At 37.8% G+C, this 288,358-nt stretch overlaps 2 protein-coding genes across 2 annotated transcripts; one reads left to right on the top strand and one right to left on the bottom strand.

Moving 5' to 3' along the window:
* Nucleotides 1–6,854: 6,854 nt before the first annotated feature.
* On the top strand, nt 6,855–45,842 carry PLEKHG7 (pleckstrin homology and RhoGEF domain containing G7; the record flags this gene model as incomplete). Its single annotated transcript, XM_084255966.1, has 17 exons — nt 6,855–7,550; nt 12,122–12,312; nt 14,603–14,727; nt 14,844–15,023; nt 17,089–17,129; nt 19,914–20,009; nt 21,082–21,225; nt 24,407–24,502; nt 25,080–25,181; nt 28,961–29,074; nt 32,523–32,697; nt 34,818–34,933; nt 35,264–35,357; nt 39,406–39,485; nt 41,356–41,509; nt 44,693–44,790; nt 45,735–45,842. 17 exons carry the CDS (start codon nt 6,855–6,857, stop codon nt 45,840–45,842), a joined length of 2,610 nt encoding a protein of 869 aa, XP_084112092.1.
* A 6,038-nt stretch (nt 45,843–51,880) lies between these two features.
* On the bottom strand, nt 51,881–280,346 carry EEA1 (early endosome antigen 1; the record flags this gene model as incomplete). Its single annotated transcript, XM_084255965.1, has 30 exons — nt 51,881–52,003; nt 52,705–52,803; nt 54,070–54,190; nt 54,736–54,974; nt 55,906–56,091; nt 56,986–57,117; nt 57,533–57,718; nt 62,524–62,706; nt 64,195–64,389; nt 66,148–66,249; nt 67,190–67,520; nt 68,036–68,175; nt 70,686–70,841; nt 73,069–73,182; nt 76,418–76,618; nt 79,457–79,660; nt 84,277–84,396; nt 85,125–85,274; nt 86,184–86,522; nt 95,485–95,601; nt 102,149–102,304; nt 103,212–103,333; nt 103,890–104,003; nt 104,818–104,857; nt 107,693–107,758; nt 107,847–107,901; nt 112,682–112,809; nt 116,919–117,044; nt 130,974–131,066; nt 280,212–280,346. The coding sequence occupies 30 exons, from the start codon at nt 280,344–280,346 to the stop codon at nt 51,881–51,883; spliced, it is 4,473 nt and encodes a 1,490-aa protein (XP_084112091.1).
* Nucleotides 280,347–288,358: the final 8,012 nt, after the last annotated feature.

Here is a 288,358-nt window from a genome sequence, read left to right as displayed (position 1 = left end):
GGACACAGCCCTGTTGGCTTTCTCCCAAACTAAGACTCTTCTGATCAAGTATCATAAGCAGAAGGCAGAAAGGATGAGGCAACTGTTCCCTTTCCCTTGGCCATGTGGGAGAAAGCCATGTGTCACTCTGAGAGCTAAAGGACCACAGTGGCTTCCAGGGGGTTTCCCCAGGGTCTTGAAGAAGCTGACCCTAGAGACTGTTTTTTTTTTTTTTTTAAGATTTATTTATTTATACATGCAAGCACCGGGTACAGTCAGAAGCGTGGGAGGGTGAGAGAATTCACCAGGGCCAGAGCGGGGAGCAGAGCAGGCAGAAGGACCAAGGTACACTGCTGAGGGGAGCAGCGGGCGGCAGGAGAGGTCTGTGCGCCATGTGGGACCCTCCTCCGGTGGCCCGGGAGCAGCTGGGGATCGAACCGGCGCTGCTGCAGAGGCTGCGGGCAGCTTCGCAACCCAGCGCTCAACCACTGCACCACCGGGGAGGCCCCCTAGAGACTGTTTTCCGCTGGTATCCCTGCCCCCTCCAAAATATCTCCCTGTTCTCCTTACTGTTGGAGGCCACATTCCTTTTTTTTTTTTTAAATAATTCTTTGTGACCTTTCTTAATTTTCTTGTTTAAGTAACAAGCAGAGGTTGGAAATTTTTGCATGGGGACCTACTATTCCATTACCAACTTTCCCAGCAAGAATATTTTTACAATCAAGACTGCATGAGAGAACTGGGAGATTAAGAATGACCTTTCCACAAACCAAATATTACAGGGCAACCCCAAAGTGAAATGGGTTGGCCTGACTGTGGCTCCTCATCCGCACTCTTAAAAGGGGCCTACAATGAGACTCAACCACAGGTACACACAAAAAGGGTAACAAAGGGCTAATTTACAAAAAAGGGTAATGAAGAAATAACTCAGGGAGAAAGAGAGAGAGATAAATTGGTGAATGCATCCTAACAGTTCCTCTGAGCTGGAACCCCAATAGCACGCTGAGAGCCAGCGAAAAACCAAGGACCCTCAAGGCCCACATGTCTGGTTATATTTTAAGCCTGGCTGCTTAACTCCACCTTTAGTTCCCAGCAAGCCTCCCCTCAGTGCTGATGACATTATAGGAATTGTAGTTCTTTGTGGCTTGGATCCCTTTGGTCTGGGGTGGGGGTGGGGTCCATAAAACCTATTTATGGATTTGTTTAGGACATCCTCTATCCCAAACACAAAGACTAAAATACTTTATTCATTTTCCTTTCTTCCTAAAGTGAGTCAATTCATTTCTAGACAGCCGTGGCAGAAGCACAGACTTTTACACTGGTTGGTTCCATGCAAGCAACATAGAACAATGCCCTTGGCGACTGTGTTTTTGGCTTAGTGAAGGTGTCTATGGCAATGGCAGAGAGAGGTCAAGTCGGTTTTCAAAGCTCAAAGTGGTTAAAAATAAAAATTCATCTGAGTAAACCTGAATATCTAATTGGTTTTATTAAATCATGAATTGGGCAACATCCCATCTATCAAGTGGAAAGAAGTTCCAAAGAACTGTGTGAAATGAATGGAAGGCTTTTATAACCAGGAGGGGGTGCGATAAGGCTGAATTATTTCAGGTAGGGTCACCTTCGGGTCTAGCAAGCCGATTGCTGCTTAAGAGCAAGCAGGGAATTCCAGGGAGCAAGCAGGGAATTATTAATCTTACTGGTTAAGATTACGTTCTCAGGATGACTTGAAACTACCATCATGTTAGATATTAAGTCTGTTTGGTAATGTGGGGCTTAGCATAAGTGACTCTGCCTTGGGTATGTTATCACTTTTTTAACAAGGTAAATAATGTTCCAATAAAGCCAATGTGAAGGAAATAACAAAGGTTATCACAAAGCTAAGATAGATACATTAGACAGAGTTCTTAACTTTTAACATGTTTAAGAATCACCTAGAGGGCTTATTAAACAGACTTCCATCCCCACCCACAAAGTTTTTGATTCAGGAGGTGGGGGAATGTTGAGAATCTGCTTTTTTAACAAAATTCCCAAGTCCTATTGGTACTGATGCTGCTGGTCCAGGAATCCCACTTTGAGAATCAATGAGCTAAAAAAAACTTACCAATACTTATCTGCAGTGATTCAAAGCAATGAAAACTTTAGTAACTCCAACTGAATTAAAATTCATTTGAATTTGTATAAAGTATCTATAGACATTTTTATACTGTACCTATTATTTGGAATGCATGTAATATCTCTACTGAGACACCAAATAAAGTTTCTTTAGGGCACTGCTATAATGAGAAAGCTGATAGGTCAAATACTTTTCTATCTGCATTTTAATTATTTGAAAATGAGTATTCACAAATTTGTTCCCAGGTATAATGGTCATTTTCTCTATTTTTGGCACATATCAAAACATCTTATGAATCAGATAGATCCACACAAAATGTTTTAGACTACAAAAAAAGAACGGGTCAAAGAAATGATTCTGACAACTTTTAAGAAAACAAACACAATAGAAATGCAGAACAGAAGTGCCTCCCTGGACTGTTCAGGTGACTACTGGACAGCGAAGGAGGAAGTAAAAAGCCAACTTTGCATCATTTCTGCATTGGAACAGCCATTGTTCAATGGAAACAAATCACCTGACTTTTTCTTAAGCACCTTAGGTTCTGAACGTGCTTCCCCTTAAGCTTTTTCATAAACAAATAACTAGAAAATTCTGTAAGGAGTGGAAAGGCCAGTTCCTCTTTTCAGCTTGGATCAAGTTTGCCTGCCCTTGGCCAAGGAGGGTCCCTGGTTACAGGTGTGGACCTGCTCTTTCTAGCCCTCACCTGCAGCTCCTTCTGTGTTCCTGCTGACTCCCTGGGGACCCACCTGGACAATGTCACCTTCAGAGGCCGACCACCCCACAGGTATGTGAGGCAGCGCTGGCTGCTGGCTGAACTTCCTTCTTGTACTTTCCGTTCTCTTCGATCCTGTTGCTACTTTTTTGGTCTTGTCTTGCTGGTCTCCGTGGGTTTAAGCAGAACAGGGTGAATCATTAATCTCTGTGTTTTCATTTCCAGTACAAACATGGTTTTCCCAACAGTGTGGGTGGTGTTCGCTGCGTTCTTAATGCTTGGGAGGTAGAAGGCTGGTGAATTTTCTTTATAATGACTATTTATTGATTTAGTCGTATAGAGAACCATAAAGGAAAGTTAGCCTACACCTTTCTATTTTGAGACTTTACCCGATCTCCAGGAGGTGGTCATTTGGGGGAGTGGTAGGGGTGGTCTCCTAGGAGTCTCAGCTGTTACCTCCTCTGATCCCGCCTCCCACGGCCTCCCACAAGCCTGTGAGGGAGGCTCCCAGATGCACTTTCAAAAATGCAAGCTGGGGGCTGACAGGAGGGAGTGGCTGGTCCCAGGTCACCAGTCTAGCTGGTGGGGGATTGGGGGGGCAGCTAAAGCAGGTAGATTGTTTGCTCCAGTGACCGCAGCTCTTCCCTCTGCAAACTGCCTCCTGCAGCCCCGCTGTGCTCAGTTTCTCCAGTTCTGCGTGAGTCATGTCCACAGTTACTCTTGCCTCAGTTCCAATTTTGATGACACTGGCCAATAAATAATGCTTAACGACAATTATGCCCTTCCTATCAGCCATAATAACCTCCTATCAGCAGCCACACACTGGTGTCAGGAAAGGAAATCCACAGCAGTGTCTAACCCCTCAAAGGATGAGAGAAGGCAAAATGACAGAAGGGAAGCCCAAGGGCTAAGAGCTCTGGTAGATCCATTGTGTGAGTGCCTATGTAAACACACTAAATTCCTTTAACTGTGCTGCTGCCAGAACTTGGACAATACTAGAAAGGAGAAAATAATAAAATTCCCAGGGTGTGTATGTGTGTGAAAGTACCTGTAACTCCAGCCCTCAGCTCAGCCATTAGTTTGTTGGGAGGATAAGGAGTTGACCCCTTCGGTCAGGCTCTGAAGAGACTGACTGTACCTGTTTGATCAATAATCAGAATGGGCCTGTGAAAAAAACAGAAAGAACAAAATGAGTCCTTCCCACTAGGACCCCACTCAGACTTAATACCTAATCTCATTGCGGTTTTGACCTTTTTCAGAAGGGTGATCCTGAACCAATCAATCAGGAGTTTCCTAGTTAGAACCAGTGAGATCATCTGCATGATAAGATCCCCCGCCTTTCCCTAAGGGAAGATGGCTTTAACAGAAATATTTCCTTTGCTGATAACCTTCCCCACCCTCTGTCTCTAAATACCCGTCATATTACTAACCCTTGCCAGTATCTAGATGGAATGCTGCCTGATTCAAGAATCATTAATAAAACCGATTGGATCTATAATTTCATGAATTTTTGTTCTTTAAATGTTTTTTAATAACACTTATAGCAACAATCAGAAATTACCAAACTAAAAGCAAAACCAAATCCACCCTCCTTAATTAAAATGTAACATTCTTTTTCCTGGCATTACACTCACCCGCCTACTCCCCCAATAAGAGCACCTCATGCATATTAGTTCTACATGTAAAGAAAGTTCTGTAACACTTGAGTTCTCAGCTCAAAATATTAAAGCAAACACAAAATTAAGAATTTCAGATTTTTAATGCAGGTAAGTTTGAACTGACTTCACTTGATATCTGAGAAGCTCCTGCAGCAAGTCTCCAATCTAAAAATCAGTCTAAAACTATTATTATTTTCATTTGGCCTTAAACCAGATGACAGTAGCAGAGTGAATATAATGGAACATGAAGTCCCTAAGATCAATCTCACAGCCATGACAATGCCATAACATTGAGGCTTCTCTTTACTGGTTAGACTACATCTCTACCTATTGCTCCGCAAGGTTGTTGGACTTCCACTTGCAAAACAGATCAGGGGAAACAAAGGGAAAAGAGTGGCTGCCATAAGCCAGTACACAAACTAGAACTGTAACCGTGTAATCCCCAGGGTAGGGGAGGTTCCAGGTTCCCTGCCTCACCCTCAGGAAGGTGGAGCTGGGCAGGGAGGTGAAGCTAGAAAAGACTAGAAGGAAGAAGGAAAGATATCAGGGAGACCTGGAGGAGGCACATGAAGCAGGGAGACGTGAAGAAGCTACACTTTCTTCTCAGCCTTAGACTTGCACCAGGGACCAGGGGGACATGGAAGGAGACCCTTGAAAGAGACAGAGATATGGGTGAGAGTCCCATGGGGAGGCTGACAATGGCAGCCTTTACTGTGACTTGTATTTTGATTTTGCTCTTTTCCTGCCAGACTTGCCTGGCCCCTTCTGTCTCTTTCCTATGGGTCCCCAATAGACTTTTGGGCCTCAGCGGTCCTGCTTTGGGCCAACCCTGTTTGGCTGGGCATTTACTCACCAGGGCACGGGTAAGTTTGTGTGTTTCATGTGGAAACTATTTTAGCTATTCTCTCCCTTCTGTTCTCATTGCACACTAATTGTATTAAAGTTAATTTCTATGAAAGGTCTTACACACTAGAGTACGTTTTGTATTAATGGAGCGGTTGGCAGAACCTATTTAGAGCAGGCAGGTTTGGCGGTCAGGTGCCCCTTCTCCTGCCCTGTAACAGAATGAGAAACAAGTAAAAATTAGGGAGTACATCAGGGTGGGGCTATTGGCTTTGGGTCAAATAATCATGCTATAGAAACTTTTAACAATTATTATATTCTCCACAGAATCACAGTTAACTCTGGTCAATAAATCATCATATTTCACTTGTACTATGAGGGATAATCAGTCTAAGGAGGTCAGGTCAACGAGAAAAGAAAGGTTTATTGGCTAGCATTTGCTGTTCTCCATGATCAAATGGAGGAAGTTGAGAATACACTGTAGAAAAAGTTCCACCAAAAGGTGTTGCCAGTACAGTTAAAATTATGCAGCACTGAAAAGGTAAATTAGTGGCTACCCTGAGAATTTGGCCATCCACATGTGTTCCTTAGCAGTGAGCTGTAGATTGCTGAGTTTCACTTTGGAATTATGGATTTGTCGAAATGAGTATTGGAGATCTCAGAATAGGAGGTCGGTTACTAAACATCCATCCACAAAGAAGTGACGCAAAGTTTAAAAGCACCTTCCATGCTGCCCTTGGCAAGGGAAGGCGGCTACCTGATCTGTTCCACACCAGGTCTGTAAGTAATCAAGAACTGACTCTTAGGCAGTAATTGATGGCATGGGTAAGGATCAGCACCTTCCCACATATGGGAGACTACGCAATAGACATCAATAAATCATTTACATGTCACCTTGAATCAAGTTGTCAAATGATAAAATCAGTTTTGCTTGAGTGTGAAAAGAGCTTCACTGGGAGGTAGTTCTGCGTTAGTGAATCCTAGAAAACACCTCTACTCATGAGAGTCAGGGCATCTGGGCGACATCTGGGTTTTTCTTTTCAAACTTGCAAGTTATTTTTCGAAAACATAAGGAGTGATAAAATCTAGAAAGTTTTTTTGCCAAATATTTCACATCAATATCTCTCGAAACCATGTCTTATTCTATAATTTAAACCTGGAGGGAAAAGGCCTTGTTTTCCTTATTCTTACATTCCTGGAATACATCAAAAATGCTAAAATTAATTAAATAAGGCAGAATTAAGGGAAATATTTTGTATGTTTGATTCTCTTAAAGTGGAATATTCTACAGGTGATGGACTACGTGACTTCTGAGAAGGCTCTTAGGTCACCAGAACTTTTAAAATCCTTAAACAAATTTCATTGTTTAATTATTTAAATGGAAGTCTGGACTTCACATTAATTATCTTCAAGACATGGGGGAGCTTAATGTTAACTAGGTTCTATCTTTCTGATTTAGAAGTTTTTATGTGAAATTTCAGACCATTTTTTCTCAGCTCAGTCTCCCTCATTTGTAACAGATTCCACAGTCCACTCTTCCTGACTTAAGATGCAACAACCTGCTAATAATCATCCTCTGGGGAAGGACAAGGACAGACCAGAGAAAGACTTACTATTGGATGAGGAGACTCAACCAGCCCTGTGTGATCAGGAGAACAGCAACTCCAACAGGGTTCCCTGGAAGCTTCCAGAAACACAACCTTGTAGCTGCATGGAGAAGACAGAGTCACCCCAGCCAGAGGAACAATCCCAAGACTGCAAGACCCACCTGGGTATCTCCTCTGAGCAGCACTGTGAGAACCAGGGGAATCTGCTCCACTTTGACAGGCAAGCCCCGAGCCGAATTTCCACCTCTCCCACTTTGAGGAGATTAAGGAACAGTGGCTGTGGTACTTCGCGCTCACTGTCTCAGCAAGAGACGTTCAAAGTGCCCACCTGGGGAAGCTGGAAGGCGCCTGCAGTCTCCTCGCATTTCTTATCCCAAAGCCTACCTGGAAGCCTACAGGATTCTTTCAACCTCTCTTCGCCTGTGAGGACAAAAGTGGACTGGACTCCGAAAGTGCCTCTGGACGCTGATAGTGCCCTCAATGCTGCTGACCTTTTCCAGCCCCAAACAGGGCCCGCTGAGGAGCATGCCCCTCCAGAATCTCCATCCATCAATGAGGGGTCCCTCCCCCAGGCCTCTCTCCCAGGGACTGGAGGCCAGTCACTGCCCAGTCTCACACCACGGTCCCCTACGCCTCAGGTAAAACACACTCAAAGCCCCCTGCCTCTCCCTCTGTGAACCAAACAGAATAAATGGCAAGGCTGCCTCATTATCCCAAGGCCAAGGGTCTTGTGATGGGAGCACCGAAAGGGCTTGTTGAGGAGACACACACTATTTAAGTAAATGGCGTACAGCTGTCTGGAAAAGTAGATTGGAGGTCTAGCTCACCTGGAAGGCATTTAAAAAAGAGCCCCCTGAGGTCAGGCTTCAGATGATCTGTCAAGCATCAGATAGTAAGGAAAGTGACCCTTTTGCAAACACACACCATTTGAAGAGCACCTGTATTGACTGGTTTCAAAGGGGAAAAAGAGCAAATTATTCAGATTTCTTTTTATTTTTTAAAGATTTATTTATTTATGCATACAAGAGCTGGGGTATAGGCCAGAGATGCAAGTGGGGGAGGGTGAGAGGATTCACCAGAGACAGAATGGGGAACAGAACAGGCAGACTGACGAAATACACTGCTGAGGGGAGCAGCGGGCGAGACAGGAGAGGTTGGCTGCACCATGTAGGATGCTCCCTGGCAGGCTGGGGATCGAACTCGTGTTACAAAGGCTGCAGATTGCTTCACAGTGTGGTGCTTAACCCCTTGCACCACCTGGGAGGCCCAATTATTCAGATTTCTAATCTTCCTTTCCCCCTCCTCCCAAAAAAGAAAAATCTGAAATATTCTAGATGGGAATACCAATTACCTCTCATTTCATGATGTCTACTTTGGAATTTGGAATGCACTTAAACAAAACTAAACTGTATATATTTTCAATTTATTTCAGAGAGAAGAACCGCCTCTGTCCAGGTGTGTATGTCTTCATTCTTTCCAATGCTATAAAATCTGTTGACACTCTACTTTTATATCTTTATTTCTGCTCTGATACAGCAAAGCTGTTAATAAGGGCATTTTATTTTACAACCCCCGGATTATCCTTCATGTTTATGGGCGAAAGAGTCCTAATTTCAAGAGTCTCCTTTAAGACCAAAGCATTTTGCTGTGACTCTTTCAGGAGGATCTGACAGCCGCAGGCTGTCCTGGTCTTCATTTTGAAATGCCAATAACTTGGCCTGTGACTTAATTAGCACCCACTTGGTAATAGATTTTGTCAGGCAGAGGAAATGGAAAGGCCAGAAACATTCAACAGCTTTTCAAAGAGAAATTCAGAGGACACAGATAAAAGGAACAAGAAAGGTGTTCAGATGTAAGATGCCCGTTGACAGAACGTGACCCTCTCTCGAATGCAGGTGGCATGTGTCACTTCAGAAGCCAGTTCTGAAATTTGAGTGGGGTCTCCAGGTTGGGGCAGTGGATTTGCCACCCCTTCTGTGGATTTGCCACCCCTTCTAAGGGTGAAAGCTTCTATTGTTACAGGGCAGGGAGAGGTGCACCCCAGAACCCCCGAAACCTGCCCGCTCTAAATAGGTTCTGCCATCCGCCGCATCAACACAAAACATATGAAACTTTAATGGGAAGAAACTTTAATACAATTGATAAACAATACAGGAAAGGCAAAGAATCTAGTTTCTAAATCAAGCACCCAAAGTTACCCGTCCCCTCGTGGGTAAAAGTCCATCCATATGGGAATGGCCCAGAGGCAAGGCCCCAAAGCCTGCCACAAGTACAAAGCATCTTCCAGTGGGGACCCGCAGAAAAGGGTCAGAAACAACCAGACAAGCCCGGAAGGAAAAGAGCAAAATCAACATCAAGATAAAAGCTGCCATTGTCACCTCCCCACGGGTCTCACCCACATCTGTGTCACCCAGTCCATGACCAAAAGGCAAGCGCAGTTTCTTCACGTGTCTCTAGGCTCCATGTGCCTCCTCCAGGTCTCCTCCTGGATCTCCATCCTGCTTCCTTCCTTCCTCAGTCTCCTCTGCAGCTTCTTCTCTCCCTGCTCAGCTCCATCCTCCTTTTGGGTGGGGCAGGGAACCTGGAACCTCCCCCTTTCCTGGGGACCACCCTGTTACACTATGACAGCCCAGGAAAGAGCCAGGCGTGATTTCATCCACCCAGCATGAAGGATTGGTAGCTGAACCCTCATCTCACTTGGAAAGTAACAGAAGAACTCACGGGGAATCATTACTTTTCTATTTTATAATTTATTTTCTTTTTTTAAAGATTTTTTTTTTATTTATGCATACAAGAACTGGGGTACAGGCCAGAGATGCAGGGGGGTGAGAGGATTCACCAGAGACAGAGTGGGGAACAGAACAGGCGGATCTACTGAAATACACTGCTGAGGGGAGCAGCGGGTGAGGCAGGAGAGGTCTGCTGCGCCATGTGGGCTTCACCTCTGTGGCTGGGAATCAAAGCCATGCTGCAGTGGCTGCCTGTGGATAGATTCAAGGTGCTGTGTCTTAACCCCTTGTGCCACCAGGGAGGCCCAATTTATTTATTTTCTTATATCATTGCTTTCCTCTCAGATGTAGCCCAGATAGTTCTCCCACCTCCAAGGTAACCATGAACCATCACCATAGTTTCCTGTGCTCTTCCCTTCCCTTTGCACCTCTCTCTCTCCCCAGCCCCTGCTGTTGCCTCAAGGCTATGGTCAGCTTGCAAGTTTTGTCTTTTTCCTGACCCTTTGTTTGGTTTTCCTAGGCCCCACCTATTAGTGAATTCACCCACTGGATACTTTACTTTTTTTTTCCTTCTGACTTAATTCACTTAGCATAATCCCTTCCAGCTCCATCCAGTTGCTGCAAATTGCATGGGTTTATCTTCTTTGATCACTGAGTAGTGTTGTATTGTATTTGTGAACCATATCTTCTTTTATATATATATATAAATTTTATTTTTATATTCCCCATACAATTGCAACCCCCCCCCATTCTGACCCCAATCCCTCCCCTCCCGGCCCCAACCCCCCAAAAAGTGTCTCTGGTTCATAGTTTTTTGTTGATTTTGATTTTCACTTTCTTATAGCTATTCATTTTCCTGGTCCCTTATTTAAGTTTTCTAGATTCCTGCTATGAGTGAGACCATCCGGAATTTTTCTTTTTCTTTCTGGCTTATTTTGCTGAGCATGATCCCTTCCAGCGCCATCCATGTTGCTGCAAATTGCATGTGTTTATCTATTTTGAATGCTGAGTAATATTCCATGAACCATATCTTCTTGATCCATTCATTTGTTTTGGGGGCATTTAGTTTGTTTCCATAGCTTGGCTATTGTAATTGGTGCTGCAATAAACACAGGGGCGCAGGTTTCCTTTCAAATTAGTGTTTTTGTGTCCTTTGGGTAAACTCCTAGGAATGGAATATCAGTTACTTTTCTTATTGGACTTCTGTACTCAAACAAGAGCTTGCTATTCATAATTGGTGGGATGAGATCATTCTACGCAGTCTTTATTGATTTGAAGCCCAGTTGATCTAAATGTATGAACAAAGGTAGAGGATAATCACAAAGCCATAAGAAAATGCAGATTATGGGGTTCATGTATCAGTTAGCTGTGGCTGCCTAACAAACTAATCTCAGTCATTTAAAACAACAACTCGCTACTGTTTCTATAAATCTTTGTCCACTGGTGGTCAGTTGATCTCAGCTGGGCTCAGCTGGGTCTGTTCTCTGGTTTTGGATTCCTGAACTCCAAAATTCATCATCTTTGGATTCCTGGATTCATGAGTCCTTGAGTGACTTGTGAGACAATTCAAAGCCAAGCCACATCTAAGTAAAGCAAAAAAATGTTTATTAGAGACAGAATCAAAGCACACCCAGAAAGCAGTCTGAGTGAGCAGAGTCCTGGGGAAAACAACTGAGTGCAGATTGGGGGTTCCTGTCATGAATGGGCATACATCACTCCCTCCCATATTCTCTAGCCTTTTTCATTATTTTTCACTAAAATTTGTACCTGGGAATTAGCAGGCTGTGGTCCTTCCCTTCACCCACCATACAGGTTCTTTGGTCTGTTCCATTCTGTTAGTTCTTTTAGGACTGTGGAAATATCTTGGGTGGGGAGAGGGAAGGAGCTTTCATTTAACCTGCTGCGTTCCTCTTTCACCTAAAGTGATAGCCATTATTACATCAATTTGAGAAGAAAAAAAAAAAAAACCACATACCTTGCTTTAAAACGGATTAGTATCCTCTTCCATTTACAAGTCTTTTTGGAGGCAAATTTGCATATTTGAATTTTGAATTCTGGGTCTTCTGTTCACTAACAATGAGACCTTAAGTGAGTTCTTTATCTCTCTAAGCCTCAGCTTCATTCTAAAATGGGGCATGTGCAGTTGTATGGGGGAATATAAAAATAAAATTTATTATTTAAATTAAATAAATAAATAAATAAATAAAAATAAAATGAGAACAGTAATTTCCACTTCATAGGCTGCTTGTGAAAATCAATATGATAATGCATGGAAAGACTTGTGCATAGTGTCTAGTAAGAATTGGTGCTCAGTAAACATCAGCTGATTTTAAATTAGAATAATAGTCAAGAAGATCAATCTATTCCTTGCAAAGTGTATGCATTTGAGGTCCACTGGGGGACACATTTTCCACAGCCAGAAACTTTTCTGGCACCATCGAGAGAAGGCTCATTGTTGGTGTTGACTCATGGGTGTGCAGCCTGTCAGCAGTGGGAGAATTCTCTGGATTCTTGAAATGGTTGCCACCCCAGCCCACACCACGGGCCTTTGGATCTTCAGCAGAGAACAGAATAAGATGACTTTCTGGTACCAGAAGGGAGACGCAGCCACTCCAGCAGCCATGGGACTAGTCCCCTCGGATTTGACCAGCCTGGGGCAACGCAACTCAGGGTTAGTGAAAGTGGGGCTGAGTTGGGGTTTCTGAATGGGGTAGGGGGGAGGCAGCTGGCAAGCCCAAGGGGGCTGCAAAGTCTAGGACAGGTGCCTAGTTATACAATATCCTAGGTCCAGAATTTTCTAATGAAGCAAAGAACCAGGCTAGCAATCATCAAACCAAAAAAAAAAAAAAAGGCATTTCTCAATGATGTTTGTTTAATTGTGATTTTTCCAAACAAATAAAAGGCAGTGTAAAGTTATTCTGTACTTACACCAAGACAATGGGCTGTCGGCCACACCCCAAACATTTAGCATTTGTTATTAGTTCATTTCCAACCTTCATCTCCCTATGAGGAAATTAAACTAACAAAAAATTCTCTTTCCTACCCTCTTCAACAAGACACTGCTACCCCATGCACACAGCATTTTGTGTGGAGGAAAAAGGGAGCAATTCTGAATTTATTACAATGATTGTTTCCAGAGATAATCAGTCTAGACCTGGACGCAATGATTCTGCATGCATGCAATTTTTATAGACGCATAAAGGATTTTTTATTCCTAATATTTGGAATAGCAAAAGAAGGTACCAGTTTGGAATCATCAAAACCCCTCCCCCAACAATAATTAAATTAAAAGTCATTCTGAAGTCATTGGAACTATTTGCATTAATATCATTAATCTAACTACCTGTGCAGCCCTGCAGATGTGGCACAGGGTCCAGAGAGCCAGTCCACCACCAAGCAGTGGGTGTGTAGGACCAGGTCTTCCGCACCTTCCTCGTCTCCATTTCTGGGTGCACAGATGTACTTTTCATTGTTTTCCTGGGTCTCTCTGGTTACAGCTGTATGACTCTTGATATTTTTATTAACCCTCACCCTCTTCTAATAAATATAAAATGCCCACCTTTCCAGAATGAGCACCACTGGGTTTTAAGCACCAAGTCAACAAAGCCAAGGTCACAAGCTCTATCTTTGTGCAAACCCATTGTCCCTTCTGCTATGTCTGTGTAAACTGAACTCTAAAACACAGCCTAAGTGCTCTCTAATGAATGCCTTGTGTCACAAGGTACCCCAGATAAGGGAGAAAAGAAGAGGGGTCATTTAACCATCTCTAATGAGGCAGGGGGAGGGACTCGACTTACATTTTGCTATTGTCTGTGCTTATAATTATTCACTTATGGCCTAGAATGAAAAAGCAAGTTCCTTTGAGAGGAACTAGGTATGTGTCACTCCATAAGTCAGTGTGCCTATTTATTCAATGAGCTTATTTGAATAGCTGCTGTGTCAGGTTCTAGGCAAGGCGCTTAGATTCTATGATATGTAAGACACAGCCGGAGCCTTCCATGAAATCATCACTGAGAACAGAAGGAGCAGGTGAGGGAGGAGCGAGCCCTTGAGTGGATCAGAAAGGAAGAACAGGTGTCTAAACTGGAATTGAAGATGAACATGAGTTTGCCATGCTAAGTGGAGCTAGGTAGGACGATGAAACTACCTGAGCTGAGGCCTGGAGGCAAGAAGTCAGGGTGAATTTGGAGAAGAGTGAGTGGTAGCGGTCACTGGACGATATTCTGCAGGAGTTTGTGTAAGAAAATGCCAGTGATGACCCTGGCTGTGTGTGGTTTGGTCCATGTTCCATTTACTCAAGAAATGTTGATTGAGTCCTTATTAAATTTAAAGCAAGAGCTAGGAGTTTAGGGTCCAGAGGAGAGGCGAGTATGGATCTGCAAAACTACTTGATGAAGCAAAATACTTCGAGGGTGACATCAGAGGGGGGTTTCTTCATTCATTCGTGACCATCAGTAGCAATGGGTTGTCTACGAAAGAGCATCGGCCGACCCCCGTGCTGATAGGACATGTTTCTTGCACTGACAAAGCAATAAATAAATAAATACAAGGAATTGCATCTCTCATCCCTCAAAATAGACCAACGGAACACTGAATGATGCTGATGGGGAAGTAATGGAAATCTCCACCGTTACATGTTATCAGGAATTGACTGAGCAAATAAATGCTTAGTGGCTTTGGAGCTGCTTCCCACTCTGTTGGCTATGCCAGCCATTCATTTTGTGACTGACTAACCAACAGGAAGTTTCAAGAAATGGGGTTGAAGAAACTGAGATGGGAGATAGGTCTGTTTAAGTTTTTCCAAAAACTTGTGCTCGTTATTCTTTGAGATAAGCAAGTGTTGACTTTAAACTGCCAGCCTCGGGTCAGGAGGCACTGAGGCTCACACCCATGCGTGCTGGGCACCTCTGAGGTGTGTGATTTGCAAAGACTCTTGTGTTCAAGGGTTTTCTGGCTAATAGCCTCCCCAGTCGGAACAAGCCAGGGATGTTTGTGTTGGCATTTCTAGGTGAGATCTTCTGCTTTGGGTTAGTTAAAATCATAAACGGTGAAGAAGTCTCAGAACACTGTCAAGTAAATGCATGGCGTATGTGTCATAGCCCTGTCTTACCCGCACCCCCCACCCCACCCCCCTGCCCCCCAAGACCTGCCCAGGAAAGCTACACCAGGCTACTCACCTCTGAATGGTGGGGTGGTCGGAAGGGGAACTGCCACCTCCTGCTCTGAGCACTCCCCTTTCATCTCTCGAGTGCAGGTTCTTCGAGCACAGGCGAAGCTCTGTGGTGCTCAACTTACCTGGACTTGAGATGTTCCCCGGGGACCTTCTGGTGTCAGATGGAGCTGCCGATTACATGTGCCACCCACTTCTGATGCTGAATTCAGGTCCGTTCATTATCATACTTTCACTATAGGCCTGCTATGGGAAATATGGGTAATAAGCAGGGGGCATTTTCAGAATATTTGATAACTAGGAGAACATTTGGTGTGGCCAGTTAGAACAAGTGTCTCACCAGTTAGAACAGGCATCTGTCGTGAGTTACTGGAGCAATCTGAACACCAGTTTTGGCATCGGGCATTCCATTTACAGAGATGCTTGAAGTATAGACTGTTGCTCCAAAGGTCCTCTTGTCAAATAATTTGCTCCATATACAAGAGCGGGTTGGGGGGGGGGCAGTGCAATGGGGACAGTCACCATCTTGGGGTAGAATGTTCTTTCTAGGCTGGTAGGCAGCTTCCTCATCATTTTTATAAAGTTACCTCCACCCAAGTCCTGGAAGATGCTGGCACTGGTGTATTCCAGCCAGGGTGCTACCATGTGGAGGCAGAAGTCCCTGTGACAACAGATCCATGTTTATAAAAAGGTGCAGCCTGACAGGTCTGTGTGCATCTTCAACCCAGTGGAAGATGGGTTGAAAGAAAGCAATGATTATGGCTCATTCCCCTTGATTCCAAGGGTGGGCAAATCAAAGTCTTGAGAGCTAAAACAAGAGTTGAAGTTTTTCTATTCTGGTCAGTTTTTTTTAAGGTTTTGCTCTTAAGAGACTCCTTTATATGAAAGAATCCTTACCTGAAGAGACAGAGCATAAAATAGCTCCAGGTGGAGTTGAAATGCTCAAAAAAATGGGGCGATTCCCAAAGACTTACCTTCAAGGCATCTCCAGAAGCCCAGGGTCCCTCCATGTCATCTTTTCAAGAAGCAGAATAGTTCTCTGCTCCCAAATCCTGGTGTAAACTTTGGTGTACACAGGCGTCAGGTAAAGACATTGTAGAGAAAGATTCTGATTCTGCAAAACTCAATATTTCATATCAATAATAAAAGATTATGGATTCAAGAAAGACTTGTTTAAACCTTCTGACCACTTGTGAAGCTCTCCCAAAGCCCTAAAATTATCCCCAAAGTTAGAAAAGCAGAGGGAAGAATCTGAAGAGATCAGAGATCCCAATGATTGCAGTTCAAATTGGCCATACACATTTGCCACCAAGTATTTGGGGACTAAGAATGGTCAAATTGAATTTTCCCAAGGGGAAATTCCACCTAATCTCCCTTTTAAAAAGGTCAATGAATTAGATAGACAGGTGCATTCCAGGGCTTTGATAGGGGAAAGTTCCTGAAGCCCAAGCATGTAGTCAATGACACACAGGTAGAACTGAAGGGTTATGCAGTCTCCTGATGAAGTTCACAGATGGGGGATAACTCTATGACACCCATTTTGTAAACTGGGTGATCAGAATACCTTGATCAAAACCTAGGAGTGATCCCCAGCTTTCCCTGGGTAACATCATGAGTTGATAAAAATGACATACAAGAAACCAGAATCTAAGCTTTACTTCCCAATGACCCTAAGAAGCTATTATTGGATAGTGACTTCTGTCTGGACTCAGAGCAACTCCTAGGGACTCTTGCAGGCAGCCAGTGAGTCCCCACATACAGACTGCTGACACGTGTTGATGTTCCCCACGCAGGCGCCTGGGATCCACTCACCTGAGGATTATTGGGTCTCTGCATCCCCATGTTTCATCTGACTATTGAAGTCACATATGCTGGAATGGTTTCTGCTAGAGTAGAATTAAAATGAAGTCCTTTTACTCCTAGAGTGTTAAGACACAATGAAATGTTCAACTTTTTTTTTTTTAACTTTTTATAAATTTCTCCACAAGTGATGGAGAAAAGAAGGCGAAACAATACTCTGGTAAAGAAACTGGACATTATCTCTGATGGTAGCAAAAAGAACGCCAGCCTTTAGTTTCCAACCTTGCTTCACTCACACATCTTCATAAATTTGAATTTCCATTTTGTGCATCCTCAAGAGAAGGAGAATAAAAGCAAGCTGGATTCTGTTTGATCCATTTGAAACAGCAGGTTTTATAAAGCACTGCAATGATCTCAGTAGTTACTCAAAGAACTAATATAACTCAAAGTACTAATATATTTTCATTTCACCTACAGAATCCAAAAAACCCAGATGGCCTTTCTCCAAGAGAGGAGTGGTGAGTGACGTGTGTCGTCATTTTTGTTTTCCTTACTCCACCTGTAGCTGAGAAAGTAAGCCATGGCAGAAGTGTCTTTATTTCACTTTTTCTCTTTGTGAGGGCAGGTGGCACATGAGATTTAAACAATATCATCATTTCCATAGTAGTGGGGGCAGAACATGCCAAATGCTGCCATTATGTGCAGCAAAACAGTGCTAATTGCTAGTGGCTAATGAGCTCTGCAAAGAAAACAAAGCAATCCTAATATTGTGATGCTTTACAACTCTGAATTTATAAGTTGATACAGTTTAGAAAACAGCTCACTCAATGAAGTAAACTTGCACAAACATTATGCCCTGGTTTGCAATCAGTGCCGTGCATATGGGGAACACTGAAAAATTAATGAGAGCACACAACCAGACTCCACAAATACGCTTCTATTTCTGAGGAACTTGGTTGGATTAATTCTAGTAGGTTTTTTTTTAGTTCATTCTTGGTTCTGTCTCTTACTAAAGTGTTATAAGTCACAATCATTGGTCCTTGAACCTTTCCTGCCGGGGGCAAGTTGGTTTGCTGTGGGCAGAAGGAAGGCCTGACCACACCCCGACACCCCATTCCTGTTTTCAGAAGAAAAGAAATGACTGGCTCTGTGTTCTCCCAAGATACCACCACTTCCACTTACATGTGTCTGTTTATGTCTGTCATAGTTTACATATATTAACTCACTCATCCCACAACAACCCAACAAGACAGGTAACATTATTACCCCTGTTTTGCAAATAGGGAAACTGAGGTTGAAAGAGGTTCAATAACTTGCCTGAGGTCACACAGCCATAAAGCAGCAGAATAGGGATTTGTCCCCAGCAGCCTCAGTCTGATTCTGGGTGTGTTTCAGTGCTGACAGTGTGCTGCTCATCCAAGCGTGTAGCTCCAGAACCAGAAGCAGAACCAGAACCACACATGCCTCCTTCCTTCCTCTCACCAGAGCTCTCAAAGGTCTCGCCTGTTTTCACAGAGTCAAGGACACTCTTTGTCAACCACTCCCAAATACTCATATTCCTGTTGACATATTCCTGTTTATCCATTTACTCCAGTTCTATGTCACCCTTTCCTATTGCAAATTTCATTCCACCCTAAAATTTTGCAAGCCCAGAATTAACCTTGGCTTCCTACTTTTCTTCATCCTCCATATCCTCAAATACCCTCAAATGCTTCTCATGGTTTCTCTTAGCCATGGCTGAAGAAACAAGGTATTAAGTGGGTCTGTCACTCAGAAGAGTTAAGGTAACCTCTGCAGGGACTTTGCCTCCCTCCTCAATGGTGTGTCCACCAGCATGTTGGGCAGTCAGGAGGTTGGTCAGACTCAGGGAGAGCAATAGTGCCCTTCACGAGAGAGGGCTGTGCCCACCGCCCCACAGCTTCAATGCTGCAACTGTTGCCTCAGCTTCTTTATCTTCCAACTAGCTACTGGAATTTTTTTATTTCCACAAAAGGCAGTTGCTAGGATTCAGACATCAACAAAAGATTTATGCACCAATTGCTATACAAGGTCCCCAACGGGCTCCAAGATTCCTTAGCTACTAAGGAAGCTAGTGAGTCTCCCATAGGTTTCCTTTTTCAGTATCATAATCTTACCAGAGAAAGCAGCCACATACCACTAGCACATTCTGAAACCATTTACAGGATCTTCATTCAGACACACTGGGAGCACCTGCCTGCAATGGCAGGTAAGCTGTGCCTTATTTTTCTCACTAACACGAAGTTGATTAACTTCCACCAAGCTCATTAAGTCCATACGTAGCATAATGCACCCTGAGAAAACAGATAAGCTAAAAAATTAAGTGATAAGTGTTCATTTGGAATATAGCCAAGTCAGCTTCAGAAAGCCTTAGACATTGTTATTTGATATCATCTTGGTTAGGCGGTAAAATGAACTTTTCAAGTGATAATTCATGATGTAGCAATAGAATATTGAATGAGTCCAAAAACAAAGGGTACAATATATTAAGTTTAAAAAGCAAGTTACAAAAGAATGTCATATACATCACACCATTAAAAATTAATTATAAATACAACCAAAAAGATGTTTTTGGTGGTTATGGGGGGGGGGTTGGTTAGGAATTATGGGTAACTGGCATTATTTTGTTTCTCTTTATTTTTTCAAATTTTCCTTAATAACCATTATTAACTTTTGTAATAAAAATTTTAACTAGTATCTTAAAAATAAAAATTATAAGAACAAGTATAACTTATTTTAAATGGGTGGCTCCATTCTAAGGAAACTAGTTTCTAGCATATTCTGATATTCCTTAGCAGAATTTTTGTGTTGGGCAGTTCCTTTAACACTCAGCTTTATTCATTCATCTGTTAAATAAGGATTTGAACTAATACATCAAAGGAACTTTCTGAAGCTAGCCTCCTATAATCCAGTGTTTTGAAGACTTAGAACTGCAATGGACGCTATATCAGTCCACGTAGTGATAGAGACTTAGAGCCCATCAATTTGCTGTATGACCATTTGGTGCCTCAGTGTGGGTGGTGTTGGGGGCGGTTATTAGTAAAATGAAGTGTTTGGACTAGACATCCTCTCTGACCTCTGGCCTCCACGGTTGGCATTCTGTGATCCTGGGGTCAGACTAGGACTCAGAAATGACTTTCAACTATTTTTTCTTTTCCAACTGCTGTTGGGATGGCTCATTCATTCTCACGCATGAATGAACAAGAGATGCTAAGGTTCTCAAAGTTGTGCATTAAAGAATTCATGTTTGAAGAACCTGTTTCTAACCTTCTTTAATTAAGCAGGGCAAAGACAGACACAAGCACATATCAGATCTGGAAAACTGCCTCTCCTCTGTGAAGATTATAGACTTCAGGGGCTCCAAGTTCCATAACCTTAAGGTATCTTATAAATTGTGTACTGTGTGAAGTGACTTCTTTTTTTTTTGTCTTTTTTTTTTTTAAAGATTTTTATTTATTCATGCATACAAGAACCAGGGTACAGGCCAGATGTGCAGGAGGGTGAGAGGATTCACAAGAGACAGAGCAGAGAACAGAACAGGCAGACTGACTGAAATATACTGCTGAGGGGAGCAGCGGGTGAGACAGGAGAGGTCTGCTGTGCCATGTGGGTATCTCGCTGCCATGTGGGTATCTCACACCCTCACTGCAAGAGGCTGTGGACAGCTTCACAGTGTTGCGCTCAACCACCTGCACCACCAGGGGAGGCCCTTGTCTTAGTTTTTGTTTTAAGTTGTCAAGTTATTGCCTTGTTCAGAACAACAGCAAGACACAGGAATGAAAGCTGAAGCTGGTTGGCATGAGGTCTGCTCTCTCTAATTCACAATGGAGTCTTGGGAAATTCATTTTATCTTAAATTAGGTCATGGGTCTGGGACCACTTTGTAGACCAGGAAGCCCCATATAAATGTTCAAGAGTTGTTACTACTATTCTCTCCAGACCTCAATTTGGAACTAAGGGCCACCAATTTGGAACTAAGCTGTTTTGCTGAGACAATTTCTAAAGGTGTCTTTAAGTTCTCAGACTTTTATGATTCCACAATAGTTAATTTTAACACATTTTGCCAGTGAACCTATATTAAATTTCCCAGTTCTGGGTTTGCAGTTTCTTGAGGTTTTTTTGTTTTTGTTTTTTGTTTTTTTTCCTCAATTAACTGAAAGGGACTCATAAAATCCTGACACAGAATTCAAAACAAGATCAATTTGAATTCCTTTTCATTTTAACTAAAAATAATACAAGCTGTGCATCCTATGCTTTCCACCAGGAAGACCTGGCATCCCAAAGCCATACAGAGTAGAAGCCACTATGTGGGGGGCTTGAGGTGCCACCACCAAGATGGATGCCCAAGATCTGCAGAGGGAAATCATGACTTGGGGGATTGCTTGTTCCTGCTGTTTCACAGCAAGTCAAAGTAAATGGAAATGTTTTGTTCTCTGTTTTCTCCCATGTGAAGGATAAGACCTGGAATGAAGTCATGGAAATACATCAAAATCTTCCCACTGATCAGCTAGACTTGAGGAAGCAGCAGGAGGCCATGTGGGAGCTCTTCACCAGCGAATGCACTTACTTCCTGGACCATTTATTGGTTCTTAAAGTGGTAATGCTGGGTTTAACATTTATAGTACATGGAGAATTTTATTTTATTTTTTTAAAATAAATTTTATTTTTATATTCCCCATACAATTGCAACCCCCTTATTTTGACCCCAATCCCTACCCTCCCTGCCCCTACCCCCCATAGAGTGTCTCTGGTTCATAGTTGTTTGTTGATTTTGATTTTTACTTTCTTATAGTTATTCATTTTCCTAGTCCCTTATTTAAGTTTTCTAGATTCCTGCTATGAGTGAGACCATCCGATATTTTTCTTTTTCTTTCTGGCTTATTCCGCTGAGCATGATCCCTTCCAGCGCCATCCATGTTGCTGCAAATTGCATGTGTTTATCTTTTTTGAATGCTGAGTAATATTCCATGGTGTATATGTACCACATCTTCTTGATCCAGTCATCTGTTTCTGGGCATCTGGGCTGTTTCCAAAGCTTAGCTATTGTAAATTGTGCTGCTATAAACATAGGGGTGCAGGTGCTCTTTGGAATTGATGTTTCTGTGTCCTTTGGGTAAATACCTAGGAGTGGAATTGCTGGATCATATGGAAGCTCCATGTTTAGTAGGTCCAGAAATCTCCACACAGCTCTCCATAGTGGTTGAACCAGTTTGCACTCCCACCAACAGTGCAGGAGAGTTACATGGAGAATTTTAATTTGGTCCTTTGGGCAACTGTTTTCCTCTTCTGTGCTGAGAAAATGAAAGTTGGGTATGGGGAGTCCCTTCTTTGAGGAGATCATAAAAGCATTGTATTTCTTTTGTATTTTTGTTTATCTGCTATCTGGCTCTTCATTCTTTTAAACACAGCCTCTCAGGATTGGACAAGATCTTCTAAGTTAACTGTCCAGCTCCATCTCTGATGCCTGAATCCTTTCTGCCTTATTCCCATACTGTGCTCACACACTGATCGAGCCAGGGAGCACACGACCCCCCTCAAGGCAGCCCATTCCCTCTTTAGTCAGTTCCCTCTTTGGAGCTCTTGCTCCCTCACAAATAGGGCTACCAATTTCTGAGCAACCATCTGCTTGTAGCATGGTGGAGTTAGGTTACCTGGTGCGTGCATGATATCTGCCATTTAAATGGTGCCCCTGTGGTTGTCCGGTGCTGTGGCCTTGACCTGGTGAGGCTCTGAGCAGAGAGTTCCTTAGGGACCGTCTACAGGAGAAGGTAGGAGAAGAGCACAACTTCTTTCCAAGATCACATGGAGGATGGGCCACTTTGTTCTCAAGATTGCCTCCACATCTTGGCTTTTCTAACACAGGCAAAAGCATTGTGATGGGAGATTGAAGCTCAAGTGCTGGATTTGCCATGTGAGCTTAGGAAAGTCTAGTCCTCCATTTCCTAAAGCCAGGGGTTGGTAGTTATCTGTAAAGATGGTAAGTACTTTAGGCTTCGCAGTCTGTGTGGTCTTTATTGCCTCCACTCAACTGTCCCATTGCAGGGCAAAAGAAGCCACAAGTCATTTATGAAGGAAGATGAATGGCTGGTTTGGTTTCACTCATTATACAAAGGCCAGCTGAGGATGAGATGGCAGAACAATCTTTCCATTCTCTCAGACCAATGGCCATGAGAGGTCGGGTGCTAAGCCCTCCATTCTCTCAGATCAATAGCCAGCGATCTGAAAAATAAAAAGTGCTTATAGAGTCAATTCTGTCTCTGCTTATTAGCTTTTTGACAGTGACAAGCAGCAGAGGAGGGGCAGGGAGGGGAACTTGGAAACTGGGTGGTAACGAAAAATGGTTATTGCAGAGCACTAACCACCTGCCCTGATGTAATAAACACATATTTTATCCCACTGTAAACTGCATAAGGTTTTCAAACTAGCATTTTCTGTTTTGAAAGAGAGAAGTTTGAGTTTATTTTCTAATGTCGTGATATATTTAGAGTATCTATATAATTCCCTCTATACAACCAATATGAATTTTCCAGGGTTGCTTATAAGGAATTTTGTAAATCATATAGTAAAATAAACATACTGGAGGACCTAATATATTTTTAATGACCAAAATTTCTGTAGAACAAAAAGTCTTATAACAAGAAGACTATTTCTTCTAAATGATCTGAATTTACCTATAGTAATGATTTCTATTTCTTACAGTTGTATTTTTAAAAGCTTGGATATTGACAGATTTCTAGACAACCAGTACCGTATAGATTTTAGGACAAACTGCATCAGTGGTTCTCAAAGTGTGGGCCTTAGACCAACAGTATCCAAATCACATGATTAGAATGCGTGTTCCCTGATCCATCAGAGGCCCGCTAATCGGAGACTCTGTGATGGGGCTCAGCAATCTCTGGCTTATCAAGAGATGAGCCAGGTGATTTTAATGCAAGTTCAAGAATCACTCACTGTATAATTCACATGGAAATGGGAAATGATAAAGGCTGACTGTCTAACATCCTTCTTTTCATACCGAGAATTCTTAAATAACAGGTCCCTTTGAATGCTTTATCATATTTATACAATGTCTTCCTAGTACAATAAATTGACCTCTCTGTAGTTTATAGACCAGGGCATCTGTAATGGTTGCAGTTCTTCTTTTTTGTCTGGCTGTAAGGTAGTCCTGCTACTGTTTGAAAACATCCTATCACATAAGGATATTAAGTCTTCCTCAATGATTTCATTAGTACTTAATGCTTTTATCCAAATCTAAACCCCTCACCAGTTATCAGATAGTAACTCTCTTTTTACATGGAAATGGGAGTTGGTATGGTTGGCTGGCTAACATCCTTCTTACAGAAGAACTCTAAAATAGACAATTGATTTAACTCCCTGAAAATAAAACATAGTTGGGTCTTTTGCAGAAGGAATTAACGAGAACTCAGCATGCATGTTGTTCAGGTCTGAGGTTAGGCAGTTCTTGCTATTGGCAAGAAGGGAGACTTGGAGTCTTCTTTGGCACCGCGAGGTGGAAAAAGCCCATTTGAACAGATGATGTTCAATAGGAATGTGGATAGGGGTCATCTGGGTAATAACAGCAACTTCGGACAGAAGCGGGCACTGCGCCTATGTTCTATGGAGCACAAATGTCATTGTTGGCATTTAGTAAAATCCTTAAACCCTGGAAACACTGACTTCTAAATTGTTCTGTAAAGTTATACTTGGGAAGTCTGTGTTAAATGTTCTAGGAAAAGGCATGTTTCAATCCATAAAGTAATGTACATTTTTTTTTAAAGATCTTCATGAATACACTAAAATATCTACAAGCTCATGAGTATCTCCTGGATGTGGATTTATGGAGGCTTTTTGCAAACCTGGAAGAGTTAAGTCAGGTAAACCAAAATAAGAGGATGCCAGCAGTTGTATGTTAAAATTCACCAGAAAATCATGAAAATCCATGCTTGGTCTAGTCCCATGTCTTATATTCCATATTGGGATATGGTTTATCCCATGTTCTAGCCCGCTATACTCTTGTGGTCAGGGGTTTGTTTGGGTTAATAAAAAGTAAATTTAAATGTCCATTGACATCTTTTCAATCCATTACAAATATCAACCAGTCTTTAGTAACTTTTTTTTATTTTTCCCTATTTCAGAAAGTACATCTATCCCTATGAACTCCATATCTTCCTGAGTGTTTATTCTCAAATATATTTTCTTACATATATTATAAATAAATAAAATCTTTCCTCTAAAAAAAGGAGAGAGGAGAGAGACTAAAAAGATGTTATTCGTAAGAAAACATATAGAAAAATACATACTGGAGACTGCAGGAAAACGAATCTTCAAATTTTGCCAGGAGATTAATTTAAAATGAAAAAGATTTGTGACAATGATAGTTGAAGCTCATCAAATTTTTATCCTTACCCCTGTATGTGTGTCTACTCTCATTTTCTTTCTCTCTGGTCCTAGACAAGCTCTGGTTTCGTGAACAGCCTTTTCAGCATCATCAAGGACTATGTTGATGCTTCTGAGACTTCACCGCCAATGGATTTCATTTCTGTGCTTGCAAAGGTAAAATCCTTTGTGCCCATAAATTCACCCACCTCCCGGGATTGTTGTTCATATCTACTTGTTTCTTTGTTTTTTGTTATTGTTCCTGGGAAAGTTCCACCAGCACCCACCCACAAAGGAACCATCCCTTTCTCCCCCAGTCAACATTTTCAAAAATAACTTGCAGATTCTGTTTTCCCATTGTCACGTCTTGTGTGGGTTTTATTAACACAAAAACCTGCACACATGGAAAAGTCATTTCCAAGTCTGTTTTTTAAATGACTTCCATTTAAAGCAATATTCATGGCAATAGTTTGTGTAGGCTAATTACACGGTTCAGCTATTCTTCTAACAAAAGTGTCAGTCTCTCAGAAAGGAACAAAACAACCCTTCAAATCCATCAATATTCTTAATAAAACTTCTGTGTATGGAAGGAGGAGAAAAGAGGAAAACCTGCAGCCCCGATTTGATAACTGTGCTTTATTTGTTCGCTGGATATTTGAACCTCCTCCGCTCTTTTTTACCTTGAACCTTTTAATCCAGTCCCTGTCTATTCTCATTTAGCAAGATTTGAAATCTTAGATTCCATTCTGAAAAACAGAGTGGGATGTACTGAGCACTTGCTAAATGTAGGATGTGGAGTTGACATCCTGTGCACAATAGGTGCAAAATTAGATGTATCCCCTGCTCTTGGGCAGTTTTCAGTCTAGTAGGGGAACAATTAATCCAATAATGACACCAATAATTAATAATCAAACTGAGATAAACACCAGGGTAAAAAGAAACATAGATATTATAAAGGAAAGTTTTCAGAGTAGGGGGATGGGGAAGTGCTTACAGACAGGAAATTCTTCTAGGGGAAAAGATGCTTGGAAGAGTTAAAAAGGAGAAATGTTGAACAGGTAAAACAAGCAAGAAATGAGTAACAAAGTAATAGAGAGATCCAGTGAACACTGAAAGCAGATTTGAATAAGTAAAACTGAAAAACATGAGAAAGAATATAAAAATTTGGGAATTAGTAAAAATCTCAAGCTCTCCTATTCCTATAGAGTCAGAATTTTTTTTTTTTTAGTTCTTGGTAAACAGTCTGGAGAAATACCAACTTTTCGTCAAAACACATAAATTGTCTTTGTCTTCTCAGACTGTTATAATAAATTACCACAGGCTGGGTGGCTTATATTGTATTTCTCACATCTCTGAAAGGTGGATTCCAAGATCAGGTGACTGTCCTCTCCTGGGTCACAAACACATGCCTCTCACATGGTGGAAGAAGCCCAAGAGCTCTCTGAGCCTCTGAGAAGAGCATTAACCTCCTGACCTAATCACCTGCCAAAGATCCCACCTCCTAATACCATCATATTGAAGGTTAAGACTAACACATGAATCTGGGGGAGTTGAGGGAACACAAGCATTCAGACCATAGCGTAAGTGCACTTGTACCCTACTAAAGCATGGGATATGGACAGACTTTATTAAAGGTCCCTAATATAATCCACATAAGAAAGTTACATACTGGTTCAAGTGCACAAATGTGAGTTATAAAGACTTTTCCTAAATTGAAAAAATTCTAGTCAGATTAGATTCAGTTTTGCCATAATAACAAATAATCCCCAAGACTCAGTGGTATGGTTCATGTCTCATTAATGCTCTTTGCTTCCACTTTGTCACTGTCCTCACTTGGGGGACCCATGTCGAGGGAGCAGTCACCATCTAGAACATTTCCAGTTGCCCTGGCAAAGACATGAGCGACCAGACCAAAGCCCCCATTGACTCTAAGTTTCTGCCTGAAGCAATACATGGCATGTCCATTAATATTTTACAAGGCAAAAAAAGTCACATGGCCAAGCTTACCTTCAATGGAGAGAGTACATCTCCTCCTCCTGAGGAAGGGGACACAGATGAGCAGTAATAGTTGACCACACCATCTCACAAGAGGCTCACCAATTGGAAGTTGGGGTCCATGGTATTTACTTGGGAGCCATCTGAGCAAGACAAGGAAAAAGAAACAGACTTGAAGATGTTAAAGAATTTGACCAACGTCACATAGCTAATAGGTTGGTGAACTGGGTTTCTAAACCTGACCATTTATGGACTTCAAATTGCCTCCTCAAAACAATGGTGATGGTGCACAGGTGAATTAATGGTGGGTATTTTATGGGAACTACACCTGAGAGGAGAAAGCAAACATTATACAAAAATGAACAATGATGTAAAATATATGTTAATTAATTAAAAAATAAAGAAAATTAAAAAAAAAAAACTTGCCTCCTAGTAATGAGCCTCTCATAGTCTTGGAGCCTGTAAGAGGATCCTCCCTTTACCTCCAAGTCCTCCTTTCTCCCCTATTATCGGCAATATCACCAACCCTCAGAAATAAACACAACACTTTCCAAATTATTTTAATGATAAATGTCAAAATTTGACATTTCTCCCCATAGTATTTCATCCTCTGAGATCCTATAATGAAATAGTTTTTTTGGTTTTCATTTTCCTTGACAATTGTTACTTCCTTTAGTGGCTTCTTAGGCTGAGTCCTCTTTCTCCACCACCAACACAGACTTAACAACAACCAACATGAGTTCAGAAATCAAGAGCAATACTTGTCACTAGGCTTTATGCAGGAAATATGGACCTCAACAAAGTATATACAGAAGTAAAGGATGAATTAAATCAAGATGTCCTAAATTGAGTTATTTTTAAGTATGGGGAAGGTGATTTATTGAGGGGTTAACTCAAGGGGTTATTATTTTTATTGTTAAAATACTACTTTTTTTTTTTAATTGCGGTAACATTGGCTTATTGCACTGTAAATACAGGATCAGGTGTATGTTACCACACCATACCCATAACCAAGGCACCCACAGTCCTCCACGATCATCCACTGGGCCCATTTTGTGCTGAGATTTCTAGGATTTGTTATTAGTTTGGTTTCATTTATCTATATTCCATTACTCAGCAATCAAAAAAAGATAAACACATGCAACTTGCAGCAACATGGATGGCGCTGGAAGGGATCATGCTCAGCAAAATAAGCCAGAAAGAAAAAGAAAAATACCGGATGGTCTCACTCATAGCCGGAATCTAGAAAACCTAAATAAGGGACCAGGAATAACTATAAGAAAGAAAAAATCAAAATCAACAAACAATGAACCAGAGACACACTATGGGGGGAGGAGGCGGGGAAAGGAGGGATTAGGGTCAAAATAAGGGGGGTGCAATTATATGGGGAATATAAAAAAAATTAAATTAAATAAGTATGCTTAAAAAAAGCCAAAAAACCATTTATCTATATTCCATATATAAGTGATACTATCTGATAAAATGCCATATTTTTTATTTTTTTTTAATTTATTTATTTATTCATACAAGAGCTGGGGTACAGGCCAGAGATGCGGGGGTGTGAGAGGATTCACCAGTGACAGAGTGGGGAAGAGAACCAGCAGGTTGACCAAAGTATACTGCTGAGGGGAGCAGTGGGCGAGTCAGGAGAGGTCTGCTGCGCCATGTGGGTTGCTCCCTGGCCAGCCGGGGATCGAACTCGAGCTGCAGAGACCACAGATTGCCTCACAGTGCTGCGCTCAACCCTTTGCGCCATCAGGGAGGCCCACCATATTTTTTAAAAAGAATATTTATTGTGAAGATTATCTGTTTCTATTGATCCATAGCTCATACTTGATAATATTAGATTCTCCAATTTTCCCATTTCTGGTTAATGATAAAATCAAGAGGAAAGGGAAGCCTTTCTAGGGTCAGTTTTCTCTGCACTTCTGTTGATTTTTCCCCTTGCTATCCCCTTGCAGTATTTCCGAGGGAGCCTCTGTCAGAGCCACCAGACCTACTGCCTGAATTACTCAGCTGCTGTCTTTTATCTGGAGAGCCTGAGGCAGAGAGATGACTTTGGAATTTATTTAAAAGTGAAGTATCATTTTCTTTTATGTCTTTCCTGGGATTCTTTGGGTATAGCAGGAGCATGTAATTCTCTGCTTTTCAAAAGTCATATTATACCATTCACCTTTATAAAAGATCTATGCTAATATCTATTTTCATTAACCAGAGAAATCCAAATCGGACAATTTAAGTGAAAATAGCTTTCATTACGTGTTTTGCAGCAGCTGTTCTAGAAGCAGGGAACACCCTGAGCTAATCTTCCCTAAGAGTTACTTTATACAGGCTGTGAACTTATCTCATCATTCCTGCTTTTACCATCTATTAGTATGATGTAATAGGTTAGTTTGGGGGTCGGAAATTTTTCATGCAAATTAATGGTAATTGCTTCTTTATACCCATTTCCATTTAGGAAAGACTTCATAGGAATGTTCTACTTTTGGATAACAGGAGAAACGCTACTAGAAAATTTATACCCAAATTAAATAAGAAAGGAGAAATATAAATTATCATGAGTCCATTTTAAATACAAATATGCTTTCCTCCTAAATACATCATGCATTGTCCACTGAGGAATTTTAAATGGTGCACATCTGGATATATATCACCTACTATCCCTCTTAAAACTATAGCTGGAGCTTGAAAATCTTTTATTTGTCGTTGGTCTGTTTGTGGAAGAAATTAGTATGTGGTAAGGAGAAAACCAGAATAAGAAACAAAGCTCTATTTGTAACTAGAAGTTTGGCTCTTAAAGAACTTGATCCTAGCAAACTCTATTGCACACAAGTGAGGAGCACCATTTACATTGAATGGCACTTCCTAGAGTATATCATAGATTATAATGTAAAATGGCATCCGTGGCATTGAACAACGTGGTGACTGCGGATCTCAAAGTCTTAGAAAATTCTTGCAAGGTGCCCTCAGCATTTGCTAATAAGCAAACCTGCAAATTACTGCCTTGAGTTTCCTAACTCCTTCAAGTCCTCCTTTGACATTTCCCTAGTCTAAACTGTAACTTTTCAATATTTGCCTGAACCCTTAAGTAAAATCCAGAGAAAATGACCCAACCTTTCCAGAAAACCAGCTGTTTCTGCATCTGCAAGAAGTCCCTACAAGGGCATCAGCTCAGAGGTGCGGGAGGAAGGGCTGTCAGAGTTCCCAGCAACTCAGCTGTGAATCAACCTACTTGTGTCCTGGCCCAAATGTGCCAGGAAACCTGGGTGTGGTGTGGATGAGAAAGGATGAATGATCTTGGGAAAGAGCCTTAGTCCTATTTTTATAACTTCACCTTTTGGTGTTTTCTTGACTCAAACTAAAGCTGGAAAGCTCATTAGATTTCCAAATATATGAATAATCATGTTGCTGAAGTTTTCTTTGAAAAGATAGACTAGACTCCTAGCCTGGCCTCCAAACTGGGGAGAATCCAGATCCATTTTACTCTCTTCCAAGGTAGGGCTTGATGACTTTGACAAAGCTTAGCCACCATTTTCAAACAATGGGAAAATCCCATATCAACTGTAATATAGAAGGGTCGTCTATATTTGTATACAAGGTGATACTCGTACATACACAGACAGATCAATCCAAAGGTATTTAGGGAGAAGGAGTAGAGAATGAAATGTTGTAAAGATAACAGATGAGATGTTTATCATGCACAATGCTTTACTAGGAACTCTCTCAAACATCTATTCTCAGCACAAACCTATGAGGTTGATAACATTGGTCACATGTGTCCCAGAGCCTCAGAGAGGTTAAGTGACTTTTGCAAGGTCACATAATCAATAGGTGGAAAGGGAAGAACATAGATAAAAGTTTTAGGGCAAAAAAACAAAACCCAGGGCCTGTCTGGTGGCACAAGGGGTTGAGACACACCTATGAAGCTGTCCTCAGCCACTGCAACTCGAGTTCGAACCCCGGCCAGGGTGCTACCCACACGGTGCAGCAGACCTCTCCTGACTCGCCTGCTGCTCCCCTCAACAGTGTATTTCAGTCAATCTGCCTGTTCTGTTCCCCACTCTGTCTCTGGTGAATCCTCCTACCCCCCACACCTCTGGCCTGTAACACAGTTCTTGTATGCATAAATAGATGAATCTTTAAAAAAAAAAAAAAACAATGCTTTCACATCAGAACTATGTTCACCTCCTCAGTGCTAGTTTCCATTGTCAGGGAATGGTTAGCTTCCTGAAATGAGAGTCAAAGAGAGGTTTTGGCAGAAAATGGCCCACAGATTATAAGGGTTCTCCAGCCCTTGCTCCTGACAGCCTGCTCTGTACTGCGTACTCAAAACCTGCTGTCTCTTTGTCTGCACGCTCATCTTGTGAGATCTGAAGTTTTCCACTTTGTCAGCGGCTTACACAAATCAGGCAACTTTCCAAAAGAGGCAGGATTGGAATTCAGACCTGTCTGAAGCCAACACTCATTCTCCTCCTTAAAACCTCTTGCCAACCTGATGAGTTAGTCACTCTTGTTATCTACATTTCACACATGAGGTGTAGTGGGCTTCAGGAAATTCCCAAGAGTCTAAGAATGTTGTCCCAGCCCAAGGTTTTATCCCACCAAGACAGATGTATAAGGAGAATGTCTTTTTTTATTTGAAACTTTGAATTCTTTTCACTGTTCCCCTAAAAACATTTACTATTTTTTTTTATAAAACCAAAGCCTCTTCCACTGATCTAGACCCATGCATGAAAAATCCTTTGATGTCTGACCTCTCCTGAAAGATGTTCATTTCTACCCTAATGGACCTGAAAAGTGAAGCAAATAGACAGAGGAATGAAAAACTTCTAGCTACTTTTAGAATGGTTAGTTATCTTTTTCTCTCTTCTAAGGTCCTCTGATATTTTATTAAAACCTTCCAAAATCCCTGCCTAGATCTTGGTCTAAATTGTTTAGCACTGTGCTTCTTGTCTGATTGATACCGGGTGTTTCCACATTTACCTTATACCAGTTGGTGCTGAGATCTCAGTTACTGGAGCTCCCCAGACACTCCAATGGAGAGGCTGCTGCCATCAAGACCACCGACTATGGCTTCTCCACACCTCTCCCTTCCACTCATTACCACTTCTAGCCTTTCCACACCTTTGTCCCTGCTTCCTTCTCTATCCCTTCCAACCCCCAATAAGAATCACAATTATTTTGAGGTGGATGAGAACTTAGAGGTCATTTAGTACCTTCCGCCATTTTACAGAAAGGCATCTGAGTATAGAGAAGGGAAAGGGATCTCAACAAGCCCTGAAACCTGCATCATAGTGCTCCACCCACCACGCTCTGGCTGCATGTGGGAAAGTGGAAAAGGTCTTTTAATATAAAGCTTTCAAAATCAAAGTCTAATCTGTGGTTTATGACTTTTCTCAGCAAGGTCACAGGTGCATCATGTGATTGATAACAGTAAAATCACTGAGGGCTTCTCATAATCCAACTTCTCAGCATTTGAGTGGCCAAAGGATGTTCTGATATGTCTGCTTTTGACTTCCCCAGTGGTGTGAACAAAATGAACAGTGCAAACGGCTTCACCTGCCTGAGCTATTAGTGGCCCCTTTACACCGGTTGACTCGATACCCCTTGTTGCTGAAGAATATCTGGAAAAGGAGTACAGATTCCACGGAGAAAATCATGATCTACTCCCTCAAGGACAAGGTGGAAAAGTCAATTCGTAAGTCCCTGGGATGAATAATGCAGAGCTCAGGCCAAGCTTAATCAAAGAGTTGGGGGGGTGGGGAGGAGTATAGCTCCTGGGAACCATCTGGGCTTCCATTCTAGAAGGTCATTCCATTGACTTGAGGTCATGGCTCTTGGAAACGTGGATTCGCGTTTGTGCGCATTGTAAATCAAACACCCAAAACAATGGGCTCCAGTCACATCCTGGCAAACCCTTGAGACCTTAGCACTAAGTTTACTCAGGACATGGCTCTGTCTTGAAGGCTTTCAGAAGTGAGTTCAGGCAGGAAAAGTCCTACTTCCCAGATGATTGAAGGCACTTTGTTTTAACATCCATACTGAACCCACACACAAAGCAAGTGGGAGTAAACACCACGGGAAGCCCTTCCGGAGGATAAATTACCATTCATCATTTTTTTTAGGTCACTGAAATCCAGGGCCAATCTAAAAATAATGCCAACATCTTTAGAACCAAAATTTGAGATTGGGTGCAGAGCAAGCCCTATGATGACTGAAGTTGATTTATGGAGTTCTATATAACTAAATTCAAATACAGAAGACATGATCTATGCCTGTAAACCAAGATTTCCTGGGGAAGTATCAAAGAGGACAATCCAAATTGATGATGGCCAACTGTACAGAAATCTATCTTTTTTCTTTCACAAGCTTAAAAGTAAAATGACCGTTCAACTGGGAGTTTCTTTCCTCTTTGTCATTTTTTGGTTCAAATTTTTTTTTAAAGATTTATTTATGCATACAAGAACTGGGGTATAAGCCAGAGGTGTGGGGGTGAAAGGATTCACCCGAGACAGAGTGGGGAGCAGAACAGGCAGATCTAGTGAAATACACTGCTGAGGGGGCGTAGCAGGCGAGATAGGAGAGGTCTGCTGTGCCATGTGGGTTGCTCCCTGGCTGGCCAGGATTGAACTCGTGCTGCAATGGCCAGTGATAGCTTGATAGCACTGTCTTTAACCTGTGCGCCACCAGGGTGGCCCTGGTTCAAATTTTATTTTATTTTTTTTAAAGATTGATTTATTTATGCGTACAAGAGCTGGGGCACAGGCCACAGATGAGGGGGGTGAGAGGATTCACCAGAGAGAGAGCAGGGAACAGAACAGGCAGACTGACCGAAACACACTGTTGAGGGGAGCAGCGGGCGAGACAGGAGAGGTCTGCTGCACCATGTGGGCTGCTCCCTGGCTGGCCAGGGATCGAACTCAAGGTGCAGAGGCTGCAGACTGCTCCATAATGCGGTGTCCAACCCCTAGTGTCACCAGGGAGGCCCCCTGGTTCAAATTTTAAAAGGACCCAAGGAATTGGAATTATGTTTATCAAGTGAGTTAGAGAAAAATTCAATTTAAAAAGACATGCTTTTTAAAAAATTAACTGAAAAAGTAATTTTGAAGATTATTATTATTTTGATACGCAGATAAGGATGATAACAGCTTCTCTTTTGGAGATTTCTCAGTAAAATATGGATTTTTCATTTTGAGGCAGAGATTCCTGTGGCCTGCTTTTAAGTCTATGGAATTAGCGATGATAGGTCCTCAAGGATTCCACTAACTGTGTGATCTTCTGCATCAATGACTTGCCCGTCTTGTTTCCAAAAATCACTTCAAAATCTCCATAGCAATATGCTATTAAAAATAATGGAAGATTAATGCAAGTCTTCAAAAGAGAAAAAGTGTCCCTACCAGAAAGAAATAATCATCCTCACCACGAAGCCCTTTCATGAAGCCCTTATGATTAGGACAAAAAGATACATTTATCCTCATTCATATGCTTTTTTTTTCCCCTTCCTCTAATTATAAGCTGCGTGGTGTAAAAAATAAGGCTATCAAGGACTTTATTAATGTTATTGAAATAAAAAATGCACCATACATTTACAATTTACTGAGTAATTTAAGCTTCATTTTTCTCTGCAAAAGGCTGACTTCAAATGAGTGAGTTTTTCTAAGACATTTAAACAGCAAGCAATATGTTAAATGAACCTAAGAGCATGGTTTGGCTCCCAGGCAATCAATGTCTCTAAATGATTTCTGTAGATCTTGGTTAAAATTTATGCTGTAATGTCACATGCATCTAAATATGTTTTTGGTGTATCTTGTCTTTCAGGGGATCTTGAAGGAAAGGTGAAGTGGCTTGACAATTTCCAAAAATGTAGACATCTACAAGAGATTATAGTGTGGCCTCCACTTTGGGACAGAGATAAAAGGTTTTTCATCCCAGAGGTACAATTCTGCCCCTTTCTAAATCTTTGGTGTTCAGGTGGAAATACATCAGCCCTATGGTACATCAGCTGCCCACTTGAATAATTAATCTATTTTTATAAGCAAGAAGTAAAACCTTGAAGAAATGTGGCATTTTGTGTGGGAGGCTGACATCCCCGTGCATCCTCAGGGGGTTGCCTCTGAGAAGTTCTCCTATCCTTCCTCACTCCCGGGTCCACCTACTCACGATGTCACACACTTTCTAGACGGTGTGTATTAGCCCAGCTCCTGGAACATGTTCTGTTCAAATGACTAAGAACATCTCTTTGATTTTCAACCCTGTTTTGAAAGGGCCTGAAACACATTTTTAAAGAACACACGGCAGAAAATATCTTGTCACCAACCAACAGACACCTTCTCTATGAGGGAAAATTAACTCTCGCAGGTAAATAACTGCTTCTTTTAAAAATTCAACATCTTGGGTGCTGAGGGTGGCAGCCAACGGGTGGGGGAGTGGCTCCACTGAATGGTGATGAGGTCATTGTCACTTGGGTGGTGGGCATATGTGTGTGATAACATACACTTGAAGAGGTGTAAACTTGTACTCCTAAATCATGTACAGTACTGTAAGTTAAAGTTACCTCAATATTAATAATAGTAATAGAACCAATAGCTTTACTGCTCTGTAAAGCTGTCCAATTGCTGCCAGTTGATGGGTGGAAGATACTGTATTTGCCTATAAGCAAAGCACCAAAAGATGTAAATCAAAGAGCTTGGAGTTAAAAAATTATGCCTGGTAAAATAATTCACACTGTAACTTGTACTGCGCTCCATTTTCTCTCTGTAAATGGGTAATTATATCTATGACCTAAGTTGTTGTTAAAATTAAATGACATACATCGATAGTTAACTCAAGGTCTAGAGTATAGTGGACACACAATGGTAGCTATTATCATCATGTTACTCCTCAACGAGCCGAGCAGCCATATAGGGAACATGTTCACGTGACACATGTGGTCCTAGGAAGCATCTGTTAAGGATAGAACATGCTTCTGTCTGAGCCCTTCCCTGTAGTTGAGAGGCCCTGCCAGTGAGCAGAATTGCAGTATAAGTTCAGACACAGCCCCCAGGACTGGAGATGGACTTGGGAGGCTAGAAAGGGTGGATGGAGGTCAGTGGAAGGCCAGGAGGCAGAGCATCCTGCATGAAGAGCACAGCAGGAGGAGAGGCTTGGAGGCAGAAGCCCCTGAGAGGACAGGCTCTAGCAATATGGTCAGGAGACTGGCTGCCAGGGACACTTCTGGCCCTGCCTGTTCCACTGTGTGATCTCGGGCCATGACAGCAACCTCCTCACCTGGCAGGGGGAAGAGCTTGGCCTGTTTCTCAACCACTCTTAAACTATAGACTACCCTCCTCCCACTTTCATTTGGAAAGATAACAAAATTTTTATTTGATGTCATTTACGATTTCAAAATAATGATAGATTGTAACAAAGTGAAACCAAAGTGATGAAGGAAAATACAGCCTGGTATTGTGTCTTTCCCTCTAATATCACCTCACCTGGAATTAGCAAGATTTCGATTCATTCACTCCTACCCTCTATCTACCAACTCCCCAGCTTATGAGATACACTGACATATCCTAAAGTGTTAGACAGGGATGGAAGGAAAAGGATTAATGTGAGAGCTGTTTCAAAGGGAAAACAGGAGGGCTCTGTGACTGATAAAATGGATGAAGAAGAAATGAGTTGAAGATGGCATCAAGTGTTCTCATGTATGTGCTTGAAAGGTTGGTTGATAACACTGAGGGTGGCAAAAGAAGAAGGTGAGGGAGTCAGTTTTAGAGTTCAGGAGTGAAAAGGATGAGAGACCCTGTGGAAGCTGGATGTGATAGTGATACAGGGCAGCCAGGGCACTAAAAATGGCCAGTGACACTGCCCAAATAGTTTACTGGGACACCATCTGAGTTCTTCACCCATTTGTACAATTGCAAGACTACTCAGGTTCAGAGAACAATATTGGGATTTCTTTAACAAAAAAAGGGGAAAAGAAAGAGTTGCTGAGGCCAAAAATGGCTGTTTACCTCACCTGAAGCAGTGTCCAGTGTTTCAAAGTCCTAAACACAAACACATCCAAGATGGCATCTCCCACCACTGAGGATGCAGGTCGCTCTCTCAAGATGGCATTTTTCTGCCACTGTCAACCTGGAGCATGTGGCAGCCAGACTATAGGCGGGTTTCAACTAGTGAAGACAGCAGGAGACACAATAGGAGATGCTCACCAGAGCTGCCAAGATGCCCCAGCACAGCACCAGACAAGTGACATGCAAAACAGCAGCTGCAGCAGCCAAACGACCGACAAACAGCTACACTCACCAGCTCAGCGAGGCACCAGCTGCAGGTCTTCACCTTCCTTGCTGGCTGTTAACAGTAGCAAAACTGGGAACAGTTTCAGTCGCTCAGCTGCTTGCAAAACCTCTGAACTTTTCCTCTCTGAGATTGGCTACCAGAGGCCTCTCCATGTCCTTCAAAGGCCCACAACAGCCTTCTGGAAGATTAGTATGGTAGGGGCAAAAATCGCTGATAATCTGAAAATCCTGAAATCCCAAAAGCTGAATAGTCGATCGCTGAATCCCGAACACTGCATGCTGGGGGCTGCTGCTGCAGTTGCTTATATTTCTTATCAGAGTCTCCACCCCAAATGCAATAATTTGTTTGCATTTTCCCTGGGGTTATCCACTGTCATCAGCACCCCCTTCCAGGGGGCACCACCAGTAACAGTCTTCGGTTTCAGCCACCAGTTTCAGATGAAGAAGACAAGGACCTTCTCTCCATGAACAGTCTTGTCAGATGTGCATTCACACGTCATGTAGAATCAGGGTTCTTGGAATGAAGCACAGGTGGGAGACTCACAAAAGAATGTCTCTTTACAGTTCAAACCCATTTTCCAGAAAATATTTCTAGTAGACTGGAATGTGGTAGAGTGTGGATGACCCAATGTAAGTGTCACTAACATCAGGCACTTGCACATGGTGCTAGTCAAATTCCATCAGATGGAAGCACCACATAATAATATCAAAACAAATCGAAGTCACGGGGACTCTGACTTAGAATTGGCAGAGAGATGGGATAGGGTACAGTGTTACAAGAAGCGAGACATCATATTGAATAGAAAAAGCTTTGGATTGAGAATCAGGGATCCAGCACCAATAATAATCATTAAGAAAATTGTTTAAATTCCCTAATCTCTTCTGTAAATGTTGTTGATGGATGACAATGATACTTAACACTAATATGTTGTATTTCAAAATTTCTTCCAACCTTAAAAACTGGTATTGGAACCAAATAAGTATACTTTCTCATTCCCAAAATATGCAAGTCTTCATAATTTTTGGAGCATAACCAATTTCCCATTATATATTATATTTCATGTTGGCATACCCTTCACTAATGCATCTCTCCCCAAAGATTGGTCTTTCTTTTTTTAAAAAAGATTTATTTATATGTACAAGAGCTGGGTTGCAGGCCAGAGGTGTTGGGGGTGTGTGTGTGTGTGTGAGAGGATTCACCAGAGACAGAGTGGGGAGCAGAACAGGTGAATCTTCTGAAATACCCAGCTGAGGGGAGCAGCAGGAGAGACAGGAGAGGTCTGCTGCGCCACGTGGGTAGCTCCCTGGCCAGGGATCGAACTCATGCTGCAGTGGCTGCTGATAGCTTCACAGTGCTGAGTCTTAACCCCTTGCACCACCAGGGAGGCACCCCAAAAACTGGTATTTCTAACTAGAAAATATTTGTCTAATAGACAAATATAATGGTCAAACAGCTGAAGCACCTAAAGAATACGTGTTGTTTACATTGCTGCAAAACTGTATTTCGTTAGCAATGCTGCCCCATCCTCTAACAGAGGAATGAGACACTATCATCCAGACTCTGAGAAAAAAATAAAGGCCTAGTTTAGAGTTGCAAAAATGTGTAAGTCTCGGATGTGGTTGTGGAACACTTACTAAGCAGAATTTCCATTTCACAGTGATGATTAGTTAAGTCTAATGAAATTATTTGGTACTAGTTATTTTACTGGACTGTGATACCTTCAAATGCCTGCAGCAATACATGGGAAAGGACTTTGTGCTCACATTTGTCCTTTGGAGTCATTTTCTTTCATATTGCCATACTTACCTTGTAACAGTCAGTTCCTGAATTTATCCATTTTACAGGTTGTTTACAAGTTTATTGTGTGTCTGTTTTCACCAGAATTAAAACTACTTGAAGACAGAGATTATAACTTAATCACTGATGCATAGTTGGTGGCCAATATTGACTGCTCAGTGGAAAACTTGGCCCTCAGTGAACGGTAGCTAGAATACTTATCCTTGCTGAGAATAAAGTCTAGGAACTCTTTGGCTTAAAAAATGATTTCAAAAATAATAATAATAATAATAATAATAATTTCTGCTTACTCTTGCCAGTTCCAATTTCACCTTCTTTCTTTCCTCAGAAAACACAAGATTCCTAGATGTTTATCTGTTCCTCTTTGATGATTTCCTTTTAGTTACAAAAACCAAGCGCAACAAGAAGGTAACATGCTGCTATTTCTAAATAAGTTTAGAAATATTCCAAATAGGTTGTTAAAAATGTTAAAGATTTTTAACATCAACTTGTATGTCACCTCTGAAAATGTAGACATAATGAAATGATGGCTCTTAGTCATCTCTTTCTGCACAGAGAAACCACAAGGGCAAGACAGTCCTTAAGGATATCAAAGGAAGGGAGGATTTTCAGAATAACTTAGTCTGTGTTTTCAAGGTATCTTCCAGAAGCCACAGGGCTTTAAGCCTGACCTGCCGAAATAAACAAAACCAAAATAATCTGTGTGCATCGGTCCTTTTCTCTCTCAAATTGTCCACTGTCACAAAAGCTGCCCTGGTAAGGATCCTCTCTAAACTGTCTATGACCACATGCCCAGGCAGTATCCATGCCCCATATGAGAAATGATTCGAAGGCCGGGATGGAGGGAGCCCCAGACTCTCAGTGCCTACCTATCTATAAAACTGCACAACCCAAACAAACGTACAACTGCTGTCCCAGACAAAATAAGTCACTTAGAGGCTAAAGCCACCAAATCCCTCTGAGAAGAGGGAGTTTTCCCATGACCTGAGTGGCATGGCTTCCATTACTGTTATTACCACCCAATGGCCTTGGGTCTCATGTCCACTAAAGACTTTGTATCTAATCTCTCCTCTTTTCCCCCTCTGTCTCCTAAATGGTGTGTGTGAGTGGTCTCAGGAAGGCGGTCACCTCCAAGGCTGTTGGATACCTGCCCTTAGGGGTGGAAGGAAGGGCTGCAATGTGTCTTAAGCCAGCAGACATACCTAATGCTGTTTCATTCCATTCACTTCTTCACTAGCCTTCCACAGATATGAGATCCTGAGACTGGGTATCACCTATCTTGTAATAATTGAAGCTTCTATATGGCATGTTGGTTAGTTGAGCTAAATAATTTAAGGATCTTGAAGTTCCCATTAGTCAATCTGTGAATAATTGATTGGTGATTGAGAAAGGAGTAGGTACTGCAGAATACTGAGTCACCATTTTTGAGATTTGTGTGACTTCCTATTTAAAGCTATCCAGACTAAAATGTCTGAACAAGTCAAGCCTGAAAAAATCTCCAGCCCCTTCAAAAACCTTGATGCTTAGCACAGCCTATCTAACATCAAATAATGGCTCAAATAAAATATATGAATTAATGGCAGCTTATATCAACTATATATAGGGTAATATTCTGCTTTCATGCTTCACAACTTCATTGTAAAATACAAAATACTTAGAATCAAGATATTTTCCAATTTTAGTTTCACTTTGCTATTAAATGCACAATATAGGTCATGCAAATCACATTCTTTCGCACTCTTGTGTAAAAAAAACCCCCAGCATCCTATATATTTCAAGCAATTTTAATATATGTACAAATTACTAAATTATCTACTTAGTTAATATTAGATCCAATGGACTAAGCTGGCTAAAATGAGGCTCCCCTTTCTGTATTTAGAGAGATACTAGAAATGAAGAACTTCCCATTGATATGATGGTGATTAAAATGTTTCCTATTATGGACATCACCATTATTTAGTCAGATATTTAAACCTGAGAATCAGAAGCACTATAAATCATGATGTACTTAGAGGAAATGCTTTTCAAAATCCATAAAGAATGGATGGCAGCCTCCATCTGGAGAGGTGTGAAACTATATGTCTAAATCATACCATGTTGTAAATCGGTATTACTGCAACAAAAAATAAATCAATCCATAAAGAATAGTAGGATGGATTTTAACCAATTATTTCTAGAAATCAATTTGCTTCAAGTGTGTACATACTTTAACATACTTCAGGGATGCACACCAACACTGATTTTCTATTTACTGCCTTATTGTCCCCTTTAATTTCAGAAACCTGGAGGCTCAGACCCTGGTTTAATATGCCCTTCACTTACTCCTGAGTTGCAAACAATAATAAAAGAGGGCGGTTCATGCACAGTGCTCGATCAGCCCATCCCTCTGGACAGAGTGCTGGTCAGAAGTATTGATCCCCTCCACGTGTCAGGTATGTGTCCACTTCCATCATTCAGGTTATCTGTTTGTCATTTCACAGTTTGATGTTGGCTTTTTTTGTTAACAGGACATGAATCCAATTTACATCTTCATAAAGAGCAATACTGGGTTCCTTTGTGTCTGTATATTACTCATTCTACCAATTAGTTACAAAGAGAGTGTTCAACTTGGCTTCCAGCGACTGGGTGATCAGCTCTGCCGCTTACTATGTGCATAAGCGACACACTTAAATTTTCTAAGCAACAAATTTTCTAAGCAACGATTCCTCTTGCTAAAATAGGGATAATAGTATCTCACTGGGCTGTCACAAGAATGAGATAAAATAATGAACAGTTATTAGAAGTAGTACTGCTGCTACTGTTCAAGCACAGGCACATCAGATGTGCTGTTCAGGCCTAAGATGTTTTACTACACTCTATAGAAAGATATATGCCAGAAATATACATATTACATATATAAATATATAAATTCTGTTTTATGTATTTATCACATGCAGAGGGCAGAAATAGCTTTCATTTCATTCTTCTATTCAAGTATTTCCTAAGTGTTCCCTGAGATACAGGCACTCTGAGTGTCCTGGAGACACAAAGTCTTGCTCTCTGGGAACTGAAGTGTCAGTCAGTCCTCTGTCAGGAATGTCCGGGGCTCTGAGGGACTGGAAGGACATTCTGGGTGGGTGGCAGCAGCGTGCAGGAGGAAGCAGATGGCCCTTCTGCCTGAGGTATGGGCTCACAGGAGGCCTTCAGAAGCGAGGCCTCAGGGAATTGCCTTCCTGCCCCATCAGAGGAGCAGGAAGAGAGGGTGCACTTCCCGCTGCCTTCAACTCACAACCCAGCAGCCAAGTCCAGAGCTCCAGTGACGGGCAGGGATGGCCCTATCACAGTTGCATGACCCTCAGTGAATACATGAAGAAACAAACATGAACAACAGCAAATAGTTAGTTATGTTATGTATTCACATTGTCTATTTAAAGGTTTTATATATGTTAACTCATGAATGGAGGCAGAAAGTCTCCACCAACAGGAAAACTGCACCCAGAAGTGACCTGGACAAGCCGTAGGCTTCTTTGTATCTACTTTGACTGGACCAGGCAAGGCCCATATAGGCAAAGTCTGCATAAGTCAAGAGAGCTTTTCTAGAGCAAACCTACAAAAGGGGCACCTTGGGGGTGTAAAACGTTTGCCTATGAGTGCACCCTTCAGTGAGAGCTCCCCTGGCTCTGCGGATGGCATCAGGTAGACACAGTGAGGCTTCCCATATAAGGCTAGAAATCACTTCCTTTGTTTAGTTTATCTTTTCATGAAGAGAAATGTCATGCAGAGGGCATCCTAGGCCAGGAATTTCTCCTCTCACTTCGGAGGTCATGGTGAAATGACACTGATGCAGTAAGTGGACTTGAGTGGAGGAAGCTGTCAGAACATGCATGGGGAAGAGTGGAAGCAGCTTGGGCTGTGGCCTCAGGTTAGCACAGCCCTGCCAGTGATAAGGACTCATGGGAAATCTGATGTCAGTGCATTACCTTGGGAGACGCATGTTTTTCTCTTATATTCCCTTCTATGCTTTTAAATAAAAGTGCTTTGCAAACTATATTTCTAGCATATTGATCACCTTCTGATGTGTCACTACCATCTCCTTTCTGGGTTTTTGTATTTTTCTTATTCCTCCAGTCTATTATTTTGACTGTTCAGATGCAAAGGATGAGGCAGACTAGCTACAGTGTGACAAAGAGCAAAGGGTGAAAAAGAAAATCATTGTACAGTGTTCAGTACATAGTGTTCCATAAATGGTGTCAATTATTACCATGTTAATTATTTTAGAGCTGCTCCTGACCATTTATTATCTCCTTACTAATACTTCCTTTTAGCTGTAACATCCTTTGATTCATATTATAAACCAAGTCAATGAAAGATGCCTGAATAACTGAAAACAAGAGTTAACAATTTTTCAGGAAAAGGGATTCCAAACCCCAGCCAAGAACAACAGCCTGATTTTTTAAGCCTCACTTGCTACAGGGAATTTATTTATAAAAAAAAAATCAGGGAGTAAAACAAACACAAGCAGAGTTTCCCCCCCACAAAGTCATTTTTTAATTGGTTTAAGTCCTTTTACTCCAGAGAATCTGGACAGAACTTCATGACCTTAACAGATGTTATTTGTTATAGAATTTAGAAATTATGAGGTCGAAGGACTGTTAAGAATATAACCTGTGATGTTGGAATAATCATTGCAGTTAACAAAATAAAAGTCTCACATACACTTTGATTCTCAAAATGAGGCCCAGCCTGCCTCAATGAGTCTTGAGTTAAACCCATAAACTTCAAAGAACAGAAATAATGAGAGTGGACAAGCATCAACTCAATGATAAGCCAAGAATACAAGTTGCCATTCTTCTCCTCTCTGAAGTATTTGATATGGTGAGGAGACTACCCTGGTTTATTTTTGCTTGTTTGCTCCTAAACATAAAATCAACAGTAGAAAGAATCTATAGGCTGCAGAATTTTATTTCCTATGTTGTATTAATAATTCAAGGAAGAAACTCCACTTTAGAAACTTCTGCTATATAGAGACCAGCTACAAAGTGACAGAATAGACTTTCTTTTGCAAGCAGAGAAACTCTGCCAACATTTCTTTACATTTTGATTTGCTACATATTTCACATAATTTGGTGAATTTTTTTATTTATGTGAGTCAACTTTTTGGCTTTTCTTGGCCTGCTTAAAGCATTCAGGTGGTTTTGTATTTTTGCCACATCTTATCTTTACTGGTTTATAATTCCTGTTTTGATATGACTTCCCCTTACATTCAAAAATAAATTTTATTTTTAGAGAAAAAGCAATAATTACTTTGTTTTCAGTATTTTGTTATCTATATTTTACACAAAGCCCAACTAATATGCTAAGTTTCTACTCTGAAGAGCCTATTTTCCATCACTTAAACCATGATTGCATTGCATCAAGCTCCAAAAGTCTTAGCTAAGAGTTTTCATCCTTCAGTGATCCTATTTGGACAGAATACTGCAGTCTGGGTTTGGGAGTAAGATTTTTTTTTTCCTTGTAATATACATAAACCTTCCAACTTCACTAAAAAATATCCAGGTTTTTGTATTAAGAAATTGTTCAGATTTCATGTTAAATGACAAAGTTGGTTTTTGTTTGTCTCTGTAATTTTTTTCTAGTCTTTGGACTGAAAAATGCTTTCCTTATACAACATGAAAACAGATATCGACAGTGTATAGCAGCATTCTTATTACAAGCCCAAACGGAAAACATTAAAGTATGTATTCTGATTTTATAAGCCTTTCATTCTTCAGAACTGACATTAAAAAACTTCATCCCTGCCTCTTAAGTAATGGTGAATGGAAAGCTTTGCATAGTTCCCTCTTTTGGGAAGGGGAGAGTTGGGAAGAGAGGAGGGAGGGATCCAGTCCTTACCATGTGCAGAAACCTGAGTGGAAGAATGTCTCACACACGGAGTAGGTACAGTCCCCTACATTTTCTCCTGCAGCAGAAGCTCAAGAGCCTCCTCTGAGTTCTGCAGTTTCTGTAAGAAATGGGCAAGAACTACTTTGGATTGCATGATTGACTTTTAAGATGTTCCAATCAACGTCCTAGGTGCCACCATGCAAATAATATGATGTCATACTTAAGTGAGAGGCTACTATAATGAGCCATGTCGAGCCTGCTCTTCAACCTTTGAAAATATGCCACTATTTATACAGCCATGGGTGGTAGAGAAGCCACCTGGCACTGATTTCTCTTAGAAGTTTTCACATTTGTCTTTCATCATAGCAACAACGTGGCCAGACAATAAATGCAATGTTGCCCTATTCTTAAGGATTCAATTTCTTCAGTCACCTTCCTCAGTCTGTTTTTCAAATTATACCACTGGTTAAGAATTACCATAGAGTAGAAATTCAACTCAAACCATTTATATTCTCCATGCTCATTTTTCTAATTTGTCATCATTGACTCTTACAGTTCCTTGATTACTCATGACTGTTTATCCAACTTGCACACCATACTCTTCTAATGCATTTTCATTTTCATATATGATTAGAGATATTTATGATATATTAAGAGTTAAAAAAATGGGGAATGTATGCAAATGCTGCATTAGTTTTCAGTTTTAAAGAGCACATCTATAAATACTATGGAAAATATTAATCCAAATACGTGAGAAATTGTTTGCTTAACATTCTCTCCCCCTCTCTTAAACAGAAAGCATGGATGGCACAAATAGCAGCAGCAATCTCTTGCTTCACCAAAAATCAAGAAACGAAGAAAATACCTTTATTTACATTGCCTGCAGAATCCTCTGAAATTTAGGGACCTAAAGCACGTGGTGTACCCTTTTAGACATTAGAGATCAAGGTATTTCATTTAAACTTGTGTAACACTTACTTAGTGATGAGCTAGAGGAAATACACATTTTAAAGGAATTCCAGAATATGATAATTGGCGCTAGGAAAATCCTCATTATGAGGAATAATGACTGCAAAAATATATGAACTATGAGGAATTTCTTGAGTAGTATATATGCTAATATCCAGATCTACTGTGTACTACTATCCACTCAGATTTGCCAGAGGTGCTGGTGAAGGTAATGCTATTGTAATCTGTACAAGCTAGATGGTCTGTAAGTATAGTGTCAGGAGGAAAACAATGTCCACTGCCTGTGTTCAACATGTGTATCTCCATAATGAAACCAATTTTCCTACAAGGCTTGTAAATAAGCCCCACTGCTTTATAATCCTACCTCACACTTAGTGATATTCTTTTGAATCAAAGCTTGATTGCTCTTTTACAATAGTAAGCAATAACTAAGTTATACATTTTAATTGCAGTTTTAAAATTCCTATTCTCCAACAGTTTATTATCATAGGTACACTTCATAATACTCTAACTTAAAATTAGAAAATCCCAAAGACTAAATTCCATTAAGAAAGAAAAAGGCAAAAATCTGTTCCAGTTTCACCAATTAACTCTTTTACATGGGAGATTCTCATAGAAATAATACCATTCATCATTTTTTAAAGAATGATAGTTTGTCATAAAACTACTTACTGATTTTGTGTGTGTGTGTGTGTGTGTGTGTGTGTTTTAGCATAGCACACTTAATTATGGAAGGACTTGAAACTCCATTAGCATTTTTATCAAGAAAGGCATCTTGAATTATTATATTATCATGGTAAAAAATAGTATTAATGCAATGTAAGGAACTAAATTCCTATGTTGTTGATTTCTTACAGTCAGAATTTATCAAATGGAAGTCCACATATTTCAATTTGAGGCATGTTATGGTACCTTTTGCAATTTCCATGATGGAAGTGTTAGCTTTATCAACTTGGGCTACAAGTCAAATGATATCTTAACTCACCTCCTTAAGTTGGAGAATAGGGTAGAATGGATGATGCTTGGGAGGTCCCATGCACAATTCATTCTTTATGGAAAATGTGAGCATCACCATATAAACCTAGAAGTACAGACAACTGCAGCAGAAAGGCTCTTGTGCAAGGGGCAAGCACTATTAATTAGAATGCTGGTTCACAGTTTCTTTATAGTAAGTGAAATGAAAGGAAAATCGGTAAGGCAGTAGCTACTGTTAATGAAAACCACTATGTCCAGGAAAACACAACATAGATTTATACAAAAGAAGATTTAGGAAGAAATTTCTGGCTAAAAATCTTTTTTCCCCCCAGAAAAAACTTAATATAATCATCTTGCAGGTAATTTTAGAACTAAAAATATAAGGAAGAACCCAAGGGACTAGGCTAGGGGACCTCTCAAGATTCCTTTGTCCCAGAGTCCAGTGACCATATACATATACATGCATATATACAATCAATACATATATGTCTAATTTCTTATTAAAGGGAAAGACTGAATTAACATAAAGTCTATAAAACAGCTCAACAGTATGCTATATCAAAGAGATATTAGCTCTCCTATGGTCAGTGCAATAGCTCAGATGTGGAAAATACCTTAATGTCACTGGCAGATGAATAGATGAATATGTGGCACAGGCATAAGGTAAAATGCTCCTCAGCCTTAAGAAGGAATTCAACTACATGCAACAACATTGATGAAATTGAGTACATAATGCTAAGGGAAATAAGCCAATCACAGAAAGACAAATATTATAAGGATCTACTTATAGGAGATAACTAAAACAGTCAAATTAATAGAACCTCAGAGAGGAGTGGTAGTTGGCAAGGGCTGAGAAGAGGGTAAAATGGAGAGTTTCTAATCAATGGGCATAATGTTTCAGTTAAACAAGATGAATAAGCTCTTGAGATTTGCTGTATTGTACACTTAAAAATATGTCAAGAAAGGAGGTATGTTAGATGTTCTTACCAAATACAAAATAAAAATGTTTAAAAGAATATGCTGTATATGTAAACTGGAATTCGATATGAAGCTCATAAAGGAATATATCTAAAACAAAACATATTGTGTGCTCAAGGATATACACATTCAACTTTTCAGAGGAAAGCAAACCAAAGTAAAGTGAAGAAACTGCTCCAGAACTTTGGTTCCCAGGGAGAAAAAACAGTAAAAAAGAATGGTACATTGAGCCTTCAGAAAAACGGCTCACCTGCATATTAAAATTAGATGTACAGATGAAAAAAGGGATTTCTTTAATATTGTTTAATATTTCTTTTTAGTTTTGTTAATTCTCCACAATAATATATGGAATAAAAAGGGAATTTCTCAAGCAAACGGTATTAATTTCTCTTGAAGTTATAAACTTAATTACTATACTCAGTTGAATAATATTAAAGTATAACCTCTGTCTACATCCACATTTAAAATTCTAAATTCTGTTAATAAATTAATACAAAATGTATATCTTATTCTTTTTAAATAGACAAAATAATTTATAATGACAGAAAACATCTATTAGAAAGAAATGTTTCTTTAATATCTTTAACGTATTTAAAAAAAACAAAAGCAACAATTCATTAAGGATCCTTCCATTGTTCTTTTTACAGATTTAAATGCTGTCATGTAATTTATCAGTTGCATTTATAATCAATAACCCTCCAATCACTGAGTTTAAAAATTACAGTATTTACTGAGCTAAACTCCCTCACAAAATAAGGCACAACTACAAGATCACAAGTAGTAAACACAATACAAATGATGGATCCAAAAACTAAATGAGAAAATATTCATGCAAAAGTATCTACAGAAGCTATGAATATATGATCCAGTTCATGGAATTACAGAATGTCATATACATAACTGCATCATATTACAATAAATTCATTACTTCTACACAGAAAGAACTTAACTATTTCCAATTCTATTTTATACAATTTTACATAAATTTAGTAAGTTTATGCACAATATTCACATCTGCAACAATAACAAATTGATCATTAAAATTCAGGCAAAAGGCAATTAAGACACAATAATGTGTGGCACATTATAATTACAGAACAACCTTCATTAAGCTCATGTCTAGGAATACTCAATCAATGGCACATTCAAATCGTAAGGATCAAATCATCAATGGTTTTATGGCAAAAGTACATTTTTAAAAAAACTGCTATAGTCAAATAGGTCATGAATATCAAAATATAAGATCATAATTTGCTCTCCACTTAAAAACTAAATATTTTATGCAAATGCAAGGTTAAAAAAAGTGGCTTGAAAGTTCTCCAAACTATAAAATAATCATAAAGCCTTTTTAAGAGAGATGGGAAACTAACAAATTTGGCAGTTACTATTTAACATTACTGTGAGAAAACTATCAAACTAGCTAATTCCACATTAAGAGGTAGTTGAACAAATGTTATTTGTATACTGCATTGAGGTTTTTGTGTTTGTTTCCCTCTTTTTTCTTCAAAAGGAAAAAAATCCTATACCAGCAGCTTTGTCTTCTTTCTACTAAAAAATTTCTATAGCTATAGTTTATTGTACAGTAACCCAGCAAGACGTGATTTTATCTCACATTTCGGCACTAGGGTTTGGAATTTTACTAACACATGATGCCAACATGCTTTCTATTAGAGCCAGGAGCTGGGACTCCCTATGTTCCAGCTCTAATTACCAACGGAATAATAGTACCAACAGATACCTCAACAGTGGGGCCCTTAAATAAAGACTCAGAAGGCAACTTTCTAATTAAAAGAAAACCCTCTAACTTTTGTTTCTAAAACACCTTAAATTGGTTAGAGTTAAATAGAAAATACTAGATTTCATTTTTAATATAAGCATAGTTGCCTATTGTAAATTATTTGTGACCTGTTTAATGAGATTAGATTACTCAAATATGTATGGTCTTATTTGTTCACTTTTTTGTGAATATGTGGGAGCGAGGACAGGACAGAAAAAAGGCCTGCAGAATTTGGAGATGAAATGAATAAATATTTTAATCTAGAAGGATTCTCATATTGTTTTGTCATCTTAAAAAATAATAAGCAAAGGTGTTGTGGATATCTGTTTTTCTAACATACTTATTACTTATATGTAAAGTGTTGAATTAAGATTATTTGAAAGGACTTAAAAGTACATGAAAATGCATAAATAATTTTAGCTCAATTATATTATCCAACTATTATTTTTAATAAAGAGTCATGTATTTCTTCATTATATATGCTCAAGGATATATGTTTTTCCAAGTCCAGGGACTCAATCAAGTATCCTTAATAGCGGCTGACAACAGGATTTACTTAATGCTGTTTTTCTTTTTAATAATTCAATGAATATGTGACAATCCCTGTTAGCTAATATACATTGTAGACAGAGCAAATACATGATAATTTTATCAGCATGATATCTGAAAACAAAGATATAAATTCTTTATTGTAAATGAAATATTAGCTCCAATCCTTCCCTGCTACTATTATCAAATGACTGCACTGAACAACCGCATTGACTTTATATATCCTCCCTATAAAGAGTAATAAACCAATATTAAAAACTTTCCTATTTAGATGTTTTCCAATTTTTCAAATTAGTAAGACTATGATAAAGTTCAATTCCATCATTCAGAAAACAAATACACAAATTTTTAATTATACTTAGTCACTGTTTCACTTCTTATCACTTTGAGTTGCCTAAATATATTTGTTTTTGGTGATACTCTATTCTTCAGATATTACTTCAAGATAATTTCATGGCATTATTTTTGCACAGTAAAATATATGGAACCCCAAATTTAGAGCCATTTTAAATTTTAAGTCAAGGTCACAACTTTTAAAAGTTCTTCCCTACTAGATAACACTAAAGTATATAGTAGAAAATTTATTGTCTCTTTTATCCTTTTGAATTTGTTTTCACAGATAAGACCATAGCAATATCAGTTACTAGATTTAAGATCAAATTTATAAAATAATTACAGTGAGCTGAGCTATGCACAGGAAGGTTAAAAAAAAAAAAAAGGAAAAGCACAGATCCATTAAAAGAACAAATTCAGGTTCCTGAAGATGCTGGAAAAAGAAAATGAAGGTAATAATATGAAAGCTTATCTCAGAAGATTTCCTGCTTACAAGAAACTGAGAATAGGACCATTGCACAATTTCTATTATTCATTCTCCAATTGGTGGTGAGGGTGGAAAGTTTTATAGGATTCTTAATCAAAAATATGGGGAAGTTCAAAAATAAGATAGAAAAAGACAAAGGGAAAAGAAAAAGTAACCCTAATTTTTAAAACACAACCCCAGGATAACCATAAAGCAAGCAAAGTGATTTTACAGAGATTCACATAAAATTCACCCAAGAGGATTCAATCAGTACTGTTAAAACAACAACCATGTTTGAATTCATGGTTAATACATATTTCAACATAAACTGTATTTAGAACACTCAAATAGTAAATATATAATATTTGTAACACAATAATGCAACTGAGCTAAGGACCTATATATAAGAAAAAGTTTTATAGTTCTGTGCATGACTTCACAAAGAGAATATTTCATGTAACTCATGGATTATTGTGTAACCTATATGATTGATAACATCATCCATGTACATATCTGTACATTAAATTTAGGAGAAAGAAGAAGCAAGCTATGGGACGGTATCCATGTCATTTGTGAATAATGAAATTATATTTAAAAAAATACATTGCTATTTTCTGTTCAAAGTTTATTTACATTTCATTGGCTGATTCTAAACTTATCATGAAAGCTGTTTCAGGGGTTAATTGGGGAAAAAGTAATGAAAGATGAGCCCAAATCTCACAAAAATAGAAGAGTTTTACTTGATATTGATAACATTCCAAAATATACGAACTCTAATTTGGTCTAGTATTGCAACCACTGTCCAAATCAAATAGTAGTCCAAGACCTCTATTAAGTGCATTTATTAAAAAATCTAATATCTGTATAATATTACTTTGAAGTTGTGATAATCCATTATCCTTGTAAGTCATTGAAACATGCATCACAGACACGAACAGGCTTCTTGGAAGAAGGAGTTAAGGCATTTTTGGCAGAACACTCAGCACAGAAGATATTTCCACACTGTCTGCAGTGATGCTGCAAATGACAAAAACAATTTCAAGCATAAAAACTATACTAAAAGCATTGTGAGACTATAAGAATACTACAAATCACACTGTGAATATGCATTAACTTTCAAGTGGGTAGTGTATTATTTAATAACATAATATTTCAACATGTTAATTTAATCCTTTAGTTGAATTTAATGTTTCCTATTTATGATACTATGCCACACATTTTATATGGGTTTATCATGGAATTCTCAAAAGAACCCTAGCAGACATTAAAGAGTGTTAACAAAGAAAGCACCTCTATCAGGTGAAAAACTATTCACCAAATGTTTCAGGCATCATTTCTTCAACGGGAATATAAACTTGAAATATCATATGATGGCATTATTTTGAACAAGTTTTCTTTGTCTCTGCCTTTTCCTCCTTTAAAGATCCCAAACATGACTAAAACATGAGTTTAATACTGGGGTATTACTTTAGAAAATGATTTTTCAAGAATGTAACTGAGCAGGAAGACAATGCCTGAATTTAAAACTACAATTCAAACAGTTATGCTAACCAGAAACAAGATAGTTTACTGTATATAGTAGTAAATTAAACTTAACCAACAAATGGGAAAGATTTTTAAATCTGCCAAATTCAGGACTACTTTGATGGCTAATACATTAACTGTTACCAACAAATAAAATCCCAAATCATACTAACATGAACAAAAAAACCACTTACCCGTCTCACTGTTACTGAAAAGCCTTTCCCACATGCCATACAGTTTTGTACTTCGTTGTCCTCAGCCCACTTTCTAGTCAACGCTTGTGTATGTTTAATCTGTTAAAAAAAATACATTATAATATTCAATCTTTTAAAGAATGATTGATAAGTTCTAATCTGGTACCCAAATTCCAAAAAATTTTAAGTTTTATAAAATATGCACTACAGAATAAAAATTTTAAAAATCAGAAATACTTTTGTCAACTTCCATTGTTAAAAGTTGCCTACATTCATAAGTCTGAATGAGGAAAAAAAAAAAAAACTTAAACAAATCAAATGTATTCCTGAAAGGTATTAGTAATTTCTAATCTTTGGTGATTTCTCATCCATTCTAACCCCAGTAATCAACCCTCCTCAGGAACACAGATCATTTCTTATCACATCGCCACCTATCTATTCCTTGGTGGTTTTTAATTTTGTAATTCCTTCCCAGTACTGACAATTCAAGAATTACGGGAGTCTCTAACCCCTGGGATCTCTTACACAAGTTCTGTATCTTTTATATTTAGTTACTCATAAGACATACAATACTGCTATGCAGATAACTATCCAAAAATCCAAAAATATCTATTAATTTTTTTCCAAAGATTTATTTATTTATACAAGCACTGGATACAGTCAGAAGTGCAGGAGGATGAGAGAATTCTGCCAGAGCAGGGAACAGAACAGGCAGACTGATGAAATACACTGCTGAGGGGAGCAGCGGGCATGGCAGGAGAGGTCTGTCACACCAGGTGGGACCCTCGCCGGCAGCCGGGGATTGAACTGGCACTGCAGAGGCTGCAGGCAGCTTCACAGCCCAGAGCTCAACCGCTGCGCCACCAGGCAAGGCCTCAAAAACATCTGTTTAATATGAGATTTTTGTGAAGTCTGATTATGTTTTTCACTGGGAGATAAATTTTAGACTAAAAAACTGCCTTAGGGCCTCCCCGGTGGCGCAGCGGTTGAGCGCTGGGTTGCGAAGCTGCCCGTGGCCTCTGCGGCACCGGTTCGATCCCCGGCTGCTTCCCGGCCACCGGAGGAGGGTCCCACATGGTGCGCAGACCTCTCCTGCCGCCCGCTGCTCCCCTCAGCAGTGTGCTTCGGTCCTTCTGCCTGCTCTGCTCCCTGCTCTGGCTCTGGTGAATTCTCTCACCCTCCCGGCTTCTGACTGTACCCAGTGCTTGTATAAACCAAACAAACAAACAAACAAATAGATAAATAAATAAGACATGCCTCTAGAAAATTAAAAAAAATAATAATAAAAATAAAAAAAAATAAAAATAAAATTAAAAAAAAATAAAAAAAAAATAAAAAACTGCCTTATAATACCATGTGACCTACCTGAAGGGATTGATTCTCTCTGCCCAGCTCCTGTACGGCTGCAGTTGTATTATCCAACTTTCTTTGCAATTCTAGAACTTTGGTTTGAAGCTTTTCTATTTCACCTTCTCCCTTAAGACATCTAGGATAGAACACAAAAGGATACTTTTTTAAAAAAGAGATACTTTTAAAAAAGTTAATGATACTTCTTGAATGCAGATAATGAACTACTTTAACAACTTTAAATATAATACATAAAATTTCAATTATCTGATTGAGATTTTTTTTAAAGATTTATTTTTATTTATTTATGGATACAAGAACTGGGGTATAGACCAGAGGTGCATGGGGTTGAGAGGATTCACCAGAGAAAGAGTGGGGAGCAGACAGGTGGATCTGAAATACACTGCTGAGGTGAGCAGTGGGCTAGATGGGAGAGGTCTATGTGCCGTGTGGGTTAGCTCCCTGGCCGGGGATCGAACTTAGGCTGCGGTGGCTGCTGAGAGCTTACACTGAGACTTTAACCTCTGCACCACCAGGGAGGCCCTGGTTTAAGAGTTTTTACCTGGTTACTTAAATACATGCATGACTTAAACACTTTTCTTAAGATTCCTCTAAATATGGAATTACAGTGTTTTCATCACTTAGAATGGAAATAATTTAATTTTACTAGAAAAAATCAATCACCTTTCTAATAAAGCCCTCCTTTCATCTTGATTATTTTGAACTGTTGCTTCTAATACTGCAATGTCACCCCGCAAATCATCCGTCTGTTTCTCAAGTTCACTAACTCTCCGTTGACTAGATTGCCACTCCTTCTTTACAGTGCCCAAGTTTTCATTTAATGCTGTAATCTGCATGGTAAGTTTAGCTTCATTTTCTTCATGCTTCTTCATTCCTACTTCTTTTTCTTTTATTTCAGAGTGCTAAGAAAAGGAAAAACAAGGGGGGAAAACAATCTTACAAATGTAGTGCAAAAACAAATTTTAGTTATTGAATTTAAAATATTGGTAACATAAATAATATTACTTCTTCAGGAAAGGAGGCGGGAAAATATATTTCATTATACACTAATAAAATTGATTCCACAAACATCTGTTCAATTTGAACTGGCTCAAAGGCCATAATGCTGAAATGACAGTTAGCAAGTCTCTTATAAGATTAAGCTAAAGTAAAGCAATTTGAGATTTTTCTTTTTCCACCAGAGCAGGAGAATGCACAAATTTGGGATAGCAAGGTACCCTGGAGACAAAGTTGGTATTTCTTTATGTCTCAAATTCCACATGCATCCTTTTTGTTTCTATCAACCTGCCAAAAAAGCAATATAAATCCTTCAAATAACTGTGTGAACTTGAAATTGAAATTCTTCAACTCAAACAGTCCAGTTATCTGAGGATATTTGGACTTAATTCAATAGAGGAAAGCCAGATGCTTCCCATTTGGCATGCACAACACAGGGAAGGAAGAGTAGACTTTGGTCATCATAATTCCCAACTGAAGTTTCCGTTCCCCCATTAACATTCACTTTGACCAAACAAATGAGCTTAACATGATTAGCATTCACGTCATTTACCTCAATCTACATAGATGTCGGTTTATTTGTATTTCTGGCACTAAAAGTGTTTTTACATTTTTTGAATTTTGATTTATTTGGATTTTCAAATACATAAATCGAAACACAAGTACAGAGTAAAATAATCACAATCATATATTAGTTATTTAAACAAATAAGATCTCCTTTTTTAGTCAAAAACTAAAAGCATTTCAATCATAATTTCTAAGCAGTAAAACCCTCTCTTACTGGATTGATTTACAAAATCAATTACAAGATGTATTTCCCACCATTAGTTCACTAACCAGTTTAGCTTCTTTCTCAATAAATCCTTTCTTCAGCTCATCTTCTTCTTTTTTCACCTGTTCTTTTATCATTTGCTGGTTTTTCTTCTCCTGTTCAAGAGTTGCCTTCAGGGAATCCACTTTTCCTTGAAGCTCTAATTTTTGCTGAATTAAGAGCTGTTTGGCATCCTTGAGATTTGCTACCTCCTAATAAAAAAGTATCATCTTTAATAGTAAATATTTCAAAAGATAGCTAAAATTTATGCCCTGTATCATAACATACACAGTATTAGTTGTAGTCTCTTCTCTCATGAGTCTTACAATTTAATATTTTAATTGGCCAAAAAGATGCATTATTTACTTCCTGCCCAACAATCATTTAAAATCAAGTAATACTTTGCATTTGTATGTTCTGATTAATTTATGTGAAAAAAAAATCTCTGCTCCTATTTTCCCTTTTTTAGCAAGCATAACCATTTATAGCTCACCATTTAGGTATGACACGCAGTGTTAGGTCCTAGAGATACTTTAAAAAGATGAATTATACAGATTTCCTACTTTCAGGAAGTCAGTTTGGGAAAATATAGTGACATAAATAGATAATTATATAGGAAAATGGCAAATATAATAATAGACATAAAAGACAATAGAGTAAAATTCTTTCTCTAAGAAAATGAGTAACATTTTACAGAGTGCATTAAAAACAAACAGTTTCTTCTACTGGCAACCTAGCTATACCTACAATAAAATGTTCAGAACAAGAGATCATTAAGGACTTTGGTGGGAAAATCTGAAAAACACTGAATTCCTTAAAATTTTAATTCTAAATACTTAGATATGTTGAAATTTACTATCTGCAAGCATAACTTTCTAAATCAATGGTTCTCTTGATCATCATCTCAACAAAATTTAAACGTGTAGGGCAACAGCTTTATTCATTCATCTGAACACAAACTGACATAGTTTCAATATAAGAATAAGTGTGAGTGTATTAGTCAAAAACAAAACAAAAAACACTGTGGACACACACAGTAGATTTCTCAATAAATATATATTTTTAATTTAAACAAGAATACAAGAACACTGTTAATCTTAACTTACCTTTAAACTTTCCTGCATGTGGGACTTGAGTTCTTCACCCAATTTAGCAATTTCTTTTTCTTGGCTACACTTGATTTCCTCTATCTCTGCCAGTTTAGATTTTTCATTGACTAGTTCCTTTTCTTTCAGTGACTGTTGAAAAATAATTAAAAAATAATAATTTAAAAGTTAGTACTTAATTGAAAAATAATTAATAAAAATGACCGCAACTATTTTATGACATAATTTCTGCCCCTTTCTACCTAACCTGAACAAATTAATTACCTTCTATTGCCTCTGTGTCCTTATACAATTTTTAAAAACTACAAAAGGGCAGTAAAAAAAATGGGTAAATATTATAAGGAGATTCTTAAGAAATACTTTCAGGCATTGCAATTCCAAGTGCCAGAACTGTTTTATCAGAAACTAGAAATCCAAGTAAGAGAGAGATTAAAAATAAAGGTGATGTCTATCTTAGGTAAGAATTTTAAGAGAATGTTAGCTGGCCATTCCAACTCTAAAATTCACAGAATGAATTTAAAATTTAAAATTTCAGAGAATGAAATACCTTTTCTTTTTGAATATCTTGTAGAGTTTTACACTGCTCCTTCAATTGTTGTTCTTTCTTTGCTGAATCCTGCTCCAAAGTAGCCTTAGCAGTCTTAAGTTCTTGGATCAATTTATTTTGGTTTCCAATTTGATTTCTGTTTGAAATCAAGTCCTCTTGTGCCAGAGAAAGCTTCTCTTCTGCAGACTTATAAAAACAATTGTCCAAAATTATTATATGTGATTTTTAAAACAAATTTCAACAGAAACATAACAATCAACATGAGTACAGTAAAAAATCATATACTGTAAAAAGATAGCATGTTATGCCCTCAGTGAGGTCATGGAAAAGAAAGAATTATAGATAATTAACTGTCTTGCCTATGGAAAACATTTAAAGTATAAAATATTTGATAAGACTGAAGCCATTCTATAAGCCCTAGAAATAATTTGTAAGTATTTCATGACCAAATGATATAAGGGAATGTCAAATAGGTAGAGACTATAATGCTTAGAGAACATACATATGGAGAGGACATGTAAAAGTTTCTTGAGATGTGGTTAAATGTTACGTTACATATGCATATGTTTTGTAAGATACATGATATCCCTTGACATATAAAATCTTTAATTGATAAGAAGAGTTTTATCCTAGGAGAATACATTTTAGAGATGTAGTTTCTTTGAAAAAGAGGCAAAGTAATAGAAATCATGATTTCTATTTCTATTTCTATTTCAGGGTCCCTGCTGGTTAGGCTTGAAATTCAAAAAATTATAATAAATGAAAAAAAATGTAGACCTTATTTCATGGATTTAATGAGCTTCTTGAATGAGAAAGGTTTACTCCTTATTAGAAAAACTTAGTTCAGAAGACTTTCTGATATAAATTAAATTTCACCTTTCAATGGCTTCCAATAGAATACTAAGAACCATAAGGCTTCTTTTCGGGAAAGACAAAAAGTATTCCCTTACTAATCAAACAGCTAATCATTAATTGAATAAACTGCTTCAGCAGACAGGAAGATATAAGATGGTCCTTGACTTAAAAACAGCCGATTCTATAACCTGAAAAATGGAACCAGTATGTAAAATGGAAGCTACACAGGAAGTAGTCATTTCTTATGTGCCAAATACACAAAAAAATTAGCATGAGAGCCCTCATATTCAAACGTGGAATGTGTTTACAGAAGACCCCATAGTACTTGTAGGAAATGACCTAACTATCACAAAGGGTGAGAGTAACTTCTGATAAAATGAACAAAATTTGACAAAGCCTACTCCATAGCATCTATAATCACTGTAATTAGGTAACAGAGATGCTGATTAATGTTAGAGAATTCTAAGGTTTGCTAGGGTGTAGAAGGCAAACTCTGACAATTATTCCAAAATGTCCATGGTTTAAGTAATGGCCTACATAAATTTAAACTCACAAAAACCCTCTCACTAAATCAAGCTCAAAATGTGGACTGCTCCATGAAATCTCTTCTCAGGATGCCAAGAAATATTACGCTATCTTCTATCCAAACATTCATCTATGTCATTCAGTAGTACAGTGTCACACCTTTTAAATATTCCTTTTAGCTTTCCTGTTGCAGACCATGTTATTTCCACATGTCCAGCATCTCTTCCCTTGGAGAATTCCTTCTCCCATTCCATGGTTTTGTTGGAGTTATCTGTAACCCAACCACTCCATCCATTAGAAATAGGTAAACGCCTGCACAGACCAACCACTAACAGTGACACTGAATAATCACATTATAGTAGCAAACTAAAAAAGAATTTCTGCAGTGTTCTGCAGTAACCGTTGTTTTTTATCTGTACCAGTAATGTTTTTCTTTCTTTTTTCAAAATAAAACCTTTAAATTTTCATTATCACTTTTTCTTGATGTCTGATAAAAATGACAAAAAATAGTGGTACACTAAGATGATCTATATTGAATTCTAAACAATATTTTAGTATTTCATTTCACTTAGAATACAAAATTTATAGTTAAATCCCAGTTTTACCTTTTCTCAACAACAAAAACATACAGCAAAGCAAATCTGAAATATAGTCATAAAATTTAAGTACTTCACAAACAATCCAGCAGATGGGGCTAAAGGCATAGATCATGCCAGCTGATGTTCTACTGGTATTTTGGTGTACACTGTCTGCCACAAATGGCAGCCTTGCTTAGGAAGGTGTCATGTTATAAGGTTCCAAATCCTCTCCCAATCTTGCTTATATACAACAAGATTATATGACATTATTGAGGCAAAGGAAACTAATGGCTCATAGTCATCTATTAATTGGGCTATAAATATTATTTGAACTTCTGTAAGAATTTATTTTTTTATAAACTTCCTAAATAGGATACTTCTGATTTTGTGAGCATTACTATAGAATTCATCAACATTCTACCTTACATTCTACTTCACCAGAGATGGTGTAAGAATAGAGGACCATAAATCAAAATAACTAAGATCTATCTAATCACGGTTCTGTGATTGCGCAGAACGGGGTTGGTCACAAACAAACCCAAACCTCAATCTACAAGGAACTTTGGAATAGAGGATCTATCCACAGCATCTTAACACTGTTGTTTTCAAACTCCACAGCAGCCTTATCCCTCTGCCTTTTTCTTTTACCCCTATTTACATTTGAATTATTCCTTTATGTATAAAATTATTAGTATATTATGCAGGTTTCAGACGCAGAAAAATAGGTGTTAGCTTAATGAAAGAACATTGATTTAAGAGATCTATGTTCTGTTATTATGTCAAGCTCTTAGGTAAACAGTATTTCTAATAGTACATCTAGTGCACATGAAAAAGTGTGATTTCCACACTTTCTTTTTTCCATACTTTTTTTTTCCAGAATTTTTAGAAACGATCAGTAAACTTCATTTCTTCTATCATCTAAATATCCTTCAAACTCATCCACTTTCTCCATTCTTACTGCCATTACTACTCCAAATAAATAATCTGGCACTTGGACTACTGTGGTCTTTCTCTAGTCTCCATATTCTGCTATGTTCCCCAGAAGTGATCCCCTACCCTGCAGCCAGTCATTGGCCTAAAATACGTATCTGAGCAAATTCTTTCAGAGGTCCCCTAATACCTGTAGAATAAAGTTTAAACTCTTCCACAGAACTTCCCTGACTTTCAATAGGGTTGTAAAGAAAAAAAAAAATTTAAAGTTTAGAGAATATAGCAAATAAGACACTAAATATCTTGAGGTATTTATTATACAAAATTAGTTTTTGCTAACTTTGAACTTAATTTATAGCTATCTATATGTGTCTATACCTATATAGTCACTCTACTATTGGCACTATGAAAGTCATTTTATCTAATTTCTATTTCATTGTCAAATCATTAGTCACTATTGATTTCATCACCTCCCTTGCAGTCTGTATCCATTTAGGCCTTTCGTTTCAGTTTCTCTGTTCCATTAATCTCTTTTGTTCCATCCTCTTTTAACATTAATCCCAGTTCTAATCAACTCACACCCTAATAATTAGGACTTATGGACAAAGAAAGGGAGATAGCCTATAGTTTACCCCATTAGTTTTCCCCAGGTCCAACCCAAGCTGTCTGTAAGTCCCTACGTCGTTAAGTTGCCTAAAATATCATTTTCTTTATTTTACTCCTTTGCTTCATTTCTTCCCCCTTCCCAGTGTAAGATCCAAATATCCTTCCTAGGCATCTTAGGGTGATTTACAATTTGATCCCAATGTTAACTTAACTTCCAAACACAAACCAGCACTTTAGTAAAACAATCATGATAACTACCTAACTGCTCTCCCCTTTCAGCACCTTTTCTCGAATGAGCCCCTGAGTGAAACGACCTTTCCCAGGACTATGTACTCAAACGCTCTATATTCTTCAGGACCTAGTCAAGTCTGAAGTTCTTCATAACGGAACCTATAATGACCTATGAGTAAAATATAAACACAGTATATTTATATATGTATAATACATAAGTATTCCATGATTTTCAACAGAATTTTTCAAAAATGTACTTTAAATGAAATAAACATAAACCCCAAACAAGAGGCATAATATTCCACCTTGACAATAAAAGAGAACTAGATGAATCATCTGTGGGAAAATACAAATGTTCCATTTCCCTTACAGGATTGATACCTTAATGTTACTTGTTTACCTTTTTTCCTTATCATTCATTCTAATAAACAGACACTTTATCAAATCAATAGTATTGCCAAGAACAAAGTTTCTGATAAGTGGTTAGATAATTAAGGTTACATTTATTTTGGATGTATAACCTCATTTTAACCATTCTAGAAGTCTTGGGAAGTTGACAGTTACATAAAACTATACTCAATATTGCCTGACAAGCAAGAGTACAACTACTTGCATCTTCATAAGTGATTTACATTTAAAACTCCTTAGATATTTTAATAGCAGTTCTTTTTTCTTTTAAGATTTATTTATTTATGTATACAGGAACTGGGGTGGTGTAGGCCAGAGGTGCAGGAGGGTGAGAAGATTCACCAGAGATGGAGTGGGGAGCAGAACAGGAGGATCTACTGAAATACACTGCTGAGGGGAGCAGCGGGTGAAATAGGAGAGGCCTGCTATGGGTTGCTCCCTGGCCGGGGATGGAACTCGTCCTGCAGTAGCTGCAGATAGCTTCATAGTGCTGACATTTAACCCCTTGCACTACCAGGGAGGCCCAATAGCAGTTCTCGATAAAAGTTATTCTTACATAAAGATAGCAAAGTTCTTAGACAAGCTAATAATGCAGCAATTAACATATTTTCTAATTATTTTACTAGTAAAGATATGAGTTGTTTTTAAATGCCAACATTCCCATATATCATATCTTGTTAAAATACAAAACAATTTAATTTTTTAAAAGCATGGTACTTTAAAAATGATGATTTAATAGGAAACATGCATGATATCCCACAAATACTAACATTATCTTATTCATTTGAGTTCAAATACATCATTTAATAATGTCTATGAACAATTTATTGTTTTATGATATAATGTAATTTACTATACCTTAAGATCCTGTCTTGTAGCCAGAAGTTCAGATTCCTTCCCATAGAAATCAGATTGAAGCTGTTTTAGAATTTCTTGGCTTTTATCATAGGAGTCTTGTAAAGCTGACATTCTCTCTCTCTCAGCTGAGAGTTCGTGTGCTGCTTGTGTTGATTGCTGCTGTAGTTTATTCTCAAGCTCTGTCTGAAACATACAATAGTTATTTAAAGTGGCATGCATATCAAACCCGTAAATATACAAAATGAAATCCACATAACTAAAGAACAAACTAAAGAATCCTGAGAACAATTTGAACTGCATTTATGCTCTGAAATTCTTCTTCTTTAATAATGAGCAACCTACTTATTTACAGCCACAAAGCTAAAGAATTGCAAAACCTAGTATATCCCAATTTAAAAACCAAAAAGTGAAAAATTAATTAAATAATGGAAAAAAAATTCACTGGGAAGTCTTAAATATCAAAGTCTTGGGGAACAACTACATTCTGATGAAGATGCAGTGTTAGATACTTCAGAAGATTTTATCAGTTAAGGTTAACTGAAATTTCTACATGAAAGAAATGAAAAATATGAAAATATATGAAAAATCACACACTATGCTGTAAAGCAATGTTCCTCAATAAAAATAACCCCCCCCAAATAGCTTATTTTGTGCTTTGTTTTCATTCTTATTTTTCCCTAAATAATGACATATTTTATTAATTCCTTTAAAATTTTCTATACACAAAAATTATACAAATTATTCCCTTAACATGTTAGCTATTATTTTATAAAAAGTTCATGTTATGCCTATCAAACAAGGGATTAGCCTTAGAATTTCAAGTAAGAATTATCTGACAACATGGGGCCTCCCCGGTGGCACAGCGGTTGAGCGCTGGGTTGCGAAGCTGCCCGCAGCCTCTGTAGCGCCAGTTCGATCCCCGGCTGCTCCCCGGCCACTGGAGGAGGGTCCCACATGGCGCACAGACCTCTCCTGCTGCTCCCCTCAGCAGTGTACTTCAGTCCTTCTTCCTGTTCTGCTACCCTCTCTGGCTCTGGTGAATTCTTTCACCCTCCTGCGCTTCTGACTGTACCCCAGTGCTTGTACAAATAAATTAAATAAATAAATAAAAATAAAAAATAAATCTTTAAAAAATAAAAAAAGAATTATCTGACAACGTGGTTATAATGAATGAAAATCCAGACTTACATATTTAATCATATAATCAAGTGTATTTGTTTATTTAAGTTAGAAAAATCTTAAGCACTGTTGTGTTTTGTACTGTTATTTTTTTTACACTGATGTCTTATTTGGGTCCCCTATATTCTGCTATAAGTGAAACCATGCGATATTTTCTTTTTTCCTTCTGACTTATAAATCAGAGATATACTGCAGGGTAAGAGGAGGGAAAGGGATCAGAGGGTGGAAAGGAAGAGCACAGGGGACTGTGGCGATGGTGCACGGGTGCATTGGTGAAGGAAATTCTACGGGGACTACACTTCAAGGGGTTGGGAGGGGAAGCAAATAGTGTTTAAAAATGAACAATGATGTAAAAAAGAAAAAGAAAAAGACAAAGAAAAAAAGAAAAATCTTGAGCATATATAAATTTTTCTACATTGCAACTCATCTATATTAATTATATTAATTGCAAAGTTATTCTCCCCATAAAGTAAACAAGTATCATTTCACTACCTTCTGTGAAATACTAATTTTAACTTCCCCTTGGAGAGCTTCAATTTGCTTTTTCTTCTGTTCATGCAGCTGCTTTAGCTCATTTATGTTCCCCTGAAGTTGTTGTTGTTCTTTTTCCTTTTGTTTTAAGGAATTCTGGACCTGTGTGACTTGTCCCTGCATTGAGTTGAGTTCTAACTGCAACTGATGAGAGGTCTAAAAGAAAATAAAATCTGTTTAACATTCATTTAATCATTTAGCACCCACATACTTAGCATCTATAGTGCCAGGTACTACTGTAGCCAGAAACTACCGAGCTTGCTGGTTACAAGCAACCAGCAGTAAACCAAAAAGAAAAGTCCTGCTCTCATGGAGCCTTTCACTATTCACAATTAGATCACAGAGCAGATTATTATTATTAGATGACACAGTAGATTATCTTCAGTAGTTGTTTAATCCTATCTTCATTTTTAACTTTTATATATTTGGAGAGAAGCTATAAATGTGCTAGACTAGATTCCCTTGTATCACAGAAAATAGCAATAACATCAATTTTCAGATTATTAAAATGATTATTTTTCAAGAATATTCTCAAAATACTACTGAGTTTATTGGTCACAGTTAATCAAAAATAATAACTTCACATTAACTATGAGAAGACTAGTAAGTTTTTGGCATATACATTTAGCATCTGTCTGATCACACTGTATCATTCAACAGTTACTTCATTTAGAGATCTAGAACATACTTTGCTACTGTCTTGTTTTTATAATCCATTAGGATATATTTCAGTTCAAAATTAGGTTCACTTTATAAAGGTCATACTGGGGTTTTACTGTAATCAAAATGAATTACAACTAACCCCCACTCTTTGAGTTAAAGTCATGCTTTCCTATTTTATGCATATTTCATTAAGACCTAATTTGAGCACTTGGCTATATTCAAAGTTACTTTTGAAAATGTTTCAGTGCTACATAAGAATATTTCATCTTATCTCCAATGCATAGGGATATATTTTTGTGCAAAACAGGAATCAGGTAGTTAACAATAATGATGATTATGTTATGATAACCAGTGATAAACTAATTGTTAAAATTTGACCATTTACTTTGTTATTGTCAGAGTTCCAAGCATTCTGAAATATACTAACCCATTTATTTCTTAGAATAATTCTATGACATAGATTTTATTATTAGCTCCATTTTACCGCTGAGGAAACTGGAACATGGAGATTAAGTAATTTGCTTACTATAAGGCAACACACATAGCTAATAAATGGCACAGCGAAAACAGAAATTTGGACAATCTGGTTTCGGAGCTTGGACACTAAGGCACCATAATTTTGTTACTTTATCAGACTGGCATATACAACGCAGGCATCTTCTTTTAATTAGCAACCAGAATACAATTGTATTAAAGAATTGTTAGGGCTAGATTTTTCTACTTTATCAAATCAGATTTCTAGAAAGCTACATCTCTGGACTCTACTAGAGGTATGTCTTCAGAGAATAACAGTATGTTATAATAACTGATTTACTCATTTGCTTGCTTGTTTTTGATGGAGAGTAATACATGCATTAACTATTAAAAAAGTATTGATAGTTAAACAACCATGATCAAACATGTCATTAATATAAATGTCCATAAATTAAAATGCCCTTGAAAGTCACTTCTGTGGAAAGACTATCAAGACTTTTTTCTGAGTGTAATAATGTTCTCTAACTTAAATTATCTAATTATAACAATAGTTAGTTGACTCAATTTTCCACCTTTATAATACTTTATTTTAGGTCTTTTATTATGAACTGGCTTAAATCTTTTGGATAGTAGGTAAAACACAAATGACAATTTTAAACTACATATACATGATCCATTACACTCAGAAATAAATCCTTTACTTAAGAATTAATATAAAAACATGAAGACTTTATTATGCTTTACATATCTGATGTTACAGAAAACAGAAAATCTTACCTCCTTCTCTTTTTCAAGTGACTTTTTCAGTTCATTCTGTTCCTTAAATGTGCTTTCTGTCTGAACTTGAAGTTGATGCTTTAATTCCTTGCAAGTTTTTTCCTAAAAAAAAAAAAAAGAACTATATTATATAGAAAATATTTATAGTTAAGTTTGAAAAATTTAGTTTACAAATTTAGTGAGATTCACACAGATTATAAACTAGAATCATTGATGGGTTAAGAAGAGATAGAATCATCCATTGTAATTATAAAAACAGGTATTACTATATCAGTAGAGAGTGACAGCAAAAAAGTTAAGTGGTTCTATCTCAACCAAAAGTCACAATAAATACTTTCAATAATATTTTAGAATACTTTGGAAGCCAAATTTTTATATCACAGAATTAATTATAATTAATTAGGTTATAACACTACTACATTAAAAGTAGAACAATAGTTTTCAAGAAAATGGAAATTAAGGAAATATTTTAATAAAATAAAAAATAGTCACAACTTGAGAGTAGGTAAACAGAAAGATGTTTTCTCCAAACAGAACAGAACAAAAAGGTAACAAGCTAATATTATCATGTTTCTATATACTACTAAACATTTTCACTGACCATACTGAAAACAAGAGTTTTACTTTGGCTGATAGTTTGAGTTATAGTATTTCTAAGAGTACATCCCCCAGTAAGCATTTTCTGAGACTGTGTGGCCTTTTTATTTACAGTTCAAATATACTTTATGGTATTTCTAAGATAAGGTATTAATTAAAGTTTTAAAATATTCAATAAAGAATTAGAAAGTTTATAGTGTCAGAATTAAAAGTTAACACAATCTTTCTGAATTTTTTCCTTTTTTTTTCAAGTAAGTAAACAACACACACACACACAAATATCTTTTTCTCAGGTTAGGCATACCAATTTCTTTCCTCATAAAAACTATTTTAAGTCACTGAAATGTAGGATTAAAAGTCAACAGTGAATTAAGTAGGAAGAAAATTAACACATTTCAAATGAAATAATCACTTCTACTTAAGAAAGCAAGTATAAACAACTAACCAAATCTAATATTGCAGCTTTTCCTTTCTGATTTTCCTTTTCAAATTCACTTTTGGAGTTTTTCAAAGAATCAGAAACTTTTGATAATTTCTCTTTTGTTGCAGAAAGCTCGATCATCAAATTTTCTTTCTCTGTTTTCACTTTTTGTAGTTCTGTTGCTGCCATTTGAATTCTGCCACTCAACTCCTTGTGCTGCACCTTTGTATCTTGACTTAAATTTTCAATTTCTTTTTTAAGGGTTATTTTTTCTTCCTCATGTTTGGTAAGCATTTGCTTAATATTTTCAAGAGCTTCAGATTTTTTCTGTAGATCCAACTTTGTATTGGATACTCTAAATAATGGGGAAAAAACAATCTTTAAAAAAGTATAATCTACTATTCAGAATAAATTACTTTCGAGATTTAAAAACTATCCTGTGTAATTCAGAAATAAAAATAAGACATTAATGTCTTAAATTAAACCAAACAACTAAAAAAAGAGGCAGTAGAACACCCAAACTGTTGATTTAATAGATAACGATGATTTTCCTTAAGTCAAAAAAGTTATTGGGAAAGTCAAGACTACCTAAGCCTCTTGAGTAATCCACTCTTGTCCACCACAATGGATCCAAAAAAAAAATGAGTACCATTGTCACCAAAGAGACTAGATGGCCCAAATTTTATAAAAGTAAGTTTTCTGTCATTTTCATGAATCAGGTAATTTTAAGCATATTATGACTATTTTTTTATTCACATTAAAAGCAGTTTATAGAATCAACATAGAAAAACATTTAGTAAGTCTTTAAGTACTGGGATAGCAAAATTAATATTTAGTTTATAATCCTCTCCCATAAATAGTTTAGCTTACATTTCTTTCTCTATTTCAAGTTGTTTATTCAATTCAGTGGCTCTAAGCTCTAAATCTGCATTCAGCTGTCTTTGCTGTTGTAGATCTTGCACAACTTGCTCCTTTCTTACTTTAACTTCAAGAATATCAGCTTCTAGTTTCTATGAAAGAAATATAATAAGCAAAAATTTTAATGTTAATAATTAGCTATCTCATAACAATTATAACACTTTTGATTATACTCAATTTGATGTTTATACAAGATATAACACAAAAATAACCATGTTATAATAAAAAACAGATTCTGAAACTATTACTAGATAAGGAGGTTATGTGAAATCTTCCAGAAGACCTAACAGTAGGCTTTACATATGATAAAAGAAAGTCACTAATGGTTTACTTTTTATAAAAAAAATTCTGAAAAAGGTAATAAACCTAAAATAATTACATTTATTATTTGAATAAAAATTATTAATGCAAATAGGCAATAGGTTTACACACAGGCCCATTTAAAATATACTACCATTTGTATTCACAGTTATCAACACTTACTGCAATCACATATTCAAAATCAAGATGGAGTTGTCCTGTCATTTTTCTCATTAACACTGACTGACCCCAACAGGCCAACAGGCATATGAAAAAATGTTCAACATCACTTGCAATCAGGGAAATGCAAATCAAAACTACCATGAGATACCATCTTACACCAGTGAGAATGGCACATATTAAAAAAACTAGCAACAACAAATGTTGGCGAGGTTGTGGAGAAAAAGGAACTCTTCTGCACTGTTGGTGGGAGTGCAGACTGGTCCAACCACTATGGAGAGCTGTGTGGAGATTTCTGGACCTACTAAACATAGAGCTTCTATATGATCCAGCAATTCCACTCCTAGGTATTTACCCAAAGGACACAGAAACATCAATTCCAAAGAACACCTGCACCCCTATGTTTATAGCGGCACTATTTACAATAGCTAAGCTTTGGAAACAGCCCAAATGCCCAAAAATAGATGACTGGATCAAGAAGATGTGGTACATATATACCATGGAATATTACTCAGCATTCAAAAAAGATAAACACATGCAATTTGCAGCAACATGGATGGCGCTGGAAGGGATCATGCTCAGTGAAATAAGCCAAAAAGAAAAAGAAAAATACCGGATGGTCTCACTCATAGCAGGAATCTAGAAAACTTAAATAAGGGACCAGGAAAATGAATAACTATAAGAAAGTGAAAATCAAAATCAACAAAAAACTATGAACCAGAGACACTTTTTGGGGGGTGGGGGGCGGGAGGGGAGGGATTGGGGTCAGAATGGGGGGGGGGGGTTGCAATTGTATGGGGCATATAAAAATAAAATTTATTATTTAAAAAAATTAAAAAATAAAATAAAATAATAAATGGTATTAAAAATGAATGGTTAACAATTTAAAAAAAAATTTCTACATTTGCTTCTTTAGCTTTTTGGTCTAGAAGAGAATGCTATTCAGTATAGTTTCGATCTCATGCATATAAATGAAACTGTTAAATACATAGTTTGCATGTATGTAAGCAATGCATTTTCTGATATTGTTGTGATGATTTTATAACCCTAAATATCTTACAAGCCAACCTGGGTATCTGTGGTTTTATTTTATATTTATATTGGAGATTTACTATAACTAAATTGCTTCTATTACAGTATATCTATAAAACATAAGGAATACTTCCTAACAAAAGAATTGATAATTACAATAGATACCACAGGCTCTACACGACTATTAAATAAAGATTCCCAAATAGAAATCTCATTTGATACTTATCAAGAAAACCTTTTCTATTCTTTACAATCAATATATAGTTTGTCAATACTATTATCATTTTGCTATAACAAAAAGAAAAACCCATAAAGAAAAAGAATTGTAAATATTATTCTTCTTACACATTATGTTGGTGTGGATATACATATATACATATACACACCCATGATTCTGCTCTTGTACACAAGTGTTTCATCTGATTGTGGAGGCGTAACATATTCGTAATAAGAGACATTTTTCTTCAACTGATTCCAATTTTAAGGACAAAAGGACTCGGGTCAAAAAACATCTGTGATGTGTCACTTAAATCACATCTGTGACTTAAATCACATCTGTGATTTAGTCACTTAATGTCTTTACTGAATTAATGCTTTGACATAGTTGTTCATAATAAGATAGAATTTATCATGGCCTAAATCTATTACTAAATTAGAAGCAAAATTCAAAGGGTATAGATGTGAAATTTAAAAAGGAAAATGCCTATCCTATATCTGAAATATAACAACATAATAAAGAACTAAGGAGAAGGAAAAATGATGGACCATAAGAGACTTTACAAGAAAATGATTAGTTTCCTGTATTACAGAGGGTTCTCTGGTTGGTTGTCTCTTTAAAAGACTTACATATTACAATGGAACCAATATGTATGCAAATAACTTCCATTTGTAAAAGCTACCCATTAATTAAGAGATTAAAAATAAAGATGAAATTGAAAATTAAGGCACAAAAAATTACTAGTTGTTTTATAAAATTTTATACCACAACTTCACCCTTCTGGTATTAAAAATCTTTGATCCATCTGGGTCATCAGTTTCCATTGCTACAGCAGTAGAAAATACGATTAACTTCAATTTCTTTTATACAAACCTTAATTTGACCTTCAAGATCTTCAGTTTTCTGTTCTAAAGAGAGATGTTTCTCTTTATAGTCTTTGAGATGACTTTCCAGCTGACTGCAATGTTCTTGCTTATCTTGCAACTTTGTAGTGACCTGATCCAACTGAGTAGTGATCTTATTTAACTCCTACAGAAAAGCACAAGTAAAGAAAATTTTCATAAAATATACTTCATTACAGGGCCTAAATGTTTGATCCAAGTAAAACTGCAAATTCTAATGTTATCTTAAAAGCTATTTGTATTATAATGCAATGTTACTTCAATAAAGAAACTATTTGAGGTAAGACCACAGAGGAGTATCAGTGGTTATATTTAACTACCAATATGAAGTACCAGAAGTGAAGTCTTGCATAGTCTGAAATAATAAGTTTATGTGTTAACAGTTCAATAGCTTCTCAACTTTTTTCTAGGAAGAGTTATTTTAGAAGCCAAAATATACCAAAAAAAATTAAATAGATTAATAAAAAATAATTTTTATATTATAATGAAAAATTTTCCATGTTCAAATGCCATATTTTAAAATAACATTAAAATTTTTATTTATATCTACCACTAACAGATAACACTATCAATATTTTGATAACCTTCCTTCCAGCTTTTTCTGGATGCTAGTTTCTATTTTTTTTTTTTTTTAAGATTTATTTATTTATTTATACAAGCACTGGGAACAGTCAGAAGCGCAGGAGGGTGAGAGCATTCACCAGAACCAGAGCAGGGAACAGAACAGGCAGACCGATGAAGTACACTGCTGAGGGGAGCAGCGGGTGCGGCAGGAGAGGTCTGCGAGCCATAAGGGACCCTCGCCGGTGGCTGGGGATCGAACCAGTTCTGCAGAGGCTGAGGACAGCCTCGCAGTCCAGCACTCAATCGCTGCGCCACCAGGGGAGGCCTAGTTTCTATTTTTTTTATTTTTACTCTTAAAATAGAAATAGGAACTCATTTTATATGCTGTTATTGTAATATCCTTTGTTCTTACAAAACAACGTATCATGAAACTTTGGCATTATATTCTAAAATATCATTATTGAATCCATAAATTTCTATTTTCCACTATTTAACAAAAACAGTCTATTTTATTGCTACTAATTTTTCTTTTGCATTAACAGAGATACAAACAGTATCCTTAAAGCTATGATTATTCCCACCAGGTAAAGAACAAAAAGAAAGCTAAACAATATAAAAATTTCTAAAGTTCCTGAAATAGACTACCAAACAGCTTCCTTCCCCTTCAGTGTCAAAGGTTGAACTAATGTATATTACCACTAACAATGAATAATAGTGGCTTATTCTTCGACATCATCTCCAACCCTTCCAGTGTTGATTAAGCACATTTGCACACATTTTATCACTGATAGGGGCATATTCTATTAGTGTTAATTTGCAACTGATTATTAATGAACTTGATTATTTCCTAATATAATTTGATCATTTATTTTATTGCAGGTTCACTTACTTTTTAATATGAAAATGTTAAATATCAAGGATATTAACCCTTCATCAGAAATACTTCAGAAAATGTTTTATTCTCTTGCTATTTGCTTTCGAATTTTGTCAGCAACATTTGATAGCAGATATATTTTATACCTTTATGTGGTTATTCCATAAAAACTGGGACTCCTCATCAACATTATAACAAAACAACATTAAATGAAATAAAAAATCAAGGACCTGATGTACTTCTATAGTTTTTAAAAATTGGACAAAAACCAGTATTACTTCTCAAATAAAAAGTAAATTTAAAGTATCCCCACTTGGTAAAAGGTAAGAAAAATCTGACAGCATTTTGTCCTTGGTCTAATACAGGAAATGTTTTTTATCAGAAGTACTGAAAAAAATTAAGTGCCATATCCCCATGGGCCCCCACTTAATTTCAAGAAAAAAAAATAATTCTTATTATTGAGAGGGAATACATGGCTCTCTTTTCCTGTTTCCAAGCATTAAGTGTATATGGGTCATGGCCAGTCTACCTACTAAAAACAGCTGTGGAAGTCTGTTTCTCTTTCCCAACCACTGGTGCTTGATGGAATGAGGCAAAAATTCAACAACTAGGAGTAAATATTTCAGCTCCACACCAAGGTCTAGTCTAGGGGAGAAATACAGTATTAGGAAGCCCACCCACAGCTGCACACCAGCTGAGCTTTATGAAAAACAAAGTTGATAATTTTTTCTCTGTCTGCCTCCTACATCTACTATTCATGCTATTCAACTGCTTCTAAACTCAGGGTGTTTAGTTAAGGGTTAAAGCAAGTCATTCACAAAGTTATATAAATCTGGGTCTCATTATTAAGTATTTACAACTGATGTATCTAGCAAAACATTAAGTTATGATATAAAATTGCATCAGATTCTCCTACCTGCTGTTTATCTTGTAGTGCATTTTGGGCTGTGTCCAAATGATTCTGAAGATCTGCCCTTTGAGCAGTTTTTGCTGCTTCTGCTGACAGCAATAATTCAGTTTTGGCTTTAATCTGTAATGAAATTTACAAGTCACTTAATTTATATTTAGTTCTTGATTTCCTCCTTGTGAATACACAATGCTTTTGTCACTACATTATTTTTTTAAATTCAGTCCTTTCCAAAAAAAAAAAAAAAACCATAAGAATGTAGACAATGAAAATTATGTTTGTGATAACCCAACACGGTAAATAGCGGAGAAGACTCCTAATAATGTTTCATAAATGTACCAAAATACCTATCCCTATGATACCAAAACACCCTAGTAACCTTTTGCTATCAAAGAAGGTATATATACTTTCTTACTGAGAAGGGCCACTATATCTTTTATAAGAATACATACAAAGTTTATCCACCTTATGATAAAATAAGTAATAGTACCAAAGAAAGTGATGACTCCAAAAATAATCAAGATTTCCAAGATTCAAAACAGTCAAACTAAAGCTGGAACTCAGTATTACTTGATAACTTCTCAAAGGATTTGATTTGCAATTCTTATAAAAAGTCAAGAATGAATGATACACTAAAAATTCAAGGTGTTCAATGACAGACTAGAAATAAAATCAAACAAGCAAGAAGATGTTTGGTTACCAAAAACACTTTTAAGTGTCTGAATAATAGCAAACTAATGTCTCATATGAAAAGAAAAAAATAGGAAAAAGATATGCATATTTGAAATTAAAGTATTTTAAGAAAAGTGCAAAAGGAGGGCATTATTTTAGTGGTTTGAGAAGAGCAATGAATATTAGGAATCTAAGGTTGAAAGTATTGGGGCAATTTTAAGCAGAAAGGAAAAATTCAAAGAATGCTTTCTCAAAACCCTTTAAATTTTCAAAGAAATAATGATTTTAACAAGGTATATATGCATCTACACTGAATTTAAAGTAAAAAATAAATGACAGATAGTAAATCTATACTACATGATGAATATATATAACAGACTATGAATAAACTATTTTTGTACAAGTTGGTTTCATTTATACATGGCTTTTCATCCAAAGAATAAGAAAATTCATGAAATACTTTAAGCCGTGATAATTGTTCATGGTTTTTTAATATGGTATGCTTCGACTAAAGCAGTAGCTTCCAAAGTAGTAATGTACATGTAAAAAAAAACTGGAAGTGATAAAGTAATAGTTACATTGGTTTAGCTTATTTTAGTAATGCATCTGATAGGAGGGAAAAAAATGTAGGCATTTATATAACCGGCTCTTCTTTGGACCCCACATTTGTAGTAAGTTCAGATTTGAGTAGAAAATGCCAACTGCTACAAAAGCATTGTTGCAACTTTTGCATGAAAGTTTTAAAAAAATAGAGCCCTCTCATGATGTACTATCAAATCTGAGAATTACCTTTGTGTTACCATGATACTGCATATTAAATATCTTCAAAGTAGCGCTCTAGAGGTATTTTACAGACTCAAAACTTGGAAAAAGTTTAAAAATTACATTTGTGTATTTTTTTTTAAGATTTTTTTTTTTTATGCATACAAGAGCTGGAGTACAGGCCAGAGGTGTGGGGTGAGAGGATTCACCAGAGACAGAGTAGGAAACAGAACAGGCAGATGGACTGAAGTACATTGCTGAGGGGAGCAGCGGGCGAGTCAGGAGAGGTCTGCTGCACCATGTGGGTTGCTCCTTGGCTGGCCGGGGAATCGAACTGATGCTACAAAGGCTTCAGATAGCTTCATAGGTTGTGTCTTAACCCCTTGCACCACCAGGGGGTGTATTTAAAGGCAGGGTGTATTGCTACCAGGGGGTGTATTTAAATATGTATTTAAAGGCACATGCCATAAAAAATATTACCCCATCTATTCTTTGTTTAATATATTTAAAGAAAAGTCACAGTCACTACATTTTGACTAATATGTCAAATAGATATATAGATACTAGATATGACTAATAATATCTATTAAAACACTATCAGTCTTAATTCTTGAAAGAAAGGTAAAGACACACATTTCACCTCCTTGACTAATAATAGTTTAGAAAGAAATTAAAGTACTTTTGGAAAAAAGCATTATAAACTGAAAAATACCTACAAGTATTTTTTTCTAGAACTACAGGAAAAGAAGAGGTTATTGTAAAAATAAGCAATGATAAAGAGAGCAATATTTTTTTTAAGGTGACTAATCTAATTAAAAGAACTAGTTCTGCGATGAAGAGCAATGGCGGAGTGATCTGTTTGTAAAGGGAAGGATCCTACAATGCGAAATGAACAAGACTGCCCTAGTCATTCATTTCTATTCCCTCCCTCTCTTTCCTCCTTTTCTTTAATTGGACATCCACATTTGGGTTACCCTAAAACTCATCTAACAATTATATTTTTTTAAAGAATTATTCCTTTATTGTAAGATTTTTGTTTATGTAGAACTGGGTTGTAGGCCAGAGGTATGGGGTTAGAGGGACTTAGAGGATTCACCAGTGATAGAGTGGAGAGCAGAATAGGCAGATCTACTGAAATACAGTGCTGAGGGGAGAAACAGGAGAGGCCTGCTGTGCCATATGTGGGTTAGCTCTCTGCCCAGGGATCAAACTCAGTCTGTCGCAGTAGATCTTAGCAGTTGTAGCTGCTAAGCCCCCAGACCCCCAGGCCGCCAGAAAGGCCCAACAATTATATTTTTTAAAAGAAATAAATATGTATTCACGTTCATCAGCTTGTAAGAAGTATACCAGTTATGCTATTTTATTATATTTCTTATGTCTGATGGAATTATTCTCCCAAAATAAACAAAATCAAGATCTAGAAATGCAGTGTGGAGACTGGAGAAAGAAATATGTCTTAATTCCCATTCCACGATTCACTCATTGAACAAGACTGCTATCGTAGTCTCTGAAAAAAAATATCTTAAAATACATGACACCATGTAAAGATATTTTTTTTAAATAAAACCTTTAAAGAGACAAAAAAAAAATCAAACCAGAAATTATTTAACATAAAGATAATGATATAAAATGAAGTTAATTTGAACTTCAAAAATAATAAGCAGTTCATCAAAACAAAGAAAGGCTGCAAGATCCAGTATTTTCAGGAAGTATAGTTTGCTAGAAAAGAAGGGGGTGGGAAAGCCAAACAGGAATGCTTAATAAACTGTCTAAAGACAGCCTTCATCTAATTATTATTCCCAATTTTTTTCTATTAGTAAGTGAATGGGAAAGGAAAGAGAAGTAGAGTTTACAAACATTTGATGGCCTAAAATTGGCATTTTATTCATATAAACTCATATAAAATTACATAATTCAGTATCACCTGTATGTCAAGCTGGGAGACCTTCTCCTTGCTTTCATTTAATTGACTATTTAATTCGCTGACACTGGTTTCCAGGGAAAGCACACGGTCTTGTGCAGCTCTAAGATGTGCCTTCTGTTCTTGCACCTGGTCGTGCAAATTCTCCTCGGCTTGTTTGTGGCTTTCTGACTGATTCTTCAACTTCTCTGTTAGCTGTGTTACCTACCATATAAGCAAGACTCTAATTATAAAGGTCACAAATGATAACAAGAACTAAGACACCCAAATTTAAACATCATGAGTGTTCTATGATAGGTTATCTCATAACTGTACATATTTTTCCAAAATTAAGTAAATATACTATCTCAAAATCATAAAAAAACATGAAATTTGGAGAATGCCATTTTAAAGTTTTCTCTATCAAACTATAATTAAATAAAAATCACCTACAAATTATTAAGTTTGATAAATGTTATAGTCATTAAACCACTGCCACAATCAAGAGAACATTTCAGTTACCCAAAAAAGTTTCTTCATACCCCTTTGCAGTACTGTCCATTATCTCTAGCCCCAGAAAAGTGATTACTGATCTGATTGTGTAATAATGAGTACATATCCTGGATGATTCAAAATTGTCAGAAAAATGTATTGCAAAAATTTTCTCTCAATCTCTCTTTTATTTGAAGAGCACACATTTTTCATTTACATGAAATCCAACTGACCTGATGTTTCTTTGGTGTTCCTTGCTTAGTGTACACTGACTGAGCTTGAATCAATGAGTTTATATTTTAGATCAAATTAAAAATTTCTTCAGCTATTATTTCTACAAATATTTTCCTCCTCCATCTCCAGTGACACTAATTATATGCATGTTAGATTTTTATGATAATGTCCCACCAGTACTAAGGTACTAATTTTATTCAGCCTTTTTTCTCTCTGGGCTTAATTTTGGACAGTTTCAGCTGTTCTGTTCTTAATATTCATTGATTTTTTTTTTTTTTTTACTTAATCTATTTAAACCCACCCAATGAAATTTTCATTTCAGTTGTTTTTAGTTTTTACCTCTAAGAGTCCTATTTGTTTCTTTTAAATTCTCATTGCTACTACATTATAATTTTTCATTTATAGCCATAAGTATATTTGAAGGGCTGTTTTAAAGTCCTTGTCTGATGATTCCAGCCTCTCTCATGTAAGGGTCTATTTCCATCGAGTGACTTTTCTCCTGCTTCTAACTCACATGTTTTATGCTTCTTCATAAGTCTAAAAATTTTTTACATTTATTATGACTTTGTTGTCTGCTTTGGTTGTCTGCTTTCAAAGACTGGAACTTTGCTCCAGCAGGCTGTTACATACTTGTGATTCAGCTGGATCCTTTCAGGGTTTGCTTTTACGCTTTGCTATCAATAGGTGGGATGTATACTAGCTGTGACTCTAGGACTAGTTTAGTTTTACTCTCACCTTAGGCATTCTTATGAATGACCCCAAGGTTTCACCTATATCTTTCCTCTCTGACTGGCTAGAACTTGAACATCTCCCAGTCTCAAGTGAATTCTGTTCATTTTTCACACTAAAACTGTTGATAAATTGTCCATTACCAGACATCATAGAATCCCACCTTATGAAAGCAAAGTTTTGGCATTCGGCTAGAGGCTCATATGAATCCCTATGCACATTTCTGAAGCTATTTTTTTTTCCAAAGTTCCCTATTGTCTAATACTCTGCACAGCAACTTTGAGCTGCTTCAATCTTTCTGAAGTTCAGTCTTTCAGTCCTAAGTTCACTGTTTCCCTTGGATTCATCTGACATGCACCACAACCTAAAAAATGTCTCTTGGTTAAAAGTTGGTCAGAAGGATCACTTCACTTGTTTCTCTCCTGTCAAGAAGTAAACTTCTGCACTACTGGGTATATAATGTTTGAAAACAGAGGCTTTCCACATCTTTTCCACTTTTGCAATTGTTTATGGTAAAAGGGCTAAATAGGTGTCAGTCACTCTAACACAGCCAGAAACAAAATACTGATTTGTTTTAACACACTCCTTTTTTTAACTGAGTTATAGCTGATATATAACATTACATTACTTTCAGATATACAACATAAATGATTAGTTATCTGTATATACTACAAAATGATCAACACAATAAGTCTATTAAACACTCCACCATATAGTTACAAATTTTTGGCCTTGTAATGAGAACTTTTAAGATTTGCTCTCTTTATTTATTCTTTTGGGAAAAAAATGCATAGGCTTTCCAGATCATATTTGTATGATAAGCAATGTCTAGTTCACGTGACATACAACAAAAACTAAAGAGTTCCTTATAAATAGTGGTAACCAAGGCTAGTTTTGAAGTTTATGGGATAATTTTTGTATTATACTCTAATTCCCAAATTAGATAAGCGATCTGACCTAAAAAAGAGGTAAGCTAAAGTTTTAATACTTTTTCATTAAGGTAAGTACTTTCTGTAATTGGACAATTCTTCCCAAAAAAGCAATTGAAATTATTTTCTGTTTGAAAATTCAGTAATCTAAATTTCATAAGTCCCTTTTAAATTATACATGAATGTTAGGCAGCAAGGCAACATACCAAATTATTATTAGTAATATATTCTCCAAAGACATATATATTATCAAAATATAAGTAACCACTAAGTTTATATATTAAACAATCACAGTAAGAACTAAAAATTGATTGGTACTTTTTTTTTTCTTACAAATATATTTTCTTATTCAATTTTTTTAAAACATCATAACATACCATGTTATAAGTATGCAGTAGTTATAATATCTCTACTCTTCAAATAATAAGATGGCATGAGTTGCTCATGGTCAGACAAGGATTAAGTTACAACCTGGGACATGGTCTGAGATTTCCTTTGTCAATTCATGTTAACTTACTTTCAGTAGAGTAACAACTCACTTCTAAGGTAAATGAGATGGCATTGTCAAAAATATATAATATCTTATAAAGTAATAAAAAGAACAAATGAAGAATCATTTAAACAAAGAATCATTAAACAAATGTGAATTTTAGAAATATAATACATTTAATAAACTTACATGTTCCTGTAAAGTATGGTTTTTTTCTTGTAATTGGTTAAGAACAGCAGTCTCTCCTTCACCAGCCTGAATTTTTGCATAAAGGTCTTCTCTTTCTTTTTCTAGCAAGGAAATATTTTCTTTACTCTTCTGTAATAAGGCTTCAAGGTTCTGGATCTTTTGGTCCTTATCACCAATCTGACGAAGTACTTGTTCCAAATCATTCTGTAAAGAATTAAAAACTACTACCTTAAAGATAGAGAACTTAAAAAGTTATTTCTCAAACATAAAATGATTAATGATAAATTTCACAACTCAAACTCTTAATCTTATGTATTTTACTAGTTATATTACATTTAAAATTGCAAATTTAATTAAATAATTTTAAGTACATATTTGGTAATATAAATCTATCTCATTGATAACAAACTACAATTTAACAAAAAACCTTCAATTAACCACATCCCTATTTAATACTCTGACCTCATCACCTATTATTCTTCCAGTTCAATCCTTTTGATACATTGAGACACCTCCTTATTCTTCAATTACACTAGGCATACTCCCATTTCAGAGTCTTTGTACTAATTGCTCTTTCTGTCTGAAACACTTCAAAAGTTATATTGCCTTCATAATCAAGCCTACCCTGACCATTAAAATAAAGTTGTAGCCATTCCCCAACACTCTGTCCTGAATATTTTTCTGTTTCTATAGCACTTACCCGCTAAAGCACTACGTGGTTTATTTTCATGTTTATCTACTTCCCTTTACCCACTCATTAGAATGTATGTGCTACAAAGATGAAGATTTTTGCTTGTTTTATTCATTGATTTATCAAAGATACATTCTATAGAATATTTGTTGAATGAACAGAAAAATAAAGGACAGTACTCTGACACACATACACTCATGAAAGTTCACTTCAATATCCAAATAGGACTCTTCTATGAATACATCAAGAGATTCTTCTTTTACATTGCCAACAGCCTTAATGTTACACAAATCATTATGCAATGACCTGCATCCAGACTAAAATCCATTAACATTTTGATACTACATGACCTACCTTAGCCTCAATCATTTTAAGAGAGTCTGAGTGTCTTTACTAAGAACAATGCAAATCTCATAAGACTTAACACCCTCTTGTAGAAACAGGGTGAGCAACCACCTGGTGCCCTCAAGTGTCAATATTAAAACATTTTAAATCACTCACTTTCAAACATGGTTTTCATTCTTCTAAGCTTCAATGACACAATGATAAAAAGCAAACTAACCTCTATGCTATCACATGCATGCTATTCCTGCCATTAATGAACTCTCACTCTCTACATGCTATACCAATCTTCTGGAATCACAGTTCAAGGCCTAAGTTTTTCTCCAAAACAGTCACTCTGTTTCCAAGCCTTAACTGAAATGTGGTTTTCCCTTTATAGATGTTGATTTTTCCTCAACCCTTTATGATATGTAAGGTCTATTTTACTGGATAAGCAGGGGAGGTTGACCTTTTCCTGTTTTTTCACCACCATTACTCACCCTCATGTAAAAGCTTCATGCTACTTTGGGAAGTATGCCATTTATTTATTCTACCCTCTACTCTGTGTTGCTATCATCTATAAATCCCTACCTCATTCACTGAAGACTTGAGACCTTAATTAGTCTTTCTCTCAATCCCAATTTCTGCCAATTTCCTGGGAAATACAAAATACATAAAGAATTAAGAACACACCCTCAACATTCCCATCACCTTAATTCCTCAACCCTTTACTCATTCTACATTTCAATTACTCCCATCCAGGATCTTGTAATCACCTGAAATTGTTCCGGATGAAATATTTCAACTATCCAACTCTGTGACGATAACTTTCTGATCACCTTCCAATTTCATGACATCAATTCTGGTCTTCAGTGTCAAAGAGATATTAAACTTAATTTTCTGCAAACTCAGCATATGTCTATCTTCTCTTCCTGAACCTCACATATGGATATGAACTAAATTTAACTATTCTTTTAATTACATTCTCCATTTCATTTCACCCCTAAGTTTTTAGTACATCACCCCCCAAATGTCTAATCTTAAATAAATGCTGCAATCTTTCTTCACTGCTATATTACTAAATCATGTTAACGCAAAATCTCAATCTCCATAGATGGATGCCACTACAAATTTCTAAAATCCAACTTTAATTATATATTCAGAATCATCTTGTCAATCTTTTCCCTTGAATGAGGTCTTCATTCTCAAACACTCCTCTCAATATTCTCTCTAAATTCTCAAATGCTGCCTATCTGAAATTCAGTCATTATTATCTCAAACTTTAGCGCCCCAACACCACAAAAAAGGAAACTTCAGAAATAATCTACCCTGATTTTCCACTCCCTTACCTAAAAAATTATGTTTTATTTACGCCTTCCCTCAAGCTTCAAAGGATACATGTGCCTCAGAAGATAAGTTCAAATGTTCGACCACCCACCGTATCCATGAGAACACAGCTTCTTATCAAGTGACCTTATTCCTTCAGGAACCTCCCCTTTTCCAGTATTCTAAGTTACTTCCTACCTTCCAGTCACTTTGTCCTAATCTATAAACACGATCAGGTATCTGTCTCAAAAACAGTTCTCAGATCAGTTCCCACTGAGCTTTTTGCCTAATCTTTATTCAAGTCACATTTCATGTAAAAGTTAGGTATATTTACTTTCCTAATTCCATCATCTCTCATTTACTTATTAGTAAAAAAAAATCAGACTTCTGTTTTTATCACTTTGTTAAAATCATGCTTAATAAAAAGATCACCAATTTACTTCTTAGGTGTTAAATCTAACAGACATTTTTCATTTATCATACTGGACATTCCCAGTACACACCCACACTTGAAGAAGCTGATTTCTCCCCAACTTTTGATTCTCCCCAGTTCTTTGTTTGGCTTCCACGCGACAGGTTCTCTTTGATCGCTCTTATCATTCTCTCTCTTTGGGGTCTTCTTCCTTTATTCACTATTCTTGCAATGCTGGTATTTCCCAGAAGTCTTAGGTTATTATAAGTTGTCTGTTTTCTCATTATACTCTCTCCCTGGCTGATCACATCTATCCTAAAAATTCCACTTACCCCAAATACACTGACATTTCTTAGTTAATATACAAAGCATGACTCCTCCTCCAAACTTGTAATTTATTAGTGCCTTAAAATATGTCTAAAACTTAACTCATCACATTTCCCTATAAAAGGCAATCTGTCTCTCATTCACTATGATGATACCTCCCGTCTACCATTCACCCAATACGGTCAGTATGGAATTCATTCTCTTGCTCACTCATCCGCTACAACTATTAAGTCAGTGTTATTTTATATTGCAAGTATTATTCATATTTATCCCTATGACTTATATCTTTTATTCATATTTATCCCTATGACTTTGCTGAATTATTACAGTCTTAATTTCTTTGCATCTACTCATATACCCCTAGAGCCTACCCTCTGTAGAGCAGTCAGAGTAATCCTGTGTAGTTGTAAGTCAGATCATGTGACTTCTTTGCTCAGACTCCAATGATTGCTCATCTCCTTCAGAGTAAAATCCCCAAAAATAACCAATGAGATATGTTCTAATCCTCTGTGATATTTATGTTTGTCCCTTTTTATCTTTATCACTCCCACTACTCCAGCCACTGGCTTTCTGATATTCTTTAGACAAGCTCCTGTCTTAGGGCATTGGAATGTACTTTTCTTTGATATCAACATGGCTCATAACCTCCTTTCCTACAGGTCTTTCATCTACTCAGAGGCTTTGCTTGGCAACCCTATTCAACACTGCAGTCCCAACTTCAACCCCCCAAGTAGTTTCTAATTCCCTTCCCTTTTTTTTCATCACCATAGAAATCATCATCGTATAACACACTGTATTTTTGGCCGACTTTTCTTTGCAATGGTTTGCCTTCCTCACTAAAGTCCACAAAAACATATTTTTGTCTGTTATGTATATTGGCAAAATCTTTCCTGGGTTAACAGCAGACATCAATACCTATTTGTTGACTAAGTAAATGAAAGAACAAATGAATGAATCCAGTATTTTGATCTCTACCCATCTGACTTTCAAATACTCTGTAAACTCATAAGGAAAAGACAGGCACCTGACTTACTGCCTCTTTTAAACTACAACATTGTTTCTGTTATATGTCATTCGATTATCATTTCCTGGCCAGCAACACTGCACATTACTCCTCTTTATCCTCACTGCTTACCACAGCCACATGCCACACAGTGCTCATAACATTTAATGAATTAATGAAAGAATGAAGGAATAAATTCATTCATTTCAAACATTGGGGCATCCTCTTCCCTTACCATAACAAAAATTTAACTTCCAATTTAATTTTTTAAGCTCTACTATAGAATCTGTGTAAATTTAACCCAATTACTTACATTTTCTATACCTACTCAGGTTCATATTATAATTCAGAAGTAGGCAAAGACATAATCAATAAATGCTAAATTCTGCTATAGCAAATGCAAAATATTGATTTTCACTGGACTAACCAAACCAGAAAATTTTATTTATAATAACTTTAAATAAATACATTTTATGTAAATAAAGTTAATAGAATCTAAAAATTAATAAATATTTTACATAATGTGCTTATAATAAATAATAAATCAATTTATAATAAATACTTTTTAAAAATTTTATAGAAAATTTTCAAACAGCAATAAAAAGAAAAATATTTCCACATATTGAAAAATATCAAAACCCTTTAAAATCAAATATTTTCCATTATTTTATTATAACTCAACAAAAAAAATGATTTGGTTAATGTTTGTTTAAAAGGCAAGTAATTCATGTAATGTTTACCTGAGCTTCTCGAAGTTTTGCTGTAGTACTTTGCTGAAGAGCTTGTTGTTCTTGATGTTGTTGCTTTGTTTTATCTAATTGATGCTGCAATTCTGTGGAACTTGTTACTTTCTCCTTCAACTAAAAGGAATTAATTATATATACATTATTTGTAACAATTATCTAAACCTCAGTATCAATGAACTTTTTTCCCCACAAAAATCATAATTATCATTTATTGGAGAAGAATGGGGTCATCTACCATATTTAGTTTTACAGTCTAAAAAATATAATGTTAAAGTTATAGGTTTTAACTTTCAGTGTGTGTTCACTTCTAATAAAAGATATAATTTAATGATAACTTCTACTTTAACCAAATAATAGTAACCCATTTTTAGCAGGCATACCTTTAATTAAGAGAGCATTCTAAATCTTATTCATAAATTTTAAAAGTAAAATTCTTAAATGCACATTCAAAGTTTATCTGCAAGTCACTGATGACACTCATCAACTGTCCATTTTTCACGATTCCATTAGAAGTACTCTTTCCAAGTACTCTTTCCAAGTACTCTTTCCTTTACCAGTCTCTTATTATAGGCTACCCCTGGAATGTTTTCTGCCTCAAACTGAAACAACAGTCTTCACACATTTTGTTGAGAACTTTAGTGGACATAATTGTAACAAAGTAGGATTTTTTACTGGAAAGAAATGGATGTCACAATTTAAAATTTTAGAAAAACATTTAATTAAAACTGTGGACAAAAGATTGGATGATAACAATATCTTAGATATCTCAAATCTATCACTAAATTTGCTAATATACAATTTTGATACAATATTTTGATGTACTCACTGAAATGCTAGCTTACCTGTTCTTCTAAACGAGAAAGTTTCAGCTGTAGATCAGCTACTTGTTGTTCTTTATCCATCAACTTTTCACTTGAAAGCTGCCTCTGCTCCTTCAGCCTACCATGAGCTTCCCCTAGTTGACGTTCTGTTTCCAGAAGTTTGCTGTGTAACTTTAAAAAAGAAAAAAAGTACATACAAATATATAAATGTCACCACCATCACTACTACCATCAACTTAAAAAAACAATTTTTATTTACCACCATAATATAATATAATCTAAGATCTTATAAACTAATTTAACTCTAAGTGAATTTTATTGTGATAAATTAGGATGAATTAAATTCAGAATTTGATGTAATCTGATGTGTAAATACATAAAAGAATTTCTGGAAAAGTGACAAGTGAAGCAAGTAGTATTTATCAAAGTGAAGAGGAAAAGGAGAAATATCTCAGGCCAAGAATAGAAATGATGCCACAAAAGCAAGGGTTATTGCCACTGAAGTAAATATAGTTGATTGCCTGAAACCTACATTATTTGACTAATTTTAATGTCATCTGTAAGAAATAATTAGAATATAGATTTTAAAAATTTAGTAGAAACTCAAAACTTACACTAAACTTCATCAGCTAAGCATTATTTACCTACAAAAACTGGACTAATTTTGTTTTCTTCTTTTAAAATATCTCACTTTTATATTACTGGTTTTATAGTAATTATATTTTGAAAATTTGTTAAAAGATAAAAAGTTTTGAAATAAAAAGGGTCAACAAACTAAATTAATTATAATAGCTAGTACCTGCTGAGTACCTATCATGTGCCAGAAGCCATCCTGAACAATTTAAGCGTACTAATTCATGCATACTTCATTTCAATATTGGAAGGTAGATACTATCATTTTCCTCATGTTAAGGGAAATTGAAAGAAATGAGACTTGACTCACAATTACAGGTTGTGAAATTAAGAAGCATTTTTAATGACAGTACTTTTTAATAAACTATATTATGATCACCTAACCATCAAACACACGAAGAATGAGCTATAGGGAGGATTACAGTCAATAAAAGTAACATCTCTTACTTGATTAATTTCACTTTGGAGTTGTATCCCATGCTGCTCCTTTTCCTCTTTCTGTTGTTGTAACTGTTTAAACTCTGCCTTAAGATGCTGGTACTTGGTCTCTACTTCTGATAATTCTTCTTTGAGCTTTTGAGTAGCTTCTCCTTTTTCACCTAGTTCTGCCTGTATTCTCTGTAATGAAGTTTCAGATGCAGATAATCTTGATTGAAGCTGTTGACAATCTAGGTCTTTTTGATGAAGGCTTGCTTGTATATTCTTTTTACTCACAGATTCTTCATTATGTTTCTCCTCTAACTGACTATAGTCCAGTTCTTTCTTCAGCAATTTCTCATTCAGGTTCTGAAATATTAATTTAACTATTTATTTTCTTTTCTAATATTTTAAATTATTTTAATCATTCAAACAATGTATACAGCAGTACTATCTCCTACTAAATATTTTCATCAATATTACAATATAAATTCAGTGAAAATATCACAGCTAAGAGTATATGGATTTATTATCAGCCCACTAGACTAAGCTCTACTAATATAACATAAGAATAATCAACATAAGTTACAAGGGGAAACCAACCAGACTGTCAACTGACTTTTCTATAGAAACATTACAAGCACAAGGTGACTGGCAGGAGATATTGAAAGTACTTAAAGAAAAAGAACTTCAGCCCAGAATTCTTTACTTAGCAAAATTAACTTTCAAGACAGAGGAAGAGTAAGCAGTTTCCCAAAAAGCAAAACAAAAAAGAATTTATCAACACCAAGCCATGCATGTAACTCTGCAGGAGTGATAATAAAGCAGCAGAACGATGACTATCAAGGCAACAGACACCTAAATCCTTAACATGAAAGAGGAGGAGGAATGGAACAATGTGGCCCATCAGAATCAGTCAGCAACTAGACCATACAATGGGTCACACAAATAGCCGATTACATACTAACTTCAGTAGAACCTTCAAACCAAAAATAATGAAAGTAACATGTAAGATAATGAAAATGAAACAAATAGCCCTCAAAAATTTTTAAAAAGAAAAGACAAATTAAAACAAAAAACAAAATGGCAATGAGCATTTATATCTCAATAATCACCTGAAACAGAAATGCCCTGAATTCACCAGTCAAAAGATGTATACTGGCTGAATGTTTCAAAACAAAGTCTAATCTTCTGTTTACAAGAAACTCACCAAACCAACAAAAACAGGTACAGACTTAAGAGTTAAAGGCTGGAAGTGAGTTATATATGCAAATTACAACAACAATAAAAAACAGGAACAGCTCTTCTTATATCTGATGAAATAGACTTCCCAGTAAGAAAGCTAACAGAGATAAAGAAGAACATAGTATTATGATTAAGGGTCTAATACAACAAGAAGGACTAATATTCATATATATGTTGTACCAAATGACGGAGTACGAAGATATAGAAGATATTAACAGAAATTAAGAGAGAGATTGGTAACAACACAATACTACTACTGGAGTTTAATACCCCAACTTACAACAATGCATGGATCAAAAGACAAAGCATAAATAAGGCAACAATAACTTTAAATAATAACTTTAGAGCTGAACCAAATAGCTCTAATAGACATCTACAAAACACTCCATCCAAAACATACACTTTTTTTAAGTGCATATGGAACACTTTTCAAGTACAGACCCGATCTTGGTACACAAGTCAATGTTAAATTACAAATATCAAATTATACCTAGTACTTCCTCTTACATAAAATTAGGAATCAAATATAAGGGGAAAAAAAACTATGAATACATGGAGACTACACAACAAGCTGCATAATAAACTGGAAAAAGAGAAAATTACAGCAAAAATTTAAAAATACCTTAAGACAACAAAAATGATGATACAAGCTACTAGAATCTATGGAAAATAGCAAAGTGGTGTTAAGGGAGATTGTGATACAGACCCACATTAAGAAAAAAATTCCCAAATAAAATAATCTAATATCACAGCTAAAGCAATTTGAAGAAGAGGAACATATAAGACCCAAACTTAGTAGAAGGAAGAAAATAGTAAAAAGATGAGTAAAAAAAATGAAATAGGTCAAAAAGATCATACCAAAAAAAAAAAAAAATCAGTGAAATGAAGAGCTGGTTCTTCAAGAAGATAAACAAAGATAGATAAAGCTCTAGCTAGCCTAATCAAAACTAGGAGAAGAAATTAATAGACAAAATCACAAATTAAAAAAAGGGCTCACTAATGATAGCACAGAAATACAAAATCATGAGACTACTATGAACCGCTATTTGCAATAAATTTGATAACTTTGGAGAAATAGATAAATTTCTAGATTAATACAGTCTACTAAGACTAACCAGGAACAAACAAATCATAAGCATGGAACTTGAAACAGTAATAAAAAAATCTTCTGAAAAACAAAAGCCCAGACCAGATGGCATTACAAAGGAATCCTATCAAACTTCTAAAGAAGAACTAATGCCCATACCTTGAAACAAATTGCTTTTCAAAAATACAAGAAGGAATGTTCCACAGTACATTTTATAGTGGCAACACTACCTTATGATCAAAACTAAAGATGGCACAAGAAAAGAAAATTATAGACAAATATTCCTGATAAACATTGATGCAAAAATTTCAGCAAAATACTAGCAAACTGAATTAAATAGTATACCACAAGTATTACACACTATGATCAAGTAGGATTTATTCCAGGGATGCAAGATTGGTTTAACATATGTAAATAAATCAATGCAATACATCATATCAACAAAAATAAAGGGAAAAAAAAAACCATACCATAATCTCAATGTATAAAGAGAAAGCATTTGATAAGATTCAGCATCCATTTTGATAAAAACTCTAAACAAGATGGGAAAAGAAGGAACCTACCTCAATATAATAAAGGCCTCATATCACAAGCCAACGGCCAAAATAATAATGGTGAAAAACTGAAAACTTTCCCCTTAAGATCAGGAACAAAACAAGGATGCACACTGTCACCAGTTCTGTTTAACTTAGTAGTAGAGGTTTTGGCCAGAGCTATCAGACAAACACAGGAAATAAAGGGAATTCAATCAGAAAGAAAGAAGTGAAACTATCACTATTTGCAGACAATACGATATTACATATAGAAAACCTAAAGACTACATCAAAAAGTTATTAGGAACAATAAATGAATATAGCAAAGCAAGTTTATAAAATCAGCATACAAAAATTCATAGCCTGTTTATGTACAATGAACAAGAAGCAAAAGAAATTAAGAAAATAACTCCATTTATAATTGCTTCAAAAAGAATTAAATATCTCAGAAGCAATCTAACTAAGTAAAAGACCTTTACAATGAGAACCACAAGATGACAAGATGTTACTAAAGGACTTAAATAGTGATATAAGGAGATGGAATAATACCCCATCCTCATGGCTGGGGAGAGCAATATAATCAAAATTACTACCCAGCCTAAAATGACATATGATCCTCATCAAAACCCCAGCAATAATTTTCAAAAAAAAATAGTGAAATTTATATGGAATCACAAAAGGCCTCAAGATACAAAAACAACCCTAAGAAAAATGGAAAGAAATACAGTGGTCATGTTACCTGACTTAAAACTTCACTAAGCAACAGTATTTAAAAAATGTATTGTATTGGCACAAAAATAGATACAAGGATGAGTGGAGCAGAATTAATAATCCAAAAATAAAAACATATACATTACAACACCTATCTATGATAAAGAAGCTATCAAAGCTATCACCATAAAATGGGGGAAAGATAGTCTCTTTCATAAATAGTGCTGGGAAATTTGGGAAGTCACACATGAAAGAGAGAAGCTGGATTACTCACTAACATGATACACAAAAATAAAATTCCAAATAGATTAAAGATTTAGATATAAGACCTGCAACAACAAAATACATAGAGAAGATATCGGTGATATGTTCTATGATATCAATAATAAAGATATTTTTGCTGACTTGACCCCTATGGCAAGGGAATTAAAAACGAAAGTAAACAATTGAGATTACCTCAAGTTAAAAAGCTTCTACACAGCAAAAGAAAATACAGGACAATTAAATAGAGACCCTATTGAATGGGAGAAAATAAACAATATATAACAGATAATATATATTGTAGAACTTCATACAATTCAACAACAACAAAAAAACTCAAATAAAGATGGGCAGCAAATATGAACAGACGCTTCACCAAAGAAAATATTCAGAAGGCCAAAAGATACATGAAAAAGTGTTTGTCACTTCTAACAAGAAAGATGCATATTGAAACTACAATGAGCTACCACCTCACACTCATGAGAATGGAATAATAAAAAAGGCTCCCAACAACGAGTGTTGGAGATGATGCAGAGAAAAAGGAACCCAATTACACGATTGGCAGGAATGTAAACTGGCACAATTATTATAGGAAAAAATCTGAATTCACCTTTAAAAACTAAAAATGGAAATACCATTATGACCCAGCAATCCCACTCTCTGGCATATATACACATAATGTGAAATCATCAACAAAAAAATCCATGTAGTCCACAATGTTCACAGCAGTATGATTTACAATAGCTAGGACATGGAAACAGTCAATGGCCCTGAAGGGACAACTGGATCAAGAAGAAGTGGTATATCCTGGAGTATAATACCATAGCGTATTATATAACCATTAGGAAAGAAGAAATGCAGCCATTTTCAACAAAAATGGAGGGAATTTGGTAAAATTATTTGCAGCAAAGTAAGAATGATAAAAACATAATGGACATTTACGTACCTAACAAGGTGATAATATATATAACACTTTAAAAAAACAGTGGACATCAAAGATTCTGAGGTCTCTGAGGTAAAGAAGAAGGAGAGACAGAGGAACAAGTAGATAGGGTGGTGGGGAAAAAATATCTTAAATGTAGAGTTTAAGAAAAAGAATGACTAACAAAATTTTGACATAAAATGAAAATACTAATTTCTTCAGGGTATGTTACATATTTCTAGTCTCCTTTCTATAAACAGAAATTATTTGAATAATACACTATTGCGATTCTGATTTGGGGCTTTGCAAATACATATTGGTAAGCACTTTGGCATAATAATACCATTCATTGACCTAGTGTACCTAAGTCTACTAACTCCTTATTTTTGCTATTACATTAAAAACCATTTTAAGAGTCACAAGTTAAATACTAATTCAAATTTGTTTCTAGGTATATAGAAATAGTAACCTAAAAATATCATTTGCCTTATATTCTATTATTTTATTCAATACTATCAAATAAAATACACACACACACACACACATAAAGAGATCTGGATCAACTAGCCTAATCAAATGTCAAAGACTGATTTCAGCAAAATTATTACAATTAATATTAAACATTTTAACCCTACATCTTTACACATAAGATATGGATCAGAATATCGACTCAATTCTATAAACAAAATAGCCAGGATAAGAAGCCACTATAAGCACCTGATGAGTCAATTAGTAAACATACTCAGTGTACTAGGAGATAAAATAGAAATAGAAAACAATCATGGTTTTTGCCCTTTAAACAGACTATTAAATATTAAATAAATGAAACATATGAAAAGAAGCTTTTCCAAAGTAAAGCAACGCACAAACAAGACTGGATTAATGCAAATACTGTGTCAAATTTCTTAAGTGCACAATTTTTAAAAATTTACATGAGCAGAGTCAGATGGGGCTAACTATTAAGATATAATCACCTGAAAATTAATGAAATTTGAGCTTGGTTTTAGAAGTGATGAAGAGGAAGTAAAGCATAGGTATTTGTATGATTTATGTCAACTGCTCTATACAAAAAGACACGAGGGGGAAATTAAGAAAGCGAAAATCAAAATCAACAAAAAACTATGAACCAGAGACACTTTTAGGGGGGCGGGGGCGGGAGGGGAGGGATTGGGGTCAGAATGGGGGAGGGGCTGCAATTGTATGGGGAATATAACAATAAAATTTATTATCTAAAAAAAAAATACTGAATAAAAATTTTAAAAAAAAATTTCATATAGGGGAACAGTGAACTATTTCCATAAGGGTAATAATGGGAAAAGCGGTATAAAGGTGGTAAAAGTGGGAAAGTCAGCATTAAAGTTTCAAATACTGAAAGTGAGACAAAGTGAGTTAATATAAATCACCAAAAGAAATACACTGTAGAAAAGGCAGTATCCAGAAAGATAATAGAAGTATTTGCAAGCGATAGGATGGGAGACAAACTTAGAGAAGCAATCAGAAGTGTGCAGCAAATGAGCTAAGAGATGTGTGCCTTGACCAAGCAACAGAACCATAGACAAGAGTTGAGCCTAGACTAGGGGAAAAATGTAACACTTTTGAGTCAAACTATCTGTGAGGAAAATTATTTTTTTATGAGCATTTCTTTGTGTTACTATTAACTCCAAATCTTTCTTCACATAATTTTACAGTTTTTTTCTTTTAGGAAAATAACATTTATTTTAGAATTTGTAAGCCAAATTAAGACTATTCATTAATTTATAAATGTGTTGCATCCTTCTAGAAAAAAAAAATCTAAGTTATTCAATTTCATGAACGTAACCACACTTACGAATACTGAGTTTTGGTCAAGATATAATTTAAAAACACACTAAATGAGTTAGTAAGTCTTTTTCCTCAGACTTACTTATAAGTTACTTATAAAGTCACCACATAACCCCATCAGTTCTATAAATGACCCCCTCAGTTATGCTTCTTTGAGAAGTGACAATAGGGCCGCCCGGTGGCGCAGTGGTTGAGCGCAGCACTGTGAAGCTATCAGCAGCCTCAGCAGTGCCAGTTCTATTCTGGTCTGCCAGGGAGAAACTCACATGGCAAGGCAGACCTCTCCTGTCTCACCCGCGGCTCCCCTCAGCAGTGTATTCCTCAGTCCACCTGTTCTGCTCCCCTCTCTGTCTCTGGTGAATTCTCCCACCCTCCCGCATCTCTGGCCTGTACCCCAGTTCTTGTATAAATAAATAAATCTTTAAAAAAAAAGTGACAATATATAACAACCATTGGCTGTTTATAAATCACTAGTCCTAAAAATTAACCCAAATCTATCTAGTGTATTGCACAGATTCGATAGTTTAGTAGTTTTTAAAATAGTTTTCAAAGAATCTAATCCACTCACACTATACAATTTTTACATGCAAAAGGCTAGCTGTAATGTTGAGTGTTACAAACTATACATACAAACTATACAAACTATATTATATGCAATATTATATGGAGTCTGGAGCAAAATAGTATAGCTAAATATGGTTTTTGAAGATAGATATTATAACTACAGTGAAGTCCATGAAATAACTGCACCTTCATTTCTATATTAATCCTTATGACAAAATATTAAATAGACAATATTCTATGGATAAGGAAGAAGCTAAAGCTGAAAGAATCTAGTATGACTTCACCAAGTGGTAGTCACGTATTATAATTCTAACTCCAAAAAACTTTTCACAATGCAATTTAGACACTCCGTGAGTCAATTTATGCTCCTCAAAATACAACTTATTAGAGTTTAAATTAGGAAATGAATCTTATGCCTATCTCTTAATATAATTATCATTTAAGCCAACAAAAATTCTTCACTCCCAAATATCCAGAGTTCCTTTGATTTTCTCCTCAATTACTCTCTCAAAATATTTTCTTACAGAGACAATTTCTCTGTTTTAGCAGCCATTATTCACTTGCTCAGGTATTGAGAACAAATGCCTAAATAATGTTGTTCTTAAATGGCTAATAGCTTACTAAGCAGTTTCAGGGACCTCATCTCAATTGTTCATCAAAACAGCTAGGTGAGGAAGAACAAAGTAAACTACCTGCAGCTTTCCAACACATCAAAGTATTATTCTGTTCTCTCACATGTTCCCAAGCCTTTTATAGATTTAGCACTCAAAATGAAATGCCCTTAATCCTCTGCCTTGTAAAATGCTCCTTGGCAAACACTTAACTGAAAAGTTGTCTTCCAAAGATGGCCTCCCTGATCTGCTAGGCACAGTGTTAGGGAAAATTTCCATCTGGCTGCTGCAGAAATACACTATTTTATAATAAACCAGTAATCTGGTAAGTAGAATGTTTTTCTGAGTTCTTTGTACCACTCTAGCAAATTAATCAATCCTGAGGAAGGAGTTGGGACCTCCGACACAAACAACAATTTCAATTGTTTTCTTAAGTGGTAGTGGGATGAGGGTTAAATTGTAGGACACCAAGCCCTGTTACAAAACTGTTTGATGTGTGGAACACTCATCTAGTATCAGAAGTAAAATAATGTTGGGAGTACTGAGCGGAGAAGAGACACAGGAATGTTGTGTCCTTTATAACAAGACACAATCAATAGTGAAAAAGCAACCCTAATGAATGAAAAAAATTTGCAAATCATGTATTTGGTAAAGGGTAATATCCAAAAATCTATAAAGAACAACAACTCAACAACAAAAAAAGTAAACTACCTGATTAGATTACATAACTAATAAAGCATATGAAAAGATGTCTATGATTCTGATTCATTAGGGAAATGCAAATCAACCATGATAGAATGCCACCTTACACCCAATAGGAGGGCAGGGCAGGGCAGGAAAGGAAAGGAAAGGCTAGGCAAGGAAGGAAAGAAGGAAGGAAAGAAATAACAAGTGTTAGTGAGTATGTGGAGAAATTGTGAACTATTATGCGTTTGTTGTTGGAAATACAAAAAGGATGCAGTCACTAGGTAAAACATTATGGCAATTTTGTCAAAATATTGAAAAGAGAATTACCACATAATTCAGCAATTTCATTTCTGGGTTATCCCCAAAGTAAAAACAGGGCCTCAAAGAAGTATTTGTATACCCATGTAGATAGAGCAGCACTATTCACAGCAGCCCAAAGATAGAAGCTACCCAAGTATTCATAAACAGATGAATGGATATGACATATACAAAAAATGGAACGTTATTCAACCACAGAAAGGAAGGAAAGAGTGATATCTACCACAGCATGTATGAGTCTTGAGGACATTACCCTATGTGAAATAAAGCAGTGACAAAAAGATAAATACTGTGATTCCACTTATAGCAGTTACCTAGAATAGTAAATTAAAAAGTGGAATGGGTTGGGGGAGGGACAGAGAGTGAATGAGAAGTTGTCATTTCATGTGTATATAGGTTAGTTTTGCAAGATGAAAGAGTTCTAGAGATTGGTTATATAACTGTTAATGTGCTTAACACTTAAAAAATCATAGTAAGTCACACAGTACTATGCCAATATATAAATAACACCTATAAAAGTTTAAGCTATATAAAATCAATTCACCACTAGATATAGCTTTAAAACTCTCACCTGATTTTTCTGTGTTAATTCATTAATTGAACTTTTAAGTTTTTGTAGTTCCTGCACATACACAGCAACTTCCTGAGGACCTTTGGCCAGTTCACTCCTTAACTGGTTTATTGTGGCCTAAAAAAAATTAGAGCAAACTAAAGTGAATAAGGAAATATCCAATGGTTTTAAGACTATACAGATTTTTGTCATTTCTATTGTTAAACTGAAATAAGCTTAGTTTCAACTTTGTTCTTTATCCTGCCATGCTATTACCACGTATGTCATTTTTGGCTAAAAACTAGCTTTTTAAATTTTTCAAAAATGCATTTCATTTATTTAATAATACAAAAAGTGAAGAGTTGACAACTTTATGTGTCTGAAGTAAGCATCAAACTCCAAGTTTGAAACTTAGGTGGTGCATGAGTGAAACGTGCATATAAGTTGTATTTCCAAAATTATGTAGCTATGTAAATGATTAGTACATCATAAAATCTGAGGAAAAATAAATCAGATCTATATAAAATCAAAAACCACACCTGCAAACTTGAACTTACTTAAGACTTTGAAACTCTGCACTTTAATCCTCCAGAATTTAAAGAGGAAATGCAAGTTATACCTTCATTTTCTCCCAATTTCTACAACATATTCTTTTTATTTTAAAAACATTTAAATGCAAACATAGAACACAGGCTTTTACCTTTGTGAATCACCTTTTAATGGAACATATTTGTCCAAAGAAGTTACCAAACAAAAGATAGTTTCATTAATCTGAATCATTCTATGATCAGGCATATAGCTAAACATGAATTTGCCTTAAAGAATTTTAACATTTTTTTAAATTAACGTTAACATCTATTATTAAAACAATAGTTGATCATTTAAAAAATAAAACTAGAAAGGTAAGAAAGACATTGGAAATATAAACTTCCTATACATGAAAACTTCAACCATCACAGAGAGACAAAGTACTGTTTTTAGGTATAGTTTCCTACAAGAGCACTAATAAAAGAACTCTGAATTTCTAATATTTAGCTAATTGGTTTAATTTTTTATATTCCTAAGTTATTTTCTTTGTATATGCTCTTTAATAGTAAATAAACTTTATAGAGAAATTTTTAAAACATTTCTTAATAAACAGTAACAGTTACCTATATCATATTACAAATGAGTACATTCATCTTCAAAATAGAAACCTTAGAAGGCTACTATTTCCTGTGACAGTAGTGCCAAGAGATCTTCACTATTTCTCTTTCAGAAGCCCTTCCAGAATATGAGATTTTTTTCTTAAAGATTCTCAATGGTGAGATATCCTCACATCCATTCACAGTGGTTTTGGTTTTAAGATTTGGAAAACACCTAGTAAACCATGTAAGCAACTAAATGATCAAACAACTGCTTGGCTTTTTTTTATCTTAATAACCATAGTTATTAAGACTATTTTTTAGTGTTTTTCAAACTAGTTTAAAGTTAATTTTAAAAAGTCTCAAAAGTATCTTTAGGAATGGAAGTATGTCTAAGATATGTTCATAGCCTGACCTTTTAAAGAAAACATTCATTTAAAGATATCAATTTTGATATGCTAAAAGTTAATCTGTCACATTACTTTATAGTTATACCTTATACAGGTTGCTTTAATAAGATACATTACATATACTTCAGAGAAGAAATGTTTATATATTTATGTATTTTTAACTGAGTTCAAATTAAAGTCGTAACCTTAAAACAGATCATGTAACACTGACATGGATACAGGTACTGGAAGTTTATTTCAAATTACTATTTTTGACAACTTCAAATTTCAGAATAATTTTCTGTCAGTAACACTGTGAATGTTAATAGAAGCACTAAGAACAATTTGATTATTTTAACTTGACCATACTTTAATCAACAAATGTTAACTTATCACAAAAGAAAATAATCAGTTAATTAAAATAAATATTATGAGCATATATCATTAAAATATCATGATTGCACATTATCATTGTAAAACATAGAAAGTCAAATGTTACATCTGTCTAGTGTCTATCTTATTAATAATTTTAATATAAAGAAATGAAACAAGGAAAATATAATGCAAATAAATCTAAAAATATATTGTTTTAATGTATACTTTTAGGTTATGTTCTTATAATTGGTTTTATAATGTTATGTATATCAAACATATGAATATATTTCAAAACTAGACTTTTTAAAAAGATAAAAGCAAATATCTCATAGAAAAAGAGAACAGATTATTGGAGGCAAAGGATGTAGGGGACAGGAATTGGAGGAAGGTGGTACAAACTTTCAGTTATAAGAAAAATATATGCTCAGCATGATGACTATAGATAATGCCGCTGCGTGCTATATAGAAAAGATGTGGAAAGACTGTACACCAAAAGGTACACAACACTATAGGGAAAGGTAAGAGGGGAATGAATTACAGGAGACTTTCTTTTCCTGGATTGCACACTATGAATCATTTTAATCATTACATGCATTATATTTCAATCATTTAATGCATTACACTTATATTTGGAGGAAAAAGATTAAGGAAAGATAAAATTTTAAAGGAAATAAATAGGTTCACTGTTCAGATATCAGTGTATGTGAAAGTCAATGCAGGCTCTCCACTCTAGCCACCGTGACTTTCATCACAGGTCAAGCTCTTGGTGCCTTGCAGACTTTAATGTTAGCAGTCCCTCTTGTCTAGGAGTGTTTGTGCCCAATTCTCTGAGTCTTACTTACTTATTCTTCTCACACATATTCTACTTGAGAAGACTTCCCTTAATCATTCTATCTAAAATTGTCCCTCATGAGGTCTGCTACCTTCCATGCCCTGCTTTATTTTTCTCTATAGTGCTTACTATTAACTGGCTTTCTATAATGATTTGGTTTACTCACATATTATTTGGCTTCCACAAAGGAATATGAGCTTTATGAAAGTAGACACCCTTCATTCACTGTTATATTCCCCATACCTAAAATACCCACTAAAGAATCTCAAAGTTGTTGACAGATATTTGTTCCCCTGGAAACATATATCAAACCCTATAAAATAGTTTGCATTTCCTTAAAGTCATGTTACTAAATTCAGCATTGAATTTTTATTAAAAATGTGCCTATCTTTGAAGTGCTGAGATTGCCTTAAAGTACAAAAATGCCATAGGAAAACAGAAGGTACTATATTAAAAGCATTACTAATATGAAAAGCTTTCTAAAACACATTACCTCAAGTTTAAGCATCTCCATAAGAAAGCAGAAAAAAATAATAAAATGATGGATGAAAGGTGGAAGACAAGCTGACAAAAGTACACACTGAACATACAATAAAAATGCCCAAACATACTGCTAAGTTTGATCTCTTATATCAACATGCATTTAAAGGATCTTTAAATACTCCTTAATCATTATGCATTAGTATAATACTTAGTCTGTATCTTTAAAAACATTTTAGTTTTTTAAACTAGAATTCAAATGAGTTTATTTCAAATACAAATAAAATTCTTTAAAAATCACTTCCATTAAGATGACACCAAATATAAGTTAATTATGGCTTTGATACTGATATTTTCAATAATGTAGATTTTTAGAAATAATACTTTTAACCTTCAAAGCTTCAGTTTCTGATCCATAAAATAGATAATTATTTATAAATTACTTTCAAATACTTTAGAATGTGTTATTTCTCTACATTTCTATGTATATTTCACTACAATACCTATACACAAAAACTATCAATGAATTCATAAGGTATATATTCAATGAAAGTAATTGACATAAAGTCATCTTTTACAATGTACACCAGATTCTATATCTTTAGCCCCAAGTAGAAATATCAGCCAAATAAACCATAGACTTTTTAGCTTTTTTTAATTCCTTATTTTTTTCTGATGCCAATATTTAAGTTCAATAAAGAAGTAGCATATATACTTGTCTTCTATCAAGTTCTTAAAGTGCTATAATTCACCATCATACTTAACTAACAAATGTAATTGAATTTTTATAAATTAAAAATACATGCCATGTATTTAAGGAGTCAGTGAAAATGGACAAATATAAAGACAAATATAAACAAATGAGATGGAACTGTTAAAAAGTAATTTTTTTCATATGAACATGGAATGAAACACAACTCAAAAGTATTTTATACTATAATAAATATAAATATTACAACATACAACATTAAAAAATATAAAAAATAATTCCAGTAAGTATTAGGGTCAAGATTAATAGCACAAATTTACTTATAAGGCAATCATCAGAGCACCTAAAATGGAAGATAATATGATACAGAAGAAAAAAATACACAGGTTTTAGATAAGACCTGAATTCAAATCGTAGTTTTTCCAACATTAGGTACATGAACTTCAATGAGTTATTTAACCTCATTGAGTTTCACACTTCTTACATATAAAACAAACATAATACTTTAAACAGAGTTAAAAGAAACTAATAAGACCACATATTTAAAGTGCTTATTAGCATAGCATCCAAAACCAGGTGGACTTATAAAAAGGAAGTTTGCTTCTGATATAATATTGGATAATACTGACTGTTAGGCTATCATTTCCTAAAATTGATTCAAGTCTTTTTAACACTAATCTGAGATCCTAATCACTACATATGTATTAATTAAGTAGACAGCAAATATAATCTTTGTTTTACTGAAGACATAGTGAAATATTAAATCACCAACTACTCAGCAAGGATAAATCCCTTTATTTTTAAGTTAATTTTAAAATATTTGAAAAGATAGTTATGAAAACTTAATAGATGAGGGGAAGAATGGATTTCTTCTTGCCCTGAACATCTCTAGACAAGAAATCACTGTTTCCTACAATCAGCCCTGCTGACAGGAAGACCGTAGAAAGACACTAAATTCTTTCTCACCAACTCTTTTGAAATTCTAGGCATAATGTTTTCATCTTAAATAACATCTTCTCATTTATGAGTAAAAATAAAAATTTACAAAAATCCTTTAAACAGAGTTGTTCTTAAATATTACTCACAAATATTTTCCAATTTGCATGTAAATGTACACAATTTTGTTCCTTGTTCAAATTCTAACAACTAGTATTTATATGTATATGTCCATAATTCTCAGATAGGAAAAGTCAGAGGGTTACCCTTCAAAATAGATATATTCTAAAACTGTCATTATTGTGATTTTAGTCATTCCATTGCCTATGTTTTTGAAATTTCAAATAACAATAATGTTTTAACCAAAAGAGTGTAAATATTTTTAATTTGAGAAAAACTGATATGCAGCCAGATTTTATCAAAAGTAATACTCATTGAAGCAGAGAAATCAGTGACTGGATTCGGCTAGGTTCAAATATTCCTACATGAGCACTATCTGAATAGGATTTTTCCTCATGAGATTTCTGAAAGATAGGCGTCCCTAGGATGTTACACTTTAGCAGGCAGATTATTTTGAGCTACAATCAATTGCGGCCATGCAGACTCATAAGAAACTTATACTTGCCTCTTAACTGCCCAGAAAAATGTCTGTTGGGTGTCTTACCCAGAATTACGATTATTACCAGAAATAGCCTTTCTATCTTAAAACCCAGCAGGGCAAACATCTAATTGCTCTTGACATGTGAATTGCCCACTCTTCATCATGTGAGTTCATCTCCTCTCTCCTTAAAATCCCAGGTTCCTATCCCATTCCTTAGCTCAGCATAAATACCCTCTTACCTTTCCTTCATTGGACCCGTCATGATTGTGTGGGCTCCCCATTCATAAAAAATTAGATTCACGTTTTTCTCCTATTACTCTGTCTGATGTTAATTTGATTATTTGACCTCACAAGAAATACCCAAAGGAGTAAAGGGAAAGTTTCCCTCCTCCCCCTCACTTCTTTTATTCAGTCTCTCTTTGACTAAACATTAGGTATTTTAAATTGGCTTGGAAAAGCTCATGAACCCACTGAAATTGTGTGAAAAAGTGCAAGATTATGTGTTACTGAGCTATGAAGCTCACTTGGGAGAGTCACCTCATTTTCATGAACTTGAAAGTCTGGAATGGTATCATAAAGTCTCACCTGCCTATGTGTGTTACACTCTTTAACTTTCACTATTGTTAAGAAATAGTAAAACAAAGGATAGCATGCATCATCTATAATATTTTCACACCATATCTAATCAATATGCTACTAAATATGAATAATAGTGACTTTTGGGTCACCTAAAAACTCTAAAAAAGAAGATGCACTATCTAGTGTTAGATTAGATTATTTTTAAGACTTCTTTCAACAACATAATCCAATAAATTAAAATGAAGCCTACTAGCAAATCAGACTTAGCTAAATATTTTTTTTCTGAACAAAATTGGCAATGTACAAGTAGAAAATGAAGTTATACTTTCTGTACCTCTTCCAGATTGAGTTAAATTACCACTTACAGACTAGTCCAAAGTAAATACAATTTACATAACTCTTCATAAACATCATTTACTAAGTAGAATAACACTTTTGTGAAAAATTCTTCTTTAAGTGCTTAGCTACATAAAACAAAAAATAAAAAAATTAAATATCAATGACTACAAATTGACTATATAAAAATATTATGTAGAGCAAATTAAAGAGTGACAGATACCTATTTGATAGGTCACTCAAAACAATCTCAAATCCTGACTTCACTCAAAAGTACACAATAAATAAGTTAAGATCACATTTAAGTACACTGAACCTGATTACCTCTGAGTTAGCATAGTTTGCTTGTAACTTTTTACACTCATCCTTGAGTTTTTCAGACTCTCTCTCACGTTCCAAGGTCATGTTATCCATTAGTGTTTGAACTTGGACAAGTTCTTTCTTCAGCACAGCAACATCTTCTATACCAGGTCTCTGAAGCTATGAACATTTTAATTAAAAATTATAGTGAAAAAACTAATATAATACACATATTTTAAAAGGTTTCTCTACAAAGAAATCAAAATGAAAACAATTTCAGTAAATTATTGAACTCCCAACACGGGACACTGACATACAGCCCCTACTCCACCCCCACCTGTAACAAGCCTCTCCTCTTCCCACTTTCTGATATTTAATAGTATTACACCACTAAGGTGCAAAATAACAAATTCTCAATTATTCTTAGAGCTTTATCTGCTTTCCTTTCCTTCACAAATTATACCCATTGGTCATAAATACTTGATAAATGCTGCATTTCTATATCTATCCTAGGAACTGACGATAAAAATGAAGTATCAGTATAATTAAGGTTTGCTGTAAGTTGAATGTAGTTCACTGATTCCTTTATCCACCTATTTATTGAATGCTAAATAAAGAACAGGAGGAACACCAGGAGAGATCCAAGGTTATTAAGTCTAGGGAGCGTATTGAAAATATTTGGTACCAATGACAGTAGTACAGTTATAGAGGAAATAAATGACTTGCCCTTATACCTGTTGAATTTGAAATAAAAGCTAGACTTGCAATCAGAAGTACCCTAAAAGTTAACAGTTCTATAAGGGAAGGTCAGATCAGAGACACAGATACAGAAACTACCAAAACGACAGATGATATTTAGATAAAAGCAAGAAAAAAAGGTAATCAATTATGTATCATAGAATTCTATTTTTATTTTAAAATGATAGATAAATAGATAGCATATATGTAGGTGGTAGAAATACTGGGATTATTATTTCCTCCATTTTACTCAAGCTATATTTAATTTTCTTTCATCAAAGTATGTGTTTCATTTTCTATTTAGAAAATCATAAAGGTACATTCTAATATTAAATCGTTTTCAAATTACCAGTTCAGTCTTTAGATCTTGAATAACAGTTGCCTCTTTGTTTAATTCTTCCATCAAATGTGTCACTTTTTGTTCAGCAGCTTCCCGGAGACTCTTCTCTTCATCATATTTTGACTTTACATCTAATTTAAGATAGTTACATAAATATTAGTTAACTCTTGTGGAGGACAGTTTTATACATCCCTGTATATCATTCTAATTCAATTTATATAAAAATGTATACAAAAAATTATACATAAAAATTTTGTCATCACTAAATTCCACTAATCACCATCATAAAATGTTTTATTACACCAAAATACAAAGTTTACCTCTAAAATATGATAAGGCAGGACCTCCTTGGTGGTGCAAGGGGTTAAGACGCAACCTATGAAGCTGTCCGCAGCCACTGCAGCATGAGTTCGCTCCCCGGCCAGTGGGCTACCCACATGGCACTGCAGACCTCTCCTGACTTGCCTGTCGCTCCCCTCAGCAGTGTATTTCAGTCTATCTGCTTGTTCTGTTCCCACTCTGTCTCTGATGAATCCTCTCACCCCCCCACACCTCTGGCTTGTACCCCAGTTCGTGTATGTATAAATAAATCTTTAAAAAAATAAATAAAAAATAAAATAAAATATCACAGGGCAAAAAGTAATGAGACTGACTTATTTTTGACTAAAAAATTCTAATTCAACAAACCTGCAATTTCAGTGGCAAGCTGGGCCGCCTTCTGTTCAAATAAGTCTTTCATTTGCTTAATATTAAAATTTTCTGTTTGTGCTTCTTCTAATTGTTGTTCCAAAGATTGTAGTTCTACAAAAAAAAGTCATAATTATTCAAATACAATGTTAATTACACTTGCTAAATTATTATTGATAATCACTGCAGTAAAGACTATCAACATGAGTGTAATCCAAGTACAAGTGGAGTATTCTCACATTTCAAAAATTAATCATACTAGTCATAATTTATAAGTATATAAAACAAATGAAAAGAAAATTTAGCATCACACCCAAATATGTGCACAAAGACTACTCTGATTTCACATTTCAGTTATTTTCCTATATCCATCTGATCAAAAAGGAATATATTCTGCTACTCTGATAAAATTTTGTAACGCAAAATGAAATTAGAAATAGTTTAAGATCAAAGTCTTAGATAAAATAAGCAATTAATTACAATCAACTCCTATTATATCACACAAAGGAGGCTTAGATGAAAAGTAACAGTTCACCTCAAAATATAATTTTGGTTATTTATTGAGCATTGCTCCAATTAAAGACAGTTATAAAGGTAATAGGTTTCATGATTTTATATTAAAGGCAAAAATAGTATATCATTCTTTAATACAGATTTAACTTCCTTTTAAGCAACCATGTTACTGTAATATTCTGTAAGTTTATTTTAAACAACTTTAGAATATAATGAATTAAGAAAACACTAAGATTTTAATTAATTTATGAAGTGTGTGGGCAATAAGCACTTAGTAAACTTAGAATAAGACTATTGTCTTCACTATTTTAGAGACATAAATTATAACTATAAAACAAAATTCACTAACAGTCAGCAGAGAAAAAGGAAAAAAGGATATGGAAAATGAAAAAATAACTGCTTTAACTAAAGTTACCTGCTGATGAATCAGCCACCAATCCATCAGGTTTAGAATCCTCAAAGACATAAAAGACATAAACAAATACATTAAAAGGAAAAGACAATACCATTTCTCAATCTCTAAAAGCCACAATTTGTGGGGTAAATGTCAAGAATTGATGAAAGTTAAATTTTGGCCTGATCACATACTTCCAGGACTTTAAAGAACCACTGAGCAGACTAGCCCTAAAGAGCTAATTTCAGCTCAGTGGGCCTAAGATTTTTTTTTTTTTTATGTTAACACATATGAAATTACTACAGGTCTATAACAGACAGCACTTTAAATTCTGTAAATTCAATAATCAACAAATAAATTATATAAGCTATCACAATGATATTAAATAGAGATTCTAAGGCAAGTCAGCAGGCATGATTCAATATTATGACTTTTGAAATTTTGCAGAAGCTAAAACATGCCACAAAATTATCACTATTAAAAATCTGCTTTTTAAAGCACACATTTTTAATTCCAGATCATAATCTTTGAAAGAAGAAATAAAGAAAATATTCTAAAATGTAATTTATTGCATGTGTTAGGAACAATATAAGATAATGCCTACTCATCAGTTCTAGATTCTAAACAAATACAAATATCTGGAAAGATTTGCCAAGGCATCTCATAGTATATCTGACATTTTGTCTTCTTATACGCTGTATTTATACATACTAATTACTAAAAATCAGGGCCTCCCTGGTGGCGCAAGAGGTTAAGCACCACACTATGAAGCAAAAACGCAGCCTCTGCAGCACATGTTCAATCCCTGGCCCGCCAGAGAGAAACCCTCATGGCAAAGCAGACCTCTCCTGTCTTGCCCGCTGCTCCCCTCAGCAGTGTATTTCAGTCAGTCTGCCTGTTCTGTTTCCCACTCTATCTCTGGTGAATCCTCTCACCCCCCACATCTCTGAACTGTACCCCAGCTCTTGTATGCATAAATAAATAAATCTTTTAAAAAAATAAATTTTTCTAATTACTAAAAATCATCAATATTTAAAATACATTTTCCCCAAAGGTAAATTTCCTACAAAAGTAATTTATACCTTGTACTGTGAAGAATTTGATTTGTAAAATGTGATATAATCATCTCAAATAAACAATTTCCTCTCTCTTTTCAAGTACAGAAAATAATACAGCCCATGTTTGATTTATTGCCAATGGCATTTATGTAAAACAAGAGTAAATGAACTATAAATATTTTTAAACTAATAAAAACACCTTTAATGCATCCTCACTTATAAAAACAGAGTAGTAATAACTTGCCCATTCATTGGCTTTTCTTTCCTACTCTAAAGGACAATATTGATGAAAGAGCAAAAGAGTTCCAATGTACTAAGAAATCATTAATTACTTGTAAAAACATCAGAATGATTATTGAAGGGCATCCATTTTCCTCTTACAAGTGAAAACTGTATATGGATTTGGTGAAATTGATTATTCTATGAATCTTTGTGCAATTTGAGTATTAAAGTCAATGTAACTTTGTACAAAATGCATAACTGGTCACATTTATTCAACAAATACATTAAACTATAGACTCTAAGATAGCAAGTGAATCTCACTCAGTGATAGCAATTTTGACACCACTAAGATTTTTCCTATTTTTTTCTATTTATTATTCTTATGTACAGTAACAGAATTATATGTGTCTGGTGGCATGTACCATGTAAGTATTTCTATTGTTTTTTAAAGTCTAACACTGTTAGATATTAAACTAAAATAGTTTTCTACTACAACAATTCTCCATGTTCATTACCTTCGCTAGTATAAACTACAAATATTGATTATAGCTTTTCCCCTACTGAAAGGCAACTTAGTGATCTCCAGTTGTCACAAACACAAATGCTTTGAAGAGTTTCACCACTGTTTGAAACTGTATTTTTTAACTAGTTAGGCATATAGTCAGAATAATGTAAACTGGTCTAAAAAAAATAACTAACTCCCAGGTAACTAATTCTTTTTTTTTTTTTTAAGATTTACTTATTCATGCATACAAGAGCTGGAGTACAGGTCAGACATGCGGGGGGTGAGAGGATTCACCAGAGACAGAGTGGGGAACAGAACAGGCAGACTGACTGAAATACACTGTTGAGGGAAGCAGTGGGTGAGACAGGAGAGTTCTGCTGCACCATGTGGGTATCCCCCTAATTCTTTTTTTTATATTAATTTTCATCATTGTTCATTTTTAAACAATATTTGCTTCCCTCCACCCCATTAGGTGTAGTCCCCATAGAGTTTCTCCCACCAAAACACCAGTGCACCATCACCTCAGTCTCCTGTGCTCCTCCCTACCTCTCTCTGATCCCTCTCTCCTCCTCCCCTGCAGGATGTCTCTGGTTTATAATTGTCTGTTTTTGCTTTGTTGTGTTTTGTACTGTTGTTATTTTTTTACATTGATGTCTTATTTGGTTCCCCTATATTCCAGCCTAATTCTTAATGTAGCATATTTAAGGGGTTACACTGGGGCCTCCCTGGTGGCCTAGGGTGTAAGTCTCAGTGCTATCACTGCTATGCACTGAATTCCATCCCCGACCAGGGAGCTAACCCACATATGGCACAGCAGACCACTCCTGTCTCACCCGCAGCTTCTCTTAGTAGTGTATTTTAGTAGATCTGCCTGTTCTGCTCCTGCTCACCCCCCACAGCTCTGGCCTACACCCCAGTTTTTCTACCAAGGGAAAAAAAAGTTACATCTGAGTTTTCCATACATTTGTTTGTGTTTATTTGAATTACAAAGGATATACAATGTAGGCTACTAAGTACAGAAAAACAAATTATTTATAAAAGTATTAAGTTTAACTCCCAACAATAAAACAAACTATTAACAAACACATGTCAAGTATTTAAAAGTAATTACTTGCTGTTGCAGCCCTTGAAATTTTTCTAATTCTTTCTTTAATTCTTCTGAGTACCATTTTTCTTCCTAAGGGAAAAACTTTAGTTAGTAAATTTTAAAAGATTTACTATCAAAAACACTGAAAATAAACAAGTATAATCATTTATAATATTACCTTTAGAGAAGCCTGTAGGTCTTGAACCTCTTGTCTAAGTAGTGTTATATCATCTCTAAACATATATGTGAGAAAAGGGAATTAATAATTTTCTTTACTTAATAATCCAGTTATAACAAATCATTGCTCGTGACTATGTATTAATACTTTATTTTTCCTCAATTCTTAAAAAACTGCTCTAAATTGTGTATATATATAGTGACATATATATAATCCTTAGAAAATAATTTAAATCCTAGAGCTCACTGTTTATAATTGGAAAAACACCTTATCATAAAAATGATAAAACTTGTCAAATGCCTGCACTAGAAGCAAGTGCCTAAGCAAAAAGATGCATCAATGACCTCCTATTGCAGATACATAAAATCTGAACTCATTAACAAAAAAACTCACAATCTAACGCTGCCTAGTCACTCTCCTCCCCGACTCCCAACTTCATTTACTCAGCTCTAGTGACATTGGCTACTTTCTGTTCCGTGAGTGTGACATGCTTTTTCCTGCCAGAAACCTCTCAAATTCTGTTCTCCTCAACAAAGAGCCAGTCATGTCAAAGAATGATGAGCTGAAACCATTCTAAGCCCCCTAATGCAGGTGAGAGATCCCATGAGAAAATTCATTTGAAACAATTCTAAAAATCAGGAACATCTTCCCCTGTTGGACCATGAAGAGCAGAAAAAGAATCTCCTTGCTCCATGTGACCACCAATAGCTGCCATGGTAGAAGATACAGAACTGAAATGAGGGGATTATGAATACTCAAATGAATTCAGGATGTGAAGAATAGAAGTGGGGCCTCTCTGGTGGTGAGGGGTTAAAAACACAGCGCTATCAAGCTTTCACCAGCCACTGCAACATGAGTTCGATCCCTGGAGGCCAGCCAGGGAGCTGACCCACATGGCGCAACAGACCTCTCCTGTCTCACCTTAGGCTCCCCTCAGCAGTGTACTTCAGTACATGTGCCTGTTCTCCCCACTCTGTCTCTGGTGAATCCTCTCACCATCACTCCCATACCTCTGGCCTACACCTCAGTTCTTATAAGCATAAATAAATAAATCTTCATATTAAAAAAAAAAAAAGAACAGAAGAGGATTAGTTCTAATAACAGGGAAGACCTAGAAGAGACCAGCGCAAGGGTAAAAGATAATGGGACATATTGATGGGAGAACTGTTTTCTAGAATGGGAGCAGGAATCGAGAATAAACAGATCGTCATCTTCCATCTGTGAAATATAGTTAATAGGAGAAAAGGAAATTGCCAGCAAAGAGAAATGTAAATGATGGAGAAAGGAGTCCTCTACCTTCTATAGCCATTCATATGCAAAGAATTCTTTCCTATTCAAAAGACAGTTGTTATCTACACCACAGTTGTTATCTACACCACACTCTTAAGTTGTTTAGTCTAATGAGGGAAGTAAATAATGTAAACAAGAGCAATAAGCTATTATCAGTTCTATGATAGAAATAAAAACAAATTGAGTAAATAAATCCAAAGATTTGTTAGCAAAAGGAAAAAATTTTCTTTTTATTGTATCTATATGAGATGATGGTTCTATTGTGGTAATCACCTCATATACAAGTAAATCATGTTGTACACCTTAAAATGATACAGTGATCTATGTCAATTATTTCTCAAAAAAACTGGGGAAAAAATTAAAACAGAGACACTGCTATATAGAAGAGGACATCATGATGAGATAAATGTTGACATGAAGTCTTTAATCTCTGAATACTAAAGAAAATTAGATAATAGATACCTATTACTGTTGCTGATTCTTAAAATTTGCCTTTTCTTTTTGTGACATTTTCAATAGTTTTTATTTCTCTGTTCTGTGTGTATATGTGGTCTTATGAACTAATGCGATCTGTGGAAACCAAATGCCAACTGTAGTATACTTAATCTCTACATGTGTATGTATGAAAAATTGTGGGTATGTTTTAAGTTATCCCAACTTTTTATTAATCTTCCAACATTATAACTGAATGGTTCATGTTAAGTTAAATGAAATTCCACGGAAGATAAAAGGAAATAATTTCAATTCAATCTCGAATTGGGTAAGTTCAACTGCTCCAATTAATCTTTTTAAAGTGATACAGTGAAAAGGAAACCCTCTTACACTGCTGGTAGGAATATAAACTGGTATCTAGTCACTATGGAAAGCTGTGTGGCGTTTCCTCAAAATACTAAAAATGGATCTACCACATGACCCAGCTATTTTACTTCGCATAATCTACCCAAAGGACACAAAAACACCAATTCAAAAGGAAATCTATACTCCCAAATTTATTGCAGCTTTAGTTACACTAGCCAAGATATGGAAACAACCTAAATGGCCCCAAACAGATAAATGGATGAAGAAGATGTGATATATGTATATATATATACACACAATGGAATACTAACCAGTGATCAAAAAAGATAAATTCATGTCATTTGCAGCAAAATGGATAGAGCTAGAAGGGATTATGCTAAATGAAATATGTTCAGAAGGAAAAAGATAAGTATCACATGGTTTCACTTATATGTGGAATACAGAGAAAGCAAACAAATGGTCAGGAAAAAGACAAAACTTGTAAGCTGACCATAGATGTAAGGTATCCAGGAGAGGAGGGGAAGGGATCAAAATGGAGGCAGAAAGAGCACAAGGGACTGTGGTGCTAGATCACAGGAGCTATGGTGGTGGGAGAACTATGAGGACTACACCTGAGGGGAGAAATCAAATACTGTCTAAAAACCAACAATAATGTAAGAAAAAAAGTACTGTCTGAAAATAAAGTAAAAAAGATTAAAAAAAAGAAAAAGACAACATAACAGATAAAGTAGAGAAATATAAAAAATAAAAAGTGCTATTTCAACAAATTTATCAAAATAATTTGCCTATAAAAATCTTTTAATATGTATAACATACAAAACAACCTGTATAAAATAAAACGAGCACATCATTATCTGGCTTTAGTAAATGGATGAAAAGATAATGCTACCTTTCACCAAATAATAGTAGAAAGGAAATACAATGAACCCTGTTTTCAAAATGTCCTCTGGAACATCTAAGTCAAGATATCTAGTAGGTAACTTGGGAGATAATTCTAGGTTGGAGATGTAGTTTAGGAGCAAGTCATGTATGTGGATACTTCTCAGGTAGAATACACGGAGGAGAAGCAAACAAATTTAAAAAAAAATGATCATAATGGTATGATGTCTCAAAAAAAGTTTAAAAGAAAAAGAGAAAAATTTGGTAGCACCAAATTTGTAGAGATTATGGCAGTCTATAGAGATGGTTGATACTCAAATTCTTCCCTTCCAAATGCAAAAGCTATTCCTCCATTGAGAGTTTATTTCTTGGCCTCTTGACTCTGAGCTGGCCCTCAGACTCCTGAGTAGCCCTGTGGTTACTGTGACCAATATAATGTGATAGAAATGACACTCTGACACTCTTAAATCCAGGACTTAAGAAGATTGGTAGTGTATGCTTCTTTCTTCTTGGAATGCTCTTTCTTAGAACCCAATTGCTGGTCTGTGAATAAGTCCAAGCAGCCACATGGAGAAGAAGCTCAAATGAAGGAGAACAGAGGGTCCTGGCATATAACCCCAGCTGAGCTCCTAGTCAGCACCCAACACCAGCTCCAATCATGAATGTGAGGCTTTATTGGACCTTCTGGCCTTCCCATCATGTCAGTCTACAACAGTTAAAACAGAAGAACCATCCAATCAACCCAAAGAATCATGAGATGTAATAAACTTATCAATTTAAACCACTAAATTTAAGTGTATTGTTACAAGGTAATAGATTGCCAAAACCAAAGTCAAATAAGATAAGAACTGAAAATAATCCAGGTTTGTGGCCTTTGAAGGAGCAGTTTTAGGAGAATGTTAGGGCAGAAACCAGGCTTCAGTGAGCTAAAATTGGAATGGAAAGTTAGAAAGCAACAGCAAGGGTAGGCTGTGGATGTTTTTAGGTTGAAAGCTCATATATTGAGCATTGTCTAATACACAGCTGGAAAAGCAACTCTGCTAAGTTGATATTAATATAAAAACATTTAAAATGTGACTTAACAAGTATCTATTTCCTAAAGATGACAAAAGATTAATATCCAATATTACTAACACATGAAATACTGAAGAGCATTAATAGTCATGCTTAAGGGAAGAGTCATACTTTCCTAAAGCATTGGATATTCTCACATATTTTAAACAAATTAAAACAACCATGTTTTATAGTTCTATATTATCTATAAATCACAAAGCTATATGGTCATAATATTTTTCTGTTACGTGCTATTTTTTGTGTTACAGCATATTAAGTGAGAAACTTTTTTTTTTTTTAAGAAAAAAAAAGCATAATGAATTCAAGTTTTCTTTCCCATTGGGAATATAAGACAAGAGTCCTCACCAATAGCTGGAAAAAATCATGTAATTACATTTTATTTTCTTTAATTCTCAACAGTCAGGTAAGACTGCCAAGAAGTAGAATATGTATATGTGCTAATAGTTATGTTGGTAATTGTAAAAGATTGATTTTTAATACCTAGTTAAATACATTGTTTTAACAACTTATTATAAAATCTTCTAAACAAAGCACAAGATTTCTTTATTAAACAGAATATATGCTGAGCATAATTTAACGTTGTTTTGGTAACTCACAGTTTTCATTAAAGACAACCTCTGCAGACAGAGATAGTTGCTGGTCAAGGGCAGAATAGGATATAAAAATAAAGGAGGAAGACCATAATAAGTGGGGACAGATTTAAAAACACTACGGATTTCACAAGTTATTCATGATTAAATAATGGCACCACATATATTCATAACAGAATATACTTCAAAACTGTTATACTGTACCGCTTCAGAGCAAGATTAGTCTCTCCTCCATGACTCGAGTCATTACCAGCATCATGAACTGCTTCATAGTGTTTGAAAAGTTCATCAGCAGATCCAAGGGATTTCATACACTGGGGACATATGAAACCCTACAGAAAGAGGCAGGAAAAGGTTTCAAATAGTATTTAATATAGCAAAATAATTTGTATATTATGAAATAGTCAAATATCAAATCCACACCAATGATGTCATTAAGAAAATTATAATTTGTGGTATTAAGATCAAATTCTGGTATTGTACCTACATCACAGTCTATCACAGTAGACGTTAACAAACTATAAAGAAAACCCTCACAACAATCTTTTTGGTTGAATAAATTAATGGCTAGAGTATTGAATTCTAATCTTAAAAATTAGTTCTAATCTAGACTAGTTGTAAAGACTTAGAATAACATCCCTCTCCCATAATATCCTCATTTGTAAGATACATCTTCTCCAATCTATTTCATAGGAAAAAGAGCAAAGGTTAAGAACAAGAAGCATTCTGACCACTGAGGAAAAAGGTAATAGAGCAAATAACTCATAATTACCAAAGAGTATGTATAACAGCTAAGAAGCATTCTAGTCATAAATTTCCTTGCTAACCTAAGATTAACACTGCAGAAGCCTAAAATTAATGCAGCATTCCATAAAGTATGAAAAACACAAGAAATTCCAAAACTATTACATGGTTACGGCATACAACATCCTGCATGACTACATGACCTATTCAGTCTGATCTCTGGACACTTCTCACTCTGTACTACATATTTCAACAATACTAAAGTAACGATGTTATTACGAACACATCATGGTATCCCACACTTCCCTGTCTTTGCATTAAACCATATTTTCCCTCAAATACTATTCTCACTAGATTGTCATGTTTCTACATTCACTGTAATACACAATACATTGAAGCCTTACACCTATGTCTTCCCAATAACTACAGTGCTATTTCAAACATACTATATAGATATATTTTTTGTGTGTGTGGGACCCTGGCCAGCGGCCGGGGAACGAACCAGCGCTGCGGAAGCTGCGGGCAGCCTCGCAGCCCAGCGCTCAACCTGCGCCACCAGGGGAGGCCCACTATATATTTTTTACAACCTATGTTTATTTAATAAAATATCAATGAACCTGGCAGTGTAAAATTTGGTGAAAACACAGACCTTTGACAGCTTATAGATTATAAAGCCCTTTGATGGAGCTAAGCATTAACTACTCTGAACACATAAAAACTAAAAAAATAAATAAATAAAACTCTGCTCCTTCACTGGGTGCCATACAAATAGCACGCCCTCGTTTATTATTTATGCACATTATGTGAAAGAATCAAAGCTCACTAAGAACTGGGGCTATACACATGTAACCCAAAACATTACCAAAGCCATAACAAGTACATATACATAAAGAATTATGGGGAACAAAAGAGAAGAGGTATCCAAATCTGCCTATGACAGCAATTAATGTTGTACAAAAAGTACAGATACATACCTCTTATATGTATGTGACGCTGGAATTAGGTACTAAAAATGAGTAGGAGATTACTTGTGAGGGAGAAAAGAGAGACATTCAAAGCAAGTGGAGAAACACGAACTAAGGGCAGGAAGAGGTGTGAATCACAGTCACAATGCATATGGGAAAAAGTGTTATGTTCTGATCACTGAGCCAGAGTAAAGGGCAGGGGGGGATGACAGTTAAATGAACACAATGACTCCCTAGGAAACTCCTGAAATGAGCATAGACAGTAGTAACTGAGAATGTGCTATGGACAGCAAAATAACGCCGCTAGGCTACAGAGATATTTGGCATTTAGCATTATCAGCTGAATGAATGCTCCCAGCCAGTGGGTTAATCTATGTAATGTTATGCTCTCTTTCTTCACAACCATTATTATCTACCATCATGTTCCATAATTGTTCTATTTTACACTTAATTTGACACCCTATAACTTCTGCCCAATAACTGCTGGACCACACTAGCCAACATGCCTTGAGTGCAACAGCATATGAACCCCTATAATACTTAGTCCATCATTTCTGTGTCTCAGCTTCCACTAGTAACTAGAAGGCAAATTATAGGGTTGCTCAGAAAATATGGATCCAAACTATACTATTTAATCTTCACAACTTTGGCTGTTTGATAATTGTCTCTACTTCCAGGTTTTGGCTCTAGACACCTAAGGATCCAGAAAGCTAATGATCACATTAAGGTATGCCATACATCCTTATGACTTCCAAATATTTAGAAATTCAGTGATATATATTTAATTATAGAAATATTCTACCTAAGTGAATTTTCCATGTGGTTAGAGCTTGCATGCTGACATAAAACTTGAATTTAGGGACATTTCTTATATAAATAAATCTCTCAAAAGTACACATGTACTTCCTTGTCTTCTTAAATATATATTAAACCTGTTTGATGTCTCAAGGGCATAAATATAATCAGCAAATGGATGTCTTCCATTCTATTAAAGCTGGCAAGCTTCTTTAATTGCTGTACCCACATTTTATGTAGTTTTTCCTACACCCAGTTTTGCATTTCAACAAACATTTCTAAAAACTACTTGCATGCCATTTCTAGCAATGTTAGCCGTCTGTGGATGATAAGGGCAGATTAAAGGGGAAAGTTTATTTATTAAAAATACATCACTCATTTAAAATAAGCTCAGAATAAGTGCCTGAAGGACGTCACATGAATAGAGTGTATGATCTTCTTAGTTCACAGACATTGTAATTCTGGATATTAAAGTCTAATTCTGAATATTAAAGACTCCTCTATTTTTCCTAAACAAGGGGATTGAAGTTGCTAATTTCAATAATTTCCACACAAGGATTGTAAGCAAACAAATAGTAAAAATAAGCAAACAAAAAATAAAAAAACCAAATAGTTAAAATAAGAGACACTGCAGCTAAGAACCTAACTTAATACTTATGATATCCCTGTTGTACCAAGTGTCCTTCCAGTTAAAAGGAAAGTTCCTATCTAAGTGACAAGTAGATGCAATTGTCACTTTTGATAACTAACACCTAATTAATAAAAGATGACTCACAGGTTCTAGAAAGAAGATAACAGGTAAATGCTAAGCAGAGTTCCAAGATTCTTTTATGCTTCCATCTTTGCTCAAACTACTCCAGCTAGTAGAACAGGTGCTCTCCCATATGCAGGCACTTTCCCCATCACCCTAAAGAATGTCTAATTTAACTGCCTGCCCGTTCAGTTTTTTCAGGAGATCCCCTCAAGCCAAATTAGCTATTGCATTGTTTTATACAAATATTAATTAAAGAAATTTCCTGGGGTAGAGATCATGTCTTAGATGTCTTATCATTTTATCTCCTTTATACCTACATCAAAATAACTGGCATATTAAGGTACTCTAGTAATATGTCAAATAAGTGAAGGTTTGGTTAGACTGTTTTCTTATAATCTTACAGTTGTACTCAGAGAAAGCTTATTTTGTCTTCCATACTACAAAACGTTTCATTTTTTATAAGATTTGAAAAAAATTCAAAAATGCTATGCTCTGCATTTTTAGACTACTACAAAGATTTTTAAAAGGATATCTATATATCATGATCATCTTAAAATTTTTTCCAACCTACAAGTGGGTGATACTTCCCCTCACTGGCCCTCAACCTTAGATATGTACCAGCACAAACTACTGAGAAAAATTTGAGTGATGCACTATTAATGAAGAATATGTTTCATTCTGTCACCTCCCTTAGGTGTGGGGAGTCAAAACAAAGGTAGAGATAGTGATAAACACAGATTCTAATAATGTATATTTTTCCATATAGAGACAGCAGCTGTTCATATGAAAAGTCCTCCTTCTATAAAAGTAAAGCATTTTAACCTGTAACATTTTAATACATTCATTTAAAAATTAACAAAATTAACAACAAAGACATAATTTACAAACATTAACATACATCAATCACTTTACAGTCCAGATCTCAGGGCAAAGGTTATGCAAAAATATTAAACTTTTATATTCACTTACAAATTTACAAAATGATAGATGCAAATAGTAAAAGAAACCAAGCTGACTTCCCAAGAGCCTCTCTTCTTTATTGAACCTTTTTTAAAGCATGCATAATTAATGTAATCCATATTCCCCATAGCATAAAGAGTTAAGCAGCACCAAGGCTAGGAAAAACAAAGCTATTTTGAGCAACCCATAACCAAGCTGCTAAAACAAAATATACAAGACCCACAGTAACACTGGAGTCATTAAGAAGTTCCTGTCCTCTTGTTTCATTTTCAGCGTGTACTTTCTGGTAATGCTCCGACAAATCAATAGCAGTTATGCATCTTTTCATACATAATGGACAGATGAAACCCTGTGAAATAACAACTTTTAGGAGGATATACATAAAAAAAACTCTAAAACAAAATAAAGATGATAAAAATAGACATAACTGGAAAGTAATTAGTATATTTCTTTTTAGTAATGTAAGTGAATTTTCAAGTAGTAACTGTACTAACAGTGGAAGATATATCCAAAGTAGGACCTCAAAAATTAGTTCCCAACTTTATGCTGTAAATTTCCTTTGGTTCAATTATATCACAGTCATCACTTGTTTCCCTTGGAGTACTGCTCTTTTTCTTTATGATACTTTGTCCTTCTACCTCTGCACACTGTAATTAGCAAATTAGTTTTTATTTTAGATGGAGAAACGACTGGCAGGCATAACAAATACCTTTATGTGATATGAGATGTTAAACAACAAAATGCTTATAATGAAAGCAATTTTTAGTCTTCACCATTTTTCCCTATCCTGAGATCTCACCCCCCACACCCATAATTCCCAAGTGACCCCTGCTTTTAATTTCTGAGCCAAATAAAATAATTTTAAAACAATCTCCCAAATTCCCTATGATGAACAATATCTATATTTTTAAATGTGTGCTATTTCACTGATTTAAGTTCTGGGGTTTTGTCAGATAGGACCAGCAGAGGGAGAAGCGAATATAAGGATTGGGAGCACCAGGGAGAAAGTAAATAAAATGAAGACAGTAAGTTATAACATCATGAGGTTTGGTGTCAAAAAGTACATGTGGATTTGAGTCTAACTAATACTTACTATGTGATCTTAAGGAAACCACTTTACCAAATGTCAGCTTCCTAGTCTATGAAATGTAGCCAATACCAGCACATACTCTTCTACAGTTACTGAGTAGTATATAAAATGCTTAGTAGAGTGCCTGAGATACTCAACATTACGAACTGTTTTTAAATGTATAATTAAAAGAAAAGGAAATGAAGCCAGGAAAGGTTGAGAAACTAGAAGAAAAGATGGAAATTAAGAATCTGAAATACTCAGAAAGGACTCTGATAGTGAGAATATGAGAAAGTAAGTTTTTGAGAGGACAGGCAGTTACAGTAATAATGTGGGAGACAGAGTTTTAACAGTTCTGGTGAAACTATTCTGACTAATCATAAGACCGAATGTGCCACCACTGGCTGAAGTAACTAGAAAAAAGAACAGAGACCTTTGGCATTGATAACACTAAAGAACTGGGAGGCTAGGATGATCCTTTAGCCACTAAAATCATTTCACAACAAGGAAGGATTGCAAACAAGGTTCTAAAATAAGCATCAAGAAGATGTGGTACATATACACCATGGAATATTACTCAGCATTCAAAAAAGATAAACACATGCAATTTGCAGCAACGTGGATGGAGCTGGAAGGGATCATGCTCAGCAAAATAAGCCAGAAAGAAAAAGAAAAATCCTGGATGGTCTCACTCATAGCAGGAATCTAGAAAACTTAAATAAGGGACCAGGAAAAAGAATAACTATAAGAAAGACAATATCAAAATCAACAAACAACTATGAACCAGAGACACTCTATGGGGGGTGGAGGGCAAGGAAAGGAGAGATTGGGGTCAAAATAAGGGGGTTGTAATTGTATGGGGAATATAAAAATAAAATTTAAATTAAAAAATAAAAATTAAAAAATAAAATAAAATAAGCATCAAGACTGGGTAGCAGTTAAGGGCTAAGCTTGGGAATAAAGCCTGGATTCACACCACTCTTAGTCATTTGTATGACCTTCAATTTCCTCATCTGTTAATGAGATAACAAAACACCTACTTCATATGGGTCTCCACAAGAAATTAAATGAAATAATAATGTGACGTGCTTATCATAGCACCTGGTACAAAGAAAACATCCAACAAATATTGACTGTCATTAATATCATCTTGTCAGAACAGTCCTAAAGGGAGATTGGCCAGGGGATGAAAGTGAAGAAAAAGCATTCATTTTTTTTTAACTGATGAAAGAGCTGTCTTCTAAGCAACCACATCCTGGTCAAGAATACTCCTTTGAAAGAATGCACTGTTGCCTCTGTTTTTAGATGATCACTTTATGCTGTCTTTCATTTTACCTGGTTTCTTGGCTGCAACTTTCCAGAAATAAGCATTCAATCACTCACTCAAAAAGTATTTACTGAACAATATTACTATACTCCATCTATCATGTTACTGTGCTGAGAACATAAGGGTAAATGAAAATGTTACAAAGTAAAATAATTATATTATTTTACTAACTAACCAAAAAACCCAATCAGAACTACCTTCAAAACAGATTTAGAATCTCAGGACCAGGCCTCCCTGGTGGCGCAGTGGTTGAGCGCTGGGTTGCGAAGCTGCCCGCAGCCTCTGCGGCGCCGGTTCGATCCCTGGCAGCTCCCCGCCACTGGAGGTGGGTCCCACATGGCACGCAGACCTCTCCTGCCGCCCGCTGCTCCCCTCAGCAGTGTGCTTCGGTCCTTCTGCCTGCTCTGCTCCCCGCTCTGGCTCTGGTGAATTCTCTCACCCTCCCGCGCTTCTGACTGTACACAGTGCTTGCATAAAAAAAAGAATTTAGAATCTCAGGACCTCCACTGTTACCACCCTGATCCAAAACACAGTAATGTGTACATGGATCAGTATAATAACCTACTAACAAGCTTTCTTCTATCTTTACCTTACTAGAAGTATATTTTCCACACAGCAGCTCAAGTTTATCTTATAAAAATGTTCATTAATCTGTCACTTTTCAAAACTTTCCAATGGCTTCCTATCTCACTGAGAATGAAAATCTAAAACCTCTCTATAACAGCTGATAAGGCCCGACATGAGGTGGGCCTAATTACCTCACTGACCCACTCTCCCTTGGCTCTCTGTGTGGGAGCCACCCTAGACTCCTGGCTGCTTTTTCAACATGCCAGGCATGCTCCACCTCAAAGACTTTCCACTTGCCCCACATGCCTGAAACAAGCTTGTTCCAGAAATCCAATGACTCATTTCCTCTCTTGTTTTAGTTTTTTGAGCTGTTCCTTTTTTCAGAGAAGTCTTCCCTAACAATCCTATTTGAAATTGCAACCACTTAAAACACTTCCCTATCACCCCTCCCCTGCTTTATTTTTCTCAGTAACATCAACTTTCTCCTACCATACATTTTTATAATATTTGGGGTTTTGCCTGTTGCCACCACTATGATGTAATCTCCACTAGGATAAAGATTTTTTTATTATTTTATTCACTGTCCTATTTCTAGCACCCATAAGAGTGTCTGGCAACAACAAATATTTAATAAATTAATTAACCTCCAAATAATCATGATTTTCAGGAGAATTGGGACTATGGTTCCACAGAACTACAAGCAGCAGCAACACCTATTCCAATATGAGTCAAGGAATGTTTACTGGGAAAATCATCTACAATGAGACTTTAGGAACAATGAGATGGATTGAGGCAAAAAAAAAAAAAAAAAAGAGTAAGTAAGACACAGAGTTCAGCATATGTAAAGGTCCAGGATAAGAGAAAACTTGGCACACTTTACAATCACCTTATTACACATGAATAAAGAGCAATGGGAGATTGAAAAGAAATGAAGCAATATATATAAGCGGGAAACAGATCACAAAAAGATAAAAATAAAAAAAATTCTGGAAAAAGCTAAATAATTTAGACCTTATTCTAAGAATAACTGGAAGGCATTAACCTGGATTTTAACTAAAAAAAGCAGCAGTCTGTGAAATAACAGACACCTGGAGATCCTGGTTAGAATACCTAGGATTACACCCAGTTTACTATCAAAGGGTTATAAACCTAATTTATAAAGGAAAAAAAATTACAACCCATAAAACTAAAATTAAAGAGACATATGAATATATCACAAATGCCAGAAGGAAAAAAAAAAAAAACCCCAAAAGAAGTCTCAATACAGAAGAATTATGAAATATGCCTAGAGAAGAACTTAAGACAACAATTACAATCATTCTTGCTAAATTAAGAAAAACAATGGATAGTGGAAAACCGGAACACAATATAAATTGAGAAAACATAAAATTGTTACAACTAGAGCAAACAAATCTAAGATATTCTATAACAATTTAAAAATACATCAGAGGGCCTCAAAAGTAGACAAATGGAAATAATGAAGAGAATTAGTAAGCCTGGAAACACAGTGGTAGAGATAACACAAACAGAACAGCAAAGAGAAAAAACAAAATGTAAGAGCTCTTTGGGATAACCTAAAGAGAAATAATAGCATCATGATGGTTCCAGAAGAGAAAGAGAACACCATAAAAAATTTATTTAAAGACATAATCACTAAAAACCATCTCAATCTGGAAACTGAATCAGATGTCCTGAAGCAAGAGGCCCAAAGAGTTCCAAACAAAATGCCAGAGCAACTTACTCAAGACACATTATTTAAAAAAAAAAAAAAATCTCAAGGCAATGATAAGGACAGAAAGTACAGTCACCTATAAAAGAATACCAATTAGGGCCTCCCCGGTGGTGCAGCGGGTTGAGCGCAGCCTGTCCGCAGCCTCTGCAGCATGGATTCGATTCCCGGCCAGCCAGGGAGAAACCCACATGGCACGGCAGACCTCTCCTGCCTCGCCTGCTGCTCCCTTCAGCAGTGTCTTTGGTCCATCTGCCTGTTCTGCTCCCCACTCTGTCTCTGGTAAATTCTCTCACCCTCCCGCACCTCTGACCTATACCCCAGTTCTTGTATAAATAAATCTTTTTTAAAAAATTTTTAAAAAGAATACCAAATATATTATCAGCAGACTTTTCAGTAGAAAAATTAGAGGCAAGAAAGGAATGGCAGGAAACAACAAATACTCAAAAATTTCCACATTAGAATACTTTACCCTGCAAGTTTATCATTCAATACAAAATGAAGGATAAGAGGCTGCAATGAAAAGCAAATATTAAAAGAATTTATCAACACCACGCCAGACTAAAGGGTTATCATAAACCAACAAAACAGAATAAACAAATATAGAGGTAATAAACATCTAAATTATACAACATGGAGAAGGAAAGTCAATCAATGGGCAACAAAAATTGTCCATCATATATTAACTTCAACAGAAACTTCAAACAAAAATCAGAAGAAGTAACACAAAAGACAAGGAAATGGAACTTAAAGGAAATACAAATGGAAGATGTCAAAAAATTATGACAAACTAAGAACAATTTTTATATTAAAAAATGGAGGTAACCACTTCTGTCTCATAATCACCTTAAATGTAAGTGGCTTAAATTCATCAGTTTAAAGGTTTATATAGAATGATTAGCAGATTTCAAAACAAAGTCTACCCCAAGAACATGACACCATCAACTCAAAAAAATTCTAAGTTCTACAATGTTTAGCGCAGTATTACTGGCAATAGCTATGAAATGGAAATAAGACAAGTGCCCACTAACAGAGAACTAGATCAAGAGGTGATATATCAAACAATGGAATGCCATTCAGCCACATGGAAAGATAAATGTTGCCACTTACAACAAAATGGAAGGAATTTAAGGGAATTATGAGTAGCAAAGCAAGTCAAAATGACTAAGACAATATTGGACCTTTACACAGAAGATAATTCAACAAAACAAAATAGCTATAAAAACTAGTGGCCACTAATAACAAAGTGAGGCTTCTGAAAGCAGGAGGAAGCAGAAAGAGGGACAGTAGTGGGAAATAAAAAGAAGTCCAGCAAAGCAATAATATTGCTGAAGCAATATTTGGGAATCCACATGCATAAATCAGGTTCTGGGAGCCCTCATATCGTAGTAGCTGATCAAGGCACTTCTGGCAGGAAACACAGAAACTATATCCAGAGTATCTGAACATACTATCAAGAACAAATTGTTGTAAAAGAGAAAAAAAAAAAAAATTAACTCACAACACATCAATAATCAAAATTACACCTAAAACAAAAATAAAAAAATTTAAAAAGCAGAAAAAGACATATAAAACACTAATTAATAAAACTGGTATTTCATTACTATTAAACACAAATGATACAATGTTCTACTCAACAGAAATAGGTAGCAAATATAAGACGAGAAGGCAGGAGGCAGTGATTATAAACAGCATGTTAGAGAAGCTCAATTTTGAAATAAAATCAGATGGTAAAGGAGGGATTTCAAAATAAAAGTGTTTTTTTATTTATTTTTGGTGCCCTTTCTTTTATTTTTTTATTTAATATTTTTTAAATAATAAATTTTATTTTAATATTCCCCATACAATTGCAACCCCCCAATTCTGACCCCAATCCCTCCCCTCCCGCCCCCCACCCCCCAAAAAGTGTCTCTGGTTCATAGTTTTTTGTTGATTTTGATTTTCACTTTCTTATAGTTACTCATTTTCCTGGTCCCTTATTTAAGTTTTCTAGATTCCTGCTATAAGTGAGACCATCCGGTATTTTTCTTTTTCTTTCTGGCTTATTTCGCTGAGCATGATCCCTTCCAGCGCCATCCATGTTGCTGCAAATTGCATGTGTTTATCTTTTTTGAATGCTGAGTAATATTCCATGGTATATATGTACCACATCTTCTCGATCCAGTCATCTATTTTTGGGCATTTGGGCTGATTCCAAAGCTTAGCTATTGTAAATAGTGCTGCTATAAACATAGGGGTGCAGGTGTTCTTTGGAATTGATGTTTCTGTGTCCTTTGGGTAAATACCTAGGAGTGGAATTGCTGGATCATATGGAAGCTCTATGTTTAGTAGGTCCAGAAATCTCCACAAAGCTCTCCATAGTGGTTGGACCAGTTTGCACTCCCACCAACAGTGCAGAAGAGTTCCTTTTTCTCCACACCCTTGCCAACATTTGTTGTTGCTAGTTTTTTTAATATGTGCCATTCTCACTGGTGTAAGATGGTATCTCATGGTAGTTTTGATTTGCATTTCCCTGATTACAAGTGATGTTGAACATTTTTTCATATGCCTGTGGCCATTTGCATTTCCTCTTCAAAGAAGTTTCTTTTTAGCTCTTCTGCCCATTTTTTGATGGGATTATTTTCTTTGTTGTTGAGTCTCATCAGCTCTTTGCAGATTTTTGTGATCAGTCCTTTATCATTAGTGTTGTGTGTGCAAAAATGTTCTCCCAGTTGGTGGGGTTTCTCTTTGTTTTTGTTATTGTCTCTTTTGCTGTGCAGAAGCTCTGTAATTTGATGTAGTCCCAGCTGTTTATCTTTGCCTTCACTATCACTGCTTTGGGTGATGTGTCTGTAAAGATGTCTTTGATGTGCAAATCACGTAGTGTTTCACCTATATTTCCTTCTATATATTTTATGGTTTCAGGTCTTATGTCTAGTTCTTTAATCCATTTTGAGTTGATTTTTGTGTATGGTGTAAGGTAGTGGTCAAGCTTCATTCTTTTGCATGTAGCAACCCAGTTTTCCCAGCACCATTTATTGAACAAACTTTCTTTGCTCCAATGCATAGTCTTTGCTCCTTTGTCAAAGATTAGTTGACCATAAATCTGTGGGTTTATTTCTGAATTTTCTATTCGATTCCATTGGTCTGTATGTCTGTTCTTGTTCCAATACCATGCAGTTTTGATGATTATGGCTTTGTAGTATTGTTTGAAGTCTGGGAGTGTGATGCCTCCATTCCCTTCTTTTTTTTTTTCAGGAGAGCTTTGGTTATTCGGGGTTTTTTGTGATTCCATATGAATTTCATCAATAATTGTTCTATTTCTTTGAAGAATGACATTGAAATTTTGATTGGAATAGCATTGAATCTGTATATTGCTTTTGGTAGGATGGCCATTTTAATAATGTTTATTCTTCCAATCCATGAGCAGGGGATGTCTTTCCATTTCTTTGTGTCTTCTTCTATTTCTTTTAACAGTGTTTTATAGTTTTCTTTGTATAGGTCCTTTACCTCTTTTGTTAGATTTATTCCCAAATATTTGATTTTTTTTGTTTCAATAATAAAAGGGATGGTTTTTTTGATTTCTTCTTCTTCAGATTTATTGTTTGTGTATAGGAAGGCTACTCACTTTTGCGTGTTGATTTTGTATCCTGCCACTTTACTGAACTGATTGATTAGTTGAATTAGTTTTTCTGTGGAGTTTTTGGGGTTCTCTATGTATATTATCATATCATCTGCAAATAGTGATAGTTTGACTTCTTCTTTTCCTATTTGGATTCCTTGGATGTCTTTCTCTTGTCTTATTGCTCTGGCTAGGACTTCCAGTATTATATTGAAAAGCAGTGGTGAGAGTGGACATCCTTGTCTTGTTCCAGATCTTAATGGAATTGCTTTCAGCTTTTCACCATTGAGGATGATACTGGCTGTTGGCTTGTCATAGATGGCCTTTATGATGTTGAGGTATGTTCCTTGTATCCCAAGAATTTCAAGGGCTTTTATCATGAATGGGTGTTGCACTTTGTCGAAAGCTTTCTCAGCATCTATTGATATTATCATATGGTTTTTATATTTCTTTTTGTTGATGTGTTGGATAACGTTGATTGAGTTTCGGATGTTGACCATCCTTGTGTCCCTGGAATGAATCCTACTTGGTCGTAGTGAATTATCTTATGGATACATTGTTGGATTCTGATAGCTAAAATTTTATGGAGGATTTTTGCATCAGTGTTCATTAGGGAGATTGGCCTGTAGTTTTCCTTTTTTGTGTTGTCCTTGTTCGGTTTTGGTATTAGTGTAATGTTGGCTTCATAGAACGTGTTTGGTATTGTCCCTTCCTTCTCAATTTTTTGGAAGAGTTTGTGAAAGACAGACACTAATTCGTCTCTGAATGTTTGGTAGAATTCATTTGTAAATCCATCAGGTCCTGGGCTTTTGTTTTTGGGGAGGTTTTTGATTACCATTTCAATTTCGCTGCTTGTAATTGGTCTGTTTAGGTGTTCTATTTCTTCTTTATCTAGCTTTGGGTGATTGTAGAGTTGTAGGAATTTGTCCATCTCCTCTAGATTGTTGAACTTGTTTCCATATAACTGTTCATAGTAGTTACTGATTATTCTTTTGATTTCTGCTGTGTCCGTTGTGATTTCTCCTCTTTCATTTGTGATCCTGTTTATTTGTGCTTTATCCCTTTTTTCCTTTGTGAGCCTGGCTAGGGGTTTGTCTATTTTATTGATTTTTTCAAAGAACCAGCTCTTGGTTTCATTGATCTTTTGGATTGTTTTTTTAATTTCAATTTCATTTATTTCTGCTTTGGTTTTTATTATTTCTTTTCTTCTACTGGTTTTGGGGTTTTTTTGTTGTTCTTTTTCTAGATCTTTGAGCTTCGAGATTAGGTTGTTTCTTTGAGTTCTTTCTTGTTTCTTGATGTGAGCTTCTATTGCTATATATTTTCCTCTTATTACTGCTTTTGCTGCATCCCATACATTTAGGATATTGGTGTCCTCCTTGTCATTCAATTCAAAGAATTTTTTAATTTCTTCTTTGATCTCCTCTTTAGTCCAGTGGTCTTCCAGTAGTGTGGTTTTTAATCTCCATGAGGTAGGAAAGTTCCTTGCCTTCTTTTTATGGTTTATTTCTAGTTTGATGCCTTCATGGTCAGAAAAGATGGTTGGTATGATTTCAATATTGGTGTATCTGTTGATGTTTGTCTTGTGCCCCAGTATGTGATCGATCCTGGAGAATGATCCGTGTGCACTTGAGAAAAATGTGTATTCCGTTTTTTGGGGGTTTAGTGTTCTATAGATGTCTGTTAAGCCCAAATGCTCTAGGTCCTTATTTAGAGCTTTAGTTTCTTTACTTATTTTTTGTCTTGTTGATCTATCCATTGTTGATAGTGGTGCGTTGAAGTCTCCCACTACGTATGTGTTTTCTCTGATGTCTGTTTTCAGAGAGGACAACAGTTGTCTGATATATTTTGGTGCTCCTTCGTTTGGTGAGTATATGTTAATGAGTGTTATTTCTTCTTGAAGTACTGTCCCCTTGATCATAATGTAGTGACCATTGGGGTCTCTTTTTATTTTTTTGAGTTTGAAGTCTGTTTTATCTGATAGAAGTATAGCTGTTCCTGCTTTCTTTTTTGGTCCATTTGCTTGTAGGATTGTTTTCCGTCCTTTAACTTTGAGCCTATTTTTATCTTTTGTAGCTAAATGTGTTTCCTGGAGACAGCAAAAGGTTGGGTTTTGTTTCTTAATCCAGGCTGCAACTCTGTGTCTTTTTATTGAAGTGTTTAGTCCATTTACATTTAGAGTTAATATTGATATGTTAGCATTTGTATTTGCCATTGTGTTTGTCTTTCCTTTGATTTTATTTATTTATTCTTTTAATAACTTTTTTTTTTTTTGGCCTTCTTTCGTTGTTATTCGTCCCTCTGAGGTTCTGGCTTTAGGATTCCTTGTAGTATTTTTTGGAGTGGGGGTTTAGTCGTAACGAAATTCCAGAGTTTCTGTTTGTCTGGGAAGGTCCTTATTCTTTCTTCATAGAGGAAGGAGAGCTTTGCAGGATAGAGTATTCTTGGTTGGCATCTGTTTTCTTGGAGTCTGTTGACTATGTCCCTCCACTCTCTCCTTGCCCGTAGTGTTTCTTCAGAGAAGTCTGATGTCAGCCTGATTGGTTTTCCTTTGAATGTTATCTGTTTCTTCCCTCTTGTCAGCTTCATTATTTTTTCCTTGTCCTGGATTCTTGGGAGCTTTACTATTATGTGTCTTGCTGTATTTTTCCTTTCGTCGTGGAAGTTTGGTGTTCTTCTTGCTTCTTGTATATCAATTTTCAGCTCCTTCTTCACGTTTGGGAAGTTCTCTTCAATTATCTCCTGGAATATTTTCTCTGTTCCTACATCTCTCTCCTCTCCTTCTGGAATTCCTATAACTCTTATATTTCCTTTCCTCATGGAGTCAGATAGTTCCCGAAGTCTTTCTTCAGTCTTTTTCCTTCGTACTTCTCTTTCCTTTTCTGTTTTGGTTCTTTTTATTTCTGTGTCTTCAAGAGTACTTATTCGTTCTTCCATTTCATCTATTCTGCTTTCATTGCTTTTCCCAGAGTTCTTTAGTTCCTCCATTTTTTCTTTGATCTCCTGCGTTTCTTTTGCTTCCCTCTTTAGGGACTCAATTTCCTTCTTCTGATCATTGTTTTCCTTTATGAGTTCTGTCATTTTTTTTAATCACGGCAATTTTAAATTCTCTTTCTGGAAGGCGCAGAAGTTCTTCCAAGTTACTGTCGTTGCAATCTGGGGGGTGGTTTTCTTTTTGTGGTGTGCTTTTTTCCTGAGGAGTTGTTAGGTTGCGTGTGGTTCTTCTACTCCCTACTGTCTGTTTTCTAATTTGTCGTATGCATTGGGACACTGTGTTGCTCGGACTGGCCAGCATCTTGGGTGAACTTCTCCGCTCCCCTCTGGCTCCTCCAGGAGCCATCTCTGGCTTCTGAGGGAGCTTTCTGCTGGTTTCAGGCAGTCTTTACTGAAGAAATGTCCCTGTTCTAAAATGGCGACGCGGGACTCAGTCCCTGAGCATCCGGTCTCAGGCACACTCTTCTGCGCGCCAGGTCTGCCCTGGCCGTGGGTGCCTGTTCCCTCTGTGGGCTCAGACTGCTGGTCGGAAGGGGCCTGGCATGGGCTAACTTCCCAGGTGGCCACTGTCTCCTCCGGGAGGCTTCTGCCCTTTCAAGCAGTCTTAAGAAATTTCCCTGTTCTATGGGGTGTTAGTGACTTTTTTTTTCTGGTTGCTAGGTGGCGCCAGAGATCTCTCCTATTGTCCTTGGGGGGCTGTTTTTCGCCCCCCCCCCCACCCCGTGGGACAGGGAACAGAGTGGGGATGGTAGGGTAAACCTCAACGGCTTTGGGGTGCTGTGTCTGCCTTGTGCCCCACCGTCGTGGAGAACCCACGCCCGGAACTTCGTGCCCTGGGTCTCAGTTCCAAAGCCCTCAGTTCCAGGACGGGGCTATAGCCCAGTTCAGTGGCGCGGGAATGGCGCCTTTTGCACCAGCTCCCGTGCCTGGGCGCCTGGTTCCTGCTTACTCAATGAGGGACTTTTACCCCAGTGAGGGCCTCCGCGTGTCTCCCTGCAAGCCTAGGTCGCAGGTGCAGGGACCTGGACAGCCGCGATCCCGATCCGCGTTTGCTTTTCAAGCGCGCCGCTTTTCCGCGCAAGCTTACCGGCCGGCCCGGGGCTGTGTGCGGGTCTCCTCCAGAGTCTCTTTGTTCTGTAATGGCGCTGGGAGCCGTTCGCTCACCGCCGCGGCGAATCCTGCAGGGTTCTCCACAGCTCCCGTTCACGGGTGTGGTGGCTGCAATAGTTCCTTTCCACTCACAGTCCCGCTTGCTGCGTAGTTTGTTCTTGTTGGTCGTTTTAGTGTGTTGTTTTCCTCCTCTCTGCTGGTCGGAGCATGCCGACTCTGTGGGTGGGGGAGGGGAGCAGGGTTCTGCGCTTTCCTCCCTTCTGGTCCTCTTTTATGGCCACTTTCTTCATCAGACAGTTTGCTGGAGTCGTCCGTTTATCTTCCGTGTCCCAGTTCTCACTGGGACCTGTCGCTTTTCCTCCCTATTAACTTTTTTTAATGGGAGATCTTACTCGCAGCATCTCCTCGCCGCCATGTTGCTCCGCCCTCCGCCTTCTTTTATTATTTTTACATGTATTATACTCAACATTTTTTTATGTTGATGAAAATAATTCATGACATAATTAAAAACAAAAGTGGCAGGAAGGAGAGAGAGTAAGTTGAGAATAAGAGAGAGAGTGGAATCCAAAGCACAAGAGATATGATTGCAATTTAACAGGAAAAGAACCCTACCTGTCTCCTCTGTACTAAAGAAAGAGAATGCAGGTGCAACTACATGGTGACAAAATGAAGACACTCATCTGAAGTTCCCATTTTCTCAATGATCTCATATAAAAGGTGGCTGAGGAAAGGTGAAAACCGGTTAAGAGACATGGGAGATTTCAGAATAGAGAAGTGAGTATAACTATCTGAGAGAGTAGGGAAATGACTCTAATAAGAAAACTTAGTGGTATTATCAGATACTGCTCACTATCCATGGAGTATTGATTTTTGTTGTTACTTGTTTAAGGTCTCTCTGGTGGTTTTGGTTTTGATTTTGGTCTGACTAGGATCAACAATTATTAATAGATTCCTTTCCAAGGCTACAGCTGAGTACTTTGAGTTCATCATATCAGGAACCCAGTTTAGCCTATTTTTCTTAAAGATATTTTCTTAAACATGTTCTTAATAAAGTTCAACTAATTCCTCTCTTCTTGCTCTTACAACACTGTAAAATCTTATTACAGTTTATCTTATATACACATACATAAAGATAAACAGAAGAGACAGAAGATCAGAGAGAGACAAAACAGAAACAGATAGAAAGAGAGCCATACCCAGAAATGTGCAAGATAGACAACTCATCAACAGAGGTGGGGAAAGGGAGAACAGAGAAAAGGAACTGGGTATAGCTGAGCCCGGAAAAAGGCACCTGACAAAAAAAGTCAGAGAAGAATGTATACTGAGCTCTCAGTGGCAGTACTATGGGAGGGTTTTGTGTTCTTTTATTACCTGATTTTCTTTTTACTGTAATAAGTAAATTTGTCATTAAAAAATTAATGCAACAACTAAGGATGGATTCTCAAAATGTTTAAGTTTTTCTTTTTTAGGCTTATTTATTTTCTCCATTAATTTTTAATAAGCTACCAAAGATAAACCTTTTTCCAAAGTCGTAAATATAGCAAACCAAATACAGTAAATTTTCTAGATAACCTAATTTTTCATTCAATCATTTATGTGCATTACAAGCACATAAATACTAGTTAACCAGTAATTCTTTATCAACAGATTTAAAAAATTTTCATTAGGTTGAGGTAACATAAGCATTAAATATAATTGGCAATTTTCAGTCTAAATATACAGTATTTCAGCCTACTATTCAAGAGTTGCACTCCAATTTTGTAAAAATAAAAGTTATGAGAATTTTTCCAACAAGTCTAAATTACTAATCATTACTCCAAAATATTTGCTATTTTCCCTTAAATAACACAGAATTTTATTACCAAGTTATTATTTTCATACCTCTGAAGAGCTTTCATTATTAACATCCACTGTGTTTATAGGAGTTGCTGATGAATCTAAATCAGAACCTTGAGAGCCAACTCTCCCAGGAGTCTGAAACACAAACAGAAGGGGGAAAGAAATCAAAGCAGGTATTAACAATGTATTTAAAAATTAATAACATAGGGCCTCCTTGGTGGCACAAAGGGGTTAAGATGCAACCTATGAAGCTAAGCAACCTATGAAGCTATCTGCAGCCACTGCAGCACAAGTTCGATCCCTGGCCAGGGAGCAACCCACAGTCACAGCAGACCTCTCCTGCCTCACCTGCTGCTCCCCTCAGCAGTGTATTTCAGTACATCTGCCTGTTCTGTTCCCTACTCTGTCTTCTGGTGAATCCTCTCACCCCCCACACCTGTGGCCTGTACCCCAGTTCTTATATGCCTAGATGAATAAATCTTTAAAAAAAGATTAATAACATAAACAATAAAAATAACTAGTCTAATATGTAAAAGTAGATGTCCTCTCTTAATAACAAAGTATCCTTTATTGAAAACCAACTGTACTTACTACTGTATATGAAGAGTTCTAAAAGCATTCTCTCATTTTTAGTTTTTTCACAATAAAATAGTTTACTTTCATATACAATGCTTAATAATTTTCAACTCTGTTTCACAAAACACCTCACTTAATCATGACATCTGTGAGAGCTGTACAACAAAAGTCATCTTCATAAATGAGAAAGATTCAAAATGACTAAAGGACCACTCAAGAAAGTCTCTCTTTAACAAAAGTCAGAAAGAAGCTGAACTATGCAAATCTTATTCCTCCTGCATTTCTCTCTGCACTATACCAACTAAACTATAACTATAACTATTTGGTGTTAAAAAGACCAACAGAGTCCAAACTATCTAATCATCCATCCTTCTATCACCTATACTAACCATTACCAGTCAGTAACCAATACTTGATATACCATAACCAAAGACATGGTTTGGAATGTTAAAATTCTCTTTTTTCCCCTCCAATATTTATCATTCTACATTATCATTCTTTAATAGTCCTCATTACCTTAAAGGAATTAGAAATCTAGTGAAAAGTTGGGTAAAAAAAGTAAAAACCTTTTTAAAATTTAAATTTTAACTTGTTTTGCTTGTTAAATAAATCCTTTTTTTAAATCTTAAAAGCAATGACAGGGGCTTCCCTGGTGGCACAAGTGGTTAAGACACAACTTTACTTACTACTGTATATGAAGCTGTCTGCAGCCACTGCAGCACAAGTTCGATGCCCAGCAAACCAGGGAGCAATCCACATGGCTCAGCAGACCTCTCCTGGCTTGCCCACTGCTCCCCTCAGTGGTGTATTTCGGTCAATCTGTCTGTTCTGTTCCCCACTCTGTCTCTGGTGAATCCTCTCAACCCCACCCCCACACCTCTGGCCTGTACCCCAGCTCTTGTATGTGTAAATAAATAAATCTTTAAAAAAAAAAAAGAAAAGCAATGACAACCCAGAAGTAATGAGCACTCTAAGTGCTCAGACTCTGGTGTCTAAGTACCATTCCCTACTAAAAGGAACCAGGATATTTTGAAGAAATAGTTGATTCTAGGACTGGAGAAGGAATTTTATAAAATGAACTGGGTGAGAAAATTTTGCACATAACACTAATGATAAAGGACTGATCATAAAAATCTATAAAGAGCTGAAGAGACTCAACAAAAACAAAGTAAATAATCCAGTCAAAAAATGGGCAGGGCCTCCCCAGTGGCACAGCAGTTGAGCACTGGGCTGCGAAGCTGCCCGCAGCCTCTGCAGCACCGGTTCGATCCCTAGCCACCAGCGAGGGTCCCACATGGCACGACAAACCTCTCCTGCCACGCCCGCTGCTCCCCTCAGCAGTGTACTTAGTCAGTCTGCCTGTTCTGCTCCCCGCTCTGGCTCTGGTGAATTCTCTCACCCTCCTGCACTTCTGACTGTACCCAGTGCTTTAATTTACGTATTAAATAAATACATAAATAAATCTTTAAAAATAAAAATGAGCAGAAGAGCTAAAAAGGAACTTCTCCAAAGAGGAAATGCAAATGGCCACCAGGCATATGAAAAAATGTTCAGCATCACTTGTAATCAGGGAAATGCAAATCAAAACTACAATGAGATACCATCTTACACCAGTGAAAATGGCACGTATTAAAAAAACTAGCTACAACAAATGTTGGCAAGGGTGTAAAGAAAAAGGAACTCTCCTGTGCTGCTGGTGGGAGTGCAAACTGGTACAACCACTACGGAGAGCTGTGTGGAGATTTCTTGACCTACTAAACATAGAGCTTCCATATGATCCAGCAACTCCACTGCTAGGCATTTACCCAAAGGACACAGAATCATTAATTCAAAAGGGCACCTGTACCCCTATGTTTATAGCAGCACTATTTACAATAGCTAAGCTATGGAAACAACCCAAATGCCCCCAAATAGATGACTGGATCAAGAAGATGTGGTACATATACACAATGGAATATTACTCAGCAATCAAAAAAAAAACTCATGCAATTTACAGCAATATTGATGGAGCTGGAAGGGATCATGCTCAGAGAAATAAGCCAGAAAGAAAACGAAAAATACCGGATGGTCTCACTCACAGCAGGAATTTAGAAAACCTAAATAAGGGACCAGGAAAAAGACTCATTATAATAAAGTAAAAATCAAAATCAACAAGCAACTATAAACCAGAGACACACTGGATAGGGGAGGAATTAGGGTCAAAATAAGGGGGGTAGGAATTGTATGCAGAATATAACCAACATGAAAATGCATACATTGTGCAAAAAATGGAAAATGATGTAAAAAAATATAAAATAAAATTAAATTTAAAAAAATGAACTGGGAGATATTGTTCCAAAAAGCAAAGAGCTATCAAACAAAATGGCAAAAAGTTATCTTGAAGGCACATCCACTAGCTAAAACTGGGACAATCAAAAACTCACACTGACTTCAATTGTAAACCAAATAAGCATATAAATGAAAGCCATGAGTTCATAAAATATATTTTTTAGGGGTCTCCCTGGTGGCGCAGGTGGTTGAGTGCAGCCCTGTGAAGCTGTCCACAGCCTCTGCAGAGCCGGTTCAATCCCCACCAGCCGCGGAGATACCCACATGGCGGGGCAGACCTCTCTTGCCTCACCCGCTGCTCCCCTCAGCAGTGTATTTCGGTTGGTCTGCCTGATATGTTTCCCCACTGTGTCGCAGGGGAATCCTCTCACCCTCCCACACATCTGGCTTATACCCCTGTTCTTGTATAAAAATAAATAAATCTTTAAAAAAATACATTTTTTAAAAACCCATGAGTTCTATTTTCTCAAGAGAAAGTAAAAAGACAAGGAGCTTCACTGATCAGCACTACAGTAAGCTCTTATTCTGAAAATGAGTAGTAAAAGGTAAAGAATTCATCCTGCCATTCCAGTATGTACTTAAAGTCATGGTAACCAAATAGCCCTGATTGGCGATGAAAAGTTCTTGAGAGAAAAATGTCAGTTAACATACAAAGAAGGAATGAAAGATGTACAAAATCAGCAATTTACAACTGCTAATGAAATCAGACTCTCCAACGTAAATGACATCATAAAACCTTTTCCTGAATTTTTCGCCTCAGAAATCCTTCTGTCCTTTAAATTCTATTATGTCTCTTCTTTATACATCTCTGAAAACACTTACTGAGATACAAAGAAGAAAATGGTATTTGTGGTAGCTTGTTACAGTAATGGCCTTCAATGAATCATACCTGTGTTTTAATGCTCTTATTAATTCTCTTGTATAATTCTCTCCCACAGGAACTCTGGGATACCATGAGCCTTGGCTGATGGTGGAGCAAATGAGATACAAGCAGAGACTTGAAAAGTGCTTGCACAATGGGATTTTCTTTCTCATTGCTAGAAAACATATAAGCCAAGGATATCCTTGGATATGGGTAGTCATTGGATATAATCAGCAATTTGAGTGAGGCCACCCTAGACTAGCCATCCCAATCAAAAACCAAAAGATAACTCCAACTATACTCAGGAATTCAAAGAGAGGCCAGCTAGAGAATCATTCAGCTAAGCCTAATCCAAATGTTGATCCACAGATCTAGAACAAATAAAACAGTGGTTGCTTTATACCAAAGTGTAAGGGAAGCTTATTGTGCAGCAAAAGGAATCTTTCTAAGGATGATAGCTCTTTAGAGACTAAGGTATTCACAACTCCTAGTCAGGACACCAAAAAAAGTGCCCACCTGTAAGATGCTTGAGTCATTGCTTCCCTCAGGGATAGGAAGGATAAGCATCCAGAGGGAGGAGTCACATTTGGAATGGAGCTAGGGAAGTGAAGACCAGTTGTCTTAGTAAGGAGGAGAGCCAGAAACTATTGGAAAGTAAAGACTGAGAAACATTAAGTCAGGAACAATGCCAATTCACCAGGAAGATACCAGCCCTTCCTCCACCAGCTCCCCTCGCTCTCACACCCCAGGCCTGGGAAGAAAAGTGCATAATTCACAGTGAAAGCAGCATGTTCTGCATTCAGTTAAGGAAACCCAAGTGGCCAGGACTGGGTATGGCAGCAGGGAGAGCCATGTAGTCATAGCAGGCAGAGTTTCTGGGCTTCAAAGACTGTCTCTGTCCTGGGGAAATGTGGAAGACAATTATGTCTGCCCCACCGTGTGAGCTCCCCCTGAACCTAAAAAGAAACTTCAGGAAGCCGCAGTGAATTCAGTCTGCCCAGAGACTTTTTCTGGGCCTGCTTTAGGGAGGGAAACAAAGGGGTGGCCTGGAAAGAGTGCTAATCTTAGTACTTATGAGGCTCCATGGTGTGGAAGAGCATAGCATTTCCAGGCATATTGCATGCATAGCTTCTTTGGCAGGGGTCTTCTACCACAGGCTTTGGAAAGACTGAGCACACACCCTCTAGACCTGTATCCTCCAGACCTCCTATACAAGTAACCACAGTGAAAAGAGCCTGTGAACAAAGGGGATCCTGGTTGCTGATATTCCTGGAAAGTGAGGAATGGTACCCACCTCCCTTCAAGTATGCCCTCTTAGGAATACCCCTTAAATTGCCAATTAGCTAATGCTAGAGAATCCAGAAATCTGAGGAAGATCTGATACAGCAAAATGGGCAGGGAAAAAAAAATACAACACAGGACAAATTGAGACCTCAAATGTATACATCACTCCAAAGAGGAAAAAAACTCTCCAGAACCCAAACATGAAGATACGGATTATCTTATCTTCCTATTAGAGAGTTCAAAATAGCTATGATAAAGAAATAAAATGAAATGTAAGAAAATGTAGAATAAAAATGACTTGACAAATGCAATTAATGAACAGAAATTAGAAATCAAAGATTAAACAGGAAAATAAGGGAGTTACAGGATACGAAAAGATCACTAGAGATTAAAAATTAATTCTGCAGAAAATCAGTGGTCTAGTCCACAGTGGCGTACGGAATTGGGGACCCTGAGAATGATAATACAAAGGACCCAGATGGAAGAATAAAGAAAAATACAAGAGAAAAAAATGAAGACTGACTCCATTAGGAAAGGCAACATAAGGATAGTGAATATCCCAGAAGGGGAAGATAAAGAGAAGAGAGCAGAGAATTTATCGAAAGAAATAACAGAGGAAAACTTCCCAAACCTGGGGAAGGAAATATAGAAGTTCACGATTTATAAGAACACCCAGTTATCTAAAATATCTAAAATCCAAATGCAAAATCTCAAAATGTAATGATACATAGTCATGAAACTACCAAAAGTTCAAGAAAAGAAAGAATACAGAAGGAGACTAGGCAGCAAAAGTAGATAAACTATAAAGGAAATCCCATAAAACCAGCATCATACTTCTCAGAGGAAACCCTACAGGCAAAGTGAGGATGGAATGACATATTCAAAATATGCAATGATAAAATTTTCCAGCCAAGAATACTATATCCTGCTACAACTCTCCTTTCAGATATAAAGGAAAAGTCTTCTCAGATAAACAGAAAAAGAGTGTTTGCCATCACAAAACCTTACCTACAAGAAATATTAAAAGGGGCTCTCCTAAATAAGTCAAAGAGAAGAAAAAACAGAAGAAATTAACAAGGAATTGGAACCAGAAAACCATGGCAACTGCAAATCCTCATGTACCAATAATCACTGTAAGTGAAAATGGACCACTCTCACTTTTGGCATAATATGACCTTCACCTAGAAAATTCCTGTACCAAAATAACTCCAGAGCTGTTTTTCTATTTATCATAAAACCGCATACCAATAGTAAGCTTCTTTTTCAAATAAACCACATTTAACCCTAATTTATTTATACCAACTTTCAGCTGAGAATAACTGCTATTTTCTGAAGTGTTAGCAATTCTACCTAACAGAGTCATCTACAATTTTAATGAGGAAGTGAACAGTCACCCAAGTTGTTAAATTATTAATGCTGAATTGAGTGCAATCCCTATTCAATTTGCCTTTCTAAGTGGCCTCTAAGAGGCTTTCACTAATGTTGAATCTGAATCCAGCTCACTCCAAAATTTCTGAAGTAACAGAACATACCATTTTTGGCGCCCTAAGTCTTTTCTGTCTAACCTTCTGATACACAGAAGGTATCAGAAGCACAGACCCATCTAAATGCAACTGATTCTTGTTTTCAGCAAGGAATGTCAAGTGCTCCAGTATCAAAAGCCCATCTAAATCTAAGTGTGATTCAGTCACACAGACCTGTGATCAACTTTGTTTATCCTCTTAGAAGCTTTGTAAATTTACTTAACCTCCTAGGCCTCAAATTCCCATTTATAATGTGCAACTAGTAATATCAATCTCGGGTGGAGGGCAAATGAAATAATGAATGTAAAATGTTTAAATCAGTGTCTGGTATTTGGTAGACATACTATATATAGTAGAGGCCCATTTATCCATTGTACATGTACTAAAAAACACATTCAATCAAATTTGAAAGCTGGGAAGCATCTCAGAAATCACATTATAATGGAATCACTTCGTAGATAAAGAAATTAAGCCCTAAAAAGTTTAACTGGCTTATCTGACATCACTGCTATCGAATGCTAGAACTGCAATTATTTAGATTTCCCAGGTGCTAATTCAATATTCTCTCTAGAATCTGAAATGTGTCTTGTTCCTCTCTCTGGTACACATACAGACACTTAATTTCTTTAATCTCAACTTTTTCATTGGTAAGCTGGTCTCAAAGGACAATATCATGGGTCATTCTAGCTCCAAAATTCTCATTCCACAATTCATTTTGGCTCTAAATTGGCTAATTTAGAAACTTGTCCATAGAAACTAAATCAAATGTATTTCCAAACTTTATATATGCTTAGCTTTCTTACTGACATTTTCAAAACTATAAAATTGGTTATTAATATTTATACAAAAGTAATTTACCTCTCAAAAGCAGTCAATAAAAGACTGAAACTACTGAAATTAATATCAGATAAGATACAAGTAACTAAATTGACTTTATAAACATACAATTAACTCAATATTAAGCAAAAGAATAAAAACTTGTAAATATCTAACATATATTAAATATCTAACATATAATTAAATATCTAACATAACTGATGTACATATTTTAAAGCACGTTTAGAATATTGGGAGTTTAAACAAATGTGGATAAGTAGACACAAAAATATACCAAAATAAGGATTCACAATGTAATGTTAAGAAGAAGGCACTTCTCATTTTTTAAAGTCTTAAAATCACTTGAGGTAACTGGGAACAGTACTGATAATGAAACTTCCTAAACAGAGAATCTGTGAAATATGCTCAAAATTCCACCAAAGGGTCCTGAAAATCTACTGCATAGCACTTCAAACAATAACAGAAATTCTAATATAGATTCTTGTTACAAAGTATATGTACAATGTCAATTTCAAAGAACACCACAAAATCATAAAATTAAAATCCATTCTGTATATAATCATCTTTTACAATGCAAAAATCCCTGAGAAAGACTACCCAAATAAGTAGATGACTGTCACAATTCAGGTTCCCAAGGTAACAGACTTAGAAACTCTGAAATATGCAAGCAAGAGATTTATTGAGGAGCCTTCTCAAAAACACCTGTGTGGGCACAGGGACGCATGACTGAGCCTAGGGAGAAACTGAACAATATTGATGAGTAAGAGTTGCATTAGCAGGACCACCTATGCCCTTCACAGAAGTAGTCCCTCTCTAATCAGGAAAAGGATAATTCTCTGCATCCCCTCACATCAACCAGTATTTAATGAAGGCTACATCCAGGAAGAGAACCACCGTGGGTGAAGCAGCTTTCTTCTGTAAGCACAACTCCCAGAAAAGGAAACCTGTTATCTTTGGGAGAGTACTATGTGGCAAGTGCTGTAATAATTACCTTAGGTGAGTTATCAAATTTTATCACTTAACCCTTGCTTCCTGGAGACACTTTTTTCCTCAGCAAAGATGCTAGAAAGTAGGGTAAAAAGATACCAGGATTTGACACATAACATATCTAAAATGCTACTTGGGCTGTGCAAATGACCTGCACATTTATTATGCACAAGCATAATCCTATTGCTTCCTTAGTTTTCAACTAATACTTTTTACCCCAGAAAGCACTATAGAAATCACCTAGATGTTCCCTCATTGAACAGATAAGGAAAGAGAAACTCAAAGATTTGCCAAATATCAAACTGGTAGTAGATGCAGAACCTGAACTCAGGTCTTTTGATTACAAATTCAGTGATTTGTCTACTTGCTTTGCAGCCTTTATCCTTAAAAACAACAAAACCAAAATAACCCTGAGGTATTTATCTTATTGAAAAGCTCAGATTTTCAACTTCTCCCTAGATTATTTGCATTTTCAAAATCATGCACATAAGAAATGTCAGTTTTATGCTAAAGACTTGTTAATTGGAAGTCTAATAAATGAAATATTTTAACTATTAATAATAATAATAGCAAACATTAATATAACAGTTAGGCTCTATGACAAGTATGACACTAAGTACTTTTTTGCATTCTATCATTTAATCATCATAGTAAAGGACCTGAGTAAAATCTAAGGGACTGTTTCCATTTAACCAAGGAGGTGGGAAATAAAGTTAAAGAAGCTAAATAAGTTGCTTAGATCACAAATACAATAGAGCACAAGCTGGAATTACACCTGACTTCAAAGCTTATGCTCGTAATGTAACACCATCCACTATGCTACAGTCTTAGGCATCTTATCAATCTTACATTTCTCAACTTTTCAGATTTCATGATGTACATGATTTATTTTCATAACCAAAAGTATGTTCTCTTATTTTTAAGTAGATTTATTTTAAAAACTAAATCATTGCTAAAAATAGTAGAAGTTGCAGATAGATATAATAAGACTATATCAGAAAAACAGAAAAAAAGTAACTCATCCTTCCTTATCAGAGATCTAACTCGATATGACTTACCATTTAGTCCATCCCACACAATGATGTATTTTGGGTTAACATTGTAAAAAGATAGGAATTCTTAAAACATTCTCTAACCATTATTTAACTAATAAAGTCAAAATAAGACACCACTGAAATTCATGAAAAAGTTTCATATTAGCGTATTTATGTAAAACTTTATCATAGCCTGATATTTAAAATGGAGACTAGGATAAGAATGAAGTTTTTATTAAATTTCAACTATTGAAATTTTATTAAATTTCAACTATTGCTATGGTCCGTGCACCACTTAAACAGATGTCTATGCAAGTAAATTATTCATGTTGTTGTATTAAATATGTCAATCATGGTGCAAGCAATGGCCATGGATGCATTCTAAAGTAAGCTACTGTACTTTAGAAAGTACGTATGTACTACAGCACATATTGAAAACAAAATGAAGTACATCCAGACTATATGACCCCATGTCTACTGCCAGTTGAGCAGATGTGATCCCCTGGATTCAACCACTACCATTCACAAACTAACTAGCGACAATAAAATAGCCCAGCGGCAAAAAGAACCTCTACCCTGACGCAAGAATGAAGTGCTAAGTCCCATGCCTAGCCCCTTTTATTTCAAACTATGAAGAGAAATGATTAATTAGCCACACAAATTAACACCAGCAGACACACAGTACAATCACGAGGTAAAGTAAGAGTACATAACAGACTTGAGCAGATAATCCAGCTAATGTTTCAAAAGACCAGACTCTGAAGGTACACAAGTTACGAAGGTAAAGACCAGAGTAGGGGCCTCCCCTGGTGGCGCAGGCCGTTGAGCGCTGCGCTGTGAAGCTGTCCGCACGCAGCATCTGCAGCACCGTTTCGATCCCGGCCAGCCGGCAAGGGTCCCACATGGCACGGCAGACCTCTCCTGTCACGCCCACTGCTCCCCTCAGCAGTGTATTTCGTCAGTTTGCCTGTTCTGTTCCCTGCTCTGTCTCTGGTGAGTCCTATCGCCCTCCCGTGCATCTGGCCTGTACCCTGGTTCTTGTATAAATAAATAAAATAAATCTTTAAAAAAAAAAAAAAAGACCAGAGTAGAACTGCATGGTATTCATAAAGAACCACTGAGTCTTTAATAGAGTAAAACCCTAGAGTAAAAATCACAAAAGTCTAGAATAATACCACATGAGATCCTGAAAAGCCTTCCAATAATAATGTCTAAGAGGTCCAGTCAGCCCCATATTGAATTTTTGGTTTTGAACTTCATCTTTCTTATGCCAAGTACATCCTTGTAACCACTACTATCCTACCATTGAGCTCACCTGATGGACTCTTTATACTTAGAATCAAATTCATCTAGTTAGAACTATTACCACTGTTTTGGAGCTTTGGTTAAGTTTATTTCTGGAAGAACAATCTGTAAGAGATATGCATTATGTACCACAACTCCTAGATGGAGGATTCCAAAGTATCGTATGGCCCCACTCAACTCACCACCTTGGTTGACTAAACCAGGAATGAAAACCTGCCACAGAAGAATTAACTCTATTGGTTATTAACTCTATTGGTCAGCCAGAGGCCTATGTGTGAAAACAAGGGGAAAAAAAGAGGGTGACATTTTAGATTTTTCTCTTAGGATTTAGGAATTGAAATAGTGGATCAGTTGGCTCTGCAAAGCTAAGGTGAAAAGCTAATAGGATCATATATTTAGGTGGCCATTGGGTTCTCAAGCATACTGAGTAAGCAACAGGAGGATGGGTACAATTACAAGGAGGCAGTGGTCCATGAGAGAAAGTGCAATAAAGAGAAGAGTCGCCTCTGTCCCTGACATCATTGTAGGTTCTACTGTCTAGAGACCCAACTGTGTAACAATTCCCATTCTTGGATCACTCTGAAACCTTACAGTAAATCCCCCCTTTTAAACAGATTTGAGGAATTTTGTAATCCTTGAATATAAAAAGCTTTATTAAAATATGGTCCAATGATGACAAACTGCATTCATGCATTTAATTTCTAATTACTTTGTTTCCTCTCCTCCATATATCTTGGAAGAGTGGTCTGTGCTCCATTTCTATTTCTTTATTCATTTCTCCCTGTGACTCTCCTGAAACTGATAACCTAACTGTCCCATTCCATGGACACTTTTCAGTCCTTTTGACTTCTTTTCAACATCCACACATATCTAAATATCTAATACTTGCCTCCACTTGTGTCTAGAGTACAAAACTTTTACTTACATCTGCCTACTAAACATCACTGGGATGGCCACACCTCCAGTTCATACTCATCTTCCTCCCCAAACCTGTTCTTCCTCCTCATTTCTTTACCTTAGTCCATTCGACCATCCTCACACATAAATCAACAAGTCCTATCAATTCTCTCTCTTAGATTTCTTGAAAAATCAATGTTCTCGCTCTAAACTTTTACCTAAATTTAAGCTTTCATCATCCCCTGTATTGACAACCAGAGATACAGAAATTCTGAGTCAGTGGAAAGACTTGGAATTTCTCTTTTTTAAAGAATTTCAAGTGATTACAATGTGCAACAATTTTAGGAGCCTCAATAACTTCTAGATGTACTCCACATGGCCACCAAGTATTCAACATATATTAATGTACTCCTCACGGCCACCAATACTCAACATATGTTAAGCATCAAGCACTAAGTTCAGTTCTACACATTAATAAAACAAATTCCCTACCATAAGGGAGTTCAGTCTAGTAAAGGAGAAGTCAAGTAAATAAATTGCAAAAAACCAACTAATGAATTTTCTAGAGATATATAATGGCTACTATATGCTGTTTATTGAAGTTGGATCCTCTGGTGCTTTGTGAACTTAATTTCACTCAATCCTTCCATGACACTATGAGGTACATATTTATCCTCAATTTACAGATAAAGCAACTAGTTCTTAAAGACTTTAACATTTTGTACAAGATCTCACCCTAGCAGAGGGAGCCCAGGGCTTAAGTGATAGTCTAATTCCAAAAACACGTACTCATTCTCTTCATTAACATGGGGTAGTTTGAGAGACGGGAAAAAGCAATTAAATAACTCCACTTGTGTAACTTGAACTGAACAATGTATACAAGCTATGGAAGGACAAGAATAAAGAGATTCTACAGGAGCACCAAACGAAACATGAAAACAGGTAAAACTGTAGGAAACTCAATTAAGTTGGCAAGGTCAGTACATATGCAGAGTTATATGGAGATGAGCCTGGAATGATATAAAGGGATTGGAGCATTATGGGTTTTGTGTGCCAAGGTAATGAGTCTGGGTATCTCCTATGGGCACTAAATAATCACCAGGAGATTTTAGACAGAAGAGTGATTCACTTTTTCTGAAGGTTACCTTGGAAAACATATTTGTGGAGGGAATTCCTTATTACAAATTTGATCATTTTAAAATATTCCAAGGCTCCTTATTGTCTACAGTATAAAGCACAAAACCCTTTCCAGTCTCATCTGTTATAACTATCCACGTGCAGTAATACAATTTCCCTCTGCTGTGCTAAGCCGTCTTCTGTGCTCACATTTGCCTGGTTCCTGTCTCTACAAATGTCTTCTCTCCCTTGCCTGAGTCACTTCCAGTCTCTGCGAGACCTCAAACAATCTTCATTCCTGGTCTGTACTCACTGCTCTTCCCTACTCTTTCACTACAGAATTACTTTTTCTTTGGGGCTAACAAACTCTTCCTCTGTGTATCTATTAACACTTATCACATGCTTTGTAATTATTTAAGTATCTGTCTCCCCCATTAAAACTCAAGAGTTTTTTTTTTTATCCCCAAACCCAGAACAATAATTAGCACAAAGTAAATGTTCAATAGCATGACAAATGAATGTCTACACATATTAAAAAATGGGGTTTTTTTATACTGAAACAAGGGAGTCATAAGAAAAGTGTTCCTTGAAGAAATTTAGAATATATAACAACAACAAAACATTGGCAGCCACTGTGAGAGCTTACTGTGTGTTAGAAACTTGTAAGACTTTTACATGTTATTAATTCATTTAGTCCTTAAAACAACTTTATGAAAGGCTACTATTATTACCACCATATAGCAAGACACACAGAAGTCAACTAACTTGCCCAAAGCTACTCAGCTAGTAAATGGGATGTGGATATAACCCCAAAAGCCTAGCTCCAGAATTCAGGTTCTTAACCCGAATTATACTGCTCTTTAATGCAAGCAAAGACCACCAGGATTAGTGCTGAAAACTTAGTTGAAGCCCTGGTTCTTTTATCTTAATCTCCTCTTTTGTTCTTACCACATTAAGAAGAAACCTACATAGAGAAAATAATTCTACTTTTTAAATTTTGCTTCAATAAATGAGTAATAACATCAAATTTAAATGTGCAACTAATCGGGGACAGCTTCCCAGTCATTTTGTTTTAGGTCAGGGCCCTCTGCTGTATGCCATTAGTCTCACTGTCTCTCCTTCATCCAAGGAGGTGACCATTCAGTTATGCGATTCTTTAACCAATTCCTTTTTCCTCCCCTAGACACTAACCTCTACAGGATTCATGTGTTTTATTCATCAATGTGTCCACAGCACAAAGTAGATATCCATAATAGCTGTTTAGGGAATATATACTTTTCAAAAGGTCTTCCTTCCTCATTCACCTTTTTATCTGCACATATTGCTATCATCCTAATGCAAATCATAATTACTTAGTTACTAAAATATTAAAATCACTCTCCTCTGGGCCTCCCCTGGTGGTGCAGCGGTTGAGCCCTGGGCTGGGAAGCTGCCTGCAGCCTCTGCAGCACCAGTTCGTTCCCCGGCCGCCAGCGAGGGTCCCACATGGCTCGACAGACCTCTCCTGTCTGGCCCACTGCTCCCCTCAGCAGTGTATTTTGTCAGTCTGCCTGTTCTGTTCCCCGGTCTGGCTCTGGTGAATTCTCTCACCCTCCCATGCTTCTGACTGTACCCAGTGCTTGTATAAATAAATAAATGTTTAAAAAAAAAATCACTCTCCTCTGATCTCTGGTTTTAACACATTATATGCAACAATGGCAAATTTAAACCTTCCTAAAACATTCCCTTTAATATTCATTTAATAAATATTGCTCCTACCACGTGCCTGAATACTAATAGAATGTCACCCCAAAATATGCCACTTTAACATTGATTCTTTTGAGTAAAAGGCAGTTAAGAAATAGCAAGTGCAAGGATACTAACTCTCCTTTTTCTTCCTGAAAACAGGAAATTAAAAAACTCCTATATGGAAGACACCTTTTTGAGGAAAAAAGAAGATACTGTTATCACCAGGGACAGAGAATTTGAGGTTGAAACTTATATATGAACAGACTTTGTTAAGCTAACCTTATCTTCTATTTACTTCTTTGCCACATGCTTTGTAATGACTATATAATCCAAAAATTTGGCTACACCGTGACCTTTATTTTAACAAGATAATCAAAATCAACCTGATCTATGAAAGACAGAAAAGTATCATTTTAGATAATTTTAGAAATTTAGAAATAATTTAGAGATAATTTTAGAAAGAAAAAAAGCAGAAAGGGATCTATAGTCTTAAAAAGTCATAAATAACATAAAAATGCTGTGGAAATGTTCCAGATCTATAGAGATTAAAATAACATGACAAATCTGTATCTAACCCTAACTGGACCCTATGCTTGAAAAGGAACTGTTCCAAAGGACATTACTGGATCAACTAACAAAATGGAAATTATAGATAATAAAGTGAATCAATGATAATTTATGAAACTGAATATACAGTAAGTCCTCACCTAAGATCCTAATAGGTTTTTGCAAACTGTAACTTTAACAGCAACAACGTACAGTTCGTTATGAGCCAAGAATCTTTCCTTCTCATAAATGTTATAACAAAATGAAGTTGAACAAAATACTTTATTCCAGGATCTGCTATACTGAGGCTAAGAGAAGAGCCCTAGTCTTCATTGAAGTATATTTTTTTCACTGACGTATTTAGAGATGAAGGATCATAACTGGATCATCCTCAAGTGATCGGGAGGGGAGGGGGGGCAAAACTACCAAACAGAGAAGAGAAGAAAGTGAGCAAATGATAAAGCAAGTAGGATGAAATATTAACAACAGGTGAATCTGGATAAAGACTATACAAGTGTTCCTTTTATTATTTTATTTTTGCAACTTTTATAAGTTTAAAATTAGTTTCAAAGTTTAAAATTATATACTTATTCAACTAAAACTACACGTTCAATTACAGTAGTCATTGCCTATATAAAGCTGTTGAAAAATTGGAATACAGTTAGTTCAAACTGAGAGGCACTGTTAGTGCAAATACATACCAGATTTCAAAGTCTTAGTATAAAAAAAAGAATAAGTTATCTCAATAATGGTTAATGATTAAATGTTGAAATATATATATATATATAGGGTCAAAGAAAATATGTTTTAAAAATTAACTTCACCTCTTTCTTTTTCGTGTTCTTATATGTGGCTACTAGAAACTTTAGATGTGTGACTCATGGACAGGGTTTAGCTAAACAATCAAGAATCTCCACAATGAGGTATCGCTACAATGAGGTATCTTTGTAAATCTCTTTCAATTTCTTTACATTCTAAACAGATCTCTAAAAAGTCACCTGGTTTTATATTTCTCAAGGGTAGGGACTGTGTCTTATCTACTACTGTATCCCAGTCTCTAGCACATATAAAGTATTATATTTGTTTACTTAAAGGCAATTTATATTTGTTTACTTAAAGGCAATAGGCAAAGGAAGGAAGGAGGGCAGAAAGAATAAACTCATTCTATCTCTAAGTCTATGTTTATACTGTCACCCCTTCCTATAATGAAACTTTTCTCTTCCTCTCTTAAGCATACATACTTTTCCAAACCCCATTTCATAATTATTTTCTCATCCCCTCACAAGGGTTCATGCTCATCTTTTCTCCTATGGACCAATCGCAGTCTTCATTGTCTGTATCACTTACATTGAATATATATATTCATCACATGCTTCCTTGAGAGAGAAGTTCTCATATTGTCCTTGATCTTCCACAGTGACAACCACATCATTTGAATATCTGAGTGTGTGTGTCTGGGGGTTGTTTTGGGAAGAAGGAGAAGGCAACAAAGTACTGGAGAAAAGGAAATGGACTGTGAGTCAGGAAAAATTGGATCTTCTAGAGACGTTCCGAAATCTGTCTTGACTTTGATAAATCACTACATCTCTTTCTCCCTCTCCCCTTCCCTCTCTCTCCTTCATTTTTAAAACAGAGAGGTAGACCTGTTGACCATAACAGAAATCTTTCATCTCTATGATTCTAGAATCCATTTTTTACTTGAGCAATAATGACACATACCAATGTAATACACTAAGGTAAAATCACAGTATATATTCCTTAAAAAAGAAATAGCAACAAAGTTTGTAAAACTACCTAAAAGTACTAAATGTTGATCTCCTGTCTGACCATCAAGCACTTTAAATTCCCATTCTCTCCAAAGGACTGTTAAGCAAAATGTCAACACAAATACTGGAGCTATCTCAATTTTTTTACAGACTCTGTAAAGCCTCAAAGGGATACCTGTTTAGTTAAGAAAGAAGAAAGAGGAAAGGAGGAGGAATAGAAGAAACTAAATTTTCTGAAATGTACCCAGGCCTTATAGGTGATATTCAAAGTCACTAGGTTGTCAGTTTCTTCTTTCAAAAATAATCAAAAGAAAACCACAATGGTTAAAACGAAAACACCATCTAAAAACAGAGTATTAAAGGATCGCAATATAATTTTAAAGCATGATGACAATTTCAAACAAATCTCTAAAGCAGCAACTTGAGTGTGAGCTTGTGTCTTAATACCTCTGCTGAGAAATAAGATCAGGGTGGGGTAAAGCAGTTGCCATGTTACATAATTTAAAGATTGGAGTTATATCATAGTAAATACCACCTATGGAGTTAATATATATTCTAGGTCCTAAAATAGCAATACAAGTCACAAGCTTTCTTTATGGCATTTTATCAAAATGTCCCTATTAAATGTTGAGCGTTAACAGTCACCCAGCTACAAGTAAACTCCCTGAAGGGACTCCAGAGGTCCTCTCAAGATGTGGTGAGAAGATACCTCTGTATCTCGTCTCCCACCAATCCCTGCACATCACTTCACTTCTAAAAGTAATTGCTTACACTCCCACTGAAACTTTGGTATTATTTGCTGTTCCCTCTGCTTAACATGCCCTTCCCTCTTTGGTGGGTGACTATGCCTCCTCCTTGAAGCTTTTCTAGATTGCCAACATCCTTTCACAAAGTGGATCCCAGGGCACTCTTCACTCTTCTATTATACAGCACTATAATTGCAAATCTTCCTACATTTACAATGGGGTTATGTCCTAATATACTGAAGGTGAAAATCCCAAGTCAGAAATGGATTTAATACACCTAACCTACCAAACACATCACAATGTAGCCGACCCTACAAATTGCTGCTTGCTGCCTCTTCCCAACATGAGGAGGGTATGAAACAGCATGTCACTAGCCTGGGAAAAGATCAAAACTCAAAATTCAACATACAGGTTCTAATGAATGATATCACTTTGGCACCATGATAAAGTTGAAAATTTTTATGTCCGAACCATCTCAAGTCATGGTTATCTGTTCATTTAAACTCACACTTCCCCAAATAGACTGAGTTCTAAAGAGAAAACCCTTATCTTATTTAACTGTTTGCCAGCCCCTAACATAATGCTGGCATTTACTGACAATCAATGTAAATGCAATGAATAAATCAAAGTTAAATAGTTAACTATGACAAATACTTGAAACTTTCCTATTGAAGAGTACCTACATTTAACACAGAAGTTCTCTTGATCAGGCATAATTTTCCCCCTTAGGGAACATTTGGTAAAGTCCAGAGATATTTTGGGTTGTTGAAATAGGAGGGAAGGGACTTGGGAGGGTGGGGGTAGGGCCCTGTAGGGGGCGAGGCAGTGTTATCAGTATCTGGTGGTAGGAAGCCGGTGATACTGCTAAACATCCTACAATGCACAGGACAACCCCCAAAATGACCTAACCACTCACAAATATCAATGGTGTTATGGTTGTGAAACCCAGCAGTCAACTGACTTATTCATATGTGATGACTTCATATTACAATTCAGCAACAACCAGAATTCCAGTTCTGCAGTTTCAACCGAAACTTCTATAATTTGATGTGTATGCGCCAACACACACAAAAAAAATCATCTTTATTGTAATCCTAATGTTAACAACATTAAACACCAAGAATACTGGCAAGCATTCCATATTTTGGGCAACTAATAGATAGCGACCAGAAGCTGCTCTTAAGTCACTCAACACTTTGTTTTATTTATAAACTTTGAAACAAATCCCAGCAAACCAATTTTCACTTGTGAAATTATGACAGAAACACAATCTGAGACATGATGTAATTAATCAGTTCCTCCAGATCCTATAAGAAAAACTTCCAAGAACTACAAGTAAATTGTGTCTTTACTGCTGAACACAGAAATTGATGGTGAGAGTCCATGGCACGCCTGCCCGTGCTTCTCTGCCAAAATCCTCAGCTTATCAAAGTTGTTTTAAAACTCTGACAAAACTGCAAAAAAATGCATTAACTATCAATGCAGGGTAAAAGATAGGTAACAGACAGACGTTAACTACTTCTTCTTCAATACACCACCAGTGTGAGTTAAACGAATGAACACTGGAGCTGAACATTTCCCAAAGATACGCAGAACACTCCCTTTTCCATATAGTGGATGACTCACCTCTCCTTGGCACATTCTTTAGCTAAATACTACAAATTCACTAATTTCCTTTGTCTCTTGAACTAGTTACCCTACTCACTCAGTAACCAACTTGGCCCCAACTTTCCCATCATTTACATTCTGGGATTCCATTTTGCTGCGCCCTGTCATTCACAAAAAGGAAGCAGGCGGGAGGTGCGAGGGATCCAAAACAAAAACTGGAGGACAGTCCCTGTTACAGAAAAGCGAATTTAACTGTTTTTCTGGGACCGGATTCCTAAACAATGCACCCACGGCTTCCCAGTGCTCTCATCTTTTTATCTTAAGGTGTTTCCAGATTTCAAGCAGAGAGCGCGCAGGCAGCGAGGGAAGGAGTCCACCCCTGGATGGAGCTTACTGCGGATTTATTCTTGGATAGCTCAAAAAAAAAAAAAAAAAAAAGGAGGGGGGACTAGGCTGGGAGTGGGGGGTGGGGGGGAGAGCATTTTTAATTGCGGGGGGGAAAGTTTCCAACAATGAGTAATGCTTCCCTCTCAGCTGACTTCCCCCGAGAGGCAGCACCGCCACGGGGCCGGCGCTAGGCCGGGCTGCACCCACCGCCCTCCGAGGCCGCCCGGAGCAGCAGCCGACGCCGGTGCGGCAGGTGCACGTCGTGGAAACTTGGGGCGCCGGGAGGGCGGGGAGTGGGGGGCAGACCCCAGCCCGCCTCCCCGCCGTCTCCCCCGGGGCGTCCTCGGCGCGGCGGCGGCCGGCCGGTCCCGCGGGCGTCCAGTCCCCATTTCCCCGGCGCCGCGCCGGCACCACACGCTCCCGCCGCGAGGGGGGCTCCGGGCCCGGCGCGCGGGGTCTCGGGGCCCCCGGCGTGCGCCCCGGGCTCGGCCTGCCGCCCCCCGCGGCCCAACGGCCCCGCGGCCCCGCGGCCCGCCCCCGGGGCGGACGACCGCGGCCTAGCCGCGCCCCGGGCGGCGGGCCCAGAGCGGCGGAGCCCGCCCGAGGAGGGGGCGTCCGCGCCGCCGCCGCGCCGGAACCTCCGCGCGCCCCGGGCCGGGCGCCCCCGCTCCCGCTGCCCGCGCCGGAAGACGCGCCGCGCGCTCACCCGCTGCAGGATCCGCCTCAGCATGGTTCCCACGCCGCCCGGCGCGCCGCGGGCCTCCCCGGACCGTCGCGGCCGCTCGCTGCTCGAGGGTGCGCGGGCGGGCGGGGCCGAGCAGGAGGGGACGCGGGCGGAGGTCGCGGCGAGGCGCTGGCGGCGGCCGCTCGGGCGGCCCCGACTTCCCCGGGCGGCGAGAGGGAGCGCGCGCGAGCGAGCGCCGAGGGAGCAGCGAGCGCCCGCCGGGCCGCCCCCGTAACTGACAGCTGGGCGGGCCCGCCCGCCGCCGCCGCCCCGCCCCCCCGATGGCCATCCGCGGGGGGCGGGGCTGGAAGGGGCCTGGCCGGGGCCCGCAGCCAATCGGGAGCGGCGGTGGCGTGGGCGGCTGCATGACGGACAGGCGGCAGGACGCTGGCGCCGCCGCTCCTTCCGGCGGGCCGGGGGACGCCGCGGCCGTCGGAGGCCGCACGCGCGCGCCTTCCGCGCGCCCGCGCGGGGGGCGGGCCGGGGAGCCCTGGGGCCCCGCCCGCGGGTGTCCCTGACCGCGGCCGGGATGGGGGCCCCGGGGCTGCTCTCTGGCGTTTCTCGCGGGCGGCTCCGGGAGGTCGCCGGCGGAACCCTGGCCTCCCCCTAGCCCGCGCGGGAGCGGTTCTGCCGGAGCGCCGGCCGCTGCCGGGAAGCTTAGCCGGGCCGCGGGGCTCCCTCCCCGGGTCCTGCCCCCGGTCTCCTGCCCTTCCTGCTTCTCCTTTCAGCCACAGAGAAGGAAAGAATCTGAAGATAGGAAGAAAGTGGAATTTGAGTTGAGAAGTTTGGGCTGGTCCTTTTCGGACCCTAACCACATTTTACGAACTGTTGCCATTGACGTGTTGCACTGTCTCTCTCTAGAGCCCATGCCCGACCCATTCTCCACAGAAATTTTAAATCCTATTCTTGCAATAAGATACACAGATACACAGCTCGCCCAAACGAGAACGTGGACTTGAAACTGACTTACAGGCACCATGTCATTAAAAACAAATCACAGCTCCCGAGTCCTACCATTCTGCTAGTTTTCACATCTAAGAGGTTCTGCTTTTACCCTGGGAGAAACAGAAGACTTTAGTATCACTCATATGGGAATGAAGAGGGAATAATGCAACTTACCTTGAGGAGGGGGGTGGTGGGCGTGGGTGGGACCCCGGAGTCGATCAAGCAATAAATAGATGAATTGCTTATTGAAAGTACTTCCATGTCTTTAGAAAGATGCGGTAATTTTCAAATGGAATTAATGTAAATGTGTTTTGTGACGAGTAAAGCATTTCATGGTGTAAATTGTTTATGAAACATGTTTTCTGGGTTTTTTTTTTTTACTGTGTCTACAATGTAGCAAAACAGCCTGGCCTACAACAAATACATTATCAATCTCTATTGATAACAGTGCACTTAAATAATTACAGATAAACATAGAGAAGCACTTACTTTTCCATCTTTCCAGACACAAGGTACTTTATTTTCAGACAATATGGGCAATATTTTCACTGACATTATAAGGCTGATTAAAAAGAAACTGACATCAGAAATATATATTGGTCTCTATTCCCAGTTCTTCACACAGTTTCTAAAATCTCTATAATTTTCTGAATCATAGGGTGCTAAGAGATTTTTTTTTATTCTAATATTTGATCATTGACTGGTTCTAGAACTAGTTTCTAAAACCCTTGTAATCTCCAGAGTGATGAGTACCTTTTGGTATGCTAATAAGATGGCTGGTAGGTGGGGGTCCCTACATAGCTTTAGGCTGAGAGCCTGCCTCCAGAAAGAGGAAGACTTGATTAGTGAATTGGAATTTCAGGCTTCCTCTAACCTAACCACCTCTAGGTAATGGAGAGGGAATGAACAGTTAACAGCCATTGGTCATCAATCAAGTACTTGTATGGGACCTCCAAAAATCCCCAAGCAAAGAGTTTGGGAGAGGTCTTGGGCTGGTGAGTGCACCAAAGTTCTGGGAGGATGGTGTGCCAGAGAAAACAGGGAAGCTCTCCACCCCTCTCCTGGTGCCTTACCCTCTAATGTCTTCCATTTGGCTGTTCTTGAGTTGTGTCCTTAGAATAAACCATGAGTAGTAAAGGGTCTTCCTAAGTTCTGTGAGCTATTATAGCAAATTATAAAATCTTAGGCTATTCCAGTTAATCCACAGTACTGGTGACAACCTTCTATTTATGACTGGTCTCCAAAGTGGGGGGCGGGGGGAAGGGTGGTACTGAGTCCTTAACCCGTGGATCTGAGCTATCTCCCAGGTAGTCAGTGCCAGAATTCAACTGAGTTGTAAAGCACTCAGTGGGTATCCAGAGAATTGGAGAATTACTTGGTGTGGAAAAGTACCCCACACATTGGTATCAGAGGTAGAAACAAGAAACATTTTTTTTTTCCTATTTGCAATGGTATTTGTGCCTCTTTTTCGTTTGTTTTTCAAAATTAGTTTCAAGCTGCTTGTTAATGTCACATGCTAAGTCCATCTCTATTGGAATTCTCCTATGGAATATAATAGACTCTCATCTAATGCTTAGCTAGATGTGTTATTCAGAAATCTCTTGTACCCCTGGAGCTTATAACTTCATCACTGGAATAATACACTAGAGAACTTAATTACTCCAAAAGAAAATAAGCAGAGGATGAGACATAACCATGTAAAAATACTCTTCCGCTAATGGAGCAGCTTCCCATGGGTAACATTTCTGTTTACTCTATCAGGCCACTAATTCTTATCCATTTCACTCTCTTACATTACTATTCCATTCATTCTTTGGCTCCACCAAGACCCTCTGCCCACCCCCGGCCATAGTTCCCTCTTACTTTCTTACTAACAGCTGTTTCCCTAGCATCCTTGTTTCCATCAAACCCAATTTACTGTTCAAGATTCAACTCTATAATCTCCCCTCCCCCCTTCCAAGTATGCTTAACTTTATATCTCTCTTCTTCCATTGTTTTCACCTAACAGAATGTAACCTAAATTATCCACCTACTCTGTGCTGACACTACTATTCACTGCTCTGTGAATATCACTAGAGATGCACTTATACAATGCAGGTTATTTGGCTCATTTTGTGTTAATAGCCACAGACATCAGATAAGCTCTCAACGCTGTGCTGCAGTCATCCTGTTACACTTCCCACACTTTCTTCTTTCTTAGATGTTTTAATATGGTAAAGATCCTGGCTAATCAGGAAATAGGTATAATTGACCTGAAATGGCTCGTGTCATCAATTAAAGCAACACTTGTTCAGGAGGACATGGATAAACAGACAGGAGAGGCAAGGATAGATTAAAACCCAGCTATGCTGAGAGCCCAACCCCAAATTAGAACTAGCAGGTGGCCCTGAAGCAAACCTCTGAAACCATTATAAATATAGGAGAAGAATTAAGCCAATCTGAGACTGTCTGGACTCCAGAAGGTCTGGAGCCCTTTCCAGATTTTGGCTAAAGCCACAGGAGGCTCTGCCTGGATAAAGCAGTATTTTCCTTCTCGGTGAAATGATACCACATGGAACATTCAGGCCCCCAAAACTGCCTGCTTGCACCTCTGGTGTCCCAAACCTCATCTTAGTGGTTTGTATTCCTTCTTCTTTTACTGCCAATTGAATTGTATGGTTGTCCTGTGGATTTCCCTCAGTAAAGTCATATTGTAATTACTTGTGATTGGCTTGAGTTGTATGTGACACCTCTCCACTCAGGTGGTAATTAATATTATGGATCTCAACCATGTTACTGCAACTTAACTCAGTGGTCCATTCTCTTGGTGAGTGTCTAGATGGAATAAAACACACTGCCAAGATGTAGCACGCAAGAAAAAGAGACAGAAGGGCCTTCCCAGTGGCGCAGCGGTTGAGCGCTGGGTTGCGAAGCTGCCCTGGCCTCTGCAGCGCCGGTTCGATCCCCCGCTGCTCCCTGGCCACCAGCGACCCAGTGCTTGTATAAATAAAAAAATAAATCTTAAAAAAAAAAAGAAAAGAAAAGAAGACAGAAGAGCTAGCATTTCCAAAGAAACTGTCTCCTAGAGTGGACAGTGAGGTGAAGTCCTATAGTGTTGAGTGTGGTAGGGGGTCTTCAGGAATGTCTTTGATACATGCTGTTGGGGACATTAAAGTCTGTCCTTGTCTATGCTTTATTTATGGAAACTCACACAAGGTGACCTCTGCCTGGTGACCTGGGCCAATAGGGATAATTTCATAACTCTTAGTAATCCTGTGCTCACATCACAATCTACAAATGGCTTTCACACCTATAGTGTTTCACTGTGTTACTTACCATTTTCTTTTTAACCCACATAATCAAATCTCCTTCTCACCTGAACCAATGAGATAAGAATACCATGATAAGACCATTGGCCATGTTTCTCCCTTCCAGTGACAACTTTATTCTTTGACTTCCTCTGACTCTAATTTATAGTAAAAACAGTTGAGCGCTCGCTCCTGGAATTATTTTACTCTCTTGGCTTTCTTGACAATCCCCCTTCTGGTTTGTCTGCTCCATGACCTCTCCTGCTAGACTTCTGTATGACAAATTCTCTATTGCACAGAGTATCCCCCACTCTTTTCTAGGGCCCCATCCTCTTATCTATCACATACATCCTAGAAATAATCTCAACCAGGCTCCTTATTTTAAATTCCATCTGTTTACCCAAAATCCCCAAATATCTATCTCCAGTCAGCCCTCCAACCTTCACAGATTTCCAGCAGACAATACTCTGATCACTTCTTCTTGGATATCTGTCAACAATACGCATCTCAAACTTAACATGGCAAACAGAGTCACTTTACTTTTATCTTTAAAACTGCCTCTTCGGGGGCCTCCCCTGGTGGCTCAGTGGTTGAGCACTGGGCCGTGAAGCTGTCCTCAGCCTCTGCAGCACCGGTTCGATCCCTGGATGCCAGCAAGGGTCCCACATGGCACACAGACCTCTCCTGCCGCACCCGCTGCTCCCCTCAGCAGTGTATTTCTTCGTCAGTCTGCCTGTTCTGTACCCCACTCTGGCTCTGGTGAATTCTCTCACCGTCCCACACTTTTGACTGTACCCAATGCTTGTATAAATAAATAAATCAATCTTTAAAAAAAAAAAAAAACTGCCTCTGTCTCACTATGTCTCAGGTATTTAGTTAGGTCAAATCAAGAATCTTTGAGTCATCTTTGATTTCTTTCTTTACCTGATCACTATCTGTCCTTCCTGCCTATCAAAAACTCCTGACAGGTCTACCTTCAAAACATATCCTAATTCTGCCTCTGAAACATATCCTAAACCTGCCACTTGTCTCCATTATCAAGCTAGTTCTCAGCACATTCATCTCCTGTCCAGACTACTATAGTTGCTTCCCAGTGGATATCCCTGTCCTTCTGCTTGCTAGGCGGTTTGCTGCTTGATTCATGAAGCATGTAATAAGCCAGTCAGATCCTTTAAATTAACCTGGTTGGATTTTGTTATCTAACAGTAGGAACCTCTGATTTATATTCAGTTGTTCAGAACTACAAGTAACAACTGGGACTTTTTGCCAGCCTTGAGGTACTAAGCCCTTTACTGGTGGAATATGATGCTAATCTCTGCTAGATAGTGTTAGAATTAGGTTGACTTGTGGAACACTCAGTTTATATAGAAGAATTGTAATGGTATAGATCTTGCCCCTACCCCTGTCATTGCGACTGAGAACAGAGTTCTTTACTTTTGATCCTCTCTTTTATTTTATTTTCTTTTAATATGTTTATATGTTTCTTGGCTCTTCAAAATTTTGAGATATTTGTGGGGAAAAAAAACTATTCCTGACCTCCTATAAATTAGAACATTTTCTCATTGTTAATTTCATGTGTGACAACCAAATAATTCCTTTGCAATTTCAAGCAAATCCATGAAAAGCCACAATAAAAGCAGCAAAGTACAGATGATATCTCTGTATAAATAGAGCAAAAAAATTGGGCATCAAGTAGCTCTTATTTCTAATTTAACTGAAATCCTAGATCTAAGCTATGGAGAGCAAAGAACCTACCCCAGCACTAGACATATGAGTGGTGTCTCTAGCTCTGTATTAACATCACAGATGATTTAACTAAGGGTCAGAAGCCTGAAACATATTCCATGCCTACAACACTGTGATTCTTCCCAGATACATTGATGAGAAATATAAAAATATTTGTCAACATTTGAATACTCTTTTCTTTTTTTTTTCAAAGATTTATTTATTTATGCATACAAAAACTGGGGCACAGGCCAGAGGTATGGGGGGTGAGAGGATCCACCAGAGACAGAGTGAGGAACAGAACAGGCAGACCGAGTGAAATACACTGCTGAGGGGAGCAGCGGGCAAGACAGCAGAGGTCCACTACGCCATGTAGGTTGCTCCCTGGCTGGCTGGGTATTGAACTCGTGCTGCAGCCACTGAGGACAGATTCATAGGTTGAGTCTTAACCCCTTGCGCCACCAGGGAGGCCCTGAATACTCTTTTCAATTATCTCTCAACACTCTCTCATCTATGTGACATTTCCTTCTCATTGTAAGGAAAAAATGTGTAATTGTACATGGTGATGGATTAACTACACTAATGTTGGTGATCATTTCATATCATACAAATTTTTCATATTACCTTGTTGTATCCCTGAAACTAATATATGTCAATTACATCTTGGGTTTTAAAAAGTTCTGGAGATGAGTAGTGGTGACAGTTGTACAACAATGAAAATGTACTTAATGCCACTGGCAAGGACACTTAAGAATGATTAAAATGGGAAATTTTGTGTTATGTGTATTTTGCCACAATTTTTTTTAAAAAGGATACTGAGGTTTGACACATAAAAAGCAGGATTTGTGATGGTAACTATCACAACAGGTTGGAATGTTGCAAGGAAGGGATCAATCACCAAGGAGTGCAGTCATCCTGCAGAAGCTAGAGAAGGCAAAGAAGAAGATTCTCCCTTTTAGTGTCCAGAAGGAATCAGTCCCTGAAGACATCTTGAATAAAGACCATGAAATTGATTGTAGCCCTCTGGTGCAAGGGATTAAGATGCAACCTATGAAGCTATCTGCAGCCACTGCAGCCTGAGTTCTATCTCTGGCCAGCAAGCTACACACCTGGCACAGCAGACCTCTCTTGTCTCGTCCGCTGCTCCCCTCAGCAGTGTATTTCAGTACATCTGCCTGTTCTGTTCCCCACTCTGTCTCTGATGAATCCTTTCACCCCTTGCATCTCTGGCCTGCACTCCAGTTCTTATATGCATAAATAAATAAATCTTAAAAAAAAAAAAAACTTTTTCCACAGATTCCCAGTGAGTTACCAGACTCTCTTATGGTTTCTACATATTATTTATTTGTTGGTGAGCCCTAAATCTGCAGCCCCACTCTCCTTTTCAAACATGAAACCCAAATATTCAACAACCCACTTAAGTCCACTTCAATATCCAACAGAATCCTCAAGTTTAACTCAAAATGTTTATTATTCAAACTGACTCATCCTCTACCTCTGTACCTTCCATTCCCTCTCCATGAGCTCACTCCTCATGGCACCACCATGTACAACCTAGAAATCTGTCATTTTTCATTCCTTTTTCTTCATGTCTATTTCAACTAATCTTCCAGTTCTATAAATTCTACCTCCTTTTGCCCCATTTTATGAATTAGTGTATTCCATCTGGTTTGCCATCCCATCTCTGGCTCTGGTCTCGCTTTCCTCCAATTCATTCAGCACATTGCCAAGGAGTGATCTTTTTAAAGCACAAATCTGATCATTGTTACTCCCCTGCTTATAATCCCTCACTACCACCCCATAATTTAGAAGATACAAACCTAAATCCTTATTGTGGTTCACAAGGCCTTTACTTGTTCTTGCCCCAGCTACACCTCTGTCTTTATCTCTTGACACAATTTTGTTTGCACTGTAACACTTGTGGTGTGCTGAATTGTAGTTTCCTGTCTCATCTCAGACTCTTCCTTATTTCTGGGTCATTACACTTGCTATTCTATATACCTGGAATCTTCCCTATATTCATCTTCCCTTCATCTATTCATCTCCAGCTCTAACCACCACACCCCCTCACCACCACCACAACCAAACTAAGCTAGATGGCTCTGGGTATCTTCATTTACATTCTGTAGTCCTATTATGGGGGGAGAGAAGAATTTGGGTCACAGAGTGGAAGCACTCTAAGCCAAGTTTGTCCCTAAAGCGTATCATTCATCTCCTCCTGTTTCGAATGCAGAACCCAAAACATTTTCAGTTATAATTGGCTGCCCAGGAAGTTTTGTCTTTAAAGAGTAAATGCACTAGTCTTTTTGATGCATGTATAACAGTCCACATGAATATTTTATTGCCCACTGTAAATTAATAAAATGACATTTGAGTCTCTATAAGCTTAGATAATAAGCATCTGCCAAGAGAAGACTTTACTTCCAAAGTGCTGACAAGATTCAAGTCTTAAGCCTGCAAAGCAAAATTCAAAACTCGTACCACAGAGAATCTACTAAAGTAAATGAACTTCCTGGGGTCTCTAGACAGCCTGCCAGCTGGTCTCCCTCCCTGGGTGGCATAATTAGAATGATGAGTTGTATGGAACGTGGACTTCCCACACTTCCATCTCCCCTTATGACTTGATAGAAACTCAGTGGTAGATTTCAGAGGCATCTAATTCAAACAGTACATTGCCTAAGACCTTGGATTGCTTAAAACAGTCTGAAAACATGAAGAAGAGTATTGTAGTCAGAGCCCAAATTAATGGTTTTTTGTGGAAACTATCCTAAAAATATCTTTCTGTCATAGAGATCACAGCATGAGTGAGGTATGATAAATGATAAAGAACTTTACTTAATATATTAATTAATTAAATAAATAAATTAAAAATTGTGAAATTATTTTGTAAAAAATTCTGGGTATAAAAGTTTGATAGAAAGATGGATAGATAGATAGGTAGATAGAAAGAATAGATAGATATGACAGATAGATATCTTTATTAAAGAATGCATTTTCTTTGTTAAGGGTGAAAAAATCTACATGATAACTCAGAACAATCATCTTATGTAATCAATCACTTGTAAATGATATTAGATATGTTTACTCTCAACATTTGCAAGATTACATAAAAAGCAGTATGTGGCACACTTTTAAAAAACATTTTAGGGCCACCCCAGTGGCGCAGTGGGTTGAGCACAGCGCTGTGAAGCTGTCTGCAACTTGTGCAGCATGGGTTCGGTTCCCGGCTGGCCAGGGAGATACCCACATAGCCCGGCAGACCTCTCCTGCCTCGCCCGCTGCTCCCCTCAGCAGTGTATTTCAGTTGGTCTATTCTGTTCCCCACTCTGTCTCTGGTGAGTCCTCTCACCCTCCCGCACATCTGGCCTGTACCCCAGTTCTTGTATGCATAAATAAAAAAAATCTTTAAAAAAAACATTTTAAAAACAATGTCTTTACAGGTTTGTTTGCTAAAAAAAGGGACCCAAAAATGTTTGTTCTTTGACAGATATTGATTAATATAAAAAATGGACACTTTGTTTACTGAAACAAGCAAACAAACTAATTTGGGAAGAAAATTGGAGCAACTTTGGGAAAATACAGTCTCTCTGTTCTGCCCTTCTATCTAACCAATTACCTTTAGTAATGGGGAGCTGCAAATTAAACTAACAAAAGACAAGTTAATGGGTGAAAAACATAGAGTTTTTATTGATGTCAATATTTTTACAAGGACTTTCCATACACAAAAAGGAAGTGAAAACCCAAAACAAGTGGTTAGACTTGGAGGTTAGATACTATTCTAACAAAATGTGATGCAAAGTAGAGAAATGAACAGACAACAAAAAGAAAGGTTTGGACTCCTAGGATACAAAGCTTGTGGGAAAGAGACAAGGAAAGTTGTGGGGGGTTGGGGGGCAGTCTTATGGAGGAAAGTGTTCTTTTGTGCAGATTCTTCTCAATGTCAGCTCTCCATCTCCCGTGGTGTAAATTAATTCAACAAAGAGACCGTTAGACTGAGGTGGTTCTAATACCTTAGCAGCAGATCCATGCAAACCGAGACCTAAATCGGTAAATGCCTCAGGATAAAGAAACTGAACAGAAAACCAATCGCAAACAGCCAACAAGTCTTTCAAGGGAGGTTTTGTTTACTTTGACTTTGAAGCCCCAGATCCTTACCCCCCTTCTTCCTAACTCAGGATGGCATGTAAGCCTCCTTGGCCTGATTATCTTTGGGGTTGCAAATCTTTAAGGTCCCCAAATGTGTGACATTAAATTTGGCTTTCTCAAAATAAGGGGATTGCAATTGTATGGGGAATATAAAAATAAAATTTATTTTAAAAACAAACAAACAAACAAACAAATAAATAAATAAATTTGGCTTTCTCCTGTTAATCTAGCCTTTATTACAGTTTCTCAGAACCCAGAAGAGTGGAGGAAAAGTTTCTTTCTTTCCCTATAATTACCATGATTTTCCTCCCATAAGTGGCTCCTCTCTTCCCACCAACACACACAATTTCCTTTCTGTTATCTTTGGCTGAATGACATCAGTGTTTAAACTGGTGGTTTAGGGCCTCCCTGGTAGCCTAGGGGTTAAGACTCAGCCCCAAGAGTTCCAACCCTGGCCAGGGAGCTGGCCCACTTGTGGCGCAGCAGACCTCTCCTATCTCGCCCACTGTGCCCCTTAACAGTCTATTTCAGTAGATCTGCCTGTTCTGCTCCCCACTCTGTCTCTGGTGAATCCTCTCATCCCCTGCACCTCTGGTCTGCATCCCACTTCTTCTACGCAGAAACAAATAAAATCTTTAAAAAAAATAATAAACTGGTGGCTTAGGCTACGTCAGCGAATTGTGTTATGGGATCCCTTGGACTTACCATACTTACCTACCCTTCCTAATATAAAAACAGGGAACTTAGGCAAGAAAGGTCTAGGTCACAGGATAGCTCAGCCTAAAACGTCCTATGATGCAGCTTCAGCCATCCCACTCAGTTAACCTACCTCTTAAAACTAGGAACCTCAAGAGTTTTAGGCAAAAGTGTGGGTTAGGCAGTTGCCACCCCTCTTCTACTGTATAGCCCACAATGCTCCTCACTTGAAACCTATAATTTGCTTTTGAAATTTTGTGGCAGATTAGTCAAGGCCAGACAAAGATCCTTTGGAATTGGTAACAGCTTCCCATTTTTCCCTGGGTATCTTCCATGTATACATGAGGCGTGCATATTAATACAACTCTATTTGTTTTTCTCCTATTAATCTGTCTTTTGTTTTCAGATGTCTCCATCAAGAACTCAAGGGTAGAGAGAAAATTGTTTTTTTCACCTCCGCAGTTTACTCAAGAAATTATTAGCTATGTGGCAATTGAATTATAAGATGCTGATGTGAAATTTAAAGCTAATGATAAAGAGTTTAGTGTTATGATGAAAAATAAGTGACAAATTTTCTTTAAAGGCCGTTTATACAATATGGAAAAATTCTGAGATTACATTTAATTAACTTAGTGAAGTTATTTTTAAATGGACACGTTAAAGATATTATTTGTAAAGCAAGTATTTCTGTCCCTCAACTTCGGCAATTGTGCTAAACTTAAAATACTATGAGGTACAATTGAATAAAGGAATCTATTGTATGTTCCTTTCTAACTGAGAAAGCTGAAGACACTTGGAAAGACCAGGTCATTTTTCAAGTCTTAAGACATTTGGAAAGACCAGGTCATTTTTAAGCCTGCATAGTATTTACTGACTCTGATTAGGAAGTTGGCTTGAATAAATGTGCAAACAGTTTCAAGGGAACAGTATCTATTTTGGTTTTGTTTCATTTTATTGAAATCAATTTTTTTACTTGTTTCTGTTGTTTGGAAAAAATTACTATCTGCTAATGTTTGGAAACAGTGGATTTACTCATAAATCCTCTAAAGAAATGTTTGCCAGATTTTTTCTTGGTATTGTCAATTGCTTATTCAAGCAAAATAAGTTTAGGAAGTTTCTTTTCATGCATAAGAATTACTATTTGTTAAGCCTTAGGTTTGACTAGAAAACAAAATTTGCTTTAATTGTAAAATGTTCTGTTATTCAATAAAATAAGGATGAAATACAAATCCACTGTATTATAAAACACAAATCATAAAATATCATAAAAAACAAATCCATGGATAAAATACAAATCCATGGTGTATACAAATCCATGGTGTATACAAATCCATTTTGATTTACAAGTAGCTCTGGTAATCCACACTGAGAAATGTTATTTGGTAAAGACCACAAACATTGTGTTGTGTGTAAAGTAATTTACATAATATGAAGTTGCAGAGATTACTTAATTGGTCTACATTACTTTGTATATTGTAACTTTTCATTGCAAAAATAAAACAATGAAACAGAGAGCTTATTGCTAACATTTTTTGAGCACTCACTAGGACTTCTAATCTCTTTCCTTACATTATTTCACTTCTCCTCACAAAAATCAAAAATTCTATGAGGTACAATTATTGTTACAGAGCAATCCCAGGGTAAGGGGTGCAAACAGATATGAATGGGTTATGAGTCTACACCTACATTTTTAATAAATTGGGACAAGACCCTAAATCAGACATTTGGTGGGGGAGGGGAGAAAGTTTATTTACAAGGAGAGTGAGAAGAGGGAAGAGAGAAGGTTAATTGGCCAACACTTCCTGCCACCAATACCATCTGAGCTGAAACACTAGGTTGCAAGTCAGTTGGAAAAGCAAGAAAGTGAGAGCAGGAATGTGTCCAGTTTTAAACCCATCTTGGCCACTTAAATTTGCCCCTAGTCCCCAGTAGGCCCTGTTCAGGAAGTCAGGTTCATAGAACGTTGAGAGTTGTAAACCTCAGCGCCTGAGATCACTTTGGTATGCCATGGAGTCCATTCAAGAAGTCATTCACTGGCTCTGAATTTGCTCCTTACTGTTCCTCTAATACTGAATCTTAAGAAATTTAATAACTTTCCCAAGCTAAAAAGTGGTAGAGCTAAGATCTGAGGCCAGAGTCTATATTATTAATGGTTTCAAATATTTGAGTACCTTGTGCACTGATGTAAAATACCAGTAGAGTAGGTGATATTATTCCAGATGTTTGTTTTATTTTTCTATCTATTTTTTAAACTAAATTAGGAGACTATTAGATGAGGTTGTTTTAATGCCTTAGCTGCCTACCTAAGCAAACTAAAAACTAAGCCTCAATTGCTTCAAGGTTAGGAAACACAAAGCTAAATATAACCTATTACAGTCAACTAGGTTTTCCAAAATAAGTCAAATACTCAAGTAATGGTCAATCAAATGGTTTTCTTCTTTTGCTTCCATGTCTTCTTTGTAGAAGTTTCTCCCCTGAGTGCTCCTTACCACTTCTCGTTTGGCAATAGCAAATTCAAATATTTTGCTCAAATAAACACTTAACTTTATATATATACACACACACACACATCATTGTTAATTTTTGTACAATGTTTGCTTTCTCCTCTCAGGTGCAGTCCCCATAAAATTCCCACCACCAATTCACCCATGAACCATTACCACAGTCCCTTGTGCGCTTTCCTCTCCTGTTTTGATCTCTCTCCCTCCTCCTCCCCTGCAATTTCTCTGATTTATAGTTGCTTGCTAGTTTTGGTTTTTTATTTATTATTATTATCATTGCTTGTTTCCTGATCCCTTATTTGGTTCCTCTATACGTTTCCTATAAGTGAAACTATACGCTATTTTTCTTTTTCCTTCTGACTTACTTCACTGACTTATAATCCTTTCCAGCTCCATCATGTTCTTGCAAATGGCATGCATTTATCTTTTCTGATTGCTAAATAGTATTCCATTGTGTACCTATACCACACCACATCTTCTTGATCCAGTCATCTGTTTTGGGGCTTTTGCATTGTTTCCATATCTTACCTATTGCTAATAGTACTGCAATAAACATACGGATGCAGGTAACCTTTTGAATTACTGTTTTTGTGTTCTTTGTAAACCCTTAGCATTTTTAAGTATACTTCAATTTGTCTTTAAATACTCTCTAGAGTTTTGGTTTGTCTTTTTATTTCTCATGATCCTATAACCGGTCTTTATAATTTCCATGTCTAATGCCTAATATTCCATCAATATTAGAAAGTCAAAAATCAATCATTGTTAGCTTACAACGGAGGGGTACCCAGGAAACCCCTAATTTGCAGGCTCTAAAGGGATCTGGCCATCCGTGTGCACAAAGCTAACTTGTAGTGTGACAGATCTTTAGTAGAATTTGTGTGCACATGGGCCTTCCCTGGTGGCGCAGCAGCTTAGCACTGGACTGCAAAGCAGCCTGCAGCCTCTGCAGTGCCAGTTTGATCCCAGGCAGCCGGGCGAGGGTCCCACATGGTGCGCAGACCTCTCCTGCTGTACCTGTTGCTCCCCTCAGCAGTGTACTTCGTCAGTCTGCCTGTTCTGTTCCCCTCTCTGTCTCTGGTGAATTCTCTTGCCCTCCCATGCTTCTGACTGTACCCAGTGCTTGTATAAATAAAATAAATAAGTCTTTAAAAAAAAATCCATCCTTTAAAAAAAAAAAAAGAATTTGTGTGCACAGCAAAGGAGGAGAAGAAAGGATATTCCTAGTTAAAATTTCCCAGTAAAGTATCCAAAATGACCCATCCCCTCATGGGCAAATGGTCCAAGAGCTTGCCACAAATCAAAAGTACCTTCTGGCAAAGAAAGAAGAAAGGGTAAAAGAGGCCAGGCAAGTCTGGAACAAAAGTAGCAAAACCAAACTTTAAGTCAAGTTGCCATTTTCTCTGCCAAGGATAGCCTCCCCATATCTCTCACCCATATGTTCCTCATATGTGTTTCTACAAATCTCCCCCACAAGTCTCCACCAAGCCCCCCAACTCCTGAGAAAGTGAAGTCAGTACTGGAGAAACAAGCACTTTTCCTAGCCCATCTACCTCCCATGTTTTATAGCTTCACCTGGCCTCTCAGCTCCACCCTCAGTTCCCAGTAGCTGGTCCAAGGTGACTTCATGTAAGTGGGGTTGGGGCACATGATACCATCTAGCACCCATGAAAATATTTTTAAAATCTACATTCTTGTATTTTTTTAAATATGTATATATAGAAATGTATCTTTTGGGTTTTGTTTGTTGCTCATTAAAAATGTTTTGCAAATTGTAATTCTATAAACCACATCCTATAGGTTAAAGGTTAAAAACCAAGACTCTCATATAACATATAAAGAGTTAAAGAGTTGTTAACCTCACTGATAAGACAGCCAGCAGGGTGATAAAGTAAGTCCAAGGGGCATAGGATAAACAAAAGTATTTGTAGTCACCGAGAGAAAAAAAATGTTGGAATAAGATTACTAAATTACATAAAAATTGGCTAGTGCTCATAGGGCAATAAAGTTAATTTAGGTTGTAATCTCTTCTGCCAGACACAGATCATTTGCATCTCTGTAGGACAAAGGTTATTTATGCTTTGCTATCACACAAGGAAAATTTGCATCAATCACTGTCTTTTTTCAGCAATTTCAATTTTTTCAACAATTTTACTTATTTACCTTGTTTGTTAACTGGTCCCTCCATTAGAGTATAAAAGCAGAGCAATTTCCTATTTCTGTACATTGCGATATCCCCATAGCTACGTTATAACTGGAACACACAGGCACTCGAAAACACATGTTGAATGAATAAATGAGTACAAAGAGAGAATGATATTCACTTTGACTTGTGACCATAAGACCATTTTAAGAGGAAAAGCGTAAAATAACCAAGCCCAAAGGAAATTAAAAAGCAAACTAAATTACCTGATGGATAACCAGTCTCTGTATTTGGTGCTTAAATAAAAAAAATTTCCAGCCCAACTTTCTGCAGAGACTTATAAAAATGACATGAGGTGAAAAAACAAGCAGCACCTGTAGAAAATCCATTAGTTGCTCATTCTCAAGGTGGTAGTGGAGAAAAAACAACTGTGTGTGCTCTCCGAAGAGGGCCAAGTGAGTACCTGGGGGAGAACAAGATCTAGAGGAAGAAATTCACCAAGATAATCCTACCTCAAAAATCCACTTGTTACTGAAGGGGACCAGAAGATGCCATCTGAAAATAAGTCACTTAGCATAAGAATTACTTTGAGCCAAATGCAATTAAGAAATACTAGGCATGGGGAGGGGGAGCTGGAGAGAATAATTTCATGCCCTCTCTGTGTAGTTAAAGGCAGGACATAAGCTTGATTTGTAAAGGGATCTCTCCCTCCTGTACCAGGAAGAAAACAACTCTTAACACCCGGGGGCCCTTAATCTCTAGAGACAGCTCCAGACTCTTAAAAGTTCTGGAGAGGAAAAGCAACTAAAGCAGTCAGTTTTGGGGCTTGTTTTTTTTTGCATAGAAGAACTGGGATATAGGGGAGAGGGTCAGGGGGTGAGAGGATTCACCAGAGACAGAATGGGGAGCAGAACAGACAGATTTACAGAAATACGCTGCTGAAGGGAGCAGCTGGAGAGACAGGAGGAGGAGGTCTGTTGTGCCATATGTGGGTTAGCTCCCTGGCTGGAGATCCAACTCAGGCCAAGGTGGGGATAGCATTGAGACTTAACCCCTAGGCCACCAGGGAGGCCCTAAAGCAGTCAGTTTTGATGGAGAAAGCTTTACTAGCAGAAGAGTTAATGAGAAGATTAAGGAAATATGTGTTCAATATGCTTGATGTCACAGCAGACGGCTCATTGAATGTTATACCAACATGCCACACACACAAATACAAGCATACATTGAAATACCATCTGAAAATACCTCACTGGAAAGACTTTTACGCTGCTAGTGAAAGAACAAATAGAAACAACCACTTTGGAAAATAATTTGGCATTATCTGATAAAGTTGTAGATGTGCATATCTTAAACCTCAGCAATTCTACTCCAGGACAGGTATCATTTAGAAGCTCTTTTACAATACTTAAACATCAGGAGACATACGCAAGATCCACAGAAGCAGTGTTTATAAGCAAAAACTTGGGGAAAAAACTCAATGTTCACTGATAGAATTGATTTTGTGGTATAATCATCATATACTTATATGCATCGATGTACTTGAATCAAAAAGATTTAAATTAGAGCTGAAAAAGCACAAAACGAGATTAGATGTAGTAGAATTCTATTTATTTATATAGGTAAAACTATATAGTGTTATGTTTTATTAAAGACACATATACATGGTAAACATATAACAGAAAGGAAATTAGTAAGAATATATAGGTGGGAGGAGTATTTGGGGGAGGGATACACAAAAGATTTTAGTGGATGTTCTTTCTATTTTTCCTTTAAACTTTGCATATACATTTTATACTCTATATGTTGGTAAAACATAGTTTATGTGCAAATATCTGTCATCTATTTTTGTACAGTCACAAACTAAGAATTTAGACATTTTTAACTAGTTGAAAAAAATCAAAAGAAGAATATTTATGACAGATGAAAATTATATGAAATTCAACAATAGTGTACATAAATAAAGGTATAGCCATTTGCTTAGATATTGTCTATGGATATTTCACACAATTACAGAATCATAATAGAAACCTATGTACTACAAAATCTAAAATAGCTTTTATCCTTTGGAGAGAAAGTTCTCCACCCCCTTTATAGCTCATATTGCATTATTGTTTAACAGTGGAAAATGAAATTGTATCATAAACATATTAAAATAATTAAGGTTTTAGAACTTACTACCTTACTTTAGCATGACTCTAGACTAGAGATTTGATTTTACAACAACAAATTTCTACATTAAAGACTAAACAAAATACTCTATGTGTAGGTTATATTTTAGGAATCAGAGAATCATTTAAGAACCAAATTTTCTCATTTTTGACATGAAATAGGTCTCAAATTGAGATAGTACATAAGGGATTTTCCACTTGGATTTAATTCTATAAATTCCCTCTTTTAATCTAATATCAAGTTGTTTGGACTGAATTGAGTTACTATATTATTAATCAAGTGGTTTTTAGGACTACTTAGTTAATAGGCTTAAAAATACCATGTCAAAAATATGACTAATTTTTCAGAGTAGATGCTAATAAGAAAGAAGTCTAGAAAGTCTAGAAGACTAACAAGGCTAGGAAATGTAGGGGAAGAAAAATGTTTTTCCTTTGTCTTCTAGATTAGTGATCAGGGCAGTGCAAATTGAATTGACAAAAGATAGATTAACAGGGCTCAAAGAAAGGAACTGAAAACCCCAAAGAGATGGTCAGACCCAAAGGCTTCTATACCATTTTAACAAGTAACAATATATCGATATTGCAGAGAAGTGACAAGGTGAAAGAAGAGGGATTTGAGGTCCAAGAAGATGGAATGTTTTGTAAGGTTTGTCACATAGATTCTTCTGGGTGCTAATCTCTGGACTGGTAAGAGTCTAGAGCTGTCTCTAGTGTTTGGGCCCCAGGATGTAAGAGTTGTTGCCCTCTTCCTGGTACAGGAGGGAGCGATCCCTTTGCAAATGAAGTTTATGTCCTGCCTTTAACCAAATTAGTTTATACCCAGCATAAAATCAGTCTCAGATGAATTAAGGAATTAAATGTGAAGGAGAGTGCCTTACAACTTTTAGAAGATAGTATAATGTCTTTATGACATCAGCATAGGAAAAGATTTCTCATATGACATAAAACATTATTAAATTTAAGTTCATTAAAATTAAGAACAAAATTAGAGGGCTCATTTATTAGAAAATAAAGAGTAAAAAGACAAGCCACAATCCAAAGATATTTATACACACATGACACTGTGTTCTAAATTGAGGCAGCAAAATACTAATATCCAGAATATGGAAATGAGTCAAAGACATAAATAGGCGTTTCACAGAAGAAACTCAATGCTAATTGAAATGTGAAAAAGTGCTCAAAGTCCCTAGGAAATGAAAAGTAAAACCATACTGTTCTCCTTTGACCTGGCTCCAGATACACCACCAGAAGTAGAAAGATTCTGACATTTTAGGCCCCTAAGAGCCAAGTTCATACAGGTCAGCATGGAAAGGCTCAGAAGATCATGGCAATGCCAGTGTCATGTCTTACCAAAGGATCAATGGTGACAGAAATCACCAGGTTACTTTAGGGAAATTGGTGGGGGGCATCATCACCCTCTGTCCAACTGTCAACCTCCATGAGCCACAGTGAATAGAAAAAGGAAAATGCTGCCAAAACAAGATAGGAATTGCCCCTGTTGTTGGTCCAATTTTTAATTTTTTCCCATAGGATGAGCTCTTGTACCTGTATCATTTATTCAACAGTTTCCACACTCACTCATTGCTCTGTGTTTCCAGCTTGGTAGGTATCAGGTTTTTATATAAACATGTATGAAATTTGAGTAGGTGACTTTCTGTTTTGTTGTATTGGTCTGTTTGTCCAGCTCTTGCTAGTTTCACATTTCTTCATTACTATAGTTTTCAAGTAAGTCTTGATATCATCTTTTTAAAATCTAAATTTGCTAGTCTTGACTCTTTGCTCTTCATATAAATTTTAGAAACATTCTGACAAATTCCACCAAAACATCCTGTTGCAATTTTAATTAAAATTGATTTGAATCAGTTTCATCAATTGTGGAAGAACTAAGTTTTCAAATCATTGAATCTCCAACCTATAAACATGTTTTGCTTCTCCATTTATTTAGATCCTCTTTAATACCATTCAGTAAAGCCTACAAGTTTACAACAAAATGGTCTTACATCTTCTTGGTTATAATTTCCCTAGATAAATTTTTGTCACATTTTTCAACGATAACTATCGTGTTAAAGTGCAATTAACCATGTATGTTTTAAACTTAAATCTGGTAATCCTGTCAAATTCTATTTTATGCCTAATTATATATACATATATATGTAATTAGAAACACATACATATTATAGGTTATCATTTCCTTTCTGAATAACAAGTTTTTAAAAATTTATTTCCAGTCATTTTCTTTATGTTATGGATTGTTTTGGATAAGACCTTTATTATAATGTTATGTAGAAGTAGGGATAACAAGCATCCTACTCTTGTTTCTGATATTTATTTATTTATTTATTGTATTTTAATTATTTTTTAATAAATTTTATTTTTATATTCCCCATACAATTGCAACCCCCTTATTTTGACCCCAATCCCTCCCCTCCCCGCCCCCTACCCCCCATAGAGTGTCTCTGGCTCATAGTTTTTTGTTGATTTTGATTTTCACTTTCTTACAGTTACTCATTTTCCTGGTCCCTTATTTAAGTTTTCTAGATTCCTGCTATGAGTGAGACCATCCGGTATTTTTCTTTTTCTTTTTGGCTTATTTCGCTGAGCATGATCCCTTCCAGCGCCATCCATGTTGCTGCAAATTGCATGTGTTTACCTTTTTTGAATGCTGAGTAATATTCCATGGTGTATATGTACCACATCTTCTTGATCCAGTCATCTATTTTTGGGCATTTGGGTTGCTTCCAAAGCTTAGCTATTGTAAATAGTGCCGCTATAAACATAGGGGTGCAGGTGTTCTTTGGAATTGATGTTTCTGTGTCCTTTGGGTAAATACCTAGGAGTGGAATTGCTGGATCCTATGGAAGCTCTATGTTTAGTAGATCCAGAAATCTCCACACAGCTCTCCATAGTGGTTGGACCAGTTTGCACTCCCACCAACAGTGCAGGAGAGTTCCTTTTTCTCCACATCCTAGCCAATGGAACTAAATAGAAAATCCAGAAATAAACCCACAGATTTACAGACAACAAATCTTTGACAAAGGAGAAAAGACTATGCATTGGAGCAAAGAAAGTTTGTTCAATAAATGGCGCTGGGAAAACTGGGTTGCTACATGCAAAAGAATGAAGCTTGATCACTACCTCACACCATACACAAAAATCAACTCAAAATGGATTAAAGAACTAGACATAAGACCTGAAACCATAAAATATATAGAAGGAAATATAGGTGAAACACTACGTGATTTGCACATCAAAGACATCTTTACAGACACATCACCCAAAGCAGTGATAGTGAAGGCAAAGATAAACAGCTGGGACTACATCAAATTAAAGAGCTTCTGCACAGCAAAAGAGACAATAACAAAAACAAAGAGAAACCCCACCAACTGGGAGAACATTTTTGCACACAACACTAATGATAAAGGACTGTCACAAAAATCTGCAAAGAGCTGATGAGACTCAACAACAACAAAGAAAATAATCCCGTCAAAAAATGGGCAGAAGAGCTAAAAAGAAACTTCTTTGAAGAGGAAATGCAAATGGCCAACTGGCATATGAAAAACTGTTCAACATCACTTGTAATCAGGGAAATGCAAATCAAAACTACCATGAGATACCATCTTACACCAGTGAGAATGGCTCATGTTTCTGATTTTTAAAGCATGACTTTAACATTTCACCATTAAGTTATACTGTTTGCCCTATGCCTTTTTTTAGCTACTTATTACCAAGTAAAGATTGCTTTTTAAACTATGAATTGCTGCTGAATTTTATTGAACGCTTTTCTCAGTATCTGTTGGGGTGATTATATTGCCTTTAATATCTTGATGTAGTGAATCACACTAACTGATTTTCTAATGTTGAACTAATTCTATTATCAACTCAATTTAGCAAGGCTGCATAATCTTTTTATATTGTTGTATTTAGTTTGCCATTATTAGATTTTAGGGGTTGGGCTTCTCTGTTTATAAGGAAGAGGTCCTAAAATTGTATTTCTTATACTGAATTTGTCTGGTTTTATCATTGTTGCACCCAGCCTCAGAAAATGAACTGAGACGTGTTTCTTCTCTCCCATGTCCATTTTCTATTCCTTGTAAGTATGTTAGCATGCACCTATAACATTGCCTGGGTCTGGTGGTTTCCTTGTATGCATGGGACAGTCTTAATATATCAATTCAATCTTTATGATTTTAATAATTTTTTTCTGAATTTGCTCATCTGTCCATTTTCTCTTTTTAGTTGCTGCTACTCGATCATCATTATTTTCCTTTTCTCCAGTATCTTTGGTTTTATTCTTTTGTTGTCTCTTCTAATCTTTTACATATCAAGTTTAGTTCAGTAACTTTAAGGTGCCATTTTTCTTTCTAACATATAAGCATTGGGAAGTATGCTTTTTCCTCAAAAAAGTATGTCTAAAAATTTCCAAACATAGAATATTTTTAAAATGCATTTCTAATTCAATAGCATTGTGATTAGGAGATATGGTCTGCATATACAAATTTTTTGAAAAGTTTTTCAAGCTTGCTTTGGACCTCAAAACTGGACAGCTTTCATAAATGCTTCACAGGCACCTGACATAAGCATATGTAATCCAGATCCAGTTGTCAAGTGTAGGGGTCTATATATCTATATATAGATAGATATGATCATATGGGGTCTATATATATATAGATCATATATATATATGATCTATATATATCTATATATATATGATCAATCCTGTTAATTATATTTTTCAGATTTTTTGTATTCCTACTGATCTTTTATGATTGATCTACTAATTATTAATGTAGTTATATCAAAATCTCCCATTATGGTGGTCTATTTGTTGATTCTTTTTGTAGTTCTGGCAACTTTTACTGTATGTATTCTGAAGCTGTGTTATCTAGCCTATACAACTTTAGAATTATTAAATCTGATGAAGCAAATTTTCTGCCAGTTGTTTACTCTTATCCAAGTTATGCTTTTTGTTTTAAATTTTATTTGTCTGATATGAATAATCATACCACCTTTATTTCAGTAGTGTTTCTTATTGTATCTTTTTATATCCTTTGAGTTTTAGTCTTGTGCTTTTTTTATTTAATGGTTTAGACAGTGGTGTGCCAGCAAATGCTAAACAATCGGCTTGCAACGGAGAGAAAGTAGGGTCTGATTTGTGGAATTACTGATATCCATTGTGTCAATATTCTCACTTGTGATTGTCAAGCCAACTACAGGATACAGGATATCCAGTTAAATCTGAATTTCAAAGAAACAAGGCCTAAGTTTTAGTGTATGTCTCAAATACTTCATGGAAGATATTAATATTTTAAAAGTGTTTGCTGTTCATTGTGAAACTCAAATTTAACTGAGTTTGAGTGTATTTTTACTTGCTAAGTCTGGCAATACTCCTCCCACCAACATGAAACCACTGAATGCAAAGTTTGGATGAGATGTTCACAATCATTTAAAAATAACTTTAGATGCCATATGAATCACCCACAAATGTACAATTCAAAGGCTTTTAATATTCTCAGACTTGCACTACCACCATGATAACTTTGAAAACATTTCCATCACCCTAGAAAGGAACCTTGTATTCATTAACCATTCCTGACCTCCAACCCTCGACCTCAGTCCTAGAAAACCACTAATTTATTTTCTGTCTGTCTCTCTCTCTCTCTCTCTGCCTTTTCTGGACATGCCATTTAAATAGAATCATAAAATATTTGCTTTATTGTGACTTTCTTTTCACTTAGCACATATGTTCAAGTTCCATATATACTGTACCACATGTCATTGATGTTTTGTTTCCTTTTATTGCTCAATAATATTCCATTGTATGGGCTTTTGAACATACTGGATTTTTATTTTTACGAAGTAAAAAATATCAACCTATCAAAACATTGTAAAAATATATGATTTAGAATGTGAAAGTGGGCCCTTCCAGGTGGCTCAAGCGATTAAGCACAGCACTGTGAAGCTATCTGCAGTCACTACAGCACGATTTTGACCCCTAGCTGGGCAGGGAGCTATCCACATGGTGCAGCAGACCTCTCCTGTCTTGCCTACTGCTCCCCTCAGTGGTGCATTTCAGTGGATCTGCCTGTTCTGTTCCCCACTCTGTCTCTGGCGAATCCTCTCACGCTCCCGCACCTCTGGCCTGTACCCCATTTCAGGTCAGAACTGCATGCATAAATAAATAAATATTTTTTTAAAAAAGAATGTGAAATTCCCATGTATTTTTATACCCTGTGAAAATCACTGGTAACAGTTTAGGATATCAGAAAGTTATGTATTGATATTCAATATGTATCATCAAGTGTCTACTCTTTCTCATTCTTATTGCTGTCAATGTTATCTCTTGCCTTTCTCTCTTAATCATCTTTCATACCACAGCCAGAATTACCATATTTAAACATCAACTCAATTTTTTCCCTAAACATTCACTAGCATACAGGTCATTAACCAAGGTGTTCATACTATTCTGTTCCTTGTTCTATTATCACTTAAAAATATGAACTTCTGTCTTCAAATATTGCATGTGATATACTTTTTAAAGAAGTATTTCTAGTTTAGTTGAAATTCAACTTTAATTGGGCATCTTTTATTATTATTTGCTAAACCTTGCAGCCCTACTTCTGTCATAGGCCACAGGTGGCTGTTCCGGTTCCCACCTTCTCTCAGACATGCTAAAGAGGTTCAAGAGACTCAAGGAGCATATGTTCAATTCTATTAAGGCTGAACGTGGACATGTCACATATCCCTCTTACTTATATTCCATGAGTCATAACTTAGTTATGTCACCACACAGAGCTTGTAGGAAGGCTGGGGAATATAGTATTTTATCTCAGTTAATTTCCTTCTTCCATTATTTCCTTCTTCCATTATCATGGAAGAAGGAAAGAATGAACGTTAGGGAATAACTGGTAGTCTAACTAGATAATAATCCTTCCATCTTTGGATACAGTCTTGCTAGGACTATCATCAGAAGTATCAAATTCACCTCCCCCTCCCAATCAAGGGATAGACATATGACCCAATCTGGACCTCTCAGCCTCTTTCTCTCTCTCTCTCTCTCTCTCTCTCTCAAACTGAAATCTTGAGCAAAGTATACAGAAACTTCACATTCATCCCAAAGGTCATTCATCCTGATTGCAGGGACCCAAAGACACTTGCCTATGATCACATCATATTATAGCCAGCCAGCAACCAAAGAGAATTTTGCTTCAGCCAGAACTTAAAAATAAAAATATTTGCTACTGAAACAGCTTTTAAATTTTATTTTTAACATCTGAATATTGAAAATTTCACACATACAGAAATAGCAAGAATAGTATATGAATCTTCATGTATCCATTTCCTAGTTTCAACATTTATTCCTATTCTACCATTCTTTTTTTGTCAATCCTTTTTCCAAATTCACACTTTATTTCCCTTTATCCTGGAGTAGTTTATTTTTTTCTTTTTTTAAATTTATGTGGGGTTTTTTGTTATTTTATCCTGGAATATTTTAAAACAAATCCCAGACATCATATCTTAGATAAATACTTCAGATGTTTCTTTAGTGTATGAACACTTAAAAGGAAAAAAATAATATTATCATACTGCCCAAATTAATAATAATACCTTACTATATTTAATATCATATCAGAGCTCAACTTTCCCTGATTGTTTCCAAAATATCTTTTTGCAATTGTCCAAAATATTTTTTGTAATTTTTCAAATGTAAAATGAAAATTCAAACACAGGGCATACATTCTACATGTCATGATTCTCTAAGCTTCTCTTGGCTGATGACAGCTCCTTCTCTTTTTATTTATCCTTTATGCCATTTCTTTGTTGAAGGAAAGAGGAGTCTTTGTCCTGTGGACTTTCTAACATTCTAAATTTGACTGACAGAATCTTCCTGGTGTCATTAACAAGTTGTTTCATCTGCTGTCTTTCCAGTAAACTGGTCATTAGCTCAAGAGGCATGATTAAATTCAGTTTCAGAATTTTCATTTTCATTTTTAGTAAGAATATTCCATAGGTGGTATAGTTTACCTTTCAATTAAACTGTGTGACTGACTTACTAAACATGTTGAATCAGAGACTTTAATCAGCATGCTGCTTTTTCTTCTCCCATGGCTGCCTTCAAACAGTTAGATCTTCCCTTTCTGCTCTCAATGACATTTCAGGCAGATCCCTTACCTATGGGGTCACTCAGATGTGAGAAGTCTCACTTTCAACTATGGAAAATTCCAGTCCATCCAAATTAAATTTTAATTTCTTATCCAATTCAAATCTCCCCCTCCCCCCTCCTTTTACAGCTGTCAGCCATAGCCTGGCCTTTTACTCCGTTTGGTGGACAGTCTCCATGGTGTCCGTGGGAAACACTGCATTTTTGCCCAGCCAAATGGTGGAAGTGTTACTTGCTCCCATGGCAACCTTCTGTCCTCTCCCTGCCACTAGGGGCAGTTTCAGCCAGCCTCTAGTCTGTAGATTTCTCTATACCCCTCAAACTCCAGGGAACTTCATCAGATCCTCCTTCAAACTTACTTATCTTCCACTCCCATAACAGCACAGGGCAGAACTACACATTCCTCCAGCCCAGCAAGCCTCTAGCCAGAGAGTTCAAGTCTAGTATACCTTTCGGGCTAGCATTTCCAATTCTCAAAGAGGTTCTCTCCCTGCCTCTTCTCACTTGGCTCCTGTGGGAAAAGCAATGTCCCAGATAGAAAAAGGAAGAAATGTCACTGAGCTTTCTCTCTTGTGACATCTCCCTAAAAAGGCAGCTGCCCTAATGACTCTCCAGCCTTCTTTGCTAAGACTGTTGGGAATGTGATGGTTGTTGGACCCAGATGTCAGTCTCATAGTAAGGCCTAAATGCATGTATTCAGGGCCCTTCTTTAAAATGTGGGGCTGGGCCTTCCCTGGTGGCACAGCGGTTGAGCGCTGGGCTGCGAAGCTGCCTGCAGCCTCTGCAGCGCTGATTCAATGCCCGGCCGCCTGCGAGGGTCCCACATGGCGTGCAGACCTCTCCTGCCGCCAGCTGCTCCCCTCAGCAGTGTACTTTGGTCCTTCTGCCTGTTCTCCCCACTCTGGCTCTGGTGAATTCTCTCGCCCTCCTGCACTTCTGACTGTACCCAGTGCCTGTATAAATAAATAAATATATCTTAAAAAAAAATCTTAAAAAAATAAAATAAAATAAAATGTCTCAATGTCTACAGCTTGGAAGCTGTATCTTCAATTTTTTTTTAAGATTTCTTTATTTATGTATACAAGAATTGGGGTACTAGCCAGAGGTATATGGGGGGGTGGTGGTGAGAGGATTCACCAGAGACAGAGTGGAGAACAGAACAGGCAGATTGACTGAAATACACTGCTGAGGGGAGCAGCGGGAGAGACAGGAGAGGTCTGCTGTGCCATGTGGGTAGCTTCCTGGCCTGATGGGAGATCCAACTCATGCTGCAGTGGCTGCAGACAACTTCACAGTGCTGTGCTTAATCCCTTGCACCACCAGGGAGGCCCTGTATCTTCAATTCTTCTTTTTTTTTTTTTTAATATTTATTTATTTATGTATACAAGAACTGGGGTACAGGCCAGAGGTGTGGAGGGTGAGAGGATTTACCAGAGACAGAGTGGGGAATAGAACAGGCAGATTGACTGAAAGTATCTTCAATTCTTATCAACAGAAAAGTTTCAACTTTCATTCATACAAATCTATTATGATTTACCCTCCACCTTACTTTATAAAAATGCTACACATACAGAATTTCTTAATTTATTTCAAAATAAATGATTTAGAAAACTTAAATTTAAATAATACACCCCAGGACATTTTTGCATGTGTCCATGGGATGTTGGTGAGCATCATGCACAGAGCTGAGGCCTTCTTGTCTTCTGTCCTTACTCAAGAAGATCTGGTGGTCTATTAAACACCAACAAGAGCAAAGTAAGAAAAGGAAAACATCTCCCAACACAGCAGATGGCAAAGAAGCAGGACCACAGTGATGTGTCAGCTACATCAGATGCACCCAGCCTTGTCTGTTACATCATACATAGAACTAGGTGCTTGTTTGATTCCTTTGTTTTATAAGATACAATCTATAACCATTTAAATTGATGGGTTAAGTCTACATGCATTTTTTTTAATTAATGGGTTTAATTACACATGCTAGATGGAGAACTGCTTATTCCAGCCTTATCTAGAACCAGAATTAGGAAAAGCAAGGAAGACTTACTGACTCACCAAAGTCAGCTGAGTACATTTGTATTTTGCTCTCAATGAAAGTAGGAGGGAATAATAAACTAATAAGAATGGCCTGGTGGTGAATCAGCACCTTCAGATGAACATTCCAGAGAGCAGGGGGGCGGGGTGGATGGTCAAGTGTGTTACATGAAATTGGACTGAAATACAGAGTTTTAAATTGTGGTGTGCTGTATTGGGCCAATTGAATCATGTTAAACTTACCCCAGACATAGAGGGTTAAATATTCCTGAATCCAAGTATTATATATTCCAAATAGGTGCACCTAACACAGCTCTGGACTCACAGGAATATCTTAATAATTTTTTAAAAGAGTTATTATTTATTTATACAAGCACTGGGTACAGTCAGAAGCGTGGGAGGGTGAGAGAATTCACCAGAGCCAGAGCGGGGAGCAGAACGGGCAGACTAACAAAATACACTGCTGAGGGGAGCAGCGGGTGGGGCAGGAGAGGTCTGCGCACCATGTGGGACCCTAGCTGGTGGCCGGGAATCAAACCCACACTGCAGAGGCTGCGGGCAGCTTCGCAACCCAGCGCTCAGCCACTGCGCCACCAGGGGAGGCCCTTAATAAATATTTGTGGAGGAAAGAAAGAAGAAAGAAGGGAGGCAGGACATAAAAGAGAAAGGAGGCTAGAAGACAGGGTAGAAAGAGAATTTGTTTTTTATTACCTCATTTTAACAACTGAATAAGCATAAATTGGCTAATAGGCTTTTCATGATGTGGTTAAAATGTTGAATTTAGGCCTAATGGTGCAAAGGAAAAAAAGTGAGAGTTCAATAAAATCATGTTACGGTAATAATTGAACGGCTGATGGCATAGGAGTTTGAAAAAGCAATGTTAAGCGTTTGGTTTTTATGCTTTTGTTTTTAACTCCAGCAATCATGAGTTAACTTTGTAACATATTTAACATTCCAGAATATCAAGTCATCCATTTGTTCCCTTAGAAACCCCATTTTCCAAGTCATTTGAATTAAATTACAAATATATTTAAACACAAAGACACTGCTAATTAATAGAAAGCAAATGTTCCATTGAGGAAGGCAATGTAGAATGCATGTGTAAAGCAAAGCTGACAGCACAATTTCATGAGAAGACAGGACATTAGTGATTCGTCCCCACTCTGTGTCCTGTGCAGATTTCATAATTATTCTTTCTGCCTCCAGCAAGTCTAGATACAAACGCTGCAGAGAGGGTCATAGTTGTGTGGCACTGCACTCTCCAACTCCCCTCTTCTCTCTTCCTCTATGAATTTGCTCCCCAGTGTTCTAATTCACCTCTCCCCTCACCAGTTAGCAGAATCTACAAGGATGTGAAGGGAGACATGAAATTGACTCATGGCCAAGGTAACCTGTCCCTTCAGGGTGTTTCTTTGGTACCTTCTACCCTCTAGTTGTTCCCTTATCTCAGTGGTCATAATTTCTTGTCCCTAGAACATAGACTCCATATAAATAAGGCTCATATCCTGAATCCTCATTGGACAGTATTTCTTGTGTACCAACATTGGACAAGGTCGATGTTAAACATTACAGTAAAAATGAGCAAAATAAACATGGCCCTTGGATTTGGGAGGCATGCCATCTTCTGAGGAAGAGAACCATTACATAAACTGAAATAGGATATGGCAAACTGTGTTAGGAAGAAACCAGAGCTCCAGGAATCAGAACATCAGGAGAGACAGAAGCTGACTGAGAGACCAGCAAAGATTTTTGAGGAACTAACATTTAACTTGGGGCTCACATTGGCTGGGGTTATTCAGGTTATTCAGACTTGAGTGAGAAGAGAGTGTGAGTCAGATGCAATAGTGTGTGCAGGGCATGGAGCTGCCGGCTGGGATGGACAGGCAAGGGGGGAGGGTCAGGGGTCCAGATGCTGTGGCATCCTGGTGGCCACAGTGGGGAGTTGGTATTGTAAGTGTAAACCATTTAAGGTTGTCCAAGAAGACAGATGTGATCTGTATACCATAGTGCCTTGGGTTTATTTGCAGTATTGATGATTTACAAATAAGTAGATAAAATTAACTTACAATGAATTAATGATGCAACTATGCAATTTCAGAGTTTTACCAACCCCTGGCAAGCAGATTAATTACTGTAGCTTGCTCTTAGGAAACATGTAGTGTAGATTTGTTGATTTTCAGTCCATCACCATTCATTTTTCCTTTCTTTCCCCTTCCCATTTTATTTTGGGTAATACATCTCCTCATTGTCCACATTCTGGGTGTCCAGCTCTCCGTGTACTGGTCAAGAGACAGGCATGAGAACCTAGCTGTTCCAACTGGACTTCCTTTCTGGGACTTAGAATCTTCAGTAGAGTAATTAATAGAGGAGAAAATTGTTTGAATGAATTAATTTCAGCCATGGCAACAGAAAAGGATATTGTGTATTTCAGGCTCTAGTGCCCATTGGCTGCCCAGCTTCCTGCCCTGGTTTCAAGCCTGAGTCTAGTCTTAGCAAATGTCGCAACAGTACATTCATTTTTTCCTTAAAGTGGTCAGTGTTGGTTTCTGTCACCTGTAATAAGTGAATCACGACAGAGTAAAAATCTATTTTAGGTCTGAATGGTAGACATGTTTTGATCTCAAGTTTTTAAAAAATTTCTTTGGGTGTACTATTTGCGCTCACTGCAAACCTAATGGAATGTTTAACACTTTCTTTACTTCTCAACTGATATGATTTGTTGGAATGTACTTTCTCAGGTGGAAGATTTGAAACCTTTGAAAACTGTTATGTACTCTTTTCTCTTTCAAATTTCAGGAAAAGATAAAACTAGTTTCCTATTACAATTCTGTCTTTGCATTATTTATTCTACGGGTTTTTGTTTTGACTTTGCCTGTTTACTTTATTTACTTTATTGAGATAACATTGGTTTACAATACTGTATACAATTTAGTGGAGTTTTCTCATTTTCTCTGCGTATCATGTTCACTTGGCAGCAGGTTTATCTCTTTCTTCGATTTTCCTGCTTGAAATATACATGCAACATACTTTGATTGTCTTTTTTAGAATTTTTAAAGGCCTCAATCCATCCTGTTGCATGTCACCCTTTGGCTTCATTCTGAACATGTTCCTGAGATGCCTTGCAAAGTCCCAGTGCTCTGAGAGCAGCCACAATATTTATGTCTGATTTATTTCCTTTTCTGTTTGAAAGTCTTTGAGTATCCCTACAACAAGGGTGTTGTGGTAGAGGGAAAGCTCAGTATTCAGCCCACGCTGGTATTGTATGCATATGCACAGGAAAACACATGAGCATACACAAACACATATCACAGGAAAAACATGTTCTATTCTCAAGGTTGCCTCAAAGACATCTGCTTGTCATTGGAAGTAGCACCAAACTGTCCAAGTTGAGATGACAAGTATGGATGGAGAATGAGATAGTCTTTCTTCCAACTTGCCCTGATTGGTCCAATAAATCCATGATGAAAGAAGGTCAGGGTTCCAGAGTAAGGCCAGATTGAACAGAATGAAGAGCAGGGGCCAAAGATTACCACTGGTGGCTTTGACCTTGGTCCAGTGGTAACAGCTAAACAACTGACACAATTGTATCTTTAACTCTTTCTTCATATACTGATGAATTCACTCAACCAACATTATTCAGCACTTGCTCAGCTAGGGAATTCTGCTTGGTTTCTGCTTTCAAAAAGCTTACTATCTGTCATATTAGGCCACTGGGATCTTAAATAAAAATGTGCAATATAAGCTACCAAGAATTATGTTAGATATGAGAACAAAGTGCTTTTCTGCATTAACCTAGATATTTAGATATATTTTTTGACATAGCTTTTGTTGTTCTAGAAATACATTGGTTCATGAATATGCCTTCAGTTCTTCTCTACTAGCTCATACTCATTCATGTTCATTGCTTTATAGCATTTTTACAGTATTCCATTGCAAAGTATAATATAAAAGTTAAATTATCATAAATATCTGTTGCTAAATCAAATATCCATCTTATTCATGAATGTTCAGGTAATTTTAATTTTTTTCCAATGTTGCAGTAATGTTTGTATGTACACCTGATGGAGGTAAATGGTGTCAATAGTGGTTTTAACTTGTGTTTCCATTACTGGGCATCTTTCATTTGTTTACTTGTCCTTTAGGAGTCTATAAATTTTTTTATCCTTCCTCTCTGCAAAATGAAGTACAGGGCTATCTCTAGAGCACATTCTAAATGAGTATTGCTTAAAAAAATGAGTATTGCTGATCCTGCTAGCCATACAAAAAGCCATACATACTAACAGTAATGTCAGTTCATACCTTCCAAATCAGCATCCTTGAGGTCTACTTTGAAAGTGGGTGGGTTCTATATATAGTTGTTTGTCTGTAACCTGGTGTCTATCATGCAAGTGGAAGGTCCACTGAGTTATAGCACTCCCCTTCATATCACTGTGGGGTCTAGATTGGACTTCTGCCTCAGTTTCCTGAAGTTGATCACCCAACTCTGCTCTGCTACAGCATTGCTACGTCTTACCATTCCTTTGCTTGGGAGATTAGAGGCACTTCACTCACCTTTGAATTATTTGCTGGGCTTCTATTGTAGAAAGATAAAAACATTTACAAATACAGTGCAAGTTCCCTGATAATTTGAAGCATCACCTGTGCATAGAGACCTTTGTCAATATACTTCCCCTACTAACTGGACCCTCTTAGGTATTAACATTGGATGCAATTTTGTTGTTTGGAATTCCCTTTGAACATCAACTTGGACCCTGGTCTGCCCCTGTGGAGATCAGAGACACAGCCATATCTCGTTCCTGACTTTGGCTCTAGCCTCTACCTCTCCCCAAGCAAGACACTGAGTTCTGCTTGTCCTAAGGCTGACCTGCTAGAATATGACAGTCTGTCCTTTTCCCTCAGTCATTAATGTCTCAATGAAATATAATTGCTATTGATTTGAAGTTCTAAACAAATAGAACTCATTTTGCTTCTGTGAAAGCTCTTTCTTAAAGATCAGAGAGTGGTGATGGTGAGTCATAAATCTTTAAGAGAAAACGTGGTACTTGACCCACCTATTCAATCTCTTCTCTTTCTGGGTGTCAAACATTTCAATCTAAGTTAGATATATACTTAAAATCATTTTCGGGTTGCTCAGCAAGTATCTTTCCCAAGTTAAACAAGAATAGAATCAAGTCTTCTATTTCAATGGATTTTGATCATTGGTCAGCTATTCCTTCCAATTTGGATTGTGGAAATACTGTGGCTTTTAGCTAATAAAATAGGCCATTCACTACAGCATTATGTGGACAGAAAGTTCAGTGGAACATTACGTCAAGGGGAAGCAAGTGATTTTCTGCCAAGCTCACTCCAGGCACCCTGACATGGCCCAGTTCTGCACTGAAGGAGAAATAATAACAATTCTCTGATTCTGTACCTACTTCTGTATTTACACACACAACTACATCCCAACTTCAGCCCTTCACTCCTCTTTTCCCAAACTTACTCTGCCAGGACGCGAATATACTGTTTGATCCCATTTGTCTCAAAATACATCTGGCAGATTTCAAAATTCTGAGAAAGGAAAATACTGTTCCTCATCACATGGAACAAATCATTTATAAGCCCAACGTGTTTTTCATAATAGATCTTAGAGAAGCAAGATCAAGTTGTACATGAAGAAGTACTTCAAAGAGAATTTTATCACTACAAGTAACTAGTCATATTTTATGCTTTGACAGGGCAAATGAACATCAAACATTTGTTCCCATGAAAGCACAACATTTAATGCAGGAATTTTGAAGTTGTATTGTTTGCTAGAGGAAGAATTCTGGCCCTGATCTCTAAACAACCTCTAGGATTGAAGGTGTCAACCCTAAAGTAGGAGGATTAACCATATTTTTTACTCAAGAAGTTTGGACAGCATGCTCCTCATAAAACACTAAATGGTGAATGATGGTTTTTCAAAATTAAATTTTGGAAAATTGAAAATACCTTTCTAGAATTGTTTTACTATTTCCTGGGTTACCCTTTACTGCTATGCAGCTTTTGAGTTATAGTTTTGACAAATGTTTCAATTGACTGTTCCCATAGAGAAGTGATGCTTCTTAAGAATGAAGGGGGAAATATATTGCCCACTCACTGCCCTCAGTCACACATACATGAAAATGTGTATTCGTAGCTGAAGGCGAAATCAATTTTAAATATTGATCAAAATCTGGGAACACACCATGCAAATCCATGGAGCACCACTGTGCCATGTAGCCAGGTGTACAATACTGCCTTAGAGCTGGCTAAAAACCAGCTTTCCCCTTTTCTCATTAGGGAACCCAGCAAGGTGACAGCAAAGTGAAGACCCCAGGCTCACCTCCTCCAAACACACACAAAAACCTGAGCTCTTATGCTTATTGCAGCACTATCTACAATAGCCAAGATACAGAAACAACCTAAATGTTCCAAAACAGATGATTGGATCAACAGGATGTGGTATAGATACATAATGGAATTCTACTTGGTCATCAAAAGAGAGAAACTCATGCTGTTTGCAGTAACATGGATGGAGCTGAAAGGGATTCTGCTCGTGAACTAAGTCAGAAAGAAAAAGAAAAATATCAAATGGTTTCACTTATAGGTGGAACATAGGAAAACCGAACAAAGGGTCAGAAAAAAGATAAATTTTGCAAACTGATCGTAGGTCTGAGGCATACAGCAGGGGAGGGAGAAGGGTCAAAACAGAGGAGGGAAGAGCACAAGGGACTATTGTGATGGTTCGTGGGTGCTATGGTGGTGGAAGAACTATGGGGGTTACACCTGAGGGGAGAAACCAATTACTGTACAAGAATGAACAACGCTGTAAGAAAATAAACGAGTTTAATTATAAAGAGGTAAACCTGTGGACATGAATAAACATCCCGAGACCCTGAGGTAAAGGGGGAGAGGTGGGGAAAAGGCAAGAGGACACAAGGGATGGGGTGGGGGAAAAAAAGAGAGAAAAATATCTTATAAGATACAAAACATGAGAGATGTTATACATATTACTGAAAGAAGCCTTGTTTTTGAAAAAAAAAAATTCTATTAAATTGCCCTAAATCTTAATTCCAAATAGTTCTCAGAATAATTTTTAACCAAATTGGACTTTCATCAGTCCATGATTAAAGACTCACTGACTCCAACAGAGTTAGTCAGTACCTTATTTATCTAGTTTTCCTGGTTACATGCGTGAGCTCTCCTCCTTTGTAGTTGAGGGTCTTGGCTGATTAGTTCAGGGCTGTGCTTTTCAAAGTATTTCACAGGCAAGACATGAATTTCAGGGGTACATGGACACAGCACTAACTGAAATAGAGTCAAATTATTCCTTCTTCTACTAACTTTTTTTTTATCTTTTTTTATAATAAATTTTATTTTTATATTCCCCATACAATTGCAACCCCCTTATTTTGACCCCAATCCCTACCCTCCCCACCCCCCATCCCCCATAGAGTGTCTCTGGTTCATATTTTTTTGTTGATTTTTGATTTTCACTTTCTTATAGTTATTCATTTTCCTGGTCCCTTATTTAAGTTTTCTAGATTCCTGCTATGAGTGAGACCATCCGGTATTTTTCTTTTTCTTTCTGGCTTATTTCGCTGAGCATGATCCCTTCCAGCGCCATCCATGTTGCTGCAAATTGCATGTGTTTATCTTTTTTGAATGCTGAGTAATATTCCATGGTGTATATGTACCACATCTTCTTGATCCAGTCATCTATTTTTGGGCATTTGGGTTGTTTCCATAGATTAGCTATTGTAAACAGTGCTGCTATAAACATAGGGGTGCAGGTGCTCTTTGGAATTGATGTTTTTGTGTCCTTTGGGTAAATACCTAGCCAACTGGGAGAACATTTTTGCACACAACACTAATGATAAAGGACTGATCACAAAAATCTGCAAAGAGCTGATGAAACTACTAACTTTTTTTTTAATCACCTCTCGTCTTAAGAGTAAGTCAGATGGATGGAGCTAGGAGGTCTTAGGATCAGAAATTTCAGTAGACCATCATTCTTGCTAGAATTTCATAATGGTATTTTGCTTTTCTGATGATTATTTTTACAGTTGTATTCTATCCTGACAAAGGATGCTGGTTGTTTAGCATAGTATAAAGGACATGCAAGAAGAGAAGGGAGGGAGAAAGAGAGAGAGAGAGAGAGAGAGAGAGAGAGAGAGAGAGAGAGAGAGAGAGAGAGAGAGAGAGAGAGGCACAGTAGGAACCGTGGAAGAAATGAAGGTCCTTTTTATTAGCTAATCTCGAAGGAACACTTCATTGCTCTGCCATATTCTACTTGTCAGAAGCAAGTTATTAAGTCCAGTCAACACTCAGGAGATTACACAAGGAAGCAGGCATTGGGGTAGGAGAGGCAGAAGGGGAGGCAGTTTAGAGGTGCCTACCAGAAGGATAAATTGTAATTATCCATTTTCCTTTCTTTCCCCAATAGATAGACAGAATGTCCATGGGGCAGAGAAATAATCATGTTTAAATTGTATTCCTAGTACTAAGCACAGTGCCCAAACCTTAACACTACTCAACAAATGTTTCTTTAAAGGTAACAAGTAAAGCAGCAAGGAAGGGAGGATAGATTAAAGTGAGAAGATCAGGGTGCTTTGCTAATGTCTGTAGAGCAGGGGGTGTTTTTTAGGGAAGGAAAACTCAGCCATAGGAAGGACTCTGGGATGAAGTCAATACTCCATTACTTCAGAGCACAAACGAGCCTCCAGGGCCATGGGAGTCACAGACAACATGCCACCGCCCTGTTCCCAAGTTCCCTACAGAACCTTTGTGGATACTGAGCAGCTGAACAATGAAACTGCATATGAGACCCCCATGGAAGCATCACCCAGACTGGGTAGCAGAAGGAGATATGAAGGGTAGATGAGGGAGAACTCTGAAGTGCTTTTGCCACCTGCAGAGAGGCATGAGAAATTCTACTGAATGTGTATAAGCTGCTCTACATTTCACATTATGAAGATACTATTTACTTATAAATTCCTCATTTTAATTGCTCCATAATATTTAATCAAACAGTGGTAATTGGAACTATTCAGCCGTTACTCTGCTGCTGCATTCGTGCCTGGTTCTCATTTCCCACTGTCATACACAGTGTTGTAATGAATGTTTTTCTAAACCTCTTTTCACAATTGTTTGAATCTCTCCTTAGGTTAAGTTTCTAGACATGAAATTGTAGGGTAAAGTGCATGCAAACTGTGTATGTCAGTGTGTGTGTATATGTGTTTGTGTTTGCTATTAAACTGGCTCCAGATATGATTAAAAACTTTCATTCCTGATGTAGGAAATTACTTGTTTCTACACATTGGCTGAGACAAGGTTTTATTTATCTTTATAAAGTTGCCAATCTGATGGATGAATAATAATCGTATGATTGTTTGGGTTGCATGTGGTTGTCCTTTGTGCTGCCCACCAAAATTTTTTGACTTTCTAACTCCCAAACATATAGAAGCACTAAAATTCAGGGCCTTTCAGTTCAGGTGGGGCCAGGTGACATGTTTTGGTCATTGAATTATGACTATGTAATTACATATGTCACTCAGGACCGGGTATTTCATTGTTCTACCAATGTAAGACTTTGCAAAGCTCTGTAGTTCAGTTTCTAAATATTTTACTTGGCTATTCATCACCAGCAACTGTGCCAGAAAGTGGCCCAGTTCCCATAATTGATTAACATGGACCTGCTGGGTTATTTAATCCCCTAGAACAAATCATGATGAATATGAGCAAAAAATAAACCTTTGTTGTTTTGAGGGGGTTGAGTAAGCTATGCATATTTATTACGTAGACCATAACGATTGATACATTAAATGCCTTTGACCCTATGAAGCTAAACACATTTTCCTATGTGTACCAACCATTTCTGCTTTGTTTTTTGGTGAATTTTCCTTTTCATCATGTTAACTAAGTTAAATGTACTCAACTACCCATTTGTCAAAGCTGAACTTGATCCCTACTGAGGTATCAGGGAGATGATATCTGTGAAATACATTAGGTAACGGTCTACCACAACAGACTTGTAAAAGTTATTAAAGTGATGTGATCTCATTTCAAATATAAAATCAAAAAACTAATATGAACATTCTGGATCTTGGAGTGGCTACTGCAAAACTGAGGAATACTCTTAATATTTATGGTCTAAATGGTTTCTTATGGTGTCAAGTATCACTACTAGACATACAGACTAAGACTCAAATCTTAAATAATGTTTTTGTACCAAATGAGAGATAAAAGATGACTCAGCATATTGTCCACTGTATGCTCAAAGAGAAAGTAAACAGAATAAGTTAAGAGTATTATGGGAGCACTGAGTCATTCCATAGCCTTCCATCGGCACAAGCAGGTCCAACTGAAAGAATCTGGCACAGAACTCTGTACCATTTTTATGTTGTCACTTGTTCAGTTGTAGTCCTTTGCTTGCAAACAACAGAAACAGATTTTGGCAAACTCCAGCAAGAGAGAAGTGTTTGGAATAATACAAAAAATGCAATATTGAAGGAAACAAAAAAGCAGTCTCAGAAAGAACCAGATGAGTGCAGCTTGAGAGATCTCAGTACCAGGAATTCCTGGAGTAGCACATTTTGGAGCTGCCAGCAAAGTGGCTCAACCCTAGCCAACTTTCAATGTTGTGTCTTATTCTAGATTTAAATTTATGGGTCTTATGCTCATATGTGATTGAGGGGACTCACAAGTAGAAGACATGAGACTTCAAAATGCTTAAGTTCAAGAGGTCTGATGAAAATAAAAGGTTATATATTTTCAAGGGCCATTTCTAGAGGGCTTGGTGAATTTAATCCTTCCTGGGCAGAGGAGCGCCCATAACCTCTTCCTTGTAAAAGAAAGAAAATGAAAATGAAAATCCAGAGAGGCATTCAGGAAGAACACAAATTACAGTACAAATACTTACAACTTGATAACATACTAAAGTTGGGGCATATTTTTAATATACAACAAAACTTTAGAAATACACTTTAGAGTTCATACCCCTTTCTCACTGTCAAGTTCTCTTAAGTGGTCTACAAATGGTCCCCTCACCTCACCCTCTCAAATCATGCTCTCCTGGCTCCCTCTATTTCAGGAAAATCTGTTTATGATTTTCTTCGTTTGTTCCTTGGTTTACTTTTTAAGAATATCAACAGAGTCTCTAAATTTTTTAGTTTTCTTTTTTACTTTAACCTACTATTTGGATTGTATACAACAAAAAAGCACATAGAAACCAACTGGAGGTAGGAAGGGAAGTTTAGCTAATAGCTGGGACCATAATTTAAACATTTCCCCATAACACTGATCATATCTCCAATATTTTTCATTTCTATTTAATTCAAATATTTTCTAATTTCCTGTCACTTCCTTTTTTGGCCCATGGGTTATTTACAAGTGTGTTGTTTAATTTCCAATTATTTAATGATTTTTTCATATATCTTTCTGTTATTAATGTTTAGTTTTGGGGGTTTCTTTTTTTCTGCTATGACTCAAAGGCATATTTTTGCATGCTCTTTTGGGGTGGAGTATTCTATAATGTTGATTAGATCAAGTTGGTTAATCTTTAATCATTACTGTCTACCTGCAAATAGTGTTATATCCCACAACAGTATACTATCAGTTCCTGCCTCCCATCTTTTGTGCTACTGTTATGTTATATTAGATTTTATATATGCTATATACACCTTCTACAGTGATACTAATTTTGGTTTAGTAAATTACCTATTTTTTTAGAGAACACAGAACTTTAAAAAAATTTCATATTTACCTTCATTTATGTCACTTTTGGCCCTTTGTTTCTTTGTGCAGATTCCATTTTCTGCTTGACATAATATTGCTTCCATGTGAAGAAATTCTATTACCATTACTAGGAGTGCAGGTCAACTGACAATTCATTACTTCTGTCTTGTTGGTTGGAAAAATCCTTTATTTATCCTTTTCTTTTGAAAGATACATTTTGTAGTTTTGTTCTTTTTTTTTTAAAGATTTATTAATTTATGCATATAAGAGCTGGGGTACAGGCCAGAGGTGTGGGGGGTGAGAGGATTCACCAGAGACAGAGTGGGGAACAGAACAGGCAGATGTACTGAAATATATTGCTGAGGGGAGCAGCGGGCAAGACAGGAGAGGTCTGCTGTGCCATGTGGGTTGCTTACTGGCTGGCCAGGGATCGAACTCATGCTGCTGAGGCTGCCAACAGCTTCACAGGCTGTGTCTTAACTCCTTGCACCACCAGGGAGGCCCTGTAGTTTTGTTCTTTCCATATATTAAAGATGTCACTCTGAATAATATTCCATTGTGTATATGTACCACATCTTCTTGATCCAGTCATCTATTTTTGGGCATTTGGGTTGTTTCCAGGTTTTACATATTGCAAACAGTGCTGCAATAAACATAGGTGTACAGGTGTTCTTTTGAATCAATGTTTTTTGTCCTTTGGGTAGATCCCTAGAAGTGGAATTGCCTGGTCATAGGGAGGCTCCATTTTTAGTAGACTGGGGAACCTCCACACAGCATTCCATAGTGGTTGGACCAGTTTGCACTCCCACCAGCAATGTAGGAGAGTTACTTTTTTACCACATCCTTGCCAACGTTTGTTGTTGTTTGTTTTTTTGATATGTGCCATTCTCCCTGGTGTAAGGCGGTTTTAATTTGCATTTCCCTGATTATAAGGGATGTTGAACATTTTTTCATGTGCCTGTTGGCCATTTGCATTTCCTCTTTTGAGAAATGTTTTTTAAGTTCTGCCCATTTCTTGACTGGATTGTTTATTTTGTTTTTGTTGAGTTGTGTGAGTTCTTTGTATATCTTTGTGATCAGTCTCTCATCAATTGACTGGAGTGCAAAGATTTTTTCCCAATCAGTGGGGTGTCTCTCTGTTTTGGTTAATGTCTCTTTTGCTGTGCAGAAGCTTTTCAGTTTGATGTAATCCCAGGTGTTTATCTTTTCCTTGACTTTCTTTGCTTTGGGTGATGAGTCCTTAAAGATAAACTCATGCCATTCGCAGCAATGTGGATGGAACTAGAGGGAATTATGCTCAGTGAAATAAGCCAGAAGGAAAAAGAAAAAATATCGGATGGTTTCACTTATAGCAGGAATATAGGGAACAAAATAAGACATCAGTTTAAAAAAATAATAACAGTATAAAACAACAAAGCAGAAACGGACAATTATAAATCAGAGACATCCTGCAGGGGAGGAGGAGGGAGAGAGGGAGGAGCACAGGGGACTGAGGTGATGGTGCACAGGTGCATTGGTGAAGGAAACTATGGGGACTACACCCGAGGGGGTGGGGGGAAGCAAATATTGTTTAAAAATGAACAATGATGTAAAAAATAAAAAAAATAATAATTAAAGATGTCACTCTATGCTGTCCCGACTTGCATAGTTTCTGACAAGAACTCAGCTATTAATCCTTATCTTTCCTCCTCTGTAACTCATCTTTTTTTTTTCTCTGCACGGCTTAAATATCTCTTTTTCCATAGTTTGACTATCACACATATAGGAGCTGGTTTTGTTTTATTTGCGGAACTGCTGTGTTGAGAATTGCTTTTCAAAATCTAATGTGCACATGAATCTCTCAGGAGTTCTGTTAAAATACAGATTTGATTCAACCCATCTATGGTTTGGTCTGAGCTTCTGCAGATCCGGTGAAGGAAATAAAGGTCAGTTGTTGCAACACTGTTAGGGGTAGGAGATGCAAGGAATTTACCTACCAGCCATTGCTGATTTTTTTTGTCTCTCACTATTCAAACTCATTCCTTGGGGTGTTCATACTCCCCCTTATTTCTGAGTTGCATTAATGCTCCTTCAGGCAGCCACTGAGGAAGCCAAGTCCCTCAGGACCTGGATGGGAAAGGTACTCCTCTAATTGTGGAGGCAACAGAGCCTGAGAGACTGTCGCAAGCTTGGGTGTTAGAAAATGAGAAAAGGGTGGTAATGGTGTTAGAAAATGAGAAAAGGACAAGCATCAGAGGTGAGGTAGGAATAATTAACAAAATCTTAACTAAATCAGCTATGGAGGTTTCCAGGAATCTAAGGTGGGGCCAGAAAAGATGATCAGAAGTGGGGGTTGAGAGGATTGTCAATCACAAAAGAGGATTGTCAATCATAAAAGACAAACCCAACTCGACCCCAAGGTGATAATTTCCGCAATAATTCCATCCAAGAACACTATAAAAGAACACCACTTGCTCTGGCAAAATGCAGTTCTTGTCTTCTAAGACTGCCCACCTGGTCTATGGAGGTGTCTCTCTCTCCCCTTTTTTCTTTCCTCAATAAATCTGCCATGTTCTGATGAATGGGAATGTCTGCTGAATTCTTTCTCAAAAGGACCCAAGAATCCCCCCACACCATACCTTATCATATGAACCCCAAAAATGGCACAGGAAAGAAAGATGTCATAAGCAGGGTGGACAGCAAAGCCCAGAAGTGAGAGGGCATGAATCTGCATGGCTACATAAACTGAGTCCAGTCTGAAAGGAAAGTCCCATAAGAGCAGAATCTGGAAGTGGCATGCAGCACCTACCCCATTCCCACTGGTAAGAAGCCAGACACAGTGCCAGTGACCTACATGAGAGGTGGATCATTGCAGACTGTAAACTGGGTTTTAAAGTTGCCAGGTTAGTAAATGCAAATATAGAATGCCCAGTTAGATTTGAATTTCAGATAAGCAACTGTTAAAAACAAAAAAAGATAGCTCCCAAACGGAAGCACTTAGACTAAGTCCACCAAGACTTAATACCTAATCTAACTTGGGTCTCATGTCCCCACCCCACACCATGCAGTTTCATCCTTCCCCAGGAATGTAGTCTTACCTGGTCAGTATGGAATTTTCTGGTCAGCACCAGCAATATAATCTTTCAGATTTCCCAAAAAGAAAATGAGATAATTGGTTGCAAGCTCTTATCTATTCCCCAAGGCAGATTACCTAAGCCTGGCATAATTCTTTGTTCCCTTGTCTTCTCCTTTGTCTGCCCATGAAAGTCTTTCATTTTGAATACCTTTTTATAGTGCCTTTCTACTTGTAATATAGGATATTGGTACATTCCTAAATTGGTTAATAAAGTCAATTAGATCTTTGAAATTAACTGATTTTTGTTATTGAACACATCAACCAAAAAAAGTTTTGTTGAATATTTAAATTTTGTAGAATATTTAAAATTCAAAAAAATTTTGAAAAATTTTTTTGAATATTTAAAATTTTGTTGAATATTTAAAATTCAAATTTAACTGGGTAGCATGTATTTTATATGGAAACCTTATTTTTAGGTGGACTGTAAAGAAAAAAGACTTGTGAAGGCATCTCAGATGGCTTGATGGGGCTATTTCCTTCTAACACTGAAATCTCCTATCTAGTGTTGACAGATGACCACACTGAATAACTAGTTTAGTTCTCTTGTGGAAAGACATGCCACTTTGGTATACTGACAATTCTGTTTCTATTTCTCACATATTCAAAAATTAGATTTAAGATGGTCAACTTATCAATATTAATTAAGGCTCTTAATCTATAAAACCATAATTTTGGGCTCAGTTCTGCTCCTGAGAGAATACAAATTAACTAAACAAGCTCATGGAAGGCCTCCAGAAAACCAGAACACCCAAATAAATAAAACTAGTCACTCCTTAGTAAAATTTAGAAATAGATAGATAGATAGATAGATGAATTTAGTAATTATATATCAATCCACACTTTATTCCATAGCATGAAATGTATTATTCAATAATAGCAATCAGTAGCCAAACTGACTCACTCCGATGATTGGGTAATTTGGAATATAGTTTTCACCAAGGAAGTGTTCAAGAAGAATAATTTTCCATACTGTGTTTTCAAGCATAAAGAAATAAATACCCTATAGATGCAGCTAAGATCTGGAAGAATCTCTTTGGGCCTCACAGGCAGCCTTTGCCTTAAGTCACACACACTTTCAACCCACTGTAAAAATCTCAGGTGATCGTTCAAAAAAGCAATTTAAAAATAACTTTAAGAAATTACAACCCCTGGCATGGCACAATTTCTAGCCCCTATTGCTTTCCATGTTCCTTCATCAGTCATGTCTCGATCACCTACCTTGGGTGGAGGATTGTGTTGGCATCATGTCATTTCATAAGCCATTTTTCTTTGATATCAATCAATCATTTTGCCTTAGATGAAAATGGATGGCTCTGAACCTCAAAGGGATCCCTTGAAGAGCAATTTGATCTGCCAAATGTTTTATTTCTCACCCCCACCCCACCCCTACTCCAGGTATCCCCATGATGACTCTGTTTCTTTCTGGTTTCTCTTTGAAATGCTGCCTCAGGCTACTGACACAGGACTGGCCATATCATGAAGGAATCCACTTTGGAGAGGCAGAGGACTGTGTCTCCTAGAGACCAGTCCCCTTTGTTTGCCAGTAGAATAGTTTGCCACAAAAGATCACTCCATGCTGGACTCACTCAAAGTACTATTTTCAGCCTCCTATTTAATTACTCAAGTACAAGACTTTCTTTTATTAGAAATATAGCCAGAATTCTCTCTAGCTGCTCAGTGTCCTGAGTGCAAGTGCTAAATGGAGGAGACAGCATCAAACATTCATGAAATAGAAGCCATTTCCTTGCATAGATTTACTACTATGAGCAACAGGGTCCACTTTGCACAGATAGAAATGTAGGCAGTCTGAGGACCTGAAATGACCACCCACTCAAGTGCCAGCTATCCTCACTCAAGCCCCACTCCTTCCACCACCACCACCATAACCCCAAGTTGACAAGATTTCCTAAAATGGCCATTCTCCTTAATGGGATTAAGGCTGGGCAGTGGCAATATTTTAATCTTTTTTAAAAAATTATTTTATATAATTTTTACATCATTTTTCATTTTTGCACAATGTATGCATTTTCATTTTGGTTATATTCCCTGTACAATTCCCAGCCCCCTTATTCTGACCCTAATCCCGCCCCTCTTCCCCCGCCCCCCCCCCATAGTGTGTCTCTGGTCTATAGTTGCTTATTGATTTTGATTTTTACTCTATTACAATTAGTCTTTTTCCTGGTCCCTTATTTAGGTTTTCTAAATTTCTGCTATGAGTAAGACCATCTGATATTTTTCTTTTTCTTTCTGGCTTATTTCGCTGAGCATGATCCCTTCCAGTCCAGCTCCATCCATGATCAAGAAGATGTGGTATATATACACAATGGAATATTTTAATATTGTATGGGATCTATGTGGTATAGCTTGACATACAACATGTGGGAAACAGTAAGCAGGGAGATCAGGCACAAAGATTGAGGGGCAGACTTGTGCTTCTACCCCAGCTCAGTCATATTACTTAAGCTTACCATACCTCGGTTTCTTTTTATGTTAACAAGTGCTAAGAATAGTACCTGATTTACAGTTGTTTTGATGATTAAATGCCTTATATATGTAGACTATTTAGAATAAGGAACTTAGAACATGGGGAGTACTCAAAAAATATTTTTCCTTCTGTAGGAATGCATTGAACATTCACTGTATTAGCTTCTTGTTGCTGCTATAAGAAATAAGCACAAATTTAGTGACTTAAATGAACACAAAAAGCATTTTCTTTCATTGCTGGAGATTAAATATTTGAAGTCAGTTTCATTTGGCTGAAGTCAAGATGTTGGCAGAGTGATTTCTCCTGGAGGTTCTACTGCCGAATCTATTTCAAGCAGGACGATGGAAAGAGAGACATTTGAGTAGATATGCTGCTAACCTTATCTTCTTTATCTCTTCATAATCTCTGTTAGAGCAGGGGCTTTTCTGTGTTAGAACCCCTTATGGTGACTGGCACCTAGTAGACAGTCAATAAATGTTGCTGAAAGAACATACTGTGTGAATTGAAGATTAGGAGCTTCTTAAAACAAATGGGGGAGGGAGGAGGAGAGAAAAAGGGGTAGAGAGATTACTTATTTTACTTAATCTCCCTTCCCCTATTAAAGTTTCACACCCCAGATGAAAGAAAAACAAAAACAATCTAATTCTTGGCACTTAAGCTGCCTGATAATTTCAGGGATTTTCATGGATATTTTTGACAAATGTGATTTTTTGCCTTAGGCGCTGGCATTAGAAACCTAGCACTTAAGCACATGGAGATGTGGTGTCTCATACTATTGGAGAGTTTGGCCTACAGAGGGTGCTAGTTCACTTCCAAAAAACTCAAAAAAGTGAGTGCACATTCTGTAGATCCTAGAAAGAGTTCACAAAGCAAGCAGGGAAGCTGCTTAGTAACAGCGAATGAAACATTTGAATTTGCCACATTTTGCTTCAGAACCGAAGATTAAGAAAAAGAAAACAATCTGTGAAAATGCCAGAAGCAGTCAAAGATCTCCCCTGGGTAAAAGAAGTGGCATCATTTTTGCAAATGTTAGGAATTTAGGCTAAGAAAAGCATCCAGAGTAGAGAATATGTGTACAGACAAGCATCACTTAACATTCGCTTAATAATGAACCATTAAGGAAACAACCCAAATGCCCCAAAACAGATGACTGGATCAAGAAGATGGTATATATACACGATGGAATACTATTCAGCAATCAAAAAAGATAAACTCATGCCATTCGAAGCAACTTAGAGCTGGAAGGGATTATACTCAGTGAAATAAGCCAGAAGAAAGAGGAAAAATATTGGATGGTTTCACTTATAGGAATATAGGGGAACCAAGTAAGGGATCAGGAAAAATAATAAAAATAAACTAAAATTAACAGGTGACAATAAATCAGAGACATTCTGCAGGGGAGGGAGAGAAAGGAATCAAAATAGGGGAGGGAAGTGCACAAGGACTATGGTGATGATCCACGAGTGAAGTGGTGGTGGGATTTTACAGGGACTACACCTGAGAGGAGAAAGCAAATATTGTACAAAAAATGAACAATTATATAAAATATATAAAAATAATTAAATTTAAAACAACAACAACAAAATAATGGACCATTAAGGTGGCTCTACCACACAGCCAGGCGTGGGGTAGCCTGCACCATCCAGCTTTGTGTAATTACTCTCTTGACATTTGCATAATGAAGACACCCACTAACAATGCATTGCTCTGAACTATCTCAGTCTCAGTACCCAAGTGACACATGAAAGAGGAGCCTGAGACCAGAAGTTGCGAGCCCTGGGGGAGAGGTTGGCACATCTCTGCCAAATTCCAACCTGCACTTCTTGCAGGGAAGTGGAGACTTGAAGGCCTGGTGTGAGAGGCCAGAGATTCTGTAAAGGGTGTGTGTTCTGACTGCTGCTTGAGTATCATTCTTGAATCTGATCAGGGTTTCAGTGTTCACCAAGAATTGGAGGGGAAGGAAGAACCACTTGAGAGTGTCCAATATGGGCAAAGTGTAGTTGGTCAGGGTAGGCTTAGTGGTAACCCCAAGGAAGCCTGGTAGGCGTGTAAGGTTTGGATCTGCTAAGAAATCTTCATGAGAGGAAGTGGAATCAGCAAGGGAGATCTCATGAAAACTTTTGAATGAAACTCTAGAATGAGCAACACTTGAAGCAATTAGGTTCCCCACTGCCATTGCTAATTCTTCGTACTCTAGGCTTCCTATCCGGTGATCAGGTGCAAATTTCCAGGGAAACATTGTATTAAAAAATCTGTAAGTTACCACCAGCTTATTCTGCACAGTGCTGTCATTTGGTGACTGCCCCTGCTTTTGTCAGCTCAAGGTGGATTATTGGTCACTTTACTGTAATGTTCAAAATGGCTAAACTTGGGGGCCCCCTGGTGGCGCAAGGGGCTAAGTGTCAGCACTATGAAGCTATTCACAGCTACTGAGTTCCATCCCCAGCCAAGAGAGTGACCCACATGGGGCAGCAGACCTCTCCTGATTTGCCTGCTGCTCCCCTCAGCAGTGTATTTCAGTCAATCCACCTGTTCTGCTCCCCATTCTGCTTCTGGTTAATCTTCTCACCCCCACCCCACCCCCTGCCACACCTCTGGCCTGCACCCCAGCTCTTGTATGCATAAATAAATAAATCTTTTTTTAAAAATGGCTAAACTTTAAACCAAATCAATAAAGGTCAATAAATGCATTTGCAAAAACAATTGACTACCTCCCTCAATCAAAAAATCAATCAGGAGAACATTTTTGCACACAACACTAATGATAAAGGACTGATCACAAAAATCTGCAAAGAGCTGATGAGACTCAACAACAACAAAGAAAATAATCCAGTCAAAAAATGGACAGAGGAACTAAAAAGAAACTTCTCTGAAGAGGAAATGCGAATGGCCAACAGGCATATGAAAAAATGTTCAACATCACTTGCAATCAGGGAAATGCAAATCAAAACTACCATGAGATACCATCTTACACCAGTGAGAATGGCACATATTAAAAAAACTAGCAACAACAAATGTTGGCGAGGTTGTGGAGAAAAAGGAACTCTCCTGCACTGTTGGTGGGAGTGCAAACTGGTCCAACCACTATGGAGAGCTGTGTGGAGATTTCTGGACCTACTAAACATAGAGCTTCCACAGGATCCAGCAATTCCACTCCTAGGTATTTACCCAAAGAACACAGAAACATCAATTCCAAAGAACACCTGCACCCCTATGTTTATAGCAGCACTGTTTACAATAGCTAAGCTTTGGAAACAGCCCAAATGCCCAAAAATAGATGACTGGATCAAGAAGATGTGGTACATATATACCATGGAATATTACTCAGCATTCAAAAAAGATAAACACATGCAATTTGCAGCAACATGGATGACGCTGGAAGGGATCATGCTCAGTGAAATAAGCCAAAAAGAAAAAGAAAAATACCGGATGGTCTCACTCATAGCAGGGATCTAGAAAACTTAAATAAGGGACCAGGAAAATGAATAACTGTAAGAAAGTGAAAATCAAAATCAACAAAAACTATGAACCAGAGACACTTTTTGGGGGGTGGGGGGCGGGAGGGGAGGGATTGGGGTCAGAATGGGGGGATTGCAATTGTATGGGGAATATAAAAATAAAATTTATTAATTAAAAAAAAAAAAAAAAAATCAATCAAATCAGCTTTATTGGCACAGTGTAGGAAAACATCTCTTTTACCAATGAACTGCCTCACTGAGCAAGTGCTTCATTTGGGAAACATAAGGATAGACTGAGCTTTTAACCTTAAAAAAAAAAGTTCACTGTTTAAACACATTTTTAAGATTCTGAAGTCAGCTTCATTACCCCTAAGGATTTTTTTTTTTCACCTCAGAGGCTCTTCTCACCTGTTATTGTTATTTTTAACCTGAGTCATATATTCAAAGTCACAAAATCTATTTAAGTGCTTAAAAACCTAAATACCAGCAAGGAAAGGGGGAAGAGTAACAATTACTGACATTTTCCTGGGTACCACTTCACACTTGATCTTATTCTGACCTTAGAGCATCTGTAGAGGGAAGTATTATCCCCATGCTGGGAGTCAAGGTTAACAGTTGAAGGCCACAGGGAAGGGCAGGTAACATAAATGAGGGAGGCAGTTCCATTTTGAGGACTTGCTGCTCTAGAGAGTGATGAAAACAGTGTTTCCAGGTCCAATTTTTTTTTTTTCAAGAGAAGCTAGAATATTTATGTGAAGTCTCCTGATTTGTAAAAAGTAACAATAACTAATTAAAAGAAATGTTTTCAATGCTGTGTAAACCAAATAAAGGAAACCTGGGACTGGGCTTGGCCCAGGGACTGCCACTTGGCACAATCTGGGAGCGGGGTGAAAATAAACCTCAGGAAGGTGACATCACTGGGCTGCACAGCTGGCAGGTGACACTCCGCCAGGCACCTGTTTCCCGGGGCCCAGGATTTCCTGCCTTCGCCGCTCTTAGGTATTAACACTCAGGGCTGATGGGGTTACTTCATAAAGTCTCTTTGACATACACAAACATAGCAAAATCTTTTTTAAAAAGAAAATGGCAATGTATGCTTTCAACTTCGTGTGAGGTAAATAAAAGCAAGCAAACATGAGTTTTGAAGGGAGTAAAACTCCAGGACTGGGCTCCTCTGAGGTATCCCTCCTCTGCTGTAAAAAAATCAAGAAAGCAAATATAACTTTGTTTTTGTAAAAACAAAACAAAACGAATCAGGGTTTAGGAAGGAGAGGCATTATTCAAAAGGACAGTTGCAAGGGAGAGAAAGGGACTATTGCAATAGAGAAGAAATTTCAGATCACAAGGTCTGCCAAGTACCCCAAGAGTTAGAGGGGGGGCCTCATGGATAGTGGGTCAGAAAGCTACACCCTGAGCCCATCCTATTCAAGGCTCCTGCTGAGGGTGGCCAGAAGTTGGGCACCTGGGTCAAGAGAGAAGCTGAACCAAAATTTGGTTGACAAACATTTTGTTCCCAGTTGATCAGTGAGGACAGCAGTTCAACTAATCAGTAGGAGGCAAAGCGTAGGAATTTAGAATGACTGTGTCTGGCTTGCCAGAAGCAAGCAAGGGGGGCTATGGTGAGTCTGTAAGTCATCTGGGGGAAGGCAGTTTCTACCACTTTGCCATTTTCCAGAACACAGACGCGTGAGGGTCTGCCCAATCTTCAGGTCCAATTGAACGTAGTCCAAACAAAAGCACAAAATGGACAAAGGCTGGCAGTCAGGTTAGGTCTGTTGCCCAGACACAAGCTAGTTAAATCCAAAGTTGACTTTCCCTGCTGGAAAGAGGACAGAAGAGAAGCCAGGAAGGTTGTGGTTCCTGTGGAGAAGAATGAGTGACTGCAGTGGGCCTGACTGCTGGCTCTGGCCCACGGAAGTCAGTGTGGTGTGCTGAGGGCAGCAACTGGGAGCGGTGGCATCCGAGCCACCAATGTCAAGGGAACAGGTCCAGACTGGCAGATGAGAGGTGTGGCAATCTCTGGCCCAAAGGACCCTGGGAATGATCAGGAGCCATTTTAGGAATGGGGAGCCCAGAGGAAATGTGGGAAAAGACCTCATGGATTTCCCTCTCAGTGATCCTAACACACACCCTAACCTCTCTAATCTTGAGCCATCAAAAGAGAATCAGAAGTTTTGGAAATCAACTGACGTGCAAAATAATAATTTTTCTTTTTATTATTTTCTTCTTACCCCTTTACTTTAGTTCAGGTTGATGTGACCCAGGACATGAGATCTGCTGTTATGCTTGTCTAAGTGGTCACATGCTTTGCTGGATGCTGGCCTCCAGGAAACGTTCTCAAGTTAACTTTTTATTTGATCAGATCCTCAGTTTAACTTGATCTCATCCTACCATTTCAACTCAGGATTTGTTGTTTTGTCATATGTTTTCAAGAATTGAGGGTCTTTAAAACGAATGTGAAAAAGTGTCATCCCAAACAATCTATCCATCTATCACTGAAAGTATGAAACAATGGACACAACAACTAAAATGCTTTCCACTGTTCTGAGCAGCCTAGGCAGTCTTCCCATTGTTTAAATCGCTTTTGAGCTTTACTTGCTGTCATTCTAGTACATCAGTTGACATCTGCTATCAGCCTGGCCATGAGGCCATTCCAGTGAAAACTGAACACACCCTCAACTTGAGTCATTCATTTCGTATCTAGAACAGAACTGTCTCATAGTAATATAATGTAAGCCACATGTCATTCTAAATGTTGTATAACCACATTTGGAAAAAAGTTGAAATAAACAGATGAAATTAATTTAACAATATATTTCATGTAGCTCAGTATATAAAAAATACCTTTTAGTAGGTAATCAATATAAAATTACTGAGAGAGTTTGCATTCTTTGTTCTTCACACTAAGTCTTCAAAATCTGATGTGTATTTTATACTTATGGCACATCTCAAATTAGACATGGGGTACGTTTCCCCCCACACTCTCATCCAAATATGCCACTTCGGCATAAGGATTATTTTGAACTGAAGGCCAATGAGAATCAATGAAGAGGAAAAATTCTCTGTCCTCTCCTTTCCTGCTTAAAAGCATGGCAAACATTTCCTTTTATGAATGTGTCCTCCCTTGTAGCAGGAAGGGAAGAACAACTCTGCTCACTGCAGATGGGAAGTTGACAACAAAATAAAGTTGCATCCACATGCCTTTCTAAAATAACCCTTATCTTCCATTAGGTCTCCCATATATTTCCTAGTCATTTCCCCACTATTTATCATCCCTTGAAGTCCAAACTCCCTTTCCTTTGTTAAAATGGTATACAAGCCCGAGTCTAACCACTCTTTGAGTTTCACTTCCTTTTTGTGAGCTCCTGTGCACATAAATAGTAATAAAAATTGTGTATCTCTCCTGCTAATCTGTCTTTTGTTAGCTTATTTTGCAAGTCCCAGTCACTGAACCCAAGAGGGTAGAGGAAATGTCTTTTCTTCCTGACACCAGTCACATATGACTAGTGGCGACAACACTGAATGGAATGAGTCTGGAAGAATGACATGTAGTGTTTCAATCCATGCTGCATTTCTAACCTACACCTTATTTTTTTCTTATGTAAAAATTCTTTTTGTTTTTTGTTAGCATTTCCATGGTTGTAGAAATTCAACATATATGGTATTACATTTTAGCAGCTGGTCACAATTAATAGTTTAATGGAGGCTGTAATAACTGCTTCACATTCCAGAGAATGAGAAAAAGATCAGTTCTTTTTCAAAGTCCTACTTTGGTCCTGAAAGAGCTGTATCTAACAGTTATCCAAAATGACACACAAAGTTAATCTTAATTCAAACCAGACATGTGGTTTTAATTCAATAGCAAATAAACAAATAAAACAAGACCAAATCAAAGTAAAGATCAGATTTGAGCCTTGCTACGATTTTCTATTAAGTAATCAATGGCAGCTTCTAGTAGTACTTTTATTCTGGATCCAAGGTGGGGAACCCTTCAGAGTACAAATAAAATAACCACATAGTCTAAAGTTAATTAAAAATATAAATCATTATGTTATAAATAGCAGGATATCCCATTCAATGGTTTCAATTATTTCAGATCTTCGAAAAAACAAATGGATTTGATTAAAGTGTAATTTGATTTATTAAAATCTAACTGAGAGCATGTGTTTTGGCACTTCTATTATTTCTCCAAAAATATGAAGACGTGCCCTCTCTTCCTTTGTATATTTTTTTGGGCTTCAGTTAGAATTTAGACAAGTGTTCAATATCTGAAATCTCAGATTCAGAGTAGGTGTAAAATCACAATATCACTATTATTTTACTCTCCCCACCACAACCCATGTCAGACATCAAAGAGGGATTGCAGACCTCTCTTTCTGTTTTTCTTCCGTGTCATGCTCTGCAACAGTGCTTGTCTCCTTCTCTGAATGAAGTCTCATGCTAAGGAAGTGAAAGGAAAATAGGATTCCTTTCTCTTTAATCCATCTTTATCCCAAAGGATATTTTTTCATTATACACTTCCTGGCAGAGGAAAAGATGAAAACTCCCCATTGATATTCCTAGTTGGGTTTATAGAGATAGCAATTAAATGTTTGTTAAATGAATAAGTGACAAATAAAATGACAACAAAATAAACATAGCCATAACCCATGATGTAACAACTGACCAGGAACCTGGTGTTAGAAGCCATGTCCCCTTCTATGAAGACATGGACCTTGCATCCCTACAGGATCTCTCCATGATGACTATTCTCTGAAGCTTGTGCAAAAGTCAGTCTAATTACAATAGGTTATGGTTGTTTGGGCTATTAGCCCACTTCCTCAAAGAGCATGAAGGCCTGATAAGATCTTGTGCAATGTGGTACCTTCCACTATACCAGATTACAAACACAATATCCCCAGCAGATTAGCTGAACAATGCACCAAAAAAAAAAAAAAAAAACAGTACAGTCAAGAAAAGGAGTATATCTTTTGAGTGGCTTCACTGAAACTAGAAGCCAACCATACTTACAAACACACCACACACAGAAGCACACTGGTGCCGTCAGGCTATTTTCTCTTCTGGCTCTATCTCATGAGTGTTAACCTGTAGTCCACAGACCCCCTACTCAGTCCAGGGCTTCAAAACCACCCATGGCTGTGAACTTCCAGAAGTAATGTGCCTTATTTCTTTTTTTTTTTTCCCCCTATTTTGCTGGAAAGAGCTTTCAGTGAATTCTAGGAAGATTATGAACGCTTGCTCAAAGAAGACATTCACAATCTGGGAAGAGGGGAGCAGCCTTGTCAAAAACAGTCAACAGAAAGCAACCCAGGAGTGTCTGACTGCCAAGGGTTGTGCTCACTGCTTAGCATCAACGGAACAGTGGTCCCGGACTGGCAAGTTACTCCTCAGCAATTGGGGGTGGGGGAACTCCTGGAGTGGAATCTTCAGTCCATAATGGGAAACTCCACTAGTCTTGACTCATCAGAAGTCTCGATTACTGTAAGATCTAGTAGGAGGGGCACTTTGGTCTCCTGTGTCATCCTTATATAGGGATGGGAACTGAAGCGAAAACACCACTTTTTGATACAAAGAGCAAAGGATGCTCCTGACAACAGAGCAGATGCCCTATATGCCATGGGAGCAGCTGCACGGGCAGGATGGCTGAGGACATTCATCTCTATTGATCAGTTTCCAAGTTTATCTAGATTATTGAACCAAAAATCCATGGGGGAAAAAAAGCAACAATTGCATTCCATTCTTTAATTCAAATATTTATTGAGGTCACAAACAAGAGCAATTTATTTCCCTGAGAAGTTTTGTGTTTCTGCCTTGGCCCATGTTCTTTGGATGCGGCAGAGACTGAGAGTACATTAGTTTTTCATCAACATTAAATTTCATTGCACTTTTATATCTATAATTTAATTAATATAAAAACCTGTATATTTTATTGTACATTAGTTAATAAAATAGTGTGGGAGAATAAATTATAACAGCATATGATTTATTTGAGGAAAGAAAGGATGGTTCAAAGACAGAAATTATGGAAATGTAATTCACATGTTAGCAAAGTAAAGGACAAAAATCACATGACTTCTCTGATATATGAAGAAAATAATGTTTAAATCAATTGTGAACTTTTGAAAAAGCTGTTTAGAAAATGAAGAATAGAAGAAAAGTTCCTTAACCTGATAAGGCTATTTATTAAAACTCAGCAGCAAATGGAGCATAGATTGGAGAAATACTAGAAGCATTTTGTTTACATTTGAGACTAAAACTAAGGTATCTTTTCTCACCCTTACTTTCCATGTGATATTGGAAGTGTTGGCCAATAAAACAAATTAAGACAGAAAAAGGTAGTGCAGACAGTAGGGAAGAGCCAAGAGATGCAGTTGTCATTATGACAAATGACAGAAACACTCATGGAAGACTCAAAGAAATTCTACAGAAAAACGATTTAGAATTGGTAATAGAGTTCAGCAAAAGTCTGGAGACTTTTCTATAAACCTAGGGGTTAACAAATACGCACAAAATCACTTGGAGAAGTTATTAGAATTCTATGAAGGGGGTATTTTTCCAACTTTACAGCACATACAAATCACTGGGGAATCTTGTTTAGAAAGCAGATCTGATTCAGCAGTTCTGAGCAAACCAAAGAGTTGGCATTTCATACCCTCCCAGATGCTGCTCCTGTAGCTGCTCCACAGACCACACTTTTAAGTAGGGTAGTACTGAATCATTTAAAGAACAAATGGAAATATAAAGCATGCTCATATGAGGAAATCTTACCTTTACAAAGATTTTAATTCTTTCCAAACAATCTATGATTCTAATACAATTCCCATCAAAATCCCAGTAAAATTGGGGTGTAAGGGATATTTACTCAACTTACATGAAAACAACTTAAAGATCAACTTTCAGAGGGCAAAAAAAGTGAGGACAGAAGGGGAATTTCCTTACCATATATTTCGAAACCTAAGGTAATTAAAGACAGCTTGGTAATGGCGCAGGAGTAAACAATAAGGCAACAGAACAGAGTAGCATATATAAGACCCCAGGACCTTGATCTATGAGAGAAAAAGAATCAAAATATAGTAGAGAAAAGATAAATTGTTTGGTAAAAGATGTAGAGAAAATTGGCTCACCAAATGGAGAGAATAAAAATTAGACTTCTTTCACATAAAAGATTTATTTGTAAAGATCTATATGTCTGGTTGGAATTGATTTTGGGATTCTGATTCAGAGACAGAAAGCAGAGGGGAGACACATCCTTTCTTGCAGGTTGGCTCTGCACATGAGCATGTGGGACCTGCCTTTTACCTCCTTCGATTACTTTCTCTTGGCCTTGAAATTCATGGAAATTCCTCTGAAGTTTTCATAATGGACCAGTCCTCATATATGATCCCAGGATACAGTATGTGAGTTTTTGAGATTTTTTTTTTGTCTTTGTATTTTATTGTGAAGTTGGAAAAAGCCACATAGAAGCTGCCAGGCAACCAGATATAGGTTTAACTGCACTCATTTTTTTTTTTATTGCTGATATATACATACTGGCAATTTGTTCCAACTTTGTATTGTCCACAAATTTGATTTATACATTTTCTTTGTTTTCATTCAACTTCATAATAAAATCATTTGAATAGGTCAGGATCATGGACAAAGATCACAAACATCAATAATTAAGAGACTTCCCATGAAGATGATAGGGATCAACTGATGAGCAATAAGGTCTTCTCTCTAGATCTGGGGTCACTTCACTTCCAGCTATAAAATAAATATTGGGGAGGGGGGTTGTTTGGGACTCCCCATAGAAATAGAAAAAAAAAATCCTAAGAATTTGAAAGCCTCAAGAGCAGAACTCTGGACCTCAGCACTGACTCATGTCTCCTCTGGTATTATACTGGCCTTCAGCCAAGATGTAACAACTTGGTTCCTGCCACGTGGCCTTCTGAATTACTGTCTCCATGAGCTGTTCTTTAATCCCTGCTAGTTTATGACAGTAGACCTCCCATTTTTTAAAATAGTTTTAAATAGTCAAACTTGGGGTCTTTTCATTTGTTTTCCATGCAAGGATTTTTGTAGGATTTCTCCCCATTGCGTCCAAACACAAAAACGCAAAACCTGTAGCTTGCCCATTCACATTGGTGCCAGCTCAAGCCTGCCTGAGCTTCCAGTTCTTGTTGCACTGGACCCAGTACACTGCCCATCTTTCAGCATCGCCCCCATGTGTCCTAGACACTGCTTAACCTCCCCACGCTGAGTGCTACAAATGGCATGAGATTTATTTATTTTTTATTACTGAGAAGTATTGCATTGTGTATATATAACACACCTTCTGGATCTATTCAACCTTTCTGGGGCATTTAGGTTGTTTCCAGAATTTAGCTATAGTAAATAGAGCTGCAATAAACATGGGGGTGCAAATTTCCTTTTGAATTAGTGTTTTTGAAATTTTTGGATAGATGCCTAGGAGTGCAATCACTAAGTCGAAGAGCAGAGACACCTCTGTACTGCTTTCCATAAGGGCTGGACCAGTTTGCATCCCACCAGCAGAGTAGATGGGCTCCCTTTTCTCCACATCCTCACCAGCACTTCTTGTTTCTGGATTTTATGATATGGGCTATTTTCTTTCTTTTTTTTTTTTTAATAATAAATTTTATTTTTATATTCCCCATACAATTGCAGCCCCCCCATTCTGACCCCAATCCCTCCCCTCCCGCCCCCGCCCCCGCCCCCCTAAAAGTGTCTCTGGTTCATAGTTTTTTGTTGATTTTGATTTTCACTTTCTTATAGTTATTCATTTTCCTGGTCCCTTATTTAAGTTTTCTAGATTCCTGCTATGAGTGAGACCATCCGGTATTTTTCTCACTCCCCAAATTGAAAAGCAAACGCGGATCGGGATCGGGGCTGCCCAGGTCCTTGCGCCTGCGACCTAGGCTTGCAGAGAGACACGCGGAGGCCCTCACTGGGGTGAAAGTCCCTCACTGAGTAAGCAGGAACCTGGTGCCAGGCGCCCAGGCACGGGAGCGGGTGCAAAAGGCGCCATTCCCGCGCCACTGAACTGGGCTACAGCCCGCGTCCTGGACCTGAGGGCTTTGGAACTGAGACCCAGGGCACGAAGTTCGGGGCGTGGGTTCTCCACGACGGTGGGGCACAAGGCAGACACAGCACCCCAAAGCCGTTGAGGTTTACCCTACCATTCCCGCTCTGTTCCCTGTCCCATGGGGTGGGGTGGGGGGGCGAAAAACAGCCCCCCAAGGACAATAGGAGAGCTCTCTGGCGCCACCTAGCGACCAGAAAAAAAAGTCACTAACACCCCATAGAACAGGGAAATTTCTTAAGACTGCTTGAAAAGGGCAGAAGGCTCCTGGAGGAGACAGTGGCCAGCTGGGAAGTTAGCCCACGCCAGGCCCCTTCCGACCAGCAGTCTGAGCCCACAGAGGGAACAGGCACCCACGGCCGGGGCAGACCGGGTGCGCAGAAGAGTGTGCCTGAGACCGGATGCTCAGGGACTGAGTCCCGCGTTGCCATTTTAGAACAGAGACATTTCTTCAGTAAAGACTTCCTGAAACCAGCAGAAAGCTCCCTCAGAAGCCAGAGATGGCTCCTGGAGGAGCCAGAGGGGAGCGGAGAAGTTCACCCAAGATGCTGGCCAGTCCGAGCAACACAGTGTCCCAAAGCATACGACAAATTAGAAAACAGACAGTAGGGAGTAGAAGAACCACACGCAACCTAACAACTCCTCAGGAAAAAAGCACACCACAAAAAGAAAACCACCCCCCAGATTGCAACGACAGTAACTTGGAAGAACTTCTGCGCCTTCCAGAAAGAGAATTTAAAATTGCCATGATTAAAAAAATGACAGAACTCATAAAGGAAAACAATGATCAGAAGAAGGAAATTGAGTCCCTAAAGAGGGAAGCAAAAGAAACGCAGGAGATCAAAGAAAAAATGGAGGAACTAAAGAACTCTGGGAAAAGCAATGAAAGCAGAATAGATGAAATGGAAGAACGAATAAGTTCTCTTGAAGACACAGAAATAAAAAGAACCAAAACAGAAAAGGAAAGAGAAGTACGAAGGAAAAAGAACGAAGAAAGACTTCGGGAACTATCTGACTCCATGAGGAAAGGAAATATAAGAGTTATAGGAATTCCAGAAGGAGAGGAGAGAGATGTAGGAACAGAGAAAATATTCCAGGAGATAATTGAAGAGAACTTCCCAAACGTGAAGAAGGAGCTGAAAATTGATATACAAGAAGCAAGAAGAACACCAAACTTCCACGACGAAAGGAAAAATACAGCAAGACACATAATAGTAAAGCTCCCAAGAATCCAGGACAAGGAAAAAATAATGAAGCTGACAAGAGGGAAGAAACAGATAACATTCAGAGGAAAACCAATCAGGCTGACATCAGACTTCTCTGAAGAAACACTACGGGCAAGGAGAGAGTGGAGGGACATAGTCAACAGACTCCAAGAAAACAGATGCCAACCAAGAATACTCTATCCTGCAAAGCTCTCCTTCCTCTATGAAGAAAGAATAAGGACCTTCCCAGACAAACAGAAACTCTGGAATTTCGTTACGACTAAACCCCCACTCCAAAAAATACTACAAGGAATCCTAAAGCCAGAACCTCAGAGGGACGAATAACAATGAAAGAAGGCCAAAAAAAAAAAAAAGTTATTAAAAGAATAAATAAATAAAATCAAAGGAAAGACAAACACAATGGCAAATACAAATGCTAACATATCAATATTAACTCTAAATGTAAATGGACTAAACTCTTCAATAAAAAGACACAGAGTTGCAGCCTGGATTAAGAAACAAAACCCAACCTTTTGCTGTCTCCAGAAACACATTTAGCTACAAAAGATAAAAATAGGCTCAAAGTTAAAGGATGGAAAACAATCCTACAAGCAAATGGACCAAAAAAGAAAGCAGGAACAGCTATACTTCTATCAGATAAAACAGACTTCAAACTCAAAAAAATAAAAAGAGACCCCAATGGTCACTACATTATGATCAAGGGGACAATACTTCAAGAAGAAATAACACTCATTAACATATACTCACCAAACGAAGGAGCACCAAAATATATCAGACAACTGTTGTCCTCTCTGAAAACAGACATCAGAGAAAACACATACGTAGTAGGAGACTTCAACGCACCACTATCAACAATGGATAGATCAACAAGACAAAAAATAAGTAAAGAAACTAAAGCTCTAAATAAGGACCTAGAGCATTTGGGCTTAACAGACATCTATAGAACACTAAACCCCCCAAAAAAAGGAATACACATTTTTCTCAAGTGCACACGGATCATTCTCCAGGATCAATCACATACTGGGGCACAAGACAAACATCAACAGATACACCAAGATTGAAATCATACCAACCATCTTTTCTGACCATGAAGGCATCAAACTAGAAATAAACCATAAAAAGAAGGCAAGGAACTTTCCTACCTCATGGAGATTAAAAACCACACTACTGGAAGACCACTGGACTAAAGAGGAGATCAAAGAAGAAATTTAAAAATTCTTTGAATTGAATGACAAGGAGGACACCAATATCCTAAATGTATGGGATGCAGCAAAAGCAGTAATAAGAGGAAAATATATAGCAATAGAAGCTCACATCAAGAAACAAGAAAGAACTCAAAGAAACAACCTAATCTCGAAGCTCAAAGATCTAGAAAAAGAACAACAAAAAAACCCCAAAACCAGTAGAAGAAAAGAAATAATAAAAACCAAAGCAGAAATAAATGAAATTGAAACTAAAAAAACAATCCAAAAGATCAATGAAACCAAGAGCTGGTTCTTTGAAAAAATCAATAAAATAGACAAACCCCTACCCAGGCTCACAAAGGAAAAAAGGGAGAAAGCACAAATAAACAGGATCACAAATGAAAGAGGAGAAATCACAACGGACACAGCAGAAATCAAAAGAATAATCAGTAACTACTATGAACAGTTATATGACAACAAGTTCAACAATCTAGAGGAGATGGACAAATTCCTACAACTCTACAATCACCCAAAGCTAGATAAAGAAGAAATAGAACACCTAAACAGACCAATTACAAGCAGCGAAATTGAAATGGAAATCAAAAACCTCCCCAAAAACAAAAGCCCAGGACCTGATGGATTTACAAATGAATTCTACCAAACATTCAGAGACGAATTAGTGCCTATCCTTCACAAACTCTTCCAAAAAATTGAGAAGGAAAGGACAATACCAAACACGTTCTATGAAGCCAACATTACACTAATACCAAAACCGAACAAGGACAACACAAAAAAGGAAAACTACAGGCCAATCTCTCTAATGAACACTGATGCAAAAATCCTCAATAAAATTTTAGCTATCAGAATCCAACAATGTATCCATAAGATAATTCACCACGACCAAGTAGGATTCATTCCAGGGACACAAGGATGGTTTAACATCCGAAAATCAATCAACGTTATCCAACACATCAACGATATGGGCCATTTTCACAGGTGTGAGATGGTATCTCATTGTTGACCAAAATATTTTAAGTAATGTTATCTAATGTTTGCTGAAATCAACTCAAATATTTGATGTCCATGACTTTCTCTGTTATATCTACTAATTCTGAGAGACAGAGAACGAAAGGGATGCTCGGTCAGATAATTTACAGTAGATTCTATTGTTTACCATGTCTTTCTATAAATGCATGTGAAATATTGTCCCATTCCCTGAAATGACCTTTATCTGGACACATAGTTGAATATCAGCTCCAGCAAAACTTTGGACAACGAAGTCACCAATTTAAACTCACCTATGTATAAACAATAAGAAAAATTTACTCTCATATAACAAGAAATCCTGGGGCAGGTTGGCTCCAGATTGGTTGATTCAGCAGCTCAGTGATAATATCAAAGACTGAGATTCTTTCAGTCTTTTGTCCTCGGCTGGTTCCCTTCATGGATACAAGGGCGCTCCCACAGCTCCAAGTATCATGCCCAGCCAAAGATAAAGGGCTATTTTGCTGGTAAGTTTTCTTTTAGGAGCAAAGAAACTTTTCCCATATTGCTGATCTCTCACTACATTTTTTTTTAAAGATTCATTTATTTATGCATATAAGAGCTGGGGTATAGGCCAGAGATGTGGGGGGTGAGAGGATTCACCAGAGACAGATTGGGGAACAGAACAGGCAGACTGACTGAAACACACTGCTAAGGGGAGCAGGGGGCGAGACAGGAGAGGGTTGCCTCGCCATGTGGGTTTCTCCCTGCCTGGCCAGGGATCGAACTCATGCTGCAGAGGCTGCGGATTGCTTCATAGTGCGGTGCTTAACCCCTTGCGCCACCAGGGAGGCCTCTCACTACATTTTATTGCACAAAGCTGGGTCTCCCATTCCTTCCAAATTAATTAGTACTTAACTCAGACTAAACAGAATTTATTCCTGAGACACATAGGGAAGAGAAGAGCATGTTTTTCAAATTGATGCTTTACAAGGTAGAAGAAAGTGGGCAAAGGTTTTGACAGCCAGACTACCTCCTCCAGACAGAAGGAATTACTCCCAAATTTGGAGGGTGGAGATATTTAAGACAGTTATTTGTAAATAGCATTAAAATAGCATGTGTGGGTTTTTTTTTTGGGGGGGGGGTCAAATAGTTTAAAGCAGGATTGTGTCCAAAACAAAGAGTAAGATTAAGTTATCTCCAAAATTCTCTGCCAATTGTTTAATGCTGTGATTCTGTTCTCATTGTTTTCACTGGGGAAACGGCTTGCAGTTTGGAATTGTACACATCAGCAGTGTTTGTGCTGCCAGCAAAATTACACAGTTGCTGATCTATGAGCAATTCCCCTAATAACACATTTGTGGAAAACTGAGTCACAGGGATTCTAGGTACTGTGAATCCATTGCCTGAAAATTTTCTGAATGCCTTAAATCTTAGAAACCAGCAGCTTCCCTGTAAATAAACAAACTATAACGATGACAATTGACATATAATGTGAGGTTGGGCAAAGCAAAGCAGGGTTGGCTAACTGGTTTTTCACTGGCAGTGTTTCCTTTTATTTATTTTGGGCAGAAAACAGGAGATCATGTTAAATAAGGCAACAAATTAAATGTGGGTGTTAATGCTGCAATGGAAGAATACTTGCAGAAAAATTGACCTGACTCATTTAATCATGTGCAGAGATATTACTGAACTAAATGTTGAGTTATTCAAATGAAATAGAATCCACAGAACTTCCACATGAGCAACCCAAGTCATTCCAGAACTAACTAGAGGAGGAAAAAACTGGTTGGAAAATTATTTTTGTGACAGTCAAGATATAATTACCTGTAGATCCATAAATTATTAGTCAAGGTGCTGTCTTCTCTGGCAGAAGGAATGGAGAGAATAGCTGAATGCAAATGATACTGCAGAGGTAGTCATGAGGACTGATTACATTTGGGGAGTGAGAAAGAAGAGTTGTGAAGATAATACTGAATGTTCTCATGGGGAGAGTTCACTCATATTATTGAGTAATCACTGCATACGGATGCTATACCAAGTGCTTGACACAATGATTGTGTTTCTTCTTCCAATAGTTCTATTAGGGAAGTGGTGTTGTTATTTTCATTTTACAACTAAAACAACGGAGGCTTCGTGGGGTTAACTTGGTAAATGGCAAAGACGAGCTTGAAATCTAAATCCCAATTCTTAATTCATTAGTGCACTCTGCTTTTCTGGAGACAGAGGAGAAAAACTAGAGTTTCCATTTAGGTGCACTGAGTTTAAAGTGTTGGGAGGCCATTCTGTGACATGTGGGGGCATCAGAGAAGGCTTCCTGGTGGAGGGAAGTAGAAGTAGGAGTCCTGTGGACCAGAACAGGTAGACAGGATGGGCAGGGCCACTTCTGAGCCAAAGCACAGGGTGTGCAGGGAGGAAGAAGAGAATCTACAGATCATTCTGTATTGCTGTGAAAGTGTACAAGGTTGGGAGTGGTGAGATGATATGGAAGAGGGAAGGAGAGGTTCTGACAGCACACTTGGGAGTCTCAGCCAGATTTTGAACCCCTGAAATGTTCTCAATATCCTTCAGGTTGGGGTGTGTGTGGGTTTTGGGGGGAGGGGGGCAGTGTATTGTAGGAATGAGATTCAGGTTGGATTCAGGTTTCAGCAAGCTTCATATGCCAGTCAGTCTTTCCCCAACTTAAGTTTGCTGTGATCACTATTAGTGTTGTTCAGAGAAAACTGTGTACTAGATATTCCAAGGAAACGACTAATTTGAAGTGAAACTATGGAAAATTTATCAGTGCTGAGGGGCAAAGGATACTGTTGATAGATGACTTAGTATTTCAAAGGGCTAGAGTTAAAAGATGAGAGTTCTCTGAAATCCAGTTTCAAAACCCAGAGTATCTGCCCCCTATTTTCTACTCATCTCTAATCTGAATGAATTTAAAGGGTTCTCTTCACCTCCTCTTTTCCTACCTTTTCTTCACTTTCAGTCACCAACCTTTCTGTCCCTCTCACCTCCCTCCCCACTTGTTATGACCACTTGGTCATGACATGGAGAACACAGAGCCAAATACCTTTCCACTGAGTGTCACTGAGTGTCTGCCATTGAGTGTCTGCCATGAACCAGGCATTGTTTGGGGTACTTTGGAGCATTAGCTCATTTAATCCTCCTAACAACTGTCAAAGGTCAGTGCCACTTAACCTATGAAGAATCTAAGGCACACAGAGAGAAATAACACACCCAGATTCACACAGCTAGTAGCAGAGAGTAGTAGGAGTCACATCAGCTTCTCAAGTATGACTCTGAACACACCTTTCTCTGTTTCCGAAACTTTATATGAAATGATTTCCCAATGCTGTTAGAATTAAAAAAAAAAAATCTTTGATGTGACTTACAAAGGCTTTTACAGTGATTACTCTCTCTCACCCTCACCTGACAACCAAACCCAGACCACTGGCATCCTGGTCCCAAAGTCCCAACCATTCTTGTGCTTTCTCCGGGTCTTACCATAGTTAAGTTCCTTTATTTATACATTGTTCTTGGGGAGCTTCAAATGCAAGTTAGTAGTTCTTTCTCACTATCGAGATGATCCACGCAAAAAAAGAACTTTTCAAAGTAATGTTCAGCCTGGGCTGGGTTCCTCATCTCTCAGCATTATTTGTGTTCTGTGTGCCTGCCCCCCTCCTCTGAGCCCATACTGGTCTATGGCAGAAGGCTGCTTTCCTGAAAAGGGACCCTAATATTCTATCTGCAGAAAGTTTACAGTGGTTGTGAGACCTCTGTGCTTTCCACTATCCTATCTCACTACAGTTTCCTCCTTTATATACACAATACCATGGTCAGACTGTCATCTCCAAAGTGTTGTCCATTTCAAGAAGTTTAAAATTCCATGCCAAAGGCCGGTAGTAGAAGAGAGAATTGACATGTCCATAAATTAGGGTCCCATGAGCGCTATTATCTAATATAATTATTTAGATTTTCTTTCTTTGTGATTTTTATCATTACTTCTTGTAAAATGATAACTGGTGTAAAGGTCACAAGTTGTTTAATGCCTTTAGTTCTCATCCAAAGGTACTTTCCAGCCAAAAAAATTCCATGATCCTAAGTGTCTATCAATTTCATTTCAGGCAGGATCAGAGACTGGGTCAATATTATTTTTTCCACAGTGAAACTGTATAAGGCAGGAGATCTTACTTAAGCCAACAAATATGTATCCTTCACAGTGGAAAAATAAATAAAAGTGCAATTTGTGTATTTGCTAAGGGTTCTTTCCTACTAAAAACATCAACCACTTCTGCTCTGGCAAGAAATTAAAACATTTATATAGTTTTAGATTAAAATGTTTGGGAATTTTGGTGTTTTTATAATTTTCTGAAAATTTGTTTTCCAAATTGAATTGTCCATCTCCAGCTGTTATTGATGCTCTATTTTCATGCATTCATCATCATTGATATCTTTGATTCCTTTTTTACTATTTTCTCACTTAATCAATATTTTCATATTTCCTAAGTTACTATTTTCTACAAAGAAATGCTCATCAGATATTTCCACATATGAAAGTAATAATAAAAGTGAATGATTTGCCTTCTGTTTGCTTGATGTAAGGAGCTACACCCCAAAGAAAGACCTTATATCCATTCACCTACTTATTTATAATAAAAAGCAAATGGTGTTTAAGTTGTGATCGTAACATGCTGTATCTAAAGTAGCAACTGTTAGACTATTTCTAAATACGAACAGCAAGAGCCATATCCCCGGGAGATTTCAAAGTGCCCAAGTAATCCAAAGGGAAATGAATTTTCAAAAAATATAGAGCACAATGCTTCCCATTTCAGTCTCCAGCCTGAACAGGGAACCACTCATACAAGCCACCTCTTCCAATTTTGCTATTAATGCAGATTGATGTAAAATGACCTGCCGTGGGTGAAACACTCAGCCTCTGCAAATGTTCTCATTTTGAAACTATAGGTGTCATGGAAATTATGTTTTTCTTCTACAGCTCATTGAAATGGAGATGAAATGGAATAGAGTAAAGGGATCTGCTTTCTAATGAGGCAAAATGAGATTCACTGGAATTGGGGCATGAACTGAAATGAAGGGAAAATTCAACCAAGTGCCTCATTTTCACATCCTTAGAAAGTCTTTGAGCTGCAGGGCAGAGCAAAAATACCTCCATGCTCAAAATGTCCCAAATAAGATACAGAACTCATGAGAAAATTATTCTCAACATTCATGGAATGTCTATTGCTTCTGTTACACTATATAAAGGGGGGAAAGATTAAACGTGGAAGCACATTTCCATATTTTTCATCAACTGAATTTCTTTGATACAATCATAAGAAGCTACCCCAAACATTTTGGAGTACATTTTGCAATCTTTAAGACTGTATGGGATTCATACGGCCTCAAGAGCAAGGCTATCAAAGCAAACACGCACAAACAATAAATGAAAATAGACACAATAAAAGCTTTGCACTACATTTATCATGAAAAATATATCTAAAGAATTGTGATATATGGTACTATGTAGCTATACTATACCCCAGTTTGTAGCATTTTGGTTCTTTTCAGATTTGTTGTTTATAAAAGAACCTAGCAAAGTTGTGGTAGAGGAAAATGACATTTTACCCAGTTCTCCTAACAAAATAAAGAAAGCAGCTAAACTTTTGGAGCTCTTGATCTACATAATATTCTTTTTATTGTTGCCTATTTGATCCTTTTATATTTTAGAATGATAGTATTCTTAGGTTAGTGGTTCCCAGACTTAAATTTTCTAGGACAGTAAAACTTCCCAGAGCAACTGAGAAAGCTAACATAGAGTTGCCAAATTGTTCATTTTGCCAACAACAACAATAACAGAAAGCTACCACTTCCACCATTTCAGAAAGGAAAGGATATTTCAACACCAAAAATGTAGGAAGTTCATAATTTCAGAACAAAAGGAGGCTCTTCCCAAGAAACACCATTTGTTAGCCACAGATAATTTTAAAGGATTTTAAAGGATAATTTTAAAGAAACATTTACACCATAAAAATTTATTTTATAACACAATAAATATTGTATTTCCTAGGTACAAGTTTTCTTTTAATTTGATAGCACTTCATGTATTTGATTCATGAGTATTTGATTGCACCATGGAGAGGGACTTTGATGCAAAGGGGCAAAAGGAAAAAACATCAGTATTAATTCTGTCTTGATTCAGTTGATATAGGCTATGCAACAATGATAAGGAAAAAGAGATCCCATGTTCCAAACTCTCCTGAAAGCTGGAAATTTCTATAGTAGGAATTCTAAGGGAAGGTAAAAACCTTGTTGGGAACTACTGCTATGGGTGGTTCAGTCTTGGAAGCTCTGAGTGCCATGTGGTCTGGCACATCTGGGGATAACTGTGGTTATAGGCTGAGGTCAGGTCCTTCAGAAACTAACTTTCCACTTGTAAGTTTAAATACAGTATAAAAAGCACTCATTTTAGGGAAAGAAATGAAAGGTTCAAATTATTATTTAAAATTTATTTAATTTCTGATGTTCTCATGACTCAGATTATGGGTTTGTGGGGAGCAGGATCACACAGGTAAAGGGCTATTCCCATGACATCATATCAAGGGTACATGCTATATCAAAACTATCATGAGGATATTGACCTGGATCACTGATGAGGTCCTGTTTGTTAGTTTTCTCCACTGCGAAAGTATTCTTCCCCCGCTGCACCCACCCTTTTCATACTGTGCTCTCTGGAAGAAAGTCACTTTGCATAGCCACATTTAAGAGTTAAGTTATGCACCATCTCCTTGATAGAGACATATCTGCATAAATTACTAGTAATTCTGGATGGGAAATGTTTTTGTCTCCATTTATGTTTATTCGGCCATTTACTTATATCAGTACATTGTCACTGCTTTTTATGTTAGCACTTCGAATACTTGTAGTGACGACCTCCATTGGCAATTCCCTTAAATGGTTAATGATACTGAATATACTTTCAAGTGTTTATTTGCCATCCAAACATCCTCTCAGGTGAAAAGTCTATGCATGTTTTTGACCAACTTTCAAGTTGGAATTTTTAATGTTGAGTTTGAGAGGTCTTTCTACATATTAGATACTAACTCTTAGCTAGCCATTTTGCAAATATTTCTCCCAGTTATTTCTTGTCTTTTCATCCTAAGCAAGATCTTTTGTAGAGCAAAACTTTCAAATTTTATGAAGTCTAACTTTCCCATTTTTTTTCTTTTAAGGGTCATTGTTTTGGTGTCATGTTTAACAACTTTTCATCCATCCCACATCTCAAATACTTTCTCCTATGTTATCTACTGCAAGTTTTATAGTTTTACATTTAAAGCTCTGACCCATTTCGAGTTAATATTAAGGTGTGACGTTTAGGTTAAGACTTATTTTTTTTTTTTACAATGACTGTCCAATGAATTAGGAATTTTTTAAAGGAAGTGACACTAATGGATATGGACTATAAATTGGGTGAGGAAAAAACAATACAGAGGAAGCTTACAAATAATTCTTTTTAAATGGCAGATCCTACTCATTAAGTAAAATTAAGTGTAGCTACAAAACCCGCCAACTGATTGCAAGAGAGGAGGTAGTGGCTACAGATTTCAGAAAGGAAGCAGTTGCTGCTGATGTGAACAAAGGCCCTGGGGTGGCCAAGCGGGTGGGGAACTGAGAAGGAATTGAAGAGGGTGAAGGACTAAGGAAATGGGTGGTCAGGGTATACAGAGGGGCGCCTGTGAAAGCTGAGGTCACAGAATGACGGCAAGAGCTGGGTGGGGAGGAAGCACGCAGGTCAGGGGCTCAAGTATCCCTTGAAGAGTAGGATTTAAAACAAGTCAAGAAAATAGGTCCAAGCTAGGGGAAGGGGCAAGAGCGAGCAGTTTCAGGAGTGAGGGAGAGAAGTCTGCAGTGAGCAGTGAGGAGCCAGTTTGATGCCTTTTCTACTTCTCGGCCTTGAAGTAAAAGGGGCGGGAGAAAGGTATAAAACAAAACAAAACTCTATCCTACTCTTGATGAGGGAGTGGAAATAGGGGAAGAATGGTCCTCAGGAGTCTTTGGGTCTCTGTTAAGGCAAAAAGACAATATTTGGAGAAAATATTGCCTTGGCTGATCATAGGAGGGGTGGGGGGTGGGTAGGAGACTGTTTCATATTCCCACAAGTGTTCAGGGGTGGAAAGAAGCCTCTGAGTCAGGTCACAGAGCAGAGCCAGTGCTAAAGACAGACCTGGACATCACAAAATTCAGAAGGACACAAAATTGTTAAGCCAGGCCTGGAAGTTCTGAGTGTCCTCAGAGAAGAGAGGTCACTAAACAGGAAAACAATGTAAAAGGACTTTCTTGACAAAACTGTGTTTTAAAACAATGGAAATGACTAGATATAGTTAGGTGGTAAAAAAGACCATACAGAGCCATTGATGTTTGAGGTCCCACATACAGGGCAGTATTTTGGAACATTCATTGGCTAGTTCTGATTCCATAGTTATTCAAGGAAGATAAATATATGAGCACACACAAACACAAAATGACAACTTCAGCAGCTCTGAAATGAAATAGAATCAGGCATTTTTTACAGATTGTGTTTTGAGGCCCGGGTTGGTTGAACCCATCTTCTCACTGATTCCTGCCTCTTCCTCCTTTGTTCCACTTCCATTTTTCATCATGTTTTGACAGGTGAGGTTGTGCAGGCAAAGGGATCCAACAAAAACATAGGGATGCCACCTTTGCCTCCTTATTCCAGACAGAGCAACCCTCCCTTTCCTCCTTAACAAAGCAGTCAAAACACATGCTCTCTCACTCCCTTTCAGCTGAGTGGAGTGACGAATGACAGGGTCACGATTGTTTTGCTTGCAGGGAGGGAATTTGTATGCGGTCAGTAGGTCACTACCCTCTCTGCTCAGGATCAGCTCTCCGCCCAAACCCCTGTGCATTTTACTCTTAGAATACTTCAGGCTCCAGCCAGCACAAACATGTCACAGCAAGAGGGACAGTGATTGTATTTGCACATACAACTGGTTTAAACACAGGCTTTGTTTGATCCTTTCTAAAAAAAAATAGAGATTTATTATTGCATTATGGCAAAGGAATTTAGCCTTTAACCTGCAGCTTCCCTACCCTCAGTAATATAAAACCTTCTTTCCCGATAGAGGTGAGGTCTGATGGAATTTTCTTCTTTCCCCTCATTCTTAGGAGTGAAGTAATGAACAACTCCTTTGGACCCTGTTCTTTACTAACTAAAATAATAAAAAGTGGTCTTTGCTAATATGGGAGTAGGATTAAAAAGAACCTCCCGCATAATGAGGCAGAGAAATACAAGATTAGATTTATATGTGAAGAGAAACATGTTTCTCTTGTAGATGCTCACCCTGAGGCCACACCAGGTAAGGCATTTCCTTTATGCCCCTCTGGTGGGGCATAAAGACTTGAATATTTCTTCCATTGCTCAGCTCCATTAAAGGCTTTAGAGCTTGAAGGCCAAAGGGATGGGAAAATGGAGAATAAGGTGAGGTAGAACAGAGAGAAAGATCCCCATGTTGCCCACCGGTGAGGATTCTCATGAGCTGATTTTCACCAATGGAAAAAGCCCAGCTTCATACGATCTTCTTTACCCTAGAACCATGTCTACCTAATCATCAAAGAGTTGGATGTTCCCCCCCCACCCAAATAATGATCTCTTTATTCGTTTTCTATGCCTAATATCAAATTACCATCGAGCTAGCAGCTTTAAACAACACACATTTATTACTTCACTGGACACAGCTTAGGTGGCCTCTGCGAGGCATCTCACAAAGCTGCAGTCAAGGTGTTGATCAGGGCTGGGTCCTCATCAGAGGCTTGACTGGGGAAGGGCATGTCTCCAAACTCCCTCAGGCTGTTGAATTTACTTCCTTGTTGGTGTAGGGTTCATGGCAACTTGCCTCTTCAAAGTCAGCAAGGAAAGAGAGGGAGACTCTAGCCTGAGTCCCCTGGCCAAATAGATTCTTAAATAACCTAACACAATGAAGTCATACACCATTGTCTTTGCAATATTCCATTGGTTAGAAGCAAGTCATCAGTCCTGCCTACACTCAAGGGGAAAGGATTTTGAGGTTATGAACATCAGGACGCCTAGATCATGGGGGCCACCTTAAAATATATTTGCCTCTGTCTGTATTTCCCTCTCCTTAGAAAATTAAATTTAAATGGGGTAATAGAAGCAACATTCATAAGATGAAGGAAGACATTTTATATTCATATACATACTCATTCAACCTAACCTTAACACAAAAAAAAGTTAGGAATTTTTCTTCATGGTGATGGCATGAGATTGTGCCATCGTGCAGCCATGGACTTGAATCCCTGAACTATGGTTTAATAGTTGCTTAATCTTACTATGCCTCAGTTCCCATTTTTAAAATGGGAATAATGGTACCGGTCTTTGAGGTTATAATAGAATTAAATTAGATTATGTAGATAAGACACAACAAAATGCCTGGGATAGAAGTGCTCGGTAGTCACTATGGTACTCAGGTAAGGGACTGCAGTACCTAAAATGTGAAGTTTTTACAATATGCTCTAAACACAGACAGTGCAACATGGGGATATTATTCTGAGGCCTGAGATGCCATCCTTTTTGCCGCCATGTTTCCCACAAAGCCATGATTTCTCCCAACTTCCTGGATGGTGCTGCTGGTTGGGGGGGTCTCTAGCCCACCTTCTCCTACATCTTTGTAGAATCAGTAAACTTTTTTTTTTTTATAAATTTTATTGTTATATTCCCCATACAATTGCAGCCCCCCATTCTGAACCAAATCCCTCCCCTCCCGCCCCCGCCCCCCTAAAAGTGTCTCTGGTTCATAGTTTTTTGTTGATTTTGATTTTCACTTTCTTATATTCACTTTCCTGGTCCCTTATTTAAGTTTTCTAGATTCCTGCTATGAGTGAGACCATCCGGTATTTTTCTTTTTCTTTTTGGCTTATTTCGCTGAGCATGATCCCTTCCAGCGCCATCCATGTTGCTGCAAATGGCATGTGTTTATCTTTTTTGAATGCTGAGTAATATTCAATGGTATATATGTACCACATCTTCTTGATCCAGTCATCTATTTTTGGGCATTTGGGTTGTTTCCAAAGCTTAGCTATTGTAAACAGTGCTGCTATAAACACAGGGGTGCAGGTGTTCTTTGGAATTGATGTTTCTGTGTCCTTTGGGTAAATACCTAGGAGTGGAATTGCTGGATCATATGGAAGCTCTATGTTTAGTAGGTCCAGAAATCTCCACACAGCTTTCCACAGTGGTTGGACCAGTTTGCACTCCCACCAACAGTGCAGAAGAGTTCCTTTTTCTCCACACCCTCGCCAACATTTGTTGTTGCTAGTTTTTTTAATATGTGCCATTCTCACTGGTGTCAGATGGTGTCTCATGGTAGTTTTGATTTGCATTTCCCTGATTACAGTGATGTTGAACATTTTTTCATATGCCTGTTGGCCATTTACATTTCCTCTTCAGAGAAGTTTCTTTTTAGCTCTTTGCCCATTTTTTGACAGGATTATTTTCTTTGTTGTTGTTGAGTCTCATCAGCTCTTTGCAGATTTTTGTGATCAGTCCTTTACCATTAGTGTTGGGTGCAAAAATGTTCTCCCAGTTGGTGGGGTTTCTCTTTGTTTTTGTTATTGTCTCTTTTGCTGTGCAAAAGCTCTTTAATTTGATATAGTCCCAGCTGTTTATCTTTGCCTTCACTATCACTGCTTTGGGTGATGTGTCTGTAAAGATGTCTTTGATGTGCAAATCACATAGTGTTTCGCCTATATTTCCTTCTATATATTTTATGGTTTCAGGTCTTATGTCTAGTTCTTTAATCCATTTTGAGTTGATTTTTGTGTATGGTGTGAGGTAGTGGTCAAGCTTCATTCTTTTGCATGTAGCAACCCAGTTTTCCTAGCACCATTTATTGAACAAACTTTCTTTGCTCCAATGCATAGTCTTTGCTCCTTTGTCAAAGATTAGTTGACCATAAATCTGTGGGTTTATTTCTGGATTTTCTATTCGATTCCATTGGTCTGTATGTCTGTTCTTGTTCCAATACCATGCTGTTTTGATGATTATGGCTTTGTAGTATAGTTTGAAGTCTGGGCGTGTGATGCCTCCATTCCCTTCTTTTTTTTTTAGGAGAGCTTTGGCTATTCAGGGTTTTTTGTGATTCCATATGAATTTCATCAATAATTGTTCTATTTCTTTGAAGAATGACATTGAAATTTTGATTGGAATAGCATTGAATCTGTATATTGCTTTTGGAAGGATGGCCATTTTAATAATGTTTATTCTTCCAATCCATGAGCAGGGGATGTCTCTCCATTTCTTTGTGTCTTCTTCTATTTCTTTTAACAGTGTTTTATAGTTTTCTTTGTATAGGTCCTTTACCTCTTTTGTTAGATTTATTCCCAAATATTTGATTTTTTTTGTTTCAATAACAAAAGGGATGGTTTTTTTGATTTCTTCTTCTTCAGATTTATTGTTTGTGTATAGTAAGGCTATTGACTTTTGCGTGTTGATTTTGTATCCTGCCACTTTACTGAACTGATTGATGAGTTGAATTAGCTTTTCTGTGGAGTTTTTGGGGTTCTCTATGTATAATAGCATATCATCTGCAAATAGTGATAGTTTGACTTCTTCTTTTCCTATTTGGATTCCTTGGATGTCTTTCTCTTGTCTTATTGCCCTGGCTAGGACTTCCAGTATTATATTGAAAAGCAGTGGTGAGAGTGGACATCCTTGTCTTGTTCCAGATCTTAATGGAATTGCTTTCAGCTTTTCACCATTGAGAATGATACTGGCTTTTGGCTTGTCATAGATGGACTTTATGATGTTGAGGTATGTTCCTTGTATCCCAAGAATTTCAAGGGCTTTTATCATGAATGGGTGTTGCACTTTGTCGAAAGCTTTCTCAGCATCTATTGATATTATCATATGGTTTTTATATTTCTTTTTGTTGATGTGTTGGATAACGTTGATTGATTTTCGGATGTTAAACCATCCTTGTGTCCCTGGAATGAATCCTACTTGGTCGTGGTGAATTATCTTATGGATACATTGTTGGATTCTGATGGCTAAAATTTTATTGAGGATTTTTGCATCAGTGTTCATTAAGGAGATTGGCCTGTAGTTTTCCTTTTTTGTGTTGTCCTTGTTCGGTTTTGGTATTAGTGTAATGTTGGCTTCATAGAACGTGTTTGGTATTGTCCCTTCCTTCTCAATTTTTTGGAAGAGTTTGTGAAGGATAGGCACTAATTCGTCTCTGAATGTTTGGTAGAATTCATTTGTAAATCCATCAGGTCCTGGGCTTTTGTTTTTGGGGAGGTTTTTGATTACCATTTCAATTTCGCTGCTTGTAATTGGTCTGTTTAGGTGTTCTATTTCTTTATCTAGCTTTGGGTGATTGTAGAGTTGTAGGAATTTGTCCATCTCCTCTAGATTGTTAAACTTGTTTCCATATAACTGTTCATAGTAGTTACTGATTATTCTTTTGATTTCTGCTGTGTCCGTTGTGATTTCTACTCTTTCATTGATGATCCTGTTTATTTGTGCTTTCTCCCTTTTTTCCTTTGTGAGCCTGGCTAGGGGTTTGTCTATTTTATTGATTTTTTCAAAGAACCAGCTCTTGGTTTCATTGATCTTTTGGATTGTTTTTTTAGTTTCAATTTCATTTATTTCTGCTTTGGTTTTTATTATTTCATTTCTTCTACTGGTTTTGGGGTTTTTTTGTTGTTCTTTTTCTAGATCTTTGAGCTTCGAGATTAGGTTGTTTCTTTGCGTTCTTTCTTGTTTCTTGATGTGAGCTTCTATTGCTATATATTTTCCTCTTATTACTGCTTTTGCTGCATCCCATACATTTAGGATATTGGTGTCCTCCTTGTCATTCAATTCAAAAAATTTTTTAATTTCTTCTTTGATCTCCTCATTAGTCCAATGGTCTTCCAGTAGTGTGGTTTTTAATCTCCACGAGGTAGGAAAGTTCCTTGCCTTCTTTTTATGGTTTATTTCTAGTTTGATGCCTTCATGGTCAGAAAAGATGGTTGATATGATTTCAATCTTGGTGTATCTGTTGATGTTTGTCTTGTGCCCCAGTATGTGATCGATCCTGGAGAATGATCCGTGTGCACTTGAGAAAAATGTGTACTCCGTTTTTTTGGGGTTTAGTGTTCTATAGATGTCTGTTAAGCCCAATTGCTCTAGGTCCTTATTTAGAGCTTTGGTTTCTTTACTTATTTTTTGTCTTGTTGATCTATCCATTGTTGATAGTGGTGTGTTGAAGTCTCCCACTACGTATGTGTTTTCTCTGATGTCTGTTTTCAGAGAGGACAACAGTTGTCTGATATATTTTGGTGCTCCTTCGTTTGGTGAGTATATGTTAATGAGTGTTATTTCTTCTTGAAGTATTGTCCCCTTGATCATAATGTAGTGACCATTGGGGTCTCTTTTTATTTTTTTGAGTTTGAAATATGTTTTATCTGATATAAGTATAGCTGTTCCTCTTTCTTTTTTGGTCCATTTGCTTGTAGGATTGTTTTCCATCCTTTAACTTTGAGCCTATTTTTATCTTTTGTAGCTAAATGTGTTTCCTGGAGACAGCAAAAGGTTGGGTTTTGTTTCTTAATCCAGGCTGCAACTCTGTGTCTTTTTATTGAAGAGTTTAGTCCATTTACATTTAGAGTTAATATTGATATGTTAACATCTGTATTTGCCATTGTGTTTGTCTTTCCTTTGATTTTATTTATTTATTCTTTTAATAACTTTTTTTTTTTGGCCTTCTTTCATTGTTATTCGTCCCTCTGGGGTTCTGGCTTTAGGACTCCTTGTAGTATTTTTTGGAGTGGGGGTTTAGTTGCAATGAAATTCCGGAGTTTTTGTTTGTCTGGGAAGGTCCATATTCTTTCTTCAAAGAGGAAGGAGAGCTTTGCGGGATAGAGTATTCTTGGTTGGCATCTGTTTTCTTGGAGTCTGTTGACTATGTCCCTCCACTCTCTCCTTGCCCGTAGTGTTTCTTCGGAGAAGTCTGATGTCAGTCTGATTGGTTTTCCTTTGAATGTTATCTGTTTCTTCCCTCTTGCCAGCTTCATTATTTTTTCCTTGTCCTGGATTCTTGGGAGCTTTACTATTATGTGTCTTGCTGTATTTTTTCTTTCGTCGTGGAAGTTTGGTGTTCTTCTTGCTTCTTGTATATCAATTTTCAGCTCCTTCTTCACATTTGGGAAGATCTCTTCAATTATCTCTTTGAATATTTTCTCTGTTCCTACATCTCTCTCCTCTCCTTCTGGTATTCCTATAACTCTTATATTTCCTTTCCTCATGGAGTCAGATAGTTCCCGAAGTCTTTCCTCGTTCTTTTTCCTTCGTACTTCTCTTTCCTTTTCTGTTTTGGTTCTTTTTATTTCTGTGTCTTCAAGATTACTTATTCGTTCTTCCATTTCATCTATTCTGCTTTCATTGCTTTTCCCAGAATTCTTTAGTTCTTCCATTAATTCTTTGATCTCCTGCATTTCTTTTACTTCCCTCTTTAGGGACTCAATTTCTTTCTTCTGACCATTGTTTTCCCTCTCTAGGGACTCAATTTCATTCTTCTGATCGTTGATTATTTTTCCCTTATCATTGTTTTCCTTTATGACTTCTGTCAGTTTTTTAATCACGGCAATTTTAAATTATCTTTCTGAAAGGCTTAGAAATTCTTCCAAGTTATTGTCGTTGCAATCTGGGGGCTGGTTTTCTTTTTGTGGTGTGCTTTTTCTCTGGAGAGTTGCTAGGTTGCGTGTGGTTCTTCTCCTCCCTACTGTCTGTTTTCTAATTTGCTGTATGCGTTGGGACACTGTGTTGTTGGGACTGGCCGGCATCTTGGGTGGGCTTCTCTGCTCCCCTCTGGTTCCTCCAGGAGTCATCTGTCAGTTTCAAGCAGTCTTTACTGGAGAAAGGTCCCTGTTCTAAAATGCCGATGTGGGGACACACTCCCCTGTGCGCCTGGTCTGCCTCGGCGGTGGGTTCCTGCTCCCCCTCTGGACTTGGACTGCAGGCCAGAGGGGGTCTGGCGTGGGCGAACTTCCCCCGCTCACCTCTGGCTCCTGAGGAAGCCTTCTGCAGGTAGTCTTTACTGAAGAAATGTCCCTGTTCTAAAATGGTGATGTGGGACACACTCCCTGCGCGTCTGGTCTCAGGCACACTCTTCTGCGCGCCTGGTCTGCCCCGGCTGTGGGTGCTCGCTCTCCCCATGGGCTCAGACTACTTGTTCGGAAGGGGCCCGTTGTGGGCTAACTCCCCAGCTGGCCACTAGCTCCTTCAGGAGCCTCTGCTGGCTTCAAGTCGCTAGGTGGAGCCAGAGATCTCTCCTAGAGCCCTTGGGGAGCTGATTTTCCACCCCGTGGGACAGGGAGCAGAGCGGGGATGGTAGGGTACACCTCAACGGCTTTGGGGTGCTGTGTCTGCCTTGTGCCCCACCGTCGTGGGGAACCCACGCCCCTAATTTCGTGCCCCGGGTCTCAGTTCCAAAGCCCTCAGTTCCAGGACGCGGGCTGTAGCCCAGATCATTGGCGCAGGAATGGCGCCTTTTGAATCCCGCTTCCCTGCCTGGGCGCCTTGTTCCTGCTCACTCAGGGAGGGCCTCCGCGATCTCCCCGCAAGCCTAGGTCGCAGGCGCGGGGACCTGGGCAGCTTCGATCCGATCTGGATCAGCGCGCCGCTTTCCGTGCAAGCTTACCGGGCGGCCGGGGCTGTGTGCTGGTGCTGGCCTCCTCCTGGGGGGCGCGGCTCTCTTTAATGGCGCCTGGAGCTCACCTCCGCGGCGGATCCTGCAGGGTTCTCCACAGCTCCCGTTCACGGGGTGTGGTGGCTGAAATAGTTCCTTTCCACTCACAGTCCCACTTGCTGCGTCCGTTTTTCTTGTTGGCCGTTTTGGTTTGTTGTTTCCCTCCTCTCTGCCGGTCGGAGAGTGCCGACTTTGTGGGCGGGGGAGGGGAGCAGGGTTCTGCGCTTCCCTCCCTTCTGGTCCTCTTTTATGGCAACTTTCTTCTTCGGGCAGTTTGCTGGAGTCGTCCGTTTATCTTCCGTGTCCCAGTTCTCACTGGGACCTGCCGCTTTTCCTCCCTATTAACTTTTTTTAATGGGAGATCTTACTCGCAGCGTCTCCTCGCCGCTATGTTGCTCCGCCCCTCTCTCCAGAATCAGTAAACTTTTGCAATGCTGGATCCAAGGATTCTACAGCCCTGCAAACCTCACAACTGGATACCACAAGGACACCCCGCCCCCAGACACTTCCACACACACTGTCCACAGGCAGAAACTCTGCGGCTGTAGTTGACTATTCTACTTTTTTTTTTTTCCATCAGCACACAGTGAGTTTATTGAGAAAAGAAAGGGAAGCAATATACCTGCATAGACACAGCAGGACAGTCTTCAAGGACAAGACCACCATAGTTGACTATTCTACACAAGATTCCTTTCTGTTAGTCCTGCTCACTCCTTGGAAGCTGGTTCCTGGGGCAAGTTCTCAATTACTCACTCATGCTTATGTCCCGTGTTTACTCAGCATCTACCATGTGCCAAACCCTGGGCTAACTGTGGAGCAAGAACAACAATGAGACCCTCCTCTCAAGCAACCCATCCACCAATCCAAAGGCTAAAACCAGCCAATAAAGTCAAGTCAGGCTGATCCTTGACTTTGGAAAGGAATCTACCTGACTCTTTCCACCAATCCTGCAGTCTGTGAATATGGAATATCCACACGGGCTCTAAACACAGACAGTGCAACATGGGGATATTACTCTGAGGCTTGAGATGCCATCATTTTTACCTCCATGTTTCCCACAAAGCCATCATGAGAGACAGGCTCTCACAATCCCCCATGTCTCAGTTCCATCAAGACTTACACTTTCTGCACACAGTCTCAAGCAAATTTTCTGTTACACCTCTCACTAAAGTTTTATGTTGGACTTGATAAACAATCTTTGTCTAGCTAGAGTACTGACTAAAACAGTTTCACAAACCACGTTCTCCTTTCTTCTCAGAATGCACATGGAAGACTTACTCATCAATCTGTGCACTTCCCAGCTTAACATCTCACTGTCTGTTTATCCCAAATTTCTGACAATTGTCTGACTAAGGAGTGTTGCTTTCTCAAAGCTCAGTACTTTTCCTATATTTGTATCCCTGGCACCAGGGGGTGTCCTTTTTAAAGCTTTGTTCTGACAAGGAAATAAAGTGTTTCCTCAACAGTCAAGTCCTGGAACCAATCTAAATGCCCATCAACAGAGGACTGGATAAAGAAATTGTGGGTTACATACACAATGGAATACTACACAACTGTTCTTTTCAAAGATGAAATAGTGCCTTTGGGGCAAAATGGATGAAGCTTGAGGTGAGTATGCTAAGTGAAATAAGTCAGTAAGCAAAGGTGGTTACTAGTTGGTTTCACGTACTTGCTAAATATAAATAGCCAGGAAAAATTAAAAAAACTAGAGGGGAGGGATTGGGGTCAAAATAAGGGGGTCGCAATTGTATGGGGAATATAAAAATTTAAAAAATTTATATATAAAAAAACTAGCAAACAACAGAAAAAATAATCCTGAGATTGTGAAAAATGTGCTGGTTACAGAAGTATATTGTGGGGCACTGGCCCTGGGGCTTTGGTGGGAGATAAGCGAAGCATGTGCACATGTGTAGGGTGAAGTTGTACTCCCCAAACCATATAGTTATATAGTTTTAAACAATTGGCAAATAAATAAAATTTTAGGGTGAAAAGAAGAAAATGAAGTGCTTACTATTTCCCAAGTGTTGTTCTACACACTCCACAGAGCCCTTTAGCTACTCTTGTGCTGTTGACACAGGTCCTCTCCCTGAACTCACACCAGCCTCCCACAAGCCTGGCTTCTCACAGGCCAAGAGGCACACACCCATGGCTTGTCAGTCATTGGAATCTTAATAATACTAAATACTCATGCTATTAATAACAAAAGTTAAAATATATTGAGCTCCCTGCTCTGTCTCTGGTGGATTCTCTCACCATTCCGCGCCTCTGGCCAGTACCCCAGTATTTGTATAAATAAATAAATCTTTAAAAAAAAGTTACTCCTTTAGAAAAAATATATTGAGATAACAATGTCGCACACATTTATATGTATTATGTTATTCAACCTTCACAGCCACCTTTTGAGAGAGGGAACATTTAAGAGATCAGGAAGCTGAGATTTAGAGATTTTAGGTCACCAGCTCATGGTCACACAGCTAGTAGGTGTAGTGTGGGATTCAGTCTCCAGTGGGATAACACAGGGCTGTTGCCAAAAGGTGAAGAGGGGTTATTTAACCTACTTAGTTCTTTGTCCAAGGTCAGCCCTGGCTCCAAACCCAAGGCGACAAGGCAAGATCAGCAGCCACAAAGTTCAATCCTCATACTTTAGAGGTATCCATCACAGCTGAGCTCTGGAGGTGGGCAAATAAAGGACAGCAATGTCCTAACTACCTCTATGCATCAAGAATATGTAGAATAACCAAGAACTAAAAAGAGGCAAGAGATGTAGCTATGAAGGACTAGGGAGCAGAGATAACTTTCAGATCACTCTTTAAATTGAGGAGTAAATGCTTTTCTTTTGAACAAAGCTTATAATTCTGACTGAAAGTCTACTTTTCCTACATTGACAGGGACTGACGGCTATTAAGGGTAGGAATCAAAGACACAGCAGACTTGTGTTTACACTAGGAAGGACTGTTGATCCTGCACAGGACTTTGAAGTCACCCTTGCTCATGCAGATCAAAATGTACTATGACGTAACATCTTCAAATGGGGGGGGGGGGAATTGAAATATACACATCTGGCCAGTTATTTCACAAAGGCATTTCAAAGAAACATTTCCTTTGATCGTTTTGACTTTTCATTAATAACATGAATATTTTACTCCTAGAAATTACTCAGAGACCTTGGCTGATGGAGACTTTTGTTTGATCCATCACCAGTACAATGGGAAGGAAGATGTATGGAATCCCATCCTGGCACTTGAAGCTTCCACGGGGAAGTGACACACATCTTCCACCCCCACAGCTCACATCTCACTGGCCAAAGCAAATCACATGGTTTCAATCTCAAGCAGGACAACAAAGTATGATCCTGCCAGTATGGATGCCAGTAGCTGCTTTAAGATAGTTGCCCTTATTTCCTCCAAGATCACATTTGGACTAGTAATAGGACTGCCTCCCATCTAAACAACATTTAGTGCTTCACCAATGTTTTCATTATGTGCTTACTCTTATTTTTATTAATATTGATGTCATGGTAATCTCTAACTCACTGAACAATTTTCTCAATAATCATTGATTATACAGCTAGTCTAAGCTGTTCTAGTAATACTGGAAATCCTAGACAAAGAAAAGACAGCATCCTTGACTTCAGGAAGTTTTTAAACTAACTGGAAAAGATAAAAAGCACATAAATCAATTAGAGATTGACCTGTGAAACAGTGAGTCTAAATACAATCTGAGTTGTAAGAACCAAGAGATCAACCTTAGGTGGGATTTTTATCTTGAACTTGAAGGATGTAGACTACTTGGATAGACTACAGGAAAGAGACAATGAGAATGTATGACTCATTCCTTCTAGGAAAAAAACACCTTAAAGATCAGTCCTTGCTAATGGAGATTAACACTTGATCCTATGTTATAGGAAAGAAGGTAGCACAGATGAGAAATAGTAGCTCTAACTCCTTCTAACGCATCCAGTCACCTCATATCATTCTCCATTTTGTTCCTCTTGAACAGAGTGAGTCTCCCTATTTCTACCCTGTAGTGGTTAAGAACACAGACTTAAAAGAATCAGCTCCCTGATTGTCAAAGGATGGTACACAACCAGCAACATGAACATCAGCTGAAACTTGAGAGAAATACAAACGTATGGGCCCCACCCCAGACCTAGTGAAACTTCAAGGGTAGAGTCCAGCAATCTGTGGTTCAACAAATCCCTCGAATCTGATGCACACTCATGTTTGAGAACCCCTGGGTATTCTGGCTAACTCCTGGCTCCATGACTTAAGTAGATGGTTAATCTTGCTAAATTTCAAAAGGATACAATATTCCCTCCCTTCAAGAGGTTACTGTGCAGAATCAGTGAGTTAATGCATGTAAAGTCCTCACCTTAATCCATGGCAATTAGTAACCCACAGTAAAGTATTGTTACCATCACCTGGCAACATTTTCCTTTACCCTTAAATCATTTTTTGTGTCACAACATGGTGAAAAATCTTAGATATGTTTCTTCACTCCTCTGCCTCTTTGCCACCATCACATTTGACAGTACCACTCTCACCATTCTTTGGCATAGTAATATATTTCAATAGCATAAAATGTGCCATTTTAAAAACCTTCACATTTTTTTTGCTACCATCATCACCATCCATCCCCAGAATTCTTTTCATCATCCCAAACCCACTAAACTACTCCCCAACCCCTCCTCTCCTCAGCCCTTGGCATTCTACTTTCTACCACCCTGAATTTAATGACTCTAAGTGCTTCTCATAAGTGGGGTCACATGGTATTTGTCCCTTTGTGACTGACATTTCCTTTAGCACAATGTCCACGAGGCTCATCCACATTGTGGCATGTGTCAGAATTTCCTTCCTCTATAAGGCTAAATAATAGTTCATTGTATTTACATGCCATAGTTTATCCATTCATCTGTCAGTGGACACATGGGTTGCTTCCACATTCCACTGTGAATAATGCTGTTGTGATAAATATCTCTTTGACTTTCTACTTACAAGCTCTTGTGGGTACATATCCAGAAGTGGAGTTACTGGTAATCTACTAATCTTGATATTTTCCCCTTATTTATTAGTAAACCTTGTCTCCTGTCTCCCTTGTCAACTCACTGGTTGTGGCTTGCAGAGCACAGCACACCATTCCCCTGCAGCCAGGATAATATCTTATGATTGCATCGCCTTCCTTGAAGACTTGAAATTAGGTAAGCAAAGAGCAAGTCTTCCTCTAAAGCAAATCTCCTCCTACCAGATATTCCATTTTATCATAGTAAAGCATTTTTCTGCCCTATCTACAGACACAAAGTACTCAAACAAACTTTCGTTTTTTTGATCCTGCTGGTGATAAGGCCCAGAGAATAAAAGGGATCATTGGATGCATCGTCTGCTATGAGAACTTATTTTTCCTTTAGTTGTTTCCAACCAAACACACAGTATTATTAACATTGACTGTGGTCATCACTTTGGCTTCAGGCTTAATCTATTTTGACTAGGAATAATGTCCTCGGAAACACTACAATTTCCTGAGGAGACTGCAAATCAGCAGTCTTGCCTAAAATCATACATGGCCATTATCTTTCCTCTGCTCAAAAGTTGTACAAAGACAGTATGTCATTGTGAGCAGGGAGGCTTTCTTTATTTAGTGTCTGCCTTCTGGCTGAACTAGAAGGTAAGGCAATTAGATACCCAACATTTATAACAGACATGTTTAACTTCCCTGATATGCCCTGCAGAGGTTAAGCAAACACAAAGATAATAGACTTTAACTAGCAGTTAGGAGGTTTAGACTTCAAATATTTTAGACTGAAGAAACTATGATGGTGAGACAATAGACCATGTGCTCATTTACTGTTCAAAAGCACCTTGAGCTGAAATGTTTAATGAAGAGTCATTCCTACCTGTGAGGTCCAGAAGAAATGAGTCTACATATCTTTTTATGCAAGGCTTTTAGTTTGGGTTTTGTCAAAAGTGGGCTAACCCCATGTGCCTCCTCTAGGAGGCAGTGTTGGGTAGCAGAGAAATGGTGCAATGGGGCATGGCTGATTTTCAGTAGTCTTTCTCACTAGCTAGGCAGACCTTGAGCAAATTATTTAAATCCCTCATATCTCAGTTTCACTATCTGAAAAGTGAAGATACTAATTGTACCTGCAGGGTACTTCCTGTGTCTCAAGGGTAACTTGGTGCCTGGAAAAAGCTACTTAATATGAAGGCACAAAATGTCATTGAAAAAGTAGATGTCATTGGAGGATTTTCTTGGAAAATTAACTAAAAAGTATATAAATTACAAAATTATCTGACATCTAATCACATTTAAAGTTTCAACGATAGTTTTTTTTCGGGGTAGGGCAAAATCCAGAAATAATCTTTTTTTTTTTTAAAGATTTATTTATTTATACAAGCACTGGGTACAGTCAGAAGTGTGGGAGGGTGAGAGAATTCACCAGAGCCAGAGCGGGGAATAGAACAGGCAGACTGACGAAGTACACTGCTGAGGGGAGCAGCGGGTGTGGCAGGAGAGGTCTGTCACACCATGTGGGACCCTCACCAGTGGCCAGGGATTGAACCAGTGCTGCAGATGCTGTGGGCAGCTTTGCAGCCCAGCGCTCAACTGCTGCGCCACCAGGGGAGGCCCCAGAAATAATCTTTAGGAGGTTTTTATTAAATTTTTCTAACAAAACTCTATGATAGAACTATACAACATTTTTCATTTCATATTTGGCCTTCAAAGGAACATTAGCAGGATAAACATTCTGCAAAACTATTCTGGGACTTAATTGGTTTCCAAGGACTTCTCTTGTTTCTTTAGTATTGGATGCTTCCTTTTAAAGCAGTTGTAATTATTCCCATCATTGTTTTCTTCAGTTGTGAACAGGTCAAATCATGCCAAATCACATTTGTCAATGACTTTGAAAGTAATTCTAGTAGCACTGCTGTATCACTTTCTATAATTTCATGAAATTCTCAATGTTTAACAAGCTGTTTTTTCCCTTTGCAATTCATCTGCTTTGTAGTTTCATATATAAAAGAAATATATATATATACACACACACGCGTGTGTGTGTGTATATGGCCTTGTGTTTAAAAATCAATAAGATCAAGTGACCAGCAAAGGTTACTAACCCACTGACCGGGATAAACTCTAAAGTAAAACAAGAAGAGATTATCTGAATGGACAGTGATTGTCATCAGTGGCCTGACACCTCATAAGTACAGACTCGGACAATGAATACGAAGATAGCACAGACCCTGGTTTCTCATTAATCACTAAACCTGTGTCATGTGCTCAACAAAGTGTCTAGTGATTACCATGCACTTTAGTTGTTCATAAAAACTCATTACTTACTTAGGAGGACCCACATGTTGACAAAGATTGTGAAGGCATTTAAACACACATCAGTAATAAAGGCCAAGAAGAATGTTTTCCTCAAATCAATTCCCCCTTTCTATCAATAGGCATTATGAGGTCTAGGTTTTCTGTGAAGTCTTTTTTTGGATTCTTATAATTGGTGACAGGATGGATCTAAATAGGTGGGAAAAAGCATTGAGGTTCTAAGATGCTTGTCCAGACAGGGAGAGTTTCAGGGTGCAATCGTGTCCTTTACCACACTTCCTAGGGGAGGTTGCAGCTGACTGAAGGCTAAAAGCCAAGGACATTGGAGGATGAGGACAAGAGACTGGGGTGAGGGGTTAAGAAAGACAAACTCAAGTTTGGAGGGTCTCCTCTGAACCTTGCTCTAATTACATTCAGTCAAACCTTGACTGTACTGCTTGGGCTGCTGATGCCCTCAAAAAGCTAGCACCATGGGAAACGTCAAAGTCCCAGCTAGGACATGCAGTGACCGAGCCCTCAAAGAAACTAGAAATGACAGCATTCCAAGAAGAAACACTGTGAGTGGCAGTTGAGAGGGCACATAACAAGTCAGTGAATCAAACCCAGACAAGGAAGGCTGATTTGCTCCACTTTCCACCATCTCGCCTCTAGGCCTCCAGGGAGCAGATGAGGAGAAACCCTAAGGGCTTATCTAGGCAGATAAAGCACTGAAGCCGCAGCCTGTGACCTCTGACAGAGATTTCTGTGCAGGTGATAAGAAACCTATTTCTGGCATCTGACATTTCTGCCTGTGCTTCCATGCTGTGTCCTCAGGCAGTCGCTCTGTTGCCTAAGATTTCTGGGATTCCGTTTTGAATGGATGAACCTCAAAAATTCTCCTATTGCCAGGCATCCCCTGGTGGTGCAGTGGTTGAGTGCTGGGTTGTGAAGCTGCCCGCAGCCTCTGTAGCTCTGGTTCGATCCCCGGCCCCCGGGTGAGGGTCCCACATGGCGCACAGACCTCTCCTGCTGCCCACTGCTTCCCTGAGCAGTGTACTTCGGTCCTTCTGCCTGTTATGCTCCCCGCTCTGGCTCTGGTGAATTCTCTCACCCTCTTGCACTTCTCACTGTACCCAGTGCTTGTATAAATAAATAAATAAATCTTAAAAAAAAAATTCTCCTATTGCCTATTAACTTCTCTTCAGTCTTCTGTAACTATTCAAATGCTGCCTTTTAGAATGTGCTGCTTTTTATAAGCTCTAAGCATTTCTTTGGAGCTTTGTTGAGATAATCTATATATAATAAAAAATGACCAATTTTAAGTGTGAATGAGTTTTAGTAAATGCATAGTCAGGCATTCACCGCTGCAATCATATTTACAAATGCTCCCATCAGCCAAATTTTCCTCATGCTCTTTTGCAGTCAATTTCCACCCATACCTCTTGCTCCAGGAAACCACTGATGTGATTGTTGTTGCTATAGTTTTGCCTTTTCTAGAATTTCACATAAACAGAATCTTAGAGTACTCTATATGGTATTTTGTTTTTGTTTTTTCTTTTTCACTTAGTGTGGTGTTTTTGAGACTCATCCATTTTGTTGTAAATATTCCCTTATATGGCAACATTTTTTTTAATCCATACATCAGTTGACAGGTATTGGGATTATTTCCAGTTTGGGATTATTGTGAAATAATACTATTAGTGTTCATGTTTCAGTCTTTCAGCAGATATATGTTTTCAGTTTTCTTAGGTAAATATCTAAGAATAGAATTCCTGGGTCATATGGTATGTGCGTTTTAATAAACTTCATTTTTTGAAGAGGCTGCATCATTTTGTATCCCACCAGCAATGTAAGAGATATCCAGTTATTCCATAATCTCACAAACTCTTATTATTGAAAGTCTTTTAAATCTTAGCTATTCTGAAGGTGTGACACCTTATTGTGGCTTTAAGTTGTATTTCTTTAATAACCAATGATGTTGAATATTTTTTTAAAAAAGATTTATTTATTTATGCATACAAGAGCTGGAGTACAGGCCAGTGATACAGGGGGATGAGAGGATTCACCGGAGACAGAGCGGGGAACAGAACAGGCAGACTGACTGAAACACACTGCTGAGGGGAGCAGCGGGGGAGACAGGAGAGGTCTGCCACGCCATGCGGGTATCTCCCTGGCCATCAGGAATCAAACCCGTGCTATGGACAGCTTCACAGCACTGTGTTCAACCCGCTGCACCACCAGGGAGGCCCAGAAGAGCATTTTTAGAAGGCCTTTTTTAGAAGGTTTTTGTTTTGAAGCTTCTAAGTATAAAGTCTGCAGCTTCAGCTACTAAACATTTATAAGTTCATTCTTTGTTTGGAATACTTTTAACATGCAGAGGACTATCCAGATAATTCACAGATACAAAACCACAGCCTATGCAGAAGACAACACTTCTTTCTTGCACATGGTGATAGGAAAACAGAACAGACATCCAAGGCTAGAATGGATCCCCGGGGTCAGCAACACACAGACCTCAGCTTTGTCATTCTGGACTACAAGTGATCCTTTTCATTTGGAAAGATCTTCAGGAAGTACTATTTGGCAGAGTTTATCCATCTCTCCTCTCCCCACACACACACTATTAAAGTCATTAAGAATTTCCATCTTTTTTTAATCCCTTAAACTGACTTTTTTGCCTTTAAACCTGGAAAACTAGGTATCAGAAAGAATAATAATAGCAATGTGTAAAGGAAAGTAACTAGAGAACAGGATAAGAAATGTTCAACTACCAAAATGTGGAGGTGGTTCAGACTCCTAAACCTCTAATTCATGTGGCATGTAATCTTCTTAAACAATGATTATAGATACTAACCGTGCATTTGAAGGGGTTGGAGTTGTCATTAATTACTCTGCAATATCCCATCCACCAAATTCTCCCTTCAAGTAAATATATGTGGTTCCCACTGAAATTAGTGGGTGTCACTTACAGGTAACTAGAGGAGAATTTAGTTCTGTGACCACACAAGTCACTGTGAAGATGTTAATTTACAAACAATTATTAAGGAAGAGTTCTACCAGAAGTGGTCAGCAACAGGGAGGAAATGAAATACCTTTATTTCAATCACATCAAAGAACACTTGTTGTGTGTATGTTTTGTTCAGGGCAACACACTAGACACTGCTGGGGGAGTCTCAGGTAAAACATAGACAGGTCTGCTGAGACTGCTCCCAGAAATGCAGGAGAGGTTTGCCCAACATATTTTGTCTCTGGTTCATTCCTTCAGATCTCAGCTCTAGAGATTAAGTCTTCCTGTTTAAGACACATCAGATTTGTAATTACTTGTTTAATGCCTATTTCCTGCTCCAGCTTCACGGAGAGGAACCATGTCCCTCCAACTCTGGCAGTTTGTGGGTATCTTTAAAGGAACACAGATTTTAAAAGCAGCAGGCTGTTTGCAGATCTCAGCTCCATCATTCACCCTCTGTGTGATCTTCAGCCAGTCACTTACACTCTCAAGGCTTCAGGATTCCCTTCGGAAGGTGGGTAATAAGTCTGTAGTACTTACCTCATAGAGGTGTTCTGAAGAGCAAATGAGGTAAAGTTACTCAGTGGCCTGGGGCATATGAAGCCCTCAATAAGAATGAAATAAAATGTCCATAGTTAGATAAAGGTAATTTCTTTTTAAAATTAATACAGACAATGGTAGCTCTTCTCTGGCTATTAAAATGACAGCATAACAACAACAATAATAACTATTACTGAGTGTTTACTCCGGCCCAGGCATTGTGCAAAATGCACATAATCAGTGACTTGGGAGATAGGTACATCAAGCCATCAATGGCCAACCAGCCCTTTAACTTCTTCTCTCTGTGCTTATTATTAATTAGCAACATAAGATCATCAGATCAGTCTATGTGTTGGTGGCATAGAAGTGACTATATCAGTCAGAATCTTGGAAGGACATCAATGGTGTGCTCAAAGGATTAGTTGAAGAGATCATATGAGGGGAGTAATTCAAGGATTAGGCAGGGGTAAGAAAACCAAGAAGGTATCTAGTTACTCAGTGACTAGCAACAATGGGGAGTTGTAACCTCCCCTAAGCTTGAAGCAGCAAAGGAGAGAAATGCTACTCCAGGCAGAGAAAGACATGTTCTCTTAAGGGAGTGCAGCTGCCCCACAGGTAGAGGTTTTGGCCACTGCCCAAATCAGCAGGGAGCAAGCAGAGGAAACCGGCTGCTCTCTTCCCACTTTCCCATTTCCTGCTGCTGCCCCCAGTGGCCAGGTCCTATTGGATGTAAGACTGTGGTGCTGCCTATAATTACCTTTTCCAGGAGCATAGAATGGACAGAGAAACATTAAGAACAGATTGTTTACCTAAAAATTCAAGTGGCCATTATTAAACAAAGCACATTTATTTGGGTTCAAAGAATTGCAACAGGGGTAGTACAAGTTTGAGTCAGGAACTCAAAATGTGTCCCGAAGAAAGATAAATACCGGGGGCCTCCCTGGTGGTGCAAGGGGTTAAGCACAGCACTGTGAAGGTATCCCCAGCCTCTGATGCACTAGTTCAATACCCAGCCTCTCCCATCTTGCCCGCTGCTCCCCTCAGCAGTGTATTTCAGTCAGTCTGCCTGTTCTGTTCCCTACTCTGTCTCCTGTGAGTCCTCTCACCCCCCGAATCTCTGGCCTGTACCCCAGTTCTTGTATGCATAAATAAATCTTTTTTTTAAAAAAAAGAAAGATAAATATTAGATAGTTTCACTTATATGTGGAATATAAAGAAACCAAACAGAGGGTGAAAGACAATCCTTGAAAATTGACCATAGATCTGAGGCATCCCAGCAGGAAGGAGGAGGTGTGGAGATGGAGTGGAGGTGGGGGCAGGGGAGGGGAGCACAAGAGACTATGGTGATGGACATTGGGTACTCTGGGTATGTAGCTGCGGTGACCACACCTGAGGGGAGAGATTATATATGACCCAAAATAAGAACCATGTAAGGAAAAGGTAATTCATTTAAAAATAAATTAATCCAGGGGCCTCCGCTGTGGTGCAGGAGGTTGAGCACAGCGTTGTGAAGCTGTCCACAGCCTTTGCAGCTTGAGGTCGATTCCTGGCCAGCCAGGGAGATTTCTCCTGCCTTGTCCGCTGCTACCCTCAGTTTTCAGTGTGTCTGCCTGTTCTGCTCCCCATTCTGTCTCTAGTGAATCCTCTCACCCTCCCACACATCTGACCTATACCCCAGTTCTTGTATAAATAAAAATAAATTTAAAAAATTAATCTAAACAAACAAAAAAAAGAGGAGAGACAACAGTTGGGAGAGTTCTTATGGGGTGGGGGACACAATAGAGGCCACAATAATGGCCAAATGAAGGAGTCACAAAGTAAGAGTCTGTTTTTATCAGTCCTGTCATTCTTGCTTGTTTCTTGGAATGTTGGTAGCTTGGCACGATCCAGGGACTTAGCCCAAGCCTATTTTTAAATGACTCCAGTGATGCCAACTTTTCACAGGGTCTATCTAGACTAGCAAACAGAACTACCCACATGGAACTGACCATCCTGTCTAGTCAAACTTGAACAAATTTATGTTGACTACATTAAGAACATTAGAGGAAAATGAAGAAACTAGACAGTTAAAACTGGCAGGGCTATTGCTATGCTGAAATAAAAGATAGGCTGTTCTTCCTCATACAATTAATGACAGTGCCAAAAAGGGAGGAGGTATTAGCAACTCAGTTCTCTTTTGCCTCCTTTTCTGTCTCTACCTCATCAGTGAAAGATGTAAGATCATGCTGTCAGGCTCTGTGCTTGAAAATGACCCAACAATTTCACTTACTTGAATTTAAGAACCCAGTTTTGCTAATGAATTGGAATCACGACCGTCAGTCATCCCTTCTTTATATTTTTCTAATGTCAACTAATAAAGAATTAGGAATCTTCTGGTTCATTGACTAACCAATTATCTGGAAGACATCTTTTTCTTAATTTTATTTGTTATTCTGGTAAAATTGACATAGTATAAAATTTATTGTACATTTTAAGTGCACAGCTAGGTGGGGTGAAGTCTATTCACATTGTTGTGAAATGGATCTCTAGACCCTTTTCATCTTGCAAATCTGAAATTCTATATCCATCAAACACCTCCCATTCGTCGCTCTCCCAGACCTTAGCAACCATCATCTGACTTTCTGTCTCTATGAAAGTGACTATTCCAGGTAGCTCATAGGAGTGAATTCCTACAGTCCTTGTCCTTAGTGACTGACTGATTTCATTTAGCATTAATGTCCTCAAGTTTCATCCATGTTGGAGCATATGTCAGAATTTCCTTCCCCTTTAAGACTGAGTGATACTGCATTTTGCTCATCCATAATCTGTCCACTGACACTCAGGTTGCTGTGACCACTTGGCTATTGTGTGATGCTGTTCTGAATGTCATTATACAAACACATGCCCAAGTCTCTGTAGAGACAATGCTTTGCTCATTGTTGTGTTGTCAGCACTTAGGATACAGCCTGGTACATGGTAAGTTCTCAAGAAATAATCATAAAATCTGGACAAAGCTTAATCTTCTTTTCTTGTTGTGCACATGACTGTTGTTCTCCTGCAGGGCACGCTCCACGGGGGACACATAGATCAAGGAAAATCTTAAAATGGATTTTCTGACAAGGAAAACAACTGGTGCCAATTTACTTTAAATGGGGATAGAATTCAGAAACATTTTACAAACATGTGAGTGATGAAAGCCGTTCAAAGACTTCAAAACTCTTAAAAGGAAAAATATATCTATACCTTACAAGAAAACATGGCAAATCAAATTTCAATTTTTAAGCTCTACTTTGAAAAATAACTTTGATTTTTTTCCCTCTAGACTTTTACTTTATAGTTAATACCATACATCAGTTTGCTTTTGGTTCTTTGCATGTCAATTTAGATATGTTCCCTCTTAGGAGCTTCTCTGTGATCCTTCAAGTTGGGGTTCTCTACCCCTCTCTATGTGCCCCCATTGGACCCCAAACTTACTCTCCCAAGGCTCTTAACACCCTGAATTGTAATTTTCTGTTTACTTATCTATATCCCTGACCCCATCACTAAACGCTACCCTCCTCTTTTGTTCCCCACACCCTAGCTCCCAGCATATATATTTTAGGAAGATAAAGCCCATGTTTATTTTACTGACTTTTTAAAATATTCATATATATGTGAATATTTATTAAATAAATAGGTGATATAATTTATATTTAAGAATAAGCACACACAAATCATTATTGATTTAAAATTGAAAATTTACAATGAACTGATTTTGATAATTAATGAAAATGGTGGTATAAATTTTCAGGTACTTTATTCTAGATGCCCATAGTTTGGTCATTATGAATGTGTGCTTCTAGAAAAATCATCATCATTCCCTTTACTTATTTATTATAAATTTGCCCATGGAAAACATTAAAAAGAAACTAGAATACTTTATTCGTGAACACACATGCACAAACAAATTTTGCAATGCTGGGAGGTGGGAAATTCTTAAAGTCTTCCATAACACACATCTCATACTAAGGGAGAAAGAAATTTTGAGAAAAGCTGAAAAAAACATAAAAGCATAGCTCATAACCACAGCAATAATTGGTGATTTCCATTACTATGAGTATCAGTAAGTCACTCACTATAGGATGTGGTTTTAACAAGGCAGTTTCAGCTGAAGTAATTTCTAGTTTTATAATTCTCTCCTTTCTCTCGCATTCAATCAAGCATAACAAAGGCAGATAAGCAAGAATAACGTTATTACAGGAATAACCTTGAGTTCTCATTAATTTGTACAGAAACAAATAAATCACTCACAAATGTAAAGTTTTGATTATTAATAGTAACAAATTGTTTGCCCGGTACCTCTGTGAGTCACATCAGTCATGACATGATAAACTTATCTAGAGCTTTAGCTCTCCAAATTTTTTTGACTGTGGACAGCTTAAACAGGACAAAAGTTCTGTGACTCATATATTCTAATTTCCAAGACAACAACAACAAAATCCTCAATCTAAAAACAAAGACTACAAAAAAAAAACAAAAACATGGAAATATTAGTTAAATCAAGGATAGTAGCAATTGGAAAGCATGATCAACTCAAGAGAGAATCTCTGATGCACTGATGCAAAAACCCTTTCCAAATACAGTAGAAAGTCCAGCTCCCTTCCTGTACATGTGTGAACCCTGGCAGTTTGCAATCTTGAGACGTAGTACATCTGAGCAAGCAAGCAAGCGTCTTAGTGGAATACTGGGCATACTCTATAATTCTCTAATAGAATACTCAATAGATGCAACAAAAGCCATCAATACATAATTTTAGAAAACTTGAATAAACTCACTAGTAAGCAGTTCATGGTATGCAATAATGAAAATCAAGGAACTCTAGAATAGACAGGCCTTGCATTCCTTGATTCATGCATCCAAAGTTCATCAGACAGATTCTTTCAGAACTTAAGATCATTCCTTGATCCATGAGAATGGCACATGTTGAAAAGACCCCTAACAACAAGTGCTGGAGAGGATGCAAAGGAAAAAGAACCATATTACACCGTTGGTATCAATATAAACTTGTGCGACCATTATGGAAACAGTTTTGGATTAATCCTAAAAAAATTAAAGAGTTAATAACATATGTCCCAGCAATTCCACTCTTGGGTATCCATCCAAAGAACATGCAACCATCAATGCAAAAAACTATTGCTCTACAAATTTTTTTGCATTGCTATTTAAAATGTGAGGAATTGGAAGCAACCTAAATGCTGATCAATAGACATTGGATCAAGAAGATGTGGTCTGGGCCTCCCTGGTGGCACAAGGGGTAAAGCACTGCACTATGAAGCAATCTGCAGCCTCTGCAGCATGAGTTCGATCACTGGCTGGCAAGGGAGCAACCCACATGGCACAGCAGACCTCTCCTGACTTGCCCGCTGCTCTCCTCAGCAGTGTATTTTAGTCAGTCTGCCTGTTCTATTCCCCACTCTGTCTCTGCTGAATCCTCTTACCCCCCTGCATCTCTGGCCTGTACCCCAGCTCTTGTAGGCATGAATAAATAAATCTTAAAAAAAAAAAAAAAAGATGTGGTCTCTTGTCACTGTGTAATACTAATACTAGTCAGCCATAAGGAAAGATGAAACGCAGCCATTTACAGCAAAAAGGATGGAGTTTGGGAGAATTGTGTGTAATAAAAAAAGCAAGAGGGCCTCCCCTGGTGGCGCAGTGGTAGAGCGCTGGGCTGCAAAGCTGCCCGCAGCCTCTGCAGCACCAGTTCGATCCCCGGCTGCAGGTGAGGGTCCGGACCACATGGCATGACAGACCTCTCCTGCCATGCCCACTGCTCCCCTCAGCAGTGTATTTCGTCAGTCTGCCTGTTCTGTTCCCTGCTCTGGCTCTGGTGAATTCTCTCACCCTCCCGCACTTCTGACTGTACCCAATGCTTGTATAAATAAATAAATAAATCTTTTAAAAAAAAATCAAGAATTAAAAGCAAAAACAAATACTGGACATTACATAATGATCATTTGACAAAATAAAATATGAAAACTAATGAATATTAGCAAACACAGTGAGGTCTCTGAGGTTCGGGGGGAGTGGGGAGGAGGAAAGGGACAAACATATAAAGGATGGGGAGATTTTTTTTAATTAATCTGGAAAATAAAAAAGAGCAAACCTTTAGGTACATTGCAGCAAGACAATTACCTAATCAGGCATTCATGTTAAATTTCAATATTTGCCTAACACAGTTAACTGCTCCAAAGAGGCCCTGAGGAACTTACAACCTAGTTAGTAGTGTTCAGTAAATATTTAGAGACATCATGTAGTAGAAATCAAAACAACATATATGACTAGTATTATTAGAAAGAATGAAATAGCAGTTTTGAGAATAAGGCAATTCTTTCCACACTCTGATTTCAAGATCTGTTCAACTGTAGCAAAAATATGACACCTCATATCCCCCCTGTCACCCAGGAACACGTGCAAGGTAAACTGCAACAAAAAATAGCATCCAGGAGACGGTAGGGGTCTTCACTAATGAAACAGCCCCCCAAATCTGGATTTCCAGTTTATTTGGCCCTAAGTATGGAAAGCATGTATGCAATAATTCTGTAACATGGTCAAGGCTCAGGAATATGTGCACCAGCTAAAAAACAGTGGTTAAACATCACACTATGAGATTTGATTCAGCTTTTTTAGGCTTTCACACCTGCTATAAAAATAGCTACTGTGAATGAAAATCAGATACAGTGAAGAGTTTGCAACATGAATGCTCTGCTGTGGGTGGGAGTTAAGTGGCATTTGCCTTGGGCTGATTTTATATGGTGAAACCCGCAGTTACATGGAGACTCGTTTCTGAAATGGCAAACTGAAGATTCTCAATCAGCAATCGGCAGTGGCAGGGCTGGTGTGAATTTGCTAGTGGCTGGGTTGCACTACTAAAAGAGACAGTAGGCTGGAGTCAGTTGTCTCTGACTACAGAGAAAAATTTGTCATTGCCTTTCATTTCCTCTTCACTGTGCAGGATGTAAACAAACATTAATGGTGTCAAACCACAGATCACGCGAGATAGTTCCAGGCTACTTTCAGCATCATCCAACAGAACATATGAGTTTTGCTTTTCTACAAAAAACTGCTTGACCTGTGCACTTGACCTTGATGCACATGACTCCATCTATTTTTCAGAGGACCTTGAAAGTCAGGGGACCAAGAAATGAAAGTAGAGCCCAGATGAATGGGCATATTAGTCATGTTTAAATCAGTCTGTATCTTATTATGTTTTGACATTTGGAGGACCTTACATCTGGGGAGAGAGTGTCCCTTCCAGGGCTAGCTAATTCCCAAGATAACATCTACCCAGGAGCACATCTTTCATAGGCAGACCAATTCGGAGCCCCTGTCCCCCAACCAATCTGAGTTGATATCTAACTCACATACCAAGCCAACATTTCCTTGGCCCTATCATCCCAGGGCAGGTACCAGGCAACTAGAGACCACCGCTATAGCCAAAAGCCCAGAGGCATTCAAACTAGTCCATTTTAGCTCTTTACTCTGCCTTGCATTTTTTTCAGAAACCCCAATAAAGGCTTTCACCTAGGTTTACCTCTCCCTCCTTCCTGCCTCCTGACCAAACCAGGTACTCTCTACTGACCCTGTGTGACATGGCATGTCCTCTCCTCTTGGCAAATGTAAATACAGCTGAAGCTTGGATGCCATGAGTTTGAACTATATGGGTCCACTGATGCACAGAAGTTCTTGTAAACAGACAATGTAAACTTAGCCATATCAATAAATACATGACAGTACTGGAAATACTGCTTCCTTATGACAGTCTCAGCATTTTCTTTTCTCTAGCTTACTTTATTAGAAGAATACATATAACCTTTAAAATATGTGTTAATTGATTATAGGTTATCAGTGAGGCTTCCAAATTTCAACAGTGGGCTCTTAGTTAAGCAGTAGGGGAGTTAAAGTTATATGCACATTTTTGCCTGTTCAGGGGTTGACATTTTCCATCCTCGGATTGTTCAAGGGTCAATTGAATTCATCCTCCTTTCAACGGTGTTGACTTCCCTGTGTCACTCACTCAGTAGCCTTCATAAATTAAAATCCCATGGGCACAAATGAGACAATGGACTTGTGTGTCATTTTTAGGAACATGGCAATTTGGCTTGAAATCTGGCTCAGAGATGACCCGCTGAAACAAAACAACATGGGTGATTGTAACACAGAGCCCAGGACTGGAGCCAGGCATTCTCTCCTCATCTCTGCCTGTTTCCCATGTAGCACAGTGATATCTGGCAAGCACACTTGCCAGACTTTATAGCATGACATTAAATGTAACCCAGAAAACTTGTACTAAAAAAAAAAGAAAAGAAAAGAAACGGCAGCTCTATAGAGGGAGTGAAAAGTAGACCCCTGCTCCTTGTTCCTCACATGACGTCACCAGAATTATACCACTGATTATGAGGATAGTGGTGCACATTCATTTACTGAGCACCTGGCCCTGTGACCTGTGTTTATAAGCATCATCTCATTGAATCTTCACAACAGAGCTACGAGTATGGGCTATTATTATTCCATCTTAGAGATGAAAACAAAGATAAAGGTCACCGGTCCAAGGTCATTTACCTGGCTACTGGTAACCTAGGACTAGACAGATCAAGACTAAATCCATCATCCATGCTATAAACCCCTCTCTATACATGCAAAGATAAATGAGTTTCCCTCTCTCCCATGACACAGAATTCAAGATCAAAATTATTTTTGTGAACAATATTCAGAAACAGGGCCAGTTCTAGGCAAGATTGTGACATAGGCAACCCTCTTGGTTTCTGGTAATTTCTATTCCTGAAATTCAATGTCCTCACCACATTCAACTCTGTCCTTTGTGGTCTGTCCCCCAGCTTCCCAATTATGTCTCTGTATTTCTAAACCCATCATAATTCCCATTGCTTCTTTTTTTTAAACCCATTAAGGGTTCTGGATTCAAATGAAACTGGCTTCTAATTAAGTGTACACTTTTTAGCTCTATGACCTTGCTCCTCAATATCCTCATCTATAAAAGAGCAAGCTGACCTTCTCAGCATTTTTGCAAAAACAAAAATGATGTATCACATGTGCTATGCCAAAGTCAGTTCAACACATAATTGCTACTCTAAAATGATAGTTCAGTCATGAAGAATAATTCCTCGACTTCCAAATATTTTATTTGAATATAAAGTAATAACTTTTGTTTCTAGAATAACAAAGCTATCAGCCTCTTTATAATATAAAACATGTGTTACCATTAAAGTAGGCACTTGCCTAGCACATTCAGTAGAAATTCAGAAGAAATGCAAGAATTTCTGATCAAACTAGAAAATAGACTAATGGAAATTAACCAATGGACCTAGTTAGAGAGTGCAGTCTACAATGTTGCCAAATGCTTGAAGTTCTCATATCATAAAATTTTATGAAATATTTTCAACATTTTGAAATAAATTCATCAGAAATGAACAGGCATAAAGGAGGATGCTAAACCTCACAAAACAGAAGACCATATCTCCAGTCAGCACTTTTTGGCCATGTAACCTTGGATATCTCACTTGACCTCTACAGCTACCAATTTCTTCCTCTATAAAATAAGGGTGGTGAATCAGATGATCCCCAAGATTTCTTCCCATTGTACCAATCTAAAATTCAATGAGTCTGACTTCACCATTGTCCCTCCCCTTGTTCTCTGGAGATATTGTTGTTACAATAATTACTGTTGCCCTCAAGTAACATCACGTAGCAGAGTCCAGTCATGCACAGGAATTCCAGGCACTGTGACTGTGAATTCTAATCCCTGGTTGGTCACACCATTGTTGAATGACCTTGGGCAGGGCACCTAACTTCAGCTAATTGCCTCAGATGCCTCCCCAGACTAACACCTCCAGGGATTTAACGAGAGATATTTTCAACTCTGTACTCCACAAATTGCCCTCCAAATGCCTTTATAATGCTTGACTTGGGACCACTCATGACAAATCATAAAATTTAGCTTGTGCCTGAGTAATTTTCAGTCATGGTGACTTCCCACCTCCAACACAGAAGCCCTCTTTTCTCCTATTCAAATTATAACCATCTTTCAATGGAGGCTGAATTTGAGTGAAAATCTAAAAGGCTGAGAAATGCATCAAATCTGTGGCAAGCTCAAGGCTAAGAAGGTGAGCTGATATACATTATATCATAAAAACACCGTGAAACAAGGAGTGGAAATCAAGTAGAATTAATTGAAACTTGCAGAAAATATTTTTGTTTTATAATCAGTTTGATACATAATAGTTTGGGCAAGTGAAAAAGTCTGACCTAAAATGATGGGTAAAGACATGCAGATGATAACTTGGCACACACAGAGTAGATAACTTCTCGCACTTCCGTGCTTACTACTATACTTCCGTCTCTGGGCACTAGGCATGGTGCTCATATGCAATACGTGTCCTCCTATCTGGCCATCAATGACTGAGCCAGAACTTAACAAATGGCTTATTTTGCTGAGCATAATCCTTTCCATCCATGTTGCTGCAAATGGCATGAGTTTATCTTTTTTGATTGCTAAGTAATATTCCATTGTGTATATGTACCACATCTTCTTGATCCAGTCATCTATTTTTGGGCATTTGGGTTGTTTTCATAGCTTAGCTATTGCAAATAGTGCTGCTATAAACATAGGGGTGCAGTGCCCTTTGGAATTAATGTTTCTGTGTCCTTTGGGTAAATACCTACAAGTGGAATTGCTGGGTCATATGGAGCTCCATCTTTAACAAGTTAAGGAATCTCTACACAGTTTTCCATGGTGGTTGGACCAGTTTGCACTCCCACCAGCAGTGCAGGAGAGTTCCTTTTTCTTCACATCCTCGCCAGCATTTGTTGTAGCTAGTTTTTTTAATATGTGCCATTCTCACTCACAGCAGGAATTTAGAAAACCTAAATAAGGGACCAGGAAAAAGACCGATTATAATAAAGTAAAAATCAAAATCCACAAGCAACTATAAACCAGAGACACACAACGGGGGGCGGGGGGCATAAGGGGAAAAGGTATTAGGGTCAAAGCAAGGGGGGGGTGGGAATTGTATGGGGAATATAACCAAAATGAAAATCCATACATTGTGCAAAAATGAAAAATGATGTAAAAAATACATAAAATTTTTAAAAAATTTAAAAAAAAGAACTTAACAAATGATTCCAACTGAGTCAATAAGATTGGCACGAAGATTTTTAAGAGAGTCTCTTTAAGGTGCCTGTACTTGTAACATGTGAACTCGGGAGGAAGGTCTACTTTATCATTTAATAGGTTCCTCTATCTCCTGTCAACTAGTAGTTAGAACCATAGTCTTGAATTTGGATACCTTTTTGTGGCGAGAATATTTAATAAGTGGCTCTACGTACTTCATCTTACATCACATTGAATGCAGGTCCTGTTCACCCCACTTTCAGTGATGTCTACATTGCTTAGTGGATATAAATGCTCTCAGCCTAATCCTCTGATTTACATTTTCTTCTGAGCTTTTCATCTAATGGTTTGAACAGTGATTGACTATCATGGCTTATCGCCATTCTTCATCAACAATTTTAAAATAGTAATGTTGCAATTTGATAATACTTTATTGTCTTTTTAGATGTGTTTCTTTCATAAGGAACAACTCTGCCCATCATCCCATTTTTTGTTGAGAAAAATGTCAAAGTTACACTACCCTGAATGCCCATACACCTTCACCTAGATTCAACAATTGCTAACATTTTGCCACACTTGCCTTATCACTCTCACTAAATATAATTATTTTTGGTTGTTTCATACAGATTAAGCTGCAGACATTAACTTTAAAGACTTCAGCTTTTTTCCCCCTAATAATAAAGACATTCTCCTCATAACCACAACTTCAATATCAATATATTTAACAGTGATTCAATATCATCTAATACAGAATAAAGAAACATTTTCCTAATTATCTGCAAGATGGTCTTTATAATTTTTTTTTTTTAAATCCGGAATCCAGCTGAGGTATATGCACTATAGGGGCATCACACCTGGTCATTTTGTATTTTCATCTTCTTTCTACACTTTTCAGCTGGCATTATTTTATAAACAAACTCTTTCCTTTCCTCCCCATTGTCATTATTCTTTCAGATATTCAAACAGACTCAAATTTGTCCAAGAGAACCCCTTTAATCTGGCTTCTGTATCATTTTGACATTGCTCCACTGGTATTTGAGCATATGCTGATGCACAAGTGACTTTGGGTTCATCTCATAATTGTCTCAGTATCAGCTATTTCTCTGATAAGCCCTGATTCTTTTCAGAGACTAGTGATCTTTAGTGGCCAAACGTTGATGACAAGATGTGCTCATCTCTCGTGGGTGTCACTGGAGACCCTTTACCACACACTACTAAAAAATATATTTTTTTCATGAAATCATGAGTTCTTCCTCTTACCTTGAATTCAAATCAATATAGGAATATTTCTCCCTTTTCTTCTTTTTATATTTTCATTTTCTCCAAAGTAAAAACCCTCATTTCCAAAATTTTCAGGATATTTTCTCAATTACTATATGCTTCAACACACACACATATACTAGCATAATTAAAACCTAGTAAAGTAAAATATTTCTTTAAAATTCTTTCTGATCATAGACTGTCTTTTGAAGTTGTATTTAAAATGTACTTGAATTCCATCTTCTATGTAGCTATATTTGATATACAGTCTAATAAGCAATTAGAACCATTTGTTTATATCCAATTTTAATGTTTGCCCTTTTTACTCCTTTGGATTTAATTTTATTTTTTGAATATCTGTAATTTTTACATGGTCCAAAAGTCCAAACTGTATAAAAAGTAAACTCAGAGAAACCTTATTTCCATCCTTTCTACCCTATTGCCTTCAAGATTTTTAGGTAGCTATTTTTATATGTTTACAGATTATTAATGCTATGTTTATTTTTGTAAATATAAAAAAGTAGCTTTTCTCTCATTGTTATATAGTTCAATATTTTAAAATGTTTACATTTTTATTCTAGTGGGTATCTTTATTCTAATATTTTTAATAACCTATAATCTTCTTCTTTATGTAGACTTTAACAGATAATTTATTTGCACTTTTAATTGGTATCTTTAGATTCCCACTTATTATTATGTATTATCCATATGCCAATCATATAGCTATACTTCCCCTTTGTCCTTTTTCTTCTCTAATGTTTTCACTTCTGTTATTTTTAATTTACCATAATGTTTAATATTTAACTGTTATTCTTCCACCATTTCCCAATTTTTAAGTCTTAGACCTACAGTTAAATATAATCAGTGCTTTTAATTAGTGCTTTTGCTGCTATTTTCCTTGTCATCTCCTGGTAGGATACAGTTCATCATCTAGTAGATTCCTCAGGAGGGAAGCAGGATTATATATAATTTGATTTCTTGCATATTTCAAACTATTTGTTGTCTTGAACAGTTAAAGGACAGTCTTGTTTTTAAAAGTGGAAATGGAATCAATCCAAGAAATCAACCAATAGGGATTGGTTAAATAATAAATTCTGTTCAGTTTAGTAATAGATAATAGAACCTTGGTATATACAGCCATTATAAATACTACACACCCTGTGGAAAAATATGAAATGGTATATGAACCAGGAATGGTCAAATATGTGTTTTTAAAGTTAAAGATGCTGTAAGTCCAAGCACATGTGTGTTTATCAATTAGCAGGTCAGAGATATATGACAAAGTTAACACTTATTTTTCTGATCAGTAGAATTATTGGTGATCTTTAGCTTTTTCTCTGTGTGTGTGGTTCTGTTGCTTTGTTTTGTCTTTATTTTCAAACTTTAGCATTTGTGGGATTGGAGAGAATATATTAAATTTATTTATTTATTTATTTATTTATTTATTTATATAAGCACTGGGTACAGTCAGAAGCATGGGAGGGTGAGAGAAGTCACCAGAATCAGAGCGGGGAGAAGAACAGGCAGAAGGACCGAAGTACACTTCTGAGGGGAGCAGTGGGCAGCAGGTGCAGTCTGTCGCGCCATGTGGGACCCTAGCCAGCAGTCAGGGATCGAACCGGTGCTGCAGAGGCTGCAAACAGCTTTGCAGCTCAGTGCTCAACCGCTGAGCCACGGGGGAGGCCCTATTAAATTTATTTTTAAAAGCTAGACAAAGATCCAAAGTTTTCAAGGTTCATTTTTAATGCATTGGTTTTAATCAATACCACAAAACAGGGTGTACCAAAGAAAGAGCAGCATGATCTAATTAGCAGACCCAGGACAGCTTAAGCTGGCCTTGGTGTCCTGCCTGTGCTAGGTACTCAATCGATGTTTGCTGCTGATGAAGAAAACTAAAGTTAATCACTTCCAAGTATAGTGAGTTGAAACAATCCAGTTAGTAATTTTGAGTCATGCTCCTACTTTCCAGGATTGTTATAAGAATGAAATGTAATAGCATAAATGTAAAACTAGCAGTCTTGTGTCTGGCATGCTATGGACACTTTCATCCCTTCACGCAGGAGGGGAAGATAGATTTATTAGCACGTTGTTCTTAATAACTAATAGGGATGTACTCAGTTGTACTCACTCTGGAGAATATAAGAACAGTATGAACAGACAGCCAGTAAAACAAGGCAGAGGCATAAAAGCAGCCTCTGAGAATTACAGGAAAACACAGAGCGGGAGAAGAGAAAGAAAGATGAGAGAGAGAAAAGCCAAAACAGAAACTGTTTAGAGATCCGTAGAACCTATTACAGGGCTTCTTCCTTATGAATGATAGTGTTCTTTGGAGAAGTATCTATTTAGTTCCTCCATCCATTCCTTTTAATTGGTTTTACTCATTTTCTTTTCTTTTTTTTTAATTTTTATATTCCCCATACAATTGCAACCCCGATTTTGACCCCAATCCCTCCTCCCCCCCCTCAAAGAGTGTCTCTGGTTCATAGTTGTTTGTTGATTTTGATTTTTTTCTTTCTTATAGTTATTCATTTTCCTGGTCCCTTATTTAAGTTTTCTAGATTCCTGCTATGAGTGAGACCATCCGGTATTTTTCTTTTTCTTTCTGGCTTATTTTGCTGAGCATAATCTCTTCCAGCTCCATCCATGTTGCTGCAAATTGCATGTGTTTATCTTTTTTGAATGCTGAGTAATATTCCATGGTGTATGTGTACCACATCTTCTTGATCCAGTCATCTATTTTTGGGCATTTGGGTTGTTTCCAAAGCTTAGCTATTGTAAATAGCGCTGCTATAAACATAGGGGTGCAGGTGCTCTTTGGAATTGATGTTTCTGTGTCCTTTGGGTAAATACCTAGGAGTGTAATTGCTGGATCCTATGGAAGCTCTATGTTTAGTAGGTCCAGAAATCTCCACACAGCTCTCCATAGTGGTTGGACCAATTTGCACTCCCACCAACAGTGCAGGAGTGTTCCTTTTTCTCCACAACCTCGCCAACATTTGTTGTTGCACATATTTTTTTAATATGTGCCATTCTCACTGGTGTAAGATGGTATCCATTGTAGTTTTGATTTGCATTTCCCTGATTGCAAGTGACGTTGAACATTTTTTCATATGCCTGGTGGCCATTTGCATTTCCTCTTCAGAGAAGTTTCTTTTTAGCTCTTCTGCCCATTTTTTGACTGGATTATTTTCTTTGTTTTTGTTGAGTCCCATCAGCTCTTGGTAGATTTTTGTGATCAGTCCTTTATCATTAGTGTTGGGTGCAAAAATTTTCTCCCAGTCGGTGAGATGTCTCTTTGTTTTGGTTATTGTCTCTTTTGCTGTGCAGAAGCTCTTTAATTTGATGTAGTCCCAGCTGTTTATCTTTGCCTTCACTGTCACTGCTTTGGGTGATGTGTCTGTAAAGATGTCTTTGAGGTGCATGTCATGTAGTGTTTTGCCTATATTTCCTTCTGTATATTTTATAGTTTCAGGTCTTATATCTAGTTCTTTAATCCATTTTGAGTTGGTTTTTGTGCATGGTGTGAGGTTTTACTCATTTTTTTTTTTGTTGAACTATATGGGCTCTTTGTAGATTTTGGATACTAACCCCTTGTCAGATGTACTATGTACAAATATTTTCTCCCACTTGGGAGGATGCTTTTTTGTTTTAACTATAGATTATTTCATTGTGCAGGAGCTTTTTAATTGATACAGTCCTGTTCATTTATTTTTGCTTTTGTTTCCCTTGCTGTTATGGTTGAGTGCACAAAAATATCCCTGAAGCCAATGTCATGGAATATTTTGGTTTCAGGTCTTATGTCCAAGTCTTTGATTCATTTTGAATTTATTTTTGTGTATGTTATAAGATAATGTTCTAGTTTCATTCTTTTTCATGCAGATGTCCCATTTTCCCACACTATTTCTTGAACAAACTTTCTGTATTGTCATAAAGTAACTCTCCATATAAGTGTGGGTTTATTTCTGGGCTCTCAATTCAATTCCATTGGTCTATGTGTCTATTTTTATTCCCATACAATAGTGTTTTGATTATTACTGCTTTGTCATCTAATTAGACCTGAGGGCATAGCACCTCAATTTTTTCATCAGAACTACTTTGACTTTTGTAGTCCCATATAAATTAAATTTCCTTGAAGAAAATGATTAGAATTTTGATAGAAATTGCATTGAATGGCTATCAGGGAAAAGAAAATATGCTCATCATCACTTATTATCTGATAAATTGAAATGAAAAACATAATGAGATACCATCTCACACCTGTGAGAATGGTCCCTACTGAAAAGTGCAGAAAACACAAGGGTTGGTGAGGATGTGGAGATGAAGAATTCCTCATGCATTACCATGGAAATTTATACTAGTCCAACCTCTATGGAAAACTGTATGGAGATTTCTCAAAACATTAACAAAGGATCTACCATATGATCCAGCAATCCCTTTCCTAGGTATCTACCTGAAGTAGACAAAAACACTAATTTGAGGGATAGATACTCTACTATATTCATTGCAGCACTATTTATAATAGTCAACCTGTGGAAAGAGCCTAAGTTTACAATGACAGATGAGTGGATTATAAAGATGTGGTATATATACACAATGAAACACTGTTCATCTATTAAAAAAAAAAAAAGAAAGAAAGAAAAAATCTTTCCAGTTGCTACAACATGGCTGGAACTGGAGGGTGTTATGCTAGGTGAAATAAGTCAGAGGGGAAAAGACAAAACCAGTTGATTCCACTCATATTTAGGATATAGAGAAACAAAACAAAGTAACAGACAAAATAAAGCCTTGAAATTTCACTGCGGAACTAAGGCTACAAGAAGGGGTAAGGAGAATGCAAGCCCAGTGGATATGGTGGAGAATTACTGGGGCTTTAGTGGTGAACATGGTTGGTAGCATGCATTTGAAGAGGTACAAACTTATTTATACCCCTAAATCATATACTGTGTTGTAAACCAACATTACCTCAATAAAGATTTTTTTTTTAAGTGAGAGTGGAGGAAATCTGTGGGCTGAAATCTTAACTATGCTGTTATAATGAAAAAAAGTAAATGGAGTACAGTCCTGCTCCTTTAAGTAATCATTACAGGATGATAAACTAATCACTGGTCTTACAACTATTGTTGCCCCATGTCACTGACCACAATGGCACACCAGAACAATTGAATTAGAATGTGGATTCCAAACATCAGGTCTCAGATGAGTTCAAAACCATCTCTTTTACTCATTACAATGACTATCCAGGTATAGGAACCATTACCTTACACATAATATCATCTCACAGTGGTTATTATGAGACACTCTTCTCACAAAAACTCTCTCAGCAGAGATGAACATTACATGCCCTCCTTTGTACTTCTCTTCCCTGAAGGTTTTCTTGGTGGAGGAGATGGTCACTTAGCTCATTCCCATAGGAATGGCCTTAGGACAAGACTTAGATGAAAACTACTTTAAACTTACATTAAAATGGCAACCAAAAGTCAGATTCTTGTTGAGAGCTGAATTTGATGAATGAAGAAGACAAAGACATAATCTTAAGTGGGGAAAGAGAATGACAAATGTGAGACATCTCAAATACAGTTGCTTCAGGTGCTTAACCTTTGGTCCAAGTCAACTCAGAGGTTCAAAAATTACTGTGAATTCGTTTTTATCTGTTGGTCATTTCTTCCCTTTTTTTGGTCCCCAGTTTCTAGAAGAGTCAAAATTGAAAAGTAATTTGACATTGAAGTAAAATCATACTTCATCTGCTAAGAAACCAATCAATACAACCCCTCAGGTTGATATGTCATCTAATTTAAAGTGTTAGGTGGTTCTGGTTTAATCTTGATCTGTTGCCTGTAAAGTAAGGGCATGCAAAGATAACAATAAGAACTTGAGAATTGGGCCTCCCCTGGTGGCACAACGGTTGAGCGCTGGGTTGTGAGGCTGCCCACAGCCTCTTCAGTGCCAGTTCGATCCCCAGCCACCCGCGAGGGTCCCACAAAAAAAAAAGAAAAGAAAAGAAAAAAGAAAAAGAAAAAGAAAAAAAAAAAAGAACTTGAGAATTCTTAAAAGTATTCATGTTATAAAAGTGTAAGAGAAAATATTTTTGGTCACAATCCTCAACACACTCCAGTATTCCCCACTTTAGCTGCCATTACAGGCCTTGAGTACTGACTCTCCTACATCATCAGACAGCTCACTCTGTCCATATACTTCAGCCATTCTCCTCCTTCTTGTCTTGGTGTATTCTATTCCTAACAAGGATCTTTGCATACAAAGGATTTCCAGCTGACTCTTAAATTAATATTCAAGTTACCAAAGCTACAAATTTTAAAACCTGGTTTTCATTACTTTCAGTCCAAATTACAATCCTATTTATAAACTCAGTAAAACAAGAAAATCACTTCCAACTTTCCTCTGACAAGTTTCCAGAAATTTCAGTTGACAGACGAAACTGCTTAAATAATCAGCCCCATTTACAAATTTAGTCAATTAAATAGTGCTAATTTTAAGCTGCATTTATAAATGTAATATATTCAAATTTATTTTTCCATGCTTCCAATGCTGGCAGGACAAATTCACAACTATAACAAGCAAAAACTTCCTTTGCATTTAGCTTTTTTGGTGCAACTCTAATCAAATAAGCTTAAAAATATCATAAAGTGAGTTCTCTTAAATGTTCCAGTTCTACTTACAAACCTAACACCTCTTATAATTTTCAACTTAAAATCTCAAGATTAAATGCTACCCAGTTTATATTGAAATCACAGAGACATCTTTTTAGGGTCAGACTATGTTATATTCTTTTGAAATAGTAGATATACTAGCCCTTTTCAGAGAAGCTTAATTTAGGTAGATAGAATTTAGTACCCCCTAGCCTGTTTGTTCTTTACTGTATGCTTGAATTCTATATTCTTTTTTTTTTTTTAAGTTATGATGTTGGGAATTAGTATTTGATTCTGTGTTTATTTTTTTTTTAATTTTTTTAATAGAGGCATGTTTTATTTTATTTATTTATTTGTTTGTTTGTTTTTGTTTATACATGCACTGGGTACAGTCAGAAGCGCGGGAGGGTGAGAGAATTCACCAGAGCCAGAGCGGGGAGCAGAGCAGGCAGAAGGACCGAAGTACACTGCTGAGGGGAGCAGCGGGCGGCAGGAGAGGTCTGCGCGCCATGTGGGACCCTCCTCCGGTGGCCGGGGAGCAGCCGGGGATGGAACCGGCACTGCAGAGGCTGCGGGCAGCTTCGCAACCCAGCGCTCAACCGCTGCGCCACCGGGGAGGCCCTATATTCTTTTCATATTCTTTTTGTTTAAATTGTCCACAAAAGCCCTCATCAGTCTAAAAACCATCAGTCTTTCTTTAGACTAAGTTTTGATGAATCCTGATTACTCTTTAAGGTTAACGTGCTAATCCTGAAAACTCCTTTGAAATGCACATGCACTAACTTGGATGGAAATCACATCTCTTTATTAATCCTCACAACACACCATCATACCACACACACATAAACACACTCACACACAAGCACAATGGTTTAGATTACTCAAGAAAAGGCGCAATGAGGTAATAGGCTATTATAAAATGAGTCTCAATGTCTATTAAAAACTTTTTTTTGTTGATATTTATTTAGAATGCTCTGTGGAAAGAACACAGGCCTTTTTGTAAGCAGTTTTTAAAAGGCTTGTTTCCAAGGCAGTTACAAACTCAAGGCATTGCTAGGAGAAATTCTGTTGTATGAAGATGGTTAAAGCTGGAAAGAATTTGATGATCATTTGGTCCAACTCCATGCTCTACAAAAAAAGAAAACTGAGCTCCAAAAAATGGGGGACCAGGGACAGGAAAATTCCTTTGCTGAATACTTCAATGTTCCAGTCACTATGCAAGTTAATCTTTTAATTAAGATGCGCAGAGTAGCACTTAATCATCCTTTTCCACTCTTCCCCTGTCAGACACATTGCAAATGTTACCATGCTCCCCAAGTTTATCCATCTCCCTTTTGAGCATTTTTAGCAGAGAACTTAGCCTTCCTTTCCACTGAGTTAGTGGAAACAATCAGCCCTTCCCTACATCAAATTACCAACCGAGCCTTACATGCACCCAAATACCTTGTGAACAAAAACCAAATTCCAGTGGATTGAGAAGTGAAAAGGAGATAGTAAGTAAAGACACTTTTCCCAGAAATTTAGAGAGGGAGAAAAATGGACAGAAACTGGGATAGGGTTACAGGAAAAAGGAAAGGATCGAGATTGGAGTTGAGCATGTTTGTAGCAAATAAGGAAGAGGGTAAAGATACAGGGAAGAGAGGGTGTCATTGAAAGAGAAGGATCTCAAAGAAGGGAGGTCGGGAGGAGAAGGAAGTACATGGGTTAAAGTATTAAAACTGAAGGAAGGAGCAATGCTTCATTCTCCAAAACAGGGGAAAGAAGGTAAAGATGGGTGTTAAATACTGCTGAGAAAGTTAATGAGAAGATATTTCAAATAATCACCTAGGGTCTATATTAAGTGAAGATGAAGGATAAGCCAAGATGGAGATATAGATGGGTGGACTTGGAAGAATCTAGGAAATGGATGTATCCATGAATTAACTAATGGTGGTAAGAACGTGAATGAACTAGAAGGACTTTGGAATTTGAGTTGGGGAGATGGGACAGTTCTAAGTGATGACGTGGCAAGGTCAAGCTGTTGAAAGACAAGCATGGCAAAGTTGCTTGTGTTTTCTTCTATGAATTTGGTTTTATGTCTTACATCCAAGTCTTTATTCTATTTTGAGTGAATTTTTTAATATGGTGTAAGCTGATGATCCAGTTTCATTCTTTTACATATGGCTGACCAGTTTTCCCAACATGATTTGTTGAAGAGGCTTTCCTTCTCAATTGTATACATTTGGTTCTTTTCTCACTATCCATATAAATGTGGGTTTATTTCTGGGCTCTCAATTCAATTCCATTGTTCTCTGTATCTACTTTTATTCCAACACTTTAAGGTTTTTATTACTATAGCTTTGTAGTATAGTTTGAAGTCTGAAACTGTGATGCTTCTATATTTTTTTTAAAGGGATGCAAAAATCACTAATTTTAAGATATTTATTGCACTCCTGTGTTCACTGCAGCACTATTTACAATAGCTAAGTTATGGAAACAATTTCAGTGCCCCAAAATAGATGAGTAGATTAAGAAGATATGACATATATATATGACGGGATAGTACTTAGCTATAAAAAAGGTAAACTATTTTGTGACAACATGGATAGAACTGGAGGGGATCATGCAAGTGAGAATGAAAAGATAAAAACATGATGATTTCACTCATATGTGGAACACATGAAAACAAACCAAAACAAGTCCTAGAAATCTGAGTATAGAACTGAGTCTACCAGAGAAGAAGGATGGGAGCTCAGACGGAGGGGACCCTAGAGACTATGGTAGGGACTACGGTTGCCTTGCTGGTCGGTGTGGTAACATACACCTGAAGAAGTGTGAACCTACACTCTCAATCATATACTATGTGGAAAACCAGGGTTATCCCAATTTAAAAATAATACAAAAGCAACAAAAACAAAAATGAATTATATACCTAGGATGACCATGTATGATGGAAAACTATCAGGTTCAATAAAATTTAATTGATGTTAAAAAAAATAGTGGGCCTGAAGCTAAAGATCAGAGGAGTTAGTGGGTCAAGAGGGTCATCTTCCTGGGCAACAGAGTCACACAGGTTGACAGATGGCAGAGCTGAGGGGTGAGAAATATTTCATAAATGCAGATACTGATCAGCAAGTGGACACATTGACAGGGATGATACAGAGATGAGATGTGAACCTCAAAGCCAAAGGGTATTTCCAAGGAGATATTAATTCGCAAGTCTCAGCGTGCAGTTGGGAGTGAGCCCCCTTCCCTTGCGAAGGATAAAAGGGAAACACAAACCACACGGGAGGTTAGGATTTCATTTCACAGAAGAAAATAGGGGAAACATTTTGTGGAAATGTTGAGGAAATTGGGACTCTGTTTATCAGGGTTCCAGATGTCATGGTTGAAATGTGTGACAGGAATGGCAGAGGAAAGAGGCAAAGAGCAATCCTGAGATGAGACTACATACAGAGATTCCTCAACTCACAATGAGGTTATGTGTTAATAAGTCAATCCTCATAAGTTGAGGCTATTGTAAGTCAAAAATGCATTTAATACACCTAACCTATCAAGCATCAGAGGTAGCCTCGTCTACCTATAAGGATGCTCAGAACATTTACACTAACCTACAGTTGGGCAAAATCTTCTAATACAGAGTTTATTTAATAATAGAAAGCTGAATAGTTACTGCTGGCTGCAATGCCCAATATCACAAGACAGTATTGTACTGACAGTGTTAGCTTGGGGGAAGATCCAAAATCAAAATTTGAAGTACAGTTTCTATTGAGAGCATATTGCTTTTGCACCATTGTCAAGTTGAAAAATCATAAGTCGAACTATCCTAAGTCAAGGACCATCTGTAATAAAATAAAGTCTAAAGAGGTCTGTATCCACAGTAACAGTTAAGAATGAGAGGAACAGCTGCACCTCCCCACCCCAAAAAAAGAAAGAAATATGAATCATAAGAATGAGAGGAACAGGAAGTAGGGAAACCTCTGACTTCAACTTGCTGTGAGATCTTATGTGAATTACCTGCTCTCTCTGTGCCTCAGTGTCCTCATCATAAAATGAGGACAGTACTAGTACTTACATCACAAGGTTGTCATTGTTGTGGGGATTAAATGTGTGTTAATATATTTAAACTACTTAGAAAATTGATCCCTATATTATTAGTCCTAAAGAAGCATTTGCTTTAGACTGAAGATGATTCCCAAGTGGCAGAAATATACAAAGGAATAATATTCATTCTTTCAAAGAAAGAAAATTCTGACCTATGCAATTGTATGCATGAAACTTAAAGCATTGTGTTCAGTAAAATAGTCACAAAAAAGACAAATAATGAACAGTTGCACTTAGGTAAGGTATCTGAAGTCATCAAATTCATAGAAGCAGAACATAGAATGGTGTTGCCAGGGGCTGGGAGAAGGGAAGTTGTTTATAAATATGGAATTTCAGTTTTATAAAATGAAACAGATCTCGGTATGTTTCACAATAATTATATTTAACAGGACTAAACTGTACATTTAAAAATGGTCAAAAGAGTCAATGTTTTGTGTTTTTACCACAGTTTAAAAAAGGAAAAAATATACAGTCATCTCGTATCTCCCCATGACCCATAAAGGGGGGGTGCAATCGTATGGGGAATATAACCAAAATGAAAATGCATACATTGTGTGAAAATGAAAAATGATGTAAGAATTATATAAAATAAAATATTTAAAAAATTTAAAAGAAAAGAAAGTGAATCCCAGAGAAGGTAATGGACTCATCCAAGGACACACTGCTCATGGAAGAGGACCAGAACCCGAACCTGGGACTCTGACTCTGCTGCCAGGTTCCTTCCATTGCATCATGCTCTCTGCTCCAGGCCCTGACACAGTTGACAGATCAGTAGTGACAGCGATGGTGTTTCATTGAACCCAAAAGGGATAAAGATTCTAGTGGGTACTTAGAAGTGCTCCTGGGCCCTTTCTCCAAATCTCACCAAGATTGTTCAAACCAGCAAATCTCATCAAGATTGTTCAAACCAGTTAAGGTCACACTGGAAATCTCATGATAATTCACAGCTTCTCTCTCTAGCCTCAGGCAGGCCAGAAAGCAGACAAGAGCAACTTTTCTGTTCCTGGGCTGGACACCTGTAATTTAGAAGTCCAGACAGACACCGGAAAGCAAAGGACTCAGGGACCCACTTCAAAACAAGCGCAGTGTGGGGTCTCAGATGTCTTGAGCGAAGCTGCTAGTTAAAACTTGCTACTCTGAAACCGGTTCACTGGCTCCTGTCTGATCTCAGAGAAGTCTTTTTTCCCATTTAGGAGTTTTCCTTTAGCGCCTTATTCCAAATTCCACAGAGGAGACAACAGGAAAATCTGGCCTCGGCTCAAGAAGCAGAGATGAAAACCAGACCTTAATTTTTTAAAGGGTGTTGTCCATAGGTCGTCTCCTATTTTATATCAGCAACTTCTGTTGTTTCCATGGAAACAGTGAAAGTAGCTGAGGATCCCTGCAAGACCTGGCTTGGTGATTCCAGAAACCTCCATAGTTTAAAAGTGTCAGAGCTGAAGCCAGAGTCCCCCCTCCCCCTGTCCCTGCGGTCTCCTTGACACACAAACATCGCATGCACACAACACCCCTCACAGCTCCAAAGGTGTTCGGAAAATCCGCCCTGCATCAATATGTCCCGTGATGAAGAACTAAATAAAACATTTTGGCAAGGACATTTTGAAAGATCTTTCCACTCCAGAAATATTTTTTTTTGTTTTGTTTTCAGCAACCCTACTGAGGCTGAACCAGGATGCCTATAAAAAGCCTTCTGTGTTCTCCTAAGCACTCTTAATGAATCCTCAGGAAGGATGGAATAAGACAGGGGTCAGAGAGCTGGAGCCGGTGCCAGATGCCAAGGCTGCCAGCTTGGCTTGGTGGCAGCAACGAGTGCCCTGTCCTGCTGTTCCTCTCATCAGCACAGTCTCTGCCCACACTCCTTAAGGGAATTGGCTGTGCTCCTGGTTCATCTCGTCTGCGTGTCTGCTAGATATCAAACAAAGGGTGGGCTCATGTCCATTCCCGGCGTCTCAGATGGGCACAAGTGTGGCGCAAAAGATCAGTGAAGACAGGAGGGAGGACGGAGCCAAGAAGCCCTCGCAACAAGACTCCGCCACGCTTGAACTGTTGTTCCTGCCATGAGACACACCTGTCTTGTAAAAGCCAATGAGCCATCAGGAAGCATCAAGCACCTCCTGTTTAGAGCTGCTCCTGGCAACCAGGACTTTCCTGAGATGCACTGAGCATGAAAGTAGGGACAAAGGTCACGGGGCCTTGGACCTCTGCCTCCTGCTGTTGCGCAGGCAGCAGAGTCTGGAGATAAGAAGGCTTTGCTGCCCCCAGAATCCTTCCTCCTACCTCCTTTCCTCCACCAGGTATATTTTCCCCACACTGCAAGGATCCTCTTCACTGCCTGCGCCCCCAGGGGAGCGGGCCTCCTGATGAAAATTTCCACCCCAAAGTAAACACTGGCAAAGTGCTTTGTCTAAGCTGAATGATGCCCACGCCCTGCTTCATGGCTAGCTCAAGTGAACCCAAAGGATGTGCAGGTGGGAAGTGCACACTGCCCCCCAGGAACGGAAACACGGGTCTCTAAGGCCACCTTTGCACGCCAGTGCCCAGAGGCCACGGGAATGTGTGAGACTCCTCCAGCAGCTCTGCCATCAGGAGCTAATTCCAGAAGAATTTCAAACACAATTCCTTACCACCTGTCCAAGCCCAATATCCAAAGCAGGCTGTGCAAATAGGCAGCCCAGAGGATGGCTAGATCTGAGCCTTAGGGACACTAGGGAGCAACAGAGGAAGGACGAGCCCAAGAAAAAGATTATTCCAAGGCAGGAGAGAAGAAGCCAAACCTACCGACTAGGGGGAGGCAGGGAGCAGCAGCACAGGAAGGGTAGCTGTTTTGAGGGCTCAGAGAGAAAAGCGCTTCCCGGGCACGAGATGAGCACTAAGGGAGGGTATGGACATTTTTTTTTAACTGGCTACTCCTGCAGAAAGATGGGGAAAGGAATTACATCCATAATCATGTTACATTCTTTTTTTTTTTTTGAGCACTTTTTTATTCTTTATTTTAATTTTGTTTATATATTTTTACATCATTTTTCATTTTCGCACAATGTATATATTTTCATCTTGGTTATAGTCCCTTTGTTTGGATCCTACTCCCTTCTCTCCCCACCCCCTGTAGTGTGTCTCTGGTTTATAGCTGCTTGTTGATTTTGATTTTTACTTTATTATAATTAGTCTTTTTCCTGGCCCCTTATTTAGGTTTTCTAAATTCCTGCTATGATGTTACACTCTTTACAAAGATGAGGTTGAAGAAACTTGGCTTTTAGATCGAGACAGTTGTTTTTTTATGAAGCAGCCCTGGGTTAGCACAGCTAAGGAGCCACATAGGGCTACAGGCAGCACTGACTTGGGAGTCTTCCCTTCTGTGAAGTATTTAAGAACAAAATCAGGGGGACAGGAATATGGAAAGGAAGGAAACTGCCCCTTACAGAGCATTGACTCTGCCCAGATCACTGGACTGGGGGCTTTCTATTCGAGACCTTTGAACCCCAGATTTATAAGCAGCTGCCCACCTAACAACAACCCAAACTGAGCTGTTCTTTGCCCCGAAGTCCTGAACCGCCCACAAGCTTCTCACTCCAGTGCTGGCAGCACCTTCCGACTGATTGCTCAAGCAAAAGTCTGGAAGTCAGACATGTCTCTTCTATTACTTTTATCCTCTTACCCAATCTGCCAAGAAATTCTGTTGCTCCAACTTCAAAATGTAATCCAGAATCCTGTACTTCTCCCTACCTCCAAGCCACCTCCCCACCCCTGGCTCACTAGGATTACTGCAAAGGTCTCCTCACTTCTACCCTAGACCCTTTATAATTTATTTCCACCACAGCAGCCAAAGGGCTCTTTTTAACATGTGATTCAAATTATGTCACTCCACTGCTCAAAACCGGTCCATTGTTTCCCATCTTCTTAAAGTAAAAGTTTGAGTCCTACAATACTCCAAGACCCCACTAATCTGGACCACTTTCCCTCCCTGATAGCATCTGATGATCCCCTTTGCTCACTCTCCTCTGGTCTCACAGCCTCTGTGCTTTCTCTTAAGGATTCCAGACACATCCCCAGTAAGGTCTTTGCCCCTAACTCTTCTCTCTGCCTGGATTCCTGCTCCCGAGATTTCAACTCTCCAGGCTTTTCTCAAATGCTACCCAGGAGAGGATCTCCCAACTACCTTACCCCAGTGGCAAAGCTCTCCCCAGACACACTTCTAGCCCTTTCCCTGCTTTTTCAAAGTGCTCTGTTCCTTATTTTCTCTGCTTATCCTCTCTTTGAAATTAGGGTTTTGTTCACTGCTGTATTTCCATCGCCTAAAATGATAATGAACACATAGTACTTTCTAGGAGGTGGCCTCTACCTTGCCTCTATATTGCAAAAATAGTTGTCACTGACTTTAGCAGTAAGGACTGGACTTTGCCTCTCATGAAGCCTAGTTTTCCTTATAATCGAGGATGCATTTTTGTCCTGGGAGGTGGGCAGGAAAACAACAATAATTTACTGACAATAATAATTTATTATGTGCTACACACTTTATACATCAGTCCCACAAGTTGAACTCCATATTATTATTCCTATTTTACAAAGGAGGAGATGGAGGTTAATAGATATTAAATGACTTGCACAAGATCACCCCAGCTATCAAGACTTGTGCTCAGGATTGATGAATTCCCAAAATTCTTCTCCTTGAGCCATACAATGTTATATTTTCCCTCAGGTGTGTGCCAGAGAAATAAGAGCTGTGCATGAAATTTATCATCAATTAGCCTCACATGTAAGTCCCAGACCAACAAAACATATAATTCATTACTTCTAGACCCTTATATCTATTTATTTCCTATAAATGAATTGTCCTTTAAAAAGAGTGAAAATGATGACACCAGACAGAATCTGATGATGAACCTAATAATTGGTTCAGATGCAAAAAGTCCAAATTGATCCATCTCTCAAAGGACTTTCTCCAGGATTATCTAACTGAGGCTGAAAAGGACCCCATCTTTAAGGTGGGAATAATCATCCCATTTTCCCTTATGACTTTTTAAGTCATCTAGCAATCAAAATCCATGCCATATGATTCTTGAGTTATCTGTTGGGATGTTATCAGCTACTAGCAATAGAAAACCCAAATAAAGCAGTTTTTTTTTTTTTTTTAAAAAGAAGTGTTTATTATCTCATACAGTAAGAAGTGTGACACAGTGTGCCTCCAGGTTGGTGAATTCATTAACAAGGTGACATTAGGGGGACAGCTATTTCTCCCATTTGCCTCTCCACTGTCCTCCAGACAACAACTTGTCTTCTTAAAGCAATCTGGTGGTTCTGAGGTGGCTGGCCCAGATCCAGTCTGTGTGCAGATGACAATCACAAGAGATAGAAAAGGAATGTCCCTGTCTTACCTCCCTTTTTAGAATCAAGTGAAAACATCCCATCTCCTAAGGCCCAGCATGAAGGCACAGGGGCCTGGGAACATGTACTTCTCTTAGTGACTCAGAAGCACAAGAAAAGTCCAACTTCACAAGCACATTTCATGCCTCTTCTTATGTCATATCTACTAACATTGCATTACCCAAAGTGCATGGTAAAACCCAAAGTCAAAGAGGAGGGAAAACACTGCTCTTATAATGGGGGTTATGACAAGGGTCATAGCCTTGTGTAATATTATAACATATAATACTACAAGAAGTAAAGAATAGGGACCATGAATTTAATCTACCATCCTCAGTTACATTAGGTAGAACCACATGAAAATATCTTATCTTGGGTACAAAATGGTTTGAGAAACTGATTATCTCATATGGTTCAATGTCATATCAGCAGTAGAAGTAGGACTTATGCTAGGACTTTTGTATAATGGCCACTAGAACTACCTAGGAAGCAGCACAGTGGTACCACATTAAAAAAAAAAAAAACAGATTTGCTAAGCACACAGGAAATGAAAAATATATGTAATTGTCTGTCTCTGAAATAGCACTTTGGTTCCCTTTAAGTAGAGTCACACTTCACCGGAATCAAGCATTCACTAGAGTTTAAGGATTATGTGAAAATAAACCTTCAGAGCTGAGTACCAATAATATTTTCCCCTGAAGAGTCAGAGGCATGGTGGGCCCACAGGATGGTGATTACTTTTAAGTAGAGTGTTAATTACACATGAGACTTTGTTATAATTGTCCCTGTTGAGAAAACTCACCCTCCGATAGAATCACCTAACATCTAGTATATCTTAATAAGAATTTCCTAATTTGTTCATCATACACCCTGTTTTTTGGCACCACACATATATACCCATAAGCTTACTTTGTCTGTTTCTACCTTTGCTCACCTCTTTGGAATACTTGTCACCTAATGGACGTCCAGCCATCCTTTCTACAGCATGCCCAGCCCCCAGCAAGATGGCTTAGATGTCCTCTACTCTCCCATAATACTCTGTACATATTTGTGCTGTAGGACCTAACACATGGTAACAAAAAAATATATAAGTATATATCCACTTCTCCCTCTAGATTGTGAATTCTTTGAGTGCAGAAACTAAACATTATTTATCTTTGCATCCTTAATACCCAATGCAGTGGTTGGCAAATAGTGGAGGTTAAGAAGTATTTGGCATAGGAAAGGAAGTCCATTACTCAGGGCAGGATAAATGTAGGCTCAGTAACAAACAACCCCAATTTATTTCTTGTTCACATGAAGCAGATGTGAACAAGGGGAGTGGGGGCTACTCAGATAAGAACTTACTCAATGGAGAATATGCAGTGAATCTTTGGTAGTCAGGTAGCTATCCTGTCACAGAAAGAAGGGAGGAAGGATGTGAGGGAGACTGAAGGGAAGAACTCACTCAATGCCCAAATACATCAGCAGTATCTTTTTAAGCCCTATGCAAGGAATTCTGCTCAAATTTCCTACAATTAGACCCTTAAAACCAGATATAGAAAATTGTTGAACAATAAATTCAGACAGAACACACCAAAAATAAAAACAAGGGCAAACTCATGGCAGTTTCATGGATTACACATAGTCAAGAGGAAGGCAAGTTTCAGGAGTAGGGGCCAAGGGTGTGTGAGTGTGTGTGTGTGTGTGTGTGTGTGTGTGAAAGAGAGAGAGAGACAGAGAGACAGAGAGAGAGAGACACACAGAGAGAGACACAGAGAGAGAGAGTTCCATGTCTTAACTTGAGAGATGGTGGGAGAAGACAATGTTGGGATGATGAAGATTGGAAAGGGACTAGGGAGACGAGGCTTATGGGATTTGTGGGAGAATTTACCAGGAATATTACCTACCCTGAAAAAACTTAAAGTCTTCAGTGCAAAAAGTCAACCAAGGGAATCTGGAGATGAATAGGTAATGAGAGAATCATGCCCCTTAGGATCTGGGAGCGGGTGAGGAAGCCATTGTGTTAGGATCTGGAAGTGGGTGAGGAAGACATTGCCCATGAGAAAAGCAAACACTTCCCAGGAGGTTGCTCAAAGTGAGAATATCTGGGGTCAGAAGGCAGAGGGTGTTGGGGTATCTATAGTAGATACTGATATCTCATCAAGATTCATCTTCTCTTCTTCCCAGGAGGTAGTAGTTTCCTCCCTAGTACTTGAGTATTACTATGTCAATGGAATATGAACAGAAATGGTGCTACTACTTTCAGACCCAGCCTATAAAATCCTCCCATGTATACTCCTCCCATGTATATATCCTATATATATATATATATATATATATATATGGGATATGGCTTTTTCTTCTTCTTTCTGCTAGATACAAATAACAATGAAGTCCTTGTTTTGGTGAAGTCACAGATGGAAGGAGCCTGAGTCCTTGAATGACATCATGGAAGAGAGCCTACACACCTAACTCAACACCCACCAGGACTGCATATGAGCAAGAAATAAATTCCTACTGTATTATGGTTACTGTTATCCACCATCCAGGTGCCATTTCAATGAAGGACTTATCATCCCATGTGACCGAATACTGTCAGCAAAGAGCCTTCAGTTGTCAGCCCCTTCAGGAACTGCCTCAGCTCTAAGAGAGTTGTCTCACCCACATTTATGTTGTCTCACCCACCTTTATGTCGTTCCAAAGGAAGCCCACATCCAGTGATCAACTGATATGACAGTGACTATCCAGCCATTTCAGCCCAATATGGGATATGGCTGCTGCTCTAGAGTTTCTATGAATTGACCTATTTTGTCACCAGATTTGACATGTCTCTCAACTTCTCTCTTGTCCAGTCCTGCTTCCTTTCCTTCTTTTCTACAGATGTAAAACCTAAAAACATTCCCTAAGAAGCATCCAGAGACTGCTTCCTAGGGCACCCACTCTGAGATATTTTGTGAAGAAGCTACATGGTTGAATATGTTTGTTATAACATTCCAACCCATCTTGACTACAGAGCACAGAGGTGAACACATTTCTGCTGACAAGGCTAAGCTAGGGTAACCAGAAGACAAGTCCCTTGGTAATGAGAAAAGTCTATGCCATCTGCAATGGCAGAAAATTAGACCAACACACAAGGAGGAAAGAGAGAGACAGATGGAGAGAGAAAATCCCAGCTGGGTCAAATCTCCAGTTTTTGAAAGAGTAATTCCTCAAGTTTTTCTTTGAGATGCTCTAGTATCTTTCCCAACTACAGGAATCAATGAACTTCCTTTTCTTTTCTGTTTTTATATCTGTATTCATAGAGAAAAGTCATAAGAAACCCACTCCTGACCCTGTGCCCATTACCACCCATGCGAGGCAAGGGTGAAGGCCTAAATTAGCCACTGTCAGTTCTTGTTCCTTGTAACCAAAGGAAGGACAGTTTGGAGATATGATGGGAGCAGAGTACACAGCCAAGTGATATATTCTGGACAGGACAAGTTCAAGTGCTTGTGAGATATGTCAGTTCTATGCACCTGGAGTTCAGGGCTGAGGTCTGGGGTGGGGAGAAACAAATCTGAGAGGTACCAACATGTAGATGGTATTGTGGTGTCTAGCATAATATTCCATGTCTTTTGCTGAAAGCAACATGATTTTCTTTTGTGGTAATCTTGGCTAATCTTGATGGGGCTCTTAACCAAATGTCAAGTCCTCCTCTAGTCAAGCAGGGAACAGGGATCTCAAGCCTGGACAGTTGACATACACTGTCCACCTGGTTACAGCAATTCTTTGAGGATGCTAAAATGAATTAGGTCAACTCAGGAAAAAAAAAATTAGCCCAAGGACATTTGAGGAATAATCAGGAACAAAGAGTTCTCTTTCTGGCAGGATTATTAAACAAATATAAAGCAAGTTTAGAGCTACCAGTCTTTTTTTTTATAACCTTGGGTCCATTTGATGAGAATGAGGGCAAGATAGCAAAATAAGCAGATCCAAATGATTGTGTGAGAGAGGCATTGTAGTGAGACGACTTTGAGATCCCTGGTGCTGTCATTTTGAATTATGTGAATCAATAAATTCCCATTTTTGCATCAGATAGTTGAGTTGAGTTTATGTTACTCACAATCAAGTGACTTCAGACAAGTACAAATGGCATTTAAAGCCCCATTCCTGGATAAGATCACACAGGAGAGAGTATAAACAGAGAGAGGACTGAGAAACCAAACACACAATAAAAAGCCAATAGAAGAGAAGGAGCCAGCCTTTTGATTACATGGTCTCTAGTCTTTGATAACAAAAAAGGACCAGGATGATAATGTAATTCATTGTATTATGAAAAGCAAATCTATTGGCAGAAATTGATAATTTTTTTAAATGAGTGATAGGCATATAGTTTGAAAATTCCCAAGTCAAAACATTTCTTATGCTTGAACATTCCCAAATTTTAAAAATTCATGTGTGACTTGGTGTTGCTGCATCATTCAAAGAATTCAAAGGAAAGCACCTCTTTGCTGGAGAGTTCCATTGCCGCTGAGTCATGCCATCCAAGATAGCAATGGCTACCTGCCTTTTCTTGGCACCCAGCATTCTGAGATGCAGGAATTCAGGAGTTTGGGCCAGGAAAAGTCAGACATGTGTGGAATGTTTGTAAATATGCACGAGCTCTCTGTGGTTTGCACAGTGACAGAGAGAAGCTTGGGCTCAGGTTATGTTGGCCCCTGAGCTCACTTTGGATGAGACAGACTGGTGTCTGCCAACCAGGGTCCCCTGTTTCGAACAGTAGCCAAACTAGCATCTTTAGCTTCAAAGGGGATTGTTCCAGTTCCCATGTAAACAGTAGGCACCACACCAAACTGATAATCTGAGCAAATTGTACAGGGCTAGGAGTGGTGGGATGATGAGTTCTACCCAACAGGGAGCTGAGACAACCAAATGGTGGTTCTGGAGTAGGAAGCCAGTCCCAGGGTGCAGAATAGGAATTGACTGGCAGGAACTGCAGAAATAGTCAACTCGGAGTCTGCAATTAGGAGGAAGAGTTTACCTTTTTTTTAACCAGATACAGGTGACAAAGGAAAACTTATCCTTCTGGAACATAGGAGAGAAATGTGAATTTCAAGTCATCTTACTTACGATAGAATTTTGATGGGAAAATCAGGAACAAAGAGTTCTCTTTCTGGCAGGATTGCTAAATGGGTATACAGCAAATTTAGACTCTGATAACAGACTCTGAGTAGTCAAAGCTATTCAGTTAGCCTTTGATTTCAGGAACTATCACTGACTGCAATCACAAGACCCACTGATATACAGCCTAATAAAACACCAGTGCCCAGGCTGTGGAACCAGAGTGCCCGGGATACTATCATGAGTTTATTACTTGCTTCCTTAATGTACCTCTACTTCCTCATCTATAAAATGACAATTTGAGCCTGGAAAACATTATACTAAGAAAAAAAAAAACAGACACAGAAAGACCAATAACATGGTTAAAACAGTGATCATAAGCAAAGAAAGCAATATACAGATTCAGGGCAATTCATACCAAATTTTCAATGACATTCTTCAAAAGAAATACAGCAAACATTGAAACTCACATGGGGCCACACAAGATGCCAAAAAGCCAAAATTATCCTGACCAAAAAATAGGAAGAATGGAGGTATCACAAAAATTAATTTATTAATTCTTTTGCTGACATCTATAGAAATTATATACTTGGCATATTAATATGTCCCTCCACTGAGGGTTTGGAATTGGGGCTGCTCACAAGTTACTATTTCTTACTTTGCCTGGAGAAGGTAAGAGCCATGATCATTTTGTTATCCTTCAGGTACCTCCCCATTGTCTGGAACATCAAAGATTTGAGATAAACATCTCATACATTTCTGAAAAATGATCTATTCAGAGTCATTGTATCTACATCATAATCAATGGCATGAATAAGTCATTTAAAATCTATATCTGCACTTTCAGATTCAAGCAGCATGTGACCAGAGGAATACCCCATAGGAAGTGCTTTAAAATGAATTTGTTTTCAAAGACTGAATATATTTTAAGGAGCTGGTGCTACATTACATTTTATATTAGCTTTGGTTGGCATTAGATAAAATTATTTTGGTGATCATGCAGTTAATAATAAACTTTTGTAGCTATAGTTGACTTGTAGTTCCCAAAAGACATGACCACTTGAGAAGCTCAGAATGTGACCTTATTTGGAACACAAGTCTTTGTAGACAACTCAATAAAAGAAAACAAAGAATCAATCAAAAACTGGGCAGAAGTGCTAAATAGGCATGTCTCCAAAGAAGGCATACAGATGACCAAGATGGAGAAAATCTCATCATCACTTATCACCAGGGAAATGCAAATCAAAACCACGAGATACCACCTGACACTGGCCCACATCAAAAAGACCAGAAACAAAGTGCTGGTGTAAGTGTGAAGGAACAGGAATATGATTACACTGTTGGTGGGAATGGACACTGGTGCAGCTCTAATGAAAGCTGTGTGGAGATTTCTCAAAAGACTAAAAATGGATCTGCCATATGAACTCTTAGGTATTTACTCCCAAAATACAAAACCACTAATTTGAAAGGAAACCTGCACTCCTATGTTCAGCAGCACTGTTTACAAATCACTCTAAGTGGCCCCCAAAGATGAGTAGATTAAGAAGATGTGGTTTACATACACACACACACACACACACACACACACACGAATACTACTTAGCAATCACAAAAGATAGACTCATGCCATTTGCAGCAACATGGATGGAGTTGGAAGGAATTATGCTAAATGAAATAAGCCAGAAGGAGAAAGACAAACACCAGATGGTTTCACTTATATGTGGAATATAGAGAAACCAAACCAAAGGTCAAAGACAGACTTTAAAATCAACCCTTGAAAGTTGACTGTAGATCTGAGGCTTTCAGAAGGGGAATAGGTGAGAAATAGGTAGGGTGGGAAATAGGTAGGGTGGGAGAACAATGGATGATGATGGAGAATTGATGATGGTTCTTTGGGGGTGGGAGTGTTATGTTTCCTATACTGTCAAAATGTTAGCAAGGATGTGAAATAATGGCAATTCAATAACAATCAACCAACCAATATTTAACTTTTAAAAAGGGTCTCAAGAACACCCTAGACAGAGACAGAAAAGGAGAAGACATAGAGACACAGAGAGAAGGTGAAGGCAGGGTTAGGGTTTTCAAAGCCCTAAGACAAGCAATGCCAAGGTTGCCAGGAGCCACAGAAGCTGAGAGCATGGGCCATGGAAAGATTCTCAGAGCCGCCAGAGCAAACATGGCCCCATCTGCTGATACCTTGATCTTGAACTTGGGGCCTGCAGTACTGTGAGAGAATCCATTTCTGTTGTTTTAAGCCATCAACTATGTGGTCATTTGTGATGGCAGTCCCAGAAAATGACTATACCTGCTGAATAATTGACTAATCATTTCAAAGTCACACCAAGCATAGTTCCATTCTCCTGGTTTTGTTTGACTTACATCCTTCATTCAGAGAATGTTAGTGAGTCACCATTGCCAGGGTTTTTTGGAAATAGTGTTAAATTTTTCTACAGCTAATTAAATGCTATGGTCACACAGCAACTGCTGTCTACAGGAGTGTAAACTAGACTGTTGTTGTTGGGCTATTTATTTTTAATCTTAGAAAGCTAAATAAGTTCAGGGGTAAAACTTAAAATACTAGATTCTTCTTCCAACTGGAAGGCAGAGTAGCAGAGTGATGAGGACCATGGGAAAATGTCAATCCTTGTCCTTGAACAAATTAATGGAACTCTCTAGGTTTCTCTCTACTCATTTGGAAAATAAAGATTATTGAAATCGCCCCCAAAATATTACCAAACAACTGAATAAAGGAGACACTATCTTGACAAAGTCCTAGTAGCCTCTCAGAAAAGGGAGGACATATAAAGGGTTTGGAGGTCTCGGTTCAAGAAACTCCAAGAGGATCTTTCAAGGAGGGAATTGACTGGAAGTGGGCTCACATGCCGACATAATAGTTTAGGACTGATGGATCCAGTGAGCTGAAGGGTTGAAAGCAAATCTTGATGGGTAACTGTGGCTTCATAAGAACAATTCATTTGCCCAGAGTGAACAGACTGGTATCTCAGATAAACTGACCTGCAGGAATTTCCTGCAGCAAACAGAGAAAGTATTTATTGGTTTACAGTCTTATCTTTCCCAGAAAAGTTTTCATGGAACAAATAATCAAGTCATATTGACACAGGTGGTCTTAGTTCTAAGTCCAAATAGTTATGTCATGTTGAAAGCAGTTGTCACAGTTCTCAAGATAATAATATCCACTTCTGGCAGTTGTGTTAAGGAGCAAATGAGATTCTGGCTCTACAGTGCCACCATATCAAAAGGATGAAATAAACAATAATATCATCATTATTACTAACATTATTATTGTCCATTTTTACCTATTTGGAAAAACAAGACAAATGTAGTTGGAAAAATTTCACATTCATCAAATTTTTTATTGCTTATTATAAGGAATAATCAAAATAAATGACTTGTAGTTTTCCTGTAATTCAGAGACTACTAAACTACTGACATTGTCGATGGAATTAACACTTATATAAATAAAGAGACAAAAGAGGGAAAGAAATCAGGGCTTCATTTCTTTGCTGTGATTCTAGATGGCTCTATATTTGCATTCCCTCAAGAGCTCTAGAGTAACCATCTCTCTCTCCAAGCTCACATCTTCAAATGCTGAGGGGTTTCCTGAATGGTAAAATAAAGAAATGCAATACTTCATGGAGACCCAGGGGTCTCTCTCATCTATTCCCTATGCATAATCTTGGTTGAGTTAGTAAAAATTTTCTAGCTGGGGACATCTCTTCAGCCTTGGAACACACAAAACCCAGAGGAATCCCTTGAGTGTTTGTGCTGGCTTTTCCATAGTCATTTGGGACAACAGTGATGGGACTGGAGGGGATTCTGTTAAGAGAAAGAAGTCAAAAGGAGAAAGATAAATACTAGATGGTGTCCCTTATATGTGGAATATAGAGAAACCAAACAAAGGGTTGGTAAAGCCAAACCAATAACAAACCCTAGAAATCTGACTGTAGAACTGAGACTATAGGGGGGAGAGGGAAGGAGAGAGAGGAGAGGACAAAGCAGGGAGGGTACACAATGCACTATGAGGAGGACTTTGTGTGCTTTGATGGTGGGCGTGGGATGGTAACAACGCCTGAAGGGAGATCCTACACCTCAAACCACAAACAAAACTATAAACCAATGTTGCCTTAAAAAAGAATTTAAATTTTTTAAATCCACAGACAGCACTGAATCTCATCCCAAGAAGATGGTAACATGGTGGGTGTCTGTCTGACTCCAAGGGAGTGGTCGCTCAGCAGTCTCTCACTAAACCCCAGAGCAGCAGAGACAGAAGAAATTACCCTGGTTCTATTCTCTGACCAGTTCACTCCAGGGCATCTGAAATTCCCTCTCAATTTCCCCATCTCTGACAGAGAGACAAAGTCAGTGCACTCTCAACTGTTTTGATATGCTTTATAAATAAATGAAAGAATCCACATTCTTGAGAATAAAATTCATCATAATCCTAAAAAATCACTATTATGCAATAATGAAGACAAGTGTTAATGGACAGGAAACTTCATCAGTAAGTCAGAATAATAATAGAAATGCTGATCTGAATGAGCAAAATACAATGCACAGACTGTGTTTTTTAAAATGTAATGGCATCTAATGCGATGTTACTTAAATACAAAAAAAAAAAATCTTTAAATGCAGTGGCACATAATTGCCAAACATTCTATGGTTTTAGGGACCACGCCGGAGATGTACTTAGTGACTACATAAGATGATGTATAATTGACATTAGTTATTTACATGCTTAATTGGTCTGAACATTTACCTTATACTGCTTTTTGCATTATTAATTTGCTCAATTTGTTAGAGTTTCTGAAGCGGACGCAACTTCATTTTAGTACCTGTTTTGAATTCTAAATATTGATATATTCTGGCTTAATAACCTAAGGCACAGATCCCAGGACCTTACCTCAGCATCCTAGCTAACCATTTGTACTTGTATATCCCAGCCAGACTACTTAACCTCTCTGTGCCTCAGTTTCCCCAATGATAAAAGGAAAATAATAATCATAGTTATCTTGGAGGGTATTTGGGAGAATTAATGAGTTAATTCATGTAAAGTAATTAAAGAATGCAGTGCAAGTACATTATACATTTTAGCTCTTATTTATATTCCTTAAAATTACCTGTGGACATTCCTGGAATTTCAGCTTGTAACATTTATGGTGACATTGTCATAGGGAGCAATATGGCGTGGAAGAATTCTTTTAGTTTAAATCTGTGTCCTCTTTTATCTGCATTATTAGAGTATTGGGCAAGAAGTTAGGAGATTTAGGTGCTAGGTCCAATATAGTTGTCAACTCTGTCATCCTGAGTCTATCACTTCACCTATCTGAATCTGTTTATTAAAAGAAAAGAAAAAAATGGGGGGATATGGGATGTATGGGCTCACTGCATCATCATAACATAAGGGTATGTGCTAGAAAGAACCTTATAACAATAGAGCAAAGTTTAAGTTCAAATTCTAGCACTTGTTGCAGATAAAATTCACAGCAAGTCACATATCCTCTTGGAGCCTCAGTTTCCACCTCTGGAAAATGGGCAGAGTAATAACAGGCATGTTCCTCTCCCCGGTTTGTGGGGCACATACAACCAGATAATGAAGAGAGATTTTTGTAAATTATCAAGTACCAAATAAATGTAAGGTAGCATCATTAATGAAATTCTCTGTAGCCTGATTTTTATGCTAAATTTTATTATCTTTCCTATAAGCTTTTGCCAAGTGTTTGTGCTTCTGCAGGTAGGATTCTAAAAAAGATTTGTTTGGCACTCAATTTACATTAAATAATATTTCCTTTAGTTCAGGTAACTGCCATTATTTTTCTTTTTGCCCTTGAGTCATATTCCAATTATAACTCTGCACAAGTCAAGAAACCTAAAGTTACCTGATTGTATACTACCCCTCCTTTGTGCAGATATCTCAGCAGAGGTAACCTAAGAAATAACTTTCTCTATCTTGGGATTTATCAATATTTTAAAGGGATTGTTACAGACAAAGAAGGTAAAGAAAGATTATCTTCATAAAGAAAGGACATGAATAAAACATGTTTGCGTAGGATTGTGTGCATGCACACACGCACATACACACAGCAGACATGAACCTCTACATAAACTATGCTCCAACCAGAAAAGCACTTTCCTACCTCTGTGCCCTGATTCATGCCACCCCCATCCACCTGGAATTCCTATTCCTCCCATTTCTGCCTGTCCAATCATACCTAGATATTAGGGCCTTGTTAAAAATTACAAATTTTCAATGAGATGTATTGAGTGGTTCTTTATACTCTCATTAATCCTCAAGCTATTCATCCTTTTTGGAAGATGATAAAGTGGACAGATGAAAAATTAAATGACTTATTCAAGGTCATCTTTGTGAAACTGGCCGAAAAGTTTGACTTATCTATTCTTACCTTGTACCCCAAGTTTATCTTCTCAAATCACTATAGTCTGAACCAATGGGTACACCCCTCACTAGTCCAGTTCTCTTAGTATCCACATATAATATCACATGTAAGCTTGCATTAGAGTTCCTTGTAAATAGATACTTCTATCCCCAGAAAGCAGGTCCCATAGAACAGCAACAATTCTTTTTTTCCAAATTTCCAACAGCTTTTTAGCACCATATATGTATATCCAGGTATTGCCTAATTTGCATCTGTTGAACTGGAGTGGAACGTCACAAGGATAGTTCCTCATTCTATGAATGAACTCAGTTTTCTACTTGTCCACTTTGAGTCTCGTGAAAGGAAAGCCTTCTGGAAACAGCATAGTTACCACAGTGTAAATGCAAAGTCTACCACCGCTTTCTGCAGCTCCATAATTCTTAAATGCGAAGCTCTCTTTGGAAAGAACAAGACGTGATGGGTAATCCCTTACAGACAGCTTTTGGGAGTGACCTGTCCTTGACATATCCTGAGTCAGCTGTAGTCTGACGGCCCAAATCCATTTACATGATTTTAATAACTGTCATTATTTCTGTCATTACTTCAACCCAATAAAAACCATCGCCGGATTGATGTGATTATTCCTCGGTTGCTCAGAGTCTCCAAACTCCAGCGTGTGACAGAGCATATGGTCTTTGCCAACAGCATTATTCATCAAAGGAGGGGAAATCACAGTAGCACTCTGCTTTTCACAGTAGGTGATGGCTTTGGGCAAGTCACAGCTCCAGTCTCTCAAAGCTGCAGTCTCTGTTTTTCTACAGTGCACTTCATAAAAGTGAAAATGGAACACATGCTGAATGGGGTTTTCAGAATAATGAAAACCCTATAATTAGGAAGCAGTAGTTAAAATTATATTACCCCATAAGAGTAAAGCATAGTAACAAGCTAATGCAATTACTAATTCAGCTTTTCTATACATAGAGGCAAATAGTGCAATTAAATCCTTACTCTTGATTTTGCAGGGGCCTAATGCAAGGGAAATAAATGAGCTGGATCCCCTTCTTCCCATTTCTGTCTCTATTGTGCCATCAGGGAATAGATTTCCCTCCTCTGGTTCCCCAATGCTTTCTGAAAAATAAAGTAGGCCACCAGCTGAGAGAAGGATTATGCCCTACAACCATGCACCTGGAAAAGAAGCCCTCACTTTACAAAGGTTGCCAAAAATTTGCCATTGCTACTGACAGCCTCCTATTCCCTTGTCAGCCTGCTTGTTCCACTTAGCAAAAGATTCACTATGTGGGTCTTTGTATGTGAATGTCAGTGTGCATCACGCACCTTGACTGGGACCTGTCCCCATACATGGTGCCCATCTAACTCACCATCTTTACCTATAACACTTCTCCCGTATGAGACCAAGCCACTGCAGACAAATGATCGACCCACCATCCCCCAAACAGTTTTTACCTTCTGATTGCTACACCTTTATGAATACCATTCCCTCTGCTTGCAGAGTGGATACCAAATTACTACAACTTCTCCCAAACACCCCGGTTGGAGGTACTGGCCTCATGTAGCGAGTGGTGTTTCATTGCCACAAAGAGGACAGATGAGGGTGGATCGATTCTTTGATGCTAAAAACAAACCAACCAACCTGGAAACTCAACTTTCTGCATGTAATTATAACCTTTAGTATCCAGCAGTACAAAGCCCAATAGACCCTGTTGGGACATGCATTATTATACATGAACAACCAAATTCAGTAAATGGTTGGTCAGTTCTGAACACAGAATAGAGACCCCTGGGTGGCCATTTTGATTAACCTAACTCAAACATTCCTGATTCAATAGAGGAAGATGAGAAGACCCAAAACTGTGTGCCAATGGGACATAGATTCATAAATAATTCATTGAGATACATAAACAGCAAGTTAACCAATATTTCACTGACTCTAAGTTACCACTGAATGACCCTAAAACACATCATTATTTAATCCGTCATGAAAAAAAAAAAAAAGCACTAGTTAAAAATTTTCACTTTCTGTTGTGTTAAATTTTAAATAAATCTGTTTTTATTAAAGAAAGCGTGATGGGGACATATTTCTAAATGCACAGCAATGGCTGCCTTGTCATATCCAAACCTGACAAACTGAGATGTTTACACCATCCAATGTAAGATGCATCCTGATTCCAGAGTTTTAAACTGCAAGAAAAGGTGCTTCAGCCCCAGTGCAAGAGGGACTGTGTACTGTTCCGATGAGAACCATGTACAATCTACAGCCTCTCACCACTGACATCGGTTCCAGTTCCAAGTGACAATGGGATTCCTGCCCATGTCTTCCTGGGCTCCTTTTCCTATCCCCCCCTTTTTGTAGGCTCCATGGGCACCCTCCCAGGACTGGCTGCACAGTGGACACCTCGCACTGTGGTCACATTGGCTACCAGTGACCAGCTTTTAAGGCCCAAGCCTTTCTTTTGGGTGTTTTTGTTTTCATACTTTTTCAAAACTCCTTAGCACTCACCATTGCCACTTTAGTACTACTATTATTACTTTGGGTTTGTTTTTTTTCTGAAGTTTATTCTTTTTTAGAAAATTTTTGTTGATTGAAAACCAGTAACTGTCCCTATTCTCTTCCAGGCTTTTATATTTCTGCAGTGATTTGGGGTGCTCTTTTAAAGTGTATCCCTGTTCCACTCCTAAGAAGTTACCTAAGCATTCCTTCTCTACTAGCCTAGCTCTTTTTTGTTTTAGTTTAAAGTTCCTTTTTTTTTTTTCTGTTATACAGCAAGATCAAAGGGAGCACCTTGTCCCTGGGGCTTCAGCTACTGGCAGGAAGAGAAGCACAGAAAGGACTTTAACTCTTTACCAACCATCATGACCCATTATCCAATCATTTCACAACTCGGCCAGAGGACCCCAATGCCATATACTTACACACACACACACACACACACACACACACACACCCCACTCAGGCTTACGGTCTTTTTTGAATTTACTTTGTTTCACCTTCAATGAAGTTTTTAATATTCATATTAACCTGATTTTACCTGTAGAGAAATGATCAGGGACATGTGGGCATTCTGTGATCTGTCCTGGTTCTAAATGTCCCTGAGGGTGGTCCTGACCCACATAAAAACAGATTTGCATCAGAGTGAATTTCATTCAAACACCTGCTTTCATGACACCCCCAACATTCTCTTCTGACCAGTGATATTTCTTCTTTTTTTAATTATACGTATGTATATATATATATATTTTTTTTTTTGAGGTAACATTAGCTTACAACATCGTATATGATTTATAGGTGGAAGCGCACACCTCTCTGAATGTTTGTTACCGTACCACACTCACCACCAAGACTCCCATACTCCTCTGCTATAGTCCTCTGGCTTCCTCTCCCTCCCTCTTCCCTGGCCCTTCCCTCCCCATCCCGTGCCCTCAATTCTTCAGGCAGATTTCTAAGGTTTGTTTAGGTTTGTCTGTTCCTTTGCCTTATTTCTTTGTATTCCACATATGAGTGAAATCATCCTGTATTCATCTTTCTCCTTCTGACTTATTTCACTTAGCAATATCGCCTCTAGTTCTATTCATGTTGTTGCAAATCACAAGATTTCATCTTTTTTACAGCTGGGTAGTAGTCTACTGTGTGTATACACACTGCATCTTTTTAATGTACTCATGTGTCTTTAGATGCTTCAGTTGTTTTCATAACTTGGCGACTGTAAATAGTGCTGCAATGAACATAGGAGTGCATATATCTCTTCAAGTTAGTGTTTTTGCATTCTTCAGATAGATATCTAGGAGCAGAATTGCTGGATCATATGCTAGATACATTTTTATTATTTTGAGAACCCTCGATACTGTTTTCCATAAGGGCTAGGCCAGTCAGCAGGTTCCTTTTTCTCCACCACCAGCATTTGTTGTTTCTGGTTGGTTTGTTTGTCTGTTTGTTGATATGGGCCATTCTCATGGGTATGAGGTGGTATCTCACTGTGGTTTTGATTTGCATTTCTCAGATGGTAAGTGATGGTGAGCATTTTTTCATATGCCAGTTGACCATTTGCATGAATGACCAATGATAGTTCTAAGGTATATTCTTTTTTGATGTCTATGTACAACGGTGTGCTGATAATTATTTAACAATGGGCTGGGGATGAGGGGTGGGTGATAGAGGGAGGTAGTCTTGTCTTGGTTTGTAGAACCTGTTAGTATCTGTAGTGTAAATACTCTCACCATGACAGATTTCAAGCCACCAACATAACATCACTGAACGCAGTTGTCAAGAGATGCATAATGGTGCATGGTTCAAAAGGGGTAGACTCAAGATAGAGTCACACAATAGACTCAAGATTGGCAAGAAGAATAAATGATTAGGAAGTGATAAATTTTGCCTGTTTATTGCCTTTGCCTTTAATATAAAATATTTACTTATAAATTTATATATAACATAATTTTAATAATGGTTGTATTTAGTAACAAGCTTGCAAAATGCTGGGAAATTTAGCAATTGTTTCTTGCAAGCTCAGATAGCCAATTATGAATGTAATAAAGTACAGATTATCTTATATATTATTTTTTCACCCTTAATGTCCCCAACTAGACAACTAGATTATATCCTCTAGGATTTGAATTCATTTGTCTTATACTTCTTTTTATTCACTATGTTGCTAAACACAGAAAGATAATTAATTTCTAACATTAATGAGGGTGCTTAACCACTAAAAATGTTTTTGAAAGGTCATTACAATTACTAGTAATAAAATATAGGCTCTGCCCAAAATCTGACTCTTCCTGCAATGCTGTCTTTAGTCAAGCTAAAATATACATTATCCAAAAGAATATGTTAGGATCAATGCCATTGAATCACTTTTGCCACCAAATCTAAGATCATTTACAATTTGTTATGGATATATAATTGACATATAGCATGTTAGTGACAGGTGGTACAACTTAGTGATTAGATTTTTATAAAATTTTTGCAATACAATCTCTATAGCAAGTCTAATTGATATACATTACTATACACAGTTACAAAAATTTCTTGCTGTGATAAGAACTTTTAAGATCCACACTCTTAGCAACTTTTAAATACATATTCCCATCTTATTAAGTGCAGTTACATCTATTTATATTCTATCCCCATGATATTTTATAGCTGGAAGTTTATACCAAAAATCATCTATGAAGAGCTTCAGTGACTACCTTTGTAATCATCCATGTTAGAAACACTGATCTACATTTAATCACCAACAGGCAAGCATCCCCATTAGTACTGAAGTTAGAGCTCTCTGGGAGGGAATTTTGAGAGTGGGCACCCTGTGGTGTGGTGACCAAACTGAGAACTTAACCAAGTCTCCAAGACTTGCAATCCCTTTACAAATTACACTAACATATAACCCCAATGCCAACTTATTATCAAAGTAATACTATTATTGTCTAGACTAAGACATAGTTTTCCAATATTGGTAATATTGGTATCAACTAATATTGTAATATTGGTATCAACTAATCAGGATCCTTCCTTACCAGAAAAGAAGGGAATCAGATCAGTAATGACGAGGGTATTTGGTTAGTTCAAACCAGACACACCAAAGTGTGTCTGTTGTATCTAAAAAGTGGTGATAAAGTTGGAAAATTCCCATTGGATGAAATCAAAACCACTATTATCTCATGCCAGAAGATTTGCAGCTGAGTAAGATTTAGCTTTATATACAACAATTATATTGCAGACATAGCTTACTGAAAATACCTAGTCCAGAGTGCCAAATACCTTACGTGGTGCTACCACTGTTTCCTACACAGTGGGTGTGAACTGGTCAATACATTCTTCCAACATTGAGTCTTAAGTTTTTACTAACAGCCCTATAGGCAGCACTCCCAATGCTGGCCCTGAACCCAGATGAAGAAATAAGAAGAACACATGAGCAGGTCTCCCACAGGAAAGAAAAGGGCTTTTTGTGACCAAATGCATAGTTTCAGGTCATGCTGGTGGTGTTGCTATCAGAGGGTTAACTTTTTAAAAATCTTGTCAATTGCTCTTTACGGTGAACCCCTAGGTATAAAGTCAAGAGCTTTCTGTTGGCTTTGCCTTTCTCCCTTCCAGCTCTGCAATGAGGAATTGCCATGTGTCTTACTTAGACCTTACTTCACTATCACTTTTGCCAGTAAGTTTTGGAAGTCAATTATTTAAACTCTCCTTGGCTTTTGCAATTCCACATAAAGGGGCCAATGAGAAGAAAAGGAGGTAAAACAAAAGGAAGCTGTTTTCATTGCCTCATGCTGACTTTCTGCTTACCTTTACCATTGAGGTTAGAAAATCTGAACCCTCCCAAATGATCAACCCCTCTACAATTTACATTTACAAAGAATTGGCATAAAATCCCAAATGCTAATTCCTGACCTACCCTGCTCTGTCTCTGATCTACCAAATAGGTAACCTCTTTCCACACAAACAAAAACAACTCTCTCTACCTCTCTGTACCTGCCTCTCTCCTCTGATCCCAAATGACTTTCATTCATCACAATCACTTTCCCATTTACTTGCCTTTCTCCTTCCATTAGACTGTGGGCTCCACGAGGGCAAGACCAGCCTTGGTCTCTATGTCACCACAATGCCTAGCACACAGCAAGTCCTCTCTAAGAATCTGTGTGCTAAATTACACACATGTTGTGCTGAAAATGCCAGCCCTTACTCAGGGTGACAGAAATGGAAACCATACCACCTTACTAAACTGTAACGAATTTTACACGAGTTCTTAAACATGTGTTTGAGCCCTGCTCTCTAATGAAATAGTTCCCTTATGAGGGCCTCCCTGGGGGCGCAAGGGGTGAAGCACCACACTATGAAGAAATCCACAGCCTCTGCAGCATGAGTTCGATCCCCAGCCGGCCAGGAAGAAACCCACATGGCAAGGCAGACCTCTCCGGTCTCGCCTGCTGCTCCCCTCAGTAGTGTATTTCGGTCAGTCTGCCTGTTCTGTTCCCCACTTTGTCTCTGGTGAATCCTCTGACCCCCCCCGCATCGCTGGCCTGTACCCCAGCCAGCATAAATAAATAAATTTGTGTGCATAAATAAATAATTTTTTTTTAAAAAAAAGAAAGAATTCCCCATGAGCATTCATCTTCCGTTCTTCCAATTAAGCTGCTTCACTCAGCATTCAAAAGCTTTACTATAGAAACTCTGGAAGTCAGTCAAACTTAAGTTGTAGCAGTTTTCATTGATGATCTCACAGGAAAACTGTAGGGATAAGCATCTAATGAAAATTACTTCTGGCATCTCCCCGCCTCCCTTCCTAAAATTCCTAGAGATTTTTTTTTTTCCTTGTTGATTTTAATGTTTTCCCAATATCTTTTGAAGTTGAGCAAGCTCCCGGGAACTTTGTGAAAGGTTCTCTGAGCTCCCTGGTCAGCATTTTCAATCTCTAATTATAACTTCGCATGATGGCTTTCACGTAATGCTTCTAAGGTGGGGCTGAATAATTGATGGTTTTGAAACTAAATCTCCAGTAGCCACAGTCAATGTATTAAGGCTTAATTCTTCTTATGTCCTGCAGAAGTTGCTGAAAGTGAAGAGGAAACTCACACTATCTTCCATACTAAGAAAACAGTGGTATTTTATCAGAGTTTAGTGAAATATTTCTAACGGCATCAGAACTTGGATACTCAAGTACTGAATTCACCTCAATCTTTCATAATTGCTTCCAGGGAAATCTATTATCAGATGGCCTGACAATGTCCCTTTGGAAATCCTGCTTTAAAGAACAAATAAGAAAAAGTGAGTAGTTTCCTATAGAAAGAATATCTTTCTCACCCACTGCCTTTACAGAAAGATTAAAGTATACTCAAAATATAATAAAGAAATAAAGGAACTATATTGGAACAGAGATAAAAACATTTTGACTTGAGAAAGGAACACCAGTGGTGGTGTTAGATTTCCTGTTAATACAAAGAATAGGTTTTACTTTTTGGTTAGAAAGAAATTTTGTCTCTCAATCTTTAATCATGACTTCCTGTTTTATCAAACTTCTATTCCTGTTACAGTTCTTCTCACTTTCCCTTAATACTTTCACATTGTTTTGTCTGTACTTACTGTCCTTCTAATAAGCCATTTCATTTCCTTCCATCCTGTCTCTTCCATCAAATGTAAACTATAATATCTCCATTAGTTCTTATGGATATGTCACCCCTCCATCCATCCATCCATTCATCCACTCTTCCATCTACCCATCCATCTATCCACCCATCCATCCAACAAACATGTACTGTGGGTCTTCCCTTGGCTCTATGTGGTGGGTATAAACAAAGAAAACTGTTCATCTCAAGGTATTTTCAGTTTAGTGAAAACTAAAGTATTTGGAAAACATTTGGCAACATATTCAAACTATATTAAAATTCCCAGGCATGATCGTCATTCCCCCATGCTTGAAGGTTCTGATTAGCTGCTGAATTTATAACACTAACCTAGTGGACAAGCTATAACTATGATTCCTTGGCCTTGAATCTAGAAGTCCATACTGTGCCATCAGTCCTACGAAAGAA

Source organism: Talpa europaea, assembly GCF_964194135.1.
Source record: "Talpa europaea genome assembly, chromosome: 15".
Classification (NCBI taxonomy): domain Eukaryota; kingdom Metazoa; phylum Chordata; class Mammalia; order Eulipotyphla; family Talpidae; genus Talpa; species Talpa europaea.
Note: the sequence above shows the minus strand (reverse complement) of the source record. Positions and strands in the feature narration are given on the sequence as shown.